Source organism: Meleagris gallopavo, chromosome 10, assembly GCF_905368555.1.
Source record: "Meleagris gallopavo chromosome 10, MGAL_WU_HG_1.1, whole genome shotgun sequence".
Classification (NCBI taxonomy): domain Eukaryota; kingdom Metazoa; phylum Chordata; class Aves; order Galliformes; family Phasianidae; genus Meleagris; species Meleagris gallopavo.
Window position 1 is genome coordinate 24,050,673 of NC_139413.1, and position 280,917 is coordinate 24,331,589.

Below are 280,917 nucleotides of genomic sequence, written 5' to 3' on the forward strand. Positions count from 1 at the left end.
AACAGTCCATCAATAAATACCAACTTTAAATGGTTTTAAACCAGGCTAAGGCTGTTTCAGTGCACAGTTGTACAGGCTATCTCAAGTTTTCCCCATGATAGTTCCAGAATCTGTTTTTAATCTGTGATCATCATCCCATTGAGAATGTTGGTTCTGCTAAAAATCCTTATTGATTTACAATATTCTCAGCTCCATTTGCAGACAAGAAATGAGTGAGTCTCCTGCTTTTATTACTTGGGATATAATTGTGTGTTTGTTGACAGTAATTAGCTTTGAGAGGTTTTACTTAGGGTATATATTTTCTGCAGTATTAAAATGAACCTTGATTGCTTATGCATCACACTGTTTTCTTCTTTGTGGACCTCTCAGTCAGGGCTGTTGAATTCAAATGCAGCTGCAGAATAAAACTCATAGGCCCTTTACTGGCACACCTAAGACAAAACTGCTACAGCATGATGTGCCTTCATCCACAGCTTCAAAGATTTGACATTGGATGACCCATCTCAGTAGTTCCTACCCTTTCTGTAAAGCAAGCAGGAGCAACTGAAGGGGATTTTTCAATGCCACACCAAATAGGAACAACTGAAATGAGTCTGCCAGGCTGTTCCCACCTGCTTTATGTAGAGGGAGGAAACAGTACATCTGTGATGCAGATAATCTCTAATTCTTTTTGTGAAATTTCCTCTGGAGAACTGCAGATTACTTGCACAAAAAATATCATAAGGAACCATACTTTAGTCCTACATGTAGCTTCAATGATAAAACAACTGAGAATGAGGAGTTTCAGTGGAGGGTCTCTTCATCAGAAGAGAGCTTAGAGACTCCTATTCTGAACTTCCTGCTAGAGTTATGTTCAACCAGAGTGCTGGTTGCAGTACCCTCCTGCCTCCTAATTCCACTCTCCTCACATATTTGGTTAGAAAGGACTTAATGGCAGAGGGATATTTTCTTCAATTAGGAGAGAGGGAAGATTAGATTATGTATTCTAAAAGAAAAAATACACATTAATTGAGTAAACTATCAGTAACACACACACTGCCCAGATCTCTACACTTCCAACTATTTAGAGTATTAAAAAAGAAAAGAAGGTGGAAGATTAGGGTTAAAAATATGATTTAACTGAGTTCTGTACAATTTCCATATGCCTTTAATAGCCTAGAGGTAAAGCCCAATAAAACCACTAGAAGCAATGAAATCATAATGAAAGATCTCGAGGTCAGTTTTGTTTTTCTTTTGGTTTTGCCATCTAGCCCATACAGTATTTGTAGCTGATGTAATTTGAGATATCTGTGAATATAAAACACTTCTTGTTTTGCTTCCCCTGCTTTTTCCATCTTATTAAAATACCCATCTTTGGGGGGAAAAAACCACCAACTGGAGGTATTACATCCTTGGTAGGGAAGTTCTAAGGCAACAATTAACTACAGTGTGTTTCATGTGGTGGGTCACATTCTGGCTTTCAGCTAGTGTTGTTTGCATGCATGTACAAGCATATGTTTCATTTCTAAATGAAATGCAGATACCTCTTTGTGATGAAAGATGGCTGCATTTAAAGAAACAGATGTAGAACTCTATATCTTAAAGAAAAAAAACCCTGCTATAATGGAACCTGAAAAGGAAAAGCAAGACCTATCCTGAGCTCTTCTGTATTTCCCAGGGCATGGGAAATCTAGGGTTTTGTAATGACTTTTAACTGAAAGCACTTCAGCAACAACATTTGCTTGTTCTTGTGCTGAACTGACTGTTCAGTGCTGGTTTGGATGGCAGCGCACACTGTCCCACAAAAAGCGTTTGTGAGAATATAAATAACTTATCATAATATCAAACAAGAGAAGGAAAAAGGTCGTTCCATTAACTGTATTTTCTGCTCAGCAGTTTTCAGCGAGTGAGAGGTAGCCAAGACTTGTCCATGAGTCCCAGCTGTTTGTGAACACATGTAACCCTGCCTGCTTTGCCCTTAGTGTCTGTCCACACGTAGAAGCTTTGTGAGGAAAAGGATGGCTTGCTCCATCCCTACATCTTCAGCTGTTGGTACCCTCACCTTGGAGCAACAAGGAAAAGAGATTTGATTCTATTGCAAGGGAAGAAATCATTACACACTCTTCCTCTTCACCTAGCAGTACTCACCATCTTGTCTCTTTGAAGCCTTCTTCATTCCTTCCCCCAAATACCATTTAGTAACAGACTGCTGTGTTTTTACTTTTACAGCCTATAAAATATCTGAAATATTCTGTGTCACAGATCTGCCAAAGGTCTCAGCTGTGCCAAATCCATTCCCATGAATCATCATGTGGGCTATGGAGATGTAACTGTTGCTAGTATATAAATGATGGAATCTGAAGTTTTGTCACCTAGAAAAGTGACAGTTCCTGTAAATAGACTGGATAGTAATTCTGTGCTTCCAGGGAGACAGAAGTAATCCAGAGTAACCAGATGAGACCCCTGATTGTTGACATGTTGGCAGCTGATTCATCCTTGCTGTGCAATACCCTGTTGAATTAAAAAGTGTGTTTTCTTTGTTTACAGATGGGAAGCAAGCCCTACATTCTTGTGGTCTTTTCACCATGGATCACATGAGAAGTCTGAGGTAGTGAATAATGACCACTAAAGCAGTGGTCAGCCTTCTTGTTCTATTTTTCTCTCCCATTTGGGGTTATGTGGAACAAACTCTCTTATAAATTCCTGAAGGATCATTCAGCATGCTCCAAAGCACTTAGTAGGGGATGGAATTTGAGCATCTTTAGCCATCGTAGGCTAAAGTGAGAAATTTAATACATCCATTTCATTTGCAACCCAGCCCTTAGAGAATGGATGCATTCAGGTAATCTCTTCTGTGGATTCCTTTAAGAGTGCTGCAAAATCAGGTATTTTTCAGCTGTTACTACTATTGCAAAAATTATCATTGCAAAAAGATACGCAGTAGAATCACCTTAGAAACCTATGTTGATTTTCTCCTCAGCTGGAAGGCTACAGTCTCAGCCAGCTTAGTGCCTGGAGGGGAAAACCAGCAATTCCTCATGGCCACTGCCACTGTAATGAAAGGGAGCTGTCTTGGTGTAAAAATGCACCTGGACTATCACTAGAGACAGCCACAGGAGTACTCAGCATTGTGTATGATCAAAGGCTGCCTGAGCTTTCTAGACCCAGTTCAGTTCCCAGGTTACACATTTTGCTTGCACGTAGCAACCACCTTCTGTTAGTAGTTACTTCATTTTTTTGTGGAAAGCACAAGAAAGACTGAGGTCATTTTCAAGGCTCCATCTGGCTCGAAGACCTAACTTTCTGACTGCCCAGAAAATATGTCAGATCTGCTCTGTCATTGTTAACGAGGGACTAATATTGATGTTGATATTTGTTGTAGCATTGAAAGAGAGAGCTCATGAAATATGGATGCTACAGAGCTACTGTGTTTTCTAAATGCTTTAGAACTGCGTGTGTAACATGGAAAGAGACTACACAATTTGTTTCAACTAGTTATTATTTTATTTGTATATTGGGATTTGTATATAGTACCAATACAGGTGCTATAAATAAGCTTAGCTGCAATTAAGACATCAGTTCCATGAACAGCTTTATTTGGGTTGGCAACCAGAAGCTCCAGGAGCCAGTGGGATGTGTGAGTGCCCCAGCTGGGGCTTCTTCTCTCAGTTCTAATTTTTGCACAAGGATTCATTACAGAAATTTGGCAATTCAGAGCTTCCTGGATGTTGGCAAAATCCTCAGAAACCTGCTTTCAGATGTCTTTGATGATTTTTTATACCACAATAGTCTGCAGCAATGTCTTCTCAATAGTATCTCCAGAATAATGCAGCTGCAGATGAACCAACATAAAACTAGTGCCTCTGATAAGTATGTGTTAATTTGGGTAATTTCCCCAGTTATTTCTTCCATAGCTGTATCTAATACATCATCCTTCTTCATTTTCTTCTCTCCTTCCAGCATGCTCCCCTAGGATGTCATGAGTATACTTTTAACAGCTAAGTTCCCTTTCCTCTCAGCAGGGGGAGGTAACTTCAAAATGCCACTGAATGTTGCCAGTTAAGAAATACGTTCCTCCCACGTGTACTTGAAAGTATTCCATGCAAACTGTTGCAATTAATGATTGATTGATTTTTACATGTTTTGAGTTTGTGAGGGTCATGTGCTTGCTTATATGCTCTGACAGTGGGAGAAAGATATTTAGCAACACAGAGCCTGCACTCCAACTCAGTAGTGAACAGCTCCATTATTCTAATCAGACTGAAGTGCAGTTATAGCTGGAAAATATGAACAGATCTGTACATGCAAATATGCTGTGGAATCTGTTGCCGGCCTAATTGCACTGTGTGTCAAGCTGCTTGACAACAAACACCATGAGACACAGAAAACAGCAAACATGAAGGAAAGCTCGTAGTAAGAAATACCATAACCTCAGTCTTTGATTTTGTACAGCTAACAGTAGTGTCTTATGTTCTTAACACAGATGCTGCAGACAAGCTCATGCTATGCTGAGCTGCATATACCAGAATGAAGAACTAAAGTGCTGCAGTCTGCTAAATTGGCATAATTTTTAGGATGAATGGGAGGCAAGTATTGGTATAAAACCCAAGTTTAAGACAGATATATATAAAACAATATAAAATAACAATTCATTTCAAAGTTGCAAAGCAAAACTGGACAGTCTGTTAATAGAGTTTGTATGCAATAGGCTAATTTTAAAATGTCCTGTTGATTCCATAAAACTGTGCCCTTCACACATGAGACTTCCCATTTCCCACATGCCAAATAGAGTATAAGGGGGTGGTACAGCTGTGGATTTCAGTATTGTGCAGGGCTTGTGCACCACAACTGATTGCTGATTTATCCATCTGAAGTTCACCTTGTAGAAATCACACAGCTTCTTTGCACTGGAGGTGGCTTGGATATCTGGAGATGTTCCTAAGCTAAAGGGTGGCACGCTGGGTTAGCTGGCTCAGGCAAGCAGGCAAAGGGATTTGCACTTTGCAGTCAGCCAAAAGTTATATGTGGATGGAGAGGAAGGTGGTGGTAAGGCTGGCAGCACTTTCTGCTTGGCAAACCAAGATGCTTTGGCTTGGGGTGTGGGCAGACCCATCCAAATCTTCTAGTTTGGAACTAGGTATTGGATCTACTTGGCTTTTCTTCATCATTTCTCTCTATTCAAAGTGACTGTAAAGTGACTGTGCTGGCACAGCCAGTGTGCAGAGATCCTGCCCTCTCCACGTGAGCTTACACTGCTTCATCCCTCTCTGCTTGTTCCTGTCCTTGTGTCACCCCTCCACTTGTGTTGACACAACTGTTTGTTAGGACTGCACTAAAAACATATGTGAACTGGTTTGAATTAAAACTGCTTCTCATCTGCTTATTCGTCTGGCCTCCTAACTAGTTGGGTCTGTACAGCTGGGGAGGAGGGGAGGCCTGGGGAAGCAGGCGGGTGAGGTCAAGGCAAGATGCTGCCTGCTGGCTGGTGCTGCTGCCCACTCAGAGAGCTTCAGCCCCCTGAAGTCACACATTTTAATGGCACTGCTGAGCAGGTGCATTTACAGGACTTCTTCAGAACAAATTGTTCTGAATAATGTCATTTTTTTATTCTATGTGTTCTGTGTTCATTGTTCTTCACTCTAGGATCAGTCAGGAAAATAGTTCTGTTAAAGTTGGACATCTCTTGATTACAGATTAATTGCCTTGAGTACCTGACAACTGTCTGAAAAGCTCTGAACAATCAAAAAGTGATTATTTAACAAGCAACCAGATGGAGCGGCTGCTCTGGGATGTGTGGGATGGGTGTTTGTGCAGAATACAAACTGGGCAGAGGGCACATCAGCAGTGAAATGGTGTAAGAGGCCTCTTGCAAGTGTCCATACAACAAAAACAACTGTATTAATTGTATTGCTGCATTTAAAAAATCTACAAATTTCCCCCTGTGTGATGGGAAACAGCTGAATTGTGGCATACACAGTTTTGAAATGGACAAAAAAGAAGCAAGTCTCAAGGTCAGACCTTGTGGAAGCAACAGGGACTTGGACCTCTGGGATTATGGGCAAATAAAATGTATTTGTTGGTTCTGGCTTCACCATTTGAAATTTAAGCTACCTCTACACTACAGCCATCTGAGGTAACTAATTAGCGTGTAGGAAAAGAATTTTCTGAACAAGGACCCCTCAAAGAAGAGGTGTACATGCACATACCAGGAAAACCACTAATCGTGTGCATGAATCATTCCTGCTTCTGGCAAATGTAGGCATTGTCCTTTTTGACCGGGCTCTTTTTTGCTGTAGGTGGGAGAAGAGTATTAGAATAGCAAGCACGTGTTATCTGAAAGTGATCTGTCCCAGTTAGCTACGTATGATATGTCAAGTGTCTTGGTAGGAACTGGTATGTAACCTCTGGATCAACCTCCAATTTTGAAAAGGTCTCCTCACTTCCCCTGTTCTTTTTGGCAGAGAAAGAAGGCACCAATGGTAGAAGTGCACAGACAGCCTGGTTTTGAAACAGCAAGTTTATTAAAAATGTTCTCTATCACAAACATTGGAAATGTACTCAGCAGATTTTATTGTAACTGATTCAGTAGATTATGCAAGGGATATAACTTTCAATGTAGTTTGACCACTGAATCATGAAAAATAGCAGTCCAGTTCCCCCGGGAGACTCCCCACAAAACCCCAATATTAATCAGCATCACGTTCTAGTTTGAGTTCAGTCTGCCCTTAGGATGAAATGTACAGTTCAAGAGCTTGAGCTTCAAAATGGTACATATTTACACAGCAGGGCCTATGGGCTGCAGGGGAGGACACATTAGCACCAGTGCTTATGGATTTGGGCTCACACTGCCTTTGCCACTGTGTGCATGGTACTGACTACTGAAGAGTTAGGTTAAAAAAAGGTTAGTAAATCTGGCACTTGGAAGGCAAACTGTGCTCTTCAGTGACTTAGGATCGTGGTGTTACATATCACACTTGAATGCCTGTCTCTGAAAGTTGCCCCTCAGAATTACCTTGCTGTGCTTGCTTGCAAAAATGCACACTTTGCTTCACCTTGGCTTGAGGTGATGTTTGGTGATATGAACAACATTTTGAGATCAGGAAATCAGTGTGATTTTCTTACTGCTGTTCTAAAACTAAACACAAAATCTGTAGTTAAAGAATCCTAGACAAAATTAGTATCTTTAGCAGTTTTGATGAAACGTTTTTACAGAGCAAAAAAGACATATAAATACAGTGTTTGCAATTACTTAGATTCACAAAAAAGGCTTTGGTTAGAAAACCAGAAAGGGACAAATAAAAAAAAATTAAAAAAATGAAGCCAAAGGAGTGTCAAATACTATACTGGAGTCAAATGAGTGCAGAACAAAACAGCAACCATCCATTAGTTAGTTTTTCAATATTGAAATCTTCCACCTAAAGAAGCCCGTGTCTCTTGCAAGCTGTGTGCCTTTCCTGACGTTCACAGCTGGTCCCCTCGCTCCGGTACAAGCAGAGTGGCGAGAATTCCACGTTTTTCTGTTCAAGGCAAAGAGTCCCTCTTCCAGCTGTGAGGTAGAGATTGGGTATCAGGTCACTGGGGTATGAGATACCACTGTGTGTAGCAGTTACACATTCGTTTCTAGTTCATTTATTTCAATAGTGCAGTGGTCTTTACTGTTGGATTTCTTGGTGTGGTTCTCCACTGGGCTTTCTTCTTGCTCCACTTGTACAGGTATGTGCTGCTCTAACTCTTTCACTGTTTCTGGTCCACGAGGTTCATTCATGGTCTTCACGCAGCCGTTTCTCTGGTAAGCCACGATTGGGTGGATGTTAAGAGGTTTAGTCTCACAGATCAGTGGCACCTATGTGAAAAGCAGTAAGATTTGGAATACAGCCACTCTTTGCTCTATACAAAAGGAAGAGAATTTTTACTTTTGGAAGTTTCTAGTCTGTTTTGCATTCACCAGGATTACCTGGGGCCTCCACAGGCTTTTAGGACCTGTTTCCTATATACACTAAAGTGTCTTTGCGCCACCTGGATAAAGTTAAGGAGTCTCTAAGTATGGAAAAATGCAAATTCTACTACAGCTCTAATTTAGCTTATACCCACAGTGACACCATTTTGCATCAATAAGCGATATAAATAGTGTAAATAAAGACTAAAATTTCAGGTTTGAGAGATATGGGCTCAGTATGCTGAGCTTTGAGCAGTGGTTGCTCTTGAGTGCAATTATAGGAACCAGGAAATCATTTGACGTGGCTTTCTGCCTTTCTTCTAACCCAGTATACCAATACCTGTCGTTTCAGTTTGTCCTATTTCAAAAGACATAACGAGAATTTTATTGAGTGATTCAGTTGTTAAATATTTAAGAGTCCTTTAAATCAAACCAGAAGTTCTGATGGGGAAAACAAGACATAAATACTGGAAAAGACGTGGGCTTGCAGCTGACAAAATTTGGCCTTTGGGTATACTTTACTAAGTCCACAAATTACTCTGCCAAAACTTATGGCAGACTAACAGTATATTTTAATACAATTACAGAGTGAGATGCAAAGAAAAATCTCATCACAGATGACTAAATAATCCCTTAGGAGGGATTTTATATTCTTGAAACATCTCTTCTTGAGTTCCAACAGAGTTCTAAATACAGCAGTGAAATGTCAGGCCTGCATTATGCACTCCTGGCTCTGTGCCTGATGACACACCTTACCATTAAGTTGTTGTGTGTTCACTTTTTTGTAACGAGCTGCACATGTAGCCCAAGTATTCAGGCCTAATCCTGTCATCAGTAATTACTGCAGGTGCTAAGCACCTCTGAGGACAAGACCTTTACAAAACTTGAAAGAGTTGGAATTTTAAACGCATGTTCCAGGAAGGCCTGAGAGTGGGATTTATCAGAAAGACTGTCTGGACAATGGCAGAAATAACGCTGTCAATGAAACTTTGCTATTAGTACCGCTGTGTTTAAGTTCTATAGGTGGGTAGAATACTCCAGATGACATTCACAAGTGAAACATGCCTGTGAATGGCAGTCACTACAAAGAACCTTTTCTATATAACCTGTCCTGGCCCTGCGAAAGAAAGCTCGCAAAGGTCTGCCATGAGCTGGAATGGTTGGGGACTGGCACCTCCCAGCATGGTGGGCTCAGGGATTTAGAAATCTCCTTTGCTGAGAACTGCAAGGAAGATTATGAGAAGGCATTCCACGCATAAGAAAAGACTGAGTGACGCATGCCAAGAAAGAAGGGAAAAAAAGTGTGGGAGTGGAGGGAGGCAGGGACAGATGTGGTGGACAGGGACAGGGAGGTAGATGTGGTTGCTGCTTTTGTTGTGAGCTTACTATTTGTGCATATACACCCCTATGCACATACCCAAGGGTTTGTCACCCCCTTCTGTTGCTGGTCCCACCGTCAGAAGCAGCACACCTTGTCAGGGCTTGGGATACTGAGCACAGAGCTCAGCTCCAGCATTGCGTGTGTATGTGCAGGACAGCACAGCTGCTCCTTCCTGCTCTGAGCCCCAGTGCTCCAGATCCTGGCTGCCAAGAGTTGAACCTGAGTGGCTTTTTACATAAACCCATGAAGAAAAACTCCTCCACTCTATTTGTCTAAACAGCCCATTGCCCAATTCTGCCCTCTGTCCGAAACACCTTTACGTTTTGTTTGGAAACAAACGTGGGAAGCTGAGAGCTGGCAGGCGTTGCAGCACGCAGCACAGCACACACTGTCACACCCTGGCTCGCGGTGTTCTTACCTCATCACCATCCTTGATGAACTCCTTCCGGCAGATGTGGGCCATAATCCCTGCAGCCAGGGCATCTCCCAGGACGTTGATCATTGTTCTAAACCGGTCTCTGGTAAATGATAAAGTTAGGGTAAAACGTTGGCTCTTTGGGTACATGCCCATGCCTTCATCGCTGCAGTATTTATAGCCGAAAGTCAGTTTGGCTATTTTTACAAGACAACAAGTTCAGAAGTTATTTAGCTGCCCCGCTGGGTTTTCCAATCTTTTTTGAGCTTAGTGCACTGTGCCTCCACATGCTCTCTGACCAGCACCTTGAGAACTTACTGAGAACTGCAGCCAGTCTGATGCAGTGGTTCCACAAAAACAAGGTCACATGTCCCACTGGTTTTCTGACAAAACAGCACCTGACATGGAAGTGTGTCTGAAGCTAAGGGTAGAATTGAATTCCTCCATGGGGAAAATATGGCACTCATTGGCATTCACTGACAATTGCTCAGTGTTGATGGAGACCAAACAGTGGATGTGAGCACAGTGAGGCAGTGAGTGGTGTGTTTCAGCAGTGGTCACATTTACTGCTGCAGATTTTACAGGCACAGCATGCAGCCTCTTGTTCATCAGTGGTGAAAATGTAAAGCTAATGGTGATGACTATGTTGAAAAATAGTGTTTTGTAGCTGAGAATTTACTCTAGTGCCATTATACTCTTTGTATCTGTCATAGTTTTCATGGAAATAAATAGCAGGCATTACTTCTGGTAAAACCTACATATATGCTGCCCAAGGCAACTCCTCTTCAGTTACTGCTGCCCAGGCAAGCCAAAAGGTTGGACACCTATGTGCTATTGCTTCCTTTTGCATGCAAACTGATCCAGCACTGGAAAGTCTTAGCACAGCAGATCAAGACTTCTGTTTTTTATGTTGAGCTCCAGTGGTATGGCCTCATTTGGAGGCTGCTGATGCAAATGTCTTCATTCAATACAAGTAAAGGGCAGCCAGTCCAGACAGTACCTTGTACTAGGTATCAAGATCCCAGCCCTGCATTCTTAAGCAATCTTCTCAGCAAGAAGATAATTGTATAAATAGGAATTACAGAACACAATTAAAAGCTACTCAGAAGATTGCTAAATAACTAAACTCACAATCTATGCAGGGAGTGACCACTTACTAACTTAAATCCTGTTCATTTCTGAAAAAAGCCACGGTTACCATGGCACCTCTGGCTCCTAAGGATTCTTCATTTTCAGTTACCTTTTTTTCCAATTTCACTTTTTATGTTTGACAGTATTGTGTATACATACAGTTTCACTGTTTTCCATTTATTTATGGAATCAGTTCTTCCCTGTTTTACATCTTTTACCCACCAACATCTCAAAAATATTGACTGTAAATACACAAGAGTAAGTGGTTGCCATAGACAAGTGCTTCGCTTGAAACTGCTTGGAATCTATTAGTTAAAACTGGTGAGATTTCAAATAGATGATATAGTTTTTAAGGCTGAAATATATCACATTTTTCCAAGAAAAACATTCACATCTGAAAGCTGTGTCAAATTGGTAACTTAATTTATAAATGTGGGTTATAAAATGGAGGCTAAGAAATCTCCAGATGTTTGGCTTATTAAAGGTAGTGACAGTCCAATATCAACAATGCCCAGATTTCTGATCCTGTAACTTAATATAGAAAAAAAATTGAAACTGTGTGCTGATGTTTTTTTCTCCATATATTTTAGGCATGTAATCTATGCATGCAAATGTTTGTGCAGTTGCTTGCCTAACTAGAAGAAAGAGTTCTTGCACGAAATGTAATTTGCCTGTGCTGTTATCCAGATCATACATGCAATTGCAAGTAATTTCATCAGATTTCAGCACCTACACCTAAATGTGTTTGTTGAATTTAGGATCCAGTGCTGAAGTTGTTTGCTGACTCCATTTTTCTGCTTGTTCTCAGTTTGGGTTTTGCCTTGAGGAAAGTTCCCACAACCATGTTTAGTTAAGCAGGGAAAACTGTTACAGCACAAAGTGGGAGATGTTCCCGTTACACGTAGGCTTGTTCTTGGTTGATTTGGATTTGTGGAAGGCTGTTCTGAAATGTTAATGTTGGACTGTGCAAAGAGTTGTGATGGAGAAGAAGCTGTATGAGCAAAGCTCCAAAGTTTATACTCTCTATTGGTCTCTGATTAGGATCTGCTCTGAAGACAGAATTTTTTTGAGGAAACAGAGCACCATACTGAAACTCTTAAGAAAATTGACTGCCTGGCACATTGTTGGACCAATCCTGCTCCATGTTCCTGTCTGCACACAGATGTCTGCACCACATGTGAGTAAAATCACATCACACACCACTGAAATTTCTCTACTAAGAGGCCAACCTGCCGTTCATAGCATTTCTTTCAGTGCAAAGACTTCCAGCAAGTACTGCAGTGGTATTTGAGCTTTAGAGGATATTATAATTAAAGATGCAGAACTTTCACCTTGTATTCAATAAATGAGCTGAGAAACATTTTAATTTTCTTCTTTTGTCTCCAGGCACCAGCAAAAGGTATGTAGTTCACATACATGTTATATCTACCTATGTGAGTTGTAATACCTTCAATGCATTGTAATGGGTATTTCAGTCTTGTGAGATCACCTAATCAGCCTTCTTTAAGCATTCTTCATACTCTGGTGCTTCCAAAGCTAATATTGAAAATATTCATCGTGTCAACCGTGTTGACACTTTGCATCTGCAGACTCTTGAAACCAAGTGCTGAAATACTGAAATATACTTTGCATATGAAAGTTCATCCACAAAAGACAGAAAATTGAGTCTGTTCCTTGCTCACTTTTTAATAGCACCTGGAACTATAGCCTGAGTGAGTTTTTTTGTCTGTTGTTTTGAGATGCTTTGTAAAACAAAAAGCAGAATTCCCATATACACTGGAAGACTTACAGGAAAAACAATGAAATGCTGATGTTGCAAAAGCTGGGTGAAAACTAAGCAATGTAGAGGGAAAAGGGTTTTGTAATACAGCTTAAAATACTTGGAGCTTCAATGACTAGCGGTAGAAAGGCTGCTTTATAAAATCTGAGCAGCCATTCCCACATTTAGGTGCTCCCAGCAGATGCTGTTTTTCCTTCACATGAGAATATTCCTGATATTTGTAAAATAAAGCGTGATACAGAATATGCAAACAACATAATTCTCATGATTCCTATTAGCAATAATAATATTCAATTATGATGGACAGGAAAGTAAGCAATTCCTTCTCACAGTTCTTTGCAGAAAAATTCAGTGACTTGAAGTTGAACAAAATGGGCACCATAGCAGAACGGACTTGAGATACATTTTTACACAGAACTCTGACAAACTTCACTGCATTAAGATTGGTAATGGAGATATATTTCACACAGATAAATTTTTTTTAGAAAAGGACTGTTTCTTTGTGAATACATTTGCTAGTTATGTAATTATTTGAAATGCCAATGAGCTAGGGACGAGTATTTTACCAATCAATCATCTTCTTAGACTATTCAAAATATGTTTATTTGTTTATGGACATTGACATAACAAGATAAGAGTCCAAATAAATCATCTATTATGAATTTTTAAGTTGCTTCTTCTCATGGGTAACAGGAATCCCTTCTAGTTTGAATACATGAAGTTTCAGCTTCTGTTTCTGCTGCAAAATCCTCAGTGATTAGGGATTCAGCAAACTAACTTCTGCACTGAAACCGGCCCTGGCAAAACACGTTTCCTAGGAGTGTTGGCTCCTCATCCTTGTCCAAAATATGTACTTCCCATGCCTTTTAGGTATATTCATATTAATACCTTTGGAGAACATTTGGCTTTTTAGCAGTGTTGCCACATTGGAAGCCTCAGATGCTTATTGTTACTTACAGTGCCCAGTCAACAGCAATGATCAGTGTGATGTCATCCGTTGGGAGTCCGACTGAGGTCAGGACAATGACCATTGTCACCAGGCCAGCCTGGGGGATTCCAGCAGCTCCTATGCTGGCAGCCGTCGCTGTGATGCTTTAACAAAGAGAGAAAGGAGTAAACTTTACCAGCGATGGATTGCTCTGCAAGAAACAAAACCATGTTTCTACAGGAGTTTTCATAAACCAGTCCTTATTATACAAGACACATGCTGGTGTTTAGTGTACAGAAGCCAGCTCAAAGAGCAAGGACAAGACAAACCTCTTCTATTTAGCACTGTCCAGTGCTAAATTCTCCCCCGTTAGCTTTGCAGCCCTTCCTTTGGTAAGGAAGTTCTGTATTCTCCCTTAACCTCACAAGTGAGGAGAAAGGAGGCTGCTGGGTTGTGGCCTCTCTGAGTCAGCTCTGGTGGGTCATGCCACCATGAGGCTGGTAGTGCTGCTCCCCATGGTTTCAGCCTCAGCAGCAGAGCTCCCTGCAGACTTCTCTGAGTCATCACTCATGGTTCCTGTGCCAGGCAAATCCTGTGCTGGCAGCAGTGAAGCCTTTTATGTCAGTCCATCACACTGAAGCTAGGCCAAGGGTAAAGAGGCTGGGCCAAGGGTGAAGCTTGCATAGCTTCACGTGACTTTGCGTACTTGGATCTAAATGTGAAGCAAGTACAAATGTGACTGTACCTCTTCAGCTTCAGGAAAGTATTTTTTTCTTGACCTTCACACCATTTTTTCAGCCAGCCAAGCAGAAATGAATGGGAGACTAGAGCAAGAGTGGACCTGGCGGTTCTAACATTTTCTTCATAATGCTATCTTTAGGGGATGGATTTCATTCCTTTTTCCAGGAACAAAAGTGACTGTATATATTCATTCCCTCCTATCTGGCCTCTTCCAAGAACCAGGCCATCCAGCAGAGAGTCAAAAAATGAATTTTGACTATTGTAAATGGATGACATAAAGTATATATGGTGATAATCCACTGCATTCATTGATCCAGAATTTCAGAGCTTTTGGCAAGCACCTAAGTCTCATCAGCCTTCTTTGATGGAAAATGAGCATAACAGTATTCACCCGTATGGAAACTGAAACAAAGAGATATCCAGTATCTTGCTCACAGCCACACAGTGTACCGCTAGAGCACCATAAGTATTTGTAACTAGAGCCATTCCCTGAAATAAATACATTTGTGTGTGGGTGTGATGGGGGAAGAGAAAGATTTAAAACTGAATTTTGAAAAATTTAGCATCTTAACAGCATTTTAATAGGCATAGTACTGATAGGAAGGAAGGTACTGAAGCTCACTAGCTGTATAAGAGATAAGTATAATGGATATGAATAATGAAAAGTGCTCTAAACTTGCTTGCTGATTAGAACTGCTTCTGCCTCCCAGGTCAGTTCAGGAAATAATGTCTTGTGATAAGGAGCAAAAATAAGAATGTTTATGCAATATCGTGCAGGCAAGCTCATCTGCTTCTCCACTATATTTTGACCTTAATGTAGATGTTTCTTCCACTAATTTGCTCAGCTGATAGGAATATGATCTTTATTCTCTTTTTCTGCCACGTCTAGGTTTGTATAATCACACTGACATAAACTGCCAACCTGGATTTTATAAGCTGTGAGCAGAATAGGCTGATTATTTTTCTAAATTTTTTAAAAAATTATCCTGGCATCCAGTATTTGAATTTCAACTCTCCACCTCCTAGAATATCTGGATTTAGGGAAAGTTTTGCCCATAGTTAAAGCTGGGCTTTGGATATTCTTTAGGTACTGAATCCACTGTGAATTCCTATTTTCCCTTCTTTTGTAACCCAGCTTTTTTCTTTCTTTTCCTTTTTCGGGGGGATTTTTCTAATCTTAATTTGCATTTTCCTTTTACTATCTTCACATTTTTTTGGTTGTTACACACTAGCACTTAATATAGGCAGTGAAAATAAAAAGATAAAAGAGGCTTCTGCTAAGTAAGAGTTAGAACTTACCTTCTTGCCATTTACCATCACCCTCCTTCCTCCTTCTTAATTTTTAAAATCACCATTCTTTGCTTCAAGGTTCAGGTTATGTCTGCCCATAGTCTGAGCCATATTTTAAGACCACATTCTGAAAACATCCCCAAATTCAAAATCACAAAAGACTAAATGTTAGTACAGGAGCATTCCAATAATTTTTAGTGAGATGGAGAGACAACCCAAAGCAAGAGCTCACATGGGCACAATTTATTTCTTCTGCTAACTGTAAGCAGATCTTGCCAGAAGTCAATCAGCAAGCTCCAGCTGTCATCTGGGGCTAGTTTCAGGACTTCTTCCTTTTTGTCATGAAGCTTTTCAAGTCCAGCAGAGGATGGACAAGGTCCAGCAGAGTAAATAAGGCAGTGATGAGGTCACTGGGTGGATAAGTAAGCCGATCTCAAATGTGTTGCACAAAGCTCTGACTATGAAGAGTGTTTTTCTAATCATCTGTTCCCTGCTGGAAACCTACAGGTTTCAGTCCCTAAGGCATTCTTTGGAAGTCACTGGAGTTATTATGGCAATAATTGTTCAGCTGGATCTTTTCTTTTGGATCCATTACCGACCTTTCAAGGACAGCTGCATGCAGCTATAGCACACTCCACCACCAATGGCATGGTTGTTCATCAACGCTTCTGCTTTGACAAGCAGCAGAGAAAACATCTAAAAAATATCTGAGTGATGGTTTGATGAAAACCTGCCCTGATAGTAGCATCCTTTTTCCTTCCCTGGCCCCACTCTCCCAAGTCTTGACAGAGCTTCCTAACACCCACTGTTCCTTGTATCTGATACAGGGCTTTTAGCTTCTTTTTTTTAACACCTTCTTCTTATGCAAAGATACAAACTAAAGTCAAAACTATTTTGAAGTTTAAAATAATATTTTCAACACCAATAATAATAATAAAATGTGCCAATTTCAGTAAATGATGGGTGAGCCTAAAGGTAATAGATAAATATTCTCAAACCTGCTATTTGCTGATGTCAGTGTGCTTCTTTTAAATGGTACCAGTACAATTTCCCCGTCTACACTCCCTGATCTCCACATTACTTAAAAATAACTGTCCTATGAGAAATAAGTGCTTCAAAAATTGCAAACGTTTTGTCCTGAACATTTCTAGACACAAGAATCATAAGAACATCACACTCAACTAGACAAGCAAATCTGGGTGTGTGGAATTTGAGGTTCATACCTTATAGTAATAATTTGCCCAAAATCCAGCTCATAGTTGTTTACTTGTGCAATGAAGATGGCAGCCACTGCTTCGTAAAGTGCAGTCCCATCCATGTTGATGGTGGCTCCCACAGGCAGCACGAACCTTGCAATCCTCCTGTCCACGTGGTTGTTCTCCAGCAAGCACTTGAATGTGATAGGCAGCGTGGCTGAACTGCAACACAGTGGACAGAAATACACCAAAATTATTATTCTTTCTGGGGAACAGAATGAATTGTAGAAAACCTTCTCCAGAAAGGGTGAATACTGCACTGAGTACTGCTTTGTACTCCTTGGTCTGCACGTGTGACTCACTTGCCCTGTAACGCATTTGCTTGAGTACTGGGGGATGAATGCAGTTGCACATACACATGCTAGAGTTATCTGCAAATTCTGCTTTCCAAAAAATTAAAATGTAATTCTCTTTTTCCCTCTTTCAGAAGAAAAGGGACAGAAATCCTAAAGGTAGTGTTGTACATTCAAATGAAAGATAGAGGAAACACCCCCACAGTTTATTATTAAAATCTTTGGAAACTAATGTGCATTGTTTTTTAAAGAAGTTTCCCTCTAGGCCTTCTGAAATAGAAAGCCAGTTTTGAGCAGCAAGAGTAGCCATAAGCTAAGTACACACTAAGAAAGGCTCTTAACTCATGGCAAGGAAATGCTATGTAAATACTTTAAAGTTACTTCTTAAAAGAGAGAAATAATCTGGGGGCAAATTTTCTGCCTTCTTGTGAGCTACTTGCCCCTGGCAGTGAAACAACGGTGTCTTCCCACTAGTATGCACAGTCTGAATTGCTAAGTCACTGTGTCTCACATCAGCAGTTTACCTCTGCTGTCTTACAGTGGCCGTTACCTGTTCTTCATGGAAAAAAAAAACAACACACATTTGATCGACAAATTATTCTCAGTCATTACATTTGACATACGAAGTCACGAGAGGTACTGAAAGTCTTAATATCGTAACTCCAGAGTTTCAGGAATGCATTAGCAAAATGTTTCCATGAGTAGGAGTTGTCATTTTATATTTGTACAAGCTGTTGTTTGAGGAAAAGCACAGTTAGTGTTTGGAAAGGAAAAGTAGCTTCCTGCAATAGAAATGCAGAAGGACCAAGAAAGGTCTATGACAGGATGCTTTCAATACAATCTTTCTGTTCTCCGTAGCCTTATCATGCCTGACTGGTGAATGATTTAATCATTGTGGTCCTTTTCAAGCCAGGCCATTCTATGATTCTATGATTTACTATGGTCACTGCCATGAATATCTAGGCAAAAGAAATTCATTAGATGTGTAAATAAACAGAAAGGACGAAGAATTGAAAAATCTGTTTACCCCTGGGAACAGGGTTATGTTCCACTTTTTCATACTGACAGTCCTAATTCTTAATCAATATTTACTTTGAAAATCAAACAGAGCAAAGCAGAACACCTCAAACTACACACTAGATGTCATTTCTCTCTTGGGCATGCATCTGCTTTCTTTTTACACATTCATTTGTGAATGGTTGAATTTCTCTATGCGTAGTTTATCATAAACTATTTGTAAAATAAGCAGTAATGCAGGTAATGCAGAACAGAAAATCCTGGTCTCCTAGCACAGACAGCTATTCCATACAGTCTCACTCAAATTGAGATCTCAGAGGTAACAGAATGTCTGTCCTAACTATTGCTACTGAAAGAATTCCCATATTTAAGGGTTTGGCTCTGGTTAATCACAAGTAGTACCAAAGAAAAAACAAAAAACATTTTTGAGTTATGGTCATACATGATTTCAGTGGCTGAAAAAAACCCAAAACATTTAATAGATATATACTAATTTGTCTATCCAGTTAAATTAAGTGAAGTTTGTGTTCTTGAAAGCAGCTTTATCCAGCAGTAAACAGAGGGGCAGAACTATGAAGGCCTGACATGTAACATTTATTTGGAGGAAAAAATACTCTAAAGCACTGATCTTAATCTGCTAAGTCTTTTAAAACTTTCCTAAAGCTTTCAGCTCAGAGAGCTATCTTCTCCTCATGCTAACTCTAACAATTAAAAATACATTTTTAGAGTCTTATCTCAATTTTGTTTTGGATAAAATGCTGCAGCTGCAGGGACTGAACATAAGCTAATGCTGGATCAGGCCAAGCTCTTAGTGGTGTGAGGCACAAAGACAGCTAGTCACTGTGGAAGAACAGCTGTTCAGCCTGCTCTGTTTATCTTATCATTCAAATGCATTTTGATATTTGCTCCAAAAAATCAACAAACTGATCTCATCTCCCCCTTTTGCTAAATCTGCCTTTAATTTACACTGTGCAATAGCCAAGATCTGAGTGTTTCATAAGCAGCAAAACCCTTGAACGAGTCATGTTTTATTGCTTGTCTTCAGAGAGGATGAAAATTGCTTCTTTTGATGGGATGCACCACTGAGAAGATGCTGATTTAATTCATTAATGGTATGGAAAGATGACCTAGAAAAATAAAACTCCCTCACACCATTGGAATGAAGAAAGCTAAAAAACAGGAGGAATTTTTGTCTGTGGGCCAAACACTGCTTTTTTAATGCGGAGGTGACAAGATCAGGGTTAATGTGGGGGGAAGTAAGTAGCAGGTCCAAAAATCATGGATATGCAGAAACTTTCACAGAGGGGAAAATGGGTTGAAATAATGTGCAGATTCAATGAAATCATTGCCACGAGATGACTGTTAAGTGGTTCTCAGGTTCCCTTGTGTTACATTCTTGGGTTTTGCACATGGTACTGTTTTTCCCTCATGCAGTTTGACTTTTAGCCTAGAAAGAAAGCTTTCCACAGGTGCAGACTAACTGGAATGAGTATCAGAACACTGATTTGTGGTTTTCTTTCTAACTTTAGATGTAGACATGATCTGACAGAGAAACATCTGCAAGAAACCCATCGGTATACTTAAAACCAGCTCTTTGTTCTCTTAGATGATCTGAAAATCCAATACCCACATGATGAGTGTTATATAATGCCCCCGTGGCAAGTATTATTTAACTGAATACAGATGTGTTGACTATTGGGAGAAGCAGCTCTCCTGTCCAGACCCAATTACTTGTGCATTTGTGCATGTTCTTTTGGCAAAAGCTCAGTTATGTGCAGTATCCATTCCTTTCAGTGTAATGAAGGTGAAAAGTTCAGCCATCTCTAGACAAGACAATGCTATTTGAGAAGCAAAACATTAAAACCCACGTTGGGCCTATATGGATTTACAAAACACACACTGGTAAGAAGAGGAAAACATTAAATTAATCAAAAGTGTCTGAGCCTCAAACCTGGAATTTCAGAGTCATTCCTTGGGGCTCACTTTAACTTTGGTAGTAGCTTCTGCCAGTAGAGATAGTAAATCCCTTCTGGTAGCAAGTCCTGCTGGTGGCTGCTGACAGCCTGAGCTTCTGGCTGCTGCCAGAGCTTTTCCCAAACTTTGAAGCTCTGTCTGGTGCCTGCTGAATACTTCACACTGGCTTTTCTGGGGACTTCCCTTGGAGCCAGACTCTGCCCATGAGGAGCTGAGCTCCTAAATGTATATGGGGGGTTCTAAGTGACTGAAGGCTGCCTAAATGCTAAGCTTTGATGATTATTGTGATATGGAAGTCTTTTAGAAGGACCAGCTTACATTTGCTAGATGGCATGCATGTTCTTTCTTTTACACTACTGCAAACAATCAAGAGAAAAAATAACTGATCTGAAAATCGCCAAACCAACCATGACTTTCTCTAAGTTGTAATATAGCTCTGGCACTCATGTAGAACAAGGGAATCAAAACCCTGCAAAGCTTTGCACATTCAGTTGTATATTTCGGTTACTATATCACATCTGACTTTTTGTTTTATCACTATTAGCATTGGAACATTTCCAGCTTTGAAATACACTGTAACTAACCTGGACCTGAATATATTATAAACTGCAAAGAAAGCACTCTGTGTCTGTCAAGGGACTTGACATTCAAAGCAAGAGGCACAACGTGGAGATGAGGTCCAATGAAGAAACAGTGACCTGCTTTGACAGGAGACAGCTATTTAAAAGAGCACTAGCCCTGAAAGACCAGTAAGGGATTAGTTAATTGGTTATAAAATCAAATTGCAATGATGGTGCAAAATAAGGAAAATTGAGAAAAGGAATCCAGTTTTAACTAAACCATACTTGATAATGGAATGAAAAAGTGAGCTGACTAAACTAGGGGGGAAAAAAAGGACAAACTCTTCTATGGCTGATAAAAGAGGAACAAAGTTTTCTCTTTTTGTTCCCTAAAAACAGAAAAATTCAGATTAGATTTTTAAGGAAAAAATATTTTTTCCTAGAAAAAATATCTCTATTTCCTTATTCCTTTCTAGAAAAAGAGAATTAATGAAATAGCACAGAGGAAAAACCCAGGTTGCCAACAATGGAGCACCTTCAGAAATGGAACTCCAGGAATTCCTAGAGGAGTAGGGCAGATAGTCAAGTGTGTCAAATATGAGAGTAAGGAACCTTTTCCAACAATAACATCTTTGAATGTAAAATGAACATCTTACTTGAACGTGGGGATGTGACGACGTCACAAACTTCAAGCTCTAATAAAACAGCCTGCCTTAATTATATAAGCCTAATTAGAGTTTAAAACACCACCCAGCACATGATTTATTCTTGACTTTGTGCTTCTCAGTATGCTTCTCTTTATAGGTCAGTTTGGAGCAAACTATTAAATACGAAAACACCCTGTAAAGTGACACATGCTGGAAAGCCAATATATTACAACTGCTGAAATAATCACTCCCTCCTCCCCTTTCTTTTAATGCCTATACATTCCTTCTGCACTGCTTACTCTTGCCTTAATATAAGTATATTAACGAGAGAAACAACCATCTGCATATGTGCTTCCTCCCCCACATTACCTTATTGGACCTCATTGGAACCATAAGGAAATAATGAGCCCAATCAGGCCAGTGGAGTGTGGATGAATGTTTTAGGCTCTTTTCCCAAGTCTGGCACAGGTCTGGCACTACTTCAGTTTTCTCTTTTGCACTGTCCCTTAAATACCTTGTACTGCTACTAATAAAAGCCACTAGTACCATATATTGATAGGTACAGCTGCTCTTATTATTTCAGAGTAAAAAGCCTCCAGCCACAGATGTGACAATGCTGTCTTTTTGTTATATCAATTATGTGGAAATGTGATTTGTGTTGTTGTTCATGTCTTATGCTGCATTATAGTCAATTCCAGGCCTTTCAAGGACCTTTTATGCACAAGTTGGTGCTCTTTTTCTTAACCAGTTCATGAGCTGTTTCCCATTTCACTGTTCAGCTATGGTTAAAGTCTGTTGTACGTTTTCCCTAAAAGGAATGTAAAAAATACTGTTCCTTGAGAACAGCTGAATATCTTTACACTGCTGGACAATAGCTTGCAACCACAGTCTTTTCTTAATGTACCCAAACCCAAAGACCAAGAAGAGTAGAAAGTGTAAAGTGTTTCCATATGACTGAACTAGGAGGTTCTCTTCCAATTCCAAAAATGCATTCTGGACAAACTGCATCCCTCAATATATTTAAACTTTGTAGAAACACAGAATTTGTTTTTATAGGAAAACACCCTTGCTACCTTTCTTGTCCTCTAAGAAAAATCATTTTTGTCCAATATTTTTTCAGGTGAGGGAAAATAATATAACAAATGCCACTGTCAAATGGCTTCCACTCATAGCTTCCAAATGCTGACAAACACATAAACACACACTGAACTTAGATAATACCTGGAGGAGGTGGCCAGAGCTATAAGCAAGGCTTGAAGAATTCCTCTGATAAACACAATAGGATTCTTCTTGGTGATAAAGAAGTACATCATTGGCAGAATAAACAGGCCGTGCACAACCAGACCACACACTACAGTAATGGCATAAAACCCCAGTTTCTTCCCAATGGCTGAAGGGTCATCCATTTCTAAGATTTTACCAGCAATTAGAAACACGATTCCAAATGGAAAGTACCTGAGAAAAAGAAATACAGTCATTAACAGGACATAATTCACTTCCACCAAACAGTGTGAGAGGGAAAACTCCTGTATCCCACTTTCAGTGTAGTAAAAGCACCTGCCCATAAGTGACACAGCTGGACTCAGTTGTGTCAGACCAGATGTGCTTAGGCCCTGTCCCACACCTCAGGAGCAGGCCCGAAGCACTATCCCTACTGTTCCTTTAGCTGGGGTAATATTGCCGGTCAGGAACGAACTTAAAATATTTGGGTTCAGAAAAAGGCTCTGACTTTGTAGCTTAAGGTAGGTCATTTTCTTGGCAGCTAGGGAATGAGTCCCAGGCTCTGCTGTGCTGTTCGTACTGATGGAACAGTTGAAAACTGTTAAGTAGATGCTTATGCAGTCTTTGGAAGACATAAGAGAATTACCAATATGCATTAGACATGCTCTTGGACTGCCTGGGCAGAAGATTACCTAGTTTTTGAACTGTGGTGTTCATTGCAGAGACTGCTGAGCTAGCAGGAAGTACATTGGCTGTGGTACAGATCCCGAGGGCCCATTAGCTTAACCAAGCTGAAACCAGGTGAGAATTTCTGTGGAGCTGTGCTATAAGGTATGGGAGCACTAGCCTGAGGTGCTCCTGTACGTGGGCTGGATGTATTATTATCCACCCACCCAGCTACACTGTGCTGAGTGCTATATGGGGTGCCTCTGTTACAGTGACAGGGCATTCCCACAAAACTAAGTGTTGTTCACTCTCATTTATTTCCCTTAATATAGGTTTATGCCATTTCTGTCAGCATTTTTTTACTCTTCAAAAAAAAAAGCTTGCTAAAACTGTTACTTACCAAACAGCAACTGCCACTATCTTCATGACAGATTCATTTAAACATTGACAAAAGCTGACCAAAGGAACACCACTGTTTCCCATTCTTCCCAACATTATACCTGCAAATGTAGACATTTGTGTTTAAATTCTCATGTGCCTTCATGCAAATCCCCAGAGCTTTCCCTCCCTGCTGTAACTCAAGGTAAACTAAATGGGACGTAGCTGGCTGAATATAGATCTTTGTGCGGTAGGTATATCTGAAAATCTCACCTGATACAGACACAGAGCACCGGGGAGCCAAGGCATAACCTTTTTCTTCGGCTCCCTACAGGGCTCTGTCACCCATTTGACATGTTTGAGGTCTCAGTGTCTCAGGTTTGTTTGTAGCTACTACAGCCAGGGCTGATCCAGCAGCTGGGGCTGTCATGTACGTGGCAGTAGAGGCAGTACATTCTGTGCATCAGCCAGGAGGAAGCCAGCTCTCAGCTTCCATCTCTCGATCGCTGGGCCAGCAAGAGTTAGGGCATGGTAACAGTAATACATTCAGCTCTGTGAAGACAATGAGTGGTTTTCTAAGAAGTCCTTGATTCTAATAAGAACGTGTAATTAATTCATTCATGTCCAATAATTCTTGGCTGGAATATTGGTTGCTGTGACACTGTATTTTGGGAACTGGCTATAAGATATAAAACTGATGGACAGCCAATTTCCAGCAGTCTTGCATATGGAATACCACGTACTGGAGAAATTAAAAAGAGAGACAGATCTGCTAATTTTGGACTTGATTTTTGACCCCTTGTGTTTGTATGAACTGTAATGTAATAAATACAGTCAAAGATGTTTTATGGAACAACCATAGCTGACCACAGTAAGTTCGAAGAAGAAATTAGATAGTAGATAAAGAAAATTGTATCAGCTTTTTCCTTTAATAATCACCAGAACATAACCTTTGTCATTGTTAAGTAGGGCATATTAAGGGAGTGGTTAAAGTCCCTCTTCCTAATTCACAAAGATAACATACCATACGTGGCAACATGTTTCTTCAGCAAGTGAAATTAAATAAATCAGCTAGAGAGAAGCTCTTCCAGTTCACTGAGATAAGCTACTAGATGGAATATAAGCATTGCACAATGAAAAAAAAAGAAGTTTCGGTAAAAGACAGTATCCAGAATTTAAAGCTGATTAAACAATATTCCTCTGAAACTCACCCATCGTATCTCTTATGGCTTATTATCTGAACTGTGCTCTTACATAGGGAAGTGATAGTTATATTTTACACTAGTAATGTAATAAAATGTGATAAAGAATGGATAAGAATGACAGGGAAGACTCCAAGGCAAAAATCAATTTACTGCTTGCTAAGGAGAACTTTAGTTCTCCTTGGACCTTGTCTGGTAGTAAGTTACTCAGGAAACCCAACAGCCCAACCTTTATCTTTTTCTCTTAAATGGATACTTGGATTATTGCAAACCAGCATGTCTGAAACCTACCCATTGTTGCAGAGAATATGACAATCCCTAGCACATTCATGCCATCACTAGTGCCTGGTTCTGATTTGTAGATCACTTCAGGTGGAGGAGTGATGTCCAAGGCAAAATTCTGGACATTGGATCCATTCTCATCTTGGACTCCATATATTATAATGCGATGAGTTGTGCTTTCAGGTGATGCTTTGTTAGCTTTAATGATGGGAATACTTTTTGTGCGATACTGAAAGAAAACAAAGGTTTTTTTACTATAATATCCCAGCAGAAATTAATAGTTAAAAAGAGACTTCATAAGTTCTTTGTTAAATAAGGCTGTCTGTTAGGGGGAACAGCATGAAAAGAAAAACAGCTCCTGACCCTATGTGTAGAAAATGTTGGATTTTTGGAAAAACAAAAATCAGAATTTCCTAAAATCAGAGCCTTGTGCACCAAACACATGATCTGATAGAGTTACTTTAGACATTCCCTTGTATTTCCTTTCATGTAGGACATAATTGGGAATTACTTCCCAGGTGTTCGATTACCCTTCTCTTTGCCTCATGGAGTTTCCATTAAATATTCCCACAGATGAAATAAATACAGCCATGCTTCTTGCTTACTCATAACTTTTAGATAAGATTTTCTGGCCAAATTCCAAATCTAGCAATTAAATTCTTCCTAAATACATTATTTTATTGCTTTAGTTGGATATTGTATTCTGTTCTTCCTTTATGTAGTGGTACAGTGCCCTCTAAGAGCAGAGCAAAGAATAGAATGAAAATGGGGTCCACATATAGATCCCCCAGCACAACCAGGATGTGTACTGGCTCCAGTCTGAAAACAGCAGAGCTGTATTATTAGCAAGGTGAGATCTCTTAACTCATCCTCTCTCTGAGAAATGGCTATTTTATGGCCGACATAGCACAGCACTAGTCTGAAGCACTTGCTGTACATTTTGCTACTCAGGCTTGATTCTCAAAAGAGTTTGAGGTTTGTAAAACAGCTGGTTACATATATCTCAAAACAAAGCTCAGAATTCCATGCTATTGCAAAAATGTAAAATCCTGAAGGTTTCTCTTGATAAAGAAATGGCAAAAAATGTATCCATGGCCTAACCCTTGACACAGCTTTGCTCCAGATGGGAGCTCCAGGTGGGACCTTTACTGGACTATTAAAATAATTCTGAGTTGTACTCAGGCTGCAAGACTGCTGAGGCTAGTGGAAATGAACTCATTAATTCTTAAATGCTCAAGGTACTTGTAATATCTGAAGTAATACGCAGAATCTACATCTGGATTCTGTTTTATTAAGACATATCACGTGCATCTTTCTATTATGCTGGCTCACCTTTTCAAAGGTAAAAGAACAATAGCTACTTACCTGCTTGAATGTGGCTTCAACAAGGTTGGCTGGAAACATGTTCCTAGAAATGAACAAATAAAATCAATTCTATGGAACCGAAGGCAACTTCTGTTTACTGGGTCTCAGGTCTGTGAGATATTAGTTATTTACCCTCAACAAGGGATGAACACTGCAGGAGGCTGCTGTACAGATGTGACTCAGCAAGGCACAGCAGGGGGACAGTTCGTCAGAATTCATGTTTCTAAATACTGTAATGAATCCCAGGAACTCTAGTTTTAATTTCTGGCTCTACCACTATCTCTGTGTTGTAACTGACAACACAAATGGTATAACTCCCTTCCCCACCTAATTGGGGAGAAGAATATTTCTTTATTCTGTATTCTGTCTTGCTTATTTAGATAATGAGCTATTCAAGACAGAATCAAAGTTCACGGATGTACTCCTGAGATCCCTGGGTGCTGGGACTTCTGGGACTGCTGTGAGAAGACCCACAAGCAGTAGTATGTCCTGATACATTTTCATTACTAAACTTCTAAGCAGTGTAGCTTTTGCAGAGGTTTGGTCACAAACAGTTTGCATTTCAAACGGATTATCTGATTCCCAATTAAAAGAATTGGGACTAGAGCTGCATCATCTCTGCTAACTTTTAGTTTTGTCCTGAGGCTCCAGAACAAAACAGTGACATGAGGCAAACAGTTTCAGCTGTGCTGAAGCTGAACTATAGCCCAAAATAATGACCATACACTCTGAGATCTGCAGTGAAACTGAAATATTTTTAATTCCAAAGGGAACTCTTGTTATTTTCTCTGACTTTATCTCAGACCATTACATTTCACCCAATAATACCTGGAGTTAATTTATAACTTCTGTTTGAACTAGATTATTGCCTTGTAGAAAGTTATTTAATCCTAATTTGAAATGGAGAGCGCACCCTCTAGAGGCTTCAAAGAGGAACAATTTTTTTTCAGCAAAAAAACTGAAAAATCATATATTTCTATGTAGCATTTGGGAATCAATATTTGTATAATTACTCTTAATAGTCCCAATAGAACTGCTTTATTTTCAACAGCACCAAGTGTCTGAATCTAAAGCCAAAAGACAGTGGCACACTGTGACCCAATTCTACGTTTTCACATAAACTTATGCAAAGAGAATAATTCCTGAATTCTTCTGAGTTTTCTAACCAACTCAAGCTTCAAGACAACTCTTAAGCATATGTGAAAAGGCTATTGTTATTCTAAGGAGAATTGCTAACTGTGTATATAGTTAAATGCATGCCAGAGTGAAACATTTTCCAGATCTGTTTTCCTCTTTGCACCAGCAGCATATGTGTGCAGCACTGGTTTAGAAAAAAACACATTTATTACTGTTTTAAAGACATGATAATGTCACATTATGCTTACACCTCGAATTATGAGGTAAAGTCTGTTTCAGTACCAGAGCAATTACTACAAACAGAGAATTAATCTTTTGAGAGGTCAGCAGCATTGTCAATGGTTGAAGCAGAAGACTGAAAATGAATTGAGTGTTGGCCCTCTGTGAGAGCAGACAAGCTGAGTGAAGGCATCCTTTGCCATCTTGGTAAGGCTGTCGCCTTAGGGCACAGTGATTAATATCAGGTGAGCTCACAATGATGCACAGCACTTCTGGCCCTTTCTCATGCCAGTGGAGGTGAGGCAGCTCAGATGACCTTCCCTTGCCACCTGAAGTGGGATGCTGTGGGATCACAGCATCTCTAAGCTGGGTTGTACACTGACAATGTCTCCTTACATTTTACCTGTCCTGCTTAAGAGCCCCAGGCATGATGATGGCTGTGTCCTGCAGGGACATGAGATTAGAAGGCTTTCCTCACATAACCAACTTGTCATAAGGTTCACTTAGCAAGACTTAGTTAAATTAATGCAGTTCTCTTGCACACACCAATGTTTAATTAGAATTATTTAGCTTAAGGCACTCATTGTGCAGTGATGTGGTTAGTGACAAGCAGTGCTCACTACGCTACAGCAAGTCTGACTGCTTTCACTTCTGTAACAGCAGTGCAAAGCACTGAGTTCTCTCTGCAAACTTTCCATAAAAGCTGATCATTCTCTGGTTCAAGTGTCAAATCTTTAGCCAAAACAAGACACAGACAACAGCCAGATGTGCATCGCCTTCCTATCAGATGCAGACACAGCCCTTTGCCTGAGCCCCAGGACCTTGGCTGAGGCAGGGGACTAGCTGAAGGACAGCTGGATGGAGCTGGACCTGGGAGAGATGGAGAGGAGGTTTATGGGAGAGGGAGAAGGTTGTTACTGCCTTAGTATGCCTCATAAGGGAATTCTGCTTCAACACTGTTAGAGAGTTCATTAATATTAAATTGCACGTTTTTCTGATTTGTGATGATCAGACATAAGGTGCTATGGGATTGCAAAGTGATAACATAATTATTGTGACATTACCTGCTGTAACCTACTGTGTGAATGTGGGTTATTCTGAGGAATGGAATCACACCGAGCAGTCCTGCTTAGGTCTTACATGTCACGTACAAGACAGAGCACTACAAAGAAATATGTATTTAATTGCTGATGATTTCCACCTTCTATCTCTGCTTTATAGTCTTAATTAGAAGAATTAAGAACAAATTGAGACTGCTCGAGAAAGGAAATATCATGCAGTTAGTAGCTAGATTAACTGTTAGACAAATTTGTGGAGGATTAAAGCATTTTATTTCTTTATCATTCTTTATCCTGCAGGAATTACAACTACCCACATAATACTGGATCCTGGAATGCTCCCAATAATTTTTAATATATTATGTACCGTGATCCAATCTTTGAGACACAATTTATCTAGTGAATGGTTGACCTGAATGTGTTTGCCAGAACTTCAGCTTATTTTTTATTTTAAGCTGGTTTACTTGGATTGAAAAAATCCTGTATTAGCCAAAATTTAGTTTTGTTAATTAAAAACACTGAAGGGAGCAATCTGTGGAAGAAAACTCTAATGGACCAAAAAACAAACAATAAGAAAGTATGAAATAGCCACAGATTCTCAGGAGATGAGTGGGAGTTAATGGATTCAGAGAGGCCTCTTGGGAAACATCTGACAAAGCCTTGCTGTAGAGATACACCTCGCCGCATGTTGATATTTGTCCTCCTATCTTCCAGACATCCAACTTGAAATCAGACCAGCCCTGCCACATCTCTACTACCTTCACAAGGATGAAGTTATACCCACATGGATCTGGTATCAGGATCATAAAGTGAAGCTGTCCCTCTATTCAGAACAGGTACTGTGCTTATCACTGTCATATGCTGCACTAAAGACACAGTCAGTACTTAAGAAGTAATAATTGTTGCTGCCACCACCTATAAATGCTCTGGTGTTTATTCGGTTAAGACAGCTAAGCAGATAAAATATTTCTACATTTCCAGTTCTACTTTCTGATTGCTTATAAAATACAGAACACAAAATAAGACTGCGGGAAACAAAGTGATCTAGGATTCATTTCTCTAGCATAACTGATTGTTTCTAACCTCAGGGACACAATTTGGCATTCTTAGCAAAAATAATTTCACACAACAATACAGAATTATATATAGTGAATAAAAATGAGGGAGATTGGTACATTTAGGTCTAAGACAAGGATATGACTGTAAAACAGAAACCAAGAAATGTGGCTTTTGGTTATGTAAAAAAATTAAGAGCTGAATACTATCTGTCCTGAGGAAGAACAGAGGACACATTTCCCAGAGCATCTTCTACTTCAGGAATTCTGCCAGACAGCAGATGAGTTTAACACAGGTTGAAAGAGTGAACATATACGAAGCTTCAACATGAACCTTCTACAGACCAGACTTACTACTGAACTACAGATGACAAAGCTGGCCTGTATTTGCTGTGCTATCAGCATATACAGACTAGTGAACTACTAAACACTTAGCATATCCTGCTGTGATGCATAGGCTGGTCTATTCGACTAGCAAATTTTGGAATCCTTCCCTTGTTTTTGTATGACATGAGGATTCAGACATAAGGATTTACCAACAGTTAGAAATGTGTATGCATGACTAAAGTAACAGGTGTTCTGTAATTATGTAGCCATGGAATTTAAAGAAAATCCTACAGACTTGTAGCAAACACTAATAGTAAAACTATTTAGCACCTTGACACTGCTAATGGGAGACCTTTTTCCCTTCTCCATTGTCCCCCAGCAATTAATCTAGCAATTAACATTACTCACTCATTTTTGCTCCCTTAACTTTCTGCTCTTTTAGGAAGCTAAATTGTTGTAGAAAATCATTTTTCAGCTCAAGCAATGCTTTGCTAGTGCCCCCAGGACATGAGTGCCCTCCTGCTCTCTTCAAAACATTGCTGACTCCAAGAAGTATGGTAGTGAGACAAATATCAGCACTGCTAGACTGTTTTCTTGCTCATGCCTTTATCCAAATTGTCCATGAGACACAATTATACATCTATTGGAATAGACAGTTTGATGGCTCCTGGATAATTTCTATTACAAATAAAAGGCCAAATTCTGGTTATAATTATACTACTGAATGTCTGAAATAGTCATTTGGAGTCCTGACCACATCATCTATGTATACTAATCATCATGTATATATACATCATCATGTATACTAATGCGCGTAGCATGGGGAATAAACAGGAAGAGCTGGAGTTCTGCGTGCGGTCGCAAGGTCATGATCTCATCGCGATCACGGAGACGTGGTGGGACAGCTTGCATGACTGGAATGTTGTCATGGAGGGCTATGTGCTTTTTAGGAAAGATCGGCTGGCTAGGCGGGGTGGTGGAGTTGCTCTTTATGTGAGAGAGCAGCTAGAATGTATTGAACTTCACTTGGGGGAGAGTGATGTAGCAGTGGAGAGCTTATGGGTGAGAATCAAGGGGCAGGCTGGTAAGGGTGACACTGTTGTGGGGGTGTACTACAGGCCCCCTGATCAGGATGAGGAGGCTGATGAGGCCTTCCGAAAGCAACTGGATGTAGCGTCACGTTCCCAGGCACTGGTGCTTATGGGGGACTTCAATTATCCAGATATTTGCTGGATGACCAACATATTCCTCTGGGGAATATTCCATTTTCTGAATGATCCTCAGTGAGGTATTTTTTCCCATATATCTCAGTTCTCCAGCTGTAGGAAAGAAGATGTCTCTTCCCTACCTCACAGAAGCAATGCACATCATGAGAGGAAATACATTAAAATTCATAAGGCACCATAAGGTGTTTTGATGTATTAAAGAGAACAAAGTGATGATCCTTAGCCTGAGGATTTGTATTTTTAAATATGGATGAAAATATGATTTCATGAGCTCATACCAGAAATCTTGACTATAATTAAGGCAGATTTGTATATCTGTTTCAGCCCAGTAGTAAAGTGGCAGCTAGAGAGAACTAGAGAGAGACCACTTCTTTAGAACTGCATCTCCTGCAAAGCTTCAGACTGAAAATTACCATCTGAATTACTTGTGCTCAGCCTAGATCCTTGCACAATGCCAAGGAAGAGGGGCAAGCTGTGAAAGGGGAGATTCCTGCACAGATATGAAAGCAAATTAGCTTGGTTGAAGGGCGTCTTGCAGAGACATAAGATGTGTTTGATTTAAAGCTGGATCAGAGTAAAACAATAATTCAGATACTTAAGTCCACAACAGCATTAAAGATTTTCAGTGCAAAGGCTAAAACTGTGTATATTATGCTGCACTCAGTGGCCTTTCTGTCTAGGCTGAATTCAGAAGCATGTCAGCAGGGGCAGATTCACGTCCACAGATCACATCTCCCATCTCTGGGGGTTCACTTTTGAATGGAACCCTTTCAAATACTTCTGTTAAGACTTAAAATGGCTGATTTGTGGATACATTTTCTGAGGCAGTAAATTCAATATGTCAATCAGATTACATATGTCCTGGATGGCGTGAGGTTTAGAGCCATTTCAGAATCATGTGGTAGTGTCCTCATTGTGTCACATACAGTGGAGGTTTTGTTACTGTTTTTTAACATAACAGACAAATACCTGGGGGAAGCACCACCTGCAAAATAATACTGTATACATGCTACATTATGAATCATCAGATTCCTCCATATACCATCAGTACTCTAGAAATTTGAACAGTGATTAATGTTATAGGTGTTTAGAATGATGATGAGGCTCTGCAGTAGTTCTTTGCTTTATTTTTGATTAATGCCATTCCTAAAAACAGAATCCTCACCCAAAAATTCCAGAAATTCAATTTCTAGCAACATCCTTCCTCTGTTTCTAGCAACATCCTTCCTCTCTGCCAAGAATTCCAAACCTGACAATGTCATATATAACATCACAAGAAGTAATAATACATGTCATCATTTCAAAGTGGCTTCATATCTGAAATAAGTGAGGGCGAATACGTGTATCACCATGCCAAGATTCATGCACTCCACTTGTACACTTAGCATTCTTTTTTTTTGAAGAATGCCAGATGCTTCCTGTGCAAACTTCTGTGCACATGTGCAACTGATACATTGAGAGGAAATGAATGAATGAGAAGATAAGCCAATCTGGGCCTGAAAAGATGGTCTCCAGCTGTGAATGGAAGTGATTTATCGCTGAGCTGAAGGATCAGCTTTTGCAGCTCAAACCAACAGATACATCATTACATTTAATCCAGACTTCCACACAGATATTTAGGAGTCTTGCAATTGACTTCAGCAGAGCCAGGATTTCACCCATAATGTTTATCTAGGCTGAAAGCCCACTCCCCACAGTTGTGTTATTATTTATTTATTTAGTGAATGTGGTTATTTCTGTAGTGGAAAAATAAAAACCATCAGTGTACACTCAGGGTAGAAAGAGAGTCCAGCTGTGGATGGTTTTTAGTGCAGAAAAAAGGGATGAGCGGCTCATAGTCCTGTCATAGTTGATGTCTGCAAAACTGTGAAGACTTTAAGGTTTAAGACCTTATCCTCAGGCCACAGCTCCTCCTCAGGCATTTATGTACAAAACATTATCTCCAGAAACCAGGAAGAATGAATGTATTTACCGGATTAAGTCCAGCAGTGCATCTGCAGAGCTCATGATGGGCTTTCCACCCTCCTCAGTGCTCTCCTTCTGTGCTGCCCCACCAGGATGGATGATGGAAACCATAATTATTCCCACAATCACAGCCACAAATGTTGTCCACAGGTAATAAGTGACGGTAATGATACCCAATCGACTGGAAGTCTTGGCATCCAGGGCTGCTAGCCCAGACATTAAGCTGTGAAGAGAAAACACAAAAAAACATGGCACCTTATGCATAACATCAATGCAACAGAAAGCCTAATTTCCTATTATTCCATTTGCATCTTGCGTGATCGCCTTCATATCAGTGCTTTTGGAAGCTTGCAGTAACACAAAGCTGTAGCCTGCGCATCTAAAAAGATGTTTCCTTTGTGCCATATGAGATCCTGGTTTCCTGAAGGAACTTGCAAGCTCAGGCTGCACACATGGCAACCAAATCCTACCGACTGCTCCCTAAAGCTCGAGGGACAGTTTTACACAACCTTATGTTTGATGGCCCAGTTCACAGGAGTCATAGCAATAATCAGTCAGGCAAACTTAGGCATGAAAGCCTACACATAGCTTCACAGAACTGTAGATAAATCAGATTGGAAGGGACTTATGAAAGAAATCTGATCAGCCCTTTCATTCCATCCCATGTGAAGAAAGACCATAACTTCAAAGTTAAAATAACTTAGGGGCAAGTTTGACATACGGTTCATTTTTCACCTAAAAAAAAAAAGAACAACAAAAAACCTTTCACTTTTTTCTAAACCCATACACATCACAATAGATTTTTGCTTTAATAGGGGCCGTGCTGGGGAGCAGACAGGCTCTGTAATTAACTGTACTGTAAGCAGAGGAGACTCCTTCGTGAGCCAGTACAGCATCTCAAGAAAAAATGCTGTGGTGATCTCAACCTCTTATTTCCCCTTTGGCTCTTCCCACCACTGCCAGAAGATGGTCAGAGGCCTCACTAAGCTCGTCTCTGCCATGCTATATAACTCTCTGCCATGTAGTTTAACCCCCACTAGCCCTCTTTTACAGGCAAATTAAGGCGCTGCTTGGTGCCTGAACTTGCCCTTGCTGCTCTAGCATAGACCCTGCTGCTGCTTTCCAGTAATCCAAGGCTGAGATGTGAGTTTCCAATCACACCTGTGTTGCCTGGGGCTTTAAATTAAGATTTAGCTTTGAATAATCTGATGTAAACTCTTCTAAACATGCATCTTGGGAAAACTAAAGTTGAAATAAAATTTTACATTTACTATTTGATGTGACCCCGCTGCCTAGATTTATCAGCAAGGCAGAACAGATTATCAAGCTTTTCCTCATAAATAGTGATGTACTAAGCTGCATCTCCTTGAATGAGACCTTCTTGACCTCACTCTACTCAGTGAGGTTGTCTAGAGCCAATACTAAAATGCGGCTTAACCTCTGTAGTACATTTAATGAAATCAAATGGATGGGGTTTAGTGCTCAGGTTCCTGCTCTCCACTAGATTAATTAAGAAAATGCATTGCTTTTCTGCATCGCCACTCTCTCATGTAGGACAGTTTTTGTTAATGCTACAGGAGCAAGGGAAAATGCTGGCTGCACTGTAATACGATCATTTAGAAAATGAGCATCTTGATCTCTCTCACTTTCGTAGCCATTTTCTTCCTTTGTTTTGAACACTCTGATAAAAATTCCACCTTTCTTTTTGCCTGTAAAGCTCTGTTTACAAACACAACTCTACATATTAAAAAAGAAAAACAGTAGCAGCAATGATACTTCCTTGGCATTTCCCTATGGAATACTCAATTTCTGCAGCACTGATTTAAATGTTGTGCGTGTCTCAGAATAAACTGATTTCTAACTAGCTGGATGTTTTCCACAGTAATTGTTTTAAGTGTTCATCATAGGTATATTATGCAGGGAAACTGACACAAGTGGTACGAAAGCCTTGACCAAGCAGATCTGCAGCTATTGGGTAGGATGCCATGCATGCTGATTACCTAGAAATGAGAGAAGGAGTACAGTTTTTTTTTCTGGTGCTGTTCTGAAGCCATTATCTCTGTGGGAAAGACAGTCCTTGATGTCACTTGTGTTGTGTTTGCTCTGCAGAGCAGTGGGAGATGAACTCTGCTGCACATGGTGCTTGAACCACCATGACTGTTCACCTGGGAAGTATGTCCAGGAGAAATGAAGGCAAAACCTCCTAATTAAGCACTTCCAGGGGGTCATGTGCATTTGGGGGTGCCACCTCAGCCTCAGCCATTTGACAGTTAGATCTGGGGAATGATGTGCAGCTAGAATCTAATCAGACATTGGTTCGTAGGTGGCAAATCCTGAGGGGGCTAATAATGAGATTGCTCTGTCTTGGGGATATTCATTAACAAGATCATCATCTATAATGAGATTATCCTGTCACCAGATAAAGTCATGCTTGGTTCATGCTGTGATGAGAAAGTTCTCAAAAGTAATTAACTATGGAGATGCAACAGGAGAAACTGTGGTGTGATGAAGCATGAATCAAAGTCTGGGTTCAAATAACACAAAGCGTGTTATTCATGGCCTGCAAAGTTCTGTTTGAAGAAGGGACCAATGGAAGCAGTTTTATGAAGGCTGTGGAGCAACAGTGAACATTTTAGGCAATTGCTCAGACTAATTTTCAGGAAGAAATGTCTGTAAATAGTCAGAGACTGTAGTCACTCATTAACCGCTTTTCATTTGACTTCATACATTTGATGTCTGAGGTAACAGAAGACACCAAGATTAGCAGACATACTGAGCATCACAGTTATTGTATGAAGTAACACACAGTTACACCACAGGATTTCCTCACTGTTCATCACTATAGCTCTGGTGTTCACCTAACGCAGCTGAAGAATGGTGAGAAAAAGTACTCTTCTCATTTTCTGTGGAATAAGGAATTCAGAAGGAATAGCTTCCTAAGATCACTGATCATGTTCAGGTTTTAGCTTTAAAACTAATATTCTTTAGACACGCTTGGCTATATTGTTCCCCTTGCCAACAGCATCTTCTATGACTGAACAAAGATGTTCTTGTGCCCTTCAGAACCAGACTCTTAAGAAGCACAAATGAATGAAAACCAGGATACTTTAAATTCTTATAAATCCTCAGAATCTGATTAGGCTTGGAGTAACAGGGCAGATTTTTGATTTATAGATTAAAATGGCCTGCCTTCCCATGTATTGAAGTAGCTTCTACAAATATTCTTCATGTATAGCTTCCATAATATGACTGCAAAATAGACAAGAAAGGAATAACACAACAAAAACCAACCTGCAGCTTTTCTGAATAATTACAATATTTCTCACTCATTTAATCAGTCTGGCCAAAAAACAAAACAAGAAAAAAAGTTCTTACAATTCCATATTTAGGGACTATTTCTTAGTTTGTATTGAAAAAATACAATCACAAGTTTAAGGCCTCCAAAATACATTTGAGTTAGTTTTGGATGAAATATTAAACCTTGTAGAGCAGGATGTAAGTGAAATCTGATTTCTATGATTTAAGAGGTTTTTTTGCACCTTGCTTTGAAACATCTGGTACTGGATGTAATAACAGGCATCAAAACAAACGAAACAGCCCCATGACCTCTTTATTTCCTGCATAGGTTGTTCCAGCTACATGTGAAAATGATCCTTCTGTGTTGTTCTTTTTTCTGCTGACTAGATAGAAGAGTCTACTGTTCTATTCTATGATCTTGTTTGTCCAGCAGATCTTGGATGAAATTGTGTATGCTCAGAGGTTACACACAATTTAGAACAATAACCTCCAAATTTGTTCTATGTGCTGTATATCTTGTACACATCTGCCCTATGGTCCTTGTATTTCTGTGGCTTTCAAGCCTCTTCAAAGTTGTTTAATAACCTTCAGATCTTTTTGTGATATAAAACTGATGCTTCATGGTATTTGCAGGAAGAGATTCTTCTTTAAATTTTATACTTCTTTTCTTAACAAGTAAAAAATGTCTAATTTGTTTGGTTTGTTTTGTTTATTTAATTATTTATTTATTTATTTAACTAAGACTTGGGTAATTCTAAACCTACTCTGCTTTGTTTTCAGTAAATAAGTTGTTTCCATTCAGCCAAATCTGTCTTATCTCCTCTCCAAACTACTCTCATTTTTACTGGAGAAAGAGTCAGGAAGTCAATGAATAAGATGGTAGCAATTTGTTCAGAAGCTGGATATGGAAAAGCATTAAAAAAGTTTATTTACTTGCAGCATTTTAGTGGGGTCGATACTTAAGGCTTAATTATTTCTTTAAGACTTCAATTGTTTAATTGTTCACTTTTAGTACAAAAGCTCAAACAAGCAACAAAACAGGTACACTATTTTCTCTAGAATGGCTTGATTAAATTTTGTTCATTTTTTGGGGGAAAGTCTGCATATGATTTATGAAATGTTACAATAAATTATGTCTTTACTGGATCTTTGTTGAGGGAGAACAGTGAGGAGGATCAGTGGAAGATCCAGTGAAACTTAGATGAAGCTCTCAAAGGGAAACTTGAAGGGAAAAGGAAGATGTCGATTTCTCCAGAAATTATTTTAAATGTGACTAAATAAAAATACAAGCTCAGTTACTGTCTTGTTTTAAACATTGGTAACAGTACAAACAAATGGAACTATTAAATACTATGGTTCATGTCTGCTTGGAGAGAAATCTGTGTAAGATACCAAAAATTATTCTAGCAGGCTTTAATTAATGAGGAAGGGATTTCTTTCAATATCTTGGAAAACTAATTAGCCCCCTGCCAACAATTAGCTAAACTCTTGGGAGCATTTCTAGGCTTTTTCTGGTTGTCACTGATAAGCATCTGAGTATTCATGAAGTATTTTATTTACATACAAAAACAGAACTTTCTATCCTCTCTGCCATTCTCTACTTTTTTTATCTGTTTCCTTCTGATAAAAAGCAGTTTCTTTACTTCCTTCAAGATCAAAACCTATGTCCCCAGAAATAGAAAATACAAGGAACTGCAGTAGAGACTCCATTCTGCTTGTTTATTTTGTCTTCCTCGCCACCAGAAGCCATCTGGATGTTGCTTTGAAATAGATGGATTATGGATGAAGTTATCAGAAAGGATTAGTGTGATTAGAAAGACATTAATCCTGTCAAGAAGTAATGGTCAAGTATTAAACACAAGCAGTTGGTCCTAGAATCATGTTTGTTTTCATTCATCCCATTCCCACTCTCTCATTCTCATTTTGTAATTGCATGCCATAGAAAAGACCTGGCTAAGCAAATTCTCCCAGTGAGGCTGGGAAGCTCCTCTAACAGCTACATTAGAGATGATTATATTACAGTCAAGCATCATGAAAGTGAAGTGCAGGCTCCACTAATGCTGCTTCATTGGGCAGGCAGGCTTTCTTGTAGCTTTTTGTCAAGGTCAGTGCCTTTAAGTTTCAACATAGTAATAATCTCCATTTCCACAGCTCAACCCATTTAATCATCTTAAAATGCTTCACTAATATAAAAATCTATCATACGGGAAGGCACTATTTATCTTCTACAGACAAGGAAACAGCAAAATTAAGGCATTTATTTAAAGACAAATAATTTGTAGTGAAAATTGGAAGCCTGAAGCTATCTCTGTACTGTCACGGACCATCAGCACTTCCCTCATTGGTGACCGGGCTGCTTCATTTCCATGGAGGTACCATTTATAGAGAAACATCTTGCAACAATGAAAATAAGACACTTCACAGTAATGAGAGAAAGAAATAAGGAGCCTTCTCTGATTCTTTCTACAGTTTGATGCTTGATTGTGCTCTTAGTCTCCAGTAAAATTAAAACGATTTTAGTAGCAGGGATCAGAATGACTTTTTCTTTCCAGGATATTCTTTCCTTTTTCTAACATGATAGAATACCGACAGAGCTAGGCGCTGCTACTCCAGAGACACTACTGTGACAGAGATGCCTGCTGCTGACATCATACACCACAGTGACAGTGGTACTGGTGAGAGGACCGTACCCCATTTCTGCTTTACCTGCACGGTCTTCTTTTACTTAAAGTGACATATGTTTTTTATCTCCAGATGTCATATCACACTGCACAGGAAAAAATGCCTCCTGCTCAGACGTGCACAAACACACTAGTTGGCACATCTGTCAGTCTCTACCTCAATACATGTCACACAAGAATCACAGAATCACACTATCACAGAATCATAGGAGTTGGAAGGGACCTTTGGGACCTAAAGCATGTTCCCCAGAGGAGGAAAATGTCCAGGTATGTTTTGTCACTGGTAGCTATTTTGCTAAAGACAGTGGCATCTCAAAGGTGTCAAGCAGATTTGATCTTGCCCTTTATCTTCAAATAACAGCAAATAAAAATGTCAGAAAATCAAGCTGTCTGCAATATGCTATTTGCAGTAACTATGTTTAATTTTACAGCTAGGCTTCAAAAAAAGAAACTGAAACTAATAAATCTACATTTCTAGCTAATCATGACATCCATTTTTTTGAGCAGGAACTCAGATAATACACTGTACTTTATTAGTGTGCTACAGGGAATCTGTTCTTATAAACTAATGCAAAACAGGCAGGACTTTGCTCAGCAAACAATGAACATCAGTGTCCAATGGCTGTTCTGCCGCTACTTCCTCTCCAGTAATCCAACACATGAAGCCAAAGTGACAATCTGTGAATGCTGGAAGGAACAAAGAGCAACCTTTGATCACTGACTGACAAAGGAAACCTGAGACATTATACTATAGCACAATGCAGAATTCAGGCTGGCAGTTTGACTTTATCTGTTCTGATGAAATATTTCCTAAATTCAGATGTTGGGATGCTAATAAATTATCTGTTAAGTATGGATGTGAAGCTCCCATCTATGGAGAGAGCCAAGAAACTCAATGATACTTGATTTTTTGTTCAGACAGTTCTTTCAACTGTTTTTAGATTAAGAAAAGACCAGAAGGATTTGGAATACAAATTCCAATTATAAGGAAGTCAGATTTATTCAACTGTTTATTGTTCACACATGGCTTTATCCTGAGGAAGGATTTCAGCCAGCTCCTCAAACTTCATGTGCCATTGCCATTTATTTGCAAGACATAAACTATTTCATACTAAGAAGACTGCAGAAGAATTCTGGTCATAAACTATTTGGATCCCATTTGTAAAATCTATCAGTGCTCTCCACACTCATTCACTTTGTGACTCCAGATGTCTGCTGCACATCGTTATATCCCTACTGATACTGCCTAAATAATTTGTATGGAATTGGTCCAACTTTGTCATTATGACATGAAAAACTCTGCAGTATGTCATTTTTCACTGAAAACAGTTTATACCTCTAGGTAATGCCAGTAAAAAAAAAACAAAAAACACCAGAAGACCACCATCCCTGGATGTGTTTAAAAACCATTTGGATGTGGTGCTCAGGGACATGATTTAGTGGAGGGTTGTTAGTTAGGGGAGTATGGTTACATTGCGGTTGGACTTGATGATCTTTAAGGTCTTTTCCAACCTGAGTGATTCTATGATTCAGTGATTCTATTGGATCTGTCTACTAAATATGATATCTCTAAACACATGTAGCTACAAGAAAATATTAATTTATAATGTACTGAAACCTCTGAAAATATCTGAGGCATGGAGAGGGGATTCACAAGGTCTCCTAAGAAGGTAGAATCAAAGTTTCCTCTACAAGCTCACGCAATCTTAAAGCACCATCTGGAAAACTTTTGGGGTGACCTGTGATCAGTTCTGTAGTGCAACAGAGATATGGGTATTTTAAAGTAGTTACTGGTGTTTGGTGAGCTTCCTCTTTGATCACTTCTTACCTATGAGTAGAACTTCCCATTCACTTTCAATCAAGTAGAGTTCTGCTTTTCATTTCAAAACTTTACACATTTATTTCCTGAAGTTTTCTCCTTAAAACTCTCATCTCTAGATGAACTTTCTCCACAGTAAAACTGCAGATAATATATCTGCAGAAAGGGCTAACACCTTGTTCTCACCAGGATGAAATTTATTACTGTTGTTATTTCTATTACAGTGATACACACAAGAGGTGATTCAGAAATGGGATGATACACATGCTTTATGTTACCATTCAGGTATTCCCAGATTTTCCCACACTAACCCAACAGAATGTTCACTCTCTTCTGCTGGGTAGTTCTGTTCCTGAGTGCCAGTATTTTTCTATTGCACTTCATTAAGCCCCAGAGCCCAGCTTGGCCACTGCCTAAACAGAGCAACAGTGACTGATATTTAGCAAAGAATGACTAGAGGGAATAGTTTAACTCATACATAGCAGAGAAGACCCAAACCAAAACTGACCAGAAGTTCATATCGTCTATCCTTTCCCGTTCAATTTTCCAGGAAAGGATTAGAAGAAATAGCACTGAACATACTGTCATTCATACCAAACCAGCACTTTTGTGTGAATGAATTTTAGCTAGCTTTTTGGTTTAAATTTAATGATAATTAAAAAAAAAAAAAGATAATTTCATAACCATGTAGAGATTTGTATCTCACTTATGAATGGACATTATGTTGGCTATATCAGTCACAGATTCATATTCATGGTAGAAATTTCAGATTGCAAAATTCAGTTCTAGCCTCAGAGTGTTCGGGTCAAATTTTTCATCCCTAGCAAACTGTAAATTTAAGTAGTAAAACAGACAAATTCCAGTCTGTGGTGTATTATCAGTTTCATCTTCAGCTAATAGCAAGCAAAACACAGCACAATTTTCCCAAGCCCCCAGCCTGTCTCACAGCATAACTAAACCCTAAACTCTCAAAGAATATTCTGTTGCACAGAAGTTATTTAGAGTACGTCTACCCAGGCAACTGCAGACAGACGTGGACATGCTCTGTCTTCAGCCTGAGCTGCCAAGACCGGTCCAGAAGCCATGGAGCCACAACAGCTCTTCACATACAGGCTTGGGAGCAAAGCCACGCTAATGCGGCTCTGTGGCTTCCGGCACAGAGCTGGTGCAGGTCTGCATGGCTTGGCTCATGGGCTGAGTGAGCTCACATCTGCCTGCACCCAGCGTGTCTCCATATAAGTCCATACAGTTGTCAGCTCTTCAAGTATAGCTAACAGGTTCTGGTATGTAGCAGTAGAGCTGAACAAGAACAGGATTCCATAAATCAGAAAGAGCAGTATTTTTCATTAGTGGGATGTTAAAATGCCAATGGTTTCCCCTAATCAAAGAACTGAAAAAAAATCATATATATATATATATATATATCTACACGTATATATATGGGTAAAAGGAAACTATGATGGAGTAATTTCCTAACTAAATGACCCACTCAGGAATCTGAGCAGAAGGATAAGGGATTACCAGAACTGATGGCATTATGGACAGGAATCCCCTTAAAGACAGACAGTTCTATATTTAGCATATCATATTTAATTCAACCAGCAAAACCCCTGAAGTATCAAACATTTATTTATCTATCTATCTATCCCTAAATGAACCTTTAAATAAATGTAATTTTTATTAGCATACATCTGCTTGAATTAGGAACAATACACTTAAAGGACAGAGCTTTACTTTTTAAAAAAAATCCAGGTCAAATTAGTTATTTAGTGTGACTATAAAGGGGACAATCTTTCATAACCAATTCTGCACAAGGAAAAGGATCAAATCTCTGCTACACATTATTTCTTAATTAAAAAAAAAATGGTTATTGTTAAATAAATTTAAAATCCAATAATTATTCTGAGATCAGAACAAGATAATTAAGTTCCTATAAGGCCTGTGAAACTATACATCTGGATATAGGGAAAAAAATAATCTGTTCTCTTCTAGTTTTATCTGGACATAATACCCACAGGCTGCAAGCTTTGGTCTTCCTAAATCTGCCTTCCCCAGACCCCTGGGCACAAGGGCAGAGATGCTCAGCAGGGAGTGGCACCACGTGAGTTATTGCACTGTGACGGTCAGAGTGCCAGACCTGTACACAGCCAGCCCCTGTGCCTGCCGCTGCTGGACTGGGAGTGTTTGCTTTAGCAAATTTAAGATGCTGTTGATGGGAAAACTGGGTGTTTGTTTCTTTTTCAGACTTTGTTTAGTGTAGAGTACAAAGATATTGGCATTGGATTTAAATTTCAAGCACTCAGAACTTGAGAAACTGAAGTGACGAGCAGATATCTCTGATATTCAATTTGTCCTGAAAGCAATACTGCAGGTGAAGGATAGATGGAGGGGAGGGAAAGAGGGGGGGAAGAGCTTTTTGTTAACTATACTGAACGAGAGTTAGAGGTTTTGTGATTTTCTGGTAGGTAACACTACTAGAAAAAGCCTCAAAGGCCTCCAGATGTGCTACTACTGCACTGGAGCGGCTGCAAACACTCCACTAACAGCTCGTGGTTCCTGGCTCTTCCAGACAGAGCCATCTCCTGGCTGAAGCGAGGAAATTCATTATCTGGAGAGAAGGCTGGTTAACAAACCAGCTGATCAGCAGATCATAGCTAAAGACCCATGCTTTTTTAAACATATCAGAGCACTCAGGGCAGGATGCACTGAGATCCACCTCTGTCACTGCTGTGAATGTGTGTGCCTGTTTGAAAACCTGAGATATTTGCTGAAACCTTTTGGATATGCGAGAGAAAACAAACTATTTGCATTGCAGTAATCAGCAGAAGAGAATCGAGGCCTCTGTCCCAAAGAGAATCAGAGAACTTCAGGTCTGCAGATGATCTTTCAGCTTTGTTCAGTCTAAGACAGTGTATGTGTTCAACCATGAATTCATGTTTGGCTTCTACTCTCTCTCAGCTCTCTTATTATTCCCATTTCCAGTATTAAAAATAGTATCCTGTGTTTGTTTATACCTGTAAGAAACACTGTGCTTCTGGTAACTGCAGGGTCTAAAATCCAGTCTTGTAGTAAACACCTACCAAATATTCCCAGGGCAGATACAAACTCTATCAAACTATTTATCTTTCTTCATGTTGTTTGTATAGTTATTGCTATGCAGCTACCTGTTCTCACCACAGCAAACTCTGTACATCATGAGCTTATAGGGATGAGCAGGGCTAAAACTCTGAGCAACGGAGGGGAGCAAGCAAAATATACTTCTTTTAGAGCATTGTATGATGCTATGAAGCTTGTTTATGTAACCAGATAACTGAAATAATATCAACTTCCATCCTTAACTTCCATCATGCCAACCCCAAAAGCTCAAGTGGGGCTCAAACTGGCTGTCTAGTTCTACTGGCAGTTGCTTTTTCAAGACTTATGTGTATCCAGAAAAACAAAAAATAAAACCACAGGTGACAGGAAACATCAGAAACAGCCACAAGAGCACTTCCACGTGCTGTGACGTAAGTGCATAAGCCAAGGAACAATACAGTGAAGAAACAATCTCCTGATATTTGACTGATTTCTTCTGCAGGCAATGAACTTTTAAAATAAATACAGTTCAGAGATTCTTGAGTATCTCTCCTTTCTAAGAGAAACCTCCCATTTTAACTATCAGGTCACAAGGATAGCACAATTTTTCAGCCACTTCTGTATGAACTGGATTTGAGCTAGTGACCTATAAGTGTGAGATTTTCTAGTCTTGTCAATCTTCTGAACCACACACTCGGTTCAGGACTGAATAAAACAAACAAACAAACAAAAAAGGATGTACAAGAATGTAACTACATCTGGAGTATTTTCTGTTTGCAGAACCCCCTGAAATTTCAGAAAAGGTTAGTTTGTTATAGAGGGAGTTAGATTCATGCTGTCCTACAAGAAAAGCTAATCCCTTTTAAGTTCTCTTCTTTAAGTTACTTCTCTTCCTTCCTTAGAAAACTGAATTCATCAATTCTGAGTACAGCTCAGAGATTCCCTGCTGACAGATCCATAGGTAACCTATAGCAACTGCAGGCTGTGTCAGACAGCTCTTTTGCACTGTGCTGCTTCCCCTCCCAGCATATCAAAACCCACAAGGGAATCTAAAGATTCCCTAAACATTTTAGGGAAGGCATGCAACACTATTCTCTTCTGTCCTTAGCACATCACTTCCTCATGTTACATTTATGTTTTCCTAGGAAAACTCCTTCCATCTCTCCAAAAAAATCTTTTATCTTGCATTGATGTTTTCTAGCAGTGTGGAACAGAACCAGGTATGAGTCTATGGTCACATTCTCAGTGTTAGACATGCAAGGACACGAATTGGCTTCATTCTGTGAAAAACCATGGGAAGTTAGATGCAAAGGTGGCATTTAAAAATAAAATTAGCACTGGATTTGTGTTTTAACTCTCAGTGATCTGAAGTCTAGGAACACATCTTTCTCTTAAAATGAAAGATGAGTTTTTGACATATCTATTAGGTTCCAGAAGCTGCGGCTTCAAGGGAAGGCACCAAATATTACAAGGTCTGTTAACGTAAAGTTAGCTTTGCTAATCTTTATCTCTTCTTCTCTCTCCCCTCAGCACTGTGTACATGAGAGGGCTTTTGTCCATTTTACTGGTATTTGGTTGTTATTGCAATCAGCTGGAAGACATAAATTTAAAGGGGAGAAAAGCTTTCCAAAGCAGCTGGTTGAGCATCCTGAGCATTGGGATCTAGATCATTAACTCTGACATCAGCAAGGTGGCACCATTCAAGCTTCCACCTTTAATGTATTAAGAACCACTTTCACTTCTACCTGAAGCCAGGCATACATCAGTAACTCACTGGACATATGTTTTTTTTCCCAGTATTTCTCACTCTGCAGCAGATTTCTCAAAGCACTGCAAAAGATTATAAACTAAATGTGCTTTTTCATCTTCTTTGTGTGGTGCATTATTTCAATTGTTTAAATTTAAGGTAGACTTTTTGGTACGGTGGGGTAAATGTTTTCCAAACACTTAACTTCTATTTCTATAGTACCTGTATGAAGTATTAGAGAAATTACTGATTAAAAAAGATGGCCATAGCTCTACTTTAAACCTAAATGTACAGCAGTTCCTGGCTCTCCAACTTTTATTCAGTTAAAAAACAGTGGTGATTGCATGCATTATTTAGGAAACTTCAGTGGCTATTGGAACAAGCATTGTCTTCACTTACCTTGAGACAACCAGGGGGAGAATCAGCATTTTCAGCATCCTCATCAGTAACTCACCGGGAAACTGGAAATAACTGATTTCCTGGAAATACACAGAGAGATGCTTACTGTTTTGAGACAGCCTACCCTTGTGAGTCCTGCTACAGTGGTCAAGTGGTATGAGCAGGTAAAATCTGCAGCTCTAGTACATAAGGTGGCAAAGACTGTACACTTTAAAAGACTATTTTTAAATTAATTAAATTACATATTGTATTGTAATTCAACAAAAACACACACAGCATTTTTCCTTTGCAAAGTAAGACAAAAATGAAATATGCTGCCTCCCGAGGACTACTGGGAATAGGTTGCCCTGAATAATCCTTTTATTCTGCATTTCGTGTTTTGCTAGCTGTGTATGAAGCTACTGACTGGACATAAAAAGTGTTCAGACTGCAGTTAGGGCAGCAGAACAGAGAACTGTTTTAAGGTATTGTGTTTACTAAGTGCCATCATTTTTAATTGAAATTTACACTGTGTGCTCAAAGCATTCAGCAGTGCCTGTTGTCCTCTTTACTGAGATTGATACAGCAGTAAGAAACAAGCACCTGCAAAGAGCTTAGCTGAAGTACACTGGAGGAGAAATCCCCAAGGGACTTTAATAGCATGGTCTGTTAACAATTGGAGATCTCATATTTATTAATATAAAATACCATCAATGTAGCACAAACATCTGTACCTCCATACACCTGACAATGAAAATTATTGTCAATGTTTTCTTTAGATGTACACATTCCAAACTAATATAAAATCCAACAAACATACTGTTTTTAACATTCATGTAGCTTATTATTCATACTCACATTGTTACAATGGGGCTGTGCTGGATTTATTAGTATCTTAAAGACCAGAACCTTTGCCATACACATAGTCTGAGAACTGTGAAAGCCCCAAGGAGCAGTGTGTAGATTAACAAACAAATCAAATTACACAAATTGAACAAGCATACAGACATGTTTTTTATCTTGAAAAATCCATCCTGAAGTTCCACAAGTTGCTGTGCCTTTTGTTACGTAAGTATTTTCCCTGCAGTGATGCACTCTGTGATGCCACACGTACCTGCTGGGAGAGCCGCCTCGTCCTGAGGAAGAACCCAAGGAGACAGCCAATAGTAACCGACAACACCGAGAGGATGAGCAAACCGTTTCTTTTACAAACATCCTTGATCCGAGCGAGGATCGCATCCAAAGCCACCGCCATGGTGTCCTCCGTGCTCCTTGGAGAGGAATCAGCATCCCATGGAGAGAGAATCCACTCGCTCCTCTTGTTGGAGAGGAACAGACCTCGCTCTGTATAGATCAGATCAAAGCACTTCCAGTTCTGCTTAGCTGACCTGCAAGGTCACCCCTCTGCCAATCGCCACCAAGCAAGCAGCTGGCATTATTGTTCCAAATTAATACCGACAATCCTATTATCGACTACATCATTAAGAGCCTGCAAGAAGATTAGGGGGCTCTGGAAAATTAGAACGGAATGCAGTAGTATTTCTAAAACAAGACTGCTTCAAAACAAAGTGACATGCTCAGAGCGCGTTCCCTGGTCTTTCCAGTTTGGGGTCTGGCTGTCCACCTCCACAAAGGAGCAGTGTAAGTCAGGCTCACCAACACAGAGGAGGAACGTTACCGCACTGTTTTTCTGTGCAGGGCAGAGTGGGTGACATTTTAAACTGGACTATCACAACAGGGCAAGCCAGGTAAAACTAGACTTCATTAATTAAAGCAGGCTTGGATTTTTTTGTTTTCCTGACCAAAACAAGAATGAAGGTGCAATGTAAGAACCATGCATCGATCAGAAATCAGCAGTATGCTGAAACACACAAGGGAAAGCTGCTGGCAGTTGGCATCTGTTATCCTGGAAGCAAAATGATTTCACTTTTTCTTCCACCACTCTGTTGATTAGAGTAGGGCCAATTTACTTTCAGAGGATTATCAGAGTAAGCCACGGGATTGCTTTCCTTTCCTTCACCGTGTCTGCACTCAGTACCAATGCTGTTTTTATAAGCAAAAATGCAGAGCCATGACTGCTCACTGTGCTGCACTCACTGAAATGCTATGCAGAGCCTGAGCTACTGAGAGATTGTTCAGTATTTTTATGGAAAATACTCCATAGAACACATTTGAGTATTTGCAGTGCTTTGTTTCATACTGCGAGGCAGTGTGTGTAGGTACGTGCTCACGTGTGAGCAATGGGGTGAGTGAACAGTGAGCTCAAGGGTCAGCAAAGCGTCCTCCTGGAAGCACGAATACAACACTGTATGGTCTGTAAGGCATACGGACACACACACACACCAAACAGAAAAAATATATGGATTCTGTGTGGTGAATAGGAGTGCTGACAAAACAACACAGTCATTTAAAATTTTATTAATGCTTATGCAAGAAAGTACTGAACTCGTACTGCCGTCTGAGTGCGGACACAAGGCAGACAGGTTTGCTGCCATTACGGCATGCACGCAAACACCTTCCAGATGAAACGATGCAGCAGGAGCGCTTCCCGAGCTGAGCGCTGCCGGCGGAACTGCAACCCCGAGCACCGCAACCCCGAGCACCGCAGCCGGCACCCTCCGCCCTTTAGACGGCCCTCCGGGCCCCTCACAGCCCGGCCGCGGCTACACTCCGCGGAGTTCCCCTGCGCGGGGCGGGCGCTCCTCAGTCCCGGCCCGGGCAGCGGGAGGAGCGGGGCGGCGCCGCACGGCGGGTGACCGGGCAACATGGCGGCGCGGCAGCTGGCGGTGGGGCGGGTCGCGTTGTGCCGTTGGCGGCGGGCGTACAGCAGCGCGGGCGATGCCGAGTTCCTGCACCGCAGCATCGTGCCCACCATGCACTATCAGAAGAGCCTGCCCAGGTACCGCGGGCCGCTGCCCCGGTGGACCGGCGGCCCCGCGGGCTCCTCGGGGAGGCAGGGCCTTGGAAGGAGCGTCCTCGGGCAGCGGGGGACGCGGGCTGAGGTCGGGAGCGGCCGGAGGGGCTGTGAGCAGAGGGCAGCCGTCTTTCCTGATGTTGATCAGCCGCGGTCCGGCTGGGCTCGCTGGCTGTTTGTGGTACTCATCTGTTTCGTGTTCGGGCAGAGAGGAAGCTTTTAGCGATACTAGTGGGAAACCTGTAAGAGAATGGCGATGCGGGAGCCCACGGACGCCAATGCGGGTGGGCCTGTGTGGAGCCAGGGCTGGACCCGGTGGGCCTTACAGGTCCCTTCCGACTCGGGACATCCTGTGATTCGGTGGTTCTGTGAAATTAAGCCTCTCTCCTTCGTGGCTGCTGCTCCTTGCAGCTGTTTGTGTCGCTGTGTTGCCTGCAAGTTCTTAAGACCCTTCACTGCAGTAACAGCAGTTGAGTTGTGCTTCTCATGAGGGCATTATGCTGTGATGACATGTATCTATTCCCTTTCTCCTCCTTGCATTAAGAAACTTCTAAGCTACTGAGTTAATAAGGGATATAGGAAGGATAGAGAAGCAGGGAGAGAAATCGCGACCGCAGTGTAAGAAGCTGAAACCTCATCAATACCATTGCTGAAGTGTCTTTGTTCCCCTTCCTTCAGACTGCCTGTTCCCAAACTAGAAGATACAATTAGGAGATATCTGAATGCCCAGAAACCTCTTTTAAATGATGACCAGTTCAGGTATGGACAAATAAGATAGTCATAATGCAGTATCATTTGTTGCTTCAAAGTTGAGTGTTACATATCGAAAATATGAATTGTGAAAGCATTTCAATCTTTTACTGATTGCTATAGGAAAACTGAAGAACTTGCTCATCAGTTTGAAAAGGGAATTGGAAGAGAGCTGCATGAGCAACTAGTTGCTCAAGACAACCAGAACAAGCATACTAGTTACATCACAGGTATGTTGGCCAGGGGATACTCTGCTTCTGCAGAGCTGTGAAGATGGTGAAGGGTCTAAAAGGCAAGCTGAATGAGGGGCAGCTGGGGTCCCTCGGTTTGTTCAGCCCAGAGCAGAGGGGGCTGAGGGGAGGCCTCATGGCAACTGCAGCTATTCACAGGGAGAGGAGGGACAGCAATTGAGCTCTGCTGTCTGGTGACAGCAACACGGGCTGAGGGAACAGTGGGGAGTTGCCTCAGGGGAGGGTCAGGTAGGGGTGAGGGAAAGCTTCTGCCCCAGAGGGCGGTGAGTACAGTCCTTAACTGCTGGTGCTTAGGGACACACTCCCATAGGTTTGGTTTTTGAGTGATTCTGTGTGCACCAGGGTTTGGACTTGGTGATCTTTGGTGAACCTTTCCAACTCAGGTTATTCTGTGTTTCTGGGATTCTAATTGGATGCAGAAGGAGTCTTTAGGTCATCATACTTCATAATAGGCAGCTCATAATGCTACAAATAAAATGGGCTAAAGCTTAAGCTCTCTGTTGCATAAGCTTGGAATAACATGCTGTGAATATTTCCTGTGACAGTATTTGGGCAAATTCTGAGTATCTGGTAGAATGATGTAACTTGAATGTACCAAAATTCTGCAGGATGGTAGAATGTTGCTAAACAAGAATTGCAGTCCTAAAGACATTTTTTCCCTTTTTGAATAGGAAATACTCAAGTAGTTGAGTACTGAAGTTGAGTACTCAAGTAGTTGAGTGAGAATACTCACCACCGTTGTAAAGGGAGGGAAAGAAGTGGTGCTATTGGAGTGAAAAACAATGGAAGGAAGAGATCAACCACAGGCATAGTCTGTATTACAAGTTAGCTCTATTAAGGTATAGAAGCTCTATTAAGGGAATGAAAGTGATGATTTTCAAGTAATTCCAAGTTGCTTAGCAAGAATACTGAACTGTGAGGTAGGTCAGAAAGTGGTTAGTACTCTGGACTTGAAACAATGCCCTCCAAAAAAAACCAAACCAACCAAGCAAAAAACCCAACAACTAGGAACTTATGTTTTTATAAAGAGGAAAAGAAACTGAGAGATGCAGAAAGTGAAAGATGAGAATAAAGGAATACAAATTGAGAGGGAGGTATGCATAGCTTTTAGGTTGTTCTTCCTAATTGTTGCTTCCACTGACTTCCAAATGCAGACATAAGCCTGTGAAAGTTTTGAATGGATGGGTAGCGACAAAGGTGGAAATATTCAAATACCTATGGAATTAGGAGTTTGCATGTTGTCCTCACTGTCTACTGAGGTTACTCATTAGGGTGTTGGCTTTGCAAATTGCATAGCAACCACACACTCTGTACAGAATAGCAGAGTATTTCATATAAGCTGCTGTTCAGTTTATTAGCTCATGCTATCCATTCCCTTTGTACAGTAGGTGGAGTTTTAACTGCTGCTGACTATGGTATTTGTCAAGACTAACCAACATGCTTCTGCTTTGTGTCAGTGAAATACAGAGCTTTTATCTTCCTTTTATTTAGTTATAATTCTTTTTTTAGGCCTCATAAAAGATACTTTCAGAAACCAAGTAGAAAATATGTATAGTTGCCCCCATTTTCATCTTTCAAGACCAAGGTTAAAAGGCGATGTGACAACGAGGAATTTGGTTACTAATCAGTGAGGACCAGGAATTATAATTGTGACTTAGATCCTTGAGTTAGCCCGTTGCCTTTCTTACAGCCCATCAGCTGTCTTTGGTGGCCACGTGCTTCCTTTGTATGCTTCCCGACAGCGTGTAGTACCAAACCTTACTGAGTTCAAAGTTGTTAATAATAAGCCTACTTAAAATAAATGAACAAACAAAACCAACACTCTTCCTGCCTTAACTCCTGGATTTTGTTTCTTAGAGACAAATGTGTAGGCATGACCACATTTTAGAGCTAGACCTTGGTTATGGCAAGGACAGAATGTTTGTTTCACATTTGTGCTTCTTGATGTGTCAACGGCCACACAATGAAGTGAGACTGTCTAAAAGACCTGGGGTATCAAATGTAATTCTTCCTGAAGTCTGTTCTCAGCCTGGAATAATTACCTTGAGGTTCTCTCTAACCTCATCATTTTGCCAGTTCTGTTCAGTGTTGATAGTGTCAGTGGATAGAAAGAGGAAGAAGTTAGGATTTGTTAGAGGCATACAGAAAAAAAGGAAATTTTCCCTCATTGTAAATAACACTGACAATCTTAGTACAGACAGTTCCAAATTCAGTGTTTTCACTAGTAACCAGCAGTACTCTTTTCATGATAGGACATTGGGAGAATCCTTGGAGGAATAATTGCTTATGTTTTTCTTGTTCATATGTGCTGCAGTAGGTATTTATTTATGATCACTGGGGCAGGATATTGACTTTCTGAACATCTGTTTGATTCAGAATGCTGCTTTTATGTTCTGACCTGTTTCTCAACTCTCTGTTTTCAGGTCCCTGGTTTGATATGTACTTAAAAGCACGTGAACCTGTTGTTTTGAATTTTAATGCATTTATGTCTTTTAATCCTGATCCAAAATCTGAATATAATGATCAACTCATTCGAGCTACAAACATAACTGTTTCTGCTGTACGTTTTATGAAGACCTTCAGGGCTGGTTATCTTGAACCAGAAGTTTTTCACCTCAATCCCGAAAAAAGTGACACTCAGCTCTTTAAGAAAATTATCCGATTTGTGCCTTCTTCACTTTCTTGGTTTGGTGCTTATATGGTCAATGCATATCCTCTAGATATGTCTCAGTATTTCAGGCTTTTCAATTCTACACGGCTGCCTAAACTCAACAGAGATGAGCTTTATACAGATGAAAAGGCAAAACATTTACTGGTACTGAGAAAGGGGAATTTTTATGTGTTTGATGTTATTGATAGAGATGGAAATATGCTGAAACCTTCAGAAATACAAGCACACTTGAAATACATCCTTAGTGATAACAGTCCAGCCTCGGCCTTCCCTCTTGGCTACCTCTCCAGTGAAAACAGAGATACGTGGGCATTGCTGAGAAAGGATCTACTGGATAATGGCAATGAGGAAGCTCTTCAAAAAATAGACTCTGCAGTGTTTTGTCTCAGTTTAGATGATTTTCCCATTAAAGACTTTGTGCACTTGTCCCATACTATGTTGCACGGAGATGCTGCTAACCGCTGGTATGACAAATCCTTCAATCTCATCATAGCTAAAGATGGCACCGCAGGAGTTAATTTTGAACATTCCTGGGGTGATGGTGTGGCCGTACTCAGATTCCAGAATGAAGTCTTTAAAGATAGTACTGAAGTACCAGCTGTGAACCCTCAGTCCCAGCCTGCTTCAGTAGACTCTTCCACAGCAGTACGGAAACTTGACTTTAAGCTGAACGATGCCTTAAAAGCAGGAATTACCAAAGCAAAGCAGCATTTTGATGCCAGTGTAGAAGGACTGTCTCTTAATATGATTCAGTTCCATGAAGGGGGCAAGGAACTGCTAAAGCAGAAGAAGGTAAGCCCAGATGCCGTGGCTCAGCTTGCCTTCCAGATGGCTTTCCTTCGGCAGTACAATCAGACTGTTGCTACATATGAATCTTGTAGTACTGCAGCTTTCAAACATGGACGCACAGAGACTATACGTCCTGCCTCTGTCCATACAAAGAAATGTTCAGAGGCTTTTGTCAGGGAACCATCCAAGCATAGCACAGAAGAGCTTCAGGAATTGATTGTACAATGCTCAAAGTACCATGGCCGTTTGACAAAAGAAGCTGCTATGGGTAAGTTGGATTATACCAAACACTCTGCTTTTTGAACTGTTTGTTAAGGTTGCTGTAAAAATCTACTTCACACCAGAGAGGTTGTGGATGCCCCATCCCTGGAGGTGTTCAAGGCCAGGCTGGATGGAGCCCTTGGCAGCCTGATGTACTATTAGATATGGAGGTTGGCGACCCTGCCTGTGGCAAGGGGTTGGAGCTTGATGATCCTTAGAGTCCCTTCCAACCCAGGCCATTCTATGATTCTGTGAATTTTGATGGAGGCCTTATATTCATGCAAACCTAACAAAAACTAGCAGAAGGCTGCAGTTTAAAGTGTGTTGAGATGCATTTCTTAACTGGGAGAGAATGCCTTTGTGCTCCTAGTTCACTGTTAACGTGCCCAAAGGTTTTTATACTTCAGTTTTTGTCCACAGAGCAGTTGGGTGACTTGAAGCACTGATAAATACTTAACTGCACACTGTATGCTCCAGGGCAACCAAGAACTTCGGCTTTATGACTGAAGAGTTGCTGTCTTATGCCTGTAGGGGTATTAAGGCTGTAACAGCTTCCAAATCAAACTGATTCTTTAGCTGTGCTATCCTGGTATTTTTCTTCTGAATTGACCTTTCCAGAAGTATAACTTGCTTCATTAAACTCAAGAAGACTACTGAACATTAGCCAACAGAATCTAAAATTTGCCTTTTTCTATTGATGCAAAATCCTCTTCTTTTTTAGATTAATAAATTTAGGAAATCCTTTATCTCTTTTTTAAATAACCTGAAAATGTTCAGATAACTAATTGATCAAATAATGTAATGCATTATTAAAGTTGTTAACATTGCAGTTCGGCTTACAATCATGATTCCTGGTTGAGGCTAGCAGTGCAACTTACTAAAACTTCGTTCTAATAAGTGCATTAGAAGTGCAGAATGTCTGCGTTATGACAAATATTTCTTGCTAATTCTGAAGAAACTCTGAGCTCTACAGACCTTTTGTGGCTTAAGAGCAGCGTGAGGTTGAAATAAGTGAGTTTGCTTCCCACAAAAATCTCTAATACTTGCTATTTTATTTCAACAGGTCAGGGATTTGACCGACACCTGTTTGGGTTGCGCTATTTGGCCTTATCCAAAGGTATTGCCCTGCCTGAGTTCTATCAAGACCAAGCCTATGCTCGGCTTAATTACAACATCATTTCTACAAGCACATTGGTTAGTCCAGCCGTGCAATTAGGAGGATTTGGCCCAGTGGTGCCGGATGGCTTTGGAGTAGGGTATCAAGTACATGATGATTGGATAGGTTGCAATGTTTCCTCTTACCCAACTAGGAATGGTAAAGAATTCCTTCAGTGTATATACAAGTCACTAGAAGATATTTTTAATGTTTTAAAAGGCAAGAAGGTTGGTAGTTAGTTAAATAAAAGAGCTTTACAGTTGTGCTAGAAAATGCGGACTTTTTCTAATTGGCAGTACATGCCAACCAGTGTTCAACATGACAAACTACTAAGCTCAGTTGGCTTCATTTATCTTCATTGAACTTGAACACTGTAGATTCAATTTGATTTTTAAATGTAAAAAAAATCAAGCACAGACCTTGAGTACGCATTTCAGGAAATAAAAACATTCACAGTGTTGAAATGAAGTAGTGGAGCCATCTATCCAAGCAGATCAACATGTTTTAGACAACACATCTAGAATAAAAAAGCACTGTTAACAAATTTATGAACTCAAACATTGAGTTTGTTGTGAGTTTCAGATAGACAACAGCACCTTTAAACTGTTTGATTTTAAAATAATACAAGCAATTGTGTTAAATCTGACAGTGTGATTACATTTGCACTTTCAGTAAGCTTGCTTATAGTGATCACACTTCTCTCTTTAAACTTGAATAAATATCAGAACTGGTTGTACCTCAACAGTTTGAAGCCTTTCCAATGCGACAACTTTTTGAGTAATGAAAAATGAAATGAGAGGCTCTAACTAACCTGCGATCACCCACTCTGTTGTTAAATTGACTAGAAAAATCTGTGATGTAATAAAGCTATCTACTAGTAACTATAAAGTTCTTTTATTACCATGTCAAAATTATACAGTATGAGTAGTCCATTTACCAATACCTTGTATTTCTTGTAAGGGTTAAAAAGAATACTTCTTGCAGTGTTGTCTCTCACCATCCATACATGAAGTCTGTCCAGTAATCTGCTGCTTTTGTTTCACTGCGTACATTTATGCTTTAAAAAAGAAATACCACTGAACTTGACCAAGTCTTCACAGAAATCTCTGGATTCCAAGAGAGCTTAAGCATAGACATCACTATAACTTAATCACACTGTGAATGCAAGATCAAACCAGTACAGACAAGTTTTCCTGCTGCTCCTGACTCAAACTCCGGCAGCTAAACTGTGTGGGAGCAAAAGGGACCTTTTAGCCAAGGAGCTCAAAGTTGTCTGGAGTCAAATGCAGATCGTTTTGCTGAAATTCCACCTTTTGCAGAAAATTCATCATGGTACAGATAACTTGAACTCCTCAGTCTTTAAACCTTCGTAACTTCCATATTGTTTTTATTCTGGTCAGATGCATCGTCCTTGCAGCATGCTTCTTTCAGCGTAGGCCACTGTGTTGTGGACAGCCAGATATACTGGTAGAACTTGAAGTCTGAGTGTGATGGTAGGATGTGACGTGAGTTTTAAAGCTCAGAAACCTATTCACCTTTACCCTTCTTTTGTGATCTCAGCTTTCAGATTTGCTTGGTATCTTTATTTAGTGCAGGAAGTGTAAGCAACACCATAGCATGTACTGCAAGCACGGGGAAGGGGAGACGCTTAAAATACATAACCCCAAAGGCTTGTGAACTTTTCCTTGTCAGCGCTTTTTCCTCTGCAGCCTGTGATGTACTGTTGTAGCTTTCAGTTGAAAAGTATTCAAAGCTTGGTTTAACACTTACCAGGATTATCCTTTCAGTTTGAACAAAGAAGGGAAGGTTTTGGCGGATGAAGAAACTAATATACTCAGAGCAAAAGTCTTTGAATGAAGTTAACAAGAGAAAGTATTTATTTTTTAAACATGGCAACAATGTGCAAGACTGTGAGAGTGCTTGCCAAGAAGTAGAAAGTGTCTGCAACTAGAAATTACTTTACCTGATAATGTATTCAGGAGGGTAACTTTATTTTCAGAAAGAGTAACAGGTATAACTGCCAATAGCAGTTAAGCTTATTAAGTATTTTCAGAAGTCACTTCTGTGTCTTTTATAGCTTTCTGACAGTCCAGTATGTACATCTTTGCTTCAGCAGTTAGCACGCTCTCTTTACCAACACTCTCAGCCATCTTCTAGGTGTAGTGGTGAAAAGACCTTATTTGCTAGAGAATGGAATGTGGGTATTTCTTGGAGATTAATTAAACCTATTTAAAGCTTCAAGGCAATGAGTCATCTAAATATTCTAAGCAGCAGTCCATCTCAACCATATGTATTCCCAAAAAACTCATTAAGAAAACATTTGAAATCAGCTAGGCATATATGTAACTTTAAGTGTGTACTAAGACCATCTCAAAGCTCTCTGTGAAAAATCTTTTATTAGACATTCCACAGGCAGTAAATGCAATTTACTTAGGTTTCTATTTGTGAAGTTCAGACGTGAACAATAACGCCAGTGAAGCTCTCTCTGATGTCTTCAGCTCCCTCATTAATAAGCATGCCAAGGTTTGTTAGCAGTGTGAACATCAGCATTTAATAAATTTATGAGTAACTTCATAGATTCCAACAGATTCCTTTGTTTTTTCATCATAGTCATTCCAATCCTGTGGGAATTAAGATTTCATAGCATTAGCCACAGACGATAGATGACAATAGTGTCTAAATCAGAGACTGGAATTAACTGAAGCTAAGCCTCACTCACAGTTTGGGTCTTACTGATTGCATGGTGCTTCCAACATAAATCTAAGCTGTATTCTAATTTTTCAGAGAAGTGAGAGCACTGACCTGAAATGGACTGACCTAAATGGACTTTAGTGTCAGTGTTCTTATCTTAACAAACTTTAAAGAAAATAAAAAAGCAGTCCACAGCCTGCAGTGGACAAAACAGCAACCATGGCAGATGAAAGGATTATCTATCATTTACAATACCCTAGTCATGTGGTTCAGCAGACAAGCAGATCCCTGCCAAGTAGGATATAGGGGAACAGATTTGACCTTGAGATTCTTGCTCACAGCCAAGGAAGATTTGCAATGCTGGAGTCATTATCCTGTGCTTTGAAGGAGAGTATCTTTATCTTACTTTTTAATATCTGTGTGCAGAGGAAAAAGTACAGACATCCTAAGGAAATTAGTTTACCACTCTGAATAAGAGCAGCCATTTAGTACTGTGGGTATTTGCTCTTTGAAATTCTGAATGATTTATAAGTTGCATTTCTCTGTCAGCTCCCAAGATATAAAATGCATGCTGATAAAATGAAACTGTTAGTAGTGCTGGTTATTCACAGTTGTAGTTTCTCTGTCCAGTTATGACTGTCTCATACCTATCTGAAAATGCAAAACTAGCCTCTCATGTGCAAGATACATATTTCAGGTTAGTGTCATAGGAAACAGAAGCTAGATAATTAGAATTACTAACGAAACTAAGACAACATACCTTTTCTAACAAGTTTATGTCATTGAAAGGTGTGCCAGACTCTGCACCTTCAGCAGCAAATCCTGCCTGCAAACATATTTGCAGTAAGTTTTTAAGAATAAGCTGTACAAAGAAAATACTAAGTATAAACATTGAGATGTTTAAAGAAAGTAACATTGCACACTTTTATTGTATTTCATCTAAATTAGGTAGGAAAAACAGCCAATCTGTTTCCTGGACAAGGGTCGTGTATGGGGATTGCTAGGTCATGACCTGAACCAGTGATTGACTACCAGGTGAGAAGGTGTGGCTAACCCAGGGCACACAGGTGCAAGTAATGCACCTGGGCAACCAGAAGGAGTAGAATGTGGGTCCTCTCCTCCTCACTCTTGTTTAAGGGTTAGCTGAGGAAGCAGAATCTCTATTTGGAGATTACCCCCTCTGGAGCATTCAGCAGTCTTCAGAAAGGGTAAGTGACTTGTCCCTCTATTGTCTTCTGCGCTGTACATTGATAAACACCTGTGTGAGAATGTTTATATTCTGGTAGAAGGCAGTATTGTTGCCTTCCCTTGCTCTGCAGATCAGCATGATGCTGTGACTCTTCCCCCCACCACTTGTGAAATGGGAAGTCTTGATACAAACAAACACAGTGTAAAATAAAACAATATTGCTCTTTTATGTTTCTTACCAGAAAAGTACTTTCAGTAGTTTTAGATAAACGTTAAAAAGTAAAGTTGAGTTCTATCAACATCCAACTACTAATAGCTTTAATTTGTATTTAGAATTTATGCAGGCATTATATATAAAATAGCTACATAATAAACTCACTGTGAGAAAACATAGAAAAAGTATGGAAAAGAGTTAGTTGTTCTGGTTTAAAAATGATCACAATCCAAGCTGCTCCAGAGAAGGAAGTAGTCTATGCTGGATTTAGGTATAGAAGTAACTAGCAAGCCTTGAGTGTGAGGAGGATCAATTAGCTAACTGGACAGATAATAGCATCCAAATAGTAGAGTTCATCACTATTGCTACTGTTACGGTTTTTAAAGAGGTGAAGGAAAAGATATGAATAGCTGTAGGAAGGAAGTTACGTATCAGAGAGATATAGCACAAGAACAAGATGTTCTTTCTGATTTTTCTGTTAAAACATCAGTTACACAAGGGCTTACAGTTTTCAAGCTGTAAAATAAGCTTTATTAGTTTTAAAGGAAACTTAAAAATCTCAACCATCTCAATAGTGGGGTTTCTTGTAGTGCTGCTGCTAATAGTAGAATTTTACTGAGAAGCATCTAGGAAGAAAAGGTGGTTTCTTGGTCTTCTGCTAGGGATCTGCACCAACATTTTTGATAAAGAAATCTCTTCTAGTACCAAACAGACACTTCACTTTGTAGGAATGTGTGAAGTAAACTACATGATTGTAAAATACTTCAGGATTTAGTGGAAGGTTAAATGTTTGGGAGTTAAACAGACCGCAGTATGGCAGACATGAACAACAGGAAGAGTTATCTGCAAGGCACAGTGTAAATATGCCCTGTACATAATTGTCAGAAGCCCAATTCAAAGGAATTGCAACAGCTGAGGAGGCAGATCACCATCATGGGTGAAAAATGCAGAGCTAAAGTATAGAACAAAGAGTAGAAAAAGAGATTCGCCAGCACTCCAAGGAACAATAAGCTGTGTGACTGAATTTCAAGCTTCTATACCAGACACGTTCTTATAGCTTTGGCGTCAAAGCAGACTCATTTAATCTGTTAAAGGAATCTGGGAACTGCAATGCCTCGTCTGCCCTCTGCTGACAGGCAAAGGACCAACAATTAAAGCAAAAATTCCTGCTGACTTTAATTTAAAACAGCATATTGACACACATCTGCTACCAGTGTAACTATTAATGTTGGCACAAAGCAAAGAAGCTGAAGGTTTAAGAAAAATTCTGTAAAGAATCCTCCACACTAAATTGACCTCAGGGATGGTTTGTTTGTATCTAATTAAAAAAAAAAATTGTACAGTAATGCTATGGCCAGTCCCTTTGACTGCAGGGCAGACAGGTTGGCTTGGATCACATAAAATATAACAGTTTATAGAACTGTAAAGAGTCACAGAAGTATATATATTTATTCATTTGGGTATCAGGAAATTCACTGAAGAATCTGCTCAGGGACTGAAGTGCACTCTCCATTCGAGTGCACAGACTACACTTAGGGAATATTATATGAAAAGCTTATGAAAGCTGTGAAGTCTTTGTTCTGCAGATAAAAGTGTTAGGTAGGATGCAGATCTGTAAACATCTCCTGCATCTCAGAGGTTTCCCATAGATTTTACTTGAAGTTCAAGTTCCTAGTTCTGTCTGGCATCAAAGCCTTCAAACAGGAATAAGCGAAGATCCCTTCTGCTTAGAAAGATGGACTTGAATTAAAAATGAAGACTTCCTCCTGCACAACAATGCTGTGGTGACTTCATTTATACCTAATTCCTTGCAGGATCAGCTTTTTTCATCTGTTTGTTAGCATAGTGTCACAGTCTGAAGGGAGGATAAGACAGGTTTATATTTGTCAGTCTATTTACACCTAATCTGGTTAAATATAGTAAGGAGTTAGATTGCATACAGCATGACCATGCACAAGCAAATGAATCACTAGGTACTGGCTTGGCAGTGAAGAAATCCTTTGACTCTGAACCCTGAAGCGTGCTTTGCAACAGCCTTTAACTGCCTTCCTCAGTTTTGGTCTGAGCAGGTTTCCAATGGAAGATTACCAATACATTTCCTACAGCTTTGATGTCATATTGCAAGATTTACTTAGAGGTCATATACTGATGACTGTTCATATCTGGAACTTTGTTTATTTTTTTTTGTAATGTATCAATAACCGAAGTGGAGCTCCCCTGACTGTAGCTATCTGTGGCTATTTGCGTGCTCTTGCGATTCCCCTTTGGAAAACTCCCATTCACAATAACCTGAGCAATGAAGACCTTTCAGATCAGTTCAGATGAGTGATGCCCATCCATGTGTAAGGCATTACGAATAATCCACTGGTATTTTATGCTACTGGAACACAAGTACAAAGAATTCCACAGTTGTTAAGCTGTTTGTGATTTTCTGAAGTTGAATAAAGTACTATGGAGAAGATGGAAAATCAGGAAGGTCAAGGACATTCCAGGAAGAGCAGTAGCATTTCAAAAACTATGTTTTAATTGCTCTAGAGTCTCTAAGTGCTCTTAAAAACTGATAAACAAATCACAAGTATGAACTCACCTGTGGTTGAAAGTCAACTGGTTCCAAACCTCGGCATTCAAACTCCACTATTGTCTTGAATTTCTCACTGTCTTCAGCCTGTAATTGAGTCAGAATACTGTTAGTTTTCAGCCAATAAAACAGTGACAGATATTACTCTGGGAATGAACTGCTTTATAGGCAGTACTATCAACTCTGATGTCCCAAGTGACAGCAAAATCCTAGGGCTAGTTTAATGGGTTGTAATTAACTGAATGTCTTGCTCTGCCACAAGGAAGCCTTCAAAAGGAAACAATTGCCTGTGATTTGAGTAATACAGTTTCATGTTTTGCTTGTGAAATGTATCACAGATTATTCTATATTTGAGACTGAGCTACTGTTAACTGCAAATTTTATTCTCCATTAGACTGTTCAGAAGTCTACGAGAGACAATTTTTTTTTATCATGTGAATGTATGGAGTTTATGTATTCTTGAAAGAGAAATGTGATGATACAGCAAGAACTGGGATTACTATTAATATCTACTCATATTTCACTTACATAAAAGAAAACAAACTTACATTATATGGCTTGATTGTCTGACTTAAAATATCTAAAAAAAAAAAAAAAACACAAAAAACAACAGATGTGTAAAAGTGAGTGGCAGCACATCTTCAGAATACAGCACAAACCAAGTCCCAGCTGTTTCTCCCTTCAGAAAAGAAATCCTTAGGAATAAAAGAAACAAAGTAAGCAAGCAATTCCTGCAGTTGCTCTTCAAAAGATAGAATTATTCTTGCTCCTCTGGAGAAATTTACACTACACCATTTTGTTACCCTGCCAATAAAATAGGAAAAATAAAAATTCAAATGATACTTTTGTAAAATGACCTAAAGGACGAGAGTTCTGTTCATGCAGAAACCTGAATTTACCAGGAAGGCCTGAGAACCCATCAGCTGCAAGGAACATTGTTGTACAGTTTTGTTGTTGTTGTTGTTGTCTGACTATCTCCAGCTCTACCCCCAAAGCTGCCTTTGTGGAAATCCTTTGTAGGGCACAGAGCAGCAAAGAACCCGCAAGTAACTTCCATAACCATGCATTTAGTTTATTACTGTTTTATGTATTTAATGGGAATTATAACTAACAGCCTAGTTCATCCCACACTTTTCTAATGTTTCTTTTCTTATATGTCTTTATAAAGCAGCACTTACATCCCAATAGAGAGAAAAACCCAATTAGAGAAAGATAGAATACAGTGGAAAAATCAGATGTGACAGCCTGAGCTAGTCAAGTAGCTGCATCTCTTTAAATCAGACTATTTGCTTGAATCTCAAAAAGAAAAAATAATCCAGCAATGCTGTGAAGTTGGCCATGTTGTTCCTACTGTCCAACATTGTGGACTTAAGTTCTTTTTTTATGTTGTTGATGACCAACTGACCTCTCAATTTCCTTCATAAGCGTGATAGTATCAGCTGGGTACTTGTGAGGGAAAAAAAAACACGTTTCAAACAAAAATTGGGACTGAAAAATAAATGTAGGAGAAAAGTATAACATGGATGATGCATCTTAGATTTCTAAGCACATACCAATGGAGTTCTCTCTGGAGCACAGCTTGCATTTCTGCACCATAGTGGCACTTCCTCTGCCTCCTTTCAGAGGAGCGCTGTCCTACAAATCATAACAATGGAGACACTTTTAATTCTGTTCTAGCTGAGCCACTGGAAGCCCCTGCAAAGGTACAGCTTTTATGTTTGCTTGTTTATTTTACAAGAATTATCTCAAACTTTTGCTTTTTAAAAATCCTGCATTGAGAAGGCTTTTAGAAACTAGAGATGTGTAACTCAGTAATTTTCCAGTAACTGTTCTAGAGTTAAAACACTGAATAACGATATAGTTATGTCCTTAACTCCAAATGCATGCAGTAGAGATGATTATGCCTTTCTAATAACAGTCTTCTCTTATCCCTGACAAATTTACTCTGCTTCTTCAGTTTCCAAATGCTCATCCAGCATGCTGAACTCCCTCCGAATCGCCTAACCTTCTCCAACAACATTCCTTAAGCACAAGCTTATCCTAATATCACTTCAAAATTTGTTTTCAACTGATGTTTTTACAGAAAGGTGGCTTTTCAAAGCAGATGTCAATAAATATTTTATCACCAAGTCACCATTCCAATGGCTTATTTCAATTAAGTCTCCATATATTTTTGAATACAAAATACAACAGCTTTTCCTGACTGCATATGGCTGCTATTACCAGCAGCTATTTCATCTGATGTGCATTTGTCGCACCCTGACGTTCCTCTTCACTGTATGTACACGGCAGGCTTGTTTTCTTTGTTTGATGCAGGTTACCACAGGGAAACTTACCATCAACCGGAGGTACTGCCATTTTTCAGAGACCTCACCACAGTTCCCGCATTTCAGCTGAAAAATAACATAAATCAGAGAATTTACGTGCTTTGGGTGGAACACGTACTGCAAGATGCAGCCACTAAGTAGAAGATGGGAAGAACACAGCTCGTCACTTACTGCAGCTGTGTGCTGGGGATGTCAGGCTCAGCATCTGCCTCAGCAGTGCAGGCTCTAACCTTCAGACTGGGACTGCTTGCTATGGTAAATAGCGCACGGTGCCACGCGTGCATTGGGAACCCGTGAGCGGCTCCTGTAGCAGCCCGCCTGCACAACGTGGGGAAAAGCCCAGCAGCTCTGCAGCTCGCCGTGCTAAAGGGGACAGATGTGACACTTATAGCACTATGCCCGGCAGTTTTCAGGCTAAAAGCGGCGATCCCTGCTCACGCAGCCCGCACCTTGAGGTACCAGCGGAAGTCCTCTCCCTCGGCCCGCAGCCGGGTGATGTTCTCCAACGTGGCGCGAAGCTGCAGCCCGATCCTCTGCAAGGCAAGAGGCAGCGACAGCCCGTCAGCTCAGCTCGTGTCGGCCCGGCACGGCCCGGCCGCGGCCCCGACCTACCCCCATGGCACCTTCCCGGCCGTGCGCTTTTGCCCTCAGTCAAGATGGCGGTCGCTGCTCACTGCCGACCTGAAGCCGAGCTGCCCACAGCCAAGATGGCGCCCGGCGGCGCGGCCTGACACCGCCCTGAGCGGGGCCGAATGGGAAAACTTATGGGGGGGAATGGCGAGTGCTATGGAGGGCGGCGCAGGAGCGCTGCGGGAAGGCAGAGGGTTGTCTAGCAAAGATCGTGGCCAGAGAAGGGAAAACCTGAGGGAGGGCTTGGGCAGAGGACTTAAAGTGTAAGATGAACTTCAGTAATTAGCACGCCGACACATAACCTGCTCTTTTGTATTTTGTAGGAAACAGCGTTTTTGGCTATACTGAGCAGAATGAAGGACTGCTTTACTGCTTCCTACTCAAATAACACGGATTTCAGCTTCAGAGGATTCGCCCAGATGCTTTGTAGTACCTTCAGTCACAGAGCTGATGTTGTGCCTCAGGTAAGGCACATAACAGCCCTTGTAGAATCATCATCTATTAGTAAACAAGTTGCTTTTCTTGAGCTCCGTCTAATATGCAGAAAAGCCTCTTAATTCACATTAAAACTTGGCTAAAGTTAAATTAAACCTGCCACACTACAAGAAAATTGCTGGTTAATCCGAATCCGGTTTTGATAAGATTCCCACTACAGCAGAAAAATCACTTGAAAGAAGCACAGTTTTAGTTAGTGTACCTTACGTATTGCAGAAGTCTTAAGCAAGTTTCACCATGGCTCAAAAGTTCTGCATCTTACACTGACTTTCTTTCATTTTCAGGCTTAACTGGGGAGTTAAAAGCAAGACAACCCACCTCCACTGTGAGGTGGGCACCAGCACACATCAGGCTGCCAGTTCAAGTTCACATTAGTAAGGAAAGCTATCCATCCACTTCCTATAGTGCTTACAAAACTTACCACTTTGAGATATGTGCTTGGTCCTCCTCCAAGCCTCTTAAGCAATGGTGTGCTAGTCTAGAAAAAGGTATGCTAATCTAGAACTTAACATGTTCTACACTTCTAATTTCAGCTCTTTCAAGGGAAGCTGCATGGGAGCATCTGTGAAGACCCTGGTTGGTCCCCACACAGTCTGTTGTCTACGTCTGTTCTAAAGGCAAGTGGGTACAGCAGGAGGTTGTTATATCTTGTGTCTTTGCTATAACCATGTGTCATGTGCAGATCCAGGGTTTGAGCTACTTTGATCAGGCCTTCCTAATGCAACAATTAGTAACAAAAGTTTATCTTGGCAGCTGACAGAAGTATATTTTCACAGAGCCACACTTAATTCTATCAACTGCCACTGCATAGAGAAGTGAAATATAACTTTGTGATACAACTGAAATGACATATCCTAAACGTACCATGATAAAAGAAGTGTTAGGAAGTCAGTTTATCACCAGAAATTTTAAATTAAAAATACTGATGTCAACAGTTTATTAAGACAGTCACTTTACAGTTTGTAAAAAAAATTCTAACATACATAAAAGCTTCGGGCCTGAAGAAGCAAGGAATTGAAAAAGCATCCCTCCCTGTCCCCCCATGTACAGACACTGCAGTACAAACTTCAGCTTGTTTGATTTAGATTGGCTTAATCTTGAAGTGTAGTCCAATAAGACTGAAGACTAGACACTTAAGGTCCTGGACCAGGTAGTAGAACACTCTCAAACCTTCTGGATCCCTGCAGTGCACAATAGAAGAAACAAAGGAAAAAGAAGATTTAAGTTATAAGAGCAGTTTTTAGAATTAAGTTTTTAGAATTGTGTGTGTATATGTATATGTGTGTGTATATATACACACAAAAAAAAGCCTATAGCAGGATTTTTCAGGGGTCATTGTTGATATAACATTAATTTATTCTTGTATTGATTGATAAACCTTAAAAACATGGAATGCAGAATGTTCTAAGTCTTGACAGGATGTGCATTTTTATCACTGCATAGTAGCATCACTTTGCTCTTACAAAACAAAATATCCAGCCTTTTCTGAAATACAGAAGTCCTGGTTCTGTTAGAAACATGGATGTACACAGGCCAGTGACAGTTTAGTTCAGACTGACTCTCTGAATGCATCTAACAGGTGTTCTTGTAGTAAGGTTAGCTGCTCAGTGAATTTGAAAATCTATCAAGCAATAACGTGAGGTTAATTATGTCACAACAGAGAGTACCTATGCTTCCAGGAGCTGATCAGTAGTTTGAAACCACATAAAGTACCTAATAATCAGTAGGTTCTAATATAGAAGGCTACATAAAGACAGCAGCAACACAAAAGCAGAGTACGTACTTGGATTGATTTACATCGATGAGCGAACCAATTTTTGACGTGGTAAAGGAGATGTGCTCGTCACCAATTACTATTTCAAGCTCCTGCAAAGCAAAAGATGATATCATGTCAGATTGCTGCACTGTGGCATTAGAAAAATTTAAGCACTGGGGTGACAACTTTTATTTATTGCAGGGTATGAATGCACCGCGCCTGTGACTCACATTAACTCTCACAGCTAAACTGCCATGTAGGGTTTGAATTAGCTCTTAATTGAATTAGCTCTCCTTCCTATACGTGGTGTTGGGTTGGCTAAGAAGTCCAATCACAGTTTTAATTAGTTGTATAAGAACCGTAAGAGCCCTCAGGGGAGCAGCAGCAGCACACCGACCTGGCGGCCCACCCTGTCCGGCGGGGGCCACAGCGCGTCGTCCTCTTTGGTGATCTCGCTGTCGTCGATAATCCGTTTCAGCTCCTCCATCACGCTCTTGTGCACGTAGGCCTGCAAGCGGCACTTCAGTATGACGGCGCCCGGACGGCCCGCGCCCCCCGCCGCGCCCCCTCACCTCTTTGCGGATCATCACGTCGTTCTTGTAGTTGCTGTTGTTGGCGTAGCGCAGCTTTCCTGCGGGAGGACCAGCGTTAAGGCCGCCGGGCCCGGCTGCACGCGGCACCAGAGCTCCCGCCCCGCCCGCCGCCCCGCCCGCCGCCCCGCTCACCGTCGGGCCTGAACTCGAACTCGAGGAACTCGTGCCCGAATTTCCCCTTGTGCCCCACGTAGTACCGCAGGTAGAAGTCGCTCGCCATGGTCCCGCCGCACCACGCCGCACCGGCATGCACCGCGACGGCGCGCGCCGAATGCGTCACGGAGGGCGGGGCGGAACGAACCCAGCCTACCGCGCCCTCTCGCGCTCCTATTGGCTGCCTCCCGCGAGAACGAGCGGCCACGGTGACCGTTGCGCCCCCCTGCGGCAGAGAGGGCTGCTTTAGCTCCGCACATGAGGGCGGCACCGGGCCGCCATATTGCCCGCGTCGGGATAGGGGTACCCCGACGTCACCGGGCACCCCGGCGGCACGAAGAGCTGCACGTGAGGGGCTCTGATGCCGCCCTCACGCCTTGCCCGACCTCTCCTGTAGTGTTCTGAACCTCCAGAGCCGATGGCGTGGTGGTGAACTGCTGGGAGGAAGGAGGTGGGCAGAGCCGTGGCTCAGTCAAATTTTTACAGGAATTTACACAGGCTAACATATGGAAGCTTATTTCCAGTGATTCCTTTTGAGATACGTAAAGAGTTTGGCACGTTTAGACTGAAGTTAACTCTATGAATTGTCCTGTAGGTAGATCACACAGAATGCTGGTGCTACGTAAGCAATGACTTGAGTCCATATAGGTTTCAAGTTCTTCAGTTAGAAATTAGATAAGTGCTTTATTCTATTTGTGTATGTCTGTGGAATCTGATTTTGTTATATGGATCTGCTAAACTGTTCAAGGGTTCCCCAGCTGGCAGAGAGCAAAGGTATTTACTTAACCTTTAGCCTTTCTGTAACCTTTCCTTAAGGGAGGACTGTGTCGACAAGAAGTCTGTATGTCTGAAATAGTCAAAGGGATTGGTCATTTTGCCATGCTCACATGATATAAGAAGCTATTTATTTGTCCATCTTCAGGTTGCACATGTTGTGTTCCAGTATATGAAACTGTTGCAGAAAATGAGCCCAGATAAAAGGTAAGTCTTTAATCCAGTTCTTTATCATAAGAGCGGTAGAAAGAAGATAAGATTGTAACCTTGTACATGGCTATCCTATTCCACTTACTCAAGTGCTAAGGAACACCCCTATCCTCGTGCCCTCTCTCAACCATGGCTTTCACCTTCTGTGTTCTGCTGGATGGACAGCTTCCACTGTTTCTGAACTTTTGTCAGACAAAAGGGACCAGATTAAATAAATTAGTCTTAAAAGTTTAAAGAAAGGAGAGTTGCTATCAAAACTTGCTTTGATTTAAAAAAAAAAATGAAAAGAAGCATCTTAGGCAAGAAGTTTGAAACACAGCAGTGGAATGAAGAGGTACCTCCAATGACTTTGGATAGTCTGAGGACAGTATATTTGCAGCTGGCATAACTGCATCTATTTTTCTGTATTTTGATAGCATTTCATGTTATAATTCCCTTAGAAACCACCAGACCAGGCTGCCCAGAGCCTTATTCAGCCTGGCCTTGAATGCCTCCAAGGATGGGGCATCCACAACCTCCTTGGGCAACCTGTTCCGGTGTGTCACCACCCTCTGTGTGAAAAACTTCCTCCTGATATCTAACCTAAACCTCCCGTCTCAGTTTAAAACCATTCCCCCTTGTCCTATCACTATCTACCCTCATAAACAGTTGTTCTCCCTTCTGTTTATACATGCTCCTTTCAAATATTGGAAGGCCACAGTGAGGTCCCCCCAGAGCCTTCTCCCCTCATGTGCTTCATAGACATGGAGCAGTACTGGGCAGTTGTATGGGCCTATGACTTAAGGTTAAATCCAGACTTGTATCTTCCAGAAGAAAATAAATAGGTGAGACATCAGTGCCTGATTGAATGCTGTCATTGCCTTTTTCCCTATTTTGTTCTGCATGAGAATAGGCAATAAATTAAAAATGATCTGTGCATTTTCATATTTTTCCTACTTTAGAAAGATATTTGTGTTAATTTGGTAAAGGTTTCTACACATTTTAATTTTGTATCAAATTCTAACTGGCATTGTTTCTTTGCTGTATTTTTAAGGCAGACTGAAATAAAAAAGTCCAAATGCATTCAGAATAACCTGTAAGTGGCTGGAGAAATCTGACTTTTGTTTATTGGTTCTGACTAGCTGCACTGTTTTAGAAAGATAGTGCAACCAGAAATGCTATTTTGAATAATAGTCCACTTGCTCTTTGCTTAAAGATTGGCACATGGGTCAGAGTTTTGATGTGGAACTAAATTAGCTATTTTTGTGTCTAAAGAGCTGCGTACAACTTAATATAGTAAAGGGATGTAAAAGAAGAAGAGAGGAGCAAATTGTTTTAGAAAACAGCATACTTGGATGGCAGATCTGAAGTGTAACAAGCTGCACGTTGTGTTTCTGTGTCAGGCACTGATTTCTCCCTGAAGACACCTGATTTCCTAGAGACAGCTTATCCAGTAAAAGGTGTGAGTACAGCACAGCGATGCATGTGGTACAAGAAGGACAATAAATTCCAGAAACCTGAAGGTAATGAGCGTATTAACTAATGTGCAAAACAAGGCTTTCTCTGGGTTCCCATTAACACTGTACACTGTATGTTTGTTTATTTTGTACGTAGATTGCTTGTTATACCAAATAGCTTTCTCTAGGATGTGTTTGTGGAGAGAGATGTTAGTGCAGAATTACAGTGGTATCATTTTTTAGCTAGTTGTATCCCAGCCTTAACTGCTTTTGCTCTCTAAGTCCCTAGGTCAAATATCCACTGCTGTTACAACAGCAGGGTTGTGGGTTGCTGATCTGTGTGGTCTTGGGCTCAGCTTTCAGGGTGATTGTACAGATCACTGATAGTACCTACACAAGCTCCCTTGCTGAGGTTTAGAAAGGTGTGCACGTTTTTTCCTCTATGGCTGCATAAAACTCTGTACTGTATATTGGATTTTGGAAGAAGAAAAGAGCTTAAATGCTTGCCTAAGCACTTTGTATCCTGCAGTGGAATAAAAAAAGGTCAGGCAATAACTCATGTTCAGAAGGAAGACTTTAGATACAATGGAATAGGTTTATTTAATACTAATGAAAAGGTCATGTCTTTTGTTTTTTATTCTCACAGAAATTGATTTTGTAAAGTTGAAGTTGTTTTTTTTTACAGCTTTTTTTCTATGGCTCTTCTATTCCAGTGTTTGAGAAAAGGTCATCATCTTAGTGGACACTTGGTATTATATGGTCTATTAAATCTGTGTTATTTCTGTTGACACTATTGTGGTGGTGTTCTTTTTTTTTTTTTTCCTTTGGATCTCCCTTTCCTTTTTTTGTCTCCTAACTTTGCTTTTCCCAGGCAACCCAATTCCAATTGGGTGTTTGTCACACAGTCTAGTATTTCAGAGGTGTTTGAATCTGATTAATTGCTCAATATGCATTGTAGAAACTCGAACTCAAGGAAGTAAAGGTTGGGGGCATCTTGGGTTGTAGTGATCATGAGATGGTGGAGTTCAAGATCCTGAGTGGAAGAAGCAAAGCAATAAGTAGGATTGCTACCCTGGACTTTAGGAGAGCCAACTTCGATCTCTTCCGGGACCTACTTGGAGCTATCCCGTGGGCTTGGGTGTTAGAAGGTAAGGGGGCCTCTGAGAGCTGGTCAGCATTTAAACAGCTCTTCTTCCAAGCTCAGGATCGGTGCGTCCCTGTGAGCAAGAAATCAGGAAAAGGTGGCAGGAGACCTGTGTGGATGAGCAAGGAGCTCATGCGCAAGCTCAAAGGAAAGAAGAAGGTCCATGAAATCTGGAAAAAGGGTCTGACACTTGGGAAGAATATAGGAATGTAGTCAGGGCCTGCAGGGATGCAACGAGGAAGGCTAAAGCCCTCCTGGAATTGAATCTGGCTACAGTAATAAAGGATAATAAAAAAGGCTTCTTCAAGTATGTTAACAGCAAAAGGAAAACTAGAGAGAATGTGGGCCCCTTACTAAGTGAGGAGGGGTTTCTCATAACGGGGGATGCTGAGAAGGCAGAGATACTGAATGCCTTCTTTACTTCCGTCTTCAGTGAAAAGGCTCTCCCTCAGGTTTCCCACACCCTGGAGGTTAGTGAGAGGGTTTGGGGAATGGGAGACTTCCCTTTAGTCAGGAAAGAGGATGTGCGTGAGCGCATAGGCAGTACTAAGGTCCACAAGTCCATGGGACCTGATGGGGTGCATCCACGTGTGCTGAGGGAGCTGGCGGAGGTCATTGCCGAACCGCTCTCCATCATTTTTGAGAGGTCTTGGATAACAGGGGAGGTCCCTGAAGTCTGGAGGATAGCCAATGTCACTCCGGTCTTCAAAAAGGGCAAGAAGGAAGAGCCGGGTAATTATAGGCCTGTCAGCCTCACCTCCGTCCCTGGAAAGGTGATGGAACAGCTTGTGCTGGATACCATCTCCAGACAACTGGGAGAAAAGGAGGTTATCAGGAGTAGTCAGCATGGGTTCACCAAGGGGAGGTCGTGCTCGACCAACTTGGTGGCCTTCTATGATGCTGTCACATGCTGGGTGGATGGGGGAAGAGCGGTAGATGTAACCTACCTTGATTTTAGAAAGGCATTTGATACTGTCTCCCACGACATCCTTATAACAAAGCTGAGGAAGTGTGGGATAGACGAGTGGACAGTGAGGTGGGTTGAGAACTGGCTGACTGGCAGAGCGCAGAGGGTTATTGTTGGTGGTGCAGAGTCTGGCTGGAGACCTGTAACCAGTGGTGTCCCCCAGGGGTCTGTGCTGGGTCCGGTCTTGTTCAACATCTTCATCAATGACCTTGATGAGGGGATAGTGGCCACCCTCAGCAAGTTTGCTGATGATACGAAGTTGGGAGGATTGGCTGACACGCCTGAAGTCTGTGCTGCCATTCAGTGAGACCTGGACAGGCTGGAGAGCTGGGCAGTAAGAAACCGGATGAGGTTCAACAAAAGCAAGTGTAGGGTCTTACACCTAGGGAGGAATAATTGCATGCACCAATACAGGCTGGGGGATGAGCTGCTGGAGAGGAGCTCTGCAGAGAGGGACCTGGGCGTCCTGGTGGACGACAGGTTGGCCATGAGCCATGCAGTGTGCCCTCGTGGCCAAAAAGGCCAATGGCATTCTGGGGTGCATTAAGAAGAGCGTGTCCAGCAGGTCGAGGGAGGTGATCCTCCCCCTCTACTCTGCCCTGGTAAGGCCTCATCTGGAGTACTGTGTCCAGTTCTGGGCTCCCCAGTACAAAAAAGACAGGGATCTCTTGGAAAGAGTCCAGCGGAGGGCCACAAAGATGGTGAAGGGCCTGAAGCATCTCCCCTATGAAGAAAGGCTAAGTGAACTGGGTCTGTTTAGCCTTGAGAAAAGAAGACTGAGAGGGGACCTGATCCAGGTTTATAAATATCTGAGGTGTGGCGGCCATAGCGGTGAGGCCAGTCTCTTTTCAGTGGTACGTGGAGACAGGACGAGGGGAAACGGACATCAGCTGCAGCATAGGAAGTTTCGCACGAATGTGCGTAAGAACTTCTTCACGGTGAGGTGACGGAGCACTGGAACAGGCTGCCCAGGGAGGTTGTGGAGTCTCCTTCTCTGGAGATATTCAAGTCTCGCCTGGACGCCTACCTGTGCGACCTGGTGTAGGGAACCTGCTTTGGCAGAGGGGTTGGTCTCGATGATCTCTAGAGGTCCCTTCCAACCCCTACAATTCTGTGATTCTGTAAACTGGAGTTTGAACTGATGGCTGGGGAGTATGGTTTGGTTGTTAGAGTGAATGGATGCAATCATAAGCTACTTGGAAGTCCTACCATCACCCTCAGTAAAGCTCAACAAAACATATGTTGAGCACTGTTTTCTACATTAGTCAGAGGCCTAGAATGCTTAGGTTTATGTTGGAATTCATTAATTCATAGTTCTGTCTGGTTTTAAAGTCTACAGAAGGGTTAGGGTTTTGCATATAATAAAGAAACGTGCTGGGACAGCTCACTTCTTGTTTCTGCCTGTTTCTACTTAATACAGCTGTTTAAAAAGTGCTTTCTTAATTGCTACTCTATTTTGAAATAGGTGGTAACTGCCAGAGGCACACCTCATTGGACTATCTAGCATCACCTGTCTGTGCCATTGACACAGACTGATCTCCACCAGCTGGTGGTGTGAAAACAGTTGCAAATGTAACCACTGATGAACTGCTTCTTATTAGACCAGTAAAATAGTAGTATGTGTGTAAAATGGATAAGGTTTTGATAGTGTGGGAGCCTAGCTAGTTATGATGTTGTTATGCTGTCAGAGGATCTCAGCTAGAGGCCAAGGACCTGCCTTATCTGTGAACTTGTGCAGCTGTGAAGAACTCAGGTTACCAACTACAGGTCTGCTCTCAGTTCCCAAATTGCCAGGTTTTGTTTCCAGAAGCTTTTGAGCCACCCCAAAAGTGGCTTCTTGAGAGAAAAGCCAAACTGTCAGAGTGACTACTGCAACTAATTATTTGGTTAAGTTATTAGGAGGAAGTTATTAGGAACTATTGGAGCAAAATTTAGATCTGAAGCCAAAGAAAGCAAATAAAATAGGACTAGAAATGCTTAAATACCTGGATTTATGTACATACTTACGTATATACTTGGTATAGCTTTCTGTCATCTCTGGGATCCTGGATGCATTCTGACTGTGGGACAGGGCTGAAGGGAACTAAAGGAGCAGGATGAATTCTCATCCCTTTGTAACATTTCCTTTGGAAACTAGAGGTGAGCAAGACATTTGGGCACTCTGAGAGATATTGTAAAAGAGAATTTCATAGTCTAGATTTATTGCATCAGTATGGTTAGGTCATTTCTTTCTTTGTGGGTCCCAGCTTTCAAGTAAAGAATATTTATTGCCATTTTGTTGTTATTATAAGTTTAATTTCTTAATGTTAAGAAAGTAAGAGGTAGCTATGCAACAGTTGTAGGTACTCTTGCTAAAAAACATTTAGTAGAATTGTTGCCTGACTCATGCAATAACTGTGATATGTCCTAGTAGTAGATTATCCATTTTTAAGTGCTGATTACTTTATTCAAGATCTTGCTGTTTTTTTACACAGAAATAATTTGTTGCCTTAAAAAAGCATAACAGATTTAAACACTATTTTTGTAAGCTCTGGTTTGTCTTCTATTTTGTTGATGTTGGAAAGAAACAAGCTGTTGTCCTTATTGTACAGATGGATAAGGAGTAGTACTTTCTCTACAGCTGCTGCTTCAGCTCATCATTGACTGTTTGTCTGACTTCAGTTTTACTCCAGCAGCATTTGAGATAATTAGGGAGGAACTGAAAAAGACTTATTTCAATGTGCTCATCAGATTGGAGGTGCTAGCACAGTGAGTGTCTGCAGGAAAGGCTTAATTTTAGGGCGCTGGTAGAAATGAAGACAATCATCTTTGTTCTTCCTGTTTTGTCGTAGTGTAACATGGTGGCTTGAGGAGCCTCCCTTTTCATCAGAAATTTACCATGCACTTCTTTGCATGCTGAACATAGTGAATGCCAGCTCAATAATTATATGTGAGTTCAATTCTCAAACTGCCAAATATTTTTGCTTTATACTGAGTAACAGAACTAACGATCGGGTGCCAAAGCTGTCATGAATTCAAGTATTAAAATAGTTATCCTGTATGTATTTTTTCTTAGTTACTTGCATTTCTTCTCTCAGCAGCACCTGTATGCGTACTGTGAGGTTAAAATTTGCTCTTAGAAGATTAACAAATCTTCTGAATAAGTGTCAGCTGTGTCAATCCCCTCCTACAGCTCACATCCAGCTGCTTTCGTTTCTTTCTAATTGCCAGTGGTCTCACTCACATGTCATGCTCTTTCTTTATTAGTCCTCCTCTCAGTCTCTCTGGAAGGATGTGTTATTTTTGAGTGTCATTTAGACTACTTTTGTTAGTTTCTTAAAAAATAAAGATGAGAAGGAGAGATACTCAATGCCTGCTGCTGCACAGATAGGGGTAAGTAGATGAAATTAACATTACATAAGATTGGTGTTAACCAACAAAATTTGATTTGGAAAGGTTAGCTTACTTGAGTTACGACTTCTTCACAGCTGAAAAGAGCAAGAGATGCCTGGAATCTTTTTCAGCAGATCAGTGGAAACCACCTTGCTTAATCTTTTGAGGAAAAGACAGTAGCCTGTAATGGGTGAATATGGTCTGATCCTTGATGCTCTTTGGATTTGATGATGCAGATATTCTGATAAGCCTGATGTGTTGATTTTTCTTAAAGGAGAAAACATTAATCAAAATGGGGCTGCACCTTTCTGATCTGCAGAAGCAGCCAGAGATGCTCCATTTCACTACTACTTGTTGTGAATGTAGAGCATGCACTAGAAAGGAGGTGTTAAATGAGAGCTAATGGTATTTTCTAGGCTATGTATCACTAACAGCTGTCAGTGCTTTTGTAAAATTAATTTGTATATTATATTGTCTCTGTTAGGAGTTTGCTTTGAATCGACTAACTGACATTCAAAAGTTTCTAAGCCTGTAGATTAAAAGGCTCTGCTTCAGGATTTAGGGTTAAACTGAACCTTGTATGGGCTGCTGTGTGGGTAGCAGTGTGTAGCTCCCTCAGGAAAAGGAGGTAACTGTCAAGTAATTGCATAAGCCATTATGAAGTTTACTGAAAGTTCCACTGTGTATTTAAAAAAACTAACTCCTGCAAAATGACAATCCTATGCTGCCTTCTCTGAAAACTCAGCATATTGGAAGATGAATTGTGGTTGTCCTCTCTTGTATTATTTTTGCTCAATACAACTTCTCAGCAGCACGTCATCGTTTCTGAATTGTTGGCTTTTTGTTTTCCAATATTTCTGCTCTGAAATAAATTTATTTTTTTATTGCAATGAGGCTTGCCAGGGCATTGCAATGAGGGAGTGTATGGGGCTGCTGAATCACTGCCTGAGCCTCTGATTGATCACCTGTGGTAAGCAATGAGTCAGCCACAGCAGCACAGGTGAAGGCAACTCACCTGTGCTGCTAGAAGGGGTGGAGCCTGGCTGCACCTCTCCTACACCCATTTAAGAGCTGACTGCAGTGGGGAAGGATCTCTTCTGGAGATGCACTCCACCAGAGTCAATCATGGAGCTCAGGATAGGGTGAGTGTCCTTTTTTCCTACTCTAGTATAATAGTTACATCAGCCAAACTCCTGGATATACTATATCATCTGTATATTCATTGATTGTACAGGGAGTTAAGAAGGCAGGCAGTTTTGAGCATGTTCTCAATAGAATCTCAGTCTGCAGCTGCAATCTGGATCAGGCTTGCGCAATCATACTGAAGGCTGCTGAAGAATAGAACTTTGCCCTGTCCCCATTAAGCATCACCTGTGTGTGTTTTAGGCTCTGTAGAGGCAAGTCTGTAACTGCATATTACTGCCACCTGTGCTGCTGCTTTCAGCTGCTGTGATCAGACTCATAACAGCTAAGCTTTCAAATAAAACACCAGCAAATAAGCAATGAAGTGTTTATAGAATAATATTGGGCAGTTGGAGGCCTGTTCCAGTGCTGCTGGAAAATCCTAGATGACTTTATTCCATATCTATGAGTACAGAGATAATAATTTAGATATTGAAGGGGACTTTCACTTAATATTTTTAAAGCTACATGGTGCCATTTAGAAAATGGAATTTGTCAAAGTGTGTGATGTGTGCCTTTTAACTTGTAGTAATGCGGGCATCAAGGTCTTTTTCTGCATCATTTGATTTGATACACACTTCCTGTTGTCTTCCACTGATGGTAGGATCGAGTTAAGACCCTTTGGCCTTTTAGAAGCCACCAGTTGATAAATTTACCCAATGAGAAGTTACTGCAAAGTTTAAATCATTCTGTTTTTGTTGAAATTTAGCTGATTTCTGCTCACAGCCTTTTGACTTGTTGCAGCTTTTTCTGCTAAATGGAAGAACGTTCTAGTATAGGAATCCTCTAATGTAGCAAAGTATCTGCCAACTTTTCCCTGAAGCCAATGCTCAGTTCACAGTTCAGCTTGTGAGAGGAGGGAGAGAGCTTTCTGTGTAAAGTATTCATTTATTTTTTATACCATTAGCGTTTTTCCTAGGTCTCTGCTAAAAGTTCAATTTTTTTAGTGCCCTCTCTGAATTATCCACTCAACACAGTATTTCTGTGATGATCTTTGCAGAGATGGAACTTCTTAATCCTATGCATGATCTTACTGAAGTTCAAGATCTCTTGGTTTATCAACCCCTTTGTTTCATTTTGGTAATCGTAGATTGCTTTGATTTCTCTTGGGGCTGCTCTCAGTTATGTCTGAGTAAAATCAACCAGAATTTTGAAAAGAATTTCTGAATTAAAATGGATTTTCTTTTTTTTAATAGAGATCTGCATCATGTAATTTTGGAGCATGGCCTGTGGTCTGTGATAGATAAATATCAGAGATTAATGGAGGGAATTTCTGCAGTCTTTACTATCTTTTTGTTCAGGCTTTCAAGTCACAGCTGTTTGTGGAGGGCTTAGCAGGCAGAAATCTAATGTGGGAGGCAAGCATTAAGCTTAATAATTTGGGTGGGCTCTTTGTTTGCCTTTAGTAAAAGAGCTGTTTAACCACTTTGAACATAATTACAGAAAATGTTATTGCTAAGCACTTTGCCAGCCCTATTTTCCAGTGGTGTTTTGGCAGATTCAGATGGCAGAAAAGTGCCAGTGTATCTAGGATGCTTACAAGAGAGGTTCCTCCTCTTGCTTTTTTTCTGTCTGGTCCTCTGCTTAAATTGAGCTAAACTACCTGCATCTTCCATGGGTTCTTCTCTTTCTCCCACGTTATGATTGAATGAGGCTGCAAATGCCCAAGCTATAAATTATATTGGAGAATTGTTTCTTTATTTTTTTCCTTTCTTCTTCCCCACCCTCACAAAGTAGAATAGGGCAGAACTTCTTGTCACCTCCCAGAGCCTTGGGAATTGGCTGGCAAGGAGATTTCTGACAAGGGCACTGGAATATGGCAGTTGAACCCTTCCTGAATTTTGTGGTGTACGTAGGGATGAATAATTCTCTTTGCTGGAGCTAAGCTGACTTTATTTTTTTCCTAGGAAGCAAAGAGTGTGCATTATGTTATTGTGTGAGTATCTTGCACAGTTCCCCTTCAATTACATTCTTCCTGGTGAAATGAATTGAAATTGATTGAAGACGTTTAAGTACATGACTTTGCTCAAGAAAGCTTCTGGTTCTTCTGTTAATTTAAATAACAATGAGTTTTAAAGGGAGGGGGACCACAGCAGCACTTGATTGTGAAGAGTGCTTTGTTGTTTCTTGGCTGAGATGTGAGTGGGTGTTTGACGCTTGGCTGTGTATTAGCAGGGAGCGTGAGATTGGAGTTGTTTGTATGATCTGTGGTAGTCTGTTGTGCAGCTGCAGTTCCGACTAAGCAATGCAGAACTGGTCTGCGAGGCTGCTGTGCAGGGAGGGTGAACTGGATGATAACACAGATGCTGTGCACAACACCTACTAAATCCTTGATGCAGCTGCAGCCTATGTTATTTTGTGATTATTTCCAATATGGATATTTTGCTTTTTCAATCCCATCCACTTCACTTGTGGTATTGTCACATTCCTTCCCCTTTTTCCCCACCTCTGTTAATTCAGGGTAGTCTTTCTGTGCAGTGGATACCAAAAGCAAGCCTGCTTTCCACATTGAAGACAAAATGGAAAACTAGAAATCATTGGTTTGTTGTTTTGTGTGTGACTTACTGTGTAGGTAATGCTGGAGTTGATGCAGGGTGGGATCATCCCTGGCTGCAGGGCCTGAAATAGTTTGAGTGTGGTAAAACATCTGCTGTTCTGAACAGCAGTGCATCTTGAATAAACATGAGCTGTATTTCAGATGCACGTGGAGGAGCCTTGTTTCAGTTCCCTGTGAACTAAAGAAACACTTGCATGTTCTCTATTGGAATGTGTAACTCCCATTGACTGGTTTTGTTTGTTTGTTTCCTGATCCTAGTCCCCTATACCTCACTGATACCAGAAATGGGATCTCTTGCCAACCCCTGTAATAGTGTAGCTGAAAGCACATGGTGATGCACTGTAATCAAGGACACCATTCTGTCTTCTGTGCTTCTGTCACAGTGTCTCAGTTATTTATCCAGGTCTGCAGGTGGGGCCATGTCCTGTCTTTGCACTGGGATGTGTTCATGTCTGTGTCTATCTATTATTTAGAGTCTAGTGTTCATGGTTTGAAGACTTTTCTTCCAGTGTGTTAGTGCCTTTATATATAGAAACTATATAAGGATTGCTTCTGTAAACTGATAGCACAACTGAAGGAGAAAAAAAACCAATGTTCTGCATTTAGTGGTTGTTCAGCTAAAAGTAGTGATTCTGAAAGTCATCGGTGCTGATTTGTAGCTGTGTCCTGGACTGGCAGTGATAGGTAAGGCAGAGGAACAACCTTAATGGTCCCTGTCCCTGCCCTGTGTTTTTCTCTCCTTGTCTGCAAAGTAGGCATTCACAGTGACAGTCTGTCAGTGGTTTTTATTGAATAGTTCTTAAATGACCAAAAGAAGAAAAAAAGTGTTTTAGACCTCATTTATAAATGTCACTTCTTACCATGCTGGTTTGGAGTGCACATCTGCTTAACCTCAACGTGGCAAAAACATTTGAGATGTAATCTTTCCTGCAAAAAGACCAACACTCATTTATGAGAGATCCAAACTGTGCATTTTATTTTTTCTTCTTTTGGATTCAACAGTGATATTTGTGAACTGCAAGCGCCTACAACAGTTTCAGTTAGATTAATGACAGCCAAACTTGGACCATATGTGTTCTTGCACCAAATTTGCAGGAATTCTTAGAATATAATTATCTGGGCCTGTTATTAAAATGTTTAATGAAGACGTGAGTTCATTTTTCATGCTGCAAAGATTAAAGCATAGAGGAAGGACAGTGTGTAATTGCCTGGTGTTGCTCTGCGTGGAACCAGAGCTTGCTCTGATGTCCATGCACTGCTCTGTTCACTTGGACAATGTTAAGCCTCAGTGATTGTGTTTTCTAAAGAAATTTCCATGTAGTCTGTAGAAAATAAGATAATTTAAACAGGAAGGGAAGCAAATACAAGAAATTACTCACCTGATTATTGTGTTGTATTGGAACAGTCTGTTCTATCTACTCTAATTTCTGACAGTAGCTAGTAATGGATGCTGAGGAAAAGATGAGGACAGAGTGTATGTGGTTACCTCTGCTGTGTGCCCAGCTTTCAGCTTCTTGAGCTGAGGGTCCAGAAAGTGCAGCTGAAATGCTGTTTTGAGTCACAGACAGCCCTGTACTCACAGGACAGTGCTGCAGGGGTGCCACAGTTTAGTTATGCATTCCATTAATAATTTTTCATGTATTTTGAACCTGCTATCTGATTAAATGTTACTGCATGCTTTCCAGTTCTGGTACTAAGGGAAATGGGGAATAATTAACGGTGCAAATAAAGCACTAGGGAATAATGATTTTATGCATAGGTGTTACATAGCATATCCTTTCAATTTTGTTTCCTCTTGCCACTGAGTTGAAGCTTTGAAAAGATGCACGAGCTCTTTTGATTAACCCTTGTTGATCTTCTCAGTACCTTTTTTAGTTGCACTTGGCTTTAAGATGGGAAGATCAAGGTTGCGTTGGAAATTTAAAAATCCATGTTTATCATGAGTTTCCTGTAAAGCACCAGATTCTCTTAACCTCATCTGCTCTCTTGTGGAGCTGACGTTTGAAAAAGTTATTGTCACTTCTTTACCACTTTTATTACCAGTGCTGGCGTTAGCATCAAATCTGTCAGTTCATTATATTCGGATTTTAAATGTGATGCACACATCAGACTGCTGATAATAATTGAGTGTACATTTCCAATCACTTGTCAGACTTTCGTTATTAGTGGCTTAGATTTAGCTTAAGAGAATTCCTGTCATCAAACCTTGTATGTAAGCTTTAATTGGCAAGGACTATGTATCCTCTGAGCATTACTGCAGAGTGTTCTCTTTGCTCAGACCTTACACATTTGTGTGCCTTATTAGCAATTAGTTCAGGGGCTTTTCTTGAACATTTGGTCATAAGGTTTTCCATTCTCCTTACTGTGCAATGGTTTAAAATAAATAAATGTATGTGCTTTCAGCTGTGTTCCAGAGGGGGAATAAATACATGAAAATAAATTACTAATTAATTCCTTGTCCGGGATAGAAATCCTGAATGTGATTTACTCAGTGAGTTGGTAGGGAAGTTCCCTGTTGGAGACCTGTGTTCTAGGGTGAAGCTCCATCCTTGTGTGAAGAACTTCTTAAAGACCATCTTTATGTGCTGTGGAATGCAGTGTTTCCATTGTAGGAGCTTTTTGCTATATTGATGGTGAGTGGGTGTATTTAGGAGTGGGAAATCCCTTTACCTCACAAAGCAGAGTTTATATTGCATTTTAACCAGCTTCAGGCTGCTTGTTATGTATGCCTTCCACCCTGTAACAGCCTTATATTTCTTTTCCCAAGTCTTGCTCCTGAAAGGACTGCGTATTTTTTTTCTGTTATCAGGTCCTGATGTGCTAGCTGAGAAATGCCCAGGAAATGATCGGTTGCCAGATGTTGCAGAAACACAGCTTCAAAGTTGAAACCTCTGCTATTGTCATCAGGATAATCCACAACGAATGTCAAACTTTGTATGAAGCTGGCACTGCAGGACTTGTGGATACCTTTGTTAACCTGTGTGCTGTTCCCAGGGCATCCAAAGCAACTGCAGCTGCCTCTGAAGCGTTCCTGTTGTAGCTGTTTGGGCACCAGGACCAGCAAAGTAAGTGAGTGTGTTTAGTTAATAACTGCTTTGAGTTGGCCAGTGTGTTAATGTGCAAATGGACTGTGGTATCCCTCTGAATGGTGAGTCATGACCTGTATATATAAATATATAGTTAAGACAGCTGTTAGAGGAGGCATAGCTTAGTGCCACAGGTTTGGGACTCTTGTAAGAGGCTGTGTCATTTTTCTTATGTCTTATCTGTGTGGACATAAAATTCATACAGAATCATAGAAGCGTTGGGCAGGAAGGGACCTTAAAACCTGTTCTGGTTCCAACCTGGCCTGGGCTGGCTGCCACCCAATAGATCAGACGGGGAGCACTCCGTTTTTTCTGGGAATTATTTCTATTTGCTACTGTATTACTCTCCTAACGTGTTTAATTGAAATATTTTAATGGAATGACTTAGAAGTTACTTTCAAGATACACACTGCTTCTGAAGGCTTAAGCAGTACATAGAATGACTTAGGATGGAAGGGACTTTCCAAGTTTCAGCCCCCCGCTGAACAAAACAGTCTGCTTACTTAAAGCTGGCCATAACTTGTCTTTGTGATTCCTATTATGGTGGTGTAGCTGCTAAAGATGGTGAAATTCCAAAGAGGACAGCCAAAGTATGCCAACAGGCCCCTAAGCCCCTCAGTTTTAACACTCAAGAGCTAAGGAAAAGACAGACCAAAATGCAATACAGGACCAGTTCTAAGAGACAGCATTTTAAGTACTAAAATGTAATTAGTTCAGTAGGCGCAGATAAAAAAAAAATTTAATCTTTCTATAGAAACAGTGCACTGTTTTACAAACGTATTCATTTGGTTTTCAGTAATCCTTATTCATGTAAGTACAGCACGTGTTACACAGCAGATCCCTCCCCACCCTCCCTGGTCCTTTTGTCCATACCAAAAACTGAAACACAAAAGGCACCAAGCAAGAACTTACTTGAACAGAACTTCAACATGACAAGACGGATCAGAAGTGTTTACAATGTTAAATATCATCCTAACATCCTGACCTGTTATTTAAAATAATTTCTTTAAAAAAAAAAAAAAAAACAACAAACCAAAATCTGGTGTTTAGTTGAAATCAACACTGCACATTGAGTTCATTTACAAAAAAACTCAGCCTTTTTTACATGGTTTATACAGGTTTGTGTGTATGTGCTCTTAGAAAAGTATCAAAACTGTAGAACTTCCAAATATATTTACATGTCTGTTAGTTACAGTGTTACCACGTACAGCCTTCTCTCAGTTTTTCTTGGTGCACACAGTGCATGAATTTGCAGACACAGCTTCATACCTTGGAACAGTAACTGGTATCTCAATCACCTATTTACTGCCTTAAAAATCTAGAATTTGAACAGAAGGGTGCTTGATTCCTTAGATGTTGTCTACAAAGGCTGTGAAGTGAGTAGTTTGAGTGTAAGTGGGGAAGTGCCACCCTAGGGCTTTCGACACCTTGTTCCTTTCTTAGTCAAGAATCCAAGTCTAACTCACCTTAAGTAAGTATATCCACTTCCTGGGAATCTCACAGCATGAGATTCAGCAGAGGGTCTTCTGAACAACCCAGCCAAACAGCATTGCTACCCTCAGCTCACACCAGCAATCTGTACCACAGTGAGAGAGAGAGGGAGGGAGGAGGAACTGGACAGTCCTCTCTGCTGCATGGAACAGGTGAAAAACAGCAGCTGGGAGAAGGCCTTGCTTTTGGCCTAGGTGCCTTTTTGTGCCCTTTGAGGTGAAGGATCAGCACCTGCTGTGTTTTGATAGGAAGCTTTGTGAACCTGGGTGCAGAGCCTTACACTAGTGCTTTCCATTTCAGTGCACAGACCTTAAATAAGCTACTGGAACTGAAGGGGTGGGGGAAGTAGCTGTGTAGGAAAGGGAAGCTAGTTTAGCAAGACAAAGAGGCTGTTCTTGATTTCTCCTTCCTAAAGCAGTATCTTGGAATCCCAGGCTAGCACAAAGGTGATGTTCTTCTGCAGGAGGAGCCTGCTTAAATATATTTAATATATATAATATTAATATATATATATATCTGTCTGCCATCAAAGGAGTAAATATGAGAGCGCATGGACTCCTCACTGCCTATTTCTGCAGCAGGATTACGTCAGTTATTTTAATCTTAATTGTGTTTGGTTCATTGTAATTATTAGGAGACATGGTGCATATTTAGACTCTTCATTTTCTTATGGGGTGATGGTAACAGTGCTATTGAGGTCTGCAGGAGAGAGAAACAATGTTTGGGAACCATAGAGAATGAAAGGCAGTTACTGACAGACCAGAATGCTTTCAACCTCTTTTTCCTGTGATGATTTTTTTTTTTTTTTTTCAGATACCACTATATTCCAGGAATCAGCCAGTGATAGAGCTGTGAGTTTTGAACCTTGTCTTGCACTCTGTGTTATGTCAGATCTACCATAGTGCAGACATTCACTTTAATGACAGCTGCTGCACTTTAATGAATTCTACATATGCTGAACTAAGACACCACCCCACAGTATCTCCTAAATTGTGACTGTTAATGAAGAAGAGAGTGGGGGAAAGGATCCGGAAGGTAAGGGATTACCTTTTGTTACTGTGGGACTGTTTCCTGATGAGCCTTCCTGAGTGCTCACCTTGAGACACATTCTTTCAGATACCCAACCTTTGTTTCTGCTAATTCTAAATGCATGTGAGAGGAGCAGGATGCCTAATGGGGGAAAAAGATTTAGATTTATAGTTAAAAGAAAAAGAAAAAATCTGCTAAATCAGATTTGTACCAACCTGTAAAAACCAACAGTACAGAATGAAAAATGTGGTCACTGTAGGAGCTCCTCCTGTCTGAAATGCTTTTAGCAACAGCTCTTCAGCTCAAAGCAGTGCAGGTGAAGCTGGCTAAACTGGAAAAGGTGAAAGCAACCCTTGCAGGCTACTTTGGGAAACAGAAGCCCTGTTTGTTATGTCTGTCATTTATTGGCTATCTTACAGTACAGCTGTTTCTTACTTTGTGTCTTTAGATTTGAAAGTGAACTTCAAACACCTGGTAAAAATTCAATTATCCCTAATTTTCATAAACATAGCCCAGTAGTTTTAAAATATATGTATATATTTATATATATGTATATATTTATATGCCTATATATCTATCTAGACTAGATAGATATATACACAGATAATCTATGCACAGCAAGCCAAACATACAAAAAATAAATACTCTCATCCCTCTACTGTATTTACAGATCAGATCTTATAATCCAGATTTTGTTAATAAATATTTCTAAACGGTCTGTACAGGATTTATTTTACTTATGTTGATGGATAGCCACAAAGCATATTCAGAATATTTACAAAATATCTATAAATATAGTCTTAAAATAAAGCAGTAGCTACTGAACCGTCAGCCTGCTGGTTATGTACATTGAGTTAGTAGCTCAGCAGTTGCTTATTGACTATCACAAATGGGTAGTGCAACAAGTTAAAATGTGTATAAAAGATTATACATACAAAACTCTCACATCCTTTGGATGTTTGCAGTTCATTATAACTCTGTGGTTACCCTTCTGCAACATAAATAATGATTCAAACAAAGAAGCAGGTTTTGTGATCCAAAGAAAATTTGTTCGGTGTGTTCTGGTTGAAGCAGCAACTTTGTCCTTATGGCAACCCATCGTCTTCTAAGCTCAGTGCTACACGCTGTGAAGGAAGAAAAGCAAACTTGAGGAGAAATTCTGTGACTTGTGAATTTTGATACGTGAACAACAGTATCAGAATTTGGTTTCAAGTTGTATTTCCTGTTAAAAATCTCTTTGCTGCCTTAATGTAACGGTGACAAGTACTATTTCATGTGCTGATTTTTCCCCTAAAATGAGGTCTCTCCCTTAAGTTTACTAGAGGCATTGGACAGTTCACTTGGCTTGTATGTTACATGGATAGAATTCCTCGTGAGGACTGACGCATTTCTAGGTGACTTTCGGGTAAACAGGGCATTAGTAAAGTTCCTACCTTCCTACAGAAACTATATTGCCTTCACTCACTTGAGATCTTTCTCTCTTCTAAAAATACAAAGCAGTTATTACTGCCAGTGCTTCATCTCATGAGGGCTGCTTCTTGGTAGGAAGCTCCAATGCAGACAAGCTGCCGCGCAGAACAATTTCTCTTTTTTTCTGCGTACAAAGGACTTGCTAACAAAGCGAGTATTTCATTTTTGTAAAGATTAATGTTGCCAAGACAAATTTCTTTAACTTCTTAAAGAACCTCCTTCACTTCCCCTTGTGAGAAATCTGACTTTTGCACTGTTCTATTATATGGAAAATACAATTTCTGCCTGGCTTGTACAGAAGCTCAAGTTGTTATCCTTAAAATAGTTCAGGTACTTGGTAGGAGTCTGAGCAACATGGAACCTTTCAGAAGATAAGTCAGTTGTCACATATTGAGCTCTTGAGATGGAAAGGCAGCAAGCATAAAGCAGACTGTGTGTACCGATTAGAACAGTTGCTCTTCATTTAAACAGCATCTTATTATATACACCACTATATTTTAAGACAAGTTTAGTCTTCTGCCTATTCACTAATTACTGAATGATAAAAAACAGAACTAATAATGTCAAACACCCAACAACATAATCATGTGGAGATAATTCTGTAAGCCAAATTCTCAGCAAAATGAATCTGTGTCAGCAGGTTCCTCAGATACTCACTGCTGGATAGACGTGTCCAATTTGGGCAGTCCTACCAATATGGATTTCATCTTCATCTTCCTCTTCTGTTGTCTTCCTATATACTGGATTATCAAAATTCATGCTTTTAGTGTTCTTCCGTTTCCAGTTTCTCCAGATGAGGTATCCCCCCATGCACAGCAAGCCAATAACCACTGATGAAAGGAGACAAAAACTGCTGTTAGCCAGTTTTGTGGAAAAAGGAGGAATCTGCTGAGATGTTCCTATGCAAGTCTATATCCTTCACAACTGTCTCAACTCCGGACTCATTTCAGCAGTTCCTCTACTCTCTCCCACCCCCCAGTCTTGAGTCACAAAAGGTTATTTACACTAATATTTCAGTATGCTCTCCTTCAATGTTTAAATCAAATCAGCTTACCAATAGGAATGACAATTCCAATAACAGCTGCTGTCACTGTTGAATCAAAGCCTTGACCATTATTTGAATCTGTAATTACAGAAATAAATATATCACTCATTCACAGATTTTAAAGCCATAGCTAAACAGTGCTTTATGTCAGTAAGCTGTTGTTCGGCCCATCGTAAAGTATTTGTTGCCAAAGAGGTCATAAAAAGTTTTGGAATAATTAGGGAGAAGAATAAAAAGAGACACACGTACACATAACACTGAGCTGGGTTGAACTGAACTGTTTCCTAGGAATGCAAGGAATGCAGTGCCTGCTATATGTGCACATGTGTGTACCTACATGTATTGTGTACAGCTATGGAGCTGGTCACCACATTCATCAGTGGTTGCTGTACCTGCTGCAGCATGCAAGAGTAACCTCAAAATGTTTGCTCTGAGCTCTAATAATTGGGAATCAGCACAGAAAATAGTTGTGTTAAAGTAGCTGGAATATAGAAGAAGGAAACTAACTGTAGTTTGTCTTCAGATGCATCAATTCACGAAACTTAAAAGGCAATTTATCCTTTTAAACAGTTCCCCTTGGCAGATTGTTCCATTACATGGTTATTTACCTAATAATAGGTCAGACTATTTCAAACATAGATACTTAGAGAACTTAGCATCTACGGCTTAAGTTAATTATTACATTTGAAAGGAAATTTGCACAAACAGGACTTACAAGAGTGAATTTTATAAATCAGATTCTATTTTCCCGCATGCATTACAAAGCGAGTTCACTGATTGCTTCAAAGAGGCATCGTAGTCAAAGCAGGATGGCTTATTTTTGCTTTCCAAGTGCAATGGAAACAGCCTGTTCCAGTTATTCAAATGTTTTTTTTTTAAAGTAAAGTATTTTAATCTATTAATCTGTTAAAGCAATCTGTATCTGTTTGAGGTCTTCAAGGACGGTTCTGAAGTATAAATTCTTCTCTTTGGATTAGAATTGATTTTGGAAAAGCAGGTCAGCTTTTCAGTTTTGCATGAGGCATCATAAGCTAGAGGGATGATGTGATAGCACTGTAATGATAGACTAGGGTTTCATTATTCACTCGTAATGTAGGGTAAACTTCAGGAGAGCCTGTTAATGCCCTCAGACTACTTTTGTGCCATGCAATGCATAACTTCTACTGTATTTCATGGATCAGGCCACATTAACACACAGAACACAGTCATGCAAAGCAGCAGCAGCTTGACTTGGACTGCAGTAATCCCAAATGTCCAACAGGGCTACAGCTGGACAGGAAGTATGTCTCCCTCATAGCTTGTGCTGGATCACAACACTAATTAAACAAAATACGTAAGCCATCTATAGACTCATTCATATTTAGGTCAGCAGCACTACAAACAACACTGAAGCCGCTGTGGACTAGTTGTGGGCACAGGGCAAGGACTGGTATGCATTTTGCAGGGCCTTATCTCTAGAGTCAGCTTTACACACATGGGACGAAAGCCTGACACGAGTGCCCTGAGATCCCGAGCAACTGGAATCACATCACCTCACTAGAACAGAGGCATACAGAATACCTAATTTCTCCTGCTATGCAAGAAGATGTGCCTACATATGACCTTTTATAGCTCAGCTGTTAGGTACAGTCTCCTACTTGTTCATGAGTTTTTGTGGCAGTGTATACATTGAAAAAGAAAAGAAGAATGTCATACACTTACAGTGCTGTGACAAGTTGCTGTTTCCAGTGGTCATCTCAGAGTCTATGAGGATGGATGCGGTTGAATGAGAACTCGGGACGGCTTCCGATGCAGCTCCGGGGATGGCGGCGGCGGTGGTGTTGGCACTGCCAGTTACAGTCACAGTGGAGGTAGTGACAGGATGAGATGCTGTGGTTGTAGGAACCACTGTGGTAGCTGGAGTAGTTGGAAGATCTGAAAAGCAAAAGCAATGATGAAACAAAATAGCAAATCACAAATGGGGCGGATTGTTTTGTTTGCTGGTTGGAAACAGAAATCAAATTCCAGTTCTACTTGCCGAGCACAGAACTGATAGATCTACAGCTACAGAATTTTTTTTCTGAAATCAAACTTTAATTAATTAATAGTAGTGAAGCACTCTGTCTGGAAGATGGTTAATAAATTAAAGTACTCATTTTTTGAGAAGGTACTGAATTTGTACCAGGACCATCTGCACGTTAGGGAAAATTATATTGTAACCACCAGTCTCTTCAGCAATGATTGTGGCCTTTCCAGATCCAGTATCTACAGAGCAGTAACATGGCAAATGTATATCATTTATTGACCATTCACATTTTCAGTCCAAGGGATTATCTCTTCTTTCCCCTTTCCCCTCTATTTTCTCCTGATGATGCTTTCAAAAAATAACACAGGTTTTCAATAAGGAATAGTGCAATGCTGTGTTCAGAAGACAGAATATATCTGGAATTCCAAAGCTAATGTATGTGTTCCACATCAGGAGCACTTTTTTCCACCGTTAAATACAATTTTATTGGGACAGCACAACAGCGATGTGATCGTATTTACCTTTGTAGCATTTTTTCATGTCAGGACCCAGCCACATGTTGTCAGGACAGGCACACGTGTACTTCGGGGAATGAGGGGAGATGTGAGGTGCAGGAAGACACAAATATTCACAGCCTCCATTTGGCTGGGGGCTGAGCTCACAGGAGTCTGGAGCTATTCAAAGACAGAAGAAAAGACAAGTTACTTTTTTTTTTTTTTTCCCAGCAAAGAACCATTAAGTCTCTTAAGACTCACTTCAACTCTCTACCTTGATCAATTGCCCTCCTTAATCATCTTTACAGTTTGGAGTAAAACCTTAAGTACTTCTATAAACCTGAGGAGAGATTAGCAAATAAAAAATTAACAGCCTCACGCAGCTCCAGTTGCTTTTGTGATAATGTACTCATTCACAAGCCAGTGGTTCAGATACTGCACAATAAAGGTGGTATCTGAATGGCTTGTTGATTGCTACTAATAATTATTTAGAACATTCACAGACTGATGCCACTGAGCGAGGAGAGCATCTGTACATGGCTCACAATAACAGCAGATGGACACAAGCCATGCACTCCTCACTGAACTTTCTCAGGGTGAGCTTCAGTTATCCTGGGTCAGAAGCTGGCTTCCTAGTGTCATGAAGAAGCAGTATTTTATGTTATTTGCTCAGCAGCCCGGTGCTGAGTGCCATTCTCCATCTGCTCACCTTGCTGTGACATTTCCAGGCTGCAGTGTGGCCCAAACATGTAATGAATGGAAAGGATCACAGTAATGAGAGTAATTCTGTTATCAAAGATGGTAATTAAACAGCAATTAACAAATGGCAGATTTTTCAGTAGGTGCTGCTGTTGAATTAATTATGCAGGAACTTCAAACATCAGGCATTGATTTCACATTATTACCTGCGCTTTTTCTCTCATCAGAAACCATCAGGAAGCAGTTCATTTAGTAGTTCAAATAAATCTGATTTAAGGACACGAGAGACATGTCTTACCTTTGGGCTGCTTTAATTCATGAAATACAACGATGTCATGAGGATTATTGAGGTTTTCTGCTAACACAGAGATGTCCAAGCCACTCAGCCTGTTGGCACTGAAGATTGCTTCATTCTCCAGGTCAGTCCAGAACACTCTGTCCTGCAGGAAATACATAGGATTTCTGACCTGACTCTGCCCAGTTCCAATTCAAGCTGGACTAAACTCTAGTAGTCAAAAAATCAATGCGCTGTTTTCCTGTGCTGGGATAACTTTGGTATTATGGTACTTGTGTGTGCAGCTTTTTTCTTTTGCATGTTTAAAAAGCACAGTACTCCAGTAGTGTTTAGCAGTGCTCAGTAATTTGGAGTAGCTGTGAGACTGAAGGAGCAGGAATTCGGCTATATCCAAGTTCTGGACCTTTTGGGATGTTCCTGCCCCTTTTTGGTTTTTTAAAAACAGGAGTAAAATGAGTACCACAAGAATCTACAATCATACAAGAATGCAATTGGGTTTTTAAGTTCAAGAAGGGGCCAGAAGTCTACTTTGTGAAGACAGGCATATATTTTTGTAGGATCGGAGTTGTAGTTTTTTGGACAGAGACATTGCTCTGATGTCTGGCAGGATTTGTGTGTCATAACAGCAGCAGCTGAAGCTGAAAGTGAACTATCTGCCTTCCTGACCTAGGTGAACAAATAAATACCTTTTTAATACCAAATCCCCAACTCAGCAATGCACTGGTGCACAGTGACTGCAGGGGGAGCCCTGTGAGCGCCTGGCACACATACTACCACTGGAACCTTCAGACTCCTGCCACAGGTGAAAATGTTTGAGGACACTTCTGCAGATACTGGAATGGCCTGAGGACAGTGCAAGCAATCAACCCCCAGACTTATGGGGCCATCCTCCCCTGAGGATTCTGTTAGCGCTGGACAGTGCAACACAAGCATGCATGTGAAATAAAAATGCTGGGAACAGCAGAGTGCTCGGCAGTGGGCTGGGTGGCTGCCCCGAGCCCATGCAGCTCCCCTCAAAGTCTGACTCATCAGAAGGCAGACACAGGACATGCTGCAGTGTCACTCAGTGAACGGCTTCCCCACTGCTAATCACAGCAAGTGGTTTCTCCTGTCTCTTGCTAACAGTTTCAGCTTTTGCATGGGCGGTTGGCTCAGTTCACCTCAAGGGAAAGCCATGATTATTCTGCAGTCATATGGGAGCCATAACTCTGAGCACTGCCTGCCCCTCACGGATTCACTTGTACTACTTTAGGTAGAAGCGTGAGGCGACGCATCTCTCCTGATTAAGGGCTTTAGAAAACTATTTTCCCTGCTGAACCCACCACCAGGTTAATCGTTACTATAGCAGCAAACACCCTCACTCAGCTTTCTGCGCTATGCAAAAGGCAAAGCTTTCAATCAACAAGAGCTTTGAGACCTCTTGCAGTCTCCAGTCTTTTCTCACCCGATCTTGACTCTTACCTCAAACACTGCCAAGCCGAAAGGATGGCTCAGATCATCAACAGAAGAGATCAGAACTTTTCTGTTGCTGCCATTGAAATCAATGCAGGAGAGCGAATGCAATTTGGAGTCCACCCAGTAGAGACGCTGATTCAGCAAATCTGAGGAGTAAAACACAATGAAGCAAAATTACACACAGCTTCTGCAATTCTTTTTCACTTCCCAGCATTTTTTCCTGCTGGCAGCATGACTAATCTCTTTATTATTAGGCTTTTAAAAGTTTTTTTTAACACTAGTTCTGATTTTGACTCAGTGCCCAGATATGCTGGGATAAGACCTTCTAAGTAAGATTAAAAAGGAGAAACATTCTGGTGTGTGCGTGCGAATGCTGGACTGACAGCGTTGTTTGGTACCAGAAGGAGCAGGGCAGCCACACTTTGGGCTTCTCAGAGGTGCTCCTTCACGGCCACTAAGTCTTATTTAGTTGTTGGCCTCTTGCTGGAGAATAACAACTGGGATTCAAATGACATCTCTCTGAAGGAGCTGCGTGATTAACATGTTTTCAGTGATGAAGAATGCTTGGTTCCAAAAATCCTTGTGCTGCAGGCTGAGGGAATGGCAGTGGTGGGAACTTTCTTTCCCAGACCAGAAACATTTTGGGGAGGGTGCAGGTAAGAGCGCGAGGGAAGGGCCCAGTGTTATTTAAAATGCTGTGAACTGAATGTCTCTTCCTGGCGCAGATCCACTTATTTTGGATGAGGTTCACTAGACTGAGTGCAAGTGGATGAGTGCCAACAAAGAACAAATTCTGTAATGAAACAAGCCATTAATTAATTTCTTAATTACTAAAGGATAACATTATTTGTTCACAGCAGTAGCATTTCAACAATATGCAACAGTAGTAACATTTTCTCCTACATCCTTTTATGGACAGAATTTTCAACATAAAACCAAGCGGAGAACCTCACACCTGCGTGGTGGTAAACATGGATGTCTTTAACTCTGGCTGTTTGCCTACTTTACAAGAAATTTATATTAGCCACAGTGGATCCTGAAGCTGTGACCTGGCTGCTTACCAAGCGTGATGCCATTTGGCCACTCAATGTTGTCAGACACCAGCATTTGCCGCCCCACGCCATTGAGGCCTGCTTTCTCAATCTTTGCTTTGTCTCCCCAGTCAGACCAGTACATGAACCTAGAAGAGACGGATGCAAGGAGACAGTAAATTGGACCCCAGGGTAAGAAATTTGAACTGCTGATTGGGGAGAGAGTTACAGTGCTCTGTGCTTGATGTTGCAAAGCCTCCTGGTCACTTCAGTTTATCTTGATACGCATTTAGTGGAGCTACCGTGCTCCTGTCCCACAGGTTACTTTGCTACAGAACTTGCTCCAGAATATAAAACCCCAAACTATCTCCTGGTGTCTGGTAAATCTGTACGCTTCACTTATCCCACACTCCTGTCATACTTATGTTATTTCCCACCTGGCTCACAACCCAGCGTAATTTTCAAAACTTTCTCTTACAGCAGCAGCCATCCAGAGATTTACCTGAACCAGCTCTTTGAAGCATCTCAGCAGTCCTATGTAAGCTCTTACAAAGACCCTTATCTTTAAACATGTAAGTAAATCCATTATGATCCAATTTATGGCACATGTGATGCACTGAGTTTTGTGAGAGAGGCAGAAAGACGATCGGAATTCCATCAGAAAAGCACAAACATTTCCTTTTCACACTCACCTCCGTGTGGGATCAACAGCAATGGCTCTCGGCTCACTGAGGTCGCTGTTAAAAAGTGTCTTCCTCCTGCTCCCATCTGCAGTGGCCACTGAGATAGTCTTGTTTCCAGAATCCGTCCAGTAGATATTCTTATGAACCCAGTCAATCGCCAGCCCTTCTGGAGAGTTCAACTGGCTGTCTATCAGAATCACCTGCTCCGCTGTGTCGCTCGCTTTGTCTATGTATGCACTGCAGAGACAAGATTTGTCACCGGGCTGACACATGGCACAAGAAGGCTGTACAGATGTGCACAGGGCTGGAGCTCAGGAAGGGCTGAGTGCTGGCAGCATCACTCCAACCCCACGGGAACAAAGTGCACATGTGGCAAGATGACCGACAGAAAAACCTTGACAGTTGTGTACTGCATCCTTCTGCTGCTTTCTCCTCCACCTTGGTCCTATCTCTGTATTTGGATGGCAGGCATTTGCAGAACAGGGAGCTGTTATTTTATGTTCCCACCAGCCTCCTGCTACAACTGCACAATTTAGCACAACATTTGACTTAGGGCACATTAACTTCAGTAGTACCATTTAGTGGGATTTATGGACATTGGAAATATTATCTTCAGTGCTCTGCTGAACAGAGTTGAATTTAGCATACAAATAAACGTGCTTAAATGTGTTGCAGAATTAGGATCTGTGTAAATAATTTTAATTCATCAAAGGGATTCATGAAGCTATACTAATTTGGCAAGTGATTTCTTGTTAGATACAAAGAAAATCTTCACTTAATGTCAGCCTCAGAATCTTTTAAAGACACTAACGAAAGGCAGGAGATGCTACATAGAGGTTCCAAGAATAACCCAATATTACACCTACAAGCACAGGTGATTCTGTTATTTTGCATTTTATACCAGTATCAGAGCAATTCTAAATGGAATTAGAAATTCCGAGTTTGCACTGGTGTTTCTAAGAGCTTTGTCGGCCCTTAGAAGAATTTGGTTAAAAGCAAACAAATAAAAAAAAACCCACAACTTTTTCTCCCCCTGCACAGTTGAGATTAATGTCTCCTGTTCACTGTCCATCCTGCCTTTGGCCATGGAACAAGCAGTGAAGGTTCGATGCTATTTTTGGGCCGCAGCCCAGGCTGGGATGGCTGTGCTGAGTCCACACGGATTAGCAGCGGGTGCTGCACCTTCAGAAGATGGAGGTGTTATGGGGATCGCCTTTGGTTTCTCTCTGACCCAACACTAAATGAACGGTGCCATTAGGGTTTCTGCAAAGCATGTGGCTGTGTTCCCAAGCTGCTGTTATTTTGGTCCTGATGAGCACCACACGTTCTGACTGCAGTTCCAGTCCAGCTAATTCCTCCCTAGTGAAACAGCCATGTTCACACCTTCCAACACGGCGCTGAGCCATGAATATGACTCTTTTAACACCCTGATGGGGACAACATTTCAATGGCAGAAAGAGAAGTGAAGTGAGTGTCGAGAAAGAGGGGATCTATAGACTGCTGCTACCCACAGGACTCCTGTGGTGGACTCCTCTGTTGGAAGCATATGGTGGCCTTCTTTAGAAGTGCTTGATATTAGTGATAGCAGCAGCATCTCCAACAGCAGCATTAATTGTTAAGAAATGATGATTACACAGCCTGTTCTGCAGAAAAGACATGACTCAAAATAAAGTTAATGTAGGCAGGACTGAGAAAGATAAAAATTCTGCTGTTCAGAAAAGGAACCAGGCTTGGTACAGTCATACTTAGGGCATGAACACTGCTCGGGGCTCTCAGTCCCAGGGCATTAACTGTCAGCTGCAGAAGGAGCAGTGTCTTAAATAATTCTCTGTGTGCTTGTGAACCCCTTACCCACCCTGCTCATGCCTGCAGGATTGGACACAGTGGAAGTAGTTCGCTGCTGAGCTACCTCCCCATTTCCAGGGCCACACAGGGCTGTTCAGGGTACCTGCCCAGCTACCTGAGTGCTTAATAATCAGGACAACCTGGGCAAATTTCCATGCCACTGGCACAAAAGCTACCACAGCCTGCAAAAACCTCAGCTTGGCTCCTATGCACTGAAACCAATCAACCTTTTTGTCTGATCATTAGCTAAAATCCAAAACAAATTGCTGCTGAAGCTGCAATAGGGTGCAATAGCTATGCAAATCAGCAATATACATGGGGAATTTTCAGTGCATAAATTAAATGCATTTTTGACTAGACACTCTTACAAGCTCCAGTACATAATAATGGTGATGAATGTACAAAAACAGCTGAAAAAAAAAAAAAGGGAAACAAATTACAGGATATTAAATGTAGTCTGTGATCAAGTGCTGTGGATTTTCATCTAGTCTAGCAGAGCCTCCAGTGGTCAGCCAGTATCCTTGCTTTCACCGCTTGCCTCCGTGCCTTCAGATGCCAAGTCCTTTGTGGTTTCATGTACAGGAAGCACACAGCACAGCAGCAGCCTCACTTGGCAATATGATCATTATGTAAACAGGAGTCCACATGTAAATTGCACAAATGCAGTGGGATCTACTACTCATGAAAAGCCTTCCTGCATTTTCAAGCCAACTGCACAAGCCCCTGATTTCTTTATCAATTCCTGAAAAGCTTACAAAGTCTGGGCCACAACAGGTAATGCAATAAGGGAAGAAAACCCCAAGGTTCACTGCATCCTGCGTTGTTCTCTGCAGATCGTCCTTACAGACTGAAGCACAGCTTTAGAAAGGTACCAAAACACACTCTCTCTATTAGCCCTTACCTGTAGATTTTTCGGTAGAACAAATCACACCAATATATTCTGTTTGTTGCCACCTCCACATCCAGTGCCACGACATTTTTCAGCATGGGAATGATGCGAGAGTAGTCCCTTTTCACCAGGTCTATCTTACGGACCTCGTGGCGGTTGGTGAAGATCAGGTAGGGACTCTTTCCTGACACAGAAGAAAGTGCATTTGTTATTATAGCAGCTGACCTAAAGGCTGGATACATTATTTTCTCAAACAACAACAAAGTGAAGAGCAGTAAGTCACGGATCCGCTTTGTGCCAGCAGCAGGTCTAAGTTGGTTCTGGCCAAATGTAGACAGCTAACACATACAGACACAGGGCACAGCACCCCTGTCACCCAGCCTCTGGGGAACGTCCCCACATTCAACTATACATTTTAGATACAAAATCCAGGGGCTCGGTTTCGGTGATTCGTGGTCAGGACAAGGAAGAGAAAAAGCCCTCCAGGCTGGCTGGAGGGAAGGCAGGCAGCCAGACCAAGGCATGGCAGAGCCACACTGAATCCATCAAAGCCAGGAACTCATTGCTAGGAAGGCATTTTAGGCTGTCACATACATGCAGACCTTGCACCACCCAACCAAGCACTTAGGCTAACACAGCTCACATCTATTCTTTGTGGGCTAGACTCTGCAGCCTGGGTGCTGGTCAAACTGTAACTGCAGTCATGTTCTCAGGCCAGCCCAGCCCACAGCCTTTCAGAAAGGCTGCAATCCCTCTGACTTTAACATTCATTTTTGCAATAAGCCCAAGCAAGCTGCTGGTGTTCACACTGGTATTTGTGTATGAGGCTGGGTAGGTGGAGAGGTGATAACCTACCATGTTTTAATTGGGTTGTTTTCTTTTAACATGACTACCAGTAAATATTTTCTTCTGTGCTGTTTTTAGTGAAACCTGTCAAGGGGCTTTCTTTTCGAGTTTCAGCTTCAATCAGCCAACTAGTGATCATAATCTTGCTCTGCACACGGTTAAAATATTCTGATCTGCACTATCAGTAGTTCTTGCCTAGAGACACATCTGCTATCATGGCGGCAGTTCCGTGCTGCTTGAAATTAATGCCTGTGCTTGCTAGTTAACTTTTGCCTCTGTTCCCCTAGGCTCAGCCCTGCAAGTGTGTTTTCTTATCAGAATTGTGATGTTGAGCAGTCAGAGTTTAAGAGCCTGTCAGGCTGCCTTACCTACAGCTTTGCAGTTCTTGGACAGGGTGTCCATCTCGTATCCCTCGTAGCACTCACATTTGTAGTCCCCCTTGTAATTAATGCAGATCTGGCTACAAGCGTCTGGATTCTCACATTCATCTATGTCTGAAAGGAGTGTTTGAAACCCATCAATAACTTGAAATCAAACCATCTGTGATGGAGCAATGCTGAAGTGCATATAATCATGTCTCTGTATGGTGAAACACAAGGGACTGCTGTTTGCATGTAAATTACCTCCACACGTTTTTTTATCCAGAAGCTTGTATCCGGGTGGGCATTCACATTCGTAGCCTATCTTCAAGTCTTTGCATATGTGTGAGCAACCACCGTTGTTCATAGAGCATTCGTTAATACCTAGAAGAGGCATACAGGTTATCTATGGTAAAGGAAGGGTTCTAGTCATAAGTCTGAATAAAATTAAGAAAGGTCGAACGCACATTTTCCCATAGCTACCAGCTTCTGTAGCCAGGTGTTGGCCACATAGAGCATGACTTCAGAGAAAGGAAGCCATCACTGTGTCTCTTCCTTGCTCTTTATTATTCCAAACCAACACTGTTATGATCAGTTGGACTGAAAGCTAATGGCTAAATGAAGAGGGAGCCCTGGGGACACAGCATCTGTGCATCTCTGCATCTCATCCACCAGAAACCCACTGCTTTGAGCATATTTTGCCAGATGTGAGGCATTTCCAAGGGACCTAAGTGTGCTCTCCAGGAGATGACTCCTTCCCCATGCACTGGTTAATGTTGACTTTTCTGAACAGTCTTTTTGAGCTTTAATAATTCATGCTAGGGGAGTCTCATCTCCCAGAGGCCAGCTGTTTTGAACTACTGTACTGTTTCCCCATCCAGCACCAAGGAAGGATCTGAGTGACAATTCCAGCAACGCCTGAATTGCAGCAGCAGCCCAATTGTGCAATTCATGGAACAACAGCCCCCATCCCCTCCTGGGCCTCTGCCTAATCCAAGGCCACCTCTCTGATCCTGCCTCCGAGAGCTGAAAGGAAAAATAGACTAAATATGTCTTTTTAACTAGAATTGAATGAGAGATACAAGAAAGCTGATTTTCTGTCAGAAATAACATTTCTTCTTGTTGTAATTAACCTTTAGAAGGTGAAGAGAAAGTTTTCTCCTTAAGGCTGCTGTACAGGAGCTGTGGGATTTCAGGGATAGCGGGTTCAGTGGAACAAGCAAAACTGATTTATTTCATTTCTTAATGCAATTTAAAGGCAAAATTTTCATGTATCTTTTACTTCTTGCTTTCTTGCATGACACAGGTGAGCAGTGCAGCACAGCCATTAAACCACTGCTCTTGAAAGAAAACGAAAACAACCACAGGCCAATTAAAGTCAGTAGGCTAAGAAGATATCATGTCAGAGAACCCCATCCCAGCTCTGGGATGGCTTCACCTTCCTATCAGAGACACACATGTACACACATATCAGTAAGTTATTAATAGAGCAAGTTCACTGGGTTCCAAGAAAGTGTCCACAAAGTTGCACTGTGTGTTGGCATTGTTCAATGTTGTTCATTAATGAATATCACCTATTCCTGCACTTGCACAGGAATAGGAAACTGCATCATATCCATGCACAACTGCTCTTTGCAAAACACGACAAAAACTGTTTCAACTAACAAGTAAGCTCTCATGCAAATGTTTCCTCTGGTTTCAGAGGTGTTTTGTGGAATAATTTTGGAGACTAAATGAGGTGTTGGCCCACTTGTTGCACTTCTCAACAGGAGCTGAGGAGGAACAGGCAGAGATAGCAGCCTGCTCTCTTTCTGCTGGACAGCTGCTGCCCATTACCCAAACTTCAGCATCATATTCACTGCCTGCTTAAAGTGAGACAAGTGATGCTCTGCCTCTTCAGTGCTTTTCTGGGGAACCTTAGAGGGCACTGCAAAGCTGAGCACGCAGCTGTACAGACACACCAAGCTGAGGAGAACACCCTGCATCTCCTCAGCTGCTGTGCAGATTACCTGTGGCTGCATGTCAAAGTTCACAGCAACCTACATCATTCTGCAGTCTTAAAGAAGCATGTCTCCTCTGGAATCTATTCTCTGCACAGCTTCCTAACTCAAATGGCACTCAGATGCCAGCCTAGGACCACAACGAGGCAGTCACAGCACCATGGTTAAGGCTGAACCCAGTCTCCTCAGCCAACTGGGCTGCTGGCTTTGAGTAAGACCTCCACAGGCAGACAAGTTGCAACACCCATACAGAAAGACAGGGAGATGTGGATTAGTGCAGAAGAAAGCAAGGATGTTCTGAAAGCACAGGGTAAGAGCATCCTTTCTGGGAATTCACACACTTTTTGTCCAGTACGGAAAAGCCAACAACTCTCCTTGAACAGGAGATATTTGAGTTGCAGGCACAGAGCTCCATGCTAATGGTGCTCCATGAAGTCATGGAAAGGGACAGCACAGCAGCCTGAGGCATTTCTGCCCCTGGGGAAGAACCAACGGCGTGGTAGTGGTGCTCTAGGTTGGGGTTGGCACTCGCAATGCCTGGTGAGAAAAGGACAGAGAGGCTCAGCTCCCCAACCTGCAGCTTTCTGTTCTGCTGACTCCCACAGCCCAGGAGCAGACCGGGCTCTCATGGCCTGGCTGTTCTCATCAGCCCACAGCCAGCAGGATGCTGCAGACAGCAGCTTGCTGTCATTTCTACAGGATGCAGCAACAAACCCAGTGGCTGAAATCATTGCTAGTGGATGCTGCCACTCACTGCGTGCTTTCACCTTCAAAGATGTTACCAGTGCTAAAACTTTATGATGTTTTTGCTCATCTTTCAGTAATTCACAGGTAATTTTTGGCAGTGAGGCCAAATAAACTGGTCAATGCTGTGGAGGACCCCAGTGTCTGGGAAGAGGGGGAATTCCTGGTTGCTAGTCCTGTGCTCAGCTCAAACATCCCTCCAAGATTAAAAGTTGAACTGAGAAGGGCACAGTTCACATTGGCAGATGATCAGACTGGGCTACTAATTATATTCATGTGAAGGGTGAAGAGAGAATAAAGGCAAGGAAAGAGAAGCAGAGTGAGAAATAGCATTAGCAGCTACATGTGGTTACACTCAAAGCTGTGAGCACCAGATGGAGGAGAGGGGAAGCAGTTACAACAGGAGCAACACGTAGAAGGCAAGTACTGTACCACATTCTTTCAGAGGCTCGTCAGACCAGTCCCTGCAGTCTCTATGTGAATCGCACACTTTGCCTCCGTCAATGCACTCTCCACTCTTACACTGAAACTTGCTGGGACTTTCACATGCTGACTCTGTCATGTCGGGCAAGAGAGGAAAGCAACTAAGTTAGGTGAGGCTCAAGACAACAAAAAGCCTGACACAGAGCTTCAAGAAGGTGTCATTAGCAGAAATGGGATGAGATTAAGCAAAAGATTGAGTATGATGCGAGGAACTTTTCAAGACGTGCAGTCTGCCTGGTCAGCACAACCATCTCTCCCAAGCAACCCCACTGCCAGAACGGCTTACAGCTCTCTGCAGGAAGCAGCCTGTTGTGGCACAGAGGAGCAGTGCAGGCCTCCTCCTTCTGCAGCTCTCTTGCAGTCTGACAAAACCAAGCACAAGGAACGCAATGCTGTTTTGTACATACCTTGGACGCAGCCTGCCTCGTCACTGTTGTCAGGACAGTCGTGCACTTTGTCACACTGCTTTGCTCCATGGATGCAGGTCCCATCCCCGCACTGGAATTCATCTGGTCTGCAAGTCACCAGAGCTTTAAAAAAAACACACATAAGCATCATCCACACAGCTCTTGAATTTTCTGTATGGTACTTTTTATCTGACACTGCAGGAGCTTTGTGCCCTCCTTCAGAAGAAGATCAACTGCTTCCACCAAAGCAACAGGCAGCAGCTACCTCAGGCACCGCCCTGTGCCCCCCAACATTCTTGACCACCCTCTACCATCCTTGTATTTTAAGATACATTTTGAAGCATGTTCAGCCTAAGGTCAAAGGCAAAATACATGTATGCCACATCTGCTACAGCCAATGTGGTCACACCAGGGATGAAGCGAGAGACAGACATGGTCATTTGGGTCAGTGAACGCCCCAGAGCTAACCACAGAGCCTGGAAGGCACAAGAGCTCCTCTGCCCCATGGCTTGGTGCTTCTTGGGTTTACAGGCCAGAAACATCTCCATGGTGTCAGGTCAGATTTCAAGCCTGATGCTCATTTGCCCCGTTGCTGTTATTACGGACTCAAAACAGATCTGATGAACAGCAAAGTTGGAGAAAAAAATAGATCAGACTGCTGCTTTGATCATGCCAAAAGCGGCCAGATTTCCCTCCTCAGGTTTATACTGAGACCTTCCCAGAAGGGATCTGACTTGCACTGACAGAGCCAACAGGCACTGGCTAGCCAGCAAAGGGCTGCAGCCTGCAGCTCACTGGTAAAAATAGGCTCCCTGTTCCCGAGGCACATTATGTGGCTTATTTCTAAGGGAACTATCTTCCAGATGTTTTGTTAAAATCCTGTTAAGGCAGCACACCCTGGAGAGCTCTTGATTCTAACCTTTCCATCTTGCTGATTGCAGCCTGGTACCATATGACAGAAAATCACTGCCTCCGAATAGCTGGAGGAGGTCAGCACTGATGTTACTACATGGGAGGCGAGAGCCACGTGGCAGATTTTCCTTGACAATTTGACAAACTGGTTATAATACAGAAATTACTACTTTCAGATAACCCAAGAAGAGCCACAGATACAAATTGGGTTAGTGTCAATATCATGAAGTATTAGTATGCCTAAAGGCTCAGCGTTATTGGTGATAGCATCCCATGGGATGCAGGATCCAGATTCAGAACTGCTGGACTAAGCCCTACGTGCCTGCAGCCATTGGAGGGTGTGAAAGACAGGAAGAAGATAGGAAGAGCTGCAACTGCAGTGCTGGTGTGGGAAGGGGGAAATCCTGCCTTAGAAACGCACAGTATTCACAGGAGAAAGGTTAAGAAATAGCAGTGCTCTGTGGAAAGAAAAGCCACGTGGACTACAGTCAGAAAGAGCTGCAAAGCAAGAATAAAATTGCATGCAATAAGAGCAGTTATGGGACCAGCTGTGTCACAGTGTTTCTGCTGACAAACCCAGGTACAGAAATGTAAAACCTCAGCGGGATATCCAGCAGCTCCATACCAAGCACCTGGGAACTGCTCCTCTAATGAAGGAGAAGGGGAGGTGAAACTGTGGTCTGGGAGAACCACAGACCTCAGCTCTGGAAGTGGCACTCAGGTCCTGCAGTGAGGCTGAGGCACTTCTGTCTGAACCATTATTTCCCTGGCAGAAACCCTGATGGTGGAGAGACCACTTTCCCTGTAATGCAATCCCAGCTTCTTCCAAGCTAAACCTCGGCGCTGCAAACCTTTCCCTAATGCCTAGCCTCACATTTCCTAGCTACTATTATTTCTGATCTTCACCTCCCAACATAGAAAAGTTCACCCTTTCTGTAGCAACTTTCTGTTCTGTGGAGACAGGATGGGATGGTCCTCTATTTCTGACAACTGGTATTAATTTTCTGCAAACATGCTACATGCAATTAAAGCTACCAGGAGCCTAGTCTGTCCTAGGGCAGAAGCAAGTTTCCAGTTTACAAAGTAAATCTGCAAGGCAATGGCTGCAGATTGGAAAGGCTCAGGTGGTAAAGGGACTGCAAAATACAGACATGGGACTGTACAGCATCTGCACTAAGCTCTTTCTTCATGAAGAGTCAGAGGACTGGAGACCAGGCTTAGTTTCTTGGCTTGCTTCTCATTCCAGCAGAGCTGTGGATGTTCAGACCTTTGGGAAATGGCCCTTGAGCCTCTTAATGAACATCCAAAAAGAGCAGATACAGCGACAGCTCTTCCTTATCACAAAGGTATTAAAATGAATATACAGCATTTCTATACCTCGGTGAATTTCTCAACAGGAGAAGGGAAACTGATGTTTATACTCAAGCCTGGAGAGCATACACATGAGGGGAGAGGGCCAGGAACCTTATTATCCTGAAGCTAGGAGACAAACCCCCCTCAGCACCATGGGCACGGCTGACAGCAGGCCACCGATACCCAAAGCAGAGCAGTGTCCCAAGCACAGACATGAGCTGCACAAGTTGTTCAGAAAACCGTGGTGCTATTTTAGGGGGTTTACATCAGTGACATTTCAGCAGTTTTACAGTCAGCTCCGCAGCTCCGCAAATTAAATATGAAACAGTTTACCAAAGCTCTGTTAAATTAACTGGTACACTCAAACAGACACACTTCATTTGCAAATATTGGGCACAAAGCTGTACTGCTCAAATTCAGGAGATATATTCCAGATTCTAAGTCTGAGCCTCTATTTCTTCTGTCTTTTGCTTCTTTCCCCCCCAGAAAGTCAACTGAAGCTCAAGAAAACTCCAGCATTTGCAAAACACATCAGTCCCATTTTACTGATGGGGAAACATAGGTAGGAAAGTGTGAGGTCTGAGATGTTTTCTAGCTGTCAGGTACTGGCATTATTTATCCTCCCTCCTGGGTTGCAGAGGGTATTTTAAAATCTAACCATTTGGAGAATAATAAAGCTAACCTAATGTCCATTTTATATACATGTGCATATACATGCATATATTTACATACACATACTAGGGAAAAAGCAACCATCCAACATGCTCACGTAGCTTCCCTGAAATGACTTCTTCCTTCCTATTTATTTGCTGGCTTCGCTGCCAAAACCTGTTCACCAGCTGTCACCCTTCATTCCTGCTCTACTCATTTATCACCTCAAAATAATTGTAACAAATATCCGGTGATGGCCTGATGACATTTTTTAAGCATGAACTCCTTCTGTTTTATATAATGCAAAAATCTTAAGGCACAGTGCTGGCATCCTCAGTTCTAATCAAGTCAAAGCCAGCAGTGTTTGTGCCATTGCTGTTGTGAAAGGCATGAAGTGTTGTCACACAGCTGTAACTCCCTGCATGCCACACAATGCTGATCTCAAAAAAGAGGTTCTGGAAGTGAGAAAAAAAATAATAATAAAGGCCAATCCCTAAACTCTTCAGTCCAACAAAGGAACAGTGATGCACTCAAGTACCATTTTCTTACCACAGGCATGTGCACCCAAGCTACAGCTTTGGTTGGGATGGGGAAGCAGCATCACTTTTGCCTCTGACCCAGTGGACTCATGGGCTGCATTTGCATTCAGTACCATGGGTTCTCTGCTGGCTGACCCAGAGATCCCCTACCTGCAGTGTAAGCAGTGACAGGGCTGTGCAGCTCAGTGGCAGACAATCCTATACAAAGGAGCACGTCAGGAACTAAAACGTGGGGCTCTGGAGTCCCACCATTTCTTGGCTTCCTGGATTGAGAGCAGCAGAAGCAGCACATGTCTGTTCCTCCTGGGTAGATAAGCTGTATAATGTGCTGTACTGAGAGTTAGCAGTGCCCTCAGGCACTGAATCTCCTCTAGACAGAGATATAATGGTCTCAAGATTTCTTCCCTCTTCAGCCACATTTCCTCTTTCCTCCACTGGTTGTCAGCACTGTGCTGTGCTGCAGCCCTGTCCGGCTGTGTCCTCTGCCCCACAAAGGCTGCCTTGGGGAAAGTGGAGCTTTTACTTGGTGAAGCTGCTCTGTAACAGGGCTGCTGTCACCGCTCTGCTCCTCCTAGGTCCCCTGTCTCAGCAGACCCAGCTAAGCTAGGCATCTGCTGGAGTCTGTCAGGACTTACTGCTGCCTCCTCTTGTTAAAGGAATCACCAAATTTGCATCTCTGCCCCAAAGAGCATCTGATTGTTCCTCTCCTTGAAGGGCTCTCCCATGCAAGCTGCTCTGAGGTCACCAGCTGAAACTCGGTGCTATCCTGGTTATGGAAAGATGGTGCTGGAGAAGTTGGACATTTTCACACATGCCTTAGTAAAAATGTCTGCTTTCTGCAGCTGGTTGCTGCCTTCTTCCCAGAGGTGGTCCAATGTCAGAGCTGCTAAATATATGTATCTATGTAAATATTTTATTTTATTCCAATCTTGTGATTATGAATATTTTAGCAAAACATTTTGCTCTTATTTTCTTGCCATCTCCCTCCTCAGATAAGTGACCAGCTTGAACAGTTTAGTGGCTAAAATTGGATGAAGCATTCAAAATACTGTGCACACCAACAATACCATGTTAAATGCATCAAGCCATCTGAAAAGAAATCCATTATTTATTAGCTCTGTGTCTGTAAGAGCCAAGCTCAAAGCGCATTTCCAACTGGATTATTCAGAGGTGCTGCCTTGCTTGGTATACTCAAACTTCAGAAGCAGAAAATTAATAATTTTTTTTTCTGCTGATCACATATTCCCTTTAGCACTGTAGCTTCTAACCTGCAGGCTGTGACCCCACTGTGCAGCCTGAGGGCTTTAAAAATGTTTCCCATTTTCTCCATTTCTAGTGAAACAGACCTTCTCTGAGGCACGGTTCCATTCAACAGCTCTTGCAGCCCCTCTGTGAATCCTGGCAGAACAACAAAATAGGAGTCTGGAATACACCTAATGCTGCTGGGCTGAGCACCCGGCCATGCCTTGGGGCACAAATGCTCCTTGGCAGACAGGTGCTGCACAGACAACTTGCAACAAAACCCTGCCTGAAAACACAACCCAGAGGGGCTGCCCTCCCCACCAAAGGAGAATCCCCAGCCCTGCCCACACTCACGACAGTCCTGCTCATCAGACTTGTCCTTGCAGTCTTCATCCCCATCACACTTCCAGTTAAGGAGGATGCATTCGCCATTGCCACACTGGAACTCATGAGCAGCACAGGTGTTGAAGGCCTTGGCATCGTAGCCACACCTCTCTACAGACTCATCTGAATGGTCCTCACAGTCTGCCTGGTTGTCACAGACCCACAGCTCTGGGATGCACACGCTGTTGTTGCACTGGAACTCATTGGGGCTGCAGGTCAGAGGAGAGCATTTCCTTTCATCGCTGCCATCACCACAGTTGTTGTAACCATCACACACAAAGTTGATGGAGATGCACGTCTTGTTACTGCACTGGAACTCATCGGGAGAACAAGCTTGGAAAAGAAAAAACAAACAGGTGTGCTGTGAGGTCTCCTATCTACCCCCCTGCCACTACACTGGCTTTAGCACATCGCATGTATCTGAGTCAGGGGAGGGAGAGGGCACAAATGTATTACCTTGGCTGTCCTAACCCAAAACTGCTTTCCCAGTGGTAAACTACATAGCAAGGAACAGGTGAAGATGCATGGGACATGTCTACAGCTGTGATATGGAGCACACGCTGTCCCCTGCACCGCCCAGGAGCGAGCTGACCCAAGCTGGGATCCCAGCTCAGGCTCTCCCACCACCCCTGTGGGCCACAGTCAGCCCTGCAGGAGAACGGGCAGCTGGTAGAATGGGGGACAAGTGCAGCACCACCCTGTCCTTTTGTATAAGGAGACACAGGGAGGGCTGGAGGAGCAGTGGTGGGCGCTGGGGGCTCACAGAGAGCTGAGCTTTGCTCCATGCTGACATTAGCAGCTTCCTGGCTGTCACAAGAACAGAATCAGGTTTGAGGATTTCACAGTGTGCCTGGTTTTGGACATATTAAGTGGGATGTGTAGGGTAAATATTTAGTGAGGCGAGCATCAATTTAGCTGCAATCTGCCAGCAAGGCCCTTTACAACACACTGAAAGCCTTCCCTGGAAATCACAACTCAACATTAACACACAAATGAGACATTTGTCAGATATGAAGCTGAATGGTGTACTCTTGCTTGCAAGCCTGATGGACAGCTGCACCAGAAAAGCCTGCTAAAATTAAAATTTCAGGTACTCCAACAATGTGCACTTGGCAGCCGCTTTGTCTCATCAAGTTATGGGGGAACCAAGACTCTGAAATAAATTTGCTCTAAGTGCTTTTAATTAAAGCTAATTTTGTCAGTTATTTAAAAAAAATATATCTGCTTCTACCCTTCCGGGCACGTATAGAAAAGTTATGCATTTTATAAATTACAATAAATATATATAAATAAATTACAATAAATTAAATACTTTCTCTAATTGCACTTGGGAGCCTTTTTGCCTTCAGTAGCTCCAAACCCAATCTCCATCCAACAGGGATAAATTTAAAAGAGAATCTCAGCCGTGCTCTGCTGCGTGCCCAGCTTTCCATCAGTAACAACATGCAATGGTGTGTGGTCAGCAAAGGAGCATCCAAGTTCTGCCTGGTGCAGGCAGGACATCCTAAAGAGGTAGGAGTGTGGGTATTTTTGGGCACAGAGAGGGACTAACCCATCTCCTTCTCCAGGCAATGAGGAACTGAGATCAGACACCTAACATTAGGAGATGAATCCCTCTCGTAAGGACCCAAAACACAATCAGTCTGGTGGAGAAGCATCTAAAAAACCCTTCCACGTGTCAGAATTGAGACTAAAGTGCTGCAGCCTACCCATAATTTCAGCTGATTTTCTTCACTCAGCATACTTTTCTATCCTTATCCCATAACCAGAAATGAGTTGCTAATCCTACTGATCAGCACATGGCTGTATGATCTCTTCAAGTGATGAATAAGATGGAGCTACCAAATGGAAATTTGAGGTAAGAGTTAAAATCTTAACCATCTATTTGAAGAAGGAAGAGATGGATGAGAATATTTCTAAGGCTATGCAGAGCTCCTGTAACAGATCAAGGCTGGGAAGTAGAAATTGCTTTTCTGGCATTATTTTGATCAATCTCAGAAACACTGTAAGCAAAATTTTCCACAGTCCTTTGATCCCCAATTTTTGGGCAAGGTTATAAGGATTTGCACACTCCAAATATGCATTAATTTCCCTTCTCACCATCTCTTTTCCTATGCTGTTTTCCTGCTCCCACCTCCAACATTTCTTCTGCCTGCATGCATTTCCCTTTAGAAAGAGATGGATAAACCTCTGTGTGGGATTCACAAAATGGAATTCTGCACAAAAGCTCCTCCTCTGCACCTACAAATCCCACTACTGGTACAGAACTACTGACAATCGCAGCCAGAAAAAAAAATAGAAGCAATTCACCTTTTGTAACCTCTCATGAGGAGACTTTTCAGTTAAGTTTGTGAATCTCTAGCTAGAATTAACTGCATTGTCATGGTTATTTTATTTCTTCTAAAAAATTAAATTTGATGAGCTGACAGCACTAGAGACATTCCTGCCTGCATGGACGACCTAGCACAGCCCATTGCTGCTGCTGCCTTCCCCCTTCCCAACCTCTTGGGCCTAAGATGGGGCTCCACCTCCACGACTCACTCTGGGGCAGCTCTCTGTCTTCCCAAAGCACTACAGAAGGCTGTTCCAGGCACCTCCTGGTTAATTCAAGAAATACAAATGCCTTCTCCTTCACTTACAGGTCTTCAAGCCAACTGCCTCACAAGTGCCTGGAGCAGAGACCTCTGTCTCAGCTGGCTCTCCTGTGAGCCAGAGGAAGCAGATTCTGTCCCAGTTCCACTCACCCTTTTGCTATCTTCTCTGACAGCTAAAATCCACAGGGCATGCAAGGACAAAGCAAAGTCTGCAGTTTCCAGGCACTTGGGGACTTGCTCCAGCACAAACGGGCGGCAGAAGAGGAAAGCTGCTTACAATCCCTGCACGCCAATGCAAGAGCCAACGTGCTCACGTTCCTTGGGACCTCCTCTGCACGGTCTGAAGAAACTAGTAAAAAGCAGTGCTACAAATTACCTTACGTAGGCAGCTGGAGAGATGAGGATGGGGGAGGTAAAGTCCCAGGGACAGCTTGCTTCACATCTCCTTTCATAAATCTGTCAAGGTACCGGGGCAGTCCCATCACTACAGCATTTCACTGCCTCCAGAGCATTTTGATAGAAATGTCTTGAATAATAATTAAATGAGCACCAGGGTATCTTTTCTTTGACGTGAGCAATTTGCTTATATTCTCTGGTTCTGCTACCTGTTCTATTAAGAGCGTGTCTGTATGAAACAAAGGATACAAATATTAGCCTTCCTCACTACCGAAGAAATTAATAAATATCATACTCTCAGATGCAAAGTCTCCTTCAAGTATGAAGTGATCCCAGTAGAAATATTAGAAACGTTTGTCAAGAAGAAGAGTTTAACCCACAGGCTTCACAGCAGTAAATAAGCATAATTACAACAGACATTTTGTAGGGTACTGTAATCCATTAAGATTCTTCAGGTGATTTAGGAAGAAAACATCATATCTCAGTGGCAATGCACACTTGCTTTGGCTTATAGAGAATGTATAGCAGAGGTACTCTGCATTAGTTGCTGCCTTGTGCTACAGTACAACTGGCACAGCTTTTGCTGGGCAGCCCCCAGCTGCAGCCCTGTCACATCTCCTGGAGAGTGGAGCAGCAGCAGCCTTTGGGTGAAGGAAGAAAAAGAGACTGTGGTTGTGCAGTTGTGTTTTGGTTCTGTTTCTCTGCCCTGAGCCAGGATTTAAGCAGAGGCTTTAATGAGCACTCCAGTACAGCAGTGACAATCTTAGCTCACCAAAAAATGGAGATAACTCTATCAAAAGCTTTTAAAGTGCTTATAAAGCAAAGTAAAATGCTGTAAAGACACAGGGCACACTTTAAGAACTGTAATTTCAAATATATCTCCATAATTCTACAAAGCACGGATCCTCAAAACTGGATAAAACTCAATGTGTGACATAAGCAGGATATCCATCATTAGTAGGAGCTGGGAATGATGTACAATGGATTGCAACTGCTTCCACTGCTAGCTTAAATTAAAGATTTGTAGCTTTTCAGTAAAAATCTGATATTTTAATACACCTTTTTATATAAAAAAAAAACAACTCAGCTCCTCTTGAAATTATACGCATGACTTGGAGAAATAAAACTATTTGGTAAAGTTTGTGGCAAAGTGGATGACAGCAATTACTGACACCAAAGAGAAGAAAATAAGACAGATGATGGCACTGCAGCTTTCCCACACCCTTCCTGAGGCAACCAAAAAGAAACACATTTCTTGTTTGCTTAAATCCAAGAGCGGATTTTCTCAGGAAGGCAAGGGGTGATTTGCACACACTAACATTCGCAGTGGGGAAAGAGAGATCTGCTGCTGATTTATCACAACTTGAACACTGGCCAGAGAGGCTCTGGACTTGGAAAGCCTTAAGCTGTGAGGTTTAGAAGTGAGCTCCACACGGCTGAGGCAGCGCAATGCCTGAGCTCCATGTACCCAGGTACTGTGCATAAAGAGCTAATCCTGCCACCACAGCCCACATACATTAATCTCCAAGCAGGACTGAGATAAGGAGGTCACGGAGCCCAGACAGGCTGAATTAAGTTGGAACTCCCAGCCCAGCTACCAACGCTGTCATTGCGTTAGTTTGACTGAACTAGGATTTATTTTCAAGCTTCCTTGTACCTATCTTTGCTTTGTCTGCTGAAATCGGTGCGGTTACCGAGTACCTGAATATCTGACACAGATCTCTGGTCAAATGTCAGTCTTTAAAGCAAGGGTTCATCCCTGGAAGGCCACGTTTCCCACGGAAAGCCGCCCTCCAGGAAGGACAGGGACAGACAGCGGTAAATGAAGACGACCTTGAAGCGCATTGCTGGAAGAGCTGACAGGCCTCCCATGGAGGGAATAATGCGGCTGAATTGCAGTCTCACTGCTAACGGTGGTTGTTGCTATGGTGATTGATACCGAAAAGCCCATATAGATAAAGACTGCAGAAGGAATAAGTAATTCCTGATATTGTTCAAATCACTAATGGAGCTAAGGAGCCATTTCACGCACTCCCGCAAATTGAGATTTGCATGCACTCGCTGCCTTTGCCACACTGCTCCCCTCAAACACCAAGGAGTTATTTTCCCCTTCACCACGATGGCATTTGTGTAGTGTTGGTTTATTACAAGGGAGCAACCAGATGACAAAGTTCCTGCTGACACAAAACCAGTGGTTCAGAAATGTACTTACTGTTACAGAATATATATTTCTGGACAATCATAATCTTCATTCAAAGTGCTTTTCTGAAAGTAGAATTAATTAGGAGCTCATAATTTATTAATAGAAGCAGCTTACGTAAAAAGATTTGCATGCTCTGAACTTCCCCCATCCACAATGTCATTTGGGTGCAATAAGGCTGCAAAACTCATTCCTTCAGTCTCCTCAATTTCATTCCATACTGGGAAAGTGGTAGGAAGTTTATCACAGGTTTTTCTGGTTAAATGACATCACAATAAGAAGCGATAAGAGTCTGGTGTAGAGGATTTAGGGGCAAAATAAAGCAGCTTAGGGAAAAAAAGGTAAGGCCAGAATACCAAAGGTTAAGACCTTTGCTCAAATCACAGCCACCCCTCAGGGATCTTGTGAGGATAAAGACCTATCGTTACTCCTTTATATTCTGACTGAGATGCAATCAGCTGAATCTGAATGGAGATGTTTTGAACTTGCCAAATTTAAATGGAAAAAAATATATGCTGCTATGTGTTTAGTGGTTTGTTTTTTTTTTTCCTGACTCTGAAAACTGGAAACATGTATGGGACATCAGCACTGCTATTCCCACAGACATAACTTGCTTATTAAAACAGCATTTTTACAAATTACACCAATTGGGCAAATCCCTCAGAAGCACCTAGTAACATCCAGGAATCTGGCAGCTGCTCTGATAGCATCAACTGCCTGTTTCTGAGGGAGGTGTAAGTGCAGTGCTTCCAGTAACCAGCACAGAGCATTACTTAACACAGCCTCAAGCCTGTGCCAACACAAACCAAACCCACATTACTCCATACACAGACCTCCTGGATTCAGCAGGACCTATGGTCTGTGGGATGGCTGCCCATGCAGACCTTTCTGTGCAATCAGGAGCTAATTTTGCCATTGCTGGGTTCAGATCACAGATACTTTCCCAGAATTAGCCTGCTCCCATAGATTTCACCATCTGTCCACAGGGCAGACTTTCACTCTGTGCTCACCTGCTAACACAGAAATGTGGGCTATCTTCTCAGCCTGATTTTACCACATGCAGGCCTATCTGTCAAAACCAGACCCACACTGCCTCCCCTTGGGTATGTTCCTGAGCCACTGGGCTGAGCAGGTAGGGCACAGAGCCTGGCTTCAGCCTGGGAATTCCTTTGGCTGCAGCCACTGATAGCTCGTGGGATTTAACTTGAATGAGTAAAGCAGAACAAAGCAGTGCTCCCATTGCAAGCAATGAGGTCAGTGCCCTGTTAAATCTCCACTTCCACTAATTTAGTTTGCTTGATGGGAATTTTCTGTAAAAGGAGATATTTCTTCTTACTGAAGTCTGCTTCACCGTTAAACTCAAATTTTCACTGTATTTAGTACATGGCACCATTAACTTTTGGAGGACACATGAGGCAAGGAGTTATCACAAACCCTTCTGCAACATCTCACCCAGCTGTCTCTCACAATTCTCCAGGACCAGGGATCCAACACAATGGCAATCATAAAGATCCTTTTGAAATGAAAGAGTTTGCAAGGCACTGATAGGAAGGGATGAATACTTTAAAGGAAGAAGCACAGCGAATACAGCAAGACAAACAGCAGGATTCAGTGCAGCCAGATTGAGGGTTATGAATATCTGCACGGACCACAGACACCAGGTATATGAAGACCACCAAGATAGATCTGGGAGGGAGAGAGACTGACAGCCTCTTTAGGAAACAGCCAACTCCTAATTATCCTTACTTATGTGACATTAGTGGCACAGCTATGATATAAGGTAAGCAATGTACCCCAAACAACGTGCCCATAATTCTACCAAAAAAGAAAAAAGAAGGCGGTAATCATATTTGGAAAAAAATGCCATAGATTTTCTACTCAAATGAAATATTAAAGCACTGAGTGACACTGCAATTAAAAGCGTAAGGGTCAGCTGGTATCTGCACTCACTTTAGTAGTACTGAGGCTTCTAGGACATCAGGTTTCGCCCTTCCACTTCTACTGCTTTGAAATGGAGGGCAGCACTTTGCTGAATTTGGGCTGAGTAGACAAAGCAATTGTACAGCATGAATATTTATTTTTAAGTTTCTGGAAAAAAGGAGCGTAGATATGTATATTTCATCGAGAGCTACACCTTCCCAAGTCGTATTTTATCAAAGAAACAAATTTATCTGCAAAATATAAGTAAAATTAATCCAACCACTTTATCTTCCTATTTGAATACAGCATTTCAGCCACAAAGATAATTTTTAGATGCTGTTTCATCTGTTAACATGACTCACAAAATAGCTTCCCCTCCCCATCAAACACTACACGACCCTCTCCTGCGTAGGACTGCACTGAGTTCAAGCTAGCTCATTCTGATTCATATGATTAAAATCATATGCTCAGGAAGAGCAACTGTTAAGCTCTGTTTAATTAGTGTAATGCATATGTACCCACATCCACTGAAGGATGGAACTTCTACCCACGGATCTGCCACCATAACACGATCGTTGGAAATCTCCTTTAATTGTCACAGTGCCCTTAACAAAACTAAACAGATTCTTCCTTCTCAGATGGATAAACTCAGAATTATTGCTCCGTTCTTATGAAAAAAGCACTTCAGGGACATGAAATACAAGTGTATTTGGCAATAAAATGCAATTTCTTGGCTATTTCAACTCCAAGAGCTCTAAATGTTGACAGACAGACTGCCCAGAAGACAAACATCAAGTCAAACTCTGCTCCTTTGATAGTGTGACATACAAGAAGAGAAAGCAGCTTTTTTGTGTATGCATGCGTAGCATGCAGTCCAGAAACACTATGCTTTGGTTCCAATAAACCAAAAAGGTTTAAATTAAAATAGTTATTTCATATGACTCTTCCACAACCCTGTAAAAAATTATCATTTAGGGTCTGCAGGAATGGGTGTGTGAGAGCACTTGCAGTGCTTTCTCTTTGCATCCACTCTTCTTTCCCGGTGCACCCTGCCAGGAAAACACTGTAGGAGTACCACATTTGGAACTGCCTTCTTTTTAGATCGTGCTCCATTCCTGCATGTACTGAAGGATCAGTTACTGAACATACTGGTACAGACAGTTCAGCTGAAACTGAGAGATCAGCATTGTGCAGATGTGCACAGGCAGCCTGCAAAGCTACACCACAGCACCCGCCGAGGTGAGAAGACACTGCTCCATACTAGGAAACTCTTCTGCAGAATGCGTCTGTTATTCCTCATACCTGAACTTAATAGACAGCACTGGGGGAAAGAAGGAAACCCTTCTGCAGACAGAGCCTTGGCAGAACTCAGGGTGTGGCTTTTGGGTTTAACTCCTGACATCTGCAATGACTGCCTTCCCCCTAACCTCAAGCTGATGCAGTATTTTCCATTTAATTACAGCAAGCACCCAATGCATTAACAATGAGACTACCTTCATGTTTCTGTAGGAATGCAATTAGAGGTAACTGCCAAGCTCGTTTTTCTTACTATTTTGTTTTGAAGGAACTAAGGATAAATATGATTGTGGGATGAGATTTTTCCTATGTAGCAATGGGGATTTTTCTCCAATTACTACTGCTTTTGAAGGAGCTCTAATACTTTAAGCAGTGATAAAGTGGCAGCTGTACATGTTTAATTTCTGAGAGCCAGGGCATAATGCATAAGCATTAATCCCTCCAGCTGTCCAGTAATTAAACATCGTGTAAAGCCCAGAAGATATCATTGCTGTGCTATCTTATTTATGATGGACTTCCATTTGTTAAATCTATAATAATTTCCTTCCTATTCTCAGAAATGATTGCTGAATTCCTCCACCAGGTCAAACGTACTCAAGTTACATCTACCTGCTATACAAATGACAGTAATTTTAGGCTAGCTGTATTTCTTTTCACCACATGCTGAAATAATCATAAATATTACATAAATATTCTTTCGATAAGCACAAATGCAATAGTATGAACTTTAACACCATTAAAATTCAGTTTCTCAGGGAGATTGTATGGCAAAACCTGATCCTATGCGTTTGATTTCCCTCTGAACTCACTGAGGAATGTGACATTACTCTGCACCTAGCCTGTTAATGAAGACAACAAACAGAATTCCTAATTTTGAGGAAAGCATGTATTAATCAGGCTGCAAAGGAAGACCAAGTCAGTGTTGTATCACTGCCAAAGGAAAAAGCTCTCAGCAGGATCTGCAGAGAGCTGGCATGAGCAGAACTGGTATGGTCAAATGCCCATAGATTACACTGGAAGTGACTCTCAGATGCAAAACACAGGCATCTTTGCTGCATCCAGGAGAAAATGACAAGATGACACAATGATCGTCATCCCTACATGATGAAAAAATTTAACTTGAGAGATTTTCTAATTCATGTGAATGTAGGGGCAGGAACAATGCAGAGGAAGATGGCTTTAAATCAACGTTGTTATCTCCTCCCTCCAACTGGCTCATCACCAGGTGGATTTGTACAGAAGGATCAGACCAGCTTGGTTCTGCTTTCTGCCAATGGCTCTCAAGTGATGTCAGGGCTGCTGAGCAGCCTTGGAAAGAGCTGACTGATTTTTTTCTGCAGTGAGATCCTCCAAGAAAAGGACCGCTCGCTGCTTTGTACTGAGAGTCACACATGTGCCTGGAAGCTTTGCCTGAGGATCTTAGAAGTTATGGACACCATGGGAACCTGGAGCTCTGAGCAAGGACACGGGGCTTACAGCAGGCAGGACTGTGCTTACTGTTGCTTCCCCCATTAATTTAAGAAGTATTACCTAGTCTGCTCAGTTTTTATTGAGCACATCGTCCCCTGGGACTGAAAATCCAGAACTAATTCTGAGATATATAGTAGGCAACTAAAAACTGAAAGATCAGAGTTCAAAAGTCTCTCTATGGACTATCAGACAAGTGAAAAAAAATATCAGGTCTTTCACTGAGTAGGAAATCTGAGGAAGAAGTATTAAAAAGTTCATAGGAATGGGGACTAACATATGAAAGTTAAGAGAGAACTCAGTCTCTGCTGCTGCCACTGAACACAGCTCTGCTCCTTTTCCTTACTCATTTGAAAGAGCAGCATATTCAAATACTGCACTGGGAAGACATGCACACACATATAAAGATTCCTAACTTACTTAAAGCTTAGTAAATTAAAGGTTTACATAAAGCTGTAAAGAGCTGGGATCAGCATCCTATGGGCACCAGCAAGCTCATCTCACAAGGCACGCAGCAAAAACAGGTGAGAGATACAAGTATACAGATGTATACTTGTAGATGTACAGACGTGGGACGTGTGAGTCACTGAAACATGCTCAGGTTAAAAAGAACATCATCCAAGGACAAACAACTTAGTACCCTACAAACAGAATTTACAGATTTCACAAAACGCTCTGCATGTCTGCAGAGATGCTCTTTTGGGAACATGAAGCTTTGTGTCTGAGGACAGTAAAGATAAAACACACAGAAAGGAGAAAAAGGCAAAAAATGCAAAAGAACATATTTAAGATCTTGTTGTCTCGTGAACACAAATTTAGCTCCTTTCTCTTACAGCAGAAGATAACCTCAATAACAAGGCCGTATCTGCCAGGAGACATTCTTGCAGGAATTCCTGGCTCTCTGGGACAATGCCAGGAGATCACTGTGAGATCACTACTCTTACCTGCATAAGTGCCCATGCACTGCTCTATCTCTGTGCTATACTTAAGCAGAATAAATCACTGTATGGGAAAACAGTTTATTAGTGCATCAATACATCATTACGCTGTATCTGCTACAAAAGAAGGGAAATTGTACAGTTCCAGTTCCTTATTTGCAAGACACAATTTCCATACGGGGTTCAAAAACTGGTCCAGGTGAGAACCAGTAATAGGCTGAGAGGAGATGGGGCCTGCACAGGGCTCTCACTGCTGACCACCCTACACATCATGTCCGTTAAAGAGATGCAACATCCATCACAGCTGTGAGAGGATGGCAGTACTTCCTTTCTAAATCTATACTAAGATGCTCCCTGCATTCCTAGGCAGGTGACAAAACACCAGTCAATGTCTCTTTTAGCAGAGATTTAACAAGTTTTGTAGTAGTTATTAACCAGAATGATCCAGAGTTGTGATGCTCTCTCTACATGAGGACTCTCACATTTAATTTCTCTTTTTAGTCTCAGTGAATGTTGTTCCTAAGCTTATCCAAATGATTTTGATGAAGATGAGGTATATCAGGAGCAGAAAACTTCAACCACGGAAATCAGGCTGGCAAATTCAAAACTGCTCCTACATTCTTAACTCTTGCTACCTGTTTTAGAGAAGCAAACCAGACTCAGGATTTATTGTAAAGACACAGGTTACTTCTGCTCCAAAGAACCAAAAAGTAAGTTCCTTTTCATGTATTTTATTTTCAAAAAGGCAGATATTTGCATTTTCAAAAATTGTGCACTGAAAGTCAGCAGCAAACTTAAAGCCTACTGCTCAAACTGCTGGAAGTAAATGACTCAGGCAGATGGGCACTCACCTACCTACATGCAAGGATTAATACCCACAATTAATCCCTGGTGCAATTACAACCTGTGCAGACACAAATCTGGATCCCTAATCACTGTTGCTTTATGCAAAGCAGGTTAAATAATTTACAGCTTCCACCACTTCCTCAGTGGAAGTTTTTCCACAGAATGAAAACCTTACAATTTTTAATTCTTATTTGTGGATGAACAACAAAAAACAGAACACATACAAAAAGCAACCAAACCAACCATTTCTTTACCATCCCATTCAACAATGGGGTCAGTGTCTGGATTCCTTCTGAAAACACCACTGCCTACTAGCAGTACAGACCAAGCCTAGCAATCAGCTAAAGCTCTCTCTGTCATCTCTGCAGAATTTTTTATTTTCATGGATTCCATCTATCACGTTGCTGTTTCTCACTCCAGACATGGCAAACTGGACCCTTGTTTCACACTCATTTCCTTACTCTCAAGGCTAGCTTTTAACATGGCTGGATTCTGCATTGGGAGATGAGGAGCTGGAAGAAGTACATGACTTATAAAATAGTTTGGGATGATGCATTTTTTTCAATGTACCTGCGCTCATGTAAGTTCAGAGCTTGCTAACTATGCTGATGAACCTGTTGTCTGATGAAGGCTACACAAGGACACCATACAAGGCTACAAATTCTCTCACTTATTGAAGGAAAGATATCCTGAGCACTGCTGTGACAAATCCATTTCAAACCATGTAGGGTGCCAGTAGTAAAAGCCAGTCTTCAACAGTGACAGCAAAAAAGAGGACAGCAGTCTGCAAGATAATCCACCAAAGATGTGGCCAACAAAAAGCATTAAAGGAGAACCCAACCCAAACAGAAAATCTCATTTTCTTATTCACTACTTCCCCAAAATTTCTGATCAGCAAATTCACGAAAGAAAAATCCATCAAGAATTACCCAACCCAGAGCAATATCAGAAAAGCAGGTTGCTGGATGCCAGAGGCAGACAGAGGAAGAAGAACCTGAGTACTCTTGCTCGAATTTTTGAATGATGCTACTACAAACCCCTTGTTTTCCTCTTACACAAACTCCTCCACCCTCCCTTAACTCAGACTGTGAACATTCTGACACAGGAATAGGTGCTTGCACAGCCTCATCACAACCAGTCCCTGCTCCTACCTTTGCAAAGCGGTACAACAGTGCTAGATTTATGACTTAGAAAAATGTTCAAAAACTCCATGTTTAGCAAAAATTCTTTTTAAGGATTATAATACCAAGAGACAGTTATTGCTATAAAGAAATTGGAGCGTCTGCAGTAAAAATATGCCGAGAGTCTCACATTAACTCAAAGCAATGGTTTTACTGACACTGATTTAGGAAGAGCTTAGGGTTTTTCATCTGGGTGCCATCACTAGCATTATCTTCAAGTCATCTTCCATTTGTTTATTGCACATGCAAGCTCTCAACATGGCAATTAGTGTAAGCACAAATAAACTCCCTTTTAAACATTTATCTAGAAAACGCGTTGTTTAAGGACTGCTTTGTCAGCTCTGTGAGAGGTGCAGCACTAGCTACTACATGGTGCTCTGCTCCACAAGGTTGGAAAGTGGCAGCCAGCAATGAAACCTCATTGAAAATGAGAATAAAAAAGTGAGTGCGGAGGTAAAAAGAAAAAAGAGGTCTGTACAAAGGATCAGCCATTTTCCTTTTTCTGAATCAGGATGATGTGTGCTACTGAGATAAGAGAAAACGGATATAGAAGGATTCTGAATAGAAAAGAAAAGGGAATGTTAACAGAATATCAGATAGGCTTAGTGAGGTTTTATCAGATTTGGACAAAAGAGAGGATAGCAATCAATCCTCTACAAGCTCTCAGAGTTTAAACAACTAACATGTCTGTTCTCATCCATGACAAAAAAAAAACCTTAATTTGACAAGCATCCTCATTGAAAATGCACCTAGGACAGCCATTCAGAAGTGCCACCTGTTTCCTTCTCAGACTAAATCTAATGCCTCTGAAAGGGGCTGAGTCACCAGATATTAGTATTGAAAGCCTCTGATGCCTGCACCCACCCAGGAAGCTCAAAGTCTGCCCATCAGTGCCTTCCTGCCCCGTCCCTTGGCCAGAGAATAGCCACATTCAGATTCAGCAGTGATTTCCACCTTGCACCCACTGAGGTGGCAGCCTACACTGGGATGACAGTCAGTGATAAGGAACTAAGTGAAAGTCAAATTCACCTCACATGAGTTATCCAACAGCCATCAGAAGATGGTAGTTTGTCCTTGAATTAAATTTCCATTTTACAATCCTACATGTGCACTACAACTGTGGAAGATGAGTAAAGCTAGAGACGCCGAAACATCCAGAAGGCAAACACTCAGCTTTTTCTAAATCTGTTAATAGCATAATTATGCTGAAATTATGTAGCATCTAGAACATATTTAAATTCATTTTGGGGGCCACCTCAGAGCCTTGAAAAGAAGAACTTCAAAGCAAGCAGTTTCAAATGAAGGGTTTTTTTTTTAAATAAATAATAGGCTCCACGCAACAACTCCTACTAGCGTGAGCAGCAGCATTAAATTAGTAGAGGTATCCACCAGTGTAAAATTGTTATAACTTCATTAACTCCTACTGAGGGAAAAAAATCTTACTTTGCTTGCAGTTACGTTTCTCTTCTGAGCTTGTCTCTAAAACAGTTCAACAACAAAAAAGCACATGCTATAGAGAGAACACTAAGGATTTCATACAGATCACTGCTTTTGAAAACTGCCAAAACATAATTACCTTAAAGGACAAAGGATTAGGGCACATTACCAATTTATCACATCATAATTAATGAATTAGGAATGGTCCATGCACAGGCACTTAATTTCACATGAATTAGGAGGCAACGTGAGGCAGTCTATGCCTTTTCCTTGCAAGTCAACCCAAGTGGAGCTATGCTGCGTGTGGTCAGAACAAGCAGAGAACTCATCATGTACACAGTAACCTGTATCCGTTACCACTGGCCTACAGAGTCCCATGCAAAACAGAACAGAGATGCTTTGGAAAATTTTATGTCTAATCTGTATTGCATTGAATTAGTGATTTATGTTGAAGCTTCATACTCTGATATACAACTTCAGTGGAAAAACAACGTGGATTGTGAACTGGTCAGGCATCACAGATCAAAATTCAGTTTTCAGATGAAGAAACAACGTGTGTCTCACCAGTAATCTGAATCACACAAAATGACAGGAACAGTGACAGGAGTGAATAACTATGGGGTGATGGCAGTCACACAGAATAAGAGATAATTTCTTAATAGCTTGGGATTATTTATACAAGGAAGTAAATAATGACAAGTAATAACAATACATAACTAATAACAGAGCAGTGATAGGAATGAGATTTTACTTTGCATAGTAATGGATAGACTGATATTCGCAAAGTTCTGGTGGTCTGTATAAAAGCAAAGTTGGAAAATGAGCTGAGATATCAAAGGGAGTCACAAAAATGAGCCAAGCATTCATTCAGAAGAAAGATACTTGACAACAAGAAGCACATAGAACTAAATATGTTTAGTCTATCAAAAAGACAGTTTGAGAAATGACTTGATTACACAGTGTAGGAGTTTTCACAGAGGGAATACACTGTTAAAAAGCTCTTTCACTCAGGAGAAAAAGGCCTAATGAAAGGCAATGGCCATTGAGGGACTGAATTTAAAACTGTTACAGTAAATTGTATATCATTCTCTCTCTGTCCAGTAAAATCAACAGGCCACTTACAAAGAAAAGTCCAGACCTATCTATTACATCCCAGCAGAAGCTAACATAGCCTACAGGGCTATGCTCTGCAGGAAGAAGAAGGTGGCACTAAGCTGCTAAGCTGTAAGAGAAAAAGGTTTGCTATTTAAGTCCTTACAACATCGCCTGGGTATTAAGCTCTCATAATCATGACCAACCAACTATATTCTGCTACAGCACAGAAGACATACAGCATAGCTCTCCACAGAGTTCCCTTTATATTCTCCAGCCATCTCCAACTGTAGAATCCCTCGTTCATATCTTTTTTTAAGATCCACTACTTAGCATTGCAAATATAGACTGAGCGAATTTTGCTGGCAGAAAAGCCATCCCTTTACATGCAATTTGTAATAGTCACTCTGAAACTTTCATAGTCCTACGGGGAGACGTTGTGTGTGTATTAAAGTATTTCTCTAACTCACCAGGAGCACAACCAGCCTCATCAATACCGCTTTCACAGTCCTTCTGCCCATCACATCTCCAGGACGACGGGATACATTTGTTGCTTAAGTCTCCACAGCTAATTTTTTCAGCTGGGCATACTTGTTTGGCTAGAAGAACAAAACAAAGAAAAAATACAAGTTTAACATACTTCCAGACATTGCTAACACCATTTGCACTTTTAAAGTTATTTTCATTTCATATGGCTCAATCCTGAGACCTGTAATGAAATGTGAAGTCCACAGTTCTGAGGTCTGCCTGCTTACAGGCTCCCTAAGAGAGATCACAGTATTTTCACATGCAAAAGCAGCCTGCCCCTCAATGTGTGCCTGATTCAGCCACCCTGCTTTAGGAACACAACTGTACAGCAGCATGCAAATAAAATGAACTAACCAATCCTTACCCAGTTTGGCAGGATTTGTTTATTTAAACAGATCAACTTTTCTGTTCAAAACATGATACATTTTCAAATAGTTTTTCCATAGGTATTAATAATTATAATGCTACGTATGGCTGCAAGTCTACTGAAAAGGAAGAAACTTAAATTCTAAAGGAAATCTTAAATTCTGGATTAGAACTAAAAATATCTTTCACAGCATGCCACCCTGGTAAAGAAATTAATGCAAAGTCTGTCTGCTTTCCAAGTACTGAGCAGGAGAGGATGAACATTACACCTTCTCTCCACTTGCACAAGAAGGTGTTTGAGGGCTCTCTTGCAGCCTCAAAGCATCAATCCCCCTCTTAAAAGCAGCACCATTTAGCCACAGGATTTCTCCATCTTCTCAGCACCCTGAAGCACTTCAAAAGCTGTTTCTAGAAGCTGTGGGCAAACAATATATCAATATTTTTGGCAAGCTGAAAGGTTTGGAAAAGCGTGGACTGAGGACTCCTATTTATGGAAAACAATCCCTATTTTACTCATCTCACTGACAGTAATTACAGGTATTTTAAAAATGTAAATCAAAGCTTGAACTTGAAGGAATGTAGTAAAAGAAGCTGCTTTTGCTCACAGTTCATCAAATCCCTGCATTTCAATGGTTTCTGCACCTGCATGGAAGCCAACAGTCTGTAAGCACTAGCAGGTAACAGACAGAGGATTCTGCATAAAACTCAAAGCACAACTCTGATGAAAACTTTGGCATTATTTCAGCAAGGTTGTTATTTTCAACCAGAGACAGTGCAGCAGTGCAAATGGACTCAACGTCAGTGTTTGTGCTATGAAATGAGCTTTTAGCAGCTGCAAACCAGACTTACATTTCTGTTTCTGCACACTGCTTACACAAACACCAGACCTTCTGGGCTTACGTGACCAAAATATTTACTTTCTCCTTTCCTCTTCATCCTCCCAGAAAGAAAAGGGTTAGCACCATACACAAGAGTGAGTGCTTACCCTGGACATAGTCTGGACCAACTCGAGCTATAGCAAGGCCTGCCTTTTCAGAAAAGCACCATTAAACAACTCGGTTGAAATGTCAGACACATCAACACCAATTTATCACAATGAACTGCAAATGCCAAGGATGGACAACAATGGTTTATTTATAAGGAGACAAGAGCAAAGAAGACAAGAAGGTTCCATTTACTCACTACCGCCAATGGCACATTCTTCTTTTTCTTTACACGAGGCTACAAAGTCTTTCACAGAACTACAGAGCCTAACTGGCGCCCCACTGTTTGCTTCCTCTTGTGCCACTGCTGTGCTTTTCAGGCTCCGGACATCATGTATATTCAAGAAAGCCCAAGAAAACAGAATTGATTTACTTTCAGAAGACCGTTTGTCAGGTTCTCACCAAACAGGTACTCTAAGAGCATACACAAAATGTAATTAAGTGGCTTCTACTGGTGGGAAACCCACAAGATTTTTCATCAACAGGCTGAAAAGAATCTCCCTTTGTGGAAACGCATCATCTTACAGGTCTGGACAGTTTCTCAGTCTGTTCTGAAATAGCTTCCCATCCTCTCCAGACTGCCCCCTGCATTTATCCAAGGTTCTTCAGAAAAAAAAAAAAGCCAGAATACAAACAGAGAAACTACTATACTAAAAGCATTTAATTCATTTGGACATGCCATTTAATTGTTCCTCAAAACCTTTACTGCTACACTTAGTATAGACCTTAAAATTCCTGCCTCCTCATTACCCCCAACAATGGTTTAGTTGTTCTTTGTTAAAGGAAGGTTTGGTTTTTAGCAAGGATCTCTCTTCTTAAATACCGACCTTAGATCTCCTTTTGTCATAGCTGGCAGTCCTATCTCAGAGACATACCATGAACAAAATATAAGTCCACACTTGCCCTACGTGTTTCCATCCAAGACAAGCACAACTGTTAAACGAGCACTGTTCAGATAGGAAGGGATCCAAAGGACAGAGATTGCTTTAGGAAATTCAAGACTCAGAGATCCCAATTCCTGGAGATTTACAGTTCAAAAAAACATCTCAGTCACAGGCTGGCATATAGATTGCATATTATATACATACGAAATTACACTGCGATCTACAGTCACTACTGATTAACATCTGATACATCCCCACTGAATTTTTTGGGATGCATAACAACATTTCCGAATCCATCTTGTGAATTCAATTATTATCACAGCTGAAGGTGTGTGAGTTTGGTCTGTGGTGGTATTTTCCCTTGCCTTTTCTCCCATCTCAACATGGATGTAATTAACAGTGCCTTGTATGCCACTCGCCCACACGTTCTCTCCAGTTCAGGAGAAGTTGCTGTTGCCTTAGTTTACTTCACTTAACCCTACAAGACGCATCAGATTTTCTGCTCGGACTGTTATATAAACGTGTTTTATTTAGCTGACCTCCTTTATTCCCTCCTTGTGTTAAGCCGAGCCCAAACCAAACTGTATCAAACAAGATCCTATTTACACTGAGAAGGACATGCACAGGGGCAGCAGTATCTGTGACGGGTGTATCTCAGGAATTGCTTTGGCACTGGTGCTCAGAGCACACCATGACCTCAATGGAACTCTGCTGAATCCACAGTTTTGCTGGGTGCCTGTGTTTGGAGGTGCCTATGAGCAATATGCAAACACAGACCAATATTAAAGAATTGTTTCCACAAAAGGTTAAGATTCAGCAGTGAACTTCTACTTCGGTCACACTGAGTGAGCCAGAGTCACCCTGCTGGATGACCAGCTTGGTGTAAATTTGCAGCTCCTACTCAAGTCAGTGCAACTGCAACCTGTACCAGGATTTCACTTGATGATATTTGCAGTAGGCAAAAACTTGAGGGCACTGAGAAAATGAAGGTGACTTTGTATTTCCAACTGAAACCAGCCCAGGCTGAAATGAAAGGCACGATCAGTGGCTTTCATGAATTAAGACTGCAGCACTCAAGAGAACTGGAGTGAGACAAAATCCCCACCACAACTGATGTCTTTGTTAACAGCCACCTGCTAGCACAGGATGGTCCCTGCAGGTCAGAATTAGGATAAGCTGAAACACCACTTCCCAGGACTGAGGAACTTGAGCTGCTTGCCACCCAAGTCCACATTTTGGATCACATGCAATAAGCTTCTGTGTGAGCACGCAAAGACTAATAGTGAAAACCTATCCTTTCTACAAAGACAGATAAAATTAACTTAAGGCCATTACCTTCAGACTTTGAACATAAATTGCTATAAGGAACTCAGAAGACAAATTAGGAGAGGCTACTGCAAAAACATAACTTCAAAAGCCAAGGAATCTTAAATAGCCGTAACAGTTGATAAACCTGATAAAAACTTACACTGTAAGGTAAGATTTATATGATGGTGATTTATGCCCAGAAGTTCCAGGATGAATGGAAAAGGATTTATGGAGATTAAATCCACCGCACTGCATAGCACAGATCTTACTAAGCTCATTCTCATGTGCTTGTAAAAAGAAAAAAAAACTTCAATTAGGAGCTGGCAATGAAATGATCGTGCAATTCCTTAGAATCATAGAATCGCGAGGTTGGAAATGACCTGCAAGATCATCCAGTCCAACCATCCTCCCATCACCATTGCTCCACAAGCACTAAACCATATCTCGTAGCTCCTCATCCAGACACCTCTTGAACACTGCCAGGGAGAGGAGCTCCACCACCTCCTTCGGCAGGCCATTCCAGTGCCTGACCACTCTCCGAGAGAAAAAGCTCTTCCTTACGTCTAACCTAAACCTCCTCTGGTACAACTAAAATAGAACAGAATAGGCTAAATGGACAAAAGGTTTAGGATGTCTAGAACAGATAGCACATACCATGCCCTTGTGCAGACGATCACCTTTGTGATTATCATCTGATTATTATCTGATCGGACTGAAATAATCAAATTCCCACGATAAATTCTAATTCTTGAAACAGACTCAAAATAAAAGCAAGGTAGCTTTTACGAGAAAGACAAGTTTTGAACAGAGGCTACAAACAATGCTGGTGAAGAAAGTGATTTTCAGGGGTAGCACCAAATACTTTTAACAGGTTATTAAAGACTCTGCACAGCCCAAAGAGATAGGATCTTTTATGGTGAGCTGAAAAGAGAGATGGCATCAGGTTTTATAGTAAAAAATCATCAAGTTTCATGCCCTGTGACTTCAGTCTGGATGGGTCACAAAGGGTTTACTTAGCAAAGCTCACAGCTATCCTGGCACACTTGTTATTTGTTTTCTAATCTATCCTAGCATACCTACGAGACAAACCTGAGCCTGGCTACAAGAAGCCTTTAAAATTTATCAGCGTCCACTGTGTTCCCCCATAATTAGTGATGCATGATGCTGTCAAGGCAATTCTGATCCAGGAAGCTCTTAGGAGAATAAAATACTCAAAGGTAACAGCTGACCCAGCACACAGACTGGTAGCAACGTAGCTGGGAATCAGTGAAGTTCAAACAGACATGCTAAGGGAAGAAAGAAGAGTGTCAAGGAAGAAATGAGAGTCAGGAGGTTAAGGCAGCACAAGCTAGCCAAGAATGGAAGTCGGCTAATTAACCCTGAGAAATGCCATTTTTTAGAGGCAAACCTGCCCGGTGCCTTAGTTCAGTGATTCCAAAGCCTTGTGAGCAAATAGATTCTTGAACAACTTTCAAACTTTCTCACGCAGCCCCACAGCTGACAAATTGATGCACTGAGCTGCTGAATGCAGCCCTCTGAGCCCACGACGGCCTTGAGGAGCAGAGGTGTGCAGCTGGGAACAACTGCCTTAGCCTTCCTCTGCCAACATGTGACTTATTAGAAGTCTTCTGTCATCTATTCAGGTACCAGCCTGGCGGTGTCAGCTCTGCGTGTAAGCAGCACAGCCTAATCCCTATTATCCAGGCATCCCATGGGCACAACAGACCCAAGTCTGAAGCTGTGATTTATGAAGCCTATCCCTCATGACCTGAATTAGCAAGGACTGTGGAAAGGGCTGTTCTCTACAGAAACACAAGTAGTAACTATATTCTCTCAATCTGTAGCAATACAGTAATGCTTCTTTCTTTATTTGTAGGCTTTAGGTTTAAATACATTGCAGCTTGCATCAACCTAATGAACTAAAGACTCAACGACAAAATACTCCAGATTGCAGCACACAGCCAATCAGTCATACCTTTCCTGTGTCATCTGTAGCTCAGCAGTTTGAAAGCATCTTGGAACAAGTTCTGCAAGGACAGTTTTAGACAAGAACTACATTTTTCTTTTTTTTTAACTAAATAAAATGTTACATGACCATTTTTGGTTTATTGATACAGAGTTTTGTAACCTTGCTTCACTCTGTGGCACTGTGACCTTTATCTGTTAAAAGTCAGTTTTTAAAAGGCCTGGCAGTAAGTCCACCAGCCAGGTCCCCTTGGTCACCACCTCAGTTCTTAGGAAAGTGGATGAACACAGCACTGGGAGCTAAGAAGCCCAACAGGCTAAAGGCTGAGCAGCCAATGAGAGCTAGTTTATTTATCTTTCCATACACTCCTTTCTAGAATTCCCATAATATGCAAATCAAAGAGTTCCAATCCTATTACAACAAATCCAGAAGGAAATTCCAGAAGAAGGCTCATTTCAGACACATTCAGGCACAATGAAGCTCTTGCCTGCTTCACTTCTGAGCCACATTAATCCTCAATTCTAAATTAGGCACAACATAAAAAAAAGTCCATCAAGCAACAAAAAACAGCTACTAGATGTTAGTTGTAAACTGAAGACAGTAAAAAAAAAATTATATTGAAAGGTCTGAAGGTATGTCTAAAAATCACAAAAGTGAGAAAAAACGCCTCTGCAAAGTGGCTCCATTTTATCCATTTTACAGGGCCAGTATGGATTTGAAAGTACTACAGAGACCACAGGGAGCATCCACAAAGCTGCTGGGATGAACTCACTGGCCAGGTAACTTTGTAAAAGGGGTGTTGTAGGAACAAACCACATGAAAGGACTCCAGTTGTCCTCACAGTAAGTGGCTGTGCACTGCTTGCACCCATTCAGCAGCAAGAGCTATGTGGCACCAACTGCCATGTTCAGTTCTTCCCAGCACATCCCACTGACTGACACCAGCACAGCCAGAGAGCACAAGCCTGTAAACTGAGATGAAATCATGTACGTAACACAGTATATGTGCAAACTGTATTATGTTCACCTTCCTGTGGAAGTTCTTGCCTCCTATTCTTATCACTTAAGCAATAACAAGGAAGTCATCCGGTATTCTAGTATTATCCTAAAGATAAGGATAGTTTGGTATCTGATGAATTCCTAATGAATATGCTGTTAATTGCATAACCTTCCTTCAGTACAGTAAGTCTTTCATTCATTAAGGGCACGGATTAAACATCCTCGCAGCATTACAGCATCTTCATAATTAATAATATATTCTTCCCATTTCTAAATATAGCCTATCATAAGAAGCTTTAAAGAATCCGAGCTGCACCTCTCACTAAGAACTTTTGATCAGAAGGAAACGAGTCGGTTTGTTCAGACAAGGGATCTGCCCTGTGTTTGCTACCTTTGCAGCAGGCCCAATCCCGAAAGCAGTGCACCTGCTTCAAGCTGGGCCTAGCTGCAAAGCCTGTCAGCAGAAGGAAACGCCCTCCTATCTGCAGCACAGCGCCTTTCTATCTCGGAGGTTTTTCATGCAGATCAGAGATGCACAGAAGTATCATTATGTATTGGAGAACTCCTGCTTGATGAAGAATAATTAAGTCCATGAGAACTCTGCCATCAACCTGCTTAGCAGGCAGCGAGATAATGCACTGTGCAAAATCTCACCAGTTCCATCTTTCATCCATGTGACACTGAATATCCTGATTTGGCAGGGACCCAGAAGGATTACTTAAGGTCCAATTCTGTGCTCCACATAGGACCACCCAAAATTTTAATTCCCTCTTGGAGTTTTTCTTGGTTTTTATTCCTATTTGTTGAGTAAAGACATTACCTCCAAGGCTCACAGAACAGAAAAAGGCTTTATTGATACCATGATGGTATCAATATTATTATATTATTGATCAATATTATTGATACCATGATGGTATCAATAAAGGGCACCAGGCCTGCATGCCTGCAATATTCAAAATGCAGTGCTGGGCTGGCAGGGAGCGAGTGCTCTGCAAGCAGCAGTGCTGCAGCAGGGAGGGAGAAACTGCCACCAAATTTTAGATTAACTAAAGCTAATCTCATACAGTTGTTTTGGACGTTTTTAGATGCTGGCTACAAGGAAACATTAAGGTAGCTTCCTGTATGAGCTCTGGCTGACTGCAGGTCCTGTCACAGCACTTTTTGACTGCCTCTGCAGATCAATAAATGGTGAGATTGGGGGAAAAAAAAAAAAGGAGAGCGGCTCTCCCTCACCCATGAACTATTTTCCCTTAAATGAACAAGGCTATTTTTGCCCTGAAAATTCCTTTGCAATGATCTGGATTGTGTGAGTAATTCCCAGATGGATTGACTGCCGGTGGCAGAGCTCAGCCTGCAGCATCTGGGCCAAACGTTTTCATGTAAAGCCATGCAGCTTCACCAAATTCGGCACCAGCTGAGACAAGTTCCCACATCTGAAAGCTCAGAACATTAAAATCAGCCAAATGCTGGCACAGCAAAAGCAAAGCATTTCTACACCAACACCCAATTTCAGGTACAGCATTTCTTTAAGACAGGTGTAATTCTGATTTACAGACTTCAATTGCTAAAGATTTCTGGACAAGTGAGCGCACTTGTTTATTTATTACTGTTGTTAAGAGTGGTGTTATCTTATCTCTAGTTCTAGCCCTTATCTCTACCTCTCAATTTATCTAGTTTCAGCTTCTGTTCATAGGATCAAACCATGCTGTTTCTTGCTAGCCTATGGAAACAACTGTATGATGAAACCTCTCCTCTAAGCAGACAGGTGTGTATCAATAAAGACATCTCTCAACTCTCTCTTCAAAATCATCAGATACCTCCTAATAAGACATTTTCCAACTCTGCAATTATGTGACCCTTGTAAGATTGCTCACGTCCCTAATGTTCAATAACCATTCTGCTTTACAGCAGCTACCTTTGTCTTTTACCAGCTCTCAGTCACCTGTTTAATTTAACATGTGTTAAAGTTCATTTTAACACGTGTTATCATGCCTGAGCTATTTGCTAACCCAGTGAGACTGAATTATCTTTATTTGCAAGAACCTAACCCACCTAGCAAAGGGGCAGAAGTTCACAGACATGCAGTATAACACGCTGGGTCTTAACAGGAAGATTCTCTTTCTAGCTTTTAATATTTAAAAGTGATAGAATGGATCTCTGTGACAAGGCTCTGTCATCTGTATGCAGGATGCATTTGGTCTAAACCAAGCAATTTTTAGACTTTTAAGTTGACAGTACACCTCATTTCCTATGCAGGTCAGGTATAATTTCCTTTCCAGTCACCTATGACTTGAGGCAGCCTGATGTCAGAACTTTAAACAGCTTGCTGCACTCACCATGCCTAACCTTTCCAAAACCTTCTCTAACAACGAGACACAGTTTTCTTTATGAAGGTTTTTCCACCTGCAGGAGAGAAGACAAATGGATCTCAAGAGGAGAGAATCTAACAGTCCAAGAGCTCTGCTGGAAGACCCGAAGCACCTGCTCGGCATCGCACTAAAAACCACAGAAACAAGCAGCTATCATCCCTGCCTGGTAACACCAGGGGCATGGAATGACTGGCAAGCACTTGCCATTAATCATCCTATGCCTTGAAGAAAGGTCAGCTGCACCGCAGTGAGTCAGCTCCTTTGCAGTATGGGCATCTGTGCCACATCCCCAAAGAAAACAGATGCCAGTCTGCTAATCAGCTTTTACAAGAGGAAAGGGACAGCCTGGCAGATATTCTCATCTGTATCACAATTACAGCCTAAGCCTGGAGCAACACGCGCTTCTGATGATCCCAGGCTGAGCTGAATCAGTACATCCTTCAAAATGTACAGGAAACAATTCCTTAGATGGACCCCAAAATGCAACTTGGAATTGTTGGAAATGTCTGAAAACGTAAAGAATTCTTCGTTCTGTTGGGGAAAAGAACACTGCAAAAGCAGCCATGTGAGCTCAGCAAAATCAAACACCTATTTGTTACTGTTTGAAATAACACCAATAACCCTACAGAAGTGTGCCCATACCAATGTTCCAACGTATTGCTGGATTACATCAGCCTCCTGACATCAGTTACATCAATGAAGGTAACACTGGGAGAGCACACAAAAGAAGAGCCTATACATCACCACAGCATCCAGATTCAGTACTTTTTTGAAATACTATCTATACTTGATGAACCAAAATATACAGAAAATTGCAAGTAAATTTTGTGAGAATATTCAAGATGTAGATATAATGCACTCTCGGTGACATTAAATCAACAAAACAACCTGACTTGCTTTGCCCAGCCTCATCATTACTGTCCAGGTCATAATACAGTTTTATCCAATGGCACATAAAAACTATGCCTCATGCAGGAGCTCCAGATTTTCAAGAGACAGATTTGTGGATCTTTTCTTCATGTGTGTTGGCACATGTCATCCATGGTATCCATAAAGCATACATCACACGGTTACACAAGAGCTGCATGCTAGCCTTCTCCCTTTTTCTCCCTCTCTCAGACCTCTCCTGTGTCTCCATCAGTCTATTTTGACATGTAAGGATCTGCGGGAAAGTGGATAAATAAGTACAGTAGGGAGAAAGTCTGCAAATGTGCGCGGTTGAGCTATCAAATTCTTTTCTTTGGCTCAGCAGGAGAGAAAGTGCGTCTCGAAAGCCTGAAACATCAGCCCTAGTTCTCAAAATATTTGATGAGCAGATAGGGATGTATTCACTCCTTCTGGGCCATATGTTACACAACAGCTTCCACTGGAAGCTGTTTTACACTTTTTGGAAGAAAACACTTCTTCCAAGCCAGGAACATGGGGGATAAATGAAAACATCCAAGCGAAGGGGAAGAACATGTAGAATTGTTCCTAGGCTACCAAGAAGAAAGAACTTATCTCACAAATGTGAAATTCACTGGCATGCTAATTCAATTTTCTAAAATTTCAATTATTGCACACAATTTTAGAGATCTCTACCCCATTTATTATGTATAACTAGGATTTTTTTTTAAAGATTATTTAGTTTAAATTGGCCTTTTCTAAACATAATTCTGTATCTCCAAGCTATTTCCCTTTGAAATGTTTTCTTAGTGGTCATCTCCCTGGTATTTAGAAATCACCACAAACAACACCTCATAATTTCTTATAATATTTATAAAGAGAAAAATTCTTCGATTTACGTTACTAAATGCTGTCTAAATGCTGTCTCCTGAAGGCAGACTTTAAAAACAATGACAATTACACCACGTAATGAAAATGTAACAGGCTCCCATCTTGCAAAGAAAAGTCTCATACTTGGAAACTCCTTGCTCACTAGCCAGTGGAAGAAAATGGTCATGCAGAACTCAGGCATGTATATACAGGTTGGTATGCAAGAACAGAACACAGTGGTCACTACTAGATTAAATGAAATCCTGCACATCAGGACTCAGATCTGAGCACAGACCTCAGACTGCCAGTAACTGAGACCAGCAGAACAGTCTAGATCTGTTGTTTTATTCCACTTATCATTGCAAGTATCCTTTGTAAGGATAATTATGCATTTCAAAAGGTTTATTGTTTACATCAGCATAATGAAAGGAAGCAAAAAGAACAATCAAAATTTTGCTCGTAATGCTGACATAATATTGCTCAAACATTTCTCTTGAAAATGCCACAAACAAGATTACCAGCTCAGGAAAATTAACAAGGAACAGTTTGACAGGCACTGGCCAAAGGACTGCAACCAGGACTGAGACCACAACATGCAGACAACCCAAACACCCACACTCTCAGACCAACAGCAACTGGAAGTAGCAGTGGTGACCTTTAAATTTCAGGACAACAAAGTCCATCGACAACATGGATTAGATGCAAAATCTGAGAGCACATATGGAAAGGATCAGCTGTGACTGAAGGCTGCACAGATTCCAAACGTTTTTTTTCTTTCCTTCTCTCACACTGACGGGTTTGAAGTTGCTTAAGCTCAACCCTTGGCAGAGGCTGTGCACCTCATTGCCCTCACTAAAATACTGACGCATGTGCACACAATATTAAAGCGCGGCCATGGCCAGATGCCACCCTTCCCACCAGCACTACGAAATAAAGTCTACAGAAGAAATTGCTTCCCAGAAACCATTAATTTAGGATGGTCAGTTTAGAAGAAACTGCTTAGCATCCGGAAAAGGTAGATTTAAAAGGTGGTTGTTCTTTCCAAAAGTATTGGCTCAGGCTCTTTCAAAAGTCTGGACCTTACTCCTTACTTTCACTTCTTAGAAAGAGGTAAATTAACAAGACACCTCATTAAAGAGATATGAAGGAAATCTACGTAAGGGATTGTGAAAGAACAATGTTAAATTTTAAGTGTTTCGATGTTGTCAAATCTTGCTGAGTTAATAAAAAGCCTGCCAAGAAATTACACCAAGAAGAGTATCAAAGTTAAGAGATATTAATCCCGTGGTAAAATTCAACCACAATTCATAACCTTATTATTAACTGGTGTCTATCAAAGAACAATATAACCAACAGACTTAATGCAGCCACCTTGAAAGATGAAGTGGCACCAACATGAGCAGCTTTCACAAAATCCGATCACTTTGTTTCTGTAGATGGTGACACTCGGAACCACTTCACTCACCTCCGGTCCCTTTGTGTCTCAGCAACATTCCTCAGCAATATCTTGCAAATCCCCACTGATATCCTTAATATGCACCACCACCTTAGTGTGTAAAGCAGGAACAGCTGTGCTCTGCCACTGGCACACACTCACATTTCTTCCATCCCTTCCTCCCACTCCCCCTCTACCTCTGCTGCTGTTTGTTCTGCTCTCTGCACTGGTGTCCTCTTCTACTTCTTGCTTAAGCATCTTCTCAAAGTCTTCTTTTGCCAATTCTATAATAACCTTGCTAACAGAATCATAAATCTACGTGTATTTATAAGTGTAACAATCAAGCCATTCTTGGCCTCAGATGAAGACCCCTTTCACTACAGAATGAAGTCTGTCATCTCTGTTCTACTCCTTCTGCTCTCTGTTTTGTTAACCCTCTCGCTTGTTTCTGCTCTAATATAAACTTATTCTAAAACACTTAACTCCAGCACAGTGTAAGCTCTGCTAGAAAGCAGCTGTGGTTGTCTGGGCAGAACCCCACTAGCTTCAGTAACTCAGCTGCAAGTGCAATTACTTAATTACAGGGGAAATGCTGAGCACTGTTAATGGACCCACATTTGATTTGCTTTCTAAAGTATCTCATACACATCTTGGTGCTGAAATAATCCCCGTTTGCAAAGTGCTTGGGTGGTATCAGACAGAATTCCAATTCAGAAGGGGCTCAGAGAATTTAAAATGTGACTTTAAAGTTGACAATATTTCTTTAATCTCTTTCAGGCATTTTAGTTCGCTGTCTAGGTTGCAAATAATAGATCAGGAATTGTTTCAGTGAGTTTCCTATCAGATAAGCAGGTAGGTAATTATAGAAACAAAATGGAACTTTAATTATGCAAAAAAAGAAAAACCAACCAACACACGCACACCAAAAATCTCAACCAACACAGTTTCTTCTATTGTGATCTTCAAAAGCAGTGCTGTTTCTTACAAATGACCATACTGTGTTCGCTGGGAAGAAATCATTGATTAAAACAATCAAAAGCCTTCTAGAAACTTGGACGTGGTTCTCCTTTGTGAGAAAAGAAAATGCTTCATCTGGTTGGCTGAAAGATTTGAATTGCTTCTCCCAAAGCTCGCTTTAATCTTTCCTCACAAATTAATTTAATTAAATCTATTATTATAAGGTCAGTATTTTTACATAACCTATATGAAATCTTGGTGTACTCTGATAAATCTAGAAGATTAGAAAATGTTACCTAGAGTATTTAATCTTGATTTCCTACTAATCATCTCCAGCTGAAGCAACCTGTCTGATTAGTATGCAGTTTCCAGATAAGCCAGTGATCAAATACTCGTAAAAGTGAAACATCATTAGTTGCACTCACAGCTATCTGACAGAGCTTCTTTTCAGTTCCTGCTCTGAAAAGCTGAAGCATCATTAAACAGAGGGTAAAAGAAGTCAGAGACATCAGGAGGAAGCCCCAGCTGGAGTTATCTCATGCATCAGGCTACTGAACAGCCACCACTCCTTCCCCAGATCTTCACTTTCTCAGCAGTGTAGGTGCTCTGCAGTTGATGCCAGCCTAGGTTGGCCGCATTTGAACCAGTACTGCAGAGGCTGCGGTGCAGTGTAGGCAGCAGTCCTTCTCCAGACACTCCAGAGTACTCACGAGACTGGGGAACTGATGTGCAAAGTGCAGGTGGGCACACTGGGTCCTTTCCTTTTTATCTCACACTAATCCTGAAAGAATTTTGTACCTGGAGTGTGAGGAGGAAGGAATGCTCTCAGACTGCATGCTGGGCTTCATCGAGAGCCCGCTGGTTACAAACAGTGATGAAAACACAGGCTCTTCAGAAGCCTCTCAACTGTGGCTGAGAGTCCAGCATAAACCCGCAGGGCTCCCTGAGCCTCTGCATCAGCAGCTGCTCTTTCATTATGCCTCTGCCCATGCTCATTTTCTTTCTCTGGTTGACAGAGATTACTCCAATTCTAATCAAAACAGGGAGGGAAAAGCCCCACAGAACACTAGGGGGACTAAATTATACAAAGGATAAAGGAGCCAAGCAGCACTGAGACCACATCCATCGTAACAGAGATTACGGCTGCAAAAGTGCTTCTTATCAATAGGGAACCCACAGCCACAAAAAGTCCCCAGATGATCAAACATAATGAAACCTGCCAAGATGAGTGATAAAAATTATAGAAAGAAAAATTGCACAAGTCTCCAGCAAACTGCAAGAATCCATTGCAAAACATTTTTTTCCTGCTACCAGAAAATCTGCACTTTATCTACTTCCAAATGAAAAGCTTCCCCAGGTATGCTGCAATGTTGGCATTGCACCTTGTGTCTGCTGTTACTACAAGGCCTTTCTGTTCTGTTAGAGCACAGAGTATAAAAATATCATCCAGGACTTTGTAAAAATTCACACTGGTGAAGGCATCTTATATCACACTCCATGTTATGCTATCTTCAGCATGCACAGTAGCTGAAAGGAAGCCATCCTGCAGCACTGTGCTAACATCTGCACTGCCACAAAGAGGCAGCTCCTTCACCAAGACTGGGATCCAAGCTTGTGTCAAATGAAGATACTGCTTTCCCATATTAAAGTGAAAACTCCTATTAGCTGGTAAAGGTATCAACATATGAATTCCTGCTCAAAGGGGCCAAAAAAGCATGAAGAACTCAGAGTAGAAAAAGCATTCAGCAAACAACCATATACTTAACCACTTTTAAGATATCCTCACTCTAAAATACGTTTACATGTGCAAATAGAAATTCTGAAAAGGCTCTGCTGCTATTAAAATTGTATCTCTCAGAAAGGAACATTTCATCTTTTATATACACACAAAGAAACCCCCACCTGCTTCCTTTTTTAGACGACAGTATAGACAGCTTAGATGGTATTTTAATTGAATTTGCTCAGGCTGTTGCACAAAAACAGTGGTGTGTAGACCTGTTGCTGAGAACAAAAGGTGCTCCCCTGCCATCCCTACCTTCCCTTCATTACACATAGCCCTGCTAGTTCACACAGCTCAGCTCCAAGTCTGACTCTCACAACATGTCTAGAGGCAGGAATTGAAATAAAAACATAAATCATAAATTCTAGCAGAATTTAGTATGATAATTGCTATTTCTTGTTCACATTCTATACACAGCCAACATACCTGCTGAAATGCTCGAATTACATATCATTTTGTGTATGTGCACTCCTACATATATGTATAATTTTACTTGATTTTAGTACAACTAGGAAAGAATGCTTCTTGCCTCACAAGGAGAAGCATGGTTACATTCACGTCAAAAATGACTATTTACTACCTCTGTCACAAAACAGAATTCACAGCCTTCACACAATAACTCAAGTCCTATAGAATACTACACTTAGAGAACTCCAGTGACACAGTAAGACGCCTAGTCTGGCAGTATAAGCTGGAAATAGAGTTCATTAACTGGCATTAGTGCACTCATACAAGAACGCATACATGTGTGGCCTAACAAAACTACTGACCTAAAGCCTCTTGTATTCTAATACAAAAGGTTCTTAACATGGCTTACTACGTTAAAATACAAAATGGGGCGAGTTGAAATCTCTCACTCAGAATACAGCTACTGCACAGCATCCTCACTAGAAGCCCTAGCTTACTAGAGGCCAGAAGCTATTACTAAAGCAAAGAGCTGGTTGAGGCCCATGGCAGCTGTGGATGTCTGCTTTACCCCACAAATGTGCAGGGCGAAGATGTACGTGAGCCTCACACTGCAGACAGCGCTGCCAGCGAGGTGCCTCACCCTGGGCACAGTCATTTCAGAGAACTAAAAATCCCCAGGGCAAGGTTTAAGTTACATACATTATCTACCAAAGCATGCAGAGGTTGCATATTAAACCAGTCTTAATCATGATCCTAATCCTCAAGGAAGCAGGATGGAGTATCACGAGACCCTCATTAAAACTGCAGACAAGTTCAGTGGGAGCTTGTCCTGAATGGAAACATGATCCCACAACTGTACAAGGAGACAAAGACAGGAAAAATATCTATTAAGTAAAAGGTGCAATTAGGAATCAGCTTCAACCTACAAGAAACCCATTAAAACACAAAATATTTTAAATGTGGAAAATGTTGAACAATGCCATTTCATTTTCACTTCTTAAAATATTTTCCTCACACTGTAATTCATCCATTCAAGAAAGGGCAAGAGATTTGCTTTCTGCACAGGTACAGTGCAATGCTGCTTCATTTAGTTGGCAACATATTTCAGTTTTCAAATTATGACTTGCTTTTGATTCCCAGGAATTATTTTCTTTTCACATCAGCCACAGTAATTGTGGTTCTAATCTGAATTTCAGAACACAAGCAGGAAGAGAATGGAAAAAAAGAAAATCATTGGGCTGTAAAAAGCTGCTTGAGTATTTTTGAAAGCCTCTTCAGTTTTTACTAGTTCAATATTGAGGGGCTTCCAAATAACTACACACACAAGGCCTTCATATGCTCAACCTTCACTTGCCTGCTTCTTCTCTCTCACTGAAGTAACTGCAAGATTAATAGTAGCCATAAAAGGCAGCAGCAAGCCCTTTTATGGCTGTTCCTGTTTACAAACTGCATGAACACATTAAACCAATAGGAAAAATATTTAAATGCCAACATTTAAATATTTGCAACAGTCAACTAATGAAAGCTCAGAGCTGACCTGGAGCATCCTTGGAGGTGTTCAAGGCCAGGATGGATGGGGCCCTGGATAGCCTGGTCTAGTACTAGCTATGGAGGCTGGTCACCCTGCAGGTGGCAGGGGGATTGGAGCTTGATGATCCTTGAGGTCCCTTCCAACCTAAGCTATTCTATGACCCGAGGCATATGGACACTGCAAATGCCAAATCTTGCAAAGTGACTTTATTGCAAGATTACACTGCTTAATAAAAGAGCAGCAAAAAACATCTGAAAAGATCCAACAAATAACTTCTATTGGTTTTCCTACTGGCCTAGAACCTCTGAAAAGGTCACTTTTGAAACTCAAGCTCTAACCACCTTCCATCGAAGGAAAAATAGGTTTTCTTTAAAAGGGTATTACTTGAAAGTTTTTAGCACTGGTAGAATTGAAGCACAATCACTGCATACCCTAAATTAATTTACATCTCTAGGTAAGTAAAATGCTGAGATCACCAAAGCCATGGAAATCATCAAAAAGGAGATGTAATTCACTGCCCAACAGCCACAGATAAAGTTTTCCTGCTACTAAGGATAAACAGCTAGGCTTTGAGTTTGCTGAATTTGCTTTGATGTAAAAGGATAATTTCATGCTTCAATAAAAGGAACAGGATGCAAGAAAAGCTAGATTAGGTTTCTCATCTTGTCCAAGATTTCTTGTGTTAGTACCTACCATTTTGTGTCCTTTGGGATATTGAGGTCAGTTTGGGGTTGCTCAACAAGGACCCACTTGGACTCATTCAGATGAGGTACAGTGATAAAGGAACCAGGGGCACTTGTGAAGAAAGTATACACTGGCTGAGATAAGATGACTGAAGTAGAAATATTTATGAGTATTTGAAGAGTTACACATACTTAGGATAAAAAAAAGACTTTTAAAAATCTTTACCAGAAGATACAATCTGTAGGGAACTATTGGTCTTCTATCCGGCCTTGACAAGTCTCATCCATCTCTAGAGTATTGCTAATATATTCACTGAACAGAATTTTTAGGAGTCTGAAACCCTTCATAAGTAGACCTGGAAGGTAAGCAGCATACAAAAGACATAAGATATTTTTTATATTACATTTTGGATGTGATGAGGCTTTAATAGAGGTTAGTGAACGATGAAAAAAGTTGATTCCATTTACAGAATTGTCCAATTTCCTGGCAAAACAACAATAGACTACACACAAGAAGAGGCTGAGAGAACTGTGTTCAGCCATCAGAAGAGGAGGGGAAAGGAAGATTTTATTGCTGCCTTCAACTCTGAAATGGGAGGGGACTAGACAAAGACAGATTGTTCTCAGATGTGCACGGTGAGGCATGCTGCAACAGAGAAAGTTCAGGTAACATCCAAGGATTTTTTTCATTAATATAGGTAGCCAAATGCAAGAACAGTGACCTGTTTGCAGCAGAGGCCTGGACTAGATGAGCCCCAGAGGTCCCTTCTGTCTTAAATTATTCTGTGACTTTGTGGAAAGATGATATGGGGCGATTTTATTTTATTCTGTCCCCACTGATTTCTTCACTTTGACAAATCAAAAGTTTTTGCCATTAGTCCCACAAACTCAGTCTGAGCCTCTGGAAAACCAGACTGTCTTTTCTATGTCCTGCCACCAGGAGGGTCCCGTAGCTCCAGAAGCATTCCCACCTTCTGTACCTTATGCTGTATTTGTTTACAGATGCAGTGGAAACCTCAGCTGTTGTAATGCTCCCAAGGGCCCACCACACTTGTGGGGGCCCAGTAACCAGAGCACAGAAGCTGCAGGATTTTGTGCTGGCAATAGCCAGTTAGTGTACCACATGAGTGCTGTATAAATGAACACTTGTACATCTGACACTAACCTTATCTCACTTAATTCCTTGAATGAGCCCATAATAAATTCCTCCAACGGAATAGTCTTTAATTTATTTATTCCACTGCACATACAATTCCCCACCATCATAGCACAATACAAAAAGAAGATCTGCTCTTGATGTTGGAGGGAAAAAAAAAAAAAATCCTTTCTGTTTCTGCCCCAGGTTCTAAAACGTGGGATATGGCTGTGCCTGGATGATTTGACCTAGTTTGTTTGTGTTGGCTTATTTCTTTTTCTTTCCCCCCTCCCCCCGTTTGAAGTTCAGTGGCCCAGTGTACATGATAGCCTGAGTGAGACAGTCCACCCTTCTTCAAGATAAATGAATTCTCCAAGGGCAGGAACAGTCTATTAAGTCGCTTTCCAGAAAAGCACAGTAATGTAACCAAACTCAGTCAGACATGCACGAGACATAGATCAAAGATGAATAATATGGAAATAATTTCCTTTGGGGTGAATGGGAAGCTAGGAAAGGGTTGTGCATTTGGGGGTGAGCAATACTGTCAGCAATACCAACAATTGCAGAATTATGCTTTTGTACAACTTAACAGCAAACGAGGACCATTACATGCTGACCAGTGTTACAGATCAGCATACATAGCAGCAGCACATAAAGTGCCCAGGATCGTGGAAAATGTCCATTAAAAATATAACTGTCAAGTTTGGATACATCTCCCTGAACGACATGTACTTCAAAGTAAGAAGGACTGCATGAACTGACATTGTATTTCAAACCAATGTTCGCGGATTTCATTTTATATTCCACTTCCATTAAAAAATATATATCTATTTCTAGGACTGCTGCTTATTAAACCTGCCTATTAAACCATTCCTTATTACATGCAACATGAATTCAGACCTCCCTTTTTCTCTCTCATAACATCCTCCTGCACCATTCCGTATAATGACTTCTGCTCTTAACTAGGAGAATGTCACATATCTGATAAAGAAATAAGAAATGGTGAGTTTCTGCTGCCTGCATTCCTTGATCTCATTATATATACGATGTCCTTAGGCAAGAGTTTGCCAGCTCAGATCTTTACTTGCTCTATCCCTTTAATTTATGTTCCCATCAGTGCTGCTACTGTTTGCTAGCATTTGTTTTTATTTTTCTCCAGAGATTTTTATTTTTCATTAAATAATCAAACTCAGAGGAAAATTTAAAATTTCTTTCCTGTAAAAAAGCCGCAAGATTCTGTACCCATGTTGGAACAGCACTGGGTGGCTAACATCCATTTTGATAGAGGTCTCCTAGTTCAGTAGGATGAATAATACCATTCCCCCTTCTTCAGCTTCCAGAAACTGGATGGTGAAATAGCAAGGAATCTCTCATGTTTAAGCAAAACCTGTGCAGCACATGCCACCACCCCAGGATGGGCACAGAGTAGCAGTGGGCTGCTTTTAGTGAGAATAATGAAAAAGAGGTCTGTGGCTCCTCAGCTGGATGGTTTGTGGGGCCCTACCAGAGACCTCCTTGCACAGGCATGTTGCTACATAACCTAGTAGCAAACAACTGTAAGATCCTCAGGTGAACGAGCTGACTCTGAAGTCAAAAACATTTTCTGTATCTCAAAACAGATTCTGGTGAGGTACATGGGAATCGGGGTGTCTGGCTGACAGAGGCATTAACTCTGCTCCCACTGTTTCTAGACATTCTGTTCTCCTTTTTCATGATTTGTGGGAAGTTCACTGCATACAAGCTGGCACAAGAGATGAAACCCACTGTTGTTTCAGAACACTTTCCAATGATGGCAGTATTGCACCCACTGCAGGTTTTGCCTCACCCATAGGCAGAGAGCAGCAGCACTGGCTCATGTCAGACAGAGGATAAGCCTGCATCTCCCCTGGCTGCCCTCCCAGCAGGCATCCTGAAAGGCCTAAGTGGTTCATTTGCTTTACATACATGCAGCCAATCTTTCCTGAACAGAGACCTCCTGAGCCTAAAAAGGCTTTGTCAAGGAAGATGAGGCTGGAGTGTGACATGCCGGAGCATTAACTCTTCCCCTTCTCCATCAGCACTGCAGTGCAGCACAGCTAAACAGCATTTCTTTGTTCCATCTCACTCACCATCCCATTTCTTCTCATTTATTAAGCATGTATCTCAAAATAACTTTCTTCTCTTCAACATTACATTCCTCCTCCTCCTCCTCCCTCCCCCAGCCTCATTCAATCCAACTTCTTAAATTGTGCATTCTGTCCCTCCTGCCCTCTGTGGATAGCATAAATTTTTGAGTTTGTGTGGCTTTGCTTCCCCTGATCTAGGGGCTCATTCTACTTCCATGCAAAAAACAAACTAAGCCAAAGTAAAACAATCCCCTTCCTCCATCATTATTACAGATGATTACTGCAGAGAGAACAGCTCCAGCCCACAATATCTGCCTGAACAGATCAGCTTACAGAAGAGGGATACACTTATTTTGGAAACTTTAATATAAAATAAATGAGACCAAATAAACTCAGCTGCCAAATAATAGCACTGAAGAACTGACAGATGGCAGAACACTGAGCTTTAGCAGTGCTATTTGCCTGCTATGTGAATAATTTTCTTGGACAAACCTATGGATGTAAGAGTATCTTTAGATCAAGGATCTAGCTCAAAGAAAAGAAGAAATATAAGCAGCTTCTTCTTCATAATAACTCATTTTCAAACCAGAAGCCTGAACAACCATCTTTTCTAAATTCAGCTCATGTCAGATACAACAGTGAGAAGCCCTATAGATTCCATCAGTCGGGAACTCCATAGCCACTTACAGCCACTGCTCCCTGCCAAATTCAGTGGCTTGAAGAAAATGCACTTCGTGGATAGCAGGAAAAAAACCTGGAACCAAAGGTTGAACAAAATCAGGCAAGCTGTAATACCATCTTATCTATGGACACAATACATGTCACACTGTCGTGAAAACCTGTGGAAGGGTAACATCTTGAGAGAGGATATTTCCAGGTATAAAGCTGAGCAGTTTCAGGGATCTGAGAAGCAGTAGCAAACTAAGTAGGGATTTTTTTTGTTTGTTTACAACAACCTTTTATTTTTAACTCAGCACTAGAGGCAGGGACATAGAATCCCTAACAAACAGAGCCCACAAGGTATTTAAAAAATAGCTACAAAAGCATTCAGAGAATAAAAAGCCATTTAGCATATGGCTAGGTGCTGTTGATCTCTTTCTAAGCTGGAAATACTCCTCAAGTGCAACATTCAGCATTATCAATGCTCTGAACCTCCCTATTTCAAATGGACTATAGACAATGTCCCAGTGTTACATTAATTGAGGAAAAGCTCTGGAACCTGGCAGAGATGCTGGTAATTATGTGGCCTGTCCAAAAGCAATTGATTTTATAAAGTAGTTTGATCTTGCCAGAGGTGAGAAATCTCTATTTCCCATCCCAGCTCTTCCCTAGGGAAACTTCACAGTGCATTCTCCTCCAAAGGCTGTGCTGTATTTCCACACAGGAAAGTGAGACAGTCACAGTGGCCTGCAGTTACTTCTCAACCAGAAGGAGGAAAAAATAAATTAAAAAAATAATAATAATAAAATCAAGGACTGCTGGGAGAGACCTTCTAGGAAAAGTCTTACAGAAAGTCCCACTATGCATTCTGACTCTCGCTAGATTTTCTGTCTGTAATTACAGCTTTTTCCTTTTCCTGGTATGGCATTTACACATACAAAGAGTTTGGGCTTTTACTTTGGGGGCATACACTAAAAACAAAGCAAAATGCTCCAGTTTTTTGTTTAACAGTCTGCCAGGTTTATCATTCACTGCTGCCTTGAAGAGTGGCAATAGGAAGAGCTGCAAACATATGTGAATTAATCCCACAACCAGGGCAGTGCTTATGCATTATTGGGCTGATTCTGGTTCCTTAAGAGCAGATCAGATCAGCCTCTGAGATGACACATACTTTGACAAGGATACAAAACATCTGGGAAGAATGGCCTTACCATGCAAATTAAAGCCTATAGCTATCAACAGCCATAGGATTAAAACTACTTGATCTTCATCTGATTAAGTGTGAACCTCAGATCTGAATAATCACATAAAAGAAGTAAAGTTCCAAAATTCTACTTGCAGATTTTTTTAAGATTAGAAGGCAAGCTTTGAACTGGTACAGAAAGAAACATCAACTTGTTTGGAGAGCCAGCCACAAGTCAGGCATAAGCTTGTACTGAGCATCCTATAAACTTTGAGACATGAAGATCTTACATCTACCACATAAACTTGTAACAAAAGTTAAACATATTGTGCTGGGACAGCTACACACAAATACTGGAAAGAAAGGAATTAAAATTAAAACTAGCCTTAACCAGGCACTCCAACAGTGTAGCCAGCTACATGGTACGAAGGCACAAATCAGAGCAGTTCAACATGTGCTGGAAGCCCTGCTATTAAAAAACTCTTTATCCTCTGTTGTTAGAAACTGGGATTGTGGCTCAGGACCACCTTGATCCAGATGTGAAAAATATGTAAGAACAAAGTCCTAAGAGGAAACTTTACCTGTAACAGAGAGGGCTAGAGCATCAGAAGTTTCTGGTTTCAACAGAGAAAAGCACTCACTCATGCAAATTCCCTTTGGAAGCCAAGAGACCCTTCCTGACTGACAGATATGGATGTTATCTTCTGTGAATAGAAATGCTGCAGTTATAGGCCATAATTACATGCCACAGTCTCTGACCTGTTTTCAAAACTCTTGTACTAAAAATAAAAAAAGGCCAAATCAAGAATTAGTCCACACGGGCACTGTCACTTCCACAACGAATTCCTGATTGACCTGTCACAGCACACTGCAGAACTGGAACAGATTTCTGCCTGTGTCAAGGTGACACTGGCCCGCTCCCATTAGCAGCAGGGAGACATTTCAAGGGCCATTATTTTCCTGATACTACCTGAAAAGAAGAACCACTGCAGAAATGTAGACTTCAGTTTCATAGTAGGTTTCAAGCAGAAAATCAGGCTAAACTGAACAAATGACTTTCCTCTCAGGATGGCAGCCCCATATTGTACCAATCAAAGGCTCAGGTCAAGCGTCCTTTACAATACTTAAGTTTTAAAGATGATTTCCCCAGAGAAATAATGTAAGTGGGGAAAAATGGGAGGAATGGAAGACGATCAAGAAAAATCACCAGGGAACTAAGGGCTGCATGGTCTGTACCTTCTCCATGCTATGCCCTCTGCCAAGAGATTTACAGACAGCAACACCAGGGAATGGAGCTGCTTAGTTATGCAGCCCCCCTCCACACAATCAGGTAGCGGAAGGAGCATTAATAAGATAGCTTTTGACTAAGGCGGATGCAGGGTGAAAGACCAACACTTATAGTACATAAATATGCTAATGCAGTCACTGAAGTAATTTTTTCTGTAGCCAGTATATGGGTGCAAAAAATATTCCATTCATTTTATGCAAAAGATAAGCTTATTTATCTTTCTTAATTAGGGAGGGAGAAGGTAGAACAGGTACTAGGATTAAAAATAAAAGCATGGTTATTTGTGAAGCCCTCTACGTGCCAATAAAACACTTCCTCCAGCACTGTTTCTGACTCATGGGAATATATTTGTGAAGTACATGACTGGAAATTCAATAGAATGGCTTGTATAAGTTTCTTGGTCTGCCCAAGAACAAATCTGCAGATGTAAGGAAGCTGGTGTTTTCATTACAGTGTTCCTGGGATTCCCTTCAACTCAGCACCAGACCTTCACAGTTCTGTACTAACAGAGCATGGACAGAGGTCCTCAAAGAGCGAAAACATTACGTGCACTATATGGAAATCAAACATGTCCTTTTACTTACTGAATCAGTATATTTTTAAAAGGTGTTGTCTGCACTGATCATCTGTTATATTTACTCTCAGCTTTAGTTATTTTACTCTGCTCATCTTTTGTCTGTTATGTTTTTCTTCACTTGTTCTCAAAGGCAAAAACTAAAATAAGAAATAATAACACTGAGCAATGCCCTAGGAGTGGCAAAGTTCAGCTGTAGTGACAGAAGTGCTGTTTGCAGTGATGAATCCTAAGATGCTACCCCATGCAAAATGCTGCATTTGCAAAGGCCTGACCCCAGGCACACTGATTTCATAGTACTTGATTCAGACCTTACATGATTGCTGGTGCAGCCTCACAGACTAGGAAGCCTATACTCCAGGGAGCAACGGTACAACTTGTGGGTGTTGTGCTAACTAATGCCTTCTGATTCCCCTTGGACACCCACTTCTTATAAGCATTCTCTTTCGTGAGAAGACTGATCAGGAATCTTAATGCACCACTGCTGATCACAAGCCCTGAAACTATGCAAACTGCAATAGTGCTAGAAACGTTTCCTGTTCCATTACAGACAAAAATATACCTTGTGTAGTTCTATCTGTATCACTGTCTGGAAAATTGGTATACTGGAACATTTGGATGCCATCTGATTCAAATGACCTGAATCTTTTGTGTGTTTAATTTCTGTTACAACAAAAGCTGAAGTTTAAACATCATCCTGTGAGTGTTAAGAATAACACCTTCCATTTCTTAGCACTCCATACTTTGACAAGACAACGTGTCTGAGGAACACCACTTGTCTGTGCTACTCACTGCATGCTGCTTCTGATTCATCCGACCCATCAGAACATTCTTCTTCACCGTCACACTTCCACCTATCTGGGATGCAGTGCCCGTTGTCACAAGCGAAATCCGACTCAGCACAAGTTTTCTTTGCTGCAGGAAAAGAAAAAAACAGACAAAACTGGATGTGAATATCAGCACAACAGATCACCTTCACTGCATCCAATCCCACGAAGGACAACACTGATTTCCCCACATCAAGAGAATTCAGCATTGCTTCTCCATGACAGAAACACTCAGGTATTGAGTGTTCCTTTTCTCTAAAACTTTTATTCCTCAATTATTCAAAATGAATCTACTCTTGTGTATTTTATTCCAGACAGTAAAAATATAAATAAATCAATGCATAAAAATAGGGATGCTCTTTATCAAAATAAGGATCTGGGGTTTACTACAAAACATTGCTGCTTACATGGAACTGAAAGCGTGCCGCATGATTTACAGACAGGTAAGACAAACAAGTCTCGCCTTTGGAGTACTACAATCTAACAATGTTTTTATCTACACAGTCTATCATGGCTTTTTTTAGTACGTCTGTCACCTATTAGATGATCATAAAGCACTCCTCCAGACAATAAACATCATTTCATTAAACATCAACTCAACACTCTTTGCTTTGCTTGCATTAATCTAGGGCTTGAAAAAGATGCAAGGCAGGAGACTCAAGCAATTAACAGATCTATTCCACTGGAATGCTGGTGGTGCAGCACACTCAGCACCCTTAGTACACATCAGCATTATTGCACTGCAGCAGAAAGAAAGCAGGCTACAATCTGGCCTGTTCAGCTCTTGGCCTCAGTGTGTACATGATCACAAGTCACTGCCTTTTACAATGGTGTGGCTTTTCTACAAGGAATCCAATTGAAGAACAGATCAGCTGACCAACCAATTCATATAGCAGGTGGTGGCAGGGAGATTTGTTTCTTCCCTTCTGCAAAGCTGCTCACAATCTAATAGGATCACAAGAAAATTCAGGCAGTAAAGGACACCTGGAGGCTATGCCCAGCCTCCTCCTCAAGACCAGGCCAGCCCTGAGGTCAGACCAGGTTACTCATGGCTTCACTCAGTCTGCTTTGAACATCTCAATCTCAGGATGGAGACTGCATGACCTCCCTTTGCAATCTGCTCCACTGCTTGCCTGATTCCACAGGGAGGCTTGTGCTTGGTACCTACTACTCAATGTAAGTCATATGTACACATCATGGCTTCATCAGCATTTCTTCCAGCACACATTCTCAAAGCATTAAACACAACAACTTACCCTCCAGGGCTTGATCTGACTTTTTTCTTATTTTTTCTTACATAAGCACATGCTTACAAGCCCGTGACCTATGCAGGAAGAGGGTCATTGCTGCATGAGGTACTGGGGAGAAACCAAGCATTCATGCACTAACGTGAGACACAGCTTCCCTGAACAAGCATCGAGCAGGAAAACACCACAAAACACCACTAAGCAGCTGTACAACCTCTCAGGATGCACTTCATAAAGAGAATATGCATTTATTGCCCCTTCCCACTGCTAAATGAACCATGTTCTGAATCAAATGGACAATTTGCCCTTCAGTCATTTAGAACCAAATATTACGAACAAATATAAAGAAAAACCATAGAGGCCAACTGCTTTACAAGAGACCAGTGACAACAGGAACCCAGTCTGATCTTCCAAGGATATTGCACGTCCATTATCAGAGGGAACAGACCTGCTCCTCAACACTTGTGCAGCTGGCTATCACGGGTCACTTCCGATGCATTTATTACATCAGATTAACTAAACTAAGCTTGCACGTAATGGTCAGAAGCTCATACCAGCTGCTGATGGGATACGAGTGCACAAGCAAAGTCACAGCATCTCCCTGCCTGCTGCCAACCTGAAGCTCAGCTTGCTGTTAGAGGAAAACTGCAGCACCCACAAATGAAACAACTGTGCGTTTTTCCTGAAACAGTGACAAGTGTAACACTAGAGACATGAGACATTTCATTTTTAAAACTGGTTTAGTATAATACAAGCTCTCTCAGAATCATCATGTCTTGCTTCCATCAGAAATCTCTGGTCCTTGGCTCATTCCCAAGAGACTGTGACCCAGCGACCTTTCCACCTTCACCCAACTTACTCTTTCTCCATCAGTCTGACACTCCGACCACTTATTTCCAGGACATGCAGACACAAGCAAGGGGTCAGCAACAGAAAGGAGGGTAACAGGCAGCCCTCCCACCCTGCAGCACGGCCAGCCTGCTCACAGCAGATGGTAGCACTGATTGCTTTGTTCCCCCGACACTGCTCTTGGGCAGCACAATTAATAGATTGCCAGGATTCACAAAAGGGAGAGAAACACATTGCTGACATTCACAGGGCATCCTTTGAGGGTGTTAATGTGCTCCACAAGCAGAGCCCCTCTTTGCAAGGCAAAGCTGTGCCCAACCACCAGCAGCAGAGAAAGGGGACCCTGCCCACACGCCCACCCAAGGGTCCCACAGGCCCCTGCCTGATACATCAGCAAGATAAAAGCACATTTGGTCCTTTGTTTGAATCTAAACTGCCTGATCACTTAAAGCAGCAGGCTAAGAGGCAGAAGCCCTTAAACCATTCTATGACTATTATACCTACATCTACCATTTCTTATTTTGCTGCTTTTTATTATTTATATTTTAAATAATGTATTGTTATTATTCTTATTATCCAACACATTGGGTCACGGCTCTGCAAAACGCTTTAATTAAAATATGCTCTGCTTTGTGTTGCAAACAGCAGCCCGGATTATTCAAATTGCAAGAATACTGAAGTCCTGTCATTTCTCACCACTAACGCAAGACTGGAATCACTTTGTTTTCAACCAGATTCCCCTTCTGGCACTCAATCCTTGTGTCTGTGCAATCACGGCACAGGCAGGGAGCAGTTAATTAATATATCAGCTCTCTGTCACTTTCCTCCTTTTCTTTTTCAAGTCCAATAACCTCTTCTATTAATCTCCTATGTTATACACCTTTCTTCCATCAATTCTCCATAAAAAATTCATTCAGACCCACACCATAAATTGTCAGCGGTGCATTAAAAAGTAAAATAAATAAATACCTCCCTTTTAGACAGTGGGGAGGACACAGGTTCATTCTATGGTTTCACCTGGCTCAGAAATAGCCAAGCAGAATTAATTGTTCCCCTGAGACCTATTTCCTTTGCTGTAAGCAGCACAGGCAGCTCTGCTCACATCTCTTCCAAATGAACATAAGCAAACAAGAGTAACTAGTCACAGCTTCCCTGTGCCTCTGCTCCTCAGGGGGCAAACTGATACCTGGAACAAGAAGAGAGAAGGCTACTGAAGCATACATACAGTCTTTCATCTTCTTCCCTGCTTGGATACAGGGAGTGACACCAAAGAGACTGCACTTCTTTTGGCTCTTGCTCCATTTGCCTTTGGTACCTGCATTTCCTTTTTCACATCTGCAGCTGGGCAGATACAAAAGGAGTTCCAGTGTAGAAGTTAACTCCTGTGCATCCACAGGGCTGATTCCCAAGGGGCTGAGCACTGGGCGAATTTCCAAAGCTTGGTTAGAAAGGAATTCATTTCTGCTTCTCTTCTCCCAGTAAAACAGACAAGAGAGGAAATAAAGCCATGACAGAAACACAAAATAATGCACTGAATTTTAAACAAATTGCACTAGACCAGTACGGTCCCTCATTTTGTAAAAATGTCCTTCTGTTTTCCATTACTTGCATCCCTTATCCCAAATTGAAGGTGAGGAGTCAGATTCATCCCTGGAGCAAATAAGCAGCAGAACTTGAGGTGACTGGTTTAGAATATGAACATTTACTGAGGGTATCCAAAAAGAAGCAGTCAGTGGGGATATGTGTAATTAGAAAGAAATGCATACTGAAAGGAAAAGGAACAAGTACTGGCAATGAGAAGGGACTGGATGCTCTACAATCAACTTCTAATTTCAAAAATACCTGATGTGTCAAATCCCAGACATTAAAACCAATCAGGTAACTGAAACTAATTTAAGAGGTCCAAGATTTGTATTTCCATCATCTTACTAATAAAATCCAAATCCTATCCCCGAAGCCCTCAGTCACTTCACTTTGTGCGTCAGTTCCAGAAGCTTTCTGGGACAGGAACATCTTTTATGCCTCATCTTAGACAGTAAGCCCTCTGTGATTCAATTCTAATCCACAGCCAGCCTAAGGAGCATGCTAACCCAAGGGGACCTGCAGACTGAGACGTGCCTTTCCCCCCTCACAAGCAGCTGGCCAGTTCCCACCAGATCTGAAAAGATGGGGGTGCAAAATGTGAAGATTCTACTCCTACACATTCCATACAATCAGTAGCTGAACAGAGAACAATCAAAACTACTGCCCCACAGAAGGAGGACAGAGCATGGCCTCTGCCCACTGGCCAGGCGAGGCTGCAGCGGTGCTGCCATCCTGCAGTACAGGCTGTTGCAGAGGTCTCCAACAAGATTAAAACAATCAGAACTCCCAGACACTACAATCTTGCTTTCACTTGTTCTGCTGCCCTCATATGAATCCTGCTCCTATTTTACTTCTGAATCAGCAGCAGGCTGTCCAGTGACTGCTATCTAATCTCACCTGCAGCTACTTTCAGCCTCCTAGGAGAAAACCATTTCACCCAAGCAGCTGTAAAAACAGAATAAAAGGGTATAAAATGAAAATTTTGAGAGACTAAAATACCTAACCCTGCAGGATGTGAGAAGGGGAAGGGGGTGGTAGGCCAGAAAGAGAAATTGAAATTCATGAAACAGGTTTCATTTCACGCTGGGAAACTTCAATGGCAACTTTGATCACTGGCGTACCAGAGACACTGACAAGACTCCATGTGAGAAGAAAAGCAGCATCGAGTTCAGGGGCTTAGCTTGGTCCCAAGGCACCAGCCTGCACTGCAACAGCCACACAGCTCTGCCCAGGACAGACCTCCTTGTTAGGGCTCATTCAGCCATTCTGAAGGGTCTCAAACTGGGAGAAATTCAGCCCAGCTGAACCTTTTACTTGTCCCTATGTTGTTTTCTCCTTACCAAGAGAAAGCTTGAGAGAGACTGTGGGCTATCCAACACTTGACAGCAAGCAGACACCTTCAGTTTATAACTCAGTCCACTCCTGGCTGCAAACACAGCCACATGACACTGCAGATGATGCTCTCAAATAGGAATCTGAGTTTTTTTTTTAATCTACATGTGAAATTGAGCTCACTGCAAACCTTTTCTGTACCCCAAGCTCAATAAAAAAAGATTGATCCCCAAGCCGTTTGACCATGTTAAATACCCAAGTAATGTCTTACTTTGAGGAGATTTAAAAATCCTAACCTGCATCTTAGCGGTGTGGCCTGAGTACCCTCAAGTGCTGTACACTAACATAGCACTGGCTTCAAAAAAAAGGAAGCACAAAATGAGTGTATGGCAATCCACCCAGGTGTGACCTCCCCATGATAGCAGGTGGGCAAACTGCCTCATCCCTGCCCAACACCACTGGCACCAGCTATGCAGTTGGCTGCAGGCAGCCCAGGAGCACTCAGCTAGCCATACTGCCAGCTCCTCAGCACGGGAAATCCCAGGAATATGTAGTTTAGCAGCTACAAAATACCCTGAGATAAGATCGAGAGTTGAAATGTCAGGATGTCCTCATAGATGTGGGTTCTTGGATCCTTTTAGTTTTCAGACAACTAAAGACACCTTGAAGTAATGAAAGGGAATATTTAACCAGGCTCTGAATCCGGCCACTTTTTTTGATGCTGCCATCTCAGCAGGCAGTTACATTTATAAAGTAAGATGAATGAGATCACCTCAAAGGGTGGTGCTCAGACACAGACTACATTCCCTTTGATACCTCACATGAAATACATTTAAATGTCTTCTCCCCACAACCCCTGAACCCACCTCAGCAAGCAGTGACCCACTGACAGGGGCTCCTTGATGCCCAGGTTCCAGCCACTGCAACAGATGTGCAGCCGTTGAGATTAAACCGGCCTCTCTGATCAATTAAATCAGATCGAATAAATTAAAAAGACAGACATCACCTGGGGTTTGCATTGGTATCAAAGGTATCCAACTCTGTGCGTTTTAAATAGTAATGTGTACATCCTCAATTTCAAATTATTTAAATACATTTTCACATTCAGCACTGAGTTTAATGCATATAACAGGAATCTGTGAAAAGCTGCGGAAAACACAGAATCCTACAACTGCATTTTGTCCTCATGTACGAAATTAAAGTGATATCAACAAACAACCAGATGATTTCATTGCTGTCATCAAGGCAAAACCCAAGGGAAATCTTTTCCCTTTCCTCAGGTTGCTCTGCTATTTCAGACATTAAGAAGGGGCTGTAAGCTCAGAAGTTGCTCTGTTTCTTTCCAGATACACAAGCTGGCCTAATGAACGCAGCATTTGACCCTACAAACTGTTTCACCAGTGATAAAAACAGTAACGATCCCTTTTGATTGTAATTCCAGAAAAGATTTCAAGGACAAAACAACACACAAATGGGTGTGCTCCTCAGAGGTCTGCACCACATATGGGGTATGCAAGTTCTCCTTGGGAGCTTGAAGGCTTCAGGAGGGCTCTGGCTTCATCTGGGGGAGCTCTGCAGCTGGGAACAACCCCAGCAGAGACCCCAGGCACTGCCACACTCCAGAGGAACATCTGCTCCCTCAGATTTTCCTTCAGCTATGTTTTGTTTTTTTCCTTCAGATTCACGTGCAAAGCACCAGTGATCTTTTAAGCTGCATAAAAAGGAAGTTTTCTGACAGTTTTCTCATTGCTATTCTTCAGGAGCCCACATCACCTTAGTCTTCAAGCCTCTGGGGTTTAAAAGGAAAAAAGGCAGACAAAAATCAGCTACCAGCCTCTTCCCACTCCCCCCTCAGTCTACCTGCAAATTGGAAAACCGTGCTTTTGCTGGGGGGTTGGTGGGGACAGATTTTCCTTCTCCAGTATCGTCAATTTGGTACACTCCAACCTAACACTTTGTTTTTTGAATATTTTTTCAACTAAAGCTCATCCACACTGCCTTTTGCTGACAGAATTGCCAGCTCTGTCTGTCTGCTTTGGGTTTTGTTTTGCTTTCTTTTAACGAGCAGCAAGACGCTACCGCAAGACACCAGATCTTGGGTGGCACCTACGTGTGTGTTATTTCACAATGCAGGGTGTTTGCAACCTCCCCAAGAGCCATTTCACGTTATTTTGTCTTTCTGTTTCTGGGAATTAAACACTAGGGGCCATGTTCTACACCCTGATGAAAAACCACCAAAGTCCATGAATAATTATTGGCCTCAGTGATCTCTGTGCAAAATTGGACGCAGATGTTTTTATGACACCCTATGATGTGTGTTTTTAATGCAGGTTTTACAGCCCTCAGCCTAAGCCCTCAGCCTAAATTATGACCAATAAATATTTCTGTTTGACAGAGTGGTCACAGAGATAGGAGAATGCTCCCAAGACAGAAAGGCAGAAACAGTGCAAAACTCTCCAGACTCAAATTTGGGAGCAATCACCAGTGTGGGACTTTTCCACCACACTGATCCCATGCTGCATTCCCTGCTGCTTTTAAGCCCCTAATATCCCCTAATTATTAATGGCTATCGGTTTCCATAAAGAGGTTAAACTATCAATCCACTGATGAAAAAAGGGCTGGGCTTCCCAGGGGCAAAACATACTGAGGCTGCTACTTCTGATAAATAGTAAGAAGAAAAATGCATTATGTCCACAGAGGCATTTTTATTCCCACTTAGAAACACGCCTATACCTCATCAGTCAGACAGGTACCAGGGAAATAAAAGAGCTGTGCTTTGAGGTTGCATTTGTCCTCACAGAAGAAGGCTAGGGACGTGTGAATGCAGATCCTTTCACTAAGCAATATGGAGGACTGGAAAGAAAAAGGAGGGCCTCTCTGTAAGGTCATTATTTAGTTCTCTGCTCCATTTGATATGATTAAGGATTATTCCTTCTTCAACAGGCTGGTGAAAAAATCTCCAAGACCAGTTGAGAAGATAGTGAAAGACAGATCCCCAAAGCTAGAAGGGCTGTTTCTTACCTGGGCTATGCTGTTGCATTAAAGCATTACAGCACTGCAGTCCATATGGAAGATGCTGAGTTGCAGCAGTTGCCTTTCACAGCTTGGACACAATGCTAAACTTCTCAGTGCTTGAATGTAATAGACAGCTGTAAGGATGAAGTACACCAAAGCAAAACATGGCAGTTTCAGCAGAATTCTGTGCTCACGTTTGCTTGAGGGAGGTACATCCACAAGTCCCAGACTCAGAGCTATGACAAATGCCCTGCCATGCTCTCACTGCAGCTGCACAGTACGCTGCCTCTGGGGTTAAAACTTGTGTGAGATATTCCTGGGGTTCTTCAACCCCTTGCTGCACGTTTGCCACTTCATTGTTGGAGTTTGTACCTGCATGAGGTGGTAACAATTTCAGGTAAAGCCCTTTCCCCTGCAGCTCATCCTGAAAATAGAATATACATCCTATTCAAGCCTTGATTTACAAAAGTTGGCCGGAGTCCAGGATACATACTGTTAATGTGTGGAAAAACAGTAACCTGATATTTACACCTGCAAGCTCTGTGTTTGCAAGCGCAGTAAAACATCCATACAACACGCCTATGCACAAGTATTATACATTCCCAAAATGTGTTAATTGCTAACAGCCCACATATCTCTGATCTGTAACATAAATTATCTGGAGCTAATGACATGCTGAAAATCCAGCAGAATTCAGTGCAAAGCTCACAAACCATAACAGTCTAAAAGGAAAAAAAAAAAGTATAGGCTCTTCAGAAGTGAAATAAATGATCTAAATCCAATACTCAGACTCAACCCTCTCAGTTGCGAAGTCATCCCTTCTGTTCGTAGGAAAGAAAGCGAGGAGACATGATTGGGAATAACAGAGCATTGCTGCCTCTGTGCAGGGTGTGGGTAGCTGGCAGGGAAATGCAACACGGGATGCTCTGATGAGGGAGTTACACCTATGGCAACACACCTGATCACATTGTTTTGTATCCAACAGCAGGAGAAATAAAGTAAATCTGCTTGCTTCGTCTGCGTTTGCTTACTAGACATTCTCTAGCTACTTAACATTGGATCACTGCTCCTTTTCTTCTCTCTCTACTTTAATCAAGCTGCACGGCAAAGAATACAACAAATACTCTATGCAGTTAAGAAAACCCACAGATCATGTTTTACCCTTCAGGAAGGCTACAATACTACAATTTAAATACACAGGGCACAGTCTTGGAAGAATAAGGAGTCAATAACAATGAAAGGAGTGGGCATCTTTTTGAAGATTTTGTCTGCTATTAAAAAACGCATGTTATACTATACCTTACTGGAAAGCATTTTTATGCTGTTGCAGTGGAAATGGTATCATAGAATCATGTTGGAAGAGACACACAAGGATCGAGTCCCACTAGTTATAAGAACTTGAAATGAATTAATTGCATGGCAACCCACCAGGAGTGCCCAAGATGATGAAAAAATTAAAAAATAAGGCCCTGATTCTTAATATTTAGCTAGCCCAGAGCCACAGATATCTGTGGGTGTTCACTGTGCACGTACATGTGCAGACACCTTTTCTTTAGCTCTGTGCTAAGGAAGACATGAAGTGCATCTGAGACTCCAGATGACTAATTTGCCAGGAATCTCACTTCTTAAGGCCACTGAATTAGGGCCCTGGGAACTGTAAGGAACTGCACACAAAAGCATTTTCAAAAACGTCTCCAAAGCCAGCATCATTTCAGACTGAACAGCAGGTTCATCCTCTGATCCAAGTCTGTTACAGCGGAACGGTGCCAAACAAACGTCTATTAATATTCTGCCAGGAAGCAGGAGCAGGTGGGCTCTGACACTACGTGAAGTGAGGTGGTCAGGTTAGGAGCTGGGCAGCGGTCACGCCATCTCTCCATTTGAGCACAAACCTCTTCACCCATCATCATCTGCTGTCAAACGCCTTTGGGCATTGCAATACGAAGCAGCAGTACCCTGGGGATAGGAGATGAATGGGCACAACATGGGAATTATGATGCATGCAACAATACACTTTAACCTGTTAACGAGTATGACCACGCTTACTTATTTGGAGCTCTCTAATCATAAGGCAAGAAGACATCAACAGCTACTGTGTCACGCTGACAGGGCCCTCCACGGCAAGCGTGGTTCAAAGGTCCACAGCAAACACAAAAAGGCTTTGTCTTTTGATGGGAAGAACAAAGCTACCATGTGGTACAGCATCACACATGCAATTAGTCAGGAAAGTTAATTCAGCAGAAGCAGATGGTGGAACCAGTGGCAGTGCTTTCAGTGGGCATGTTTGCCCCTACCCTCGAGCTGCTGTGAACGGAGGTGATGGGGGAGTGGTGGGCAGACCACTGATGAGGCACTGAGCTGCACAGCATGGCACCTGGGTGAGGTGCTGGCTGCCCACCTCACTGTGCAGCTCCTGTCTCCTCCATATCTCCTCACCACAACCCCGGGGTACCTCAGGGTAGCTCCATGAACTGCACTGCACACGGAGGGAAACTGAGGCAAAGAGACAAAGCATCTCAGCCCTGCTTGTGCTGGGAGATGCTGATGAGGAAAGGACAAGAAGCTTCTCCCTCTGCTTCTTACCATACTGTCCCAGCATGGGACAGGAATGAAAGACTTCTTGTTCACTGCTGACTGCCCTGAATGTGCAGAAAACCTAAAAGCCAAACCACAAGGATCACACAAAGAACTACAATACAGGAAACCTCGTGATTTGTGTTACTTTGAAGTAAGAGCCCTGGATTCAACCCTCAAAGCCCCCTCTGCTATAACTGTCATCCAGCATTGCTCCATACCTCGCAGATATCAGCAGTGCCCACATGAGGATGGCATGAGCCCTTAGCTAAAGCATTTGATTAACACAATATGAACAACCAGCAGCCTGACAAAGTGCATGCATGCTCCGGTCGCTACAGAATTTTCTTGGTCCAATCTCATTTTCTTTAAAGCTCCTGGTAACCCATTAATCAAAACACATTATTTACAGCTTCCAGGGGTTGGAAGCCATGGGATGCACTCTGGAATTCATACAGCTCTGTGCAGTCAGTCCTGCTCTCGTCTGCCTTGCAATCACTGCCATGGAAATGTGCAGGAGGTGACAACGGAGCAGCAAAATGCACTGGAAGGGGAGTGCAAGGGGATGTTGCAGGAAGGCACAGACAAAGAAGAATCCAACTGCTGCTTCCAGACACAATCCTTCTTTGTGCAGGTACAAGTTGATAAAGAGGGTTTTCCATGGATGTAGAAACCAAAGCTCCTTCCAGCCAAGTGCAAGCAGGTGGGGTGGTTGGAGCACCTTGTCTTCAGTCCAGGGCAGGGCATCGTTAGGGATTTGTACTGAGACAGCAGTAATGAGTTGGGACTCAGCCAAAAGCAAACCCTGAGGTGAGGAAACGTACTTTAACTCATTTAATAAGCAATCCCCATGCCACTCGTACGGCAGCACCAGCTGCAGACAGAGCTGCTCCACATTCAGGAGGAATTTTTTTTTTTTTAACACCGTTATTAAGTTATTAAGTAGTCATGTTCATCAGCAATTCCCTTGACTTTGTAGGAAGAAAGCATTTTAAAACATAAATTTGAAGGTCTGACTGACAAGTATAACAAAAGTCTGCTGGGTCTTTGAACTGATTTCCAAAGGTGGTTTATGAGAATAAAGGGAAAATAAAGTTCTATGGAATTATGAACTTTTTACTGCTTAAGGAGTCTCACATGAACACTGCTGAAAAATCAAGTACCATAAACCATACACATAACCTTCTCAATGATTACTATGTTTTTTTCCCTCCCTATGTATTTCTCACAATTTATTTGTTTTTTGAGGCCACTGGTTACCTATGTCTTTGTGTCTTCAATGAGACATGAAAAGGAGACACCTCTGTGAAAGTAAGCCACTATCAAAGCCTGACAGCTTTCCTCCAGCAGTACAACAGTGGATTTGGAGCATATTCTCCTGTGGTTCACTAACATTCCTTTCATTGGAAAAAAAGGAAAGAGCAGAACACATTTCTTGCACGATGCAGAAGAAGCTCTGCAGATTTCAGTCTGTAATTCCCAACACCCAAACTTCTGCACCATGCCCTCAGCTGGTGCGAAAAGGCTTATCTGCTCTGAAGGCACTGTAGTTACTGATTCGGATTAGCTCTACAAGCTTCTTTTGACATAATACATTGCAACAGTGCATTGACATTATTTAAGCCCAGCTTTAAATGTACAACAAAAGAGGTATTTTTTACCATAAGCCGAGAAGTTTGCATAAATTTTTATTTTTTAATTATCTTCAAGTCGGTCACATGACTTATACTGGCAATACTACATGGCTCCCATAATGGTACAGCGACTGAGCTGAAGCCCTGAGCTCATCAGGACATCTATAAACTAAAAAGCAGCATCAGAAGCAAGAAAGGAGATTCACAAACGAGGACTCCCCATCTGGCAGGACAGATACTATCCCCAACCTCAACATGTCCAAAATTAAGGAACAAAGAGGAATCATTTTCATATGCTTCTCCAAACTACTGTAAATAACAGCATGGATGAGACCCTGCGGCTGCAAGGTAAGGAGGATTCCTAACAACCACACACCTTCCAGTTTGTCACCACCAGAACTGAGAGTGGTGAGCAATATCAGAATTAAACCTCCCCTCCACAAATGGTTTCCAGTCACCCATCTGTTACCAGGACAACTCCAGCAGCCAGAATACAAATTACCTTTGGGTACCACGGTAAAGTTCAGCGCTGACCAACCCTGCAGGCAAATTTAAATCACAGCAATTTAAATGACAACTGTGTAAACAGCAGAAACTATTAAACTATCACAGGAGTCAATGTACTATAGTCAGGAAAAATGTTACTGGAGGCAGCAACAAAACAGAGCAAAAGGAGGAGGAGACACAGACATACAAAAGTTCAGCCTTGTAATGCATGAGTGCCAGGCTCAGGGCTCTCATTCCCTAGGAAACATCACTTCTGCACTGACTTTTTCTTGTTCTGGATATCAGCTGCAAACAAGTCCCAACGTTGGGGCAAAACTTTTTGAGCAGGAAATCCAGGCAGCTATGGGTGCTGAAAGATGCACAGTAACAAATAATACTGGGACTGTGCATTTCCATGGCTTTATTCCTGTGAGAGGAAGAAAAAGAATTATATACATACTTCTTTTTTTTTTTATTATTTTCCTTCTACCTTTGGCAAAAGGCAGCCTTAAAACTCAAGAGTATTAAGGAAACACCCTGGAAGCACAAATAGTTCTGCAAAAACATTGATATACAAACCACAATGGTACTTATGTTACCAGGCTGAAAAATTCAGTAAATAGCTTCAGCAAACATAACTCAGCTCAGAAGTCCCGCTGTCTGCAGCTCGCATCGCTGCTTGGGTGTTGCTCAAGTGTTCACACACCTTTTTTTTTTTTCTTCTTCTCCTACTTATGCCGACACTTTATCAAGTGCTTGGCTACAAAAGGATTTACTGATAAAAGCATCAAGTGCAAGCAGCTCAACTGCAGAGAACCCAAAGCAAGACTGACAGCTCTGCTCCACCTTTCCCCTTGGTAAGGTGAAGTTCTTTCTACCAGATGAATAAAGTGCAGCTTTTAAGTAAAAATTCTCATTCTAATAGCTTAAATGACTGTTGGATAGTCTGCATTTCTATGAAATATACAAGTTAAGTATCAAACTCACTGGATACTAGCTGGGCAGTAACCCTTGGAGGTTAAGTAACATGAGACCATGCAAGAGGCATTCCCAGACAGCCAGCAGTTGTAATGATGGAGAGCTGGCCCAGCTGTGGCAGGCATGCAGCCTTCCTCTGAGTCCTGCAGCCACTCCAGTCTGTGGCCTGACTCGTGATCGCCGGAGCGAGGAGAGCTGAGCGGAGGTTTTGGAACAAATCTGCTCAGCAATCAAATCATTCCTTCATGGAGATGTTATCATTAAAAGTAATACAAAATCTGAATGTACAGAACTGCAGCCTCCCAAAAGATCACTTCCAACTATTCATTAATGTCAGAAGCTGCCCACTGGGTGGATAACCCAGCAAGAGCCAGGTGCAATTACCATGCAGGGCTTTCAAGGGGCTAAATACATAAATCAGCACAATATTCAAAACCTGCCAATAGCTCTCCCCTTCTTTCCTGCTTTGTAGCAATCAGGCGGCCGGCTGAGGTTATAAATATCACAACTTATCTCAGCCTTTCTTTCAGTCTCTCCACTTGACCATTCCTTCTTCTTCACATCACATTTTAAATCAGGTTTTAAGTTTATGTCAAGCAGTACAGTCTGACCATATCTCTGGAAAGAGACGCGACTAACTTTCGTACCAACTGGAACTAATGAACAAAAGCACCACGGGTTTCTTACAAACTGACAAATAAAGGCAAGACTTCACAGAATCAATTAAAATCCTCATTCTGAAAAGTAAAATAGAAAGGGAATTAAAAGATCTTCACCATCCCCTGCTATGCTCCAACTACAAGCAGCAGCTGTTAAAGAGAAGCCACGTGGTATGGCTCACCTCATCGCTCCCTTCCAAAGCGTCTGTTTTTCCAAATGCAAAGATGGGAATAAGGAAAACCAAATCCTTCAAAAAAGTCTACAGATGTCAAGGACTGCAACTTCTTATAGTTAGAAATAAGTGTGTTTTAATGACTCAGTCCTGCAGTATTCAGCACTGGAAGTTCAGTCCTGGTATCATCATCAGTATTCATCCCAGTCTGTGGGTGGCTTCTCAGCTATCATTTCTCCATTAACTGCCTCTGGGAAAGGAATGCAGAGGGAAGGGGTGCAAATGAGCATGGGGAAAATCACCACACACAGCCTTTGATGTTCTTCACTTTTCACAAATTTCTTTGGCTGCTATGGGGATAAGCCAAGCAAAATAATGAATAAGAAGTTAAACCTATTGCCAGTTCAGCCTAGATCAGATAATCACCTAATGGTATCCCTGGGTGCGCATGTGGCAATTTACCATGAAATGAATTATTAAGGACAGCCAGATGACTCCAGAAATAAACAAAAGCAACCAACTGACATTAAAAAATGGAGTAAGTACAGCAAGAAAATTCAGAAGGCAGAACTTTCTCTGCCTTGTGAAAGATGTCCTGCTTCTCAGAGCCCTGGCCCCATTCGTTCCCTTTTTTCCTTCTTGGCCCCAGGTCTGTGGCAGTTCATTATGAAGATAAAAACATTTTGCTTCACTCCTGGGTCAGTTGGGTCGTGTCACGCAATTCAATCGGCAGGTGAATTTTAAATGGGTCAGAACTGATATTAAGCTGTTGAAATGAGAATAAGCTGATTGTCCCTGGGAATAGAAAAGCACAGAGGGGCCTTTCACAGTATTTGTGCCTCCAGATAACCTCAGTTATGCAATGGAGCTGCCTTATTCCACCTCCCTCCCCCCAGTGGAAGCAAGTAAATCGAGATCCACTAACAGCTGCTTACCAAGGGGTAAAAACAGTGAAATGTATTCAATGCATTGGGGAACCCTTTAGGAATCTTGGGCTGTGAAAAATAACCTCTGGGTCCTGTGCCTAAGTCAGAGCCTTGGCAGGAGCTGTGCCCTATGTGCACAGGATGGGCCTCTCGTGGTCCCTGCAAGACTTGGTGCACAGCTAACAAGGACAAGCCACAAGGCTAAGGCTACAACACCCAAGTGTGCCCAGATCCAAATTAAGGACTGCCAAAAGAGACCTGCGCTGTGTATCAAAGACTTTTTGGTTGACTGGCATCACCTAAGCACTTTCACTCTACTGCCAGTTGCAGCGTGCATGAAGGTACAAAGTTATTTTGGAGAGAGATGAATTTATAAGCTAAGAAGTCTTCAAGCTCACAGTCCTTTCTGTGGAAACACTACATCCTTTACTCAGCTTAGTCAAAATGCTGGCTCGAGATTTAGACCAAACCCTTACCATCCCCTCCCCAAATTATTCAAGGCCAAACAGAGACTAGTCACTAAAATTTAAAACATAAATGATGACAGCTACGGTCTGCTTAGAAGCATCTGGTCAAAATTATTTCCCTTCAAGAAATCCTAACTGCTCTAATTCCTTCTTCCCCAAGTCATGCCGTGCTTCCAAACACAGCCTGGAAGAGCTTTACCTTTACTAGCAGGTTAACCTAAACTACATAGCTCCAACTGCAAGTAAAACTTGTGTCTTCTGTGTTAAAGCAAGAGCAGTGAAAAGACAGTAGTTGTTGTTGCCACAGCAGTCATAGTCCAGTTTCTTCTGGACCTGCTTTCCTGCTGGGAAACCAGAATCGTTAGCAAGTTTTTAACTAGCAGAGCAAGAGAAATCTGCTCTGCAATTATTTCAGCTTCAGGCCCATCCTTAGAGATTCAGTATTCCCTAAAAACTAATAAAACATTCTAAACAAACACATGCATGCATGCAAAATTACAATTTGAAATATGTTTTCCATAGTCAGCAATAAGAGACTACTTAAATTTGATTTATATAAACATAAAATTGGGGAAAACATGCAGCCTACGGTGGTATTTCCATCCCCTTCTCAACCAAGACCTTGAAAAGTATTGTTTTCTGCACCGTATGAATTCATTCTTAAAACAGGATACTTATGTCACTTTTTATTACTTGCTTTCATTGCTGTTTCTCAGCGTAATTTTACTGTACTACTTGCTCCACTGCAAAACGTATTTTATTTATGCAGCAAAGATGCTGTTAAGGTAAAGCTTTAATTTGAAGCTTAGCCCTTTTATTATTAGCCTATCTTTTGACGGTCATCTTTTATTAATCAACAAAATACTTTTGTAATAAGGAAACTGAAAAAGAAAGAAAATATACAAGCTGCCCTTTAACCACACAAGAGTGCAGCAGAGCCCTACATCACACACTTGGCCCAACCCCTGTTATGCCACTGCACTGCCCGTGTGCTCTTCTCCCCACTCGGGACCCAGGGATCCCAAGGAAAAAATCTTTACGCAAGGTGGAGCAACTATGTGAGCACACATACCAACCCACTCCTGCTCTGTAGCAACGTGCTACCACCTCCAAAATATTTAGGATATAATATATAGGATTTGAGCTGACCTTTATGTTTCCCCATGTTTTCCTTAACAGGATTTATACGTAACCTCCTGGTGCTAAATGTAGCTCTGTGCAGGGACAAACCTCCTTGGACACAGCTACCTCCCAAATGTGTGAACTCAGCGCTCTGCTGACAGCCAGACACAGGCAGCACTCTCACGTGTCCCAGCTGATGGCTCTATGATGCTGGACAGAAGCAGGGCAAGGTGCCATGCCTGCAATGTAGTGCTTTGCAATCTATATTATGACAAGATGAACAATTCAGAGTGTCGTATCATCGCATTCAAACAGTGACCATGTTCTCCACCCTCCCCCCTGAGCACCTATATATCACAACCCATCTTCCAGAATGCATCTGTAATTTTACAGATTCAAAAGGTCAAAACTTTAGCTGCATTTACTTTAATGCTATTCATATATTATTAAAACCTTTCAGGAATCATCTGTTTGTTCCAGGCTGTCCCACAGGGCTGGCTAGCAAGGGCATGCTAGCTAGGGAATTATTATGTATTCCATGTGTCAAGGACAATGGTTCAAAGTCAAGCACAGAAGAGAAAAAGATGCTAAATAAGGCAATATCCAAGTATTTCTAATTTAGATCTAAACCAACCATTTTTATTTGAGTTCACATGCATCATACAACTAACACAGGAATTCCCATCATTCAAACACATACAGATCTATATCCAGAAGTTTTAAGATTGTAAAGAGCAGGCAAGAAATCAGTCTACATGCATGTAAACTCATCTGCTTCTAATCTGTGAGTGGCCAAAGCACCAAAAAGCCTATGGAGATGGATTAATCCTGCATTTATCTGAAACTCTGAGAGTAATATCAATCCCAAGCAGCCTGTCCCTCCAGCTGCATATATTGGAGACCCAACACCTGCTGATAATAGCAGCACATAATTGAGCAAAGAAATTAGTTTCATTGGAAACCTGGAGCAATCCAGAGAGGCCTGAGGTCAGTGCTTCCTCCTCTTATCAATGGATGTACACTGGTGAAGCACCCAAGGACAAGAACAGGCAAGTAATGTTGCACCTATGGGTAGCGCTCCACGAAAACAAGATGTGAAGCTGTTTTCAGACCACGTGCCATATTTGACCAACATCTCTTCCATTTGAAATTGCAGACAGGAATCCTGCTCCTTGGTAAGAAAACCCTTCTGACAGCAATAAAGAATTGGGAAGCATCTGGTATCCCTTTCCCTATCCTAATCTCAAGGGTACAGTAGCTGTCACCTGGTAACCTGACCTTTTGACTGGGTTTTGCTTGAATTACTCTAGCACTTTCACCCTTTCAACTCATCTCTTGCTTTCAGTTCATCTTAATTTATTGCTTATTTCAATAATGTGCTCTTTCACTGACCTGTGTATAAACAGCCTGCTTATAAAAATCAAACCAGCAGTAATCTCTCATTTGGTTCCAATTCTTTTGCACTTACCTAACGTCCACATGGCATTTTGGACTAAAACCTTTCATTTCATATATCCCAGGTCTCACCTTATGTTATGCTTCCTTCCCATTTGCCTTATATATCATCAAAAATTAATCATGAAATAAACAGAAACAGTACCTTATAATGCTGCCTTTTTTCTGGGGTTGGATTAAACAGACATTATCATTATAGCTCGTGGAGCCACCCTAATAACCACCACAAACCCGGTGTTGCCATATCACATCTACTCCTAAGGGTACAGCTGAGATTTTTCCAAAGCCTTAAAACTCCAAAGACCACTTATTTCTTCATGTTACTTGAGATGTCATTTTCCTGGAAACACTTTGTACAGTCCAAGCCTATGGCAAAACCAAGCACACTGGAATAGAATAATTCCACTCTTAAGAACGTTCTCCCCTTTTATAACATCCACTGAAAACAGAATTGCTGCCTCCAGCTCACAGGACATGCTGAGAACTGCTTTGATGGATACTCTTCTTCTAGCTGCAGCTATTGCTGGTAACGATGTTTACACTTTCATGTTCAAAGAACTAGTATCAATTATGAATTCTTGTACATTCACAATGTATCACGTTCACTCATCTGTAGTTGTGTATCAGTAATTTGATCATTAATACAGCTTCAAGGCCGTATTCATAACTGTAGAGAAGGACAGCACAGAATCTGGTAGCAAAGTAATAAAATCAATCCCTAACAAAGTTAACCAAATAAATGTGTTTCACAGAAAAGGCATCAGGATCCAGCCTTATTGCTGCCAATCAGCTCAAGTTGGAGGCACTCACCTCCCTCCAACCCCCTGGCAGACAGCATCTATTACATCTGTGGTTAGACACTTGGAGCATTATGAAATTGTACATGGCAGTGAGCATCTGAGCTTAAAATGTGACCCAAATACCTATAATAAATAAAACATAATGAATTGCAGGGTCTGTTGGGGTGAGCATGCAGATCATTTCAGGTTGCAGAGTGAAATGGCTTTTTAGCTTCTAAGAGGTAAGAAAGCCTGTAGCCTATCCCCTACTTCTGAATAATTAAAAATACTTTACTCAGTGGTGCAGCACCTCAACACGTGAATGAGGCTGAACAAATTTGTTGCCGGTGAACCTCCATTGACTTCAGGGAGTTTTATTACATCCACAGCTCAGAATAGCAGAAGTGAGAACCTGTATCAACTTTGGTTCTAGGTTCAGGCAGCCCAGAGTCTCAGCTTTTATCTGGTGCTGCTCCCACCCACTTTACATGAATCACTGAGCCTCTCTTCTTGGTTTCCCATCTTTCATGTGGAACATTAATACATACTTCACAGCTTTGTTAAAAAAAAAGTTATTATTTAAAGTTTGCACGCTGCTTTGAAGATGAAAAGGGCTATGTTTTGTCACTAACACAGCTTCAGAGAGATGTGGTTTATTTTTGCTCAGGAAATTTCTGCCATTTAGTTCCATTTGAAGAATGTATTTATCTGGAGAAAAATCTACTTTATATGTATAAAAGTATTGTATTTAATAACAACCATGAAAAATAAAAATAGCAAAAGGAAACAATGGCACAACAGGAACAGATCCTGGACATCCAGTGCCGGGCAGGACTAGAAAGTTGCATTGTCTGTCCAAAGCACCCTGGAGGTTTCTGGGGTCCCTGGAGCAATCCTACATGTCCATGAAGCAGATCAGAGCTGGCAATTGTACCATCTCTAAACTCTGAGGGCCCTAAGCACTGAGAAAAACTTGACTTCAGGCAGCAACACAGCAGACCTTGCCCATACCTATACAGTCAGAACCTCACCAATTGGTGCCAGTGAAGGCTTTGTCTAGACAAGCAGTTCCTTCCTCCTCTAGCAAAGCTGTGTTACTACATACTGCTGTCATATAGAAAGTGCACATTGTGCAACAATGACCAAGAGGGAGAGCCTGCATGCTTCCCTGACTTCTTGCTGGTCAGAGCTCCTGATGGAGCATGACTGCTGGGGCCTGAAGGAAGGAGGCACAGATGCAGACTTGCCTGTTTACTGACCCACCCATGCTACATAAACTGCCAAGTTTATGTAATTTGCACAAAATATGATGTCAAGTGATTTTCCCCCTTTCTTTTTCAGAAGGGGTTTTTTTTTTTGTATTAATTTATAATGGCTGCTGGCATACATGAGGAGAGCAGCAGCATCCCAGCTACAACAGCTTCAGGAGCAGGACTCATTGTGCTGTGACGGGGCACTCAGGGCCCTCTCTACATTTTTTCATTTCCTTGGCTGAGCTGCAAGCAGTACAATGTCAGAAGACAAATTACAGAGGCATTTACCCAATTCTGGGGCTTGTCATTTGCTATTCAGCCTTGACCAAACTGGCATGATGTACTGAGTGTGCTCCGCTGCTTGTGGGACAATTTTCTTGGCACTGCAGAGAGACTTGTCATCATTTTTGGACAAACGCACCGTGCTAAGCATATCTAAATATTTTAGGCTACTACCCTAGTAGATGTAAGCCCCATCATAGCTTCACAGAAATCAGAGCTTTTCACATTCTTTGCTGCGAATCCAGTCCTTTAACATTGTGTGAATTTAAGAACAGGAGTTTTAAGACAAAGTGCTATTTCTTTGTGTTTATTTCTGCACAAGCTTTCAAGTAGTCATCATAAAAGCTCCCAGTACAATCACCAACAACCATGGTTCATGCAAAAGCAGTATGTTAACTTTGCCAGCTCATCAGCAACGAGCACATCAACTACATGTTGTTGCTTAGTTTATGGGTAAAATCATCAACAGTTCAGCTACCATACAGGTCATATCAGGGCAAGACTACTAGAGAAGCTTACTTCTTATCCAGTACTGTCATAGCAGTTCCTAAATCTCCAGGGCATGAATTCTCCTCCATCTTAGCCCAACACTTTCTTCTTCTTCCAAAGCATTATTCTAAAAGCTAAGAAAATAAGGGAATTCCAGTCAAGACATCAAGGACTCCTCCTATACTAAGAAAAAATGCTTTTGAGAGCTAAAGGTATTTTAGGATACTAACAAAGTACCCAGTGGACCTCCGAATGCTACTCAAGAGAAAGGTTTTGGTAATAAATGAAATGAGAAATCACATTTATGGAGATGTAATGGATCAAATCCACTGTGGCAGGTGCAGTTCTACAATTCTCAGTTGAGCGGTGCTCCCTTATGGCTGCCTGTGTTCATACCCACGTAAAGAAATCCCATCAGGCATGCAGTCCTGATGCCAGAAAAATATATTTTCTTAAATATGCAGCACTATCTATTATTCACTTCAAAGCCTTTTCTAATATGCTATAAGACTCCAAAAATCATTCTTTGAACTATTTAATTCATTAAACGGTTGGAAAACTTTCCATTTCTTGCCTAAACAAAGAGTTTACCCCGTGGTTTTGCTTTAATGATCATCTGTAAAAGGTATTAAGTTGACTAATAACAGACAGAAAAGCTATTATCTAAATTTAACTTAGACTAGGTTTCTGCACCAAACATGGAAACATAATACAATTCTACTTCCTTTTACAGCAGCTTTGATGGATGCTGATATTGGGCAATAGGGATATTACGGAGCAGGAAAAGCCTCACATTAACACAATACAGCAGTGCATAAAGACTCCAAAACCAGCTGTATTGCTCAATCTGGAAGCAAAGAGGAAGAGATGATCTGGGTGAGAAGAAAAAGCTACTACATGCTCTAAAAAGAAACAATTTAAGTGAGGATTCAAACTAAGAATAATAATACGAGGTTCTTCTACCAGGCTGCATCTTGCACCTGGAAAGGCTCAAAATCTCCAATATTCACATTATCTTTTAAGCCCTCCATAATATGAATACAGAAACACCTTCAAATCACTTTGACTATGCAGGGATTAAGGACAGAACGCAGCCTGAATGCAAACCTCTCCACCTTTGCTACTCCCCCTGAGCACCCCTATTTGTTCGGCTCAGCCATCCCCCATATCCCATCACACATCAGCACAGCCATAACTCTGGTGCAAAGATCTCCTTTATCACATATGTCTGAGCCAAGTCCTGAACTCTGGGGTCCTGATTCTTTGTGACTGTTCCCTCAGGAGCTACCTCCATGGAAATCAACAGTTATTAATCACCAATAAATCTATTCAGTTTCTAGATCCCATGTGTATGTGCACACACCTGTGTGTGTACGTTAGAAGGAAAGACAAAGGAACTCTTCCTGATTTTTTTGTTTTGCAAAGCCACTGGAGACATTTCAGTTAGTCTGAGCAGCACCAAGACAAAGATGAAGTAATGCAAACATGCCAGCTCTTTTTAGTTTTAATCCTTTTCTCATCTCCTTTTTCTAACACGTAGTGTCATTTTGCACCTAAGTGAACCCTAGCAATGTCATGAAGTCTATCTTGCAGAAAATGTAAAAATATTCTAACTCCCAGAATTTGGAAGTACTAAAGTTCAAAAGCTAGAAAACTGCACTACTTTCTCTGAGCCCAGAAAATGGTGTGTGAGACTTCAGTGAGTGCAAGTATCACATGAACAAGGATGCTTTCCCAGTTATCTGAAGGAAAACACTTGGAAGCCAGAAGTGTGGAGATGATGAGCATGGAAATGCTGTTCTGTCTGAACAACATCATCTCATCCCATGAGGAAGCAGGAGAAAAAAGTCCTATATTCTAGGAAATTAGAGTTGGAAATTGCATTGCAAATTATGCTGCTTTATCATCTCTAATGTGCCTTTCAAGGACCATTCACATCGTGGCTGCCATCGGACAGGACCCACCACCTCTATGCCATACATATCCACAGTGAATAACAGTAAGAGCCAGCAGGCTCCCTCCATCAGACTGGTTGCATGAATTCCAGGCTGCAAATCTCATTTTCCTATCAGAATTTATTTTCCTTCAGGCTAAATCCTTCACCATCTTTTCTCTGACTCTCATCATATGTAAATGTCAAAGGGTCATATAACAAAACAGCGAGACGGAAAGTAATGAGGACAGAAACATTTCCTAACCAGGGTGGTGCTGCCTGCAGACTGTCCTAAACCAGAAGTGTTTTCTTCCTCGCTGTCTTTCAACACAAAGAGAGAAGCACTGTGCAAATGTATGGCTGATGAGCAAGTGAATACTGAAATGCAAAATGATTTCAATGACTGGCTTCCACCCGGTCTATGCTTTGCTTGCAGTGTCCATCCGGTTAGGAATAACATGTCCTTCCCTTGGAAAAGAGAAGGTAAAGTGCTGCTGATTCACTTAATCTTGGGAAGTGCAGATTGTTCTCTTCCAATTCAAAGACTTGGAAGCAATCAATTTTCTAGCAGAGTTACGTTTCCATATTCAAATACAGCCTTTTTGCTGAAAAGATCTTTTGACTCCCCCACCACCACCACCACTTGGGCATTTGGATTTCTACACTTCCAGACTGAAGCAGATGGAGATTAAGTGACATGCTTAAAAGGCCCAGAAATTTTCATTTAGCATTTATTGAACAGTTTTGAGGACTAGTTCAAAACATTCTGAAGCAGAATGCTTCTGCTGTTTGTGCTGGGTCCAACTGCAGTCACTGCGGATTCCCAGACATCCACCACGAGATGGAACTCCCCAGTTTCAGAACAAGAGAGAGGAGGATGCCTTCAGTGATGGCCACCAGGCCTAGTGGGAAGCTCCTGCCCCAGATCTTCCTCAGCCTCTACTAGGCCTCTGCAGAACAAAAAGTAACAGCAGTAGCAGCAGTCCTGATGTACCAAGATTCACCCTGGGTGCCTAGGGCTCCTTTCCTGACATTTAAGTCAATACTTTAGTTCACATTTGCTGCTGAGTAGGCGTGCACACACTAGGAGATGTGCAGCACCATGGTGACACACTGGTGTCCTTGAATCCTTGAAGTCTCTAAAGTGAGTGATTAATACAGCCAAGTTCCAGCACTTGCATCCTTACAGAGCAAATCCCAGGCATGGAAAGGCAGCTGCACTCCCAAGCAGTGGGACGTGGAGGTGCCCAGGATGACCTGCCTCCCACACAGCCAGATCTGAATAACGTGATCAGGCTTCTGAAAGGGTCTCTGCAAGTTTAAGAGCAAGTAAGGCTGAGAGCAGCTGTAGGGAGAATGGCAAGAAGTCTATTTCTCAGGGAGATGAACCTCCTGCACAGGAAGGACAGGGTGCCCAGAGATGCAGTCTTTGCCAAAGTACCAAAAAGAAGCAATAGAAAGCTGTAAATAAGTCTGCCAGTTCCACTAGCACAAACTGACAAAGCTAACACTACCTTACAAAGAACTGCTTTTCTGTTTGCGTTAAGCAACAACGCTGAAAAAAGCTCACTACTTACAGAGCAAGCATTTAGCCCATCTGACGAGTATCAGTAGAGACAACAGTAGTCAAAATAAAACCCAATTAAGAAGAGAGCAGCTCTCGATATAAATTCTGCATTTCCCCCCAGAAATATTACATTTTCTACACAGAGAAACAAGTTGTGGCATGTATCAAACAACCAGGAAAAATAAGAATAATCAGAGCATGGAAAGCACCAACCAAGTTAAACAAAAGCAAAGAATTTTCCACATCCTGACAAAAGAGTAAATATTTAGACATCTAATTAGCACTGACCGCCATACATTAAGCTTACTATTTCCCAAGGGCCTTGACATTTTAGATGCTGCATGAACACCAAGAGATCTTAGCTCTTGCAGAAGTAACTGTTGTTAAAATCTCAAGCCCACTTTGAGACACAAAGACTATTTGCACAGCATTAAAACAATAGCTGGAACTGTCAGTCTGGGCTCAGTGAGAACAGAACTACTCAGAGGAAGCACATGAACCTGCCCAGTGATGTACTGTGAAGGTTTTTGTCAAGCACTGCCCTGTCTCCTCATAGCTGCAGCTGAGACCAGCAAGCAGAGCAGGAGCTTCACCTACCCCAAGGCAGCCACCTCTGACCCAGCTTTCTCTGTCTAACTTCAGAAAGGCACCTCTGCCACTCCTGACCAACAAAGACTTCAAGTTTCCTAGAAAACCCCAAGCACAACTCTTTCTTCAAGTCTTATTCTGTTAACATCTCCTACTGAATCATCTCTACAGGGTAGACTCACAGCCTTGCAGGCTGCAGCACAGCATGGCTGGTGCCAGGCAGGCGAGGCATCCTAACTTCTTCCTCTGGATTGGTGAGGGGCTTTCCAAAGGATTTCCTTTGGACTGCAGCTCTCCACTGACGCTGGGGTCAGTGAGGTGCAGTCTTACTGCTGTCAGTCTTCAAGATCCTGAAGTCAGGGAGAGCCTTATTATTCTGCTTTGAGGTTAGACATTGCGGCCCCTGGAAGTAATGACTGCTATCTATGCTTGCCTGCAGTTTTCACAGAATTGCACTGTGTGATCCAGAGATCACTGGGAAGGTTCACTGACTTCAGATCCTGTGGCAACACACCTCAAGGGAGAAACTGATTTTTCACCTAAATCTGGAAAATGAAAAGACAAAAGCAGAAGGCTTCTGCTCCTAAGCCTGTGAGCCACAAAAACAGCAGACCCGTCTCTAAATCTAATGTAGACACTGCACGTACCAAGTGCTGTTGTATTTAAGTGGTCTTCATGACAAAGAGCTGCTTTATGCACGGCACGACCCTGTTTACATGCCTGCTCAGAGCCTGACAGGGCATGGTAAGAGAGCAGCACTTGTCCAAAGAGCAAAATCCAATGTAATTGCTCTCTTAGGAAAAGGCTGAAGGCAAGCCTCAGAGGCAACCTCCTCAGACATTTGGATACAACAGCATCTTAGCAATTAGTCAGTCTGATCCGGCCTGAAAACAGTTGCTACTGCATCAGCTCTGTGAAGGAACGCACAATGCAACACCAAAGTGGCAGTGACTCAGAATTAACCCAATCTACCACTGTAAAACATTCAGAATTAAAAATAAAAGTTACAATTGGCATTTCTGATGATTTTTCAAGTGTTGTCAAATGTCTCTGACAAGGATCAGCAGCACAGAGCAGAAAGCACTGAGTTACCTCTGGGTCCCACCAGCTGCAGAAGAGCTCATTAAAAATGCATCCAAGAAACAATTTTCTCATGCTGCAAGTCAAGTCTTATTTAAACAAACTAAAAGCCGGAGAGCTACGGCGCGACAGGGATCCAGGCAGCACAAGCATCTCAGAACCTCCCAGGCTTTGTCCAGGAGAAAAGGCACTCAGCTCTGGGCTGGACTTGTTGCCACCATAATACAAAGAGCTTCCCATTTGCCCACAAATCCTTAATTCCTCAACCTGGGAGAAAGCTGTGGGGAGCTTAAGTGATTGGCACTTGGAACCAAACACAGGTTGTTAAACAGAAAGAAATAAAAAGCTCTCCGATGTTTGTCTCTCTCACAGTTTATGCCTTGCCTCCATATGAAAGATACAGAAGAGGATTGTCACCTTGTGCTCAGAGTCCAGCAATGGAGCACATGAACCTACCCACACAGGATGTATTTTCTCTTAGTTCCCAACTCATCAGATTTTCTCCACTTGCTCACTGCACTCACTCATTCCTAAGATGGGATCTCCTCAAGCACTATTCTAAATGTCCAAGAACTCCAAAGCCTGACTCTTGTAACACAACTCAAGTCTTCCACTCAATTTGCTGGTCCAACTACCACATCGACCTCTAATTCTATCTACTAATTACAAGTAACGTATTTTTGGGTGCCTAAAACAAGTAAGTTTTTTAGTCCTACTTCATTTATACCGAGCACAAGTTTGAAAAGGTTCCAGAAGAAAGGTTCCAGAAGCAGCAGAGAAACCCAGGACTGGCTGAAGTCCTACACAAAGGAGGGCACAAAACCCCAGGTGAGTTTCACTCTGGGTTTACTTTTGCATCCTCATTTTGGTAGGACAATCCCCGGAGATGTCTATTCATATGCAATATGAGGTCTCCTTTCCCTTCCCCATGCCAAAAATAACACATTACCATCTGTTCACAGCTAACAGACATGAACTGCTTCCACAACGATCCTGTTAAGGGCTGGAAAACTCACGCCACTCTGCCCAACACAAACACACTGAGACAACACCGATGAAAACACCACAACACCATCCCCTTAATGATGCACGGCCATCCCCCTCCTCCTCGTGTCACTGCAAAACAAAGAGAATTAATAGAATGCTGCTTCCCAAGAGCCCTATGGAACCAAACAAGGAAGAGATCTGTCGCGTTCTGTTTTATTATTTATAATACCCCAAATCTCTCTTGCAACCAGCCATTGCAAAGGCAGTGACAAGAAGTGAATATGGATGGGAACTTACAAGAAATAATAAAGAAAAAAAGAAAAACCCCACAAATCTCTAAGAAACAAGAGCTCAGAACTTCAAAGCCAAGCCAAAAACGAAACCTGTCACAGTCAGGGCAGCAACAAAGAAGCTGCTGCCATGTGCAAGGCAATTATTCTATCTGCAAACTCTGCTGAAGAGCAAATCTCCCTACAAAAAGAATCACATCTAGCAATGGAGGCCCTCCCACATGCCAAATGAAGGAAATAAATTCTTCCAAAGACAATGTAAGCAAATGAGGGGAAAAAGCAAAGGAAACGGAACAAAAGGGACATCCAAAAATATGCATTGCATTCCACTTAATGAATATACTTGTATAACTGCACACTACCAGAGCTTTACAGTCATTGTCGCTGAATGGTCATCATTAGCCCAGAATGCATCTAAAAGTTACTTGGCTTGAGGAGGAAAAAAAAAAAAAAAAAAAAGGAAGCGCAAAGGGGCACATTTGCACTGCTGGCTTTGAACAAACAGAACAGCACCAGTGCACAATGTGACTTCTGAACGCTGTCACATCTGGTAATGGAAATAAAAAATTCCACCTCGAGTTTGAAGTTCCTATAGATGTGAAGGCCTACACCAGGCAATGAAAATCACTTTGAATTGACTTGTGCAGAACTATATGCTTCGGCATGGGCCTACGCCTATATTAAGAAGACGACATCTTTTCCTAGGATGTGCAGGTATACTATAACTCCCATATGCAGTAGCAAGCATCACAAAAGACTTCTAGTGCAAAGCACCAATGACCATACAATCACTTTAGTTCGAAAAGACCTTCAAGTTCATCAAGTCCAAAACAATCTACCCCTCCACTCCCGTTATATAAAGACAGAACTAGGATAGCTCTGACAACCACCAGGAACAGGAGGATGCCTGCAATTCTTGGAAGGTTGTCAGCCAGCCCCTGCAAGCTCGACTTCAAGGAGTAAACAGACAGCTGTGAGAATGCTGCAGTGAAGGAGCTGGTGCTTCACATTACCAACCTTACAGATGCAGGCAACCCAAACTGTTCTTGAAGAGTCACTGCTATTTGCTGCATTTCTTCTCATTACCTTTACTTTGTTGTTCAAAACAATTCTTACCCAGGTCTCTAAAAGCCACTGTCTGCCTCACTTTGGATGCTGGGATTTGCAAGTTTCATTGTTTCCCATCCCAGACAATCGCTAGTGACCAGCGATCAGTTCTGAAAACAATCACAGCTAAAAGGATGCATGAGTGCACTTGCTCTGGTTTTAAACCATCTCATGAGAATTTGTATAGGATCAGCTACCTCACAGGTAAGACCTGTTGTACGGTTCTCAGCTGTCATTACATTAGAGTGAAGTGAGGCTCTCTTCCAGATAGCGCTGATAAATTCATGCTCCTATGATGCAAGTCAAATCACTCCCATTTGGCTCAACCCTCTCACAGTTTTACACTAATTTATTCACATCTCCATCACCATTTCAGCACAACAAGTATAATTACAAGTAGGAAAACAACATTTTTTTGCAAAGGTGATGGAGGGGAGATTTCCACTTAATCCTGCATAGATTGAAGCAGAAATTAGCTCCTTTACTCCACTAAAATAGGGCCTCAAAATACTTAAATCCCTTCCCCCCTCCCCCTTAATTCCTCCTGCTGTTGCAAAACTACCAACACATATGTCGCTGGAATACAAAGATCAGCCTCATAGGTAATAAGTTTTATTGAGTTCTCGGAACCATATCATCCGTCCACCAGACTTTTTAATTTGCCACATGAACGGTTCAGTGTAACACCAGCTCCTGGAGAACTTGGATAGGCACGAGTTCATGGCGAGTGCTTTCCTGAACCAAGCAGAAATACTCCCCAGTGTGCATACAGATTAAACTGGTCTTTTCACAGCAGTATTTAGATCACCTTTTAATCACCCTAGAAGCAGGTGGCTAATCTATATACAGACATTTTCTTGCAAACTTTACTTGCATCTTGTTTCATCACAATGAAAGCAAAGAAAGTCTCCATGGTTGACATACCACGGTGGAAGAGGAAAAAAAAAACAACCCAAACCCTGCAATTCTGGTGACTGAGACAGATGACTGGGAACTTCACATCACAGCCTTGTAAGAGCCACACCACGCTAGAATGGAGAGCACTCAGGCCTGAGGGCCAGAACTTGTATTTGAGGAACTCAGATAACAACTGATGAGTTAAACTCAGTCAGAAAGAAAACAAAGCAAACCTCAGAATCCCCCAGGATCTAACTGATGTGAGCCCTTCCAAAAGCCTTCAGATGTTTTGATGTTTTCCGTTACCTGCTTACACAAAACAATACTGCACCACTGAGACAAGCTCAGCGCTCCACGTGTCCCTCAGGAGTGGAAGGGGTGCAGCAGGCAGCGGTACATGGGGACAGCTCTGTCAGTGCAGTGGCGGCTCTGACAAACTGCTGTACCTTGGGAAATGACAAATCCTGGGAGTGCACATACACATACTACTAAGAAAAGCCAGGCATCCTCAGGCTTTGCTGACATTTGAAATCTTTGTCTAGTTTCAAAAGCCACTGCTTAGTTTTGCTTTACTCTTACCACTTTTTATACCCAAACATTGAGTTTGAAACAAACAAACGAAAACAATAGCCAGCCTGTCTCTCCCACCATCAGTACAGTCACTCCATCCCCAAAACCCCCAGTATTCCAGCAGCACCTGCTTACTTAAAGCTACTCCTCTTGTGAAAGAAGATTCCTGATCTCCCCCATCCCAATTACCCTGAGAAAAATCTTCTCACCTTTTTTCTATCTTAAAGGGTTTTACAAGTTTATACAAAGCCACAATTAATATCTCAGCATAGAACTCAGGAAAAGAAGCAGTTGACTGGACGTTTGTTCTCTTGATTTTGCAGTATTTTAATTCTGTTCAGTGAGGAAATTATTCCAGCTCAAATCAATAGAGCCACATTTAACTCAAATTAAGGAGACGTACACAAAATTTTATAGCAATCGGCTGGAGTGATTTAATAGAAATTGATACAGCTTTGGCATGCACATAAGCCTGAATTGGAATACCTGCGTACCAACTGGAATATTTATCTGGAAAGAACGATGAATGTAGGAGTACTAATTCTAAACAGATGACAGAATTGTAATTGGTTTTATGGGGTAAAGAAAACGGCAATTCATTTCAATTTAAATTGAACAAATACATCGGGGCAAAATATTGACAAAGCTGATGATTTTGTTCCCCTGTGGAGAATGCCAACTGGCACCCGGTTCAAAACAAACCAAACTAGGAATAAAGAAATCAGCCATTTGAAAGACTACATTGTGCATAACTGGATCACAGGCAAGTTACTTTCCTCTGCAAGGATACCTAAGGAGAAAGCTCTACCACAGTGAGGGGAAGCAACCACCTCCTGTTTCAGAACACAAGTACAAACGTGTTTTCCCCTGCACAGGTACTGGATTCCCCTTTGTGGCACAGAACCATGTCATCTCACAGAGTGCATCCAGGAGTGAGATCTGGACAATTCACCAATCCTGTGTCCGACAGACACAAGAGAACAAGGTTTGAGACACAAACAATGCAAATTCCACGCTGAGGCTTCCAGCAAGAACCAAGTGGGATCCAGGAGCACACAAAGGTTCCTCTCTTAACAGCCAGCAACATACCCACAGCAGTGCTGGCTTACGACATACTGGCCTGCAGCACAATTCTGACGTCTCCATTAGCCAGGTCAGCATCCTGTAAGAGCAGTCCTGACACGAGCTGGACATATTGCAGAGTTTTTGCTTGCAGATTCCCCCTGAAGCAAGGATATCCACTGTACTTTGCTTTGGAAAGCACACACAACCACTCTTCTAAAAGACTGCTGAGTTTATAAAAATCACACGGTCAAAGCAAAATGTCAGGTAAGATTTCCTGAACAACTTTAATCGAGTTTCTTTGTGCTTTTGCAGTACTATGTAGACTTATATATTCCTGACCACCTCCTTTCTCTAGCAGCTGTGTCTCATTTACAGAGTGGAGAGCTGCTGTATCTATTAATTGTAACTCCACACCAAGTTATCTGAGCCTTAGCAAGTGCATTGTACTCTCTTCACTGAATCCAAAGCTAGCAATTCCCTTGTGACATGTTACAGTGCTCTCCTGAGGTCTCTAATTTGTGTTTATTTATTACGTACACATTTTCAGTTGAAACATCTATCTCACAGAAAAGGTCAGACAAAAAAAGTCACACCTTGGCAAATGTTAGCAGAGCGGAAAGCTTGACTTAGCATCAGAAGTGACAGTCTACGCTGCAAAGCTATGAACCAGCTATGAGTGATTTTAAAAGATTTGTAAGACTTGAGCTATTAAACTACTCAACGCACCATTTCAACTTTTGCTGCAGAAGCACCAGAGATACTGCAGGACTCTCAGCTCCCAAACCCACACAGCTCACAGTGCCCACATCCCACCAGCTGAATCCCAAATGCATCCACTGTGCTGGTTCCAGTTTACCCAGGGTCAGCAGCTCCCACAGTCACCTGGGGTTTGTTCTCCTCTTACTGCCTGGGTTGCAAATAATTTATTTCTACAGTCAGCAGTATGGGAAATCCTTTGAGAGTTACCAAGCTGCTCCTCAGGGAGGTGGTTAAAAAGAAACCCAGTTTGTCATCAGTGCTCTAGCAGTAGGTCTTACAAATAGGATCAGAAACAGATTTCTCTAATAAATTTTGCAGCAAAACTAGTGTGAAAATATAATCACATTACTGTATTTAAATTTCTTAAGTATTTTTATATGTGTTTTGCTTTAAGACAAGCAGTAAAATGAAGCAAATTTATTACCGCATCTTTTTTCTCCCTCTTGTTTTTATGAGCTGCAAAGGAATTCTCACATACAAAGATTTTTTTCTGCCTTTCTTTTTAAAACTGAACAGGTCTCATCCTCATCAGAACATGTCAGAACTGGCATGTTTATGTTATCACAGGCAGCAAACAAAATCTGATTAACTGAAGTGGAAGGGATTTCTGAATAGTATTTAAATCTATTAGGTGGTACCAAGAAACTACTGCTCTCCTTAGTGCTAAGTATTTGGCAATGTTACCTCCCATTATTTCTGCCCTGAAAGCTCTAAATCCACATCGTGACTCACCCCACAGGACCACCCCAAGGAGAAAGGGAACCAGCAGTTCCTCGCTCATCCAGGTTTTTGACAATAAAGCTGTACTTACTGCTATGCCAGCTATCAATAAACACACGTTAACTTCCTTCAGAACACAGGGAACACTTTGCTTGAAAGACTACTCTGAAACTAATGGCAAGCTCCAATCTTTGCCCCTATACTCAAGGGCCAGAGCATTTTATCTGCTGTTCATGTCCCAATCAATAAAATTGCCCTTTGTTTTTTGAGAGAAAAAGCAGAAAGGAAAGTTAATAGCAATACAAACAAGGCAGAAACTCTTGGAAGCAACATTCAAAACCTAATGATAAAATAAGAAATCCTCCAGGCAGCAAAATTAATGACTAAAGACAATTGAAAGTACACTAAAAGCAGCAGCAATATAGAATGTGCTACAAAACCAATTTCCATTCCAAAGCAGAAGATAACAATACTTCAATTTTAACAAGTAGCATAAGGACATTTTAATAGCAGTTATTCAATTTAATCTTTTTAGGGCAAGTAACCTGCACTCAAGAGTTCAAGAGACTGAGGCTGAGGACAGACAATGAAAAATTACTGTTTGTTTTCATTACATCTTGGAAAACCTGTATCATTTAGGAGGCTCAGAGAAAGCCAATGCTATATCTGAATTTAAACACAAAGAATGAGTGCTTATTGATCTGTCAACCTGATAGCAGTTCTAACTAACCTGAGAGAGTGAATTACATTCGACTTTAATTTTAAGACAATCAACATCAGTTCTTTTGACAGGATCTTGTTTGTATAAACCTGTCTTCCCTCAGCAGGCTACAAAAGCCTCACAGAAATAACACAGAGATCAGTTTCTGCAGCTTATCAAAGCAGATAGGAAGAGCAAGTCTACCATGTTCCATAGGCTCCAAGCTGGAGGTAAGTTCGGACCAGAAGTGTAATGTCATTTCTAAGAGAAAATAAATCTATAATTGTTGCTAGAGAGAAGGCAAAAGGACTCTGCAACACTAAGTTGGTAAATGAAATTCAGATTTTTAAAGGGGTGAAAGCAGTAAAGAAAGGGAACCAGCTGCCCATGACACAGTGAATCTCGAGCAATCACACAGATGACAGGTCTGCTCTCACCCATGCCCAAACCCATTACCAAACATATGACTAATCATGCACAGAGACTTCTCCAGTGCTGCCTCCGTTGGCTGCTCAAGCACTGACCCAGGGCAGGGACAGCCCCAGGCAGACACAGAGACACACTCCTCAACGAGGAACAGATGCTAATGCACCATTAGTGCCACCAGACTGCTGTTATTAACCTTCTGGAACAATTATTAAATCAATAAAATGAAAATTAAGAGTTATTTAGGTACTGCTAATTGATATTATGAAAAAAAAGTCCCAAAGTTATTACAAGATTTGCACACTTCCTAAGTCATGAAATACTGTGATGTAATGAGGTCACTGTCCAAGGGGTCAAGAGATGCTCACTGGGAACCAGTCTCCTCTCTTGGCCAGCACAGGCCCTGCTACACGCAGTGATGACTCAGCTAGACTCATCAAGGCAAATTCATTGCCTATCACAGCAGAAGACCCAAGAAATACAAGCTGGAAGACAAATGGGTAAAAATGCCTCTCCACAGATACTGTAGAGCATGGTCACTGTCAGCCATTATGGAGTCTGAGCAGCACTAATACACTGTATGACACTTCAAAAAGCAAAAGCTACAGAGCTGGGGTTATGCTAGGTTGGGCCAAGGATAGAAAGCCCATAACAAACCATAAACCCAGCTAAGGGAATCTGGCTCAAGAAGCACCATATCTTCTGAGAGAAGTAAGATCTCTGAATACTTGCGAACTAACACAAAGGGAGTATAGCAGAAGTGACATTAGGGAAAGAGGGGACTGAATCTGTTTCGAGACAACAAATAGAGGATGCCATTAATACAACGTCAGACAGTAACTCATGAAATGATGCAAGTAGATTAGTTACAGCTTCTGGATTATCCTTGAAGAGCACTATTATTCTTGAAGTTTCCTAAGGTAGTCTCAGTTTTGCTTTCTCTGAAGTCACCGCTGATTTCAGTGAGGAAAGACTTGCAACCATTATCAACTCTTATGCAGCTCCTGTCCGCTTACAAAGTTGACAGCAAGACTGTCCTTGGGATGGAACGAACCGCAGCCATCCTCGTCCAACCCCTCTCCCAGCTGTAGCTCACCTAAAACCTTTCTGAATACTTGTTTATGCATCCAATAGCTGCAAAACCTCCTCAGATGCCAACTGCAGCAGAATTCAGCTTTGTTTTTGGCTGAACCAGGACACACTGCTCCAGATCCAAGGCCAGACAGCCTCTGCAAGCTCTGCTACGTAACATGAAGGAATTTCTGAGGAAAGATGAAATGAAACTACACATGGGTGTCAATAATACCCAGATACACAGAAAAACAGACAGTCATGACTAGAGCTTTGCTAGCTTTGGGTTACATTTTGCCCCATCTTTCAGTGTCTGGAACATTAAGGTGGCTTCTCTGCAACGTGAAAAACCCGTGAACACAAGTGGGTATTTTACAGTATAGTGTTATTTTTACTTGAACCTGTCTGAAATGGCCTCCATAATTTATAGTTGGCGTATGAACTCATGTAGCTTTCCCAAAGGCATGCTGATAAAACCTGAGTGTTTTGTCTCAAGCAGCACATGTACTGTGGACTGCAATTCCCAGTAACCGCAGCTTTGCGAAGCAAATCCTTTGAATTACAGACTTCCCACATGTGGCTTACAGTACAGGCTGAACTTCATTACCCACCCCTACCTCAGAATCAGACAAAACAAATATATGCTAATATACCAGTCTACAAAGTCAGATCTCCCATTAAAAAAAAAGAATAAAAACAAAAGAATCACATATAACTTATACTTTTAACAATAGTTTGTTTCACATCTGCTTACGAACCACCAAAGGAGGAAAAAAATCAGATCATCTTCCTTCCAGCAATGCTCTCACAATAGTGAGGAGCTGAACTGGGAGATGTTACCATATACACGATTAGGGTCACAAGCATTTGCATAATCTAAAAGGGCAGAGATCAGTGTACAATAGTCACTCAGTTCCATTATTCATAAGTGCTCTGATAGCATTTCCACAAACACCCGGTGGTTAATGAATCCTGAAAGCTTTTAGTTCAAACAATTATTCCTCATGAAAACGTGTACCAAAGCATATTATTTGTTACTCTATTTGCTTCTCTCCATTTAAATTTCAATTGCTGGGTGGGAAGCAGAAACAATACCGTGACCATGGGTGACAGCCACCATAGAACAAATTACAAAGGTAGCCGATGAGCACACATGCTAAATAAAAATAAGTCCTTCAAAGTACATCACTGTGAACACCTCATGCTTGTGTAAAATGAGGGTCAGCTTATGAATTATTTATAAGCCAAATGGGGATATGACTATTTGCTATATCCCTCTCAAGACAGCTCCAATTAACTCTACTATTACCTGGATGGTTTATCTACAAAGTGCTGACACGGTGATGCCCAGTTTCTATTGTTAACCACGAGAACCGCATTAGAAGAGTTGCCTTCAACAATGGCTCAACCCTACCTCCTACACAAGAGGGACATTTTCTGGGAGCTCTGCAGCTCGAAGCTTGCAGCAGCATTATAACCTCACAGCCCTCTGCACTGCTCTGGACAGCAGCAAAAAGGAAAGATGCTCAGGAATGCTCAAGGCAGAGAGTCTTCATCTCCCAACTCCCACAGGAGGGCAAGTCATGCTTTGATAAGAAGCATGTTTTATGCACAGAACTTGGTGACTGGAAGGAGAGTGGAGCAGGGCAAGCTGATCTGACCAGCTTTGAAGTCCAACCTGCCTGACAGACCAGTGTCTGCCATACAGAGCAGTGCTCTAGTTTCCTCCAGGAGATAGGCCAATCTTCACGCATCACAAGGGAAACGAATCTGGCTGTTGTGCTTGCAGTCCTCTTCTCGCCACGGGTGAAAGGTGCATCGGGAGATGTTACAATCTGTTTCCATTTGAATTCCTTGAACTGATAAGCATTCTCAAGTGCCTGAGTTTTGCCTCCCAGGGAGACTGGATCTGGGAACTGCCCCATTATATCTGCATGCTCTCTCACACACATACATCCTCCTTCTTCAGAGAAAACATTTGTTGTAAACATATGGAGAGGCCCCGCTGGAGGCCAGCATTTAATGCTCTAGTTAATAACATTTTCAAAGAACAAAAAAAGGGGAGAAAGTAAAACCTAAATTCAGTGGAATATGAGCACAAACTGCACATTCAGTGACTCAGGTGTAACAGGGTTTGCCAAGGTTTAAGCAAGCAAGCTTAATGACATCCTAGGGCTCTAACAAACAAGAGACATGGCCCCCCATGAAAACCCCAGTCAGCCACTGATGTGTATATTTTTACACACATGTATAGAGATAAGTGAACTCTGCTTGATTGTTGTTGTTTTGAGGTGCACTGACAGCAATTTGCATTAGGCTAGGTTTCTTAACAACATTCTCAAATATTACAGAGCAGTTGTTTTTAAATGTCAAACAACATTTAGTTGACTTGTCTTGCATGGTCCTCCTCTCCTGCGCAGGGAGTAGCAGCCGTCTGGCTGATGCTTTGGGTTGTTTTCCTCCTGGCTGGATTTCTCCACTTAGCTGCCAGCATTTTTGTTCCTTGATGACTGGGTTTTTAAGCTGGTACCCACTGCTAATGATAATGGCTAGTCAGGTCTATTACAGCACAGTGTAATAATACCTACAATACCGACAGCCTACATCCCAGAATGGGAGAGAAAAGGAGGGGAAAAAAAAAAAAAAAAAAAAAAAGAAGGACTGGAGCATAGAGGCAGAATGTGTGGGTATGGATTTCGCTCCAGGATCAGCTGTGCTTTCCTTGACTAATTAATCTGTGAGATCTGAAGAGTCGGTAGAATGGAAAAAATGGGTCAAGTTGGCAGCATGGGACTTAAATAAATAAAAATGAGGCTTTAGCTTAGACTGTGTCTATGCTTTGTCCAGGTTTGAAAACAACACCATATAAAATAGTCTTCGAAAATCAGATGAACTGATGACAAAGTTGATGAGGACACACTGCAAGATCTCATTTTCCACACAGGAACAGCAGCCATCAGTAGCCTTAAAAAAGACCAGACTGTGACACTATCATTATGCTGAGGGGACAGCATGTGTTTAACACGTTTATTCTACAGGCTTCCTGGGGAGAAGCAAAGCAGAGCTGAGGGACTGGCAACCAGGGTGAATGCTGTCACTCCTTACTGCAGGCTGAGCTGGTATCTGGCAGATATAAAGCTGACTCAGAAACAAGATCTCTGGTTTGTTGTGGAAAGAATTAATTTCACACTTCCTGCACTTCTTGGAACATCTACACCAAACTGACTGGAAATTGAACTCCAAGAGATGAGTGAAAGGTTCTTCTGAGATCTGAACAGGACCACTCTGAGCAGATTCTGATGTCCCATACAGTTACACTGGACTCAAATCATTAAATAAATAAAGAACCTAGACACCTATGTGCCAAGAGTGAATGCATGCAAGACTTGTCTGTTCCAAGAAAACAAAGCCAGGCAGGTGAAGACACCTCAGGACAAACCAGACCTAAACCCAACCAGACTCATAGGAGAGGGACCACTTCCTGCAGCAAAGTAAGCTGTAGCATACATCAAGACCGCTCAAGGATGCGCCAAGCTCTCGTGCTGTTCTCTACTACAGTACTGATTTACTGTAAGAAGAATTACAGAAAATAACTTGTTCTCGCTTTTCTTCAGAGTGCCTCTTTTCCCACTTGCCTCTGCCCACTCCCTTCCTACCCCGAGAGCACGAGCAGACTTAACTCGATCTGCTACCTCATCAGGGATCAATCTTGCCTTTTATAAGGTACCAAAGAGTTAGGAGCTGCGGCCTCAAGAATGTTTTAAAAGGATCACTGAGCAGCACAACTTCACAGCACTAATGCTGGCTTCCAGTTGCACACACAGACAACTGAGCCATCCGCCAACATTTAAAGCAAAAGACTAGAACAAATTTCTCCAGGAATTTACTGACCAACATCTCTCCTCTTCCACAAAGAGGATGCTATGCTCCATCCCTGTCCTCTCTGGACAGCTCACTCTCATCCTCTGTCCTGGATTTTATTGTGGTCTTGTAATCATTTTCTGCTACGTAAGTTACTTACAGCTACAGAAGACAAATGGCAGGCAAAAGCAGCTAAGAACCACTGAATTTGTCCAGAAGCATTACATGGGATACGTTTCATTCTGTAACTTAACTAGGCAGCCACAATAAAAGCCCCAGACTCTTCTTCATGTCTAGAAGCAATTCAGGCCCTGGGGAATGCTCATAAATAGTGGCTAATGTGGCTGATGCCATCTCTAATGCAACAGGGTCAAAATATATAATTAGTAGCTTTCTCTCAGGGCTTCCTTCTCTTGTAGTTTTCGCTCAGCTTGCTTTCTCAGGCTGAAGGCTCTTCTGGCTGCAGGGTAAATCAAGAACAAGCTCCAGCAAAGACAAGGGTGATATCTCAGTGCAAGAGAAATCCAGCTCAGTCACTGGAGGAACTACTCAGCATTCATTAATGCCACCTTAGACACTACTACGAACTATGAAAACTCATCCACAAGTGTGGCCTTCCACTTTTCTCAAGTATTATCAGGTCAAAATTTACAGAAAGAAAGGAAAAAGAAAAACATTCAAACTTGGTCCACATGATTCGTTCAGTGGGACCTTTGCACTTCTAGTGGAATCTTGCAGACAGTGCAAAGAGTTGCAGTGACAGTGAAATAGATGCCTCTGTGGGGCAGAAATTCACCTGCTGAAGTGGAACATACTCGCAGCTGGTTCTGTGGGAGAATAACTGCATTCACCTTCCTGTTAAAACCACTGCTCTCCTGCAGCATCAGTAACATTTAGTTACCTGCATCCCATGGGCATCGTTGAAGGACAGATCCCAGACAGAGGGTGCTGTGCAGAGAACCAATGCTTTATGGTGTGGCCCAGTGCAGGGGTATTGCCAGGTCATGGCCTGAACCAATGGCTGAGCATCAGGTGAGAAGGCATGGCCAACCCAGGGAGCTCGGATGCACGCAATGCACCTGAGTGACCGTTGGGGTGGAGCCTGAGTTCACTCCTCCTCACCCTCATTTAAGGGTTAGCAGCTGAGGGAGCAGCACCTCTCTGGATAGAGATCACACTCCTTTGTGACTTTACACAATAAACATGATTAGACTTCAGGGACATCACCATGTTTATCACTTGCTTACTCTCAGATGAACTAAATTGTTTTTCTTTACTCCTGTGACCCATGAACAAAGCCATTCCTCCAGTGCAATGAGCTGTGAAGCGCTCAGTGCAGCAGCAATCCACCTTTCATAATGCAACACAAATCCAGCACTTTCACTGAGGAAGCAAGGATTGATTATATTCAGCCCAAGGATCATAAGAAGTGAGCCTCAAAGTCTGGAGGATTGGCTTCAAATTAAATTCAGTGTTCAGCAGATTACCATGCGTTTTCCCAATGCCCCTCAACAGCTCACACTGATCCATCCCACATCCCCATCATTGTTCTTGCTTTCCATTCCTCTATAATCCTAAGGAATTAGACTACATATTCACACCCCATGTTCCTGGCAATGTTTGCTTGGCGATTCCTGCATGGACAGAGTTGCCCACTTCTCCTTGCACAAACTGTATTCTACTTTCTGAGTTCACTGGAGTCCTCCCTGCTCTTCCAGTGGCTCTAACACCAGCCACAGACACGTGAGCCCTGACTCATGATTCAAGTCAGCACTTAAGCTGCTTTCCCAAATCCAAATCATCTGACCAAGCATGCCACCAAGTACAAATATGATCCACCTTAAGAAATTACATTCTGTGACCAGATGCTGTTTGCTGGAGTATATTTCTTTGCTAATTCAGAAAACACAGAATTCGTAGATAACACGAATGCCTCCATAGTCAGAGTCCATCCTACTATTTCAGCCCTCCTGCTGAAGTACTTCAGTTAGCAACATTTATTACTTCCAATGTCCCATACAATATGCTGTGAAATAAAATAATAATAATAGATAAAAATACATGAATTAACCTGATATTGACAAATAAATAAATAAAACAAAGCTAATTACTGCTGGCTGAGATTCAACATTTAAGCATGCAGCACACACAGCCAGCGTAGCTCTCTGGATAGGAGTGCAGATGAGAAATCCTCATTACATGACAGACATCAGCAGCTCCTGGGGCAAATGTAGCCACAGAGAGGATTTTGGTGCAGTTCAGGTCCCAGTGTATGGCTACAGGGGGTCCACAGAAATACACATTTACACCATAGAAGTTCCTGAAGAACTGGAATATGAGTAACTGTGGGAGTACCAGCAGAGCTAAAAAGCTGTATTCTGAAGTCATTATTTCATCAGTGAACACAGGGGGCCACGTTTTGTTCTCAACTACAGTAATATAAAATGATACTGTGGAATCAGAGTAATCACACTGCAAGAAAAAAAAGAACTGATAACAGAATCAGATGAAGAGATGGGCAATATCTGCTGTGCTGCTTTTGCACTGCTTCAAGACACATGGCAGTCCCTATCTTTGCAATGGGAGGTATAGCAAACAGTCAATTGTTAGCAGTAAGTGATACCCTAGAAGATGCTGCACAAATACTTCTGAGAAGCAATGAGACAGGTAACACAATAGCCTGGTTTGGATGCATACTCAGTTTATATACAGGTGATGTACAACACGTTCTCTACTTAGTTTTTTAAAATCACATTATCCTTTATTAAATAAAAACATACATTTAAAGAAAAGTAGTCTCCCACTGAATTGCTAACATCTCTTCACAAACTGGGCCCACTCAAAGAATTTTGGACATCTCATTACCAGCCAGAAGCATGAGCTGCTTGCTTGTTCCGACCATGGGCTGCTGGAACACAAACTAGATATGCTTCCTTTCACAAGGCAGTTTTTATGTAAATGCCAAAAAAAAAAAAAAATCTGTCTTAGTTTTTATTTTTATTTTTCTCTAAGTCATCTGTCACACTTTCTTTATTCTAGCAAAGTACAATTCCTTTTAAGGAACCAGAACTTGTGGAACTTTATCTTCAGATTCAGATCATACGTAAGAGATCTCAAGTGCAGATAAAGAGCCAGATTAAAATAGTATTAGATGCTGCAAAACACAGCTCCTATTGTCAATCATGACAATACCTCATTTTTACATGCTTGACTATGCCTTCAATAGCCTTTTAATAGAAATCCTTGAAGATTATTCTAAGGCTTAGGAAGAGGGGCAGAAAAACACATCAGACAGAAAATGTACAATTTCAAGAGAGAAGTTAAGCATAGGGATCTGCACAAAGGTTTGTGTCCAGACAAGTTTTAATAGAGCTATTAAAAGCACCTCCTCAACACAAAGCAAAGCCATCATGGAATTGAAGCCCTCAGTGACTCAAGTTCTAGGTGAAATTCAAACACATGCACAGGTGAGAAAGTGTTTTCCTCCTGTCCCTGATAAATACCTCACCTTTTGCTTTATCAATATAGCTCTCCCTGAAGCAGATGCAGGCTATACTTGGTTCTAGGGAGTTTAACTGGAACAACTGAAACCAGGGTCTTAAAAGGAGAAGTTCTGCACCAGGTTAATCACAACCAGTACCCCTACCGGATTCATTTTACTCCAATACAAGAACAGTGGCTGAGACTGAGTTTCCAAATTAAACAAAAGGGAACATGCGTCTTTGTTAACCAATCTATAAGAAACGAAAGAAGAAATGGAAAGCAGTTCCTGTAACTTTTGTGAATTACAGCTGCAAAATGCTGTGAATAAGAATCAAGCATCCAGCTGCATTCATTACATTTCCACTCTCATCTTCCCTTCCTGTGAGGGCATGCAGAAAGGCTGCATACAGACTGCATATCAAACCTCAAACCTGCACACACAGCTGTGCATTTCAAGGGTTTCTGTAAATATCCAGCAAGATAACTAAATAGCAGTACCTCCCTGCATAATAGGCACTATCTCAAACGAGTCGCTATTCCTGGGTGAAAGCAATGCATCAACATAGCAAATGCTTGTACTCCTTTGTTCCCAGACTGCAAAACACAAGTCCTAAATTCTACCTCTCTCTACTCATCTTAACCCATTCCATCAGGATGCTCTTTGCAGAACTGGATGACCACTTCATTCACACGGCTCACCAGGTGTTATTTTCTCCAGTGCTGTTTCTTTAAAAATAAATATAAAAATCACTGCCTTCCCTCCCAAAAACGCACACAGGCATTGCAGTGATGAATCACTGCCACAGCCCATGGGAAGGTGCTATGAACCGAAGTGTGGGGTCAGCACAGGGCTGGAACCTGAACTTCTGAAGGTCATTTTCTCCACCTGTGAAAGCCTAATGTTTCATTTGACCACAAATCAATTAGTCCCAGTACATTTCACATATGGAGTATCTACCACCTGAAGTCCTAAATAACAGCTCCCAAATTAGGGCAAACAAACCCCCACAACCACACAAACTAAGCACGTCTATAACCATTAATGCCACACCTCTTCCCACCCTCCTTCTTCCAATCTAGATAGCATTAGAAGAATTACAGAGAAAATTCCTCTTAGGCTTATCCTTGGTCTAGTGGGATCTCTAAACCCTTTGTCAGCATTCCAAACAAAAAATTAACATCCCACATGCACACAGGTGGATCACAACGTGCTCTGATGTGCACTCGCCAAGCAACTGGAATTTGCACCTTGCAGGAACGCAGCCCACAGGGACTCTCCTGCATCCATACTGGGCTGAGCTGTGTGTGCAAGCATCTGAAGGAGCACCAGCGGCTCAGAGTTTCCAAAGACCTTCACCAGCCCTTTTTACAACCTGCATACAACACCCTCTCCCCAGCACTCCAATTTGGGATAAACACATTATACATATAACTTGAGAAACAAACACTTGTATTCAGGAGAAGCTCTTGCATCAGTGAATTGGGCTTAAGACTGCAGATGTCACTGATTTCTCCTGCAGAGCTACCAGAAAGCATTACAGAACTGATACATGCCTGCCAACAGCAGCTGCATGGTAGCTAAGGTTCCTCGAGCTCAGCTGATGAGTCAGCCTGAATCTGCTGAGCCTTGGTCTGAGGTTCACAGATGGTCACATAAATTTGTCATGCAGACTGGTATCCATATGCTTAACGACCTCTGTGAGTGAACACTTGTGACCTCTCACCTCTCAGCAAGCAAGTTTGCCATTACTGCTAAAACCAGCTCAACTAAATGAGTGAGTTTTCTGCATGCAGGAGGCAGATCTGGAGAAAAATCCAAGTTCAGTGGGTTGAATATTCCCTATCCTCCAATATCAAGTGGCAATAGCTGCCCTCACACCTTTCCTTTTGCAGGAATGCAGGGCAGTCACAGTGGGAAAGGAATGGCTATTCTCCCTCCATACATGGGGTATGAAGAGCTGCATGTGCCTGGTTGCAAAACCCATGCAGGACACAATGCTTCGTTCTCTTCATCCTTTTCGTATTTGGCTGTTCAAACTGGTAAGAGGCGGTACACTGCATCCCACATCCACTGTGAACCAGAGAAGTTTTAGTTTACTGGTTCAGGCACCTCCAGATCAGGATTACACAACCAGCTGCCAGCAACAAATACCTAATTAAATGGAAAGTGAAAAATAAGGAGAAACCTACCAATCTAAACTGGCCTAAAATGATTACCCGAAACTTCAAGACTGATTTTTATGAGAATTATTCACAAGAAAAGGTGGAAAGGAAAGAGTAATATGAACATAAACACTCTGGCACCTCTCTATTCAGTCACCTATGAAATGAACTTCCACCAGGTACAAGAAAGCACTGAAAAGCATAGAGAAACCACAAACAAATTTCAGGAAACTCTGCAGAGACAGAGTCTGCTGGTAAAGCTGGGGAAAAACTAACAAAGCTCATTCATCTTATGTCCTATGCCTACAGAACGTTATGAAATACACAGTCAGCGTGTTAACCTGAACCACAGCAAAGTGAAAAGGTTCACAGAGGAGGAATTATTCATCTAAATACAAAGTGGCTTCAGGAAAGCAAGAAGGGAGATTTTTCTGTAACAGCCAACAGTGCATACTACTCTGACAGCAAAAAGAAATTCTGTGTTATGCGCTAATACATCCAGCACTGGCTACTGCTGGAGGCGGGATGTCAGCCACAAAGGGCCTATAGACTGATCCCATATGACAGTCCTGTATGCCTGTGTATTTAACCATATAATTAAAACCTTCTGCTGCTACACATACTAATTACACGGACAGCGTTTATTTCAGGAGTCAGCAACCCCCTGACTGACAGCATGGCAGCACAAGGTGACTGCAGCAGTTAGAGCTGCTGGCACTGGCTCATCAGGACAGCCTGGTGGGGCTACGTGGGGAGTTTACCTGCATCCCCACTGCAAAAGAATCCTTAAAAAATCACTAAAGACCAAATTGCTCTAAGCATAAGAGACACAGCCTGGAACTGCTTCACAAAGAACCACTGACAAAGCCAAACCTGAGAACATCAGCTGGGTCTCAGCAGAGGATTCTCAGTACTAAGGGAGAAGTTAGAACTCAGGATTTCAGCTAATCAGGGTTTCACATACCTGCTTCCAGGGCAGTGTCCAGTTCTGGTGCGGCAATACACTCCAAGCAGATTAACCAAGGCACAGGAATGTCCACAGTGAGGAAAGAACCTGACTGAGTTGATATCATTTATCTATCTCCTTCAACAATGGCTACCAACTGCACAGGCAGGTGTCTGCAATCAGATTATAAAACAAATCCCACCCTGCCTCCAGGTGCATCTGATTGAGACCCACCCACTGCAACACCCCAGCACAGGGCCCAAGACTTCAGCTGGGCTTCAGAATTCTAATGATTACAATCAACCCTTCTAGTTCCATGATAAAGACATTTCCAAATGTAAAACTCTAGCCACAGAGCATACAAGAGCTACATGCTCTGGATTGTGGAACATCATACACTAGGGCCCACGCTAACTTCCCCACTCCTGGAGGATGGAGTACATGAGGGATCTGGTCTGAATAAACAGTTCTACTGGCCGTACACACACACCAGCACACAATCCTCTGTGGTTAGCCTAACTGCTTGCTGCATACTTCCACTATTTTTCCTTTGAATGACTCCCAGACCTCAGCTGGTCACATCCCAGCTCCAGCACGAGGCTCACAGGCTCGGCCAGGGCTGGTGTGGCTGTAGAAGAAAGGCAGCTCCACACAGCAGCACAGCCTTTGCTCCTGAAATGTAGTACAGCCACACAGCAGTCTTGCTCGTGTTAATTCCTGCCACTTTTCAGCTGCTAGGAAATGAAGGGCTGTAATCATCATGCTGCCTTTAAGCTGAAAAGACAGCGTTTGATTTCATTAGCCATTTCACTGTCACATTGCATTGTCCACAAAAGATAATGAGCCCAAAGGCTCTGCTGTTCCAACCGCTTTATTTTGATGGCCAACATATTACTTCGTGACACACCCTGACTAGTGACTGTTCTGCAGTAGGAGAGAGCCTGGAGACACCTGTGGAATCACAGAATGGCCAAGGTTGGAAAAGACCAGTGAACCAGCCCTGGGTGCTAATGATCCAGCTCACTGGTTAATCACATTAACCCCAAGAGGATCAGTATAAACGTGGCACTGTCCTACTGCTTGCTAAGCAGTGCAGTATCACCCAGAGTTCCTATCAGACTGAAGCGTGCATTTACACAGCACCATCAAGGACAAGGTAGAAACTCAAGAATTAAGAGCTTGCTATTACCATGTTCTCACACACAAGGAAAAGTCTTCAGAGCCTGTATTTGAAACCTCAGTGAAACAAACCTTCGTTTGCACTGAATTTCCCTGTCTCTCCTTCCTCTATTCTCCTCCACTGTACAAAAGCTGCTGGGTGGAACTACTCTGCTCTTAGAGTATTATAAAAAAAACAAAAACAACCCCAAAACAATAACCAATCATGAAGTAGACAACATGAAGTAAAAATGCAATAAACATTATTGCTTGGCAGCTGCTTGGTGACCCAAGTGAGACCAGCTGATGGCATCAGTCCAGCATCTAATAGAGAAGCCTCCATCATGAGATTAACATTCACTGGCATCCTTAATGGCAGCACAAGCAAAGATGCCAAGGACTGAACAGGCTACAGAGATTCAGCAAACTGCTGAGGGGGAGGCAGGTATGCAGGGAGCAATGGAAGGAGGTTCTTTGTTACTCACAGACACTGACAGCTCTCTGCAGAGGGTGACAGATGATTTCATAGGCAATGAAGTTTTAAACAAAACAAATAATCATAATAAAAAAGATGGAGAGAGCAGATTGCTTCTGATGTGACCAGGCACATCCTTTGAGGATGCTAATGGAGTATAGAATTGAATTGAAGGCTTGCCTTTTTATGCCACATGCATAAGAACAAGAGCTTGAATCAAACATGAGCATGCATAAAGATCCTTTTCCCTGGAAGACAGCTTTAGACTCCAAGTTTCTGGCAACAAGATGTGCAAAACACTAAAATATTTATCAAACTTTTGGGCCAAATATGCAGGCAGAGGCTCTGCACTACTTCAATACTGGTCTCATGTAGCAGACCCAGGGAGCTCTCAGTACTCCATGATGAGATCCTTCTAGATTGGATCACCAAAAAGAGCCCAACACCAGAGACTTTATTTTTCCTCACAGACAGGATTCATGGTAAATGCAGCTGTTAAGAAGCTAACAACAGCAGTGACCATTTATTTGGAATCAAGAGGGGGTTTTGTTTGATCCCAGAATGCTAGCAGTGTCCTCCTATGAACAGGAGGCAGCACAGGGTATGTGCTGTAATTGCTCAAAGCCAGTCCCCCTGCTTCCCTCTTTGCTCACCCCTTACATAGAGCTCAGCAGAAAGCACCTTCTGTGGAGCTGCACGGTGCTGCTAAGGGCTATGAATGGGAGAAGCTGTCTGTGCTTGCACTCCACAAATTAAGGCAGAATTAGGAATTCTGACACGTCTAGCTATATTTCAGATCAGACATTCCAACACAAGGTGTTCTTGGAAGCCCCAAATTGCGCAAAGCAGTACAAGAAACATCTCATCCCCATCTTACTGCATCTTTGTCTTTCTGGGAACAAAGAACGCAGTGTGGGTTCAAAGCTGCAGCACAAGCATAACTGCTGCAGCTGAAGTAGAAGTGACCCTTGTTATCTGTAAGCTAGACCACGGATGCCAAATATTTGACCAATAATCTAAGACCTATCTCCCATGTAAATGTGTATCAGGATCCACTTCATTTAGGAGACACAGCACACCTTGCTTAAAAGCCAACCCCGTGGGTAATGATGCTCACAGTGAGAGATGAGCAGGGAAGGAAGGAGATAGGGGGAACTGACAGGCTGCAGTTCAAGGAAGAAGCTTTGATCTAAGATAGAAGGAAAGGAAAAAAAAGATTAAGAGTCCTTGAGACTATGTCAACATGGATTATTTATCAAGCTAAAACCTATTATGATTGTACTGAGCGCTTTGAAGTCCTTGGCCTATGTCAATTGTTTATTTATGATTCCATAATTGAGTTATGTCAGAAATGCCAACCTGGGAATTAGGCAGCTTCCTAAAGGACGACAAACACGAGCACATTTTAACCTGGTGGTGTTTAACTTGTACTGTCAGCACACACAGGTTTCAGTTCCAAATTGGTCTCCTCTTCCCTAAGGGAAGAAAGACACTGAGGGCGTTGCAGCAATGACACCAGTAACTCGATCAAGAGGGGAAATAATTGTGCCACTGAAAACCAGCACCTGTCAGAGCATGCAGAATTAGGAATGCCTGATTCACCTGTGACATCAGAACACACTCAGGCTGATGCCACTGCCTTGGGGCACAAATGCAGCTCCAGAGCTGCAATACCAAGCAGTAGCAGTCTCAAGTGAAATATTAGGTGATTAAAAACAATAACAGCAGGTTGGATTCTCTCTTCCTTTCCTTCTTTCCCACATCGCCGCAGAGGTCCAAAACCAAGGCTGTTTCTGCTCACAGTCTTACTTCCAAGGCACAGCACAGTTGGTGCATTCTGAGTCACTGGACACTGCACTAGTGAGGGATGCTGAACATCTTCAGTGCAGCTCTTTTAATCGTGTCTCATTCAGCCTGCGAAGTCCACATCAGCTGCCAAATGTAATTTCTTTTGAGCTTTGAAGTACTCTCATCCTAACTTCAAAAGTCTCCCTGCCATACTCCTTAACTGTCAAGTCGTCAGCAACAACAGGCATTCACCCAGCCCTCTGTGTTCCTTTGGGTGGCTGGGCTTGACACCAAGCTTGGCTTTAGCAGTACCATCCTACAACTTCCTGTTGTAGATTTCAAAGTACATCAGGTTCTCCTCATTCATTTTCCTATGTACCCTCAAATACTGTAAAACATTTCAGTATATTACTACTTTCCCAATTCATCCATAAACAAAAACCACCTTCAACTTCAGTCCGTATTTCTGAAGGAGACCCTCTGTCCTTTCAGGAAGTATGAGGGAGCATTTGACAAGCACTGCATGCCCAAACCCAGTATAACACCTGGTCTTTGGAATATATGAATATCTTAAAGTGCACCCTCGAGGCTTAGGAAGCCCAGGGTTGTGGAACTCATGTCTTCTGTGCAAACACCCAGGTCTCCAGCATTCTCCATCTCCTTTCTGCTCTTCTGTGGCACTAAAGATAAGTCAGAAAGCTGCTTTTTTTTTTTTCCGTTTACCACAGCTGGATGTCATCGCATTGTTTATTTCCACAACCAGTTGAGGGAAGTCCCACCCAACCATCTCTCCCTTTCCCACACCCAGGAGCAGCTCTGAGCAGCTAAGCAAGCGATTGTTTTTTCTGTTTGCTGCACAGAGCACTCAAACAGCTCTGCTCTCTGGGGCAGTCTTGCAGAGTGGAAATGGTGAACCAGAATTCAATTATGTAATGAGAAATTGCTTTAATTAGCCACTTAATTGAGTCCTCAATTGCAATAAGTAAAATCACTTGTCTTTACAAGGCGTGAGATCTTTTCTTCCAAAGAACTCTCAGGAATCCGCCCTGCAGCTCGTTTTTCCCCCTGAAAAACTAAAAAAAAATGATCTGAAGTTCTGTCCTGATACTGGAGAATCACACATTTGATTACTGTTTCACAGCAGCCTAGAAAAAAAAAAAAAATGTAAAAGGAGGGCAGAGGGTCATATTAAGGTACTGAAAAAGTCTTCCTCTGACGGAAAGAAGCCTGAATGTGAGGTATGATGAACTGCAAACAAACCGAGCTACTATAATGACTGCCTTTTGTCCAAAGCACCCCAACTCAGAAGGATGCAATTTTTAACACCTGTAAGATCCAAGATGCAAGTAACATGATCATGAAATGTGCTCAAATCCTAAACAAGGGAAACAAAGTGCATCAGCAGATCAGCTCAGGACCAGCTAAGCAAAGGATCAGACTGGGATGAACCAACAATTGGTCATCCTAGGATCCTGCAAGCTGACACCTCTGGAAAGCTACAAGGACTTAAGAATGCTTCTTGCATTTCCAAGCCATCACCTTGTTGATTGGTTATTCCTGAAGCCTTCCATCTTCCTTCTTCATCTTCTCTGGCACACAAAGCTTATGTGAGAAGGGCACCTTAGCACCCCACCCTACATGCCTCTGTCTGGATGTTTTATCCCTGGTGAGGTCTTCACAGGGCCTGTCCTCAGGGTCAAACTGCCTCAAGGGACAGTAGTCCTCCCCTTCACCAACAGAACTGCAGACAAGCTTGAGTTCTGGTGGGGTTCTCCAGCAACCTCCACCAGCAAACTCATGCTAGAGACATTCCATCTCAAAGGTGACATCAGGTCTCAAGCAACTCACTCGCTTACCACCCTCTCCAGTCTGGCAGCAAATCATCACTAGGAGGCAAATAAGTAATCAATCATAAATGAACTGTGCAATAGGCAGGCCGGTGAATTCTGTGACATTTTAAACAGCACAAGAGAAACCCGGATGAAGGCAATGCACCAGGACACAATGACTGGATGGAGAGGTGAGCATGGCAGCACTTTAACACCTGAGAAAACATCACATCTTGGCATAAGGGAAGGCAGAAAGAATCAGTGGTGCAACATTCTCACTGGAGTTCACAAAGGACTTCAACAGGAAATGCAAATAGCATTTATAAACTCGTAGCAACCCTCATATATAAACAGGGAACATCTGTCTGTCTGATTATGGTTGACATTTTAAACTAAAGCCAAGCACTGTGGAATAATGCTAAGATCAGCAGCAGCGTAGAAAAGTACCTGCTTTTGATACAGATAAGGCAGGAATGATTTTGATGCAGTGTCCTGAACCTAAATCAAGAATGAGTATCACCAGAAGGACGCCATTCAGGATTTGAGCAGTGAGAACTCCTGGAGAAGGCAAATAGCAATACGCTGTTATGACTCTCTAGGCAAGTAGCTCCCAGAACAGGGCAAGAATCCCAGGTTAAAACACAAGTCAGAAAGAGCTGCAGTAGAAGTGTTTGAAACAAAAATGGGGACACTACATGTTTGAGAGCCACTTCTGCATCAACCTGCCAGTCCAAAAACTAACACTGTAGCTCAGTTTTAAAAAAGGCAGCCATATCCATTGGCTTACAAAAGATGAATCACTGCAAAAAGCCTGGAGAATTGGCTTCTCAGCAGGGCACTGAGTTTTAACTCTTTGGGGAGCTCCATTTTGAAGTGGATGCAGCTTGGCACACCAAAGTACATAAGCATATACTTAGAGGACCAGCATGGAGAGGGGAAACCAACCTGAGACACAGTGCCTAAAAGCTGCCTGATTCCCTCTCTTATACCTGCTGCCTGAGGGGGTTTCCCAATACAACTTGCTGGCATCATCAAAGAACAAGGATCTTCTTTCTTGGGAGCATCTGTCACAAAATCTCCCAAATGTTTTACATAGCACTTATCTGAGTAAAACAGATTCACAAGTTACTACATAGCAAGTTTATATATTTTTATTTTTTCCTCATAACATTCCTTTGTTTGACAACACAAACAGAACTTACGTGATAGAGTTACGCTCTGTAAGACCCGTCCAACTGAGGATATACTGCTAGGACCAATTCAGCACCAAAAGTCTTTTAAACTTCATAGCACCAAATGGACTCAAGGATGACTTACAGCTCAAGGATGGACTGCAGCAGCCTTTAAAACAGTACAAGCAATGCAACAGAAGAGTTAGAGACTGAAGTGTGTATCGTGTCTTAGGGCAGTTGTGTGGGAATTTAAAATAGACAAAATTAAATTTCCCATGAGAAATCCAACCTGAAACTCTGTCCTGAATTTGGTCAGAAAGTTTGCTTTCCCTAATTTCCCCAAATTAAGAGCTAGGCATTCAACACAAGGCTAACAAGGATGAAGGTTAAAAGGATACAGAGATCAATGCATGTAGGGTAATATACAGAACATACCGTGCTAAAGGCAGAAAGCACAATACTGCGTATGGCAAAACCACCACAGGATCTCTGAGTGTTTCTAAGAACGTCTGCAATAACCTGGGAGACCAAAGCATCCTGAACAATTGATATTCACCAGGTGATCAGCAATAAATGAAGAGAACAGCTGCAATGGGACATCAGTCATAAGGAACTGAAAAACTTAAGAATTTTGAACATTGCCAGATTTCTTCAATAAGGAATGTATGCATGTAGGCACATGCAGGCACACACAGGCAAGCCAAGTGCTAAGGAAAAGGAGCGAGCATGTGTCCAGCTCCCAGTGAGTGTTTCTAAAGCAGAGATGCTGCGTGTGCAGACGGCACTTTACACTTCACAGCAAAACCCTCATTTGGGAAAGGAGAGCTGACAGACGGCATTGTATGTACTGCAAGGGGCCACATTCATGGAAACAAGGGAAGAGAAGCAAGCGACCCCTCCAGAGCCAGCAGAGCCGTCTGTTCGCTTCTCTGTTTGTTTGCTCTTTCAGACTTAAACGCTTGAGCAGATTTACACAAGTAAGTGCACTCGAGAAGTGGGCAAACTCAATATGAATGCTAGGCCAACTGGCTGCAGAGACCAAGGAACAGAAAGTGGTATTAATCCTCTGAATTGGATACCAAAGCACTGCCTGTGCCCCCTGGAGCTTCCCACTTGGGGTCCCCTCCCTGTCCTTCTGCAGAGCTTGCTGCAGGGATGCTGCAGGCACCACAGCAGGGGGATTGGCTGCAGCTCTGACCAGATCTGCACACCCCAAAGTGCTCCTCCATATGGAGGGGATGGGCAGTTGCTGGCAGGAGCCTCAGACAAGTAATTGAGCAAGAAAATAAGACACTCCAAAGTAATTCGCATTTGGAAGACTACCAAAACAGTTCTCTCAAAATACTTATTCCAGAAGAACTACTGCAATGGATTATTTCTTAATTAAATGGAACAAAACAAACAAACAAAAAAAAACAACCACTACACAGTTCACCTGTTTACTGAGCAAGCTCTGGGCTACTCCCAAAAACTCATCTCTTTTAGAGCCAGAATTTATATATCACCTACACCAGTAACTCAAGCAATGGTGTTTGCTTAGGATGCTCCTATGCTACAGCAAGTCTGACATAATTTGAAATGCAAACAGCACAATTTTAGAATTCTGAAACGCTGAAGTTGGTAGCTAGTTTGTAATGGGAACACTGCCTTCATGGGTATTTGTGCACATGCACACAAAAGATGACAGAGTCCAGAAATGAAAATGAGGTTTCAAAAATGCTGGAATTCTGCAGCTTGCATGTCCTCCCCTGTCTGTCAAACCAATTTCTTAGGAATATATTTACAGTGCCTAGACAACTGCTCATCAAACTCTGAGCATGTCTTTGCAATTTTTGACAGAAGAGCATATATTCAAGTTTATTTTTATACTGTTCAGCACTATATTCCAAAGCCTCAGCAGTACAGAAAAAGCATTCTCTTCTATCCAGCTGTAACTTCTACTCTGCCTCAAGCTTTTGCAGGAGCAAAAAGAAAACACTAGTCATTCACATCTTTGCATCATTTTGCTTTCCTCAGGCAGCTTGCATGCCAGCAGAGAGACCAGAACTTGTCCTGTCTAAGCACAGAATATCAGTAAAAGATGAGCTATACTCCTGAAACCAGCTACAAACCTTTGCTCAGACCAATGAAGTTATACAGTAGAACCTCTTCTCTCAAATAAGCTGTTGCTTGAAGTTTATTATTAATGTAAAACTGAACTAGAAGACAAAGCAGCCTCTCCTATCACTCACCTCTAACCACACAATTCTTCACTATCCATCAGCATCCTCCAAATCTGCAAGTGGCAGCAAAGAGTTTGCTCATTTTGTTGCTCCTGCCAAAGAAGCTCCTTCACTTTTGCATGACTACTTTCAAATGCCAGTTTCAAGGGATATCAGGGTCCATTCCCATTTTGCCTTCTTTTCAGCTCTCTGCCAGCACTGAAGCTTCCTGTAAGTGCATCAAATACAACTATATCCTACACCTCTGCACAAATTGTACAATCTGCAAATTCTTGTCACTCTTCCTACTCTCACTGCTCCAGGCATTATCTTGAAATAGTCTTGAAATATTTGAAGCCATAAACACTACACCCTACATTATCTAAACATTTTTTAAAAAACACAAGATCATCTTGCATTGTCAAGTACACGAGCTGTACAGTCAAGCTCTGCACTCTTATGCGTTAAAGATATTTCACCAACATGCACAGGAATGTTATAGGGCAGATCAAGATGCACCACAAAACTAAAGAGCATAACCCCAGAATATGAAAACATGCAACTGCAAGCAGTAATTACAAACATGCAGACAAGATTGCACATATTGTTCTTTTGGCAGTAATGCAGGTCAGCATCTTAAAAACATCCTGCAAGTCTTATAAAACAGCACGACAAAAGGAAAATAGGAGCTTTATCTCAACAAAACCTGAAAAGAATTTTATAGCTAGGTTTTCTTAGTTCGCAGGTTTTCTTCCTGATTTCAAATCCCTTCTACAAACAGAGGAAGAAGGAAAGGTCTTTTGCATCTTTCCCACAAACAATGGGAAGCCTTTAAATTGAGCTGAGAAGCAGTGGGTATCTGGAACACAGGAAGTAGTGCTGGGCTTCCCCTACTGGGGACTTGCAATGCTCTGCAGCTTTTCTGTCCAGCCACAAGTTTTTCCTTCTCTACTCTTACAGTTGAGTACCAGAGACCTCTCAGCAGGCTGTAGCTACAGATGTGCTATACCAGACAATCTGAAATCACGTCCTCCACACTGTCACTACCTCCCCTGGATTTTCTTAGAGCAAACACCTTCCAGCAAAGCTACAATCTGACGGTGAACAATGACTCCATTTCAAAAACAGAAAAGCAAGCAGACTCACTTCAGCTTTTTATTTTATATCCCCAAGGGTTTTTTCAAACTCGAGAATTTACTCCTACAGATCTCAAAGAGAGACAAATTTTTGAATAAATACCTGCTGCAGTCCACACTGCCACTAAAGATCGTGCTGGTACTCTTCCCTCTTACATACAATAGTTTGGATTCCAAGTGCCAGAAGTTGTACCAAGAGCACAACATCATAAAAGTAAGTTATATATTCTCAAATCACCAGATGCACTGTTTTATGTTCAAACCTGAGATGCATATCAGAGCTGCAAACACCATAGTGCTTTACCTGTCCCCTCAACCCATGAAAGATCTTTTGCCCTTCCTTCTGAAATTCCTTCAGTATTCATCAAGACTCAGATACATGCCTTCCTATAGGGTCACTTTAAGACAGCTAACTCTGAGCCTGTAGAAGTGTTGGACTTTAAGATGGAGTTTGCCTGCACCTGACCACTTTCTATTAAAACCAAACCAAACTCAAAAAGCCTGAATCCCAACAATGAGAATAGAGTAATGGGATGGCAGAGAGCACTAGGCCAGCCTGCCTCCAGTGACACTACCATACCCTCATGACTGGCACATGTTGAGCCAAACATCTTCAGTCCTGGCTGGTGGTAAGATTTCATCATGTGACGCCACATGACAATTCACAGGTGCCCTGAACACAAGGTACCCAACTACTGCAGTTTAACCCCAGCAGGCAACTCAGCCCCGCAGAAATGCACATCCCCATCCCCACCATGGGATGGGGGCAGTGAATTGTGAACATAAGAGTGAAAATACTTGTGGATTGCAACAAACACAGTTTAATCAGCAAAATGAAAGCTGTGGACACAAGAACAGCGAAATAAGCAATTCATGCACTGCTCCATACCAAGGGGCAGACAACCAGTCATTTCCAGGAGAGCAAGACCCACCATGTGCAATAGCTTCTTGGGAAGATGCACGCTACCACTACAAACATCCTCCCCCCTCTTCTTTTCCTCCATCCTTTATTGCTCGGTGTCATGTGGCTGAAACATCCCTTCAGTTGTGGAAGACCTGATCCCAGACTGTGATCAGTGCTGGGTTCTGTCACAAATCCACAACAATGCATTGTACCAGCTACTATAAAGAAAATTAACTCTACCCCAGTCAAAACCAGTACTCCAGTAATGAGGTTATCACCAACACATGTACTTCACTGCCAGCTTCACTGACAGCGTACAAGGCAAGAAGTCAGTTTTTCAGTGCCTGAAAAAACACTGAGAAACAGGAGCAGGGCCAAGCAGCAGGGAAACAAATTCTCATTTGAAGCCAAGTGCAGTAATTACTGGCATGCTTTGCGTCACTCATTTACAAATGACTAGCTTGTTCCCTGCCCAAGTTGGTTGCAGCCTCACCTTAAGTGCTGTACACACTTCGGGTTCCATAACACAAGGACAGAAAACCCCGTGTCAGTGAGGAAAAGGCTGTGCCTCAGAGGGCAGTGGGCATGGCCCTGAACTGCTGGAGCTCAGGGAACAAAAGTACTTGAAAAGCAGTATAAAATTTAGTGAGATTCTGGGCTCTAAAAGCTATTCTTCCCTTCCCTCCTCCCCCCCAGTAGTTTCCTATATTATATGCTTTTTAGTAGATGTTTCACAGAAACATCACAGACAGCACACATTGCATAGTTATGTTCCCAGTTATGTTTCTCCCTAATGGACAGGCTGAAACAAATACAGTTGCTAAAAAGCTCTTAGGTATAACACAGTCATTCTTTCGGTTAACCAAAATAAGCAGCACACAGTACAGACAGCCTATAGGAAGCACTGGGTTCACAAAAGCATTAGGATGCAGACTGCCTAAGATGAACACTGCAGCCCATTGGAAAAGGCTGATGGCTGATCCTACCAGCTACATGTTCTGCAGCAGAGGTGCACACCCACCAACTCCTCCTTCTCTTCAGCAATCACTAGATCTGAATGTTTGCCTTTTAAGGATCTGATTTGCAATGTATTGACACTAAAATCCTCAGTTCCACCTTCAAATAAGAAGTCAGTCACAGTTTGATCACAGAAAAGCACAGACATCAGAGACTACAATTTAGAGCCATCTGTTCCCTCTCCCTATTCCTTTTGCTCACAGCCAGGGAGAAGGCATCCCTCCTCCCATTTCCACTGGCTTTTCCAGCCCTGCCTTACCTGACTTCACAGCTCCTCAGACCCTACCACAAACCTTCTTCACCACCTGCAAGCTTTTCCTTCTCTCTCCCCACTTCCCTACTGATGTACTTTATTAAACACACCTGTCTGTCCCTCTATCCAATCACTATACCTATTTGTATACACACAAATATCCAGGCACGCATGCTGCTAGTTAATGCTAACTATATTAAACCACTACTGGTAGATGCACCTGTCAGAAACTAATGAGCAGGAAAGAAAATAAGATCATCTAGCAGGGACAGGGCTTGCCAGCAAAAGATTTTGAAAGCAGTGCATCAGCACTGCATTCACCAGACACCTCTGGGAATCTGGGTCACCCTGTCACTGTGTGCTGAAAGCAGAGCCTCAGATGAGACAGGAGGAGCAAAAGGAGGAGCTGAAGGCAGCCTGAAATGAGGCAAGAATGAAGCATAAATTATAAAGGCAATTGCACAGCGATGCATCCACGGAAGTTATTCCTTCCTAGATGTTTTCAAATGAGAATACATTCTCCCTGCATGATGCACTGACAGCTCATGCCCTAAGGTAAAGAAATCTGAGCATGACACAGAACACAGATACCTGTTTGGAGATTCCGCAGACACACCCATCTTCACTACAGTGTGTAGTAACATCCTAAAATAAGAGCACATCTCTCCACATCATTTATTTGCTTCTTTACCTTAAAGCAGGCTAGCTTCTATTCATGGTCTAACCCAAAATGGGGCAAGTTGTGCAATGTCTTCTTTGCTGGCAGGAACTGCTCAAAATTCCACACAGGTGATACTGAGAGCTCAGCTCAGCTCTCTCTGAACATTTCAAGCAGCTGAACAAGATGAAGTAAGTAGCATAATACAAACAGTGGTGTGCATCAGAATTCCCTGCTCTGCTGGAGAAACTGATGGAGCTGAACTGGTCTTAAGCAGCCAGAAGTCTCTGAAAAACATATAAACACATCGAGCCGTGCTAATACTCATTTGTTTATCTTTCTTCTCACAGTTCCTTCAAAAAAGAATTCAGCGATCAATTTGCTGTTGCCATTCTCTTTACAAACACCATCAGGAACATCAAAATAGTGATAAGATCACAGCAAAGATGAACTACCCAGAGCAAAACACAAACTAAATGAGAACAAAATGAGGAATAGCACTCTGAAAACATACATACATTAATTACCATAGCAGTCTATGATTTTTTTTATATCAATATTTTTGAAGTACGTGAAGCAACCTTTTGATTTTAATGAAGCAAGAGAACACAGAAAGAAACAGTATATTAAGCCTAAATGGGAATTTATCCTGTACCATCAGTACAATTAAAAAATTAAGTCAATCTGAGCTGGTTGGAATATTTTCCTCTTACAATGCAAGACGGTTATTAGATGACATGTTTCATTGTAAAATCTGAAAAGACTTGGCTCTCCCAGGAGCTAGATAAATCAAGGGCATACGGAAATGAATTGTGCCTTGCTGCATTATAAAAAAGGACTCCAAAAATCACACTTTTTAGTTCATTGCTGAATCGCAGCTGCACAAAAATGGTACAGAGTTGTAATCTGCCTCAAAAGAAAATGAGGCGGCTTCTTGCTATGGCAGGCTGCTTGCAAGCGTGCACTAAGAAAGCATGCTGCAGTTCAAACAAAGCAAAAGCACACTGCTCAAATCTGTATGCTTAAGATGTATAAAACTATGGCTATACTGTTTCCAAAAAAACATGAAGACTGGAAATTAAATTATGCACATGGTCTTGGAATAACCAACCAGCCCAAAGTCCTCACCTATGGCCTTAATTTTAAGGTGTCTGCAGAAGTGCAGCCATAGCTGCCTGTGGATGCTGATGGGAACGTTCTGCCTGTAAATGACTTGTCACAGAGCTTCTCCACCTCACAGGGGTGAGGTGTGAAACTGGTATCTATAAAGCATCTCAAAATCCTTGGTGAAAACAGAGCTGAAAAGCACCTCTGCTCTGTTCTGCCTGCATGCTAATTATTTATCTTTCATTTAGTACTTAATCCTCATTAAACTTGTACAACTGAAGAGGTTTTCAAAACTTTACCCTCAGCAGGCTATAAATTTGATACATTGCTTGTAATGAAAACGCCATCATATCTATAATTTATTCTACATGTTTTGGCACATCTTGTTCATCTTTCCCTATTCCAGGCAGTAAAGACATTTGTACATCTCTGAATGTACAAGATACTTTTTCTGTACGCATCTCTTTTGTCCACAAATCCTCATGTTTTACTGGAAGTGTGAATACAGATGAGGGATACTTTCCAATCAAAGCAGATGCTCAATTCTCGTAGCAGGGAACGGAGCACAAATACAGGATTTGTGTTAAGATACTTAGAGGCTATCCAGCCACAACCACTTCTAAGACTTTTCAGCACAAATTGCAACAGAAACTGGCTTGGAAATCAAGATCCTATTTGGACGTTAACAAAAAGCGAGGTACTGCAGGGGCACACCCCACTAAAAAATATATCTAGGTAGATAAAGCATTTTTCAGTGATGGTTTTCTTCACCACACTTTGAACATTAAACAAGAACAAGCCACAGAAAATGAGTATTCCATCTCAGATCTGGATACATCCAAGCACAGCTTGGTAATTTTAGGGTGATATGTACTATGGCAATGGCAAGAACAGCAGAAAGGGAAGGATTGGAAAAGGCCAAATACAAGATAGTTTGCAAAGGTTGACATCACTACAGAGATTTCTGGCCAGCAGGCTGACTTTTCCAGATGGTACTAAGCAAAGCAGCTCTCATGAAAAAGGAATGCTAGTAGCCAGCTTGGCTCCAGTGCCACCTGAGGGTCAGCACAAAGGCTAAACTTTCCTGGAACACCTGTCTAACCAAATCCAATCTCCCCATCCTGTGCTGGTGGGGAGGAGAGAAACTCAGGTTAGAATTCCAAATCAAATCTCATGATCATCTCTAATCAGCATCTTGCACTCATCAGCCACCTACATCAGCCCAAGCACAACTATTTTAAAATTGGCAGCTCTAGAATTGAAGAATTTTTATCCTTTCCAGACCAGATTAGTTTCCTCAGAAATGCCAGTATATCCTTTAGATTCAAGTCAAGGTCAACAGCTCTATGTTTATCATTCTATGCTTTGTCTTCCACATGCAAGCCCTCCTGCTACACCTCTAACACCACTCCTGGGGTGCAGAGGGGCTGCTCTCTCATGCAGTACTAAAGCAGCAGGCAGGATCACTCCTTTTCCAGCCACGTTTGCAGCTCCAGGCATGAACCCTGCTTTGTCCCTAAGAACTTTCCACCAAGCTTTATCTCACAAAGTGCAGCAGCCACTGCCTTGCTGATACTTTATGCAGAACTGTTATCATTACCATTCGAGCACTGCACAAACAATGCAAGCTAAGTCATAAGAGAAAAAGGAAATCTTTTGATTCTAGCAAAAACTTGCAATGGAAAACAAACACTTGATTCACAAGTGCTATAGCTGGAGAGGGAGAGAGTCAAGAACTAATCTACCATACTAATTGGATTGAAAGATTCTGAGTTGGTGGATTTTAGCGGCTGCATTAAAAAGCCATCTCCTCATCAAGGCAAGGAGCCAAAGTAATGAAGAAAGGGCAGGAAACAAGTCAGTGAGTGCCATCCAAGGTTAAAAGAGGACCCTGTTATCTTTAAAATGGAAGGGCAGCTGATTTCCATGAAACCCAGTTTCTGTCTTTCGCAATCTAAGGCTGTTTTTATTACCAAAATCAGCAACTGGAAAATACATTTACCAGAGCATTATTCCCATCATTATAATAATAAAAGGGTCAATTAAAACTCAGTTAAGTGGTAAATATGTTGTGTAGTGGACTGACTGAAAAGAGAATTCCAGTTAACTCATTAAAAACAAACAGTGAGCACAGCAATAGTAGCCCTTCTAAATTTTGCAAGTTTCCTGAGTATTGCATTTTTCAGAATAATTAAACAGAACTTCAAAAATGCAATTTCATGTCTGCTGCTATAGGAAATACCAAAACCTATCTTTGATTATGGAAAAAAAAAAAAAAAGAAGAAGAAATAAGGCAGATTTAATGAATTGGTATTCACATCATGCCTATTAAATAGGAAACAACAATTCTAAAAATCTCCTGTACGGCAACGATATGCATGAAGGCCCAATTCCTGCATAAAGAGGGTAAGTAATAATATGCTGGTCCTTTCTGCGATGTGCAAACAAGCACTGAATTCACACCACATCTGAGTTGCGTTTGGAACCGAACCCGAGAAGCTCTGCACACTCAGCTGCCCAAGGACTCAGCCCTTCAGCTGCACCAGCACAGCACCTATGCACGTCCTGGCTGGGAACTTTTCCTTTCCTTTTCTACTAAACCTACAAAGAATGAACTTCTCACTAGAACGACTAGATCACACCTTAATTCCTTACAAGACAGGATAGTGACCTAACAAGCATTAATACTGTGGCAGAAGTAGCTTGTCTTAATCATTCAAATTGTATTTCACATCTTATTACCACAGAGTTGCTTTACAGCTCTTATAGGAAGAGTCTGCAATACTGTTTACACTCTAAACTTCTCTAATAATGACAGTAACTTCCTTTAAGTTCTATTTCAGCACTTCTCTTTCTTCTGCCTCAATGCTCAGAATGCTCATTGGCTGTAACCCAAGAGCACAATACTGCCAGTTTCAGGAGTCCTTAAAATATCCACCCAAAACACCCCCTGAGCCCAGGCCCACAATCTGTAACCTGGGTCCATTTTTAATTAAGAAGGACAGAAGCTCAGATTATCTCGCCCAACCATTAAGCAGTGCAGCGAGCTTACTTAGTGCTATATTAATAGCCTGCTTCTTTAAGATGCTTTTAATTCTGCATTCAGCTTTCAGCCCCAAATGCTGCCAGCACTGTCTGATCTCAGCATGACAAGAGAAAGTACCACAAGGTCTCTGCTCTGCTACAGTATTTCTGACAAACACAGCTGAAGAAAACTATATGCCCGGATTACGAGGCTAACAAGTACTCCCCAAATTAATGATGAACTGCATTCATTTTATTTTTTTTTTGCTCTTGCTGGTAAGAAACCACCAAAGCTTTCTTCTGAAACCTCCGCTTCAACCGCAGCAGGAATAACTAATTATAAGCACCCTGTCTAGGGCAGAAAGAAAAAGAAAGAAATAGTTTGTCTAAGCTTATGGAAATGTGGCTGTGTGCTTCGCTTTCTGCCTTTTCTTCTTGTCAAGCAAACAAAGCAGGAGGGTGGGAGGGGGAATGGCAGCACAAGCAATAAAACAGCCTCGGAAATTCAAAGCTGAAAAGATGTTCCAACTGATGAAAGGCAAGAAGACAAGGCTGCTCGGTTCTTACTCCATTGTACCTGATAAGAGAACTTCGGATGGGCAAAATCTGTTCCCTCAGCATGGCTTAGCAGGGCACATCACAGCTTCAGAAGCATTACTGCATTTTTAATAATTCAGGAATCTGCCCGTGTCCCTCTTGATTAACATCTATACAGCAATTGTCCAAGCTCCACTGAGATTGTCATTCTGCTGTCTGGAAGTATCTGTAATTGGTTATACCAGCTGTAATGGTTATTGCAGCTTTTTGTGTATTTTATATTTGGCATTGTAATGAAGGGGCAAATTTTTTGACAGCTGATGCCCAAAACAGGCCACAAAAGGACCTATTAAAAATAAATTAAAAAAAAAAAAATCAAGGGAGGAGAAAGAATGAGGGGGGAAAATAGAAACCAAATCATCTATATACACACAGACACATATTTTAGAAAAGCCTTTGAGAGCATACACTTGCTCCTTTAGACCCCCAGTCATCTGCTTGCAAGGACGTATCCATCAGCAACTTGTTCACCTGCTTTGGCTACTTCAGCACAACCAGCAAATCCACGTGCAGTTTCCACTAAACCACGTGAGGAGGAATTAATGCCCTAAAATCAGGGCTTGTTACAGATTATTTTTTTAAATGACTGCAAAAAAAAAAAAAAAACAAAAAAAACAGAAATTGTTATACACCAAAATTAAGAGGGGACAGGACTCTGTTGATTTTTCCAATTAAATCTGTTTGTCTAAGCCACTTACATTACAGCCCAGATCAGCTTCAGAAGTTTGTGTGTCTAGACATGCCAGGACACAAAACTAAGTTCAGTTTAGCTCCTGGTAAGTACAGAACTCTTTTAACACTAGGTCTGCTAACAGAACTAACTTGTACTCCAAATCCAGACAATTAACTTTACCTCCTTTCTGACACTCTCTAGAGGAAGATCTCTCTACTTAATAGATCTTACATTCATAGGTGACGATCTGCTCACTGCAAGTGATTGTTTTACATTAAAATGAGCCTGTATAGCAACTCTGTTATTGAAAATAATTTATTTTCCAAAGAGCAGGCAATCAGCAGCTCCTTCCATGGCAACCCACCAAAAGCAAGGCCACAGAGCCGTGGTACCATCAGCCTCACACAAATGGACAGGAAGACAGACCACGAAGGACAAGACACTGTCCATCTTCAAGAGTCTGGAAAAAAAAACAACACATGTATTCTTTTCCACTGGCTACAGCAATTTAATCTGTCCTGGTCCATGAGAGATGTGACAAGGTCTCTGCATTCTTACCGAGAGGCCTTGGAGGTCTGGGTGTCTCCCAGGAAAAGACGATTCGCATTCAGTTGAGAACTGCACAATGAGAACAAAGAGGAGCAAGACGTGTGGTAAGCAAGTTCCCAATGATACGAGTCCTTTGCATTCTCCTGGATCCTTGTGATTACTAAGGAGGAGACCATGACAACAGCGGAAAAGCCATTCACTGCTGACACTGGAGACACAATGGCCAACTAGTACTTTGGGGGAAATAAATCACCCGATAGCTGCTTTATTAATGATCTGGCCAGAAAGCTCATACTTCACTGCAGAAGATGAAAGAGGCAAGTAAACCAAGCTGCTAGACGACAGGAATGCATTAATATTCATTTAGCTTTTTATATACTGCTGGTCAGATCAGGAGAGGAGCTGGGCACTGCTGCGGTGTCAGCGCTCAGCAGGTTTTAGGACTCGACTGCATGTGGAATTCCCAGCTAAATTCAAGATCAACAAGTGAAGCCAGACAGAACAGCACTGAAAACCACACAGATGCCATATTGATGGCTCTCTGCTAATTTACACAACAATACGAGTCAACACTGAAGCATCCTGAAACTGTACCGACTGCTCTATAACGTAAGCAGTAATAGAAAGCTGATACTTCCTGAAGGAAGCTGTGCTATCAGCGAGTATATATGCAGTTCAATGAAATTTTCTGTATGAAATAAGCTTCTGCAGACAGCCTGCTCTTCAGCCTCAGTGCTTATGCACAGCTGTTCATTCACCAAATTCTCATTTCACTTCTCTGCATTATGACTGCAAAACTGATGACTGGAAAAACGGAGCAAAAATGCCACCCTGACACTATGGCTTTGTTATTTTGTTTCCTTTCGTGCTTTCCTAGCAGTCCTCCATACAAATAATTATCAGTCCACATCAATTAGTTTTCTCCCCAAAATAAACATCAACTGAGTCTGTATCAGAAATTCATTTAAAGTAAAATTAAAACATTATCAAGATGACTTGTGATAGTATCAAACTTACTATGTGACCCATCAGTAACTCCAGGAATCAGCATTTATAGCTCAGACATCACTTAATCTGTCAGTGGTGAGAATTCAATGCTGCTATAACACATAACTCAATCCCCTTTGATTTCAAGCTCTGCCAGACAGAAGCTTCCCTGAAAGTCAGTAAGTGTTCATAGAATCACTAGGATTGGAGCCCTCTAAGATCCCTGAGCCCAACCCACCCCCCCATGCCCACATCCCTACAGTTCTTGAACACCCCCAGGCACAGTGACCCCACCACCTCCCTGGGCAGCTGGTTCCAATGCCTGAATACTCCTTCAGAGAAGAAATCTTTCCTAGTATACAACCTGAACCTCCTCAGTAAACGCTTTGCACCAGGTAAGATTACCCAAGCAGATTTGCAAGTCATGTTTACAATGCAGCTCTACTGGTGAATGTTTATTTTCCTTCTACTGTGAGGCTATTCCTAGTGTGCAATGTTCCTTGTGACATGATCAAAAGAGCCTCACCTGGCTTTTCTTTATTATTTAAAAAAATATGATAATGAGACCCACATGAGAATTTTTTGAGCAATAATATACAAGAAACAACACGTTCCTAAAACTGTATGCTAAGAGCTGATTTTTTTTTTTTTCCTTTTACACCTACATACCTATATTTTAGGGAATACATTGCTCATAAGATGTACAAGAATAAAACCTCTGATGATTAAGCTCATAGGATAAGTATTCCATAGACAGCAGCAATTCATATCTTCCTTTTTCCTCCAACAAGCCTGAACTGCTTAATGTGGAGAACAGATGAAAAAGAAGCAGCTTGGAAAAGTATTTAACCAAAGCAAATGGCACAGAAAAAAAAAAAAAGAAAAATTCAGAGCTCTGCAAGCTCTCTGTATCACGGCAGAATGGCAGAATCGTAACTGCATATAGATGAGATTTGGGGTAGGAGGAAGGATGAGGTTTCTGGAGAAGGAAGAAAATAAATTAGATAATACTATTGACCATAAGTATGTATACAGTTGTTTTGATGGCTTTTATCTAGTTTTAATGAGATACATTGTCTTCAGTTTCATGTCCTAAGATAAACACTGAAGGAGATTAAGTCACAACTTTCACTGAAGGTTTTCTAGCTGACTTCTGGCACCATCCTTTTAAGCCTACCCAGTCCTGGGCTCTGAACAAAACAGAATAACCAAGATGGGCCTCTCCAGGATTCCCTGTGACACGTCCTGCGTGCCCTGCTCCAGTCCTGGCATGACCTACCAATGACATCCTTCTGTGAGCACAACTCTTCCACCAGTAAGGAAAAATCAAGACCGACAAAGACATGCTCAGCATTCATTATTGGTACGTTTTGTTTTCAGTTGAAAAATAATGTTTAAGTCTTTAAAAGTAAAAGAAATTTGCTTGGAAAGAAGTCTGTATGATTCATCTTCCATGTAGTTCTCACTACTCCATTTAAAATCATTCATTCACACACAAGGTATTCTCAGAGGAACTACTGATAAAAGACTGCACAGAAGCCAAGCACCACAAGCAGCTATTTTTAATTATCCAAACTGCACAGGAAACATGCACAGCTTTACAAGCGAACTTAAGGTTGGAGAGAAAAAGAGGAGTTGTATTTAAAAAAAATCATAGCACCAGGCTATACACTCAGAAAATTCTTCCCATGGAAACCCTGTCTGGTCTAAGACTGTATATAAACCCAGGTGAAACATTTTAGGCTACTGTAAATGAAGATAAAACATGCTAGCATCTGTGTGACAGATATGGCCACAAATAAATCAAGCAATAAATGACACAGCATGCAATTTCTGGCTTTGTGCCTCTTTTTTTTTTTTTTTTTTTGGTCACATAAGTGTAAAAAGTTGCGTTCAAAGACCACAACTGTCTGTGCAACAAGAAACCTCCCAACACTCTCCACCATTTCAGCAGAAAAGCAGGACAAATTCAAGTGTCTGAAGGGATTATGGGATAATAGAGAAGCCTGCTAACAAAAGCAGACAGTCACTGTGGCTTAAGAAATCAAAATGAACACCCCACATCTCCCTCCACGCTCAGTGCAAGGGCTTTGTGATGACAGCACTTGGCCTGAGAAGACACCGCCAGCTGATCTTTTCCTGCTCCAACTTTCCCTGTTGCTCTCCCGTGAGTCACAGGCAAAACTCAACAAGCTCTTGAGGGCCAAGCTCACAGTTGATGATTGCATGACTGAACTACGCCACATTTGCCACACAAAAAATTTCCAACAATGAAAAACCACAGCAAAAACAGAGGCTTTAAGAACAGCAGACAGTCCAACCAACAAGGAGATGGACTCAAAGATATTTCTTGTGCCCTTACTGCATATCCTGTTTCTTCTCACTTTGATCTAGCAAAGAATTAAAAACCTCAGTTTTTAATTGGTCTTCTGCTGAGTGCCCAGAATTATGGTACTCTGGTCCTGTGCAGAACTACTATGTGTATCACAGATGCACTCCTCCAATTTACACTCATTGCTCTCCCCCAGTCACCCCAAATTTCCATGTGTTCTTTCAGCTGAGGAATGTTGAGAATATCATTTGAGAAAGTAATGTTCTGCGTTATTTTAAAATATTTTCCCTAAACCAGCACAGAGGAATTTAAAGTCAATTTTAGTTCTGAGGATCTGAACCCAGGCAAACATAGTAGGGCCCTTTCTCACACTTCTGGCAGTTGTGACACTTCAAGGTAGCCTGGCTGCTTTGCAAGTAAACAAGATAAAATACATTATATGTAATGCTTTTGATACAAAAAAATTGTGTCCATTAATCCAGTGAGGGTTCACAAAGGCTGGCAAGAATATTGACATTTCCATTTTAAGCAACAATGCCCGGAGAGGTTAAGCGATTTGTCCAATGTCACATCAAAATTCAGATCAAGGCAAGGACAGACCAATTTCTGAAAAGCAGCAGAGCAGCACAGATACGTCTCCTCAATTCACTGAGGATCCCGCCATGGCTTCACAGCCATTCCTACTCAGTCTGTGTCTCACTTCTTCCAACAGCCATTGCAGAAACACCGGGAGTGATCTGCACCTCCACCTCCCACTGTACACACTGCTTCTCCGTACCTTTCTCTGGTAAGCAGACCTGTAGCAGGACAGTGAGTTAAACAACCATCAATCCTGTCCCCTTGTATGCACACTCTGTTGATTTTTCTCATTGATTACATGGACACATCACAATTTTGTGAACAGAGCCCAGTCCAGCAAGACATGAACTGTTTTCCATCTCAGGCAGAGCCAATGGCTGCAACAGGACACATATCCTAAATACTGGCTGCTATAGGACACATATCCTAAATCGTTGTCTGGGATTTAGCTGGAGTAGCCATATCCAGAAGAAGGGTATGGTGCCAAAATGGCCTTCAAAGTCCTATCTGAATGTGTAGAAAGAAATACAAGACAGTTTGCACTTCTGGTGATTTAGTGAAGTTGTCAAAGCTCAGAGCTAGGGAAACATGAAAAAGACCGGACAGAGTCACATATTGAAATGGCTCAGCAGAAGCTCATGAACAGATTTGTTTCCTCTGAGGCCACAGACTGGCTGCAAGCTACCCAGAAGCCAGTTGTCTCTGGCTATTTTTAGGGCTGGGTGTCCAGATTTTCTTTAGGAAATGCATGTCAATCTTCAGCAAAGTCAGTAAAAGAACAAATCTTTGCAGAATAACCAGACTGTGACAACCTTGCATGTGGAAGTCTGACACCAGCACCATCCCCATTAGTGAGCACATTTCAGCATGACAGACACCAGAAAAGCCCAGCAGAGTTAAAAGCCCCCTTAACAGAGCCTATCAGTGTACAGGGACAGCCCTGGCCCCAAGCTACAAAACATCACTACAAACCTGGTCCTTTTAAAAAAAATAAAAAATAAATACAAATTAGAGACTACAAGTTTAATTGCCAGGGCATCAAAGTCTGATACAAACACAACTGTTCAATTTTCTGTTCAGTGAGCAGTCTGTTATGGTTTAACCCCATGGGCAACTCAACACCTTGAGTGCTTGCTCACTTCCCAGGTTGACTGGGGAGAAAATAGGAACGTTAAGAGTGAGAACTCATGGGCTGAGATAAAAACAATTCTCTATGTAAAGCAAGAGCCACAGGCACAAGCAAAGCAAAATATTGGCAAGTCCTCCATTTTGGAAGCATTTTTCCTGTAGAAGAATGGACACATGCAGCCAGGATTGCTTGGATTTGCCACCTCAACGTCTCTATTTGCTGTATGATATCCAACCACTAGATGTCTGTGTTACGGACCTGTAACTTACCCTCAGTACCAGCAGAAAGAAACTGGAGCTCCAGTTACCAAGAAGACAAGCTTGGTGCCTGGTACACCTCAAAGACATAAGGTTATGTGATCATGCTGTTTTTCTGTCAGTTCCAATCCTTGCTAATAACCAGTAATCAAACCAGCTGATTAATTTTTTTCAATCAAGTCTGAAAACAAAGCATGACTCTGTAGGATCCGTCTTTACAGGAACTTTAAGATTACAAACGCCACAACAAAACCCCCTAACAGACAAGGTGAGACTGCTTTAAACAAACCAAAAAAAACCCCACCAACACTCATTAGCCATAAATAGTGACATCAGTGTCATGGATTGATCATGCTTTTCAGGTACTCAAAAATCCTGCAGGGGAAGTAATTAGATGAGGCATCATACCAAAGGTTTGTATGATTTATTCCACAATATGGAAGTCAAATGGAAGAGAAAGCCATGAGAAATCCTCAAGCAGGCTTGCTGTGATATAACTTGGACCGGAAGCCTGGGGGGCACCTTGGCAGTCTGTGGGCGTTTTTTGAAAGGGACATCTGGACATCCTTGGTGTGGTAACCACCTGTGAAATGTTTCATACCTAAAGCCTTGCTTCACCTCAGGTCAAAACAAAACAGACCAAAAAATATTATTCCTCCTTGGAAGAGAAGCAGTCAGAGTATGAACTTGCCCACCAGCTGTTTTAAGTTCTGCCACCATGCTTGCACTCTTTCTGCAGGAGGATATTAAGAGACAAAGAAAACTATAACTTTTTTCTGGTGCTGCCAAAACAAGTTTGTAGAAGTGATTCTGTCACCACTGTGTGAAGATGTGAAAGCAAAGAGGTCACAGAGGCCATAGGTCCATCTCCACCCAGGACTACCAGCACAAATCACACCAGGCCACTTGGATTCTTGGCAAGAACATAAGGCTGCATAAAGCACCACAACCATGCCAAAAATCTTGGAGACAGAAGGAAGAACATATATGTTTGCAATATGTAAATGGAAAAACTAATGTTCTCGCAGACCCTGAGTAGAATCATAGAATATACCAAGTAGGAAGGGACTCATGAGGATCAGAGTCCAGTTCCTGGAATAAACCCACAGCAGATGATCCCAAAGGAGTAGGAGCACTGACTTCAATACCCAGAAGCCAAACAAGTTCAAATTATGTCTGAGGATTAAATTGGACTTTTTATACTGACCAGTACATCAGCACAACGGACACTGAAGAGGACTCAGAGATTAAATCAAGGTCTTGTCTACTCTAAAGATTAACAATCTTGTATCTCAAAACAGCCCAACACCTTCAAAACTACTGTGCTAGCTTCAGACTCCTTTGGCAGTAGCAGATTTAAAGTTCAGCTCCCCATGCTGCTGGCCAGCAGCTAAATCTCCAAGCTGTAAGTGCCTTAAAGCTTTGACTTTTCTGCCACAAAGATAAAAGGAAAATAATCTGTCCCAGCAAGTACTAAAAGATGATGGTGCCCCTTACACAATCTTCCTGCTGTTGGGAGTAGAAGGGATCAGCACACTCCTCCCCTGCTCCCTGCAGCAGCTGCCATTGCACAGGGGAAGCACGGCTGCACTCCGGGTTTCAGCAGTTCATCCAGCATCCTTGGCACACAGCCCCAGTAAATATTAGAAACACTGGGAGGGATTCCATGGAAGGAGTCAAGGGAAAATTGAAACAGATTTTTTAACTTTGCCAATAACAGAAATTGTATATGCATAGCAACCCTCACTGTATTTACTGCTCTCTCTCATACAGCAGCTGATAGATCACAGCATAAACTGCTGCAAGTAATTGAGAGGAAGGAATTGACCCATCCTGTGGGTTAGGATTGAGAAGGATTCATTCTGCACTGATGGAGAGTCACTCAGAGGAGGTTGGCAGCACGTTGTTAGGATGCCTTCCTGATTGCTGCAGCATTCAGAGAGCAGAAACACGCAGCTCTCAGACGTGACTCTGCCAAAGGCACTATGAAAATTAAAACAGAAGAGTGCCACAACACGACCTCTGGAGAAAGACAATTTTCTGAGAAGGATTTTGCAGACTTGAATTTCAGTGACTCTTAAAATTGTGACTGGTGCTGCAAGATCAGCATTCATTGCAAAAATTGACTAGCTTTTCTCTGATTTTGTGCTATACCTGCCAAGCAAAAAAAAAAAATAATGATTGAGTGTACTGCAGGTTTTATTTACATAAAGATCTGATTGCCAGCTTCATTCTTATGCAAAGTAGAGACAAAGCTCTTTCAGCAGGCACGTAAAAATCAGATCTAAAAATAACATTATGCTTCAGCTTTACTTGTAAAATGCCTGAGACTGGATGCCCATGCTTCTTTCTTCTGTAGTCACCATGAAATGCAAAAAACAGACTGAGGAAATCCCCGTGGTTTCCACTGACTGGAAATGAGTTTTCTCAGTGCTGGGAAGAACTGAGCACAGCTCAGCAGCCAGAAGACAGGAACAAGAAGCTGTTGCCCTTTCCTTATTCCCACTTCAAAGCGCACACCTCCAAAAAGCTCCCACTGTACCACCCTGAATGAGCAGTATTTTCCTTCCCATATACTCCTGTGAAGTTTTGAAAGCTTCTGTTTTTTTCCAGAGCTGCACCTCTGGTTCCTTCCTTGAAGCTATTGTTATTTCTCAGAGCAAATCTTTTTAAAGCTGTAAAAATAAATAGGTGCGTTGCATTGGAATACTGCCAAAAGGAATGACATAGCAAAGTCACTCTTGAAAGAGACCTGTCACCTCTGAACGGAAGCAAACTGGTGGCCTTAGAAAAGCAGATTGCTTGCCTAAGCCCCCACCTATGACAAAGTGAGGAGGGAAAGCACGTCTGCACATTAAGGTATCTGTTCAGCAAGAAATCAGGTGCCACTTTTTGACTGAGATAGGCTATGCTACTATTTAATAGCTTTTTCCGTTTAATGCTTTTCAAAAGCAAGATGCTGCATGTTTAAGAACAGCTAAACTGGGAGAAGCATACAACCTTGTGTGATATGATAGAGCTGAGAAAAAAAACAAAAATCAATCTCCAGACCAAAAAGTTCCACAAAGAACATTTAGTTGTTCACAAAGCTAGTCCTAGGTCATTCTTAGTTTACTTCCATATTCACAGTTGATAGCCTTGTTCCTATCTGCCTAGCTACAAAATCCCATTTCTTTCTCTACCAGCCAGAATGGCACAAGTCCACCCACTGCAGAATGCAATTGTGATAAGGGTGTAATTTCACTTTCCTTGGGCAGTTTATTATTATTATTACTATTACTTATCTTCAGGAGAATGGAGTAAAAATCTTCATCATTATTTCCTTGCAAATATTTCTGCTCATTTTGAAAAGCCACAACACATTTCAGTGCAAAGTAAAAACTCAGCACTGTGCAGCTGAAATAAGTTCTTGGAAGCAAAACTGTTGCTTTCTAAAGCTCTTAGTGAAGCACTTACTGATTAAATCCGGTAAGAGATCTCAAAGTCCTTACTGGATGTAGAAAGTGTCTGGAATTTGCAGTTCTCCTACATAAAAGGGAAAACAAGTGCACCCAGGAGTAAACCTTCGCAGCCAGAAACAGCCAGGCATGCTGCAGTGCAGGCTTGCAGAACATCTGGTCTACAAACCTAATTATCCCTCATCGTACAGGTGCAGAAGCCATTGGAAATGTTAGCACCTGAGACATGGAGAGGATTTTAGACCTCTTCAAAATAGATTAAAAAAAAAAAAAAAAAAAAAGAAGAAGCCCTGCAGAAACATTCCTATAAGCAGATGTACATTCTGTAAGACAATGAGAACTGTTTCCAATTCACGACTGTAGCAGGTGAGTCACATTCCCAGTTATCTCATAAGGGCAATTTAGTCTTATGGTTCTTTAGATTCAGATCTCAGTGGATTGATAAAAAACTACAGCCTACTACACTACAGTCATTGTGTCAGAGATTTAGCAGATCTTTAGAGACTAGAATCTAACAGCTTCATTTAGCTGTAATCTGCAGTAGAAATACCCAAATCCTAAAACCTAGGTAAGAACATCATTTCCAGAGGAAACCAGGGGCACTGGGGGGGCTATAGGCCCTTCTATTTTCTGGGTCCTTCTTCTGAATAAATTTCAGTCAGTGAAATTTGACAGAACAAAAATTTTTAATGGGTTTATTTACACAAATGTTGCAGACAAATGTATATAAATGAGGCCGAGCTCTGTGGCTGTACAAGAGAAGATAGTTTAAATCATTTAAGAAACAGTACCCACAAATCTCTTTTCTCAAGCGAAGACATCGTTTCTTTGTCTCTCAGGATCTCTCTTTCATCTCAATGCTCTGAATTTCCACTAACAGTCAAGTGGCAAGCTGCCAAATTATTCACAGTTGGCTAGAAGCATGGTCACCTACAAGCTAATTGATACCACAAAACTTCCCTCCAGGATGCCATCTGGGTAGCATTCAATATTCTTATTGGATTCAAAAGCCCGTCCCACTAAACTTCAAAGCTGCTTCTCTTGACCAAATGCCAATTTGCTGATTTTGTTTGCAAGCACACACGTGAAACTAAATAGCAATACCAAGCTCCTGGTCCACTCTTCTGACCATACATGACTGCACTACTCTAGAAAAATTAAGACAAAGCATTTCCCCACAGGTAAGCAAACTGGAGAAATAAGAGCAAAGGGTCTTGTCGATGCTAACCTCTGTCTTCACCTGAATAAGTGACCACATTTTTGAAAGAGCTAAGCACACAGCATCTCTTGATGGCTATAATGAGACTTCCAGTTTTCATTTCTAGATTATTCAGTAAATGGCCTACTTTGAAGTAGTACTTTTGGGGCGTAGCTGCCACACTAATAGTCAAACAGGTAAGGTAGGCATTTGTGTTCTCCTAGGGCTACTTATCACACCAGGAATACACCTTTCTGACATCTGGCCACATCCTTCCAGTTCTCTGTAACAACAGCTGTAGTTTTCTACAAGCAAAGCCTGTTCCACAGGAAATAGCAGCAATAAATCAGTGCAGAGATCTCCTGCTGATCACCTACCACTAGGCAAGTTTCAGTAGCTGTGTTGTCACCCCATCAAACTCAGCCATGAGATGGGGAAAGCCACTCACCTTTACAGCACAATAGCAGGGATCAAACCAGCACCACCTGATGCTGACAGGGAATTATCCAATCCCAAAGAACCCGTGAGGAGTGTGAGAAACACACCATCATAATAGCTGCTAGCAGTCTGAGGAACAAACAGGCCTGCACACACATGCTCAGCATTTCCAGATGAAGGCTTCCCTAATGACAAATGAGAATAAGTTTACAGAGCCTCTTTGGCTGAGGAGAGGAAAGCCTGTTGAAAAAAGGTCACATTTTAACAAGCTCTCAGACTCCTTTTTCCACCACATCCTCCTTTCACTCTTTATAGGCTCTCCACTTTGGCCGTATTTACTCAACCAATATTGCAAGTTCTATTTATGAAAACTGAGAAGTTCAGATGTGGCTGAGCTTCCAGCTGGCTGGAGACCTTGCACGTGGGTCCCATTCTTAGCCCTGCTGACATTTTATTTCTATTCCTTGTCTTCCAGTGCCAGACAAGCTTACAGTGTGAGCACTCTGCATAGGAAGGCAGACTCTTCCAGCGGAGAACTGCTGACCTAATTCTCTAAAGCACCCGAATCGCACAGCTAGAGGCTGCCTCACAACCCTTCAGCAGGCCTCGATCTCCCTGCACAATCCCCAGAAAAAGACCCATGGAGGCTGTCCCCAGAAGAGCTGCATGAAGTCTTCCTGAGCACCATCCCCTGATGAAGGACCTTTCCAAGACCAGTACAACTTCATGTTAGTTGTTTTCATAGAGAAATTGTGTAATATTTGGCAGGATTGAACTGCTGTTACCTCTTCTTTTCATGGAGAAGAGACTGAATGCTGGAAAAAATAAAGACAGTTTATTTGGGTCACTTATTCAGACATAATGCTCTTTGAACAAAAGTCAGACCTGGCAAAAGCTCATCAAAACAAATTTCCATCAAGTTCGCATACTTACAGACAAGTGCACATTGGGGATAGAAATGAACAGTGCCTGCTCACTTTTGGCAATCCTGCTTGGCCACTTACCACAGTCAAACTAAAAACGTAATTCTCTGAAGTGTTTTAATATCAACATATTACAGAAAAACAATATTAATATTAGCTAAGAAATGGGAACGGAAAAAGCAGGATGGAAGTCATAATATTGACGTAACCAAGTTAAAAGAGGCTTACAATGACTCACTAAATAATCACACAGCAATAATAAACTCATCTTGAACTCGCATGGTTTCACTGTGCAATTTGATGGGCTGCAGCTTAGCAGAGAAACAACCTTTCCAAATGGCTCAGGTTATTTTGGGGTAGGGTTTTTATGTGTGTGTGTCAGTTGAATATATTGCACTGTATCTACAACACAACATGAACATCAGGTGTTTTCATAAGACAGTGGATTAAAGCAATAGTAGTGAGGTTTTCCAATTCATAATCAGGCCAGGATTCAATGCTGTTTGGAAGAAAAGGGTAACAGCCCACGGATGGTAGGAACACAGCCTGTACTCCACTGCATGGGACTGAAATGCAGCTCACTGCACATAGATCCAGCCCTGCTGCCTAGGGCAGGGAAACCAGATGCACTGTGGGTTTATTACTGTCACCACAGACCCTCAATATAAATTTAGTATTCCTTGCTCTTTTCAAATTCCTGTGTAGAGTTCAGGTCTACACACTGCCCCTACATCACACAGAGAACTTCTCAGGTCTTTCTGCTCCAAAAGGCAAAGAGACCTGAAGGTCACCTATGCTCAGAACCTGTGTTAGTTGCAGAAATAACACACCATCTGCTAGAGTGAGCTCGGGCCCTTCTTGAAAGGATCACAAAGCTGTGAATAGAGACTAACAAGGAGCAACTACAGCCTCAAAACCCAAAGCAAGTTCATTCTTCAGCTGTGGATATCATAAACTAAAGCATGCCTGTGACTGACCCTCCCTTCAGCAGGATACTGGAGAATACGGACAAAAGTACTGGATATAGAAGGATTGCCCAGTTAATATAATGTGGAAGGTTTCTATTTTTATAGTTGTGACTACACAACAGCTCTTGCTACTGTGATTTGCCTATGGCAAGTCCTCTCAGAGCAACATAGCTGGGGGTGCACGAGATGTAGAATGGAACAAAACTGTGCTTTTGTTTCCAAGACAGAATTATGGACAAGAATCCTCACTTGGAACAAAGCAGTGGTCAGTCCAGAAATTGCTGTTTCCCTTGTTGAGTCTACTCTGGATGTAACCAGATGGGAACAACTTGACTGCAGTTAAGCAGTATTCATTCAACATGGTATATTCCCAGCAAGCCTGCTTCTTTGCCTGCACATTATTCCCATCTGTACTTCTGCAAAAATCACCTCACCACGTACCATTACAGGAACTGCTCCACATTCCAGGGTTACACCTTGACTTTTTGTAGGCGGAATGTGGCTCCTCTCTCAGCAGAGTCCTCAAAGTTGTCTCCATGCAGCCCTTCTGGGCCCACTGCTGTGGTTTTTCCAGCAGAGATGTCAGCTCCCACTGAGCTGCGCTGGCAGAGAGAAGGTCAGAGCAGCACTGTCTGTTGGCACCACGAGGTAACAGCACAGCAGCTCCTCAAGACTTCTGCAGAGGCAAAAATCAGGCTGAGCCACCTCACAGACAAAATTCTTCAAATTTTATCTATAGGGAATGGTACTGCCCATAGACCAAGGTAGTAAGGAAACCCCATCAAATACCATAATTAATTAGAGCAGAATGCACAGAAAATATTTTCCTCAGCCAAGATGCTCATGCTTTAATATTTTGATTTCTAATAAGTCAGGATGAAATGGGATCCTGGATCTTCCAGTTCCTATTCAATGAGAACTAAACTCACTTTCTCTCTCCTTGAAAGCTACCAGGTATTAATGTTTCCTCCCTCTCATCTACTGAGGGGAATTTATCCAGTGTCAGATAAAGAAACTAACAACATTTAAAACTGCTGTAAAAGTGTCTGCTACTGTAAAGGCAGAGGAAAATAATAAAAATAACAAAACAAAAAACAACCTACAACAGCAGTTCTCAGCTGATCACTATAGAAAAATGACATTTACAGATGCCTTTGTCTACGCTAAAGGTCAAGCTGATGCACCAGAAAGCCTCTTCTGCAGGAAATTCACCCCCCAGCTCAAGCAGAGATGATGCAAATTAAGGTGTACCACAGTTAAAAAAAAAAAAAAGCCATATTTTAAAGAAAAGATTTTGGGAATTTCAGTTTCTTGTTCTGGGTTTCATCAGGCTTGTTCTCTCCCTCAAGATACCCAATCCCAAAAGACTTCAGCAAAAACAAGTAGCAGGGATAAAACACTATTCAAAACTGATGTAGCAGGCTCTGCCCTAAACCAGTTACTGAATATTACTGAATAAGCTCCTAATGCCACACTCAAACATGCTCCTCCACAGAGAAAAAGAAACTTCTGGTAGGAAGTAAAGGAAGCAAATTAGGTCCCGTACTCAGCTGCCTTCTTCCCTGCTCTCTGCCAGAGAAGTGCCTTTTTTGCACTCCAAAATTAACTCTGCGATATGAAAATGAAACTGGCACAACACAGAGAAGGAATGGTTAATAACAGATCACTGTTCAACTGTTACGATTACAGACACTCCTTTGACAGCTATCCAACTTGCACAGAGAAGGAAGGAAAATAAATGGCCTCTGAAGAGGTTTTTCATTTTCAGGTTTTCTTGAGATGCTCTGTTAGTGTGCTGAACATGCACAAGTGAAGCTGCCAGGACAGCAGCCCTGTGAACCCCAGCACAAACCTGACTCTTGCTGCAGGAATGCAACACTTCCCACGGTGCTGCATATCTCAGTCCTGACCTCGAGAGCTGGAGAATTGGAACTGCTCAGTGGCAGGTAATGACTTTTGTTCTGTGCACACACACATTCTGGGTTATCTTTTACCAATACACTTCACAGTATGCCCAACAATTTCACGTTCAGCTGCCCTGAACAGTAAGCAGGTGCAAAGGCCCACATCAACCCCTTCTCTCCAACACTGTCACCCTAAACGGAACTGCCTCAACCTCAGTTTCATTCTCAACATTTAAAAATAAGACAGAAGAACCAAATGCATGCAGTGAACAGAGAAGATTCAATGTAGGCTGAAGTATAGCATTTGTGCAGGAGCTATTAATCTTTTCTAAAAGAGTTTGCACTAAATAAGGCTGGCAGCATTCACATGCATTTGTGCATAACCAAATGTGAAGAAATGTGTGCTGCTCTCAGCCAAGCTCTCAGTTTCCTTAAATGCTTGAACAAGAGAAAGTGTTCATACAGGCTTTGTGCAATGCTGCTGAGGACAGGCACTCTGAGAAACAAAGCCGTGAGGATTAACGGCTAAAGTCCTTCTGCATGAGAAGATGAAAAAGGATTCTAGCAAAGCAATGAGATGCTGAGCACAAGCCAGGCAAAGGCTGCACATTGCTCAGGCCTGTGCTCATCTACAACCACGAAGAATAGTCAACTACATTTTTTATCGTCACCCTCTAGAAGAGGGTGCCTAGATTTATGCAGCAGGCCCCAGAAGTTCTCCCCTGCTCCATGTTTGCACTCTTTGAAGTGCCACACCATGACCAGAGCCCTCCAGAGGAGGACTGGACAGATGCAGTTCTTTACAACACCTGACAACACAGTTCTCAATACCTATTTAACATCAGGGATCAGCACGCAATGGAACCTGAGTCAAATATATAGAACACATTGTTTTTTTTTTTTTAAAAGCAGTACAAGATTCTGTCATAAAGAGCTCTTGTACAAAGATGAATGGAAATTACCTATCAAAGAGCAATTTCTGAAAACAAAACTTGCAACATCAGTATACCAATGTGATCCCAGCAGGGACTGTTCCACAGCTTCCCTCTGAAAGTGATTATTTATCACATACTAGAAAACTGTTCCCATATAAGTCACCTCTTCTAAATGATGTAACAAGCCTAAAGGGATCAGAAAGTAACACCCAGCTAACTTAAATGCTGCCTTTATTGCCAGCAAGATAAGGGTGCAGCCCTGCTTATAGAGCTGGCAGAAATGAGTATCGCTGGGCAAACACAGGAGTTACACAAGGCAAATTGTATCTTACCATTTTACACGGGAAAGGAAAAAGGAAGGGAGAGACATCAATAAAATGCATACCAGTGAATTACACTTCCTGATTCATCTTGGCTCTTGCCAGACAAGAACATGTGACAAACAATGGATTGGAGTTCAAGCGCACCAGTGATAAGTTTCTTCAATAGCCAGTGCTCAGGTAACAGCAAGGTGTGGGCATGGAGGTCATGAAGGCTGGGACAGTTAAGGTAGTACCGCTAGGTTGCAGTTGGACTTGATGATCTTTAAGGTCTTTTCCAACCTGAGCAATTCTGTAATTCTATGAGAGGAACAGTACCATGTGGAATGGAAAGGAACAGTGACTGCAGTCCCAAAAAATAGGACTTCTGGCCAGCTAAAAGGTGGCTGCACTGATGAATGCCTGTACACTGGCAGTGCATTATTACTCTTTAGGATATATCAGAACACACCAGGAAGAGAAATCTACTTTGAAACGCAAAGTACCAAGTTCATGCTCAAATGCTTGTATATTTTGTTGTTGATATGAAATGCAAGTGGTGATTTGAAGCACTTGATCCATCACAAAGTTTTGAAACAGTATGTTATCTAAACATTGGGATTTTTCTGACTATATTATGAACTGTACACAACAAAAGCAAAGGCTAAGCCCTTGAGCAGTTATTTAATCCATGGAACACGATTATCTGCATAAAACAATGTGATAATGGACCAGAAAACAAGAAATTGGGAACATTCTTCATGAGCCATTGGTGTTCACAATGTGTTGCTGAATCACTCTTCAGCCTTAGGCAAAGGATAACTTCACTAAGCATCACTTTTTCCATCCATAAGATAATAATTAGTCCGCATGTATGAAGTGGTGAAGATTCATAAGCAGCTGAACTGCTAACCATCCAGTGGGTGATAAAGGTGTAATGACTGTAACACAACTACACTAACATGAACAGAACCACGCTGTTAGGAGGGAAATATACCTTGGCCTATATCAGTCAACACAGACTGGGGCATCCCTCTCTCTGTGAAAGTGATTGCATGGATGCCTCTGTGATTCAAGAGAAGTCTACAGAGACATTCACAAGTTTATATCTGAAATAGCCATCACGTGTCACCTATTTGTATTCTCAGTGCAAACATTCACTGCTCCTGCTAATTCTGATTTTTATGCTCCTAATTACTCCCTGAATCATGCCAAGTAACATCAGATCTGCACAGAATAGGTCCAGCAAATCCAACAAGCTTTACTGACACACAATCACTGCTAAATCAGCAAGCCAAGCAGCTGATACAGTAGAACTATGCAACATGACTGGAAAGAACTTCATCAACAACAACAGAAAAAGCCTGAAAAGCCACCAAGTAAATTAACTGCATTAACTTTAGAGCAAAGATGGACAGAAGACCTCTATTGGGTAATGCACCACTGAACACTGACTTGGGATCAAAAGAAAATTTTCACTCACCCTCTGCAACCAGGTAAACTGCCATCTCAATGTACACTGTAATACATGCACACCTCTCAGAAAGAAGCATGGAAAATGTGTGAAACAAGGCCAGCTAAAGTACAAGAAGTTAAAACCTGGAACTGGAGCAGTTATCTAAAAGAGGAAAACAGTACAGCTAGAGTTTGCTGTCAGTTATACATAACAGCTTTTTCAACAGTCATTCTCTTAATTTGCAAAACTGCGCTACAGGCTATTTGGAAAGGGATGCGAGTACAAAGCAATAACGTATCAAAAATTTAAACAAAATCAGCAGAAAATTTCCATCTATTTCTATGGATTTTTAACACAGCCTCTTTCCCCCCACCCGCTCTGCCTTTCAGTGCTTTGCAAGTCCAAGAAATCCCATCCACAGAAGCTACAGAAACTAAGCCAGGACTCCAGATAAGACAAAGAAACTTACAGTAGGCAAAATCCTCACTCAGGACAGACAAGATTCTGCAGCACTAATAAATTTTCAATTATATTTCTATCTTTAAAAAGTAATCAGAGCACAGACAGCAGTTGCCAAAAAGAGCCCTTCTGGTTCTCAAGTACAGGGCTGTGCTCAGGCTGCCATGGAAACTGAGCCCTGCCTGCTCTGGTCCTGGTACAGTGCCACACATGCTCTCAAGCATTTAATAAATATTAATAATGGAAAAATAATACTGATAGATGTTCAGTTTCTGATCTTCGCTATGGAAAAAAAAAATAATCTGGCAGCAAAGCTGGCTCCATGCAGCTTCAGCCCAAAGGCTATATTGCCTTAGCTATAAATCCCATTCCCTTCTAGTTTCTAACGCCTACTCTCTGCATTAAATGGAAGGTTAATCTGACTGTCAGTCCTTGTCTTAGACTGAAAGAAGGCAGGAGACCTGGAGGGAAAACTGAAAGACTTCCACTAGCCCAACAGGTACGGCTGTGATAAGCAGCATGGTTGGCTGTACGAAGCACTGGAGTGGAGTGGGGGACCTTGCAGCCATCCTTGGCTCTGCTGCTGACTCCGTGCAGCCAAGGCCACCTGCACAAGAGCTGTACCACCACCACTCACCTCTCCAAAAGGAAACAGGCACGGGGCCGCCAGCTCTGCTCAATCCCAGGGAAGAAGCCACAGTCTTTGCCACAAACAGAGCTGTGCTCTGTCAGAGTGTTCTTAGGGCAAGATACACAGTGCAGCTCACACTGAGAGACAAGCAGAGATGGAGCTCACATCCTCACACCTTTCAGCTTCACCCAGTTTCAAATCTGGCTCTTGACAACGTTTCAACCTGAATGGGTTTCATTTTATTTTTTCAACCAGTTCACAGCATTATTATAACCACTAAAATCTAATCAGTTTGTTATCTCTTAAATTTCAGACAGAATTCTTCACAGAGCAGAAAATCTGTATTAATTATATCACAGGGCCTTTTACTCTCTTTACTTCCCTTGCAGCTATCTAAATAGTAATAATTTTAACAGGAAACAGAGTTAGAAAAATTACACTCGACATTTTTAACATTTCCTGCACAAGCACTGTAAAACAGCAGAGGTTTCCCTGTGGCTACAACCAGCTGTCTGCACTCAGCACAACGCACTGGGACAGGCAGAATGCTTCCCTACCAAGGCCATGCCATGCAGAAAGAAACAAGCAGCAACACACATCTCCATCCCCATCACTCAAACTCAGCTCACTCATTTATTTTCCTGTGCAAAGCAAAGAAAGAGAAACTGACATCTTTCAGCATCTTATAAGGCATTTAATAGCACAGAAAAGCTGAGCTAGCAATAACATGCTTTGGCAACATGTTGGGAATTGCCAGAGAAAAGATGCAGGTAAAAGGAAACTTGTGGAGAAGAAGGCAATGAGAGAGGCTGGCTATGAAGGAACACTGCAAGGACCAGGAGAATTATTCTTTGCCAAATCAAGTCTGCCACAAATACATCTCCAACACCACACAGCAGTCTGAGGCACACCAACAACAACGTGGTACGTTTGGCAATCAATTAAAAAACCTGCTGCTACTAAAAAAGCAGGCAGCAACAAAAACTGTGTGTCTGCAATATTAGTAACAGATAAGAGGATCAATAATTGTCAGATGTTGTCAAGCCTTACATTTTCAAGCCTCAAGTGTTTAACATCCCTTTAGGCAGACCACAGAGTTAAGAAAACTCATTATTTCCTGCCCTGACAGATTTCTCAGATCAGGTGCACCAGATTAGTGTGTTCACCAACACATTCCTCTCAGCTACTCCGGCTTCATAATGTAATTTGTTTGTTTTAATTCATCTCTGAACATTTTCTGGCGAACATTAAATTACCTTAAGTATCTTCCACCCCAACATCAATCAGTAAGAAACCACATCTCCACCCCACGCTAACCCTGGCTCTGTAACACAGCAGACAAAAGAGAGCTGGTCTACACTGACTTCTGATTTCCCCTTCTATACATTAGGATGCTCTTGGTGAGGCTTGCCTACTGTGGCTCCAAACATGCAGTGCTTTCATGTCCTCTGAAATGACAGCTCTGTGCTCTCTGATAAACAAACCAAGTCACGGTCAGTTTTGACTGCAATGTCATCACTTCCTTCTTGAACTTAATCGTTATTTTTAATCTTCCCATTCTCTCTGACCTCAGGCAAGCTTTTCAGATCTCAGCTTTTTTTTCCTGGAACTGTATCTAGAGTCTGTTTCTTCATATATCACAGCAGAAGCCCATAAAACCCAAGCTTCCCTCGGTAGTCAGAATGCCCCCAGCAGCTAGAATGGTAACCCAGTTCCCTGCTCTGACTTCCTGCAATTCTGCCCCAGTCCCACCTCAATTTCTTTCCCAGATGAGGAGCAGCAGTGAAAGAAAGACACCGCTTCCAGGAGATCAGCTGCACCTGTGGTTAATAGAGGTCCTCAAGTGTGTATGCCTGGAGGTGAGGAAAAGCAGAAGAGCGGGTTTCACACATGTAGTTGGTGCTTGATTTCTACATAAAGTATGCAGCAGACAAAAGATAACTAAGAAACAAATAAAGAAACAAACACAGCCAAAAAAAAGCAAGTTAGGTTTGTCACGACAGTGAGAATGTAACAAAAAAAAGGAAGAAAAATGAGTAACAACATTTACTGTGTTACACAAGAAATCCATAAACTAGTTCAGACACCAGCTTGCATGCCCACACAGCACAGATAATGACACTGAGGCCACAGGCAGACGTGCAAGCAAACAAGCCCTGCCTCTGCACCACTCTGCCCAGTGCTCCCAGTTTGAGCACAGCCATGCAACCCAGTTAATTGATTGCCTCCAAAATCAAGAACATATCATTATGCATATGCCAAGGACACCTAAAATCCTCCCCTTGGTGATGTACACAGAGACACCTGCATCACTGGAGCAACACAGCAGTTAGTCAGAACAGAGAATACTGTCTCAACACTGAACTTGAAGAAAAACTGGAACAGACAGCAGAGGACAAAAAAAAAAAGTCACAGAGAACATACTTGACAATTGTGACTGCCTTGCTGTCTCACCTTGTCATATCCTAAAACCTGTGAGCATGATGCACCATCACACTTAAGCCACGTTTAACTCTTCACAGAATCCAGATTTCAGTTCCGAAATCAGCTTTTGAACAGAAAAGCAAGGAGCATATCAGGCTGCCTCCTGGGCTATCACACAGGCAGCAGGAGCCAAACTCCATATTCTCTGCACACAACCCAGCAGCAGAGCAGCAGTCCAGCCAGCAGCAAGCAGGCTCACCTATAAGCCACAGACTGTGGCCCCGAGGCAGGGCAGGAGCTGAGGGAACAGAAATTTGCTGATGCTCCATGCGCTCATCCTGCATTCCAGACATGTATGAACAGCCTTTAAAATAGTAACTCCCTTCATACTGTGTCTCATACCTTAGGCAGCCTCAGTCCTGTCCCATAAAAATGTACCTGTGAACAGTGGCAAGCAGAAAGCAACAATGCAGAAAGTACCTCAATGCAAGGAAGAAAAATGGAGCTTCAAAAGACTGGAGCTTCTGCATTGGGATGTGTCCCCCTGCAGGCAGACACCACAAAGATAAAGTGGCCCTGCAGTGTGTTTCATTTTAGGAAACCTGTTAAACAACCAGGTGCTTTTTGCAACTATGCCACATTTCAGAACTTATCACCAATGAAATACTGAAGCAGACAAAAAGCTTTATTAATTTGGATTAATTGCAGAAATACGCATTTCCTTCTTTCTTGCTACTATGTCACATACAAATGAGCGCTGCCTTTTTTCTTCCTGGCAGCCTTCTTTGCTACTAGGAATTGTTTCCTTTTACTTCTTGCAAGGCAGCAACTATGCTCACACTTACACATTACCTATATGCATTTGGCTCTTCCTTCTACCTTTCCCTAACATGGTGGCTCTTCCTCTACTTTCTTGCTTCTCTTTAAGCCCCAGTACTTTGTATTCATACTGCAGAAGTCCTCACTTTGTTATGGTGCTCCTGGGACTGTTATCCTTACTAAAAGGGCTTATTTCAGTGTTATCCTTCTCAAATGATGCAATATGAAATACACACGCCTGAGATCTGCTCAGATGATGAACACTGAAAGAGTCATAGACTTCCAACTTAAAGATAATTTAAATAAAGATTATTTAAATCAAACTGAAGTGAAACACACAGTTTAGCCTGCATTGTGATGTGTATCTTACAGAACTGACCAACGCAGAATACTCTAAATCCCAGCCCTGTGGAAGGCACTGCCTGCTCTCACAGGTGAGCCATGGGGCCAGAGAGCTTGTAACTTCTTTCTTCATCAGTAATAACATCAGTTAGCATTCAAGAATTGTGCTAAAACAGGCTTTTTCCCCTTTAAAAAAAAAAAAAAAAAAAACTGGATTCCTTCAGTTTCATTCATTTCCCACAAATAAAACCTCTAATGTCAACCACTACATACCAAGGAAGAACTTGGTTCTATAACATGTAGAACAAGGCTACTGAGCAACCCAGAATAAACTTAACACAGTTCACAAGCCAGTACTCAGTAGTTTGCTCTCTCCAAGTGCTACAGAGTCAGTATTTTGCCATGCTTCATTTCCTGAGCTGGCCACGTTCACATCAAAACAACAGCACATAACTGAGACTACCAGTCACAACACAAAGGTTACTGAATGGAAAGCAAATTCCCAGGAGATGATACAGAATGATTACCAATTCTACTTTTAGTCTAAAATTCCTTTTAAAAAGCCAATATTACACCAGCAGAGCTCTAGAGGAGACAAAAAAAACCACTACCCAATCTCAACAACAGCAGTCCGTGCAAGGATGGATGGTAGAAGGAAGCCCACAGTACTGTTCTGTCAGGTTGTCAACTTCCTGTTTTTCACTAACAAATTAAAAATAAGATATTTTTAATTACAAAATCTTCCAACATGTATAGATCATTTACCCCAAAGACAAACACATTTCACAAACTGGTTGTTAACACTCACGAAGACCATTCCATCTCTTCAACAAGTGAGGATATATATAAACAGCAACGAGCAAAAAATGTTGTCATATTGATAACAGATGTTATCAACTCTGGGAAAAGCATCAATAGGTAATTACAGGGGTTGCCATGCCCCACACACTACTCATTACCAGCAGACTACCTGCATTTTCATTCCACTCTCCTTCACCATTACAGTGTGCTGCATTTTCCAGAACTATTTCTTCCACCATATACGTTCTTAAAATAGTTACTAAATAAATATGTTTATTACAGTGATGACAACAGAGGTGGCATGTAGCAACAGAACACCTGGAATATATTACTTCATCCAGTGAATATAACTCTAAACATTACATATGTGGAAAAGTGGCACTATTTTTTTTTTTTTTAAGCAGTGTTCAGAAACAATGTAAGCAAGAAAAATGCATGTGAAAAAGCTGTCTTTCAGATGGGTTAAAGAAGCAACTGTGAAATGTGTGTATATGTATATATATAACATACATATATACATGTATATACATATAACTGTACTAGCCATCCATGAGTAATTTCTGTAGTATACTCCTCAATGACTTACAGAATCATAGAATGGCTTGGGTTGGAAGGGACCTCAAGGATCACGTAGTTCCAACCCTCCTCCACAGGCTGAGCTGCCAATTGCTAAAGCAATACTTACAAAAATGTCGAGTTCATATTAAAGTGAAGAACTTCCCTGATGTCTTCACATCCAAAAATTCTCCCTTCTAACATCAGAAAGTCACCGTTCTACCACAATCTACTCCACTCTATTTTTACCATCCCAACAGTATGAACTCTCTGAAACAGATCAGATGCAGCTGTTGGTCTGATCTCCTAACACAGCCCAATTCCTGCCGAGCACATGTTCAGGACTGTGTTTTACACACTCTCTTCCATCACAATGCTTAAAGAGAAAACCAAAAGGAAAAATGGAATAAAACCAGCCCAGATACTGCTTGCCACTGAATCACCTGCACTAGACAAGAAGTTCAGGCCACAAATCTAACTGCTCAACGTGGAACATAGGGTGCACAGACTGAAGATGCAGCCCAGCCATCAGCCTAACATCTGCACAGCAGCTCCCAAAGCACAGCCTGCAGACCGCCTGCAGCTCGCCAGGCCTTTGCACAGCAGCCCACAGAGGGGCCTTTAGCCAGGAAACTTCCAGAAGCCCAACAGCAGCATGCTGTGCGACTGCCCACATTGCCACAGGTCTCCGCAAACTCACAGGCTTCTGCAAAAACATTCCCAGTTACAACTGTCTGTGAGTCCCACCTTTGTTCTCAGTCAGCCATCAATGAGCTTTTTGTAACTTCAAAAATTCCAAATCTAAGCTGCGGTAGCAAAATTCCCACATAAAGCACGTTTCTATCTGAATGCTGCTGAACTCTTCGTATCACAAACTTATGCATGCATAGTCTGTCAAGCCCTGAGTACAAAAGCACCAGAAATAAATGTTATGCTTTAACTTACAGCATCAAAAAGTTCTGTGTGAACGAGAGTTTGGGAATCCCAGCTCTCCACCAACTGATGCACTCAGAACACACTGAGACAAATGAGTCAGTGATGCTGCTAACAGTTACATGCATGGGAACATGCAACCACCAACTCTTATTATTTTTGTATACTCTTATAGTCTGCACGCTTCTAAGAGTTGAGTGAATTAAAACCTGATGCTTTTTCAGTGTCTATTACTCTACAATGATAACTCAAGAGTATGTGGTGCCTGCTGAGATGGTAACAGCACAGCCCCACAAATTCCCCCAAGGTTACCGGATACCACTCACACACACAGGACCACACCAAAGGAAAAGGTATGACTGCCACCTGCCCAGGACTGGAAGCACAGATCTCCTTGTGCTCCGTTTCTGCACATTAACAGGGACACAATCATTACGACGTGGGTAAGGCTCCCGAGCAGCACTACTTGCCCACCAGAGTCGCACACACAGATTTAAGCACAGAACTCGCATCAGCCCCACACCTTGCGGGAAACTCTGAAGCATGGCTTCCACGCGCACACCTGGCCCTGCGCAAGGCCCCTCCCGCTCCGGACACCCACCGGCTGCCTCAAGGCACTGCCCACGCTGCTCGGAGCGCTCCGCTGCCGCTGGCCGAAGCGGGCGGCCCAGGGTACCCGAGGCGGGCGGCAAAGCGGAACGGGGCCACGCCGGGGAGCTGCGCCGCGTCACGGATCTGCTGCTCGCGGCAGCCAATGGGCGCCGGAGCCGGGCACGGCGCGACTTCATTCATTCATTCATAAAAAAGAGGCGCAGCACATATAGGAAACGCGCCCTTCCGGGCTCGGTACGGGGCTGTGCGGGCCCCACCGCGACTCCTCGCCCCACCGGGTACTCACGGCAATCCTCCTCGTCGCTGTTATCAGAGCAGTCGTTGTCCTCGTCGCACGCCCAGACGGCGGGGATGCACCGCTCGTTCCGGCACTGGAACTGGTCCTTATCGCACTCCTTCACGGCTCCTGCGAGACACGGGGCCGCGCCTGGGTCAGTGGGGCGCGCTCCGCCGCCGGGGGAGTCCCGGGGTGGGGATCGGTCCTGCAGCCGGCACCGGGAACTGCCAGCGGAGGGCAGGGGCTGGGGCTGAGCCCGGCCGGGGGGGATGCGCCCCCGCGGGAGCACGGCGGTGCACGGAGCTGCTTTGTGTGCGCGTGGAAAGGCCGCTGCCGTGCTCCGTGCACCGGGTTGGGGGCGGGGGAAAAAGAAACCCGGGGACGGAAAATGGTTAAACGCCAAACGAAAAAGACAAAGAAAAATGGAAAAGCGTACCGAGGCCAGGACCGCTCCGCGCATCCACCAGCGGGGCAGATCGCGAGGAGAAGAGATGAGCGGTGCGGGCGGCGCTCCCGGCACGGGGGAACGACCCGGCTGAAGTTGAGGGTGGGGGAACGGAGCAAATCTGCTTTGCAGACGCCGCGCCGCTTTGCCGAGGCACAAATCTGCTCAGCGGGGGATTAAAGGTGGCAGCTCCCGTCAGCAGCGCTCGGGTCGCGCCGACCGGCCGAAGAGCGCACGCGGTCCCCGCTCCCTCCTCCACCGCTCGCAACCGCCGCACGGAGCAGCAATGCGAGGTGATGCCCGGGACCGGCGGGACCCTCGCGTCCTCCTCGCATCGCACGGCCGCACCGCGCCGGACCCACCTTTGCCGAGGTACAGCTTCAGCAGCAGCAGCTGGAGGAGCAGCAGCCGGGCGAGCGCAGGCCGGCACATGCTGCCCGCTCCCTCCGTGGCAGCGCACCGTGTGCGGGATGCGCCCCGCTCGCCGCCGCGCGCCGCCCGCACGCGGCCCCGCCCACAGCCGCGCGCCGCCGTGACGCGCCCCCGCTGGGCGGGCCCGGGCGCGCGCGCACCGCCGCCACGCGCAGCCGGCCTCGGACGCGCGATTCGGGCACGGGGTGGCGGCGGCGGCGGGCGGCTCCGCGTTTCCCGTCCGCGGTCCTCCGGAACCCAGCGCCGCTCTGCTCTTTTAAATGGCTCGGGGGCGTAACTTCGGGTGGCGCCCGGGCCGCGCCGTTGTGCTTCTCTGCGCGTAATTGCGCCCAAATGGGTGGAACGAGCGCGACGTGCGCTGGGGGCGATAGCCTCGCGTTGGTCGGCAGCTGCTGAGATGTCCGAGCTGCGCCGGCGGGAAACGCGAGGGTGAGGAGTGCCGGTAACATCATTATGAAAAGCTATTTTCAGGCGTAACCCGAATCTACCAGTGCAACAGCGTTAACGTGGTTATGGGCAGGCCTTTGTTTAAGAAAAGAATCGAGCACTAATTTTACGTGAGCCGATGCGCTACAATTGCTCGATTGCAAACCCCGCAGTGCCATCGGCCTCAAACCGCTCCCCGTGTAAAAGCGCACCTGTGCCTTTAACGAGCTTTTGCAAGTCATTGGTGAGCAGCGTCCGAGAGCCCGAGCAGTGCGCGCGGGGCCGGCTGATGGCTGCGCCGTGTCCCCGGCAGCTGGGAGAGATCGGAGCCCCGCTGGGCAGTTTTTTAGTGTGCAAAATGCAGCGCGTTTGTGTTGGCTGGATCAGTGGGATAGACTGCAGTAATTGCTCAAAGCTGAGTAGGGTCAAACGCAGACTGATAGAGCTACCCTAATTCCTGGCCTCTTCTGTTTCCCAAATTAGAGCTGGAAGTGGCTCCAAAGACAGCAGTGGAGCTATTCAGGATGAAACAGGTGCAGAGCATCGGTGGCAACAGCGATCTGGTGTGATCCATATCGGAACTTTGAATTTCCAGAAGCTAATTTGGCTGCATGCCTCTCACAGAAAGCAACGTAAAGAAACTTGTTCTAATTAAATAGCTCAGATGACACCTGACCTGCTGTGATTTCAACAGCCCTTACTGGCCATTCATTCAGGCGGCTGCTAGGAGCCCAGTGCCTGGGGGATTTGTGTCACATTTGTGTCCCAGAGGCAAAGAGGAAACTGGAGAAATTAAAGGAAGTTAAGGTAGAGAAATCATGTTGTATGAAAGAGACATCTCATTTTATCCGTTGTGTTCTAATAGTTAATTAAGATTGATAATTTACCTCCCATGGTCCATCTCTGCCAGGAGCTCACCTCTTCAGCACCAACTGGAACAGGAACTCAGGCTTCTTGTACCCAGACTGTCTGGAAGCCTGTAAAGCAACAGCACAGGTGTATTTGATTTATGGCCAAACAGTGTCCAGCATCTCATACACAACACTTAGTAACTGCTGTATACAAAATACATGCTGATAATCTGCATTTCCTGGTTGGTGGCGGAGGTCATTCATAGATCTAACACACAGAAGTCAATCTGTCCTATTTACAGGACTGGCTGCAGTGGGTTCTTTTGTTCTTTAGTCACACAGGTGTGCACATACACACCCTCCCAATCAGTGATTTTATTTGGACAAAAGAGGTCATTCAGAAGCACGTAAAAAGCAATGCACTGAACTTAGTGCAAGTTCACCTGGTGCTTGAACCTTCTGCCCATCTCCCATGTACTTTCCCTTGTTTTGCAGAGGGTCGAGGTGCAGATTCAGACCAAGAGCTTGTCTTGAGCAACATGCTGCAAGCAATTGTGCCTGGTGTGCAAGACCCAGGAGCATTTTGTTGTTCACCACACTGCATCTGGAGGGGCTGAGGATCAGCTGTGCAGGATGAGGTGGGCAGATATTAAAGGAGTCCCTCATCTGAAGCCTGGAATACCTGCACTACTCAGGACTGAGAACACACATCATTGTGACCAACATTGTCTACACTGAGTGATGGGCAACAGATTTCATCTAGTATAACCTGAGTGTGCTGGTGGCAGCTTAGGACAGCATCGGACCATCCTGACTTACTGCTGTTCACAATCAAGAATGTCAGTAACCATGGACCTCCCCTGCCACATTACCTGCATCAGAAAGACAGCCTGCCCAACAAAGAGCTCTCTCAAATGTGGAAAAACTGAAGGAGCTTTGTTGTTTTATCATTAAAACTTTGCTAAATTAAAAAGCATGTATGGAAAAATAGATACTCTCAGGGAAGAGAGAGAACAGATGTACGTAGGATACATCCCCTGGGAAGTCTCCAGTCTTCCTTCTGAAACTCTCCAAGCTGTGGAAACCAAGTGTCTTCAGCTGTCTGTACTGACCAGGCCACTATTCTTCTCCCATCAGTGTAATGTCCTTCTACAATCTTTTTCTTTCTTTCAAATTGACATTTAAAAAAATAAAGTCCTTCGCTATTTCTATAATTGCTTTCCAAGATATCCCCTGTCCGTTAGGCTGACTTTCCATCCTGTCTTTCAACTTGGCAAATCTAATTCCCTCAATCCCCTCATGCCTTTTAGATATGCTAATGTAATATGTTTTCCAAACAGATATTTAAATTAAACCTTTTAATTAAGTTAGTTGAACCAGTGTACCAGTGGCCATATCCCTGCCAGCTGGTATGTCAGTACCTGCAATATTATTTACCTACTTAATAAAATTCTGTTGCCTGAACTAACTCTGCTGTGAATTTCAAGCTGCATATAGTGTTGTATGCTACATCTGAAACTAAAACTCATTTCCTTCTGCTACTACTGAGTGAAAAACAAAACAAGCTCAAAACCCTGTGGAGTAGGCAGGTTCACTACTGATCAGGGCTCATCCCCAGCTCTTAAAGTTCGTTCCCTCTCTTAATTACTACAGCACGCCAACAAATTCTGTACCACATAAGGACACTGTAGTTATTTTTCCTATAACTCTTATTTATATTTTGAAAGCTAGAGATAAATTACTAAAAAATTGGAGAATATTCCTGCTTTCAAAGGCAGGTGACACTGCCTTTCATTTGCATAAAGCCTCTTTTGCAGGTGTGAAAACAAGTTAGTGCTCTAATTCTTTACTGTTTTTCTTCCAATTCATCTTTTTATTTGCATCTGACTAAATGTTAGCCCCTGTTCTATGCACTTTTTTCCCCCCAATTTTTATTCTGTTTTAAAATACTTTGTTCAATTTTTTGTATAATCTCTTTTGTTTGTTGGCTTCTTTTTATTCTCTTTCAACTTCAGCTTCCTTCCAGAGGATTCCAGTCCCCCAAGTCAGCTGCTTGCTCTTTTCCTTTTCACATTTCCTACTTAAAACCCGTGCCCTAAACTACTTTGTCTGTTAGATCCATCTTCCCCTTTCACTTTCTAGGGCTTTCTGACAGCCCTAGGGACTTTACCTTAGCTTCCTAAAAGGCCAGCTTAACCCCCTTGGAACACACAAAGTCTTCTGATGACATCCTTATTTTTAGCTAGCTCATGGCCTATTAAAGAAAGGAGGACATCTCACAGACTTAAATCACATTACAGAACTCATCAGTTTATCATCCAAGAACCATGCTGCAAACCAGATTCTCTGGCTTCCATAGCCATTATTGATCTTTGACCCAATCCATCCCTCAGTTACCCTTTAGTGAAGCTTAAGAAGCAGTATGATACCACATTGCTCTGCTGCTCAGTGCTGCTTATTATCCAGGTAATAATAAGCCTGCACCACTTCCTCACCCATCCTCTCATTTCAGTCCAAAATGCACCACATCACTCAGTCTCTAACACCTCAAGGTAGCTGGCTGCATCTCAGCCATGCATATGACTCATGCATAGTTGGGGTGATCGGAGCAATCCTGACTTAAAGCCACTTTCTTAAACTTAGATTAAGTATGTCTGTCCAGCTTCAGGCCCACATTGTCCAGTGTGACTGCCTGCTCCTGGTTTTCCATAGCATTTCAGCTCATGTATGAACCACGACATGTAGCATACCCAGAAGATGCTGTGAAAGCTCCCTGGAAAGCTTCCTGAAGGGTATTGCCCTTTTCCATCTTCCACACTGTGTTCTTGTTCCTGCATCCCATGAGATGGTTTGCAGGCCATTGGTAAAGTTGTTATTCAGCCAGAGAGGAGTTAACACAGAAGGCTTCTGCCCCTCATTCCCCTCCCTGTGGAGGGACCACTGTGCCATAGCAGTATCCCTGGACAATGGATCTTTGAGTGCAACCAAACCCACAGTCACAATAGGGATCTTTCCCATTAATTTTAATGAGAATAAGAATGAAGGGACTGAGAAGAAAAAAGTGAGGATTAGGTGTCTGGCAAGATCTTTTGCATGCTGGAGGAGCATTGCTGTAGACTGAGCTGCTCTTTGCTGTCATACAGTGACTAATCACCGTGAAAGCGAACAGAAATGCAGACTTCAGGCCATAGTTAGTAACAAGTACAGTGGGATTTTTTCAAGATGTTTCACTTCAAACTATTTATCCTGCTAATACTAACAAAGGAATCATGAATTGGAGCAAAACTGAAGTTGACAGTGTCTCGTGTAACTCTGCAGTGACCGTATATCAGCGCTGTAAGGCAGCAGATTAGTACCACAGACTGCTGTTTGCTCTACAGCTCCCAGAGGGCTGAGACACAACAGAGAAAGCAGCATGAAGCCTGGATTTTTTTCTTGCCTCTTTAACAATTCAGTAAGCTGGGCACTCACTCCACTTTTCTCTCACACCTTGCTTGTTCGTGCCCAGGTGCTGCAAGGCAGCAGTGTGTTGTGGGGGGATGGCAGGAGCAGGACAAGGTCTGGTTCTGTGGGATGCAAAGTCCCCAAGCTCCCAGCAGCCCTCCAGAAAGCTTTGAGCATCCTGATGGCTCACACAAATTCTTTTAGCATTAATTACAACATCAAGGAGAAAATAATACCCAAGTGGGAATCGAGGATCATGTCTGCATTGAATGTTTCTCATTATACAAGGGCTGCCCTTCCCACTTTATGATGTTGGCCCATGACATCAGAGGTGGATGTTGGTGGGATGGCAGTAGAGGTTGAGCCTTCCCACCAATATCCCATTGCTTGTTGTTGCCGTGTGACAGATGGCAGCAGAGGGGCAGCCTGACATGGAAGTGTGTATGAAGCAAAGACATGGAATTGAGTTCCTGCAGTGTGGAAAAAGTGGCACCCACTGACATTCACTGATGCTTGCTGCATGTTTAGCAACCAGTGGATGTGAGCACAGTGAGGTGGTGGGTGGTGTGTTTCAGCAGTGGTGACAGTGATGTAGAAGAAAAGCCATGTTTCAGACAGCCATGTGGATTTTTACAAGCATGGCATGCAGGCTCTTATTCATCACTGGTGAAAATGCACAGCTAATTATGGTGACTGTTGAAAAATAGTGTTTTGTAGCTGAGAGTTTGAGCTATCGAATAGTATTATTGTGCTATTGTGCTCTTTGTACCTGTTTCCTTTGAAATAAATCGAAGGCATTACTTTCAGAGCAACCTATGTATTTGTATGGATTTTGTATGACAGCAGAACATTTTAAAATCCATTTCGCTTTCAAGACAGTACTGATCCTCCGACTTCACACTAAGTGGTGGGCAGAGTCTGAGTTGTCTAATCTATAAATTCCTACAGCTGCTCTCTTAGTGAGGGAATAGGAACTTAACATTTATTTTCCTTTTTAAAGTGAGAGATCATTAAGAACAATTTTTCAAGAATCAACTGATTCTGAATGTTGTTTTCCTTGCTTTCTCTTTTGATTTACCAGCTTGTATTTAATAATGATTTTCAAAGATATCCCATTAAATATTGCCATCTCATCAATTTTAAATCCTAAATAATAAGAGAGTGAATGTAGTCTTGAGCATAAATGTAGTCTTGAGCATAAATAAAAGATTTGAGCTTGGTCGGAGTGAAATTATTTGTCTTTCAAAATGAGTAAAATTAAACTAGTTTTTTAAATTTCCCCACAAGATTAATGGAACAAAAGGGAAAAACTGGGAGATCTTTTTTCCAGGTGAGAAGAATCCAGTTATCATCTTGCATGTGTAGGCCTGATGTTTGAGTATCCCCTGGCTTTGCATGGTGCTGTGTTTGATCGATGATAACATTCACTCTTCTGAGCATCTCTATGAATAGTTTCATTACAGTCACATTAAAATTGTAATACATATTACAAGAGCAGCCTTGTTTACACTTCTAACTTGTGAAAAACTTGTTTCTTTGAAGCTGAAAACATTTGTATGCGATAGAAGTGTATGTGCACTCCCAGAGCTGCAGTTCTTTTAAACAAAGTTTCCGAGAAGATGCCCGTTCAGATTTCCTGCCCCTAATATCATTCTGCTACAACAGCAGTTGACAGATGAACCCCTGTGGCATTTTGTCATATCACATAAAGCATCGAGTGATAGATGTGCTTCAGAAGAACATGTCCTATAGGCATTGTTTCTAGAAGCACAAAACAGCCTTCCTTCCTACCCTCAAAATACTCCGTAGAAAACACAATACTCCTAAAACACAAACATCTCCTAGTTCCACAATTGTTAAGTTCTACCCAAGGTGGTTCAAGCCTGAAGGAACACAAACAGATTTTTACCAGTAGTCTAAATCAATCCCAAATCCCTCCTGCTAATTCAGCTCCTTGATTTGCCACCCTTCTTGCACCTCTGCACTGGTTCTCCTGTGGCTCTGACAAAGATGAGTATTTGTGTATCTGTGTGTCTGCACACATCCTGTCAGACTTGAACAGTCTGAGCTTCCACCAGTGCTTCCCACAGTCCTTGGCCAAAGCACAGCAGTTCTTAGTCACAGCACTCCCACTACCATGACTTCATCTCATCCTCTCTTCCGAAAGCTCTAGCGTTGCTCTTCTCCAAACATGTCTAAGCTTAAAATCATTTTTCTATTTCAATATGACCTGTGCTGGCCAGCAGGATTAGCACAGATGCTTTGTCCCCTGCTCAGCAAAGGCTGGTCGTACTACTTGTGACAGAGGTCTGTGGTTCCCCGTGAGGAAGCAGGGCAACACTCTGCAGCCACGCAGGAGCAGATCTGAAGGCCTGAGGACAACATCACAGCCCTGCACAGCGGTTCCCATTCCCCCACAACATGGCATAGCCCATGCTGGGATCAGGTTAAAGCAGCACATATTCAGCTGGTTTAGACTTAATCCCCACAGCATGGGCACACTCACCTGCTGGAGGGTACGGGCCCCAGGGGCTGAGCTGGGCTCTCCACAGATCATGTCAAGTCCTAGGAGCTCACCTGAAACTTAATTTGCCAAGAGGCTTGTTTGTCTTTACCATTAGAAAGTGAACACTGGAGAAATTCAGATATTCCCACCCAAACCTTTGGCATTTGTTTTGGTCTATACTAGCCAACTCTGTAGGTCCCAAACACATGGCATAGTGTCTTTATCTCATAATTCAGCAGAGAGCAACACCTGCTTTTAGTCCAAAAGGGAAACTTCGATTCAGTAAATCCCCCAACTATCACAAAGACACAGAGGGACGTAAAGGCCACCTCCCTTTGTACAGGTTTGCAATATTATCTTTGCTGTGCCAAAACAAATTCAATGGAACAAAACATCAAGATTTGGGCCTTTTGAGAAACATTTGACAACTGAAGTCTATAAACTCATTTCCCCTGTTTCATTCCTTTATTTATACTGCTGCTCTGAAAGTCTCGAAAGGACAATGAAATCCAGCCTGACTCTGCCTGTCTCAGACAAATAAAGCTGGCATGGACATGGACTTACACTCAGCCACCCACCCACAAAATTTTAGCTTCCCAGCCATCAAAGCACAATCAAAACTGCATTTTCCTGACTGTCAGTTTCTCTATGCATTTTTCAGAGAGCAGATGTAATAGGTTTTACAGGGAGTCCCTTTGATTCGTGCCAGCCTTGCACATTCTCATTCTGCCTCTAATCTCTCCTTTGTGGCACGAGGACTCAGGGCGGTGGGCATGGATCCCAGCGGACACTGATTACCATCCAAATTCCCTTTTGGAAATTATCCCATCTGGCAACTACAGAACCCAGAGCTTCGACCTTTGGCCATTGTTCTTCTCCAAAATGAGCAGATTCAACTTTATTACAGACTAAACATTTGTTGTATTTTATGCTTAAAGCTCTCTCTGTTGACCTTCCTGTAGGATTTTGTATTTAAAGGGTGAATAAAAATTAAGCAGTCCGAATCATTTATTTATTTATTTTTCAGAATACGTATAAAGAATTGCTCCCCAAGCTTAAATTTTGCATGTCAAGTTTCATCTGGGAGCAGATTCGTTTTTACAGCTCAGTTATCAGCTGTGCAAACAGGCTATTATTCATGTTCATCGAGGGTCTAACAGCATTATTAGCCTCTCAAAAATTTTGCCAGGCCAGGAATATTTATGCAGGACCCATTTCAGAGAGGGAAGAAAAATGAGACAGGGCTGAACAGGTCCACAGAATGCAACCAACAGCCCCGTACGTCTCACCCCAGAGCTGAGAGCGATGCAGTGATGATCTCCTGTTGCACACTCCCTGCGAGAAGGCTCCAATCAAATCTGTGTGCAGCTCTGCACTGTGACCTCTCTCCACATCTGTGGTCACATATGCAGGATGCAGATGGTCAGAGCGCTCTGTGATCTGCTGCAGGGAAGGCAGAGCTGGTATGTAGGCCATAGCAGTGCCTTGCAACCAGGGAGCGTACCAGCCACAGGGCCCTGCAAGCACTGAAGCCTTACTATGAGCCCTATTCTACATCAACCCAACTCTTCTTCTCCAACTAGTAGTGTAAAAGCAAAGTCTTCCCTTAACAAAAATCCAGCAGCATTAAGTTCTCTCCGCATTTATCTGCAGGGTGGGGTTGTATTTTCATGGATTTTCTTATGTCTGTTTCCCACATATCTATTTTATTATTTATTATTTATTCATTTTTAACAGTTTGCAAATCAATTTTAAGAATCTGAAAGCACTGTATAGTATGCCTGCAAATCAAAACTAATCTTTTGACTTTTATGCAGCAAAAATAGTATTCCATGACCCCTTAAGACAGACCTGTCTGGGCACCTTCTCTTTTCACACATGAATTAGATACAGACCTGCAAAAGTTTGTCTCTCCAGGTAGGTTAAACGACTCTTCTGCCAGTCTCCGGATGAAAAATGCAGAATCCCTTATGAAAAATTAAACCAACAAGACTGGAACCCTTATAAAAATTTTAAATTGTCATTGTTCTCAAGTTAAAATAAGGCCCTCGCGTTTGCTTTAGTCATTTCTGAGTATTCATTCATCTTGAAAGGGAGCTCAAAGGGCAAGGTGGCATTCCTGTGATTAAATGTTGAACCTAGTGCAACATGCTGTGGTTTTGTTGTTGTTGTTGTTGTTGTTTTTTCCCCCCAAGTGCCCAAGGATTCAGATGGAAGAGATAGCAGTACTTAAGAGAATTTATCTTGAAAGAAGCCAGCTTGAGTCCAGAACATCAGAAAGGAAATTTGCTGGTGGACAAAAACTGAAGAGAACCCTCTAAAAAGGCTGTAAAGTAAAAATTAATTTAAATACTCTTCTGTAGTTATTGCTGTAGACAGAGGAAAGTGTTACTCAATGACCTTGGGGCTGTATATTTATCTTACTGGCCAAAGTACAAGATAAGAAGGAAGAAACAGTTGTGCTTGGCTTACTCTTTCATGACTTTCAGCAAGTCCCAAATTGTCTGTCTTCTGCTATAAAAGAAGTCACCCCGACCACCACCTTGTGACACCTTCCTGTATTACCAGCAATAATATTTATGCAGGCAGCAGCTAACTTCATACAAGTCCATCCTCACAACAACCTCATGAGCAACCTACACACCTCGTGTGATTCACTTACACCTAGCTCAGGTACCCAGATACACAGTGCTGTCCTGCATGTATAATCTCCTTGAAATCTTATCAGTTAACCCCAATGTGCTTAGAAGAAAACATTTATGAGATCAGACAATTCATCCTCACTGCTTGGAGGCCGATGGGACTGCTGCTCTTTCAAAGGTAGATCACCAGGTGTCTTTTTCTTTCTGGGAGAAGCAGTAGAACAGGCTGCAAATGGAACCAAGGCTGATTACTCCAGCAAGGAAATGACTTGTCTGGCATCTCCAGATACTGCTGTTGTGGAGTGTGTGAACCACCACCACATCCCTAAATAACAGTGGTGTGACAGGAAATGTCAGAGTCACCAGTGGATGCCTCAGTTCCCAGACAGTGCTTTCCATGATAGAATTCTGTTTGCACGTACAGCATTCATAAAATTCATCATGTGAGATACCTGCACTAGTATCTTCATTTTCTTTCTTAGTTTCAGAGAAAATAGTTCACATATTTCAAAGAACGTATTATTTCCCCACATGAAAGAATAGAGTAACTCTAACACCATTTAACTGAAAAGGCTTCAGAGCCTTGATCTAGAAGCAGAGATCACGTAACTTATTTATTAGACATTAAAACTATGCTATGCTTACATTATAAGGGCTGCTAATCAAGCACATAAAACAGTGTGGTTGCCTGTGAGACAGTAATTCATGTGCTCTGTGCACAGGCACCACAATATCCCTATAAATGACAGTGTCACACATGCTCTTTTCCATAAAATCCTTACCTCATTCAGTGCACAGAATGAACAATGTTTAACTAACGTGTAGCTTTCAATGGTTTATTTTCCCTTCATTATTCGCTCTCACCAGGCATTATTTATTGCACTCTATTCAGATTCTGCTTTGAAAACAGAATTATTCATCTCTTCATAGGCTTTTCTGTGGTGCTTATTAGAATAGTATGAATGCCTTGGACACTAATGAATTCATCTCTATAAACTTTCTGAGATGTTAAGGGCACGGTACTGCCAGTTTTGGAGAACATGTACCAAGTAAGAAATCCTAGCTGAACCACTGAAACCCAGCACAAAGTGTTTAAAAGCTGTGTTGTCAGACTGTTATGTAGTGCTTCATACATTCAGGATGAAGATCTCAATGGCTTTGACTGCAACAGTAGCTGCTCAACAGTTATCCATTTTACAGCCCTAGAAGCTTAGCTGGGTACCACAAAAAAAGACAAACTCAGAAAGCAGCCTTGACAAGTTTTGTTTGACACAATTAGGATGCTCAGAATCAAATAAGAGTTCTCCAGCACAAGTTGAGATAAAATCTATTTCTCTGCTTTTCATTTGTCACGCTAAAAAACTGTCACAAGAACATCATTTTTCTTTCTGTAGATCTTTCATCTGTGGCTATAGGCTCTTTACTTTCTGCAACACAAAAGACCTTGGCACTCATTCACTATACACTATTTATTTATCTCCAGAGCACGCTTCATTCTGTTCATATTTTAGTGAAGTAAAGGTCCAAGTAGAACATATAGTGTCTGATCTGACATAAAGTATCCAAAGTCCATCCTTATATATGATCTGAGAGACGTTTGGACTGCACAAATGGCAGATCTGTCTCGGTTATGTTGGCTGAGAGCTCATTTTGATATAAACCAGCATGCAAATTAACATGGAGCTGGGAATGAGAACATCATGAGTCTATGTCATTTTTTGCTTCCTTCCCAGTTAAATAGAAGATGAGACTGAGGCAACAAACTCGAACTGTGGGAGACTGCCTGAGGAGCTGAATAGCTGCTACAGAAAAAGTCCAGCTGGGTGCACAGACAACTTGCATCTGCTCTCTTACACATTTGTAATTGTCTAAGTCTATGAGTTAGAAGCATGTGCCTTGAGAAGTGCCCTAGGATCCTGGAAGGGAAAGGTTCCAGCTAAGCTTGCATTATCCTCCTGCCGCCATCTTCTCAAACACCTGCATTGTAAAATAGCACATGGGCAACTGAAAGAGCAGCTCAGAAATGCCAGATAATTTCCTTCCTGCACATTACTGTAGGGCTCCTGTAGGGAAACACAACAGCAGCCTTGAGTTTGCTCCAAATAGCACTTGTTGGAAAATATCAAATTTCAAAATAGAAGAGGATTGCTGAAAAAAAACAAACCCATCAATACCACTTCCCTGTATTGCTAACTGGTCATTTAAATTAATCACATGAGCTTAGACCTGAAAGCCTGGAGGATTCTCATCACTTTACTAGTTAATCGGTTAGAGGTATCTTTCATATTACATGAGAAAGAAAATGAACACTTAGATGTATCCTTCTGCACCACACAGATACAAGCTGTTGTGCATATGAGCATGAGATAAAGGAATACGGAGCACCAGGAAATCCCCCTTACATTAATGGAAACATGACTGTCCAGTGATGCAGTATTTCTGGCTCTACCTTGCATGAAGCACAAGAAGGGTATGCATGGCAGGGCACTGTATTAGGCAAGTTGGTGTTGACGGAGATCAGAGAATTGGATGTCTAGAGATCATTTCAGGAGCCAAAAAGCTTGCTTATCGTGCTCTGCTTCTGTGCCATGGGCAACAAGCCTGTCTTTTGCCCTGAGCAAGCTCCAAGTACAAAACCATAAGGGTTTAGTGGAGGTCAGTGTACCTGTCCAGAATGACGTTACGGTGTAGGTTTCCCTGGGACAATATTTGCTTGCACAGGTGTTGACTTGCTTGGTGAAATTGGAAGTCATTTAAATCCAATGAATTTTTCACACAAAGATTAGTTTATCTGGGTTTGGATTTAGTTAAAGTCAATTAAATGTTGTAAAAGACTGAATGATACTTACTCTCTTACTTGTAAGTATTCAGCCGTCTACGTATCTCCCACCTTTTTACAGAAGAGAACAAAAGTGCCTCTGCATTATAGTATTTCATATCAATGGGTCTGAAAATGTGAAAATGACATTTCTTTTCTAAAACTGTGTTGTCCTGATGACGAATATTGATTTTTTTCCCCACTTTTCCTTCACTGTCCACTAATATTTCCTTTTGCTGCTATTTTCTGTGTTTTGCCCTGACTGAATACAGCCATCAGTAACATGATCAGAGAACTATGTGTTTTAGTCTTGGAAGGAGGAGCATTTAAAAATTAAATTGCTGGCTCAAATTTATTTAGATAACTTGAAACAAGAAGCTCTCCTTGGCAGCTGCTTGGCAGCTGCTTTGAGGACATCACCTCTGCACTGCGCCAGGCAAGGAATCACTTGGCACAGTGTCCTGCTTCCAGCAGTGGTGCTTCCAGCAGCCGATGCTTGGAGAAAGAGTGCAGTTGGTGTGATCCTTTCCTGGACTTACACTTCTGACAAACAGCACTTCAGAGAATTCCTTGTCAGCAGGTTTTCTCTGGACCCTTACAATTAATATCACCAGTGGTTTTACTTGTCAGTAGAGCTGTTAATTTATGTGATGTTAGATAAGAACAAGGCCACGTATGGTAGGATTTGATGTTCCCACCGATACTAGGAAAGAACACAAACTCATGAACTCCTTTCCCTCCTGTTGGTATTCACTTCATTTTTTGAAGACTCTGGGTCACTGTGCTTGAGATTAAAAAGAGTAACCATCATCCCTGTCCGTGCTCTTTTTCAGATGGAGAAAGGATGTACAGTTTCCAGGAGTACCCAATGTTGTTCACGAATAGAACACATGCTTACAGAGAGATTTATCAAATCAAGAAAGGTGACTGCTTCATTGTCATAAAAGTTCCCAAAAGTCACAGTGAAGGATGAAGTCAGGTAAATGCAGGAGGCTTGTAGCAAGAAGCAAAATTGCTGATGTTGCTATGGACAACACGTTTGATGTACTGTGTGAAAAGCATTGCGTCTACTATGCAAATTTGATAGCTCAAGAGTAGGAAAATAAAGACATAGCTAAAGTAGGATAGATTATTTAGTCAGCAGGAAAAAAAAGAACAACATAATATCTTGGATATTACTTAAAAATCATTTCCTTTCAAACAGCAATGTTGACATCCCAGAAATTCAGTGTAAATCCATGCCATTGAAGCATATCTGACTTTGAAATAACCTGCCAATGCAGACCTGCCAGGGAACAGCAGCACACAGTTTACTGGAGTGCAGTTCAAGGCAGTGAAAAGGAGAGGGGCTGTTCTGCTGCAGGTCCTGTGCTGGTCTGGGCACTCTGTCCAGCTGGGGTGGGCAGGCATGCCTTGCTGCATCCACTCTGCAACTGTACTACCAAGCTGATGGCTTCGGGATAAAAAAACTGTGTGAGATTTATTTATCTGTCTGAATCATAGAGGAGCACTGACTTGTAATCAAAAGTCTGAATGACAGATTAACCCCTTCAAAACTATTATTTATGAAACTGGAAGCACAGTTGTCCAGAAATACAGATGATCTCTATCAGTACACCTCTGATAAAGTTGCAGAAAACTGCTTTAGGTTAGCATTTCTTTCCCTGCTTTATCATCCTTTCTATTTAATGGCCTTTATTTAATGCAATCTGTATGGGATGGGCATATCCACAGACTTTACTGCATTAAATTAGAAACTGTATTTCCATACAATATGTGACATTTAAATGCACCTATTGATATTTTTCCTTGGTTAATTAAGCACAGGGCTGGATATTAGCTCACATCCTGGCCTTCCTCTCAGAGGTGGTAATGAGCTCTATGTTCTCTGTAAGAGTGACATTACATCATAATAATTGTGTAAACTCTTTTGCTGTACCTTTTGAGTAATCAATCTTCTGTCTGTAGCTATATTTAATATTTCCTTGTTTCTACAACATTACATCATCTGCACCACATTTTTGTCCTCTTAAGAATCGTGGAACAGTTGAGGTGGGAAGTAACATCTGGAGATCATCCATTCCAACCCCTGGTTGGAGCAGAGTCAGCTGGAGCAGGCTGTCCAGGGAGCTGTGCAGTCAGGTTTTGAATGCTTCAAAGGATGGAGACGCTGTACCCTCCCTGGATAACCCATTCCAGCATTCGACCAGCTCCTAATAAAAAGGCTCTCATGTTCATATGGAATTTCCTGCATTTCAATTTGCGCTCATTGTCTCTTGCCCTGTCATTGGAGACCACTTAGAAGGGTCTGCTTCTGTCCTCTTTACATATCAAACCACTCTGTTTAAATAATAATAGTAATATTAACAAAACCAAAGAAAGAAAAGAAGATTACATCCTTGATGATGTGACTGGCTTGTGGGTACCTGGATGCCTAGTTTTAAACTTCTGAGTATCTTATGCATATGTATGCTTTGAAATGCAAAACCTGGCTGGGGGTCAGGTGTCCAAAGTTTAGTATGTCAGTAAACAGAGGTCTGACATTTCCTGATGTTATACTGGGAAGGAGAGTTGGAAATGCCTTTGTGGTGCTTTCTAGTTTTACATGTTATGTAAAATGATGTGACACTGCTAAACTCCAAAAAGTAACTTCCACTAAATTAGCAATGTATTCCAGTCCATTTTAACAGGGAATCACCATCACTCAGGAACACTGTGAAAAGAGCCACTGCTGATAAAATGCTATTTTCCTGTAGAGTCAAAAACCTGATAGTGATCATATTTTCATGGTGCCAGCTGGAGTCAGGTGCTAACTAAAACCATAGGCAGCAATTCCAGTGGTTACAACTTCTGAGTGGAAGCAAGAGCACACCTGCCCCTCGCACTTGCAGCTCAGACACCAGGCATTAGGCTCAGCTCACTTGTCACACTGCTTCAGTGGGGATTAAAACAATTATGGAAAAGGAAGAAGACCTTATATATGAAAACCTGGATGTGTCACCCTTCCTACGGTGCAAATTAGCTACACTTATTTCACCAGACAATAGGATTCAGCTGTGGATGTGCTTTAGCAGTTTCATATAAAGAAATATAACCAAAGTTCTTTATACTGTTTTGGACAGACAGGAATGCTTGGTGTGTGCACAGACTGGCAAGGTCAGGCAGTGCCAGTCCTGCTTTTGCCTCGGGTGACTGGGCCTGTGCTGCGTGGGAGGTCTGTAGGAATAGAATAGTCCCTGTGTTTTCATCACTTGATTAAAAAGGCTATCACAAACTATGTGCCATTTAGTGTCTCAGATTGCTCATCAGAATTCATTTGAACAGGCATAAAGTAATATTAATAATGTTTTTCCAACACGATAATGACAAAAAATCCAAATACATTATATCATTAATGCTTTATGATTTCCTCGGCACTTAATGAGGTTATTACTCCACTGATAAAATAATCTCTGTTAGACCCTGGAGGGGTTTGTGTCAAGATGTCAGCAGTGAAATGGCCTCGGAGGTGGCCTCTCTGTATAGCAAGTTTTATTTTCCATCACAAGTCAGTGAATGCTGTGTGTCTGTCACAGCCCTTTGTTTGCAAACAGCAGCAGTAGGGCAGACTACATATGCAGCTTCACAAAGTGCTAATCAGTTGCTTGCACCACTTAATTACTATCTATTATTTTATGTTTGTTATAAAGTATTCAGCAAAATTAAATCCTGAGCATCACGTTCAGCCATTGTTATCCAATTTGGCTTTAGTCAAGTTGCATAAACAAGTACACAATCTCAACATATTTCAGCACAATTTATGGCTCCAGGGATGTAAGTTCCAGGAACAATATAATAGAAAATAAATGGGATTATTAATAAAAGTGATAAAGGAGTGAGATGATAAACCAATATGAGTATCACACAAACTACCTAATGGAATAATAAAGTATCCATTCTCCTCATCCATCGACTTAGATTTAAAACCTCTTTTTGGCCTCTATCTGAAAACTCACTACAGTTTGCTGCATGTCCTCCTACAGAGAAGAGAATCTGGCTCTTACTGCCCGTGTTTTCCCCAGACCTGTATGAAACAGGAGGCTGTAAAGCTTACATTTACAGTGATGCTGTATGCAAAGGAGAGAGGAGATAAGAAGATGAAACTGCTGTGTAACACATTAAGGAGAGGTAACGTACAAACAGCATAAAATGCAGCACCCATTATTTCTAAAAATTATCTGTCCTGTGAGAAGTGGTATGGAAGAACTGCTCAGGACATGCAGTTGTAGAGTTTAAAACTGGTTGTGGATGAAGTCTGCACTGCTATAAATCACGTAAAGAACCACTGTGATCAATTTCCTATGAATTTAAAAAATTACACGTCAGAAAAGCTGACAAACTACAGAGAAACGACTGCACCTGTGAGCCCAGAAAACTGGGACTTTATCCCTCCTTCCTCACTCTCCTACCCACCACTTCCCCAAGTAAAGAGGAGAACCCATTTTCCCATTCAGAACCATTAGCTTCCATGTTTCCATTGTCTCTCAGCCGGGCTGCAGGAGCCAAGGGCAGCCTGAAGCTTTCAAGCCATCTATACTGCTTTGCAGTTTGAGAACTGTTCTCTGCTATGATCTGATCAACCAAATCTGAGGGAATCATCAGTGAGAAACCAAAAATGGCTCCAACATGGGAAGCATAGAAGCCTCCATGAGTAGCATTGCAAACAAAGATGAATAGATATAAGGTTACCTTTGATTAATTTGAAGTATTTCACAAATCTTGGAAGAACAACACTTTGAATACGATATTGCTATTAGAAAGCTCACTACTAGCTGTTCATTACATTTAGCTACCTGTATTTTTAATAAAATGGTAGCATTGCATCTCGGTACTTCTTTTTGTGTGTACAAAATATGGCCCATGTGCTGGTTACCTCAGCCAGGGTACAGGAGCCCAGCAGAGCAAAGCATTTCATTCTCAAGCTAAAACATCCCATTTAAATGCCTTCACATTCACCGTTTCCAAACTGCATCCCTCACATAGCCCTGACTGGCAACCTCATGGTGGTGCCCACTTGGATGTTGTGCTCCCCTGTCCTGTCCTACTTCAAAAGACACAAAGGCTGATATTGCCTGTCTTTTCTTGGGGCTTCAGGGGTTTGTCCCACGTCAGTGCTCACCATCTACCACAACTACAATTTCTTCTCACCACCACCAGACAGATGAAGGCCACACAGACACTGCTATCAGTTTATTTCTTTCATGTCCCCAGCACCATGACTATATACCTGTATTTTTACCTCTTATTTTCTCCTGTTTCTCTTCTTAGTGAGGCACATGCATCTTCTAGTTTGTTTGCATGTACTTATAAAAATGATTGCTATAATTTAAATTACAGCTAGCTCTTTTTGTTTAAAATTCACCCAGATGTACAATAATCACAGCAGCCATTTTTAAGAAACTTAAATCAGAAACGAATTAGTTTGATTGTTGTGGCTTTAGTGGTTACCTGAAGAGTAACTACATCACTTTTTTAATTCAACCTCATGCTGTTACCACCCATAATTATGCACCCTACACAAACCTTGGCTCAGTATTACATCCTTGCACATCGCCCTGCTCATCTCAACCTACGCAAGAAGAGATGAACAGCTATGATTTTCAGGCAGCTCTCAGATGCACACCAACCACAGGTTTCAGCAGGCAGCTCTTCTGTTTGCCAAGCAACAGCCACTGCGTATCCTGAAAGCTCTCTGGGATTCAAACAGAGGTGCTTGTTAGCCAGGCCTGCTCTGAAATGGCAAATGAATTGATGTTTCAATTAGGGCATCAGGCCAGGAAATTCAAGATGCTTTTTTCATTTATTCAAGTCTAGAAAATTAAGATTTCCTCAGTTCAAGCCATAAGACAGCCTTAACAGAAGGTGGGAGGCAATACCAGGATCCTTTACGTCAATCACCCATTTGGAATCTGTTTAGAGGCAAAAATGCCTTTTTTCTTTTTGTCTTTTATTTTAGGGGCCTTTATTTTCCATCCTTTCATCTGTCTCTTTTTCTTTGGTTCCTGGCGCTTTGTGCTAATACAGAGAATATTGGTCTCTCACTGAAAATGCAGCTAGTTAATTTATTTCTGTATTCACTGTCAGATCTGTCTTGCAGGGTGCAGCCCACCTATGTGGCTGTGCAGAACTTCTCAATTTCTGCAACACCTTTGAAGCAGTCGTCCTGTGTTTTCTTCAGGTTTTATAAAAATAAGTAAGACAAACTTTTTGCCTCCCTATGATTTCTCTGTGCCAGAAATTTGCCACCTTTAGTCATACTGAATGGTCACTTATGACATGTATTCTTTAATTGATTTCAGTGGGATTGAAATCACATGGTACAGAGGGTAAAATCTGGCTTCATAAGCATTAACAAATGCCCTTCTCCCCCAAGCAATGAGTGGCTTTATACTCATATATGCATATATATATATTCATTCCAGAAAATGAATACAGCAATACTGTTAGGACCCCAGCTTCTAACATATGGAACCAAGAGACCAATTATATCTTTTAGTATAAGAACCAAAAGAGTTTAATGCCAGGTTCATTCAGACAACTGCCTGACATCCTTATCCTGCTCGTCACCTTTATGCTATTATCCAGTCAGCTAAAATGGTTCTGCCACTTTGTCGATATTCATTGAAAGTTTAAATCCCTCTTCAGTCACACAGTCCAAGCCCTTTGAAAGCTAAAGACTGTGTCACCAATGCTTAACCTACCCTCTACTATCTGTACACGAGGCAGGACCCACATTATAGATCTTGTGTCAAATTGATAGCTTTTGTAATAAAATAATAATATAGATCACTAGATACTATATAGATTCCTAAAAATGGAGCAGCTTCAAATGGAGTTAAGGCCCAAAGAACTTTACAAAGCCATTATCCGAACCTTAAAGAGCAAACAAAAAAGAATTCCTGATGGTTTTAAGCTTCTGCCCATCAGTCAGAAGCAGCTGCCCCATGGCCACCTTTCATAGGAGATTTGGCATTCTAACCCCCTTTAGACCAAAGCTCTGACTAGAATGTATAGACTGTGTGGTTTTCCCCCACAGAAAGCTATCCAGGCAAGCAAGGGCTTCATTTCTTACACCTCAGCTAAGATTGTTTTTCCAGTGAAAAAGGAAAGGCTTTTCTACCATAACAGCCCAGTCATTTTCACCAATTTCCAATTCTGCTCATTGCTTACAGAGAAGAGCCAGGCTAAGACAGGGCTGGAGAGGCGAGGAGGAATGTCAGTAGCTGAATCAGCAGGTTGAAAGGCTCATATCCCTGATTTCACATGCAATAGCATCCTCATCTTTGAGCACTGGGAGTGAAGACTCCCAGTTCACAGACACATCGTAACAGCATTACTCGGATGTCAAACTGCTGCTGCTGTTTTCTTGGAAAGTACTTAGTCAGCTAATACAAGAGAGTCAATAGATAGTTAGTGGAGCAGTCTGTGGGCTTCTGAAGCCCAAGGCTACAGATAAGCACATTTATACTGATTGTGAAACAGTAAATTCAAAGATTTCAGTTCAAAAGGAGACTTTTTTCACAAGGAAAACTAAAATACACAATCTCCTCAGGCAGGACATTAGGAAATACTACTTCTCTGACAGAGTGGTCAGGCACTGGAATGGGCTGCCCAGGGAGTGGTGGAGTCACCGACCCTGGAAGTCTTCTAGGAACGTTTGGACGTTGTGTTGAGGGACATGGTTTAGTGAGAACTATTGGTGATTGGTGGATGGTTGGACTGGGTGATCTTGTGGGTCTTTTCCAACCTCGGTGATTCTATGATTCTATAGTTCCTTCAGTCCAACTTAAGAGGAGGGGCATCAGCGCTCACCTGCATTGCACTCTCCAAAGCAGTCCCTGGAGGCAGCATCAGTATAAATCCTCACCTGTCTTATGCTCCTGTGCTGCTGTATTCCCAATAAAGGGTAAAGAAAGGAGCTCTGAGCTTGCTGTGGAATATCCAGACTCAGGTTCCAGCTAAGTAACAAACTTTTTTTGTGGAAAACCACATACACAATGGCAAAGGGACAATTCCCTGTCAGTGGAGTTTCTACATCTCCACATGTAAAGTGCTACAAGAAAGGGCATAGAGTACATGAGAGAAATAAAGAGGTGCATGATCTTATTCTAAGAGGTCAGCACAGCCTGTCTGTGCACCATCAGCCATGCAGTGACAGGGGCAGACTGCTGGCACACAGATCCTTTTGAGACACCTTGCAGCATACTGAAGATTTCCAACTATGCAGAAATTCTAGGTTGTTTCTATTCATTCTTTCCCTTCCCTTCTCAACTGAAACAGGAGATTTGGCTCCAAAAAATGTCAGTTACATGGAAATGCTGAGATAAATACCAGGGTAACAAGCTCATTAGAGTTTAAACCTGTGAAGTAGGTGAGGAATATTCATGTAAAAACTGTAACTGGTTTAAAGAATCAGAAATTAATTAGGTAAAAGCAATGCCAGCAATGTTTTACAGAAGCTGCAATTTGGAAGACATTTTGTGAGATTTTCAGAATCATTCTGAATAATCAGGTAGCTGCAGCCCTTACCCCAAATGGGAAGAGATCTGTAAAGGTGTGTTTCAATAACCTTGATCAATGCTGGCTTTTTCATTCTTCCTAAAATTCAAGATAATGATTTATAATCTCTCCAAGTTACATTGTACCAAAAAAAAGAGGCACCAATTGGCAGTAACAGATAAACTTTGGGGAGGCGGGAGGGAAGAAGAAAGAAAGAAAGAAAAAAGAAAAACAATATTAAAACTTTCCTGAACAGTTTCTTCCTTCTTCCAGGCCCAAAGAGCTCTGAATGCTGATCTCCAAATTAATGAAGGCTTCCACCAAAGTAGAGCTATAGCTTTTTAAAATATGTATCGTGACAGGACTTTAAACTTATTATTGTTTTCTATTATTTATTTCTTCAGCACCAACAAAACATACATAATTCATTTGACTCACAGAACAAGGTGACATGGACTCTTGCTACTTGCTGGTGAGAATATGAGACTTTTGTCTCCATAGACTAATTTTTAATTTCATTCTTTTGAGTTTTGAGCCTTACCATGAGGTTTGAGATTCAAAGCAGCACAGCAAGGAACGGGACATGTTGCCACACATTTTAGCACCAGAGGCAGCTGCTTCTAATGCCTATTGCCTAGATTCACTTATACAACACATGGTACAAAGAGCAAAATAGATTAAAACATTTCATATAGAAGACAGCTTTGGGGAATTATATAGTGATGGGTGACAAAATATTAATTAGATACGGCAAACTATCTGGAGAAATAAAAGACACAGCACACCAGAACACAATTGTCCTTACTGGCTCTGAGCCAATGGCACATCCAACAGGGGCTTACCACATTCAGAAAACAGTTTTCCCCAAGGACAGAAGTGGTGTATCTGCTACGGGTACTATAGCTCAGGCTTGAAGTTCCCTCATCGAGTGATCTGAAAGGCTTTTGAGTTACAGCTTTATTCTCCTGCCTAAGCAATTATTGAACACCTCCACCACTAGATTTCTTTTGCATTTTGTAAATATTTTATATTTCTATTTCTTTTCTTCCAACTCCTCCTTTGCAGAAAGTGGCAAAAGATGAGTCCTTCAAGGCAAAAGCATGCAAGTTGTTGAGATTAGTATCATTATTTGTTGATCTGTTTTTCTCAGCAAATTCACATCTATCAGAGTAAATACAATAAATATGAGCAAGTGAGAGAGACGCATTATACAACTAAATATTTTTAATCAATGTGACTAGATTAAACAGCTTCTTAAATATTTCAATGTAGCAATCCTTTAGGAAGTGTTTATGACAAGCTTATAGCAGTGCCAGGCAAAAGACAAAGTGGAATCTATCCAGGCTCATCCATATTTAAATGTGTGTGCTCAGTACAAATATGGCTTAGGGAAAAGTGATGACATCTCCAATCTTACGATAGGTGGCAGGCAAGAATGCTGGCAGAAGCAAGCAGGAGAAATAGAGGAGATGAATAAGGAAGCTGACAGCAAGAAACCAGTTGAAAGTGTAAATGAGCTCAGGGGAGAAAAACACAAAAGACAATGCAAGTACCACAGTGCAGGTCGCCAGACTACACTAAACTGCTTGCAATATTTTACTTGTGTTTTTGTTTTTGTTAATGAGAAGATAAGTAAAGAAATGACACTGGCTATGGAATTCTGAAGTTATCAAAACTGTGAACAAGCCATTCAAGATGTAAGAAAAGGGGGGAAAAAGTCTGAGATGCAAAAAGATGGCAGAACATTTCAGGAAAGCATTTCTACTGCCAGGAATGAGGGGGAAACAGTGGGCACACATCAAGCCCACATGATCAACAACATAAGTGAATGGAGGAGAGGAAAAAATCTTTCCAACATGTTTTCTTTCTGAACTGTTCAGGTGCCATGACTACAGCCTGTCTTTGTGAGGCAGAAATCACTTCATCTGCTGCAGACATCTAACAAAGGTGGAATTCAGATGCCCTGCCTGTACGACACCTGTGGCTTTGGCAGTCCCTGGGGGAAGGAGGTGTCTGCATATGGCTGGGGGCTGCATCTGGCAGTGTGCTCACACCAGTGCCTTCACCCTTAACTGGCACCCTAAAGCTGGCACAACACGAGCTACACCTTATTTTATCTGTATTTTATCTGCATTTTATCTGAATACAGATAAAATATGGTATAACTCATATTGTGTCAGCTTTATTTATTCTCTCTGTCTGGAACAGCATCCAGCATTACAAGGTAAGATTAGCCTTTTCCAGGATAGCCATCTGCAGAACATAAGCCTTCAAAAAGTGAACTTCAGTTCTGGATCCAGCCCTCTCCACTTTTAAACGCAGACCACTGTCACATCAACACACTTTTCATTGCATCATCTTGAAACTATACTTGCCTCTAGAAGAACTTTTTTTTCTTTCTTTCTTTTTTTTTCTCTTCCTCCCCCAGTAGGACTGTTATTTAGGTCCCTGTGGGCTATCAGCATCTGGAGGTAGACAGTAACTTGTCATTATTTAAGAGTTATGTGCGATATCCAGCACTGAGCCTTGTAACATGAGCAACTACATATGAGATGAAAATAAGCCTGGAGGAAGAAGGGAGGAGGCCATGCAAATAGAGCAGGAAAGGAGGCGAGAAGGAGAGGGCACCACCAGGTCTGTCTGTGTTTCAGTTCCTCACCATTTCCCCGCTGACTTATTGCAAAACTGCTTTGCAGAGCTTTCACCCCTCTGCTCTCTCAGACATACAGCAAAGTCAGAGCCTTCCTAATGCAGAGAACAAGCCTTGAAGACTTTCTGAAGTCAGAAAACTACAAATAGTTTAACAGTGGTTGTTTCCCATTTAAATTTACACAGACTTTTAGGAAGACAAAAAATTTCAGGACTTACCTGACCTCTTGTTTTTGTTTTCTTATATTTTGCAGTGACATTTCAGAAGCAGCTGAAAGCAGGCCAGGAAGTAGTGACTGCTCAGTGTTAGATCTGCACGAGACTGACCTGACACAGCAGTACCCAACCTGTGCTTTGGGACTTATGGCCATAAGCACTTGTGGGCAGTGGCCCCAGGAATTACATTTTCTTTGCTATGAAAATGCTCTCTCTAAATTGTTGTATAATCCCAATTCTGTTTTTAACACATTGAAAGCGAGAGGAGTGGTACCTCACAGTACTGCAGTGTGACTACCTGAAGGTAGCAGATTAGTTTTAATACATGTAGACACTGATGCTTTCTTTTATTACATTGTATTCAATTCACACACAAGAAAACTTTTTTGTTCGTGCCAATATCCCAATTTTCATGCTTTCTGTCACATCAAATGAAAATGCTCATTGGAAACTGGGACATAAGCTACAACTTGCATTCATGAATATGTGCTGCCCGCTTTCATTTGGCACTTGACTTTCTAATGTGTTCTTGAGCAGATCGGCAGGTGAAAAGGCCAGCCATTATCAGTAGCCCTGGGAGATAAGAAACATATTGGAAAAGCTTATCTGAATCCTAAGATTTCTGGCTTTAGCAAGTTTTTCACACGATTCAGTGCTTAAAAATAAACCTGAAAGAAGCTCTTCCCCTCTCTCTGCATATTTACAGGAACCTCAATGGAGGATTTCTGTACTGCTGTTCCACTCTCCTGCACTGTACTTCACACTGTAAGAAGCACGTCAGGATGGCTCTCCTGTAGCAACTAGAAGATGCTTCAGTGTGTATAGAGGTGCCTCAGTGCAATGAGCCCCAGGAGAGCATGTAGGCACCAGCATCTCTTCAGAGCCACTCCACATCAGCATTAAACATTCTGAACTGCCAGCACAACAATAAAAATGAAGTCATAATAATTTATGCAGTCTAACATCCCTATTTTTCATTTGTAATTTCTCTCCAAATGCATGCTGGACATAACCGTGTTCGTCTATACAGCACTCTTCCCACCATGGCTGATATTTATATCCTCTCATGGCTGCAGGTTTCAATGAAACTGCCTTGTTACAACACTGTGAAAATGCAGAGGGTTCACCAGAAAATCCCTCACATTGGTTTTGTTCACATGTGCACACGTATGTGAGTCAGACCCTTAGGCTGTAACCCACTGAGCTGGCTATCAAGTGAGTCTGATCAGCCGAGCAGTCTGCGGGCTCTGATTGTGTTGAGCTTCAGCAGTGGGCTTACCCACCACAAAGGGCTCTGCTGGTATCTGCTCAGAAGCTACCTGGTAAGAACTCTGTACCTGTTTTCATATGGGATCTTGCAGCCATGGGAGACAGGCAAGCTTCAACTGACCCCAGAGATTTCATAGCGAACTTACCAGCAGTTTATACAGTTAGATTTTAATTTTACTTTTAAATCCAGGAGATTCAACTTCACACCCAGTTTTTAAATCCTACCTTTCTTCTCCTTATTCCTTTACTTTTTTCATCGTCATTATTGTTCCCTGCCCTGGCATTGGTTTTCCAAGGAGACCCATTCATCTTGAGATTTGTGGGACTGACAGTGCTCATCACCAGCTCGCAGAAATGTTGGAGACAAACAACATGCAGTTTATTCAGATTAATGGGTGTGATGACAAAGAGCACATGACAGGAGCAAACAAAAGGTCTTTACAGAGTAATGATGACTATTACCATGGTGAAGTATGAGTGATTTTTACAGACTGGTAATTGGCAATAAAAAGATTCACTATCTGCTAAGAAAATGTATTAATAACAAGCCTTCAGAAAGAAAACAGGTATCATTCTGGAGTACTTTCATTAACCATAGTAGGATGAGTTCACTTCTGCACTGGAGACATGTCTGCTTTGAAGTACATCATATGAGCAGAATAAACTAGGGCTCTGGCTAGTTAAACACAGCACTCACCTAAAAACCTTTTTATAAAGCTCTGGTGAAACAGCAAAGAGGAAAAAGAAAGCAATGCAAATAAAGGCTGGACTAGATCATTTACAGGAAATTTCCAGTTTCAAAAAGTTTATAAATAGCCCTATAAAAACTATACTTTTGTCTTGTTCTTTCTGAAATTATTAATCATGGTGCTAAGCATGAAAACAATCATTTTGATGCAGCTGGAAGCGTAAGTCATCTGCAGCTGAACTGGAATTGACTCCATAGAAATCAGTAAATGAGCACATTTTTAATCATTACTAAGTGCAAAATTATTCAGGAGTGCTTAGGATTCCCAGGCTGCAATCTCTCCAGCTGACTTTAGCAAACAGTCTGGGGAAAAGGAGGAATGTATTCTTGCTGCAACTACTACTGCCTGCACCTGTCTTTTATCCAGAACACATCACGACCCTTTACTATGTACAAAATATGGAAGGATACCCCAGCACACAATTAGAATACGTGCTCGTGTTGAGATGCTCTTTCCTATTATTCTGCAGAAAATTTTCTGTTGATATAAGTAGACTTACTGATTAGCTAACAATTAGTATTTTCTTGAAGCCATGGATGGCAAAATCTGCTTTTTTAAAAAAAAACTGCATCTCAGCTGTTTCTAATACTCAAACATCTCTTCTGGTAAGTACATGGAGCAATCTGGGCTTTGGTGGGAATACTCACTAAAAAGAGCATGGACAATATTGTACAAGATTTAAGAACGAATGATAGATTTTTTGTCTCCACGTGTATCCGAGTCTTCTATCTGCACTGGAGACTTGTATGACTCTCCCATCCCTGTGTGCTCCTCTTTGGGCCTTTCACTGTGTTTTACAGCTCTCAGCAAACTCCATCAGAGGAGGCCAAGGCACCGGGACAGGGAAGTGGGTCTGAAAGCTGCTGGCAGGCAGCATGTGGTGCTACTGCATTAGAGTCCAAGGGTTCCTTCCCATGAGTACAACAGCAAGATTAAATGTGATGGTCAACTCAAATAGAGTTTGAGAGAAGTGTTGGTTTTATTCAGAGGGCACAGCCACAGATCAGAGAGCAAGCATAGTAACAAAACTCTTGAGAATTAGAATTATTCTGGTTTAAAATAACAGGTTAAACTGGGGTAAAGTTTCTTGGAATTGAGCTGTGCCAAAATATGTATGAGAAATTAAGTTAATAGAACTTTACTACTACATCCTTAACTCAAACTGATGGAAGAAACCTCCATGTTTTGGGGGATCCTAACCTGTTTGTGCTATTTGTTTGCTAAAGCATAACAAATTTAAATGCTCTCCTTATGTTATGTATTCAGGATTTCATAAAGTGAAAATAAATCAGACCATGTTTAATGCTGCAGCAGCCCCACTGAAATCCCTTGCAAATTTCCATGTCTCAGGTGTTTTGCTGCAGATTCCACCCCAATGAACACACAGCTGCCTATCACCACACAAGGTAAGGTTTAGATAAGAGAAAGATGCGACATGTTGGTTAATCAGGGAAAGAAGAAAAAAGAGGAAAAAAAAAAGAAGAAAAAAAAGATGTTTCTGTCTCTAACTGTGTTTTCTACATCACTGAACTCTGAGACACAATGCCATTTATTTCAACCACATAAACCATGACCACATATTTGCAGATGCAATTACTCTGACTTTATACTCACTAGCTTGGAAACAAGCCCCATTTGTCTCATTCCTCGAGGAAAATAAGAGCCATAATGCAGAAGCAGAGAATAGAGATGTCACATCCATTCAATTCACCCTCACAGCTTCTTTGTCTCCCGTTCCGATCTCTCTTCCTGAGTTACTGGGGACAGGTTTGCATACACCTTACAGGAACTCATTTGCAGTAGGATTAGTTTTGTGAGATAAAGATAAGAGGAAGGAGGGAAGGATGAAAAGGTGTCAAAGAAGACAAACATCCAGCATACAAAGTCAGAGCTTTCCTAAGGAGCAGCTTTTGGAGACAAGCAGCAGCTCTCATGCTTTTTGCAAATACTATTCCTCTGCTGTTAGACAGTTCAGTAGCCTGTTGGAGGACATTTTACTTTTTCAAATGTAGCTGTACTAGAAAGCAGCAGTTCCCTACTTTAGAATGCTTCAGAAGAACATTGAGTGCATTTCCTCAAGCAACAACACTGTAAGCCCCTTTTTAGATAAATACCAGATTTATACAGCATGATAGCAGGAGTAATGCTAGAAGAAACATCCCCGGCAGACCCAGTTATTATTAAAATTATTAAGTTTGTAACACCACTACGTTGTCATAGTTGTGCCTGCACAGCTTTGTACGATAGAGTGGGACTCAGAGCCTCGGACAGGATTATGCACTTAAGAAGGCCTTAGAGTTAGTCACGTGTACAACAGATCGGGGTGTGCTACTGCATGAAGCAGAAGGTCTTACAAGTCGCTGGTTCACAACTGTCCAAATAATTTATCGAGCTGAGTAAAGATTCCTGTTTCTATGGCTTTATTATTACTAAGAACCAATCATTGATTGCAATAGTTGAATATTCTTGCTCTGCTCAATTCAGTACAACTAAGTATGCTTCTGGCAACTTCTACACAGATTCCTGAGGTTGTAAGAAGCACATTTATAAATCCATGTGGTAATCAGAGATAGCCACATGCTTAGAGAGCTCTGCCCCAGTCTTAGTTTCTTCTAATTTATTTTCAGAGTTCCCAAAGTCTCTCTTTCGTGGTATTGTCTGTGTCCTCTGAAAGGCAAAACCTTCAGTAGAGGACACAGTAATCTCCTAAAGGAGCAGGATAACACACACTGATGCTGAAGTCTCATTTTCTCTGTAGTTTGATGCTGGGCAATTCCAGTGATTTTAATAGAAGCTTCTCAGATTGGTATTATGTAGCTATGGCTTCCCCTTGTACTGTTATTCACAGCAAATTACATCATGTACACAGAAAACTGTAAAAACCTTGGAATATATTAACGCATTTTACAGGAGAAACACAGCTGCTTGAAATCAGTCACCATAGTTAGGCATATTCCTTCCAATTTAATTCCTGTAATTGGACAAGCAAGCCATTTCCCTATATTACTGTTCCATTCAGTATCCCCACTTCACACTTGTCTGAATAGAAATTAGTTCACATACAGCTGCCTATCACTGTCACTTTTTGAAGCATGTGTACCCCTTTCCATTGCTACCTCCTCCCGTGCCCTAACAGCCCTCCCAGCAGCCACAAATACACACTGACCTCTTTTTCACTATGTTGATTTACAGCGGGATGAAAACCTTCACTGAATCCTCGATTAAAGCACAGCAAAAGAGAGTCTTATATTCAGAGGGGTGCAATGTGTTTACAGTTTAAAATAAACATCCAGGTTCTTTTGCAGTCTTCCACTGCCCCACTGTATAAAATTAGGGTAATTCCAGATCATCCCAGCAAGAGTCCTTCGTTGGTGTGAGGGAGCAATGGCCATTCATTGCCAGCCCAATTCCCAGGAGTTCTTGTGTCAGAAATGCTGGGAGAAGACAAGTCCTATGGTCCCAATGACCTGAAAAAGGCGAAACTCACCAATAAAAAAGACTCAAAAAAAAGAGGACTCGGGGAAATATGGGCCAGTCAGCTTCACTTAAGTCCCTGAAAATAGCATAGAACATGTTCTCAAGGAAGACTGAAGAACTAGCAGTTGCTAATGTAAATTTCCAAACCCAAATCAGCTACAGGAAGGCGAGATCCAGTGTCAAGATTTTGTTCTTGAAGATTATTAAGTTAGTTAATGAGCATAAGTAAAGCCTAGAAAGGGAGGAAAAGATCAAATCAGAATGTAATATAAGAAAATAATAATTTCCCTAAAAGGAGGATTGGGAAAATAAAGATTCATCATGTAAATATAGCAGGAAAGATACCAAGTCCATATAGGAAAACAAACTTATACACATCTGTAGTGATGATAAGAATTCTAGTCCTGGGACAGTGGCAGAAAATTATTTTAATATCTTCAACACACAGATACATTCTTAAGATTTTAATACTTCAAAGCCTGAAGAATTAATAAAAACATACACAAGGCATTAGCATTGTATCTGTATGTTGAAATACAATTTCATATGGTTATGCTGATAAAAGCAGATTATCCAATTAATTAGATAAATAATTGCAGATGCACTTCATAGAAGAGGATGTTATTCTAAGAAAATTGCTGTAATTACTGGAGGTGCCCTGCAAAGTATTATTTATCCTTAGCTGTCTGAATCTTAAATCTTTGACTCAGTCAAGCTCTTAATAAAACATCCTAACTAGAAGTGTTAGCTGTGCCCCTTATAACTAATCTTGAAACTAAATGACTCATTTATCAGTGAAGACGCTGTCTCTTCCCGTGTCACTATATATCCTGTACAAAAATTCAGTGTTCATCAGATAAAAAGGAAGCAATTAATTGCTGCAAACATACCTGCAACATGAGTGAATACAGACAAGGATGAGGATCATCAACAGACACAGACAGGCATAAGCTACAGCCCTTTTTACACTGCTTGGGCTGATACTTGAAATACCAGATTAACATCAGATATTGGTTTTGTCCTTTTACTTCCTGTCATTCTCTCTACGATAGCCTGGCACATTTTCAAAAAAATCCTTACTATCTAGGAATATTTCTTCCCATTATTTGGTTTAATTTGAAGACAGTCGGAGAGCAGTGTTCCTATTTTTTTTTATGTAGTCTTTACATAAAGTTTTGAGATGTAAGCCAAGGAAAATAAATTCTGTCTGCTAAAGGTGAGAATTAAATGCTAGTGTCCAAGCACATGCTGCTTGCCTGCTATTTCTGTACAAGACTCCCACTTCCATCCTTTTCTGGAAAAGAGAAGGAAAAGAAAAAACCCTAGTTGGATTCCAGCATGATCTATGCAATATCATAAAATAAACAGCGAAAAGAAATGTGAAATCTTATCAAGCTATGAACAGCATTAATAATTTTCCTGTTCCCGCTGAGATAGATACTTGAGAGTACGAATGGGAAAGCTCTTTTATTAAAGACAGCTAAATACAATCTCTAATTCCAACTTTGATATTTCCACCGTTAAGTCAGTCATTTTCACAGGATTTCAACTTGAAAGTCATCTAGCTAACAATAAACAGCAACATTTGAATTATTTCTTTCAAACTGCCCTAGATAAATGGGATAAATGTTTGACATCCTCCTATATATTTAGCCAAGAAATATGACAAATATTTCCGTACTGCAAGTGAGCAAAAAAAAGCTAAGTGCTGCTGTCCAGAGATAGTTCCAAGAAGTCCAGTGATAAAGGAACAATGCCACCAAAACACATGTAAGAAAGATGATTCTTTTTACAACATCCTCCCTTTCCTCCTCCATTAGCCCTGACATCCCCAGCCTATCCCAATTTCTTCAGCCTTTCCTTAAAGCCATGGGTTTTCAGACCTGTGATCTTGCTGGCTGCCTTCAGCACAAGCTGCTCTCTGTGTTGAACCACAAGTACCAAATGGGTCAAATTGCCCCAAGAGAGACGAGGGAACTATGGAATATTTACCTTCTGTGCTTCAGTTTAGGCAGCCCAAATGGTGTTTGTTACTTGCATAATAGCACAGCACTGTTGACAGAAGCCTGATTTATGATCCACTGAAGTCTCCTTTCTATAGAATTCTCTCTAGTCACTTATCCAACTTTTCTGCTGCTGTAGCTGAACATTCCTACCTGTACTGCACTTGTTTCTGCCAAAATGCCTTCACATTTTTTCAGTTTATTTCTCTAATATGTAAACATCCTTTTGAATACTAATTTTGTCCTCCAAAATTCTCACAAATTTTCGATCCTAGCAATAATCTACAAATTTAATCATCCTGTTCTCTAATTCCTCATTGAAATCATTAACCATGTTATTAAACATTTCCACCTTGAGGTCCCTGTTTGATATAGTTCCCCATCTGGCAAATATAAGCTGTCTAATAAGATGCTGATATCCCAAAGTGAAGCATATTCCACAGGGAACAGAGCAGGATTCCTGTCTCAGAACCTGTTTTCAGCCCATGAGAACAACCTCTCTCCTTTTTGTTGCAGAGTCCTAGCTCCTATTGACTCATCTTTAGCAGAAGCACCGGTGCTCTTCTATAGTGAATTTGTGCTCATATAGTCAGAGAATAGACAATGAAAGACTCAAAAATATTTTTATGTCAGCTAGATAAGTGATAGAAAACACAAACATTTGTCTTTCCTGCTGTCTGGGAAGTCATATGAACTGAGATGTCAGTTCCTTCTGTTTTAATTGTTGTTTCTTATTTGCACATACCTTGAGACTACAGTAAACATATTTACTGAATAGAAAATAAACTATCTAGAATGCACCAAGCTTTTTATATCACGTCAATTAAAGAAGATAAAAGCAAAGAATATATATGATGATGATAAATGATGAATCACACTGCTGGTTATTCCTCTAGCCATGGGATCTGTGGCAGCAGAAAGCAAGATGCTGAGAACATACAGTATGACCTTCAGTTGTCTGCCTTCCTGTCCATTTATCTCTGCATTCAGATGTCCTGTAACATAGCTATGTAAGTTCCAGTGTCTCAAAGACCCTTCCTTTTTTCGCTCACTGTTGGCATTTTGTTATTAGCAAGACATTATTCCAACGCCCTAATATGCTCATCTGCATCTCTTGAATAACGAGTCTCACAAATTGTATCTGCACATGATTCAGTTACTCCAGCTGGTCCTTAAGACCTTGTACACCCTCATTTGTCTCTTCAGCAAATCTTCGTGTGAACGTCACTAACACTACCAACAGAGGACATCCTTCTCACAAGGAAAGAAAGGTTATTGTCTCAATACGTTTATTTTTCTCTTTCCTGTATGCAATCTCTCAAGGACTGCACGTGACAAACTATTTTATAAGGCTTCTACATTTGCATGCCTCTGGTGCAGCAGCATTTGGAGCATGTCCACAACGTACTGCATGCAAATGGCTCTCCCATGGAATTTTCAAAGAAACCCTTATGCCAGTGGCACAAGAAGATGAGTTCCAGTAGTTCTGTGACAGGTGGAAACCACTTTTGCTCTGTGGTGATAAAGGGCTGAGTAAATGCATATGATAGCAAGAAGTAAGACTCAGTCTTTGAGCCTGTATCAGAAATGAAAAGATTTCAATGTAACAATTGCATTGTTTTGCATGCATCTGCATCAGTAGAAGCTGGTCCTTTATTTACAAGTATGAATTACCTGCTGTTGCAGCTCAGTGCTAGTATTAAGAATTGCTTTGGCCAGCGTAATGAGGGAGGAAAGTCTATGAATGGAAAACTGTCTTGCCTCCAAGCAGGTGTGAAGGCTGAATGATGCAGATGACAGTTTGATCAGGCATCTTCCTTCAGGCTGGGTGCTTTAGGGTAACGGAGCAGATTTGCTACATGGAGAACTTGTAATGTTGCTGAATGGTTATTTACAGTGACCTAAATGGCTTGTGATCTTGGAAATTATGAACATAAAGACAAGAGTTCTTCTATAGGATCACTTCTTCCACTCCACAAACGTAGGATACGAGAGAGATTTTGTAATGTTTGTCCCTAATGCTTGAAACTAAGTAGAGGAAGAAGTAGATCAGTCAGTTAAACCAAATATGCTACAGCAAAAATTCACTTTGACTTCCAAAACATGCTGGATGTTTTAGGATGTTTTTCTTTTTGAACATCCAACTTGAAAAAACAAGAGGGAGACTTTGCCTTCAGAAAGCGCTGCACACACCATCTGTAAATCGTGTCCTCTTTAAGTTGCTGCACGTCAGGCAGAAGATAGCTATATCTGAAAATTTGAGATCAAAGCTTTACTGACCTGCTTTAAAATTACATTTTGTGATAAGTTACCGACACCACAGAAAAGCAAAATTTATAACTAAACAATCTTAGCACTTCCAAAGATGACAGCATATAGATTTAAATAGAAACCAAGGAGTAAGGACAGCTACTTTTATTTTTTTTTCAAAGTATCCCCCAGGTCCTGTTATCATATTGAGCCTTGACTTTGCACTTCACCAGGGTGCTTTTTGCAAAAGGCTCAATCACTGCACCAAAGAAATTACATGTTAAGGCCAAAGACAGCTCAGACCATGTAAAAATAATTACACGGTAGGAATTTCTCATATCCAGAAGTAAAATTACATATATGAGAAAAGACAGAATTTACTGTGGAAGCAGATCAAATGAAAAAAAAAAAAGTTTTGGAGCTGCTGGCTGATAGGAAAACAGCAGTGACCCAGAATAGACACATAAATATTTTTCATTGTCTTTCAGTGTCTGAATGAGATCCATCTCCACACTTTTGAGCAATTCCACTCTGCTAGAGGCATCTTTCCTGGTTTGTTTTCAGTGATGGCATATTTTGTAGCAGCAGACTTTAGTGACATGGAAAGCTATTTGTAAGCATTTATTATAACAATGTGTTTAAGGGTCCTCCTCAGGGCAGCTTTCATGTTTGTACATTGCAGTGATCATTGCTTTATTCTGTCAAACTGTTTCTACTTACTATTTTATGCATCACCAAGTTGGTTCTTTTACTAACATCCTCAAAAATAGGTGTGAGATATAGAATATGGTATTAAAGCACACTATATTAGTAGCTAATTTTATTCTATATATAAATTAAAGAGGAACCAAAATAAGAGCCTACATTTGCCTTTGTCAGCTTTGACTTAGAGTGGTGGGGCCAAATAGAAATACAAAAATCCACTGAGTGGACTCATCAATGACACAATCTAGTCTCTTCCCAACTTTCCGTGCTTCTCTTTATGCCCACATCAAAAATACAGGCAATATTTTTTACAATTATTGCAAACAAAGTTCAGTTAATGGGAAAATTGTATGAGCAAGGAACAGTTCTGATGCTCAGACATAAACAAAAGATGACTGCGGCCAGTGAGTCGAGTCAGTGAATTATAAATTAGAAGGAAAGCAAATATACCAAGGAACACATTTGTTCCCATGAAAAGAGACTTGTTAGGGAATAACACTGTGCATAACAATCCTGACTGAAAGGTGCGGCTCCACATTAGGATGTAGTGGAGCACAAGTTAAGCAGGTAAATCAGGCTAAGGAGAACTTGCTCTTTGCTCTTTGCAGTGCTAGCAGATCAGTTCTAATGATACACAGCTTTTATGCTCACATAATTTTCTTATTTCAGTGGATTATCTCCACTTACATGAGACTTGGGTACCGCATTTGCACAAGTAGCCAGGGCAGAAAGTTTGCTACTGCTGTGGTTTGTAACGAGGATACAGGAGGATAAACTCAGGTTAAAAAGACAGTTGTCAGTTCAAAAGACAGTTGCTGGTACTGGCAGCTATTCAGAAATCTGAGGAAGATTTGGGAGGACAGTTGAAGATGCATTTGATGGTACTAATTTCACTCTTTTCAATGTGATTCAAAATTATTTGTCATGTCAAATTTTTTGGTAGACAGTTGTCAGTCATTCACTGATTGTTCTTACTGATTATACTTATATGACTGGATTTCTGAGGCAACCAAAAAATAAGGAGCTTCCTTTTGCTGTAGTTTCACTGTTAAACAGGCATGCTGGAGGTATCAGAATACAAAATAAGCGTTGCATGGTGCGCAATACAGGCATGTGGCAGCACATATGGCATGATACGTGAATACCAAACAATATGTTCAGGGCCCACTGAGTTTGCAAAAAGTCAGAGAAAATACAAGCAGATGACAACAATAACATGCAGCTTAAGTGTGGATCCGGTGGAGTAGGAAAATGTATTCACCTCCCCTTCCCCTGGGGTGGAATATGGAATACAGCTGAAAACACAGAGGAGCGGCTCCAGCGCACCCATGGGCTGTATTTGGAGCTGTCATGATAACTACAGCTGTGATTTATTAGTGTTTGTGTTCCCAGTGTGAGCTTTTATGGGTGTTCAGCATCCTCTATGCTTCTAGAAGTGGGAACATGAGAAAGTACTGGTCAATTTTTGAGAATCCTAACTTGTACACACTCCAACATGTACAGCAGCATGACAGAGTGTTGCACAATGTGCCTCATACACTTCAAATCATGCTGTGCCATAAATATTTTAAGTAGCTACACTTAAGTTTCACCACAGAGATAGTGGATCTATCTCACAGGTGCATCTCCAATCAATTTCATTTTGGAGACTGAGAAAATACCCTACCAATAATGTACTGACTTCTAAATTGCTATTCCCAACTTTGAATTCTTGCTTTTCTCTTCTTTCTTTCTTACTCACTGCCTTTTTTCCCACCATTAAAGCATGGCTCTTTCACGTGTTAAACGCAGGCTGGCATAAGATGAACAGATACCTAATCAAATATTTACACCATGATAGTCTGAACATGTGCAGCACGAACATACTGTGTTGCAAGGCAAATGCACAGAAGCTACACAGCACAACTAAACATACAGCAAGTCATGGCAAATAGCAGATTAGCTGCTCAAGTGCAATTTGGAATGATGGCAATAAGAGCTCCTGAGGAGGGAGGAACACTGGGATCTTACTAGATAATTCTTGGTATTTTCATAACAGAAAATCTTTGTCATAAAACTCTATAGTATAGTTTACAAAGCTGAAAGATTGTAATGTTGATCCAAATGTTTCTCACGGGCTGAATTAAAAATATTGAGAGACAAAATTTGAGAGGTTAATTATCTACAGTGAGGTCTGATTAAACAAAAAAATAGTATTGCCCTCGTCCCAGTGTGGAGATCTGTATTGGCTGTATGAAAAAGTGCACCTCTCACAGGATTACAGCTGGCAATACAAACAGAAGGCACATTTCAGATTCTCTGTGAAGGGAATCGAGGCGCATTATATGCTGGTTTTTCAATATTTCTGCTGATGGGAAATCTCTCTTTAATGCCCAATGATTTTAACTGAATATTTCTATAAAGTATGAAATAGATTTCCTTTTTAGCTAACAAAAATGGTAATTATACCTATTTAATTGAGTTTTATTAACTATTAAGTCAGTTGTTTTAATAACATTTTGCGGTACAGCTGACTGCAAAATGTAACTTTGAGATCAGTCCATCGGATAATAAAGTTGGTAGACTCTATAACACTGCCACTGGCTTCTCAGAATCTACATCAGTGAGAAATTAAGTCCATTGTGTTTATGACGTAAAGTTAAGATGAGCTCATCCCCTGTCAGTCTGATATTCTAGGCCTTGAGGTCCACGAGCAGGTTCAGGAAAGGCTTTGCAGAGAGCTGCCACAGCAAGCAAGCTGTAAAGGCAATTTTTCACAAGCAGCAGCTGGAACTAGATAACAGCACACTCACTTTCTGTCTAGTTGTTTGTTTGTTTGTTTGTTTGTTTAGGATAATCTGTTTATGTGAGAGTTTATTCTCTGAGCAGATAATAGAAAAGCATTGCACAGGTTGGCAGTTGTATGTCCTAACTGCCATGACTCAACCACATCTGAAGGCTTAAAACTTCCATGAAGGATGAAAGCCTTGCTTATGCCTAGGCAATTATTCCTCAAATTCCAATGCCTCTGTTATTTATTTATTTATTTTACATTCCCTAAAGGGTTTTAGCTAGCATGAAGAACCAACTAACATCAGATTTATCTTTTCAAAATGGAAGACCACCATAATTTTAAAATGCAGTGCTTACTCAGTTTGCATTTACCATAAATTTGATAAATTTGTAAGCCTCCTAGTTTATATTCAGGATAACCATTTCAAAATTTCATACATATTTGTGCACATCAGCGCCTGTGTGCATAATGATGAGCCTTTTTAAAGTCTTCCTGTTGTACTCGCATTTGCAAATGAAGCACTGTCACGATGCTCTCTCAGGTAAAAAAAAAACTGCACACAGAAAAGCTCTCTCCAGAACACTCCAGCAGCACCATCAATTCAGATCTGTGACAAAGCAGAGAAATGGGGCTGCAAACTGAAGGACTAGAGACAGAGTCCCTGGAAATTTCTGTTCGTGCAAGTCTGCCTCAGTGGAAGTAGCCTCTTTTCCTTTTCCTGGGAAGAGGAATTCATGTTATCTCTTGGCTCTGATTTGTATCACGTATGTTGAAGAAAAGCACTGGGTCTAACCCATGCTTTGGGATGAAGCAAGGCCATTTCACTTTCATTACTGGGGACACATGAGGCCCCACTGAGTTGAGGGCCTGCTGTGGGAAGTGAGGCATGTACACACTGTATGGGAGTGCCCCAGCCTCAGAGAATTCATCTCTCAGACAGGAGTAAGTGTGAGCACCGCCAGGAGGAAATGCTCCAGAGAGTGAAAGAAGGGTTTCTCAGGGACACCTGTCAAGGCTTTTTGAATCTCACACCAAAAACTAGCAGAGATAGGCGCTGAGCCAAAAACTATCAATTGTAAGCCTGTGCCTTTGCCACATGACTTATGAGCTGCCTGTTAAGTCTTTCTACCCCAGATCCCACGCTACAGAGAGATCTCTTTCCTTCACAGAATACCGCTTGGTAAAATTCATATCCGAATGTTTGATGGCTACTTCTCAACCAAAGAATAATTGCAGCAAATTTTGGACTGTTTCAGGCTCTGCTGTGCAGAACATGGCCAAATCAAGTCTCTAATAATGTAATTTCAGATGTACTGTAGCATACACAGCTTTGCCCTGTATATCTGTGGCTCTGCTCCTCACTGACTGATTTATCACACTGTATCACAGCTGGAATGAATTTTCAGTTCTTCTCTCCCTTGCCATGACAACGATATCCCTCTACACAAAGAACTTAAAAATGAACATGACATTACAGCCTCCCTGTCACTCAGTGCCTCTTTCCACTGCCAGAGCCAGGATGCCCCAAGCAAACTTTACCCTGAGACTGCAGCTGTGGTAAAGCAGGGCAACATGAAGCGTCCAATTCAAGCTCTAGGTGTTACCCAGTCCCACTTGGCTGACTGCAATCACACTGGCACAATCCTCCATAACACTGCAAGTTTTTGGTTTTGTTTTGCTTTTTTTTTTTTTTGCCCAATGGATTGCCATCATACAGTTCTTTCTGTATGCTCTTGCTGCTAAAAGGCACTGTTTATGAGTTTCATGAGACTTACAAAAACAGAGTAATAGCATCACCTATGAACTATATGGCCCTTTTAATAAGAGTACTTCTCCATTTGAAAATAACACCACACATCATTTTTGTCTGTGATAGTTCCTTCTATAGCAGCTGTCCTGGGCAGAGACAGGAAAGCTTGTGGTTTTTGCTGAAGATCTCTCCACATACATAATGGGTCCTTTCATGATGAAGTTTTTACATCTCTGGATTTGTTCTCCATGGATCTTCCACAGGAAGCTAGAATGATCCACTAAATGGGATATGGTAGAAGAAAGTGGGAAATCATACTGCTCATCAAGTTTATCACTGTTCCTCTGGCTTTTGTCTTGTATATCTGCTATGTAACACATCCTGACTGGGTAATTAAGTTAGTTCTTCAAGAAAATTTTGCCCGTCTATCTGAATAATTCAGTCTGCCCTTCTATTCCCTAGCATGCAGCTATGCTGACACCACACATAGTCTCCTCAGTCACTCCCCTGAGCAGGCTGATGGGCTCTCCACAGTGGCACAGAGCACTTCTCTGTGAGAGAACAACATTATTATGTTCTACGTTCCTGGTTCTTAGGACCAGTGTTTATACACTGGGAAGCTGGTAAACAGAAGCTCTACTAATTCTAAATGCAAACGTGGACTGTTTAAAAGCCCACTGAATACAAAGGAAAGGTTCTGCAGAAATCAATTAACTCTGGATCACAGCCTTAGCAGATCTTGCCTGCTTTTTGTTATGCTGCCCACTACCAACCCACTCAGCTTTATTTTCACTTACTCCGACTTTTCCTTCCATTATGTGCAATCCCTTCTCTTTTTCACATTGCACAGCTGTTCTGAATTCTGCAGGAGCCTCAAATCATTTCTCAGAGGAAATAAAGATATTCCTGTTACATTCAGTACAGGAATCTTGCCAGATAGGGGAGGGTTAGTAAACACAAATAGATGCAAATTCAGTTTTCCCCTCATAGCTGCTGTATGTGCAGTGTGAAGATGACAGTACATCTGCCTGTCTGCTACAGCCTTTCTGGCAGGCTGGGCTGGAAAAAGTAATTCCCTCAAATACCTGATTGTTCAGTTCTGCATGTAGAGTTACCTTTCTGAATTCAAATCCAATTATGTTAGCCAGCCAAAAATTGTCTTTGTTCCACCCTTCTCTCGCTAAGAAGTTCTGTCTTTGTCTTTCTGTTGTTTGTATGTGTTTTTTTTGGTTTGTTTGTTTGTTTTATTTTATTGCCTTACTGGGAGATGTTAATATCTTCTAATAGAGAGATCCTGTGCTGGGGTATGAATTCAGGTGCCAATATAAGTATCAAACCCTTGGCAGTTGGTTCCATCTTCTGGTTGTTTCAAATTGGCACTCCATCTCTTCACATGGCACTCATCCAACAATGGCATCAATGGGATATGAATGTCAGCATGTGAGTCTTCAGAAATATGTAACAGCATAGCTTGGTATGTCTCTTCTTTGCAGTATTAGGTTTCGGGGAAAATTCTGCTTTTAGAGGACAGCAGCGCAAAGCTATTAATGTGCAAATGCATCAGTGCAAGTCCTGATGTAGTTTGGAGTGTCACAAAATAGCAATTACTAGCATGCGCTGTGAGTAAGATATTGCAGTTCTACCATCTGAAATATGCATAGATATGTATGTGTGTTTTCCCTCTCTGACTTCTACTCTTTTTTCAGTGCCAGTGCCTTTGGTTTTTAGCTCTGCATAGAGAAAACTAATAACTGTTGCACTGTTTATCTTTGGTTCCATTGTTATGTAAATCTTGTATGCCATATTTTTGCTGCAAAATCTTCGCACTTCATGTGATTGATACCTTGGGGATCTGCAAAATTAAGGTCATTCACATGCTCCTCCCTAAGCACCAGAGATCCTATTCATTCCCTTGAACTCTATCTCAGCATTCTAGCATGTAACAAACAGAAACAAAAAAAAACCCAGATTTTCCTTTACAATATAAAGCAGGCCAAGAAATCTCTGGATGCTACAGGAAAAGAAATAAGTAGCAGTGATGAGCTCACAGTTGAAAAAGATCAAATTTGCTACAAGGTATAGGGCATAATAAATAAGCACAATCCTACACATTTAGAGGCAAGGTACAGGAAGACATGCAGATAAACAAGTGTAATGCTCCACATGGAATTGGCAAGATGGGTGTGGGAATAGAAGGGAGTGTGCCTGCTTTGCATTTCCTAATAGCCACTTTACTGATCAACTTAGATTTGCAGATCTTACTTAGTTCAGCCTAGAAGCCTCAGTGCTTAGCACAAGGGTCTTGGCAGCTTGAGCTAAACAAACAAGAATAAATTAGGAAAAAAAAAGGATTATACATTAAAAATCATTTCAGAACACGCAGATAGACATTCAGTGGCTTAGTTTTCCAAGTAGGAAAAGACCTGCCTGATTTGCATCGAAACAAAGCATCTCTTCTGCATATGACCATCTACCTAGTCACAGCTTCCAGCATTTAAATACCACCATGAGCACTGCTGTTCTGCAACTGATTCATAAAGCTCCAGCAGGGGACGATGAATGAATAGACGGGGACAGGAACCAGTGCTTACCCAGAGCTGAAATTTTCCTGAAGACTGGGTAGACCAGGGAACCAGAATTCATCCAGATTTTCTTTCCAGCACCGTGCATTTCCTATCTGTCTTCTTTTGCTGGATTTGTTTGTACCTGGAGGCTTAGGTCTGCACTCTCACAGCAGCTTGTCTGCATTGCCATGCAAATTTTCCACTCAGAAAGACAGAACTTGAGGGAATGAGTGGGTTATGGCAGAATTGTGCTGCGGGGTCTCCTATGTTCTTCCAAGTGCTCTGTGGTGAATGTTTGTTTTCACTTCTTTCAGAATCCATAATGATTCCATCTTTTCTTCTTTTCCCCAGCGTTACCCACTGCACATGAAAGCAAAGTCAACAAGATCAGTGGAACTAATATTATATTGACTTCCTGAGGACAAGTAATCGGGATTCAAGCTATCAGGAAACAGTCTGAAAAGTAAGATTCTCTGAAGTATCTGGCAACAAAAGGTCTTCACAGACATCAACAAAGAAGGTTTTTTTTCCCTCCCATATACACTCTTTAATCTTTTATGACCAAAGGAAGAAACATAGTTGTCTTTTGAGAGAAACCTGTACTGACAGGTGGTCTGATATCAGTTAAGCCTTAATATTAAGATGCTGGTAAAATGATTATTCTTCTCTGACTAAAGGGAAATTGCCCCCTTATGCCAGGAGAGAACCTTTGCAAAAGCTTTTACTGATCCTCCTGAAAAATGGTATTTATTAAAATAGGAGTTCATTGTTTGAGATCTGCTGCAGACATTAGATTCTACTCTGATTCTGATCCACGTGGACATTTTTGCTTTCGTATTTCCTCTGTTTTTTCCCTTTGCAAAGATGGATAGGAATTAATTTAAACTCATGCAGTGAAGATTTGAAAGTGGACAGACTTGGTAACGAAGCTGCCAAGAGTAGATCCCCATGGCTGTGATGAGGGAAGGTAATGACAAAGTCCTGCCTGACGTTAGTGGATGAGTTTCAGCTTCCCAGCCATTTCCAGATTTTACTGATAGGATTTTACCCTTTCCAGACCTTCTAGCCAAATGAGCCAAATCTCTCTCTGGTGGAGGACTGCAATAGTAGCATACTGTGATTGGCATGGTGCAAATTCAGAGTAGGCAGTGATTTCTTCAGGGGCTGATCCCACTCACTGTTACCCAGACCTACAGTAGCCCTGCTCTCTTCCTTGCAGAACTCCACTTGAGAGTAATTCCATGACAGAAGTTCCATAGATCAGCCATGTGTTTTTCTTTTCTTTTTTTTTTTTCCTTTTTTTTTTTTTTAATGAAACAAGCAGAACATGAGCTATTTTTTCCCTTGAAGATTGAATTAAACATTTTTTTGTGGTACATTCATTATCTATAGTATATCTGCATACAAAACATTTAATTGGTTTTTTGGGACATATGATGTTAGAATACAGCTTGAAGTAAATTCTCCTCATAAGGAATGTAACTGAATCATGGTTCATTAGCAGATTTCTATCAGGAGAGTGAATCTGGAGAGGTATTTTCTAAATTATGCAGTTTATATTAATGATGTCTAGCCAAACAGTCTGTCTGACTTTATCTCTGTGTTATCATGAACTCTGACAGAA

General features: G+C 41.8%; 5 protein-coding genes and 3 long non-coding RNA genes across 15 annotated transcripts; 3 read left to right on the top strand and 5 right to left on the bottom strand.

Annotated features, from left to right (window-relative positions):
- Positions 1 to 6,484: 6,484 nt before the first annotated feature.
- Positions 6,485 to 47,733, bottom strand: SLC1A7 (solute carrier family 1 member 7). Its single transcript, XM_010716108.4, has 11 exons — positions 47,541 to 47,733; positions 46,448 to 46,527; positions 33,437 to 33,652; positions 26,443 to 26,485; positions 25,087 to 25,306; positions 23,616 to 23,715; positions 22,550 to 22,783; positions 16,805 to 16,999; positions 13,580 to 13,714; positions 9,715 to 9,814; positions 6,485 to 7,822 (listed from the first exon to the last, which is right to left on the bottom strand). Exons 1-11 carry the CDS (start codon positions 47,679 to 47,681, stop codon positions 7,586 to 7,588), a joined length of 1,701 nt encoding a protein of 566 aa, XP_010714410.1. The 5' UTR covers positions 47,682 to 47,733; the 3' UTR covers positions 6,485 to 7,585.
- A 1,400-nt stretch (positions 47,734 to 49,133) lies between these two features.
- On the top strand, positions 49,134 to 56,106 carry CPT2 (carnitine palmitoyltransferase 2). The gene is made up of 5 exons (XM_010716300.4): positions 49,134 to 49,325; positions 50,019 to 50,099; positions 50,214 to 50,320; positions 52,765 to 54,069; positions 55,126 to 56,106. The coding sequence occupies exons 1-5, from the start codon at positions 49,192 to 49,194 to the stop codon at positions 55,455 to 55,457; spliced, it is 1,959 nt and encodes a 652-aa protein (XP_010714602.2). The 5' UTR covers positions 49,134 to 49,191; the 3' UTR covers positions 55,458 to 56,106.
- A 1,489-nt stretch (positions 56,107 to 57,595) lies between these two features.
- Positions 57,596 to 64,964, bottom strand: CZIB (CXXC motif containing zinc binding protein). Of its 2 annotated transcripts, none has more exons than XM_003208840.5 (8): positions 64,829 to 64,964; positions 64,666 to 64,749; positions 64,226 to 64,282; positions 63,443 to 63,524; positions 62,438 to 62,469; positions 61,899 to 61,976; positions 58,670 to 58,735; positions 57,596 to 57,839 (listed from the first exon to the last, which is right to left on the bottom strand). In XM_003208840.5, the coding sequence occupies exons 1-8, from the start codon at positions 64,832 to 64,834 to the stop codon at positions 57,762 to 57,764; spliced, it is 483 nt and encodes a 160-aa protein (XP_003208888.1). In that variant the 5' UTR covers positions 64,835 to 64,964; the 3' UTR covers positions 57,596 to 57,761. The 2 variants fall into 2 exon arrangements, with proteins under 2 accessions (XP_003208888.1, XP_019474302.2); XM_019618757.3 differs by having other exon boundaries at positions 58,670 to 58,771.
- A 128-nt stretch (positions 64,965 to 65,092) lies between these two features.
- LOC116216993 (uncharacterized) lies at positions 65,093 to 110,212 on the top strand. Of its 3 annotated transcripts, none has more exons than XR_014885348.1 (10): positions 65,093 to 65,310; positions 65,875 to 65,958; positions 68,766 to 68,824; positions 82,295 to 82,550; positions 84,876 to 85,097; positions 93,717 to 93,777; positions 94,066 to 94,157; positions 106,633 to 107,278; positions 108,692 to 108,780; positions 109,564 to 110,212. It is a non-coding gene; the product is annotated as an uncharacterized LOC116216993 (long non-coding RNA). The 3 variants fall into 3 exon arrangements; XR_004160815.2 differs by lacking the exons at positions 65,093 to 65,310; positions 65,875 to 65,958 and adding exons at positions 67,992 to 68,294; positions 70,210 to 70,329; XR_014885349.1 differs by lacking the exons at positions 82,295 to 82,550; positions 84,876 to 85,097; positions 93,717 to 93,777; ... (2 more) ...; positions 108,692 to 108,780; positions 109,564 to 110,212 and adding exons at positions 70,210 to 70,329; positions 70,949 to 71,051.
- On the bottom strand, positions 66,248 to 67,982 carry MAGOH (mago homolog, exon junction complex subunit). The gene is made up of 5 exons (XM_003208846.5): positions 67,823 to 67,982; positions 67,670 to 67,728; positions 67,495 to 67,605; positions 67,125 to 67,207; positions 66,248 to 66,522 (listed from the first exon to the last, which is right to left on the bottom strand). The coding sequence occupies exons 1-5, from the start codon at positions 67,908 to 67,910 to the stop codon at positions 66,423 to 66,425; spliced, it is 441 nt and encodes a 146-aa protein (XP_003208894.1). The 5' UTR covers positions 67,911 to 67,982; the 3' UTR covers positions 66,248 to 66,422.
- Positions 83,294 to 239,075, bottom strand: LRP8 (LDL receptor related protein 8). Of its 5 annotated transcripts, none has more exons than XM_085232199.1 (19): positions 238,977 to 239,075; positions 236,796 to 236,915; positions 147,978 to 148,100; positions 122,760 to 122,888; positions 106,893 to 107,255; positions 101,842 to 101,964; positions 101,384 to 101,506; positions 98,472 to 98,591; positions 98,217 to 98,342; positions 97,015 to 97,186; positions 94,278 to 94,505; positions 93,616 to 93,734; positions 92,561 to 92,700; positions 91,103 to 91,244; positions 90,133 to 90,285; positions 89,308 to 89,520; positions 87,616 to 87,684; positions 87,219 to 87,391; positions 83,294 to 86,215 (listed from the first exon to the last, which is right to left on the bottom strand). In XM_085232199.1, the coding sequence occupies exons 1-19, from the start codon at positions 238,981 to 238,983 to the stop codon at positions 86,177 to 86,179; spliced, it is 2,682 nt and encodes an 893-aa protein (XP_085088325.1). In that variant the 5' UTR covers positions 238,984 to 239,075; the 3' UTR covers positions 83,294 to 86,176. The 5 variants fall into 5 exon arrangements, with proteins under 5 accessions (XP_085088325.1, XP_085088324.1, XP_085088327.1 ...); XM_085232198.1 differs by lacking the exon at positions 238,977 to 239,075 and adding an exon at positions 237,594 to 237,793; XM_085232201.1 differs by lacking the exons at positions 122,760 to 122,888; positions 238,977 to 239,075 and adding an exon at positions 237,594 to 237,793.
- Positions 221,480 to 226,393, bottom strand: LOC146543739 (uncharacterized). Its single transcript, XR_014885350.1, has 2 exons — positions 224,781 to 226,393; positions 221,480 to 223,263 (listed from the first exon to the last, which is right to left on the bottom strand). It is a non-coding gene; the product is annotated as an uncharacterized LOC146543739 (long non-coding RNA).
- Positions 237,746 to 240,408, top strand: LOC116216992 (uncharacterized). The gene is made up of 3 exons (XR_004160814.2): positions 237,746 to 238,092; positions 238,573 to 238,896; positions 239,436 to 240,408. It is a non-coding gene; the product is annotated as an uncharacterized LOC116216992 (long non-coding RNA).
- The last annotated feature ends 40,509 nt before the right edge of the window (positions 240,409 to 280,917 follow it).

Bases quoted from the DNA above. Each gene is read 5' to 3' on its own strand.
- CZIB (XM_019618757.3), bottom strand. The intron at 62,470-63,442 runs GTATGTGCTTAG...TTTTTTTTTTAG, and splicing joins CTCCAGAGAGAACTCCATTG to ATATTTTAAGTCAGACAATC. The intron at 58,772-61,898 runs GTGAGTTCATAC...TTCTTTGTACAG, and splicing joins CAGTTGACTTTCAACCACAG to CTTATTCTTAAAAACTTACT.
- CPT2 (XM_010716300.4), top strand. From the start codon at position 49,192: ATGGCGGCGCGGCAGCTGGCGGTGGGGCGGGTCGCGTTGTGCCGTTGG. The intron at 50,100-50,213 runs GTATGGACAAAT...TGATTGCTATAG, and splicing joins TTAAATGATGACCAGTTCAG to GAAAACTGAAGAACTTGCTC. The intron at 50,321-52,764 runs GTATGTTGGCCA...CTCTGTTTTCAG, and splicing joins GCATACTAGTTACATCACAG to GTCCCTGGTTTGATATGTAC.
- LRP8 (XM_085232198.1), bottom strand. From the start codon at position 237,663: ATGTGCCGGCCTGCGCTCGCCCGGCTGCTGCTCCTCCAGCTGCTGCTG. The intron at 107,256-122,759 runs GTGAGTTAGAGA...TTCTTTTCCAAG, and splicing joins TGAGGCTGGTTGTGCTCCTG to CTTGTTCTCCCGATGAGTTC. The intron at 101,965-106,892 runs GTGAGTGTGGGC...TTTTTTTTAAAG, and splicing joins GTCTGATGAGCAGGACTGTC to CTCTGGTGACTTGCAGACCA.
- MAGOH (XM_003208846.5), bottom strand. From the start codon at position 67,910: ATGGCGAGCGACTTCTACCTGCGGTACTACGTGGGGCACAAGGGGAAA. The intron at 67,606-67,669 runs GTGAGGGGGCGC...TGCCGCTTGCAG, and splicing joins ACGTGATGATCCGCAAAGAG to GCCTACGTGCACAAGAGCGT. The intron at 66,523-67,124 runs GTACGTACTCTG...TGTGCACTGCAG, and splicing joins ATCGATGTAAATCAATCCAA to GGATCCAGAAGGTTTGAGAG.
- SLC1A7 (XM_010716108.4), bottom strand. From the start codon at position 47,681: ATGGCGGTGGCTTTGGATGCGATCCTCGCTCGGATCAAGGATGTTTGT. The intron at 23,716-25,086 runs GTAGGTTTCAGA...CTACATTTGCAG, and splicing joins CATATTCTCTGCAACAATGG to GTATAATGTTGGGAAGAATG. The intron at 13,715-16,804 runs GTATGAACCTCA...TCTTTGTTAAAG, and splicing joins GGGCAAATTATTACTATAAG to CATCACAGCGACGGCTGCCA.